The sequence below is a fragment of the Hemiscyllium ocellatum genome, chromosome 17, assembly GCF_020745735.1.
Source record: "Hemiscyllium ocellatum isolate sHemOce1 chromosome 17, sHemOce1.pat.X.cur, whole genome shotgun sequence".
In the NCBI taxonomy this organism is placed as follows: Eukaryota; Metazoa; Chordata; class Chondrichthyes; order Orectolobiformes; family Hemiscylliidae; genus Hemiscyllium; species Hemiscyllium ocellatum.
The window spans coordinates 62,102,895-62,372,084 of record NC_083417.1 but is presented as its reverse complement, the minus strand read 5'-3'; the positions used below and the strand labels follow the sequence as shown (position 1 = coordinate 62,372,084).

Here is a 269,190-nt window from a genome sequence, read left to right as displayed (position 1 = left end):
GATACAACGCCTTTCACGTCCTCAAATCGGTCTGCAATCAATTGTGCGCATTTCAACTTACTTACACGCTGCAAGACCTCGGGACAGTAATGACCAGTGATTTGCTGGTTAGAAGAATTAACAAAATTATAAGACCATAAAATAGTCATGATGTGGAGGTGCCGGTGTTGGACTAGGGTGGACAAAGTTAAAAATCTCATAACACCGGGTTATTATCAACTGGAGGAAGTGAGGACTGCAGATGCTGGAGATCAGAGCCAAAAAAGTGGTGCTGGAAAAGTACAGTCGGTCAGGCAGCATCCGAGGTGCAGGAGAGTTTCGGGAAAAGCTCTTCATCAGGATCCAACGGGGCTGAGAGATAAATGGGACAGGGATGGGGAGCTGCGAAGAAGGTAGCTGGGAATGCTACAGGTAGATGAAAGTTGGGGATGATGGTGAAACATCAGAACAGTGGTGCAGATAGGTGGGAAGGAAGATGGATAGCGGTGACAGCTCAAAAGGGCAGTGCTGAGTTGGAGGGTTGGATCTGGGATAAGGTCGGGGGAGTGGAGATGAGGAAACTGATGAAATCTACATTGATCCCGTGTGGTTGGAGGATCCCAAGACAAAAGATGAGGTGTTCTTCCTCCAGGTGTCAGGTGGCTAGAACTTGGCAGTGGATGTCCTTGGCAGAGTGGGAGAGGGAGTTGAAGTGGTGGGGTTGTTCTCTGAAACGTTCTGCAAGTTGGCATCCTGTCTCCCCATTGCAGAGGAGACCACAAGGAGAGTAACGGACACAGTAGATGACTTGGGTAGAGGTGCAGGAAAATCTCTGAGAGATGTGGAAGGATCCTTTAGAGCCTTGGATGGAGGTGAGGGGAGAGGCATGGATGCAAGTTTTACACCTATTGTGGTGGCAAGGGAAGGTGCTGGGGTGGGTTGGTGGGGCGACGTGGACCGAACAAGGGAGTCGCAGAGGGAACTATCTCTGCGGAACATGGATAGGGGTGGGGAGGAAAGTATACCTCTGGTGGTGGGAACTGTTTGTAGGTGGCAAAAATGGCAAAGGATGACACATTGTATCCGGAGGTTGGTGGGGTGAAAGGTGAGGAACCAGAGTGGGGGGAGGTTCTGTCCTTGTTATGATTGGTGGGGTGGGGTTCACGGCAGAGGTATGGGAAGTGGAGCACATCTCCTTCATTTCCTGCACCTCTGCCCTTAAACCCCACCCCTCCAATCACAACAAGGACAAAAAGCCCTGATCCTCACCTTCCACCCCACCAACCTCTGGATACATCGCATTATCCTCTGCCATATCTGCCACCTGCAAACAGACCACACCACCAGAGATATATTTCCCTCCCACCCCTATCAGTAGAGACCATTACCTCCATGACTCCCTTGTTAGATCCATGCCCCCCCACTAACTCACTCTCAACTCCCGGCACCTTCCCTTGCCACCGCAAGACGTGTAAAACCTGCACCCACATCTTCCCCCTCAACTCCAACCAAGGCATCAAAGGATCCTTCAACATTCGACAGATTTTCCTGCACCTCCATAAATGTAATTACTGCTCTCGATGTGGTCTCCTCTACATTGCGGAGACAGGGCGCCAAGTTGTAGAACATTTCAGAGTAAATCTCTGGGACATGCACTGAACAACCCCACCACCCTGTGGCCGAATAGTTCAACTCCACTTCACACTTCGCCAAGAACATGCAAGTCCTTAGCCTCCTCCACCGCCAAATTTGAGCTACGCGATACCTGGAACAAGAATGTCTTTGGACCCTCCAACCACACGGGATCAATGCCAATTTCACAAGTTTCCTCATCTCCCCTCCCCGGTCTTACCCCAGATCCAACCCTCCAACTCGACACCGTGGTCTTTAACTGTCCTACCTGTCCATCTTCCTTCCCACCTATCCACTCCACCCTCTGTTCTGACCTATCACCATCACCCTCACCTTCATCTACCTGTCACGTTCCCAGCAATCTTACCCCCACCCCACACCCCTCCCATTTATCTCTCAGCCCCCTTGGACTCCTCCACATTCCTGATGAAGAGCTTATGCTCGAAACGTCGACTCTCCTCTCCTCGGATTCTGCCTGACTGGCTGTGCTTTTCCAGCACGACACTTTATGACCCCAACACCAGGTTATAGTCCGACAGGTTTATTTGGAAGTACTAGCATTCAGAGTGCTGCTCATTCATTGGGTAACTAGTGGGGCTGGATCATAAGACACAGAATTTAGAGCAAAAGATCACAGTGTCGTGCAATTAAAACAATATATTGAACAAACCTAGATTGCTGTTCAGCCTTTCATCTTTTGTAATGGGCTTTGGTTCATTAATATGTAAATCCCAGAACTTCTTTTAAGTCACATTCTTGAGATAATTTAAGGTTTTATATAAAAAAAGGTGATAGCTCAATGCTTTAAAGGTGTGAAGTTAGAGTCTGTCTGTATCCCAATCTAGAGTCAGACTGGTTCTATTTCCAAAGTGGAAATTTATAAAATGATATATGAATTGACTGCCGCGGGTTATGTGCTTTTTGAGCAAAAATAGAATGTATCTGCAAATACAATTCTGAAAATCAAATTCACCATATATGTGTGTATGTGAGGGGGAATGAGAGAGAGTGAATGTGTGCATTTGAGTGTGTGTGTGTGAGTGCACATGAGAGAGTGTGTGTTTGTGTGTGTGCGTGCTTGGTAGGGTCTGTAGATGAATGTGACAGAGTATAAGTCCACGAGAGGGTGTGCATGTGTGTGTGAGCGTGTGTAGTGTGACATGAATCCAAGGTCCTGGTTGAGGCCATCCTCATGGATATTGAACTTGGCTATCAGCCTCTGCTTGGCCACTCTGCGTTGTTGCATTTCCCAAAGTCCGCCTCGGAGGATGGTCACCTGAAGATCCGAGGCCGAATAACCTTGATCGCTGAAGTGTTCCCTAACTGGGAGGGAACATTTCTGTCTGGCGATTGTTTCGCAGTGTCCATTCATTCATTGTCGTGGTGTCTGCTTGGTCTCAACACAAGAAGTTGCTTTGCGAGTTGAGTCTGTGTAAACTCTCTGTACAAGAGCAATTTGCTTAATCCTAATCCTCTTCTCCTAGCCCTGAATTGTTCTCTTCGTGTTTCTACATCTGCCTTCACCAGCCTTGTGAATGTTAACTATGTATATTTTCTCATGTTGCCTTCACTTCACTTTAAATCTGTATCATCTGGTTCTGGACTCTTTATCAAGTGAAACAGATTCTCTGCATTTCCCACGCTTAGAACCCCCATGATTTTAAATAGCTCCATCAAATTTCATCTCAACCTTTTATAAGAGCATCACCAACTGAAGTTCCTCATCCCTAAAACCATTCCTGTAAATGTTTTCTGCATCGAAAGTCTTTGCATCCTTCCATAGGTTTGGTCCGCAGAATTGAACATATTTCAGACTGAAGCACTGTTTTGATGGAATTGTTTTCATGTAAGTGAAGGTCATTTAGCCCATAGGGTCTGCACTGCTGCCTCAGCAGTTTAACTTGTGGCACTTTACTGCTTTTCAGTTATCCTGCACATTGTTTCTGTTTAAATAATTACCTCATGCCCTCTTAAGTGCCCCAGTTAAACGTGCCTCTGGCACACTACCAGACAGTACATTCTAGCCTTTGGCCATTCAGCGTAAAAAACATTTCTCAGTTTTTCAACTTGTATTTACTTCTTTGGTAAAAACAACTTAAAACTGTAACCTTTGGTCCTTTAAGGAGCAGGAACAGTTTCTCCCTACCTCCTCTATCCACACACCTCATGATTTTGAAAACGTCTAACGAATGTCCCCTTGGCCTTCTCTCTATGGAATCAGTCTCAATTTCTCCAATTTATCCCCATAACTTAAGTTTCTCATCCTTAGAACCACTCTTGTAGACTTCCTTTACACAATCTCCAATGCAATTAAATGGCATGCAGGACTGTACACAATTATTATAGCTGAGGTCTAACCCAGTGTCACATCTAAGTTCAGCATAATCTCCCTGCCCTTGTACTCTATGCCCCTGTTAATGAAACCTAGAATGCTGTCTGCTTTATTAACAGTACTCTCTACCTGTCCTACTAGCTTTAATGACAACTATACATGAGAATGGTGCCCTTTGTTTTATACCATTTCTCAATGTTCATTAGACCAATTGTCTCACTTCCCTGCATTGAACTTCATCTTACCTATGCACCCACTCCACCAATCTGTCAATGTCTTCTTGAGGTTTTACTATACTCACAGATTACAATTTCCTCAAGTTTTGTGTTGTCCATAAACTTTGAAATTGCACCGTGCATTCCATACTTTAGATGATTTATATATCAAGAAAAGCTAGGGTTACCAACATCCATACCTGGGACAGTGTGCTGCAAGGCCTCGTCCAGTCTGAAAAATAACCATTAACCATTCATCTGTGTTTCCCATCCCTCAGCCAGTTTTGTATACATGTTACAACTGTCTCTTTTATTCTATGACCTTAACTTTCACAGAATCCTTTCAGAGTAGAAACAGGCCATTCGGCCCAACAAGTCCACACCATCTCTTTGAGGAGCAATCCCAGACCCACCCTACCCACCCTATCCCTGCAATACCCATTGCTACACCCCGCTGGACACTAGATTAGATTCCTGACAGTGTGGAAACAGACTCTTCAGCCCAACCAGTCCACACCAACCCTCTGAAGAGTAACCCACCTATACCCATTTCCCTCTGACTAATACACCTAATATTATGGGGCAATTTAACATGGCCAATTCACTTGACCTGCACATCTTCAGACTTGTGGGAGGAAACCAGAGCACCTGGAGGAAACCCATGCAGACACGGGGAAAATGTGCAAACTCCACACAGACAGTCACCCAAGGCTGGAATTGAACTGGTGCTGTGAAGCAGCAGTGCTAACCACTGAGCCACCAAGCCACTATGGCTAATATAGCCCTCCAAGTCTGTTGTGTGGTACTGTATTAAATATCTTTTGAAAGTGCATGTATACCACAACAATACCCTCGTCTTCACAACCCTGTCTGTTACCTCTTCAAAAAGCTCCAGCAAGTTAGGTACAATTTTTCCTTAAACAAATCCATGCTGACTTTTCTAAATTAGCCTACAATTTTCCATGTGACTATTCATTCTGTCCCAAAGAATCATTTCTAGAATTGGTGCTGCTGTCCCATGAATATCAAACTTTCATGCTTGCACCATCTCTGAGCTGTGTATTCGTTTGTTCTATCCTCCCATTTTCACAGTCATTAAATACTACACTGGGATCAATCCATTTGAAGTCCTCTAATTCTGTTAATTCCTTTCCTATTTCCTTAACTCTTCTGCAGAATGCATTATTTTTTCTACCTGGTTTAATATGCCATTGGTTTAATATGAACTGATTGGAGAGTGAGATGCTTTTATAGAGTCATAGTCATAGAGATGTACAGCATGGAAATAGACCCTTCGACTCCTGAACTTCACACCCAATCCTATTTACTCTGCTGACACATTCCTATGACATGGGGTGACCACATGCCTGAACATGCCATCAACATGGTTGTGAGCCTCACAGATGTACCAAAGTGGTTCCTGTTGCTGCTCCAGCTCCAATTGCTCAGTCTCCTCCAACTGGTTGCACTTCCCACACACATAGTTGCCCAGGCCATAACTGTGTCTTGGAGTTCCCACAGGGCACAGGCTGTACAGCTATATTTTATCGGACTGAGATTTTGTAAATCTGCCAAATAAGCTCATCAGAAATAAGCCTATCAGATATTAAAAGTACTTGAGATTTAAAATGGGAGAGATGATTAATAATAATGTCACTAATAGCCTCAGTAATTGTGACCATGTAACTGTCACTGATTCTCATAAAATTTATCAAGTTCATGAACCTCCCTGAAGGAAAGGAACTTGCTATCCTCATTTGTTCTGGTCTGCATATGGCTCTAGGACCACAATAATGTGGTTGACTCTTAACTGTTATCAAAATGAATGAGGGATGGGCAGCAAATGCTCACCTTGCCTGCAATGCTTTCATTTCATTCCACGAGCAAATAAAAAATAATTAAAACCTCATACTTTTAACCAGATTTAATAATTCTGGTTGCTTACTTTGTACTTTTACCATAATACTTGCCATTGGTCACAATCTCAGTTGTCTCAAATTCGATTGCTCCCTCTTTTAAACTGTGAGCTAGAACATCAGACAGAAATCCTTGGAATTGATAGCAGCCCTATGACATTAAACAAAGGCCTTAGTTAACACAGCATCTAAAAACATGGCACTTACAGAGTCAGAGAATGATTTCTTACAAAGTAGCACTTCTATTGTACTGCACTGGAGACTGAGTGGGCTTGAAACCACAAACTCCTGACAAGAATGCCCAACCATTATGTCATAAATTGTGACAGAAACACTTTTTTACAGAAACACTTTTTTAAATAAAAGCACAAGATTCAGTATAGAAATCATAAGTTGCCAATTTGTTGCAAAATAGGACAATATACATTAAAATTAATTTATAATCTCGACCAGTTTTTTTTAACGAAAGTGACATTACTGCACCTGGAAGTGATTTACAAAAGACTTTTTACCACCTGTTAACCTGGTGGGATCATGGCTGCACATGGAGTCCCATATCAATTCTTTCTTCCAAGGGAAATGAGCAAGCAGCAAAAAGAGAGAGACAGAGAGGCAGAACACAGGCCTCACAGTTGCTGGATGCCAGGCAGAAAGATGAATGGGGTCTTCACCATATTAATACACGCACATAATGTCTATGTATTATCTCTCATGCTTAAATTAATTTTGTTGTACAGTTTATATTTTCGTGAACATTTCTTAGCAAATGGCAGTCATATTGATAACTCTGTAATCCATATGTATATCACTTTATTTAGTTTGTAACTAATTGATTTTACATGTTGTTCATTATTATGATATGTTTATCTGTAAATTATTGATCAGTATATTTTCTTAGTTAAAAATCACACAACACCAAAGGTTTATTTGAAAGCACTAGCTTTTGGAGTACTGCTCCTTCATCAGGTGGTTGTGGAGTTTAAGATTGTAAGACAGAATTTATAGCAAAAGTGATGTGTGATGTAACTGAAATTATATATTGAAAAAGACCTGGATTGTTTGTTAAGTCTCTCATCTTTTAGGATGAACATGATGGTTTCAGATCTTTCATATATAAATTGCAGAACTTTTTTAAAAGATACATTCTCAAGTGAATTTTAACAATTGGTGTCATTAGATTAGATTACTTACAGTGTGGAAACAGGCCCTTTGGCCCAACAAATCCACACCGACCTGCCAAAGCGCAACCCACCCGTACATTTACCCCTTACCTAACACTTGGGGCAATTTAACATAGCCAATTCACCTGACCCGCACATCTTTGGACTATAGGAGGAAACTGGAACACCCGGAGAAAACCCACGCAGACACGGGGAGAACGTGCAAACTCCACACAGTCATTCTCCTGAGGCGGGAATTGAACCCGGGTCTCTGGCACTGTGAGGCAGCAATGCTAACCACTGTGCCACCGTGCTGCTCACTAATTGAATTCAACTTTCACCATTTGACAAAATAGGATTTGAACCCAGATCTCTAGCTTAACAGTCCAGTGACAATACCACTAGGCCATCACCTCCCCATAGAAAGCTAAGCAAAGAAGCTTTGTTTGTGAACCTTGGGATTTGAACCCGGGTCCTTCCGCACCACAAGTCATGATGCTACCGCTGTACCACACACCGGACCAGATAATGCATTTAGCTGACCTGTGTGAGACTGTCTGTGCCACAATGTCCAGATTGATTCTAATCAACAAAAATGGATTTACAGAATATTACATGGATTCATGCAGTTTTTGAGCAAAATAAAATGTAATTCTACAGTACAAATTCACCCCATAATCTTATATGTGTGTGTATGCGCATGTAAGTGGCAACACATTATCAATGAGGATGAACACCTCACCAAGTCCTTCCCCATGTCTCCACTTCTTGCCTTTAAACAACCACCAAACCCCAAACAGATCATTGTTTGTAGCAAACTGCCTGGCTTTCAGGACAACGCCACACAACCTTGTCATGGTAGATGCTGCAAGACATGTTAGAATGTCGACATAGAAACCACCATTACGCATGGGGACACCTCCCACCATGTACGTGGCAGGTATTCATGCGACTCAGCCAATGCTGTCTATCTCACACCCTGCAGGCAAGGATGCCCTGAAGCATGGTACATTGGTGAGACCAAGCAGAGGCTACAGCAACGGATGAATGGATTCCGCACAACAATCAACAGACAGGAGTGTTCCCTCCCAGTCAGAGAACACATCAACGGTCCAGGACATTCGACCTCAGAGCTTCGGTGACCGTCCTCCAAGGCGGACTTCAGAACAGGCGACAAAGAAAAGTGGCTGAGCAGAGGCTGATGGCTAAGTTTGGTACTCATGGGGATGGCCTCAACCAGGACTTTGGATTCATATCACACTACAGTTGACCCCACTGCACTACACACACACACACACACACACACACACACACACACACACACACACACACACACACACACACACACATACACTCCTACACACACACACAGACGCACACACACCTACAGACCCATACACTCACGCAGACCCTCTCTCATACGCTCACACATACACATGGACCTTCTCACAGACCTTCACCCCTTTACACTCACACTCATACACATGCACACACCCTCTCACAAATACTCATAATCCGCCCCCCGCCACACACACACACACACACACACACATATATAAGTTTGTGGGGTAAATTTGTACTTGCAGAATTACATTTTATTTTGTACAAAAACTGCATGAATCCATGTAAGGTTCTGTAAATCCATTTTTTTAGATGAGAATCAATCCGAACATTATGGCATAGACAGCCTCACACAGGGCAACTCACACCTTAAATGCATTATCTGGGCTGACATGACACCAATTGTTAAAGTTCACTTGAGAATGTATCTTTTAAAAAAGTTCTGCAATTTACATATAAAAGAACTGAAACCGACATGTTTACTCTAAAAGATGAGAGACTTAACAACAATCCAGATCTTTTTCAACATATAATTTCAGTTACATCACATTGTAAACGTTTGCTCTAAATTCTGTGTCTTAAGATCTTATACTCCACAACCACCTGATGAAGGAGCATCGCTCCAAATGTTAGTGCTTCCAAATAAACCTCTTGGACTATTACCTGGTGTTGTGTGATTTTTAACACCCCAGTCCAACACTGGCACCTCCACATCAAGTTTATTTTCTGTCTCGTTATAAATGTGATCGGATGATCTTTTGTTCCTTTAGCATATGAGCAACATCCTCCAATGTTTATGTTTTGTTTTCTTTCCAATATGTTCTGGCTATTTTCCTTTGCAACCTGTTGAAATTGGCCTAAATGAAGCAAATATTTCATTGGTTAATCTCTGTTCTTTGCCATTTTAACATCAATCCTGATAAAGTTCCACTCATTTGGTCCCTGCTGCTAGAGCAAACTCTTGAATTCTGATTCCTTTTAGAGTTTTGGTTCTAATTCTGTGTGTACGTAGTGAATCAACTGGGCCCAGATCTTCTGGTTTTCAGAGTCTGGATGTCCTCCAGGAGATATGCACCAGAACTTCTTGGAACCTCAACACATCAATCATGAGAGTAGTGCCTGGGAAGTTTAAACTTCTGATAGAAGATGACCCTGTGTCCAGGACCCACTGAAAACGACTGCAGTAGTGAGTTAGACACTCTTGAGGGTTCTGACTGAATGACTGACATAGTTACGTCAGAACTAGAGTCAGCAGCATGGAAACAGGCCCGACATGTCTGAGCCAACGAGCAAACACCAAATCACGGTAATCCCATTTACCTGTACTCAGTTCATAGCCTACTATGCCCCTGGCATTTTAAGTGCTCATCCAGATGCTCCTTAAACATTGCAAAAGCACTAGCCTCCACCATCTTCAGACAATCTGTTCTATATAGCTAACACCTTCTGGGTGAAAAAGGTATCCCCCGATCTCCTCTAAATCACTTACTCCTTATCTGGTTGGCATGGACGAGTTGGGTCAAAGAGTCTGTTTCCATGTTGTATGTCTCTATGGGATAAAAGTGGGAGAAAAGGAACAGGAGAGCTTCCTCATGACCATTCCAAATTCATCTGCTTCTTTGACATTGTATCCCCTTGCCCAACAATCAGCCCTAAACCATGCACAGACCACCACCTTCCAGTTGGGAAATAGATCCCTCCTGAGATTAGAGAAGACCACAGACTTAAACCAAGTTTCTAGTAACAGCTGCGGGCTCCTTACCTATGGTTTCAGCCTAGTTCTCATCCAATTGGAAAACAAGTCTGCAGCAAGTCCGTCGATAAGGCTGACTTCAAAATGGGGATCACATCAGGAAAAAGTACTACTGTTCATCACCAGCTTAGAAAGTATCAAGGTTGTAGTCACTTTGATAATGTGGAATATCTCGCAACCAATCTGTGGACAAAATGCACTCGCAAACAGCAATGTGTTAATGACTAGATAATCTGTTTTTTGAGATATTGGTTAAGATATTAGTATTGACCAGGGCACCAGAAAAAAAAACAACCTCTACCTTTATGAAAAATTGCCAAGGAATACATTTAAATGGAAGACAGGGAAATTATGATTCATGATATACCATTACTTGGATTTTTAGACTACTTCCTGCAAGATCTCATATTATGCAATCAATACCTGAGTTTAGGAATCATTGTGGGTTATGTGCAAATATAACTATTGGATACCATTGGCATTTGTCTTAGAACCCTAGTGAACCCCTTATGGCATTGCTCACAGTGAGCCACAGGTATTGGTGGACGTTTGGGCAAAGTGAGTGGGTAAAGCAATTGTTCATTGACTCACATTTCCCTCAAGCCAAGCAGGATCAATAGATAATAGCAAAAGATCTTTTACTAACATGAATTTTCCAGTTAGTCATCAATCAATATTTTACACATGGACAAAATATGTGACTTGTAGCATGTACAGGATTTTTAATGTAATATTGGTCAATCTGCTAGACAACTGTTGGTGGGAAGCTGAAGAAATATGCTCAGTAATATGAGGGTTAGATGGTATAATGGGAATGTATAATGTTATAGCAAAATGGTAATGTTGCTCAAATAAATCTAAACAGTTGAAAATTGAAATATAAATTTATATTGTATTGTTTTATTTAATTGGAAATGTTTGGCTAAAAGAAATTAACTGTCAAAACAAAATACTGGAAAAGATAGAAAGTTAAATAGTAAATGTACTATAAATGTATATAATTGTGTATATATAATATATAATTTCTATATGTATATAAAATATTAAGCAAAGTTTGTACTAAATGTAGCATCTTGTAAACAGATCATACAATAAAAAGTAGTTTAAGAAGTTTATGTTTGTGTCAGTGTCAGTTTGTTTGGTTAAAATAAGTTTAGTAGTTGAAACAACAGTCAGAGCAAATATTGTGATGCTTCAATCTTGAAGAGATATGAAACGTCAGAGAAGGAAGGGGATGAATAAATTGGACTGTGCCAAACTTGACAACAGTGAATGCAAGAAAGCTCGTGTAGAAGCTGAAGGGTAAATTTGAATGGCAGGATGTGCTGCAAGGTTCAGGAATATGTGAATAAGTTGAGGTTCTGTACTAAAGAAAAACAGTAAAGTAAGAGTGAGATATAAAATAGAAGGAAACACGAGAAACACAGGAGGAAAGAAATACGAGCAGTAGTGAAGTGACTGAAAATAATGAGAACTAACAGAACCAGGAACTAAACACAAAAGAGGAACACAAACAAAGTGGGATTAAAAGGATAATGTGCTGTGACATAACCTAATTCTTATCTGTACAGAGCCCATAATGACATCACCCCAATGCACATAATTCAGCTCCAATACAACGATTGCAATGCACAAGCACCCAACTCAACTCCTCCAAAATATCTAATTAGTTGTATTTCTTTCTGTCTGGCATTCAGTTTTGGATGAATAGAAATTTCCTCCACTTGAATGTTAGGAAGACCAAATCGATTGTCTTTGACCCCAGTTCAACTTCTGTTCCCAAGCCACTGACTATACGCCTCTCCCTGGTCACTGACTTAGGCTCATTTAAACTGTGATCAAATCTCTCCATGGCCTTATTGCTCCCTATCTTTGTTACCTTCTCCAGATAAAAAATGAGGTCTGCAGATGCTGGAGATCACAGCTGAAAATGTGTTGCTGGTTAAAGCACAGCAGGTTAGGCAGCATCCAAGGAATAGGAAATTCGACGTTTCGGGCATAAGCCTGATGAAGGGCTTATGACCGAAACGTCGAATTTCCTATTCCTTGGATGCTGCCTAACCTGCTGTGCTTTAACCAGCAACACATTTTCAGCTACCTTCTCCAGATCCCAAATCTCAAGATCTATGCTCTTCCAGATTTGACTTATTACATGTCCCAACTTCCATCATCCCACCATCTAGGAATGTTTGTTTCCAAGAAAGTATATCAATAATCTTTCTTCTCAAGGAGAATCCCACAAAAAAAACAAGCTGACAAAGGAAATAATCACTTGAGGTCTTTAAGGTGAATCTTTAGATTATTTGTATTTGCATATTTTCACTACCAGGCAAGTCATGGCTAGTTTAATTAGTGTACTCATTCAAATGTTAGCTGAGTACAGATATTAAGCACAGGAAGCAGAAGCTCTCTACCTCTCTCCTCCTTAAAAGCTGCCTCCAATCCTGAAGAACTGCATCTTTGAGCAAGCGTTTAGTTACCTGTCCTTACATTTATGTTGTGATCTGTGTTTAATTTCAGTCAACTCCTGTGAAGAACTTGGAAGATTTTATTATTAAAAGCAAATTATTTGGGTGGTCTGATGCGATACTCAAAACTTGACTTAGTATGACATGATCAGAGAGGGCAAAAGGGCAGAACGTGACTTGGTTTGGGAGAGACATTGACTTTAAGAATGATTTCATGTCAAATGAATGAATATTTTTTATGCAAAGTAATGATAGACAAGTTTGAAAATGTTTCAGAATTCAAAAGTCAGTTGTGTTGGATCTTGACAAGGGAGTCAGAGGGGTTAGTAGGTCTATCAACAAAAATCAATGTTTTACCAACAGGGTTGATGCTTGCACTTCTTGGGCTGAAGCAGGACTGGGACATGAAGTACACAGAGCAGAAAGGAAAAACTGTGTACAGTGGGAAGAGGAGAAGGAAACTCAATAGGAGGCCATACACACCTGGGTATTCAAGGAGTACTTATTCAGCCTGTAGCTGAGTCTGAGGTGGCTGCAATTCACAAAGGTATTGGTCACTGAATTGCACCACGTCCTTCAACCAGACAATGCTGCAGATGATCATAACATCCATGTGATCCTTGATTTCTACAACAATGGATCCTTCCAATCAGGAGCCAGCAACATTGCTAAAAACTCAACTTGCCATGAAGCATTGCATCATGGAAATAGCAAAGACCCTGTTCCAAGGGATAGGGGAATTTATCACTTAAAAAAGAAACAACTGCGAATTCTGGAAATCTGACACAAAAACAGAAACTGCAGGAGAAACTCAGTGGATCTGGCAGCAGGCATCTCTGTGCTATCTGCATGTTCATCAATGTTTGCCTATATGCAAACCCATCAAAGTTCTCATCTGAACCTCAATAACAGAAAATGTCTGTGTCCTCTGTAGTGATTATAACAATGTCAGTCAAGTGGACTCATAGAATATGAGTTCCCTGACTGCGGCTGTTAACCTGGAGGGTCCTAGCTGGCAGATATAAACGTAAGTATCAGAGGTTCTGTTCACTTTGAGAGCTGGCTTTGAGGAATCTGGATCAGTGTCAAGGACTCTCAATATTTAAATAAAGATGACTTGTTGACAGGATATCAGCCTATGTGGAGTTATTTCAACCTCCCCCTCTAGAGAGCTGGCACAGATGCTAGATAGTAGAATTAGGAATTAATCAATTGCTCTCTAACCATAGGGAATCAGGGAGAACAGCAACATAGCTTTATTTGAAAAGTGATATTCCCAAAGGCATAGGAAGTCATCAACTCAATGCACAGAACACCACCATGTTGGTGAATACTCACATATACTGATAGCAACCATGATATTTCATACTGTGCCAGTCAGCTGACACAGCATATGTACAACAAGAGCCATGCAGTCATCAGGATTATCATGGAGCAATGGAGATAATCTGAAACATTAGATCCTTGCCTGAATCACTTTGGATTGGCCTTATGATGCTTAATTGTTTCCGACCTGTCGGCCTTCTGCATTTATTAAGCACCAACCATTTGCTAGGCCTATTCCTTTGAACTGCTATCTTACTGGCTGCTGAAATGCTTTCAGTTAGGTGGATTGTAGATGGCTTTGCAGCCCCCCCAGTCTCAAGCAGCTCTGTGATTTCAGACTGCGTCACCTCGGCATGAGCAGTGATGTCCTGGACTGGCTGCCTAACAGCCAGAAAGGGGACTCCTCGAGGATGAACACTATCATCCTGAAGGTGGGCAGCAGGCTTGTGCACTAAGAAGTCACTGAACCTTGCCAGAGAGACATCTCAGCTATTAAATAATTTGCTGGAATGCATACTGCTGGCTTGCTGTGAGACCTTGCAAGATCCTCTGGGCTTTGAAATGGACGGTAATGATGGCAGAATCTGTAGCTACAAACATAAAGTTACACTGATATGAAAACAAGCATCATATCCTAGCCACATATTGAGTCTGCACTGCAGCACATGAATGTTGTTGTTTCTGCTACAATGCAAGATGAGATATTGGCAAACAGACAATGTATCATGGCTGGGTTTGCACATGCTGTCATGGAGATGGCCACTATTGCCATGCTGGAAAGATTCATGTTAAAGCACTTGCACTAAATTGGATCCAGATTCTCCATATCCCTTGACAGTAACTACTTCCTGGTAGTCAGGTTGTCTGGACTGTCTATCAATGCAGCAGGCCTCTCTGTGTTTTGTGCATGCTCATCAATGTTACCCTATTTTCCAACCCATTGAAATTCTCATCTGAATCCTCTGCACTGGAAATCATCTGAGGCCTCACCTTCTTGGGAATTGGCACAGATACTAACCTTTACCAACCAGGCATGGCTGCAGTCCACTTTCCCACCAAGTCATCACATGCTGATCCCACCTCTATAATTACTGTCCTGAGGACATAAAGTGCCAGTATATGAACTGATGGTTTTAGGTTCTGGATCAATTCACCCTCCTTCCCCATTAACCTGATCTTGCCCAAGTCCTTCAAGGTGGAACTGCCTTGGCTAGCCAGGTGACAATTCTGATGGATCCAAAGCATGCAAAAAGAGTGGGAGAATTGGTATGAGGGAAGTGGGTTTGGGAGGAAAGCAAGAGGCGCTGTAGTAGCACCATCTGTACCTTTAGACCTTATGGTTTGAGACTGAAGTGAGATTTGAGAAATTACACAAAACAGGCAACACACCATCATCCTGGATGTTTTTGGTAACACAAATTGCAATAACCTCCAACACAGCTGTCTATTGCTGCTGGGGCAATGTAGGCATGTCTGATTCCTGCTGGTTCTCTGCTCCCTCCCGTTATGTGACAGCTTGTCCCACAAAAGAGAGGGAAGAGTGTCAGTGAGTGTTTTTCACAGTGTGTTAGCGTGACGTGCCTGTTGTAGTTGAATAGCTGGAAATATGTGGAGACTGCAAAATGTGGGAGTTAGGCTTGCAGTGGTGGTAAACATATGGGGTAAGGTCTTCAGAGGGCCAGTTCAAATGCCCTCTTTCTGTGCTGTAGATATTCTATGCTTCTGTGAACACCGTTCGCTCGCCTTTCCTCTATGATCCTTGATCCCTTACTAACCAAGAGCCTATTTATCTCTGTCTTAAACACGCTCAATGTCTTGGCCTCCACAGCCTTTTGCAACAATGAGTTCTACAGATTCACCAGTCTGTGGCTGAAGAAGTCCCTTTTCATTTTAGTTCTGAAGGATCGTCCCTTCCCTCTGAGGCTGTGCCCTCGGGTCCTAGTCTCTCCTACTGGTGGAAACATCCCCATGTGCACTCTATCCAGGCCTCTCAGTATTCAGTAAGTTTCAATAAGATTCCATACCCCCCCCCCCCAAGCCAACCACCAACTTCATCGACGACAGCCAACTCTTCAAACACTCCCATAAAACAAATGCTTTGAATCTCTTGAATCATTCTTGTGAACTTCCTCTGGACCCCTTCCTTAGATATGGGGCCTAAAACTGCTCGCAATATTAGAAATGTGGTCTGACCAGAGTGTTATATGCCTCAGCAATACATCTCTGCTCTTGTATTCTCACCTTCTTGTTGGTTTTGTTCTCAGCAGAGTGGACCCCTTTTCTCACCTAACATTGACATATATTTTAAATCTCAATCATCTTTTAACCATCATTGCACTCCCTGTTGAAATCTGCTTCACTCACTCTCCCTCCCCTTCTGCTAATAGCATCAAAACTTAGAGGAAAGTAGCGAATGGACTGCAGTCAAATTTGAAGATGACACAATTAGAAAATGGAAAGGCAAGTTGCGAGAGGAATAAAAATAGTTTACAGAGAGATACTGATAGGCTACTAAGGTGGTGGGCAACACAACGGCAGGTTGAGAATAATGTATGAAAATGTGAAGTTGTTCATTTTGGAAGCTGGAACAAAAGAACAGTATTATTTAAATGAGAGAAAACTGCAATACAAAGGGACTTTGGGGTTACTTGTGCATGAAACACATTGAGCTAGCAGAGAGGGGCAGCAGATAATCAGGAAGGCTAATGGAATGTTGACTTTGATTTCAATGAGGTTGGTATAAGAATAGGGAAGTCATACTGCAACTGAATAAGATGCTGGTGAGACCACATCTGGAGAGCACTCTGAGCACTTTTGGTCTACTTATTTAAAGAAAGGTATTGTTTCATTGGAAGCAGTTCAGAAAAGGTTCATTATGATGATCCCCGGTATGGAAGGATTGTCGTATGGACAATGGGTAAACAGGTTGGACTCTACTCATAGGAGTTTAGAAGACTGAGAGATATTTCAGTGATCTCATTAAAACATCTTGGATTCTTAATGGGCTCAACAGGGTAAATACTGAGAGGATGTTTTCCCTTCATGGGAGAGTCTAGGACCAGAGGACATAGGTTCAGAATAAACAGGCACCAATTTAAGACTGAGATAAGGAGGAATTTTGTGTTGGAGTTGTGAGCTTTTGGAACTCCTTGTCAGAGAGAGCTGTGGAGGAAAGTCATTGTGTATATTTAATGATATGGAGGTGCTGGTGTTGGACTGCAGTGGACAATAACCTGATGATGTGTGATTTTTAACTGTGTATATTTAAGACTGAGTAGGTAGATTCTTGATCAGTCAGGAAGTCAGGAGTTACAGGAAAGTGGATGTGAGGAATGTCAGATCAGCCATGATCCTGTTGAATGGTGGAGCAGGTTCAAGGAGTTGATTGGCCTACTCCTGTTCCTATTTTGTGGTCTTATGGAGTTATAGTCACCACTTTCCAGCCGCTTTTAATTCTGAAGAAATCATACCAGATTCAAAATATTAATCCAGTTTCTCACTCCACAGATGCTGTCAGACCTGCTAAATTTCTCCAGCATTATTTACTGTTTTTAATTTCAGATAGCCAGCATTCGCAGTATTTTGCTTTTATTTGAGCATTTAATTCACTGCCACTTCTCTTTCTGGATGCTCAACTTAACAGAGTTCTGCTCTTCCCTCCAAAGTGATTTTCATTTTAAATTTTTCAGCTTGTTCACCTTCATCACTTTCCATTTTCATCCTAGTAATATAAAGTGTTTACCAACACTCATTTTCACAGCAACATCTTTTCACAGTGAACTGTCTTCAGTTCTGCCTTACTCAACTTGGATTCCAATTGAAGCTTCATGTTTCATGTTTTAAATCAACTCAGAAATACAAGTATCTCTGCGAAATATAACACTTCACAGAGAATTGTTCCCTCCAAATCCTGAGATCCACTATCAGTACCATGTTCCCCTGCATGCACACTTGTGGATTCCCTCTTCAGCAGCACTGCCCTGTCACTATCTCAATGTAATGTTTGAGGATATTATTTAAGACATTGCTACCATTGTTTCTGTACATTTACCCATTGTTCTTTTTCATCTTTGGTGAGTATGATTTAAAGTACAAAGCTGAAAAAAGTGTATCAGTGATTTAGTGAACAGATGTATTAACTGATATAAATTTAATAGTTTAAACAGGTACTTTTAAAAATAATATTTATATCCTTAATAGATGGGCACAAAACTCAATAAAAAGATAATGGTGACCTTTATCTCAGGGATGGGGTAAATATAAAGGGGGGAAACTTATGCCTAACTTGTAAAGAGCCTTAGTGAGACTCCATCAGGAATGCTGAGTTCAGTTCTGAGTCATACATATATGAAGGGGATATTTTCGGACTTGGAGGGGATGCAGGTCAGTGCAGATCCACTACATAATACCAGGGCATGGGGGTTTAAATTATGAGGATATGCTGCACAAACCTGTTTTATAATCCCTTGTGTGCAGATGATTAATCGGATATTAAAAGGATTGAGATTCAAAGAGCTGTACAGCATGGAAACAAACCCTTCAGTCCAACTCATCCATGCCAACCGGATATCCTAAATTAATCTAGCCCAATTTGACAGCTTTTGGCCCATATCCTTCTAAACCCTTCCTATTCACAGACCCTTCCATGTGCATTTTAAATGTTCTAATTGTACGAGCCTCCACGACTTCCTCTGGCAGTTCATTCCATACATGCACCACCCTCTTTGTGAAAAAGTTGCCCCTTAGGTCCCTTGTATGTTTTTCACGTATCACTTTAAACCTATGCCCACTATTTTGGACTCCCCTTCTCTGGGAAAAAAGCTCTGAGTATTTACCCAAATTGATAGGATAGGATAAATACAATTACAACCAGAAGTGAAATCAAGAGACAATTTTTTTATACTAAGGATACAAGAAATCTGGCATTGTCTGCCCCAAAACAATGTGGATACTGAAAGAATAAAAGCTTTCAAGTCTGAGATTGGTGTGTATATACACTGTAAAGGCATCAGGTAAATGATGTTGAGGTGTAAATTCATCAAGATCTAGTTAAGTCACAGAGCAGGTTAAAAAGCTGAAACACTCATTCCTTTTCCTACATTAATATAGTTTGAATAAATAAGAATTATTTGTGACAAATGTCATATTTGAACACAAGATTAAGTCATGCTGGCAGCAATTAGTTTTCAGGTTGTATAGTAAGAAAGATACTATTTGAAAAGTCCATAAGTGTTTGATCCTCTCCACTGACATTTCTTGTGTTCTTTTTATAGAAGTATACTTCACCGGCCATGCAATCAGACATTTACAACCGAGATCTCAGAGGTTAGGGCCAAAGTTTAATTCCCTTTTCCTCTTCTGTTTGTTTTTTCTGCATATTGCACCACAAGCAAGATGTTCTTAAAGCTGATCAGGTCCTCGTTTGATTTCAGTTCTCCTGATAAACGCCTAGATTCGAAATCCTCATTGAAAAGACCAAATCAATTACAGACCAAGCCCCAGCAGCAAACACCAACCATCCCACCGCCAGCACCTTGCCCACAACCTTGGCCTCTTGTTAAGAAATCAGGTAATATCTTGTTAAATGGTGCATCAAAATTGTTGTCAATGTTTTCTTTGGTGTCTTATAAAATGCTTCCTTTAAGAGACTTCTTTAAAGTCAGGCAATCATCCTTAAAGCACATGCTTTTTAAATATTTGTTAGTTATGACAAAATGCAAATATATTCAAAACATATGTGGTATAATTTTTGTAGTGGTGACCAAGTACTCTTAAAACTGGCTGTATCAGTTTGCATTTTCTGCATTGAACTAAGCCAAACTGAAATGAATGACAGCATGACACAAGCTAACCAAAATGCACACAATGCAACTTTGCATACAATTTACATCCTCATTTATAAATTTGTAAATATGTAAAGGAAGGCATGCTATTTATGCATATATTAAGGTGCACTCTGAAGGATTTGTAGACAATGTAGCAACGTATAATCTTTCTAAGAGTGATCTCAATGATTAATTTACATTATGTTTTGAGAGAGTAATAAATATGAGGATGGATTTAATTCAACCTGCTGGAGTGGACAGGAGTTGCTAGGAGAATCACACAGGAGTATTCATCTTGGATTCCGCAAATTGGAAAGAAGTTCCCAATTAAGTTGGGGTAGGAAGGGCATGATATGGGAACCCAGCCAGTGGTGGGAAGATAATTGATTCATTAAGGAGTCACTTAAATCTAAATATCTCTGAACCTGCTGATAATTTAATGGTGACTCATATATTGTCCTGAACGCACATTAGCTTTCTAGCCTCCCAAACACCACTCAGCAAACTTCTGTCAGGTTTGCCTGTGACTTCATGGTGGGGTATCATCACTTGAGCCCAATTCAGGAACCTGTTATTGTGAAGGAGTGGTGCAGTGGGCGGGGGGGAGAGTTTGGGCAGCTGCTGAAAGCTATCACCATGTCCATTCCTCTCACATTCTCTCATGTTCTCTCACCTCATGAAGGACCACCCCCTCCCCAACACATTGGTGCCCTGAGATCCAGCATCAATCCTGGAACTAGGCCACTGTGTATTACAGAGAGTAGCCATCTTTCCTGGTTGTGGTTCTCTCAAAGAGTGTTGTTGGTCTCAAGAGGCTGGAATCTCTTGGGGGAGGAATTTCCAGCATGTGGGAAGCCTGACTCTGGCCACACTTTGGACCTTCCCATAGGAAAATGACAGGTTTGCTAAGTGGTGTGTGGGGCCCATGTTGTTGCAACAAAATGTATCCCATGGCCTCATTGGAAAGTGCATTGTGTTCAGTAATGAATTATCTGCCACAGGGCAGATTGCCTGTGGCCACATTTTATACATACTATGGTGCAAAGGGTGAAGCTGTGGTGACATTTTCTAGAACATTCCAGAAGTGCTCACTTGGTAGATCCAGATTTATGCCATAATGCATGGTCTTCAGAGTGTTTATTTTTATGTTGAAATGGCAGCTGGTTTGACTCAGAAGGGAATTTTAAAAAAATATTCAGAAACAGGTCTTCAAACAAAAACAGATAAATCAATCATAATTATTATATCGTAAATAAAAAAAAGTTTATAACTGTCACAAACCTTTATAGTTTGTGGTTTTAGAGATGGTGACGTAAATCCTGAAAGCTGAATGCTCACAGGCTCAGAATGGTAACTCCTCCCCCTTAATTCTGGAAGCAAATCATCCTCCCTCCCTATTGATGAGGGAAGTCATTCTATTTGATGAGTATAACAAGTGTTTATGAGACTGTGTAGATGAAGCAGTATAGAACTAGAAAGCATCTGTGATATTATCTGTACTCTAAGGTGTTAGGACCTGTGATTTTAACTGTTATTTAAAAGAGTGGATAAGGGGGAATTGAGGCTGATCCTGTGGCTGATCTGTACCTTCATGTTTTATAGGTGCCTCAACAGATGCCCTCAACCCTCTGTGAGGTGGCTATGTGAAGGACAAGGCCCGGATTAGGGTGATATCAGCCCTCCTTTCTTCTCACCCCATAGATGGTGGGTCTCCAATATTGTGAACCAAATCCCTTGCTCTTCACCTTAATTTATCAATATCCTCAGACTCTGTGATTAGGGTCATCATCCAAACGTGTATCCGTACCAATATGAACATTATAAGTATCTGTTTTCAGACCTTTTTAATGGACATTTTAAGTTTTTTCACATGTACTGGTTTTTTTTTAACTTGAAATAAAGATTTAAAAGTGTAAAAGTGTAAATGAATATTATATAAGATTGATCAGCACTCCATCCACCAACTTAAGCATTCACTGCCTCTCCATCACTGATACACAATAGCAATATTGTGAACTTAATACAAGATGTGCTGCAGTAACTCATTAATGCACCTTCAATAGCACCATTCAAAGCTGTTACTTGTACCATTCAGAAAGACAAGCACAGCAGATGAATGGGAACAGCATCACTTGCAAATTTCTCTCCAATCCATACATATTCCTGGCTTGGAACTATATGACTACTTCTTTACTCTTGCCTGGAACATACTAACAACACTGGACGTACCTGCACAAGGTGAATTGAACTGGTTCACTGCCACATCTTCAAAAACAATTAGAGGGACAATAAATGTTAACCTTATCAGCGACTCCAATAAAGAAAACGAATCACAATGTGTAATTCTCTCTTGTTGTCATCTCACCTCTCTTCCTATGAAAACGTTTTGCAACCAGCATAAATCTCACCTGACAACCTTATGAATTTTTCTGATCCTGCAGATTTTACAATCCCAGATTGCTCATGGCCACTGTACTTTAATTTACTCCAACCTACTCCTGAAGCTGACTTTATTAATATGGCATATTAAATTCAAAAATGTTAATTATAAATATTTATAGACATTAAACAAATAGATAACATACAAAACAGAAGGTGCTTATGTGAGCTAGATGTATGCAGACATGCTTTTAAAATCGTCATAAAGGGTGAAAGTAGAGATTGGGAGACATTTCAAAACAGAAAGATTTCTTAAAGTATGGAGGGTTTTGGCTTAGTATTTCAGACAGAGACCAACGAAAAATCAACCTGTAAGCTTGTAACGAAGCCAGAGGTTCTGGAGGAAGGATCATCAAATTTCATTTGTAATTTAGCTAGGTTAAACAGTCAAAACATTTTGTTGATGGTAAAATAATTCATTTGTATTTCTGATTGAATCATCCCAAAGCATTGTACATTGCCATGTATGCTTCAGTTTAATTTAAAAACTAATTATTGGAGAAATGTGGCAGCATCTGTGGAGAAAAGCAGAATTAACACTTCAAGTCCAAGTACTCTTTTGAGATCACCTGGACCCAAAATGTCAACTCTGCTTTCTCTCCACAAATGCTGTCAGACCTGTTGCGTTTCTCCAGCAATTTCTGTTTTTGTTTCAGATTTCCAACATTCGCAGTTCTTTGTCTTATTGTGTTGCTTAAATTTAATTTTTTTTTGCGAACATAAACAGGGCATTCACGTTGAGTTTATGAGGGAAAAGTAGCTAAAAAGGTTTTCCTTAGCTTGTAACTAGTGGTAGAAATCTGCAATGGGCTTTGCGAGGCCTTGCAGCAGACAGCAATCAATTTGAATAATTAATTTAGAAACAGCTGTGCACACTAAGACAAATACATATCCTAAGCCAGGAAATTGAACCAGTTAACAGCTACCAAAGGTACTCTGACATAATTAAACAACTCAACGTGTTTTCCCTGGTTGAAATATGGAAAACGTCATGTTGAGGCATTATGAGTAAATGCTTAAACTCCTATTGCCACCTATTCTTGCCACATCCATACAAATGTAAATGCGCGATGAAGGAGAAAAGACACCATTCTGCAAATAAGATATAAAATGAGGATATGGCACAGCCCAATCCCCTACTTTATTAACCTCATAAATAATATATAAATGATTGAGAATTTAATGAACTCAACCTGACAACATATGATTATTGGTCATTAATACAAATGCAGAATGCACTTAGATTCTAATTATTTGCATTCTATAATGTTCATAATTGCACAATTCTTTTATTATTTTCAAAGTTATGTTCATTTTAATGATCACCCATTATTGTTAATTATAATTAGTTGTTTTATTGAATAATTATTACAATTTGGCACTTGCAGGAGTGATGATTTTTCAATAAACCAATTACCTTCTATCTATCAGGTCCCAAACAGGAAGACATTAAAGTGTATCGTGGACGTTGGCGATGTCTTCAATACCTCTGGGACCAGATTTGCTGCCAGCCCCAGAAGAAAACAACTATTTTGTATGAATGAACAATTCCAATGGAGTATCGTATTGCTAAGTAAAGACTGTAAATGAAATTATTCTCATTGTGCTTTTCTTTGTTTTGTCACTCGTTCAATGTTTAAACAGACATCTCGCAGTCACTCAGGATGAGCTGGTAGCTACAGTACTAGGACCCTTGGAATCTGCCTTGGAACCCTCATTACATGTTAACCTAACAAGTCCCGAAACCACATTTCTTTGTCATGCACATTCCGATATGTTGACGAGAAAGGAGCTCAGAAGTGCCCACAGAAATTACCTTCAATTGAACTTTCCCCCCACAATAGAGAACAAAATCCTAGCAATTCTGTGCTGTTTGACTGAGTGAAACTTTACAATGAGTGATGCTACAGTTGGAGTCACAAAAGTGTATGTATATGGAATGAGGAAATGGAAGATACATTGACAGAAAGAAAATTGAGTATGTAGGTTTGGTGCAGATTTGTGAAGGTTTGAAGTACAGGTTGTTCTGCTATAATGCACGTTTCATTAGTGTGAATTCACTATAACACAATTGACGAATTGGGGACACTGTTTCTCGAGCGCGAATTTTTAAAGCATGCATTGGTTATAATACGAAAACGGCCCCATTAATTTAAATTGTGCTGCTATTACTCTGTTTTATTATAACACAGAGTTGCATGAGAATGGAACTACTGCATTATAGTTGACTGTAGTGTTAAGCAGTGGTCATTGTGAGTTTGTGCTCACTGTAAGTAGAGGATTTACACTTTGGTATGGGACATAATCTCAAAACTTACTGAAAATTTATACAAAACTAATTTGACACACAGCAACACAGTTGTGAAAATGTTGACTAATAGAGCGGGCAAACAGAAGGCAATTTCAATCTAGTTAAGTACTTTGTGGAAACGAAAGGAATGGGAATATGCACTCGAGTAAAAGTAAAGATAAGTAGAGAAGTCTAGGGGTTCAAATAGATAATTATTTGAAAATTAGCACAGACAAATAGAAACATGAGAAAGTCAAATAGAATACTGGATTTTATAAGTAGAAATGTAAGGTCCAACAGTAAAGAAGACGTGATAGATAATAGAAAGCATACGTCAGACTGTAACTGTAGACTCTCCCCCACTCATTCCCAATTATCTACTGAAATATTATGGGCTACAGAGAGGTTGAACTGTGCATTCACAAGATTGATGTCATGGGATGGTAACCACAATTATGGAAAAAGACATGAGATCATGGAACTGTGTTTATTCAAGAGGAGGCCTGAGATCCTAGCACTTTGTTTATTCAAGAAGACAAAGCTTAAATAAGGTTTAATATAGATTTTTAAAACAAAATTCAAATTGTTTTAAAGGAGTGAAAAAGGAAGCTAGTTTTAAGGGGTAACCACTTTAATATTACAGGTGAGAATTAGGACAGCAATGGCCATATCCAACAAGAGAGAAGCTAACTATTGCTCACTGATATTCAATGGCTTTACCATCACTGAATCCTCACCAACACCATTCTCAGGGTTAATCGTTTACCAGAAGCTGAATTGGACTAGCCATATAAGTGCTATGGCTACAAAAGCAATTCAGAGGCAATAAATCCTGCAGCAAGTAACTCACTTCCTGACTCTTCTAAGTACATGTCAGGAGGTGTGGCAGCATACTTCCTATTTGCCTGGATGAGTGCAGCTGCAACTACACTCAAGAAGCTCAGTACCATCCAGGATAAAGCACCCATTTAACTGGCACCCCATCCATAAACATTCATTCCCTCTGCCACCACTGATGCTCAATAGCAGCGGTATACACTATCTACAAGATGTAGTGCAGAAATTCACCAAGGCTCCTTAGACAGCACCTTCCAAGTGCACAACCACTACCACCGAGAAAGGCAAGAGCAGCCGAGACATGAGAGTTCTCCCACTTGCAAGTTCCCCTCCAATTATCCCGACTTGCAAATATACCATCATTTCCTTCAGTGTTGCAGCAGTTCAAGAAGGCAGCTCACCACCACCTTCTCAAAGACAATTGGGAATGGCAATAAATGCTGGCCCAGCCAGCAACACCCACTTCCCATGAGTGAATGAAAAAAAAACTTACCTCAAGTTCCTAAGATAAGGCTTCTCAAAGGCAGGGTGGTGAGCTGAAATTCTGCCATTGCAAATCCAAGATACCAATGGCTGGCAGGCAGATAGTACTGACTTAACAATTACCACGCAGCTACTTAAATTCATTTTTTTTTAAGCTAAGGGCATGACTTAAATAACTCAATATCCTGATTCCTGCAGCAGTGCATCTTATACTATTTTTAATAACAAAAACACAAAATCACCTTAGAGGTTTAGCGTCCTTACCTTATTTGCTCAGACCTTACAGTATGAGAGTTTGGACGTCATGTTGAGGTTGTATAGGACGTTGTTGAGGCCTCTTCTGGAATACTGGGTGCAGTTCTGGTCGGCCGGCTATAGGAAGAATATTATTAAATTGGAGAGGGTTCAGAAAAGACTTATCAGGATATTGCTGGCAATGAAGGGTTTGTGTTCTATAAATAGGCTGGGACATTTTTCACTGTTGTGTAGAGGAGGTTGAGGAATGACCTTATAGAGGTTTATAAAATCATAAGGGGCATTGATACGGTGAATAGTAAGGGTTTTTTCCCTGGGGTGGGAGAGTTCAAAACTAGGGCATATATTTTTTAAGGCAACTGGAAAAGGTTTTAAAAAGGACATGAAGGACAACTTTTTTACACAGAGGTTGATTTGTGTGTGGAATTAACTGCCAGAGGAAGGTACAGCTATAACATTCAAAAGACTTTGGATAAGTACATGAATAGGAAATGTTGAGACAGACATGGGCCAAATGCAGGCAAGTGGATCTAGTTTATTTTGGGAACATGGTCGGCATGGACTAATTGGATCAAAGGGTTTTGTTTCCATGTTGTATGACAATGATTCTACAACCCATTTTATTGCACAACCTACCCTCTTGCAGTTCTCCAACCTGCTCTTACCAATCCATTTCACAATCCGCCCCAAGTCCTTTACACTTCTTACTGAGGGATCACAAGAAATTTTCAGTCTTGAAATGGTGGCACAGTGGTTAGCACTATTGCCTCACAGCCCCAAGGACCCGGGTTTGATTCCCACTTTGGGTGACTGTGTGGATTTTGCACATTCTGCCAGTGTCTGTGTGGGTTTCCTCCCACAATCCAAAGATGTGCAGTTTAGGTGAATTGGCCTTGCTAAATTGCCCATAGTGTTAGGTGCATCAGTTAGGGGTAAATGTAGGGTAGGGAAATGGGTCTGGGTGGGTTACTCTTCGGAGGGTTGGCGGGGACTTGTTGGGCCAAATAGCCTATTTCCACACTGTAAGTTATCTATTCTAAAATGTTTGGGACACCCCATCCTAACTCCTGTGTTTCTCTCTTTTAAGGAGAAGGTGATAACTATGTGAAACTTCAAGATCCAAATCCATGGGAGCCAAAGAGTGGGCTAGAGCAGTCAATCAAGAATTGCTGCTGAAGCTAGAACCTGCAGAGTTAATAGGGAAATATTGACTCCAACAATGCCATAAACAGCAGCTACTCTGGTATTATTACCAAATATGAATGAGGTTTTTAAGCTGTATATCTGGAGACAAGACAATAAAGGATGATTCAAAAAGGTCCAGTGTGGGCTTTGTGAAAGGTGGATAACTTGGGCAGTTTGAGATATTCATTCTATCAGACAGTGATCCCGAAGTTAATACTTTGATCCTACATACATTGTGCTGACTAACCAGACCATGAGCTCCTCTGTCCCAGCAGGCATCATGCCCAAGTGACGTAAGCATGGTTTTTGTTGAGGTTTATCCTGACTCTATGCCCTGGGACACACACCGAGACAAACATGAACTGCGTGTGGAGGACCATCAACTCAGTGCATGACGCTGTTTGGTCTGTCCAGAACCTGTTGGTCTTTCAGAACAAGGAGTTCACCTTGACTGAGTGTTGCAGGCTGTCATATTCCAAGATCCAGAGCAACTTGCTGAGGGCTGCAGTAAGGTTTGGGGCAGCAGGGAATAACCAGTGTCTAAGGTCTTCCCGGTGAAGTTAAAGGGGGGGATATGTTGTTATCAGACACCCCTCCCCCCCCCCCCCCCCCCCCCCCCCCCCCCCCCCACCCCACTGATTCAAATGCATGTGACTATAGTCTTCTATGTATAAGAGATGTATTTGGTTTGTCTGGATAGCCAAACTCCAAAGGTGGTTTGTTTCCTTGATATGATACTGTACAGAACCGAACTGCATTTATGACTGTGTGTATACAAAGTTTTTATTATGAATAAAGTATACTTTTAAAATAAAAATATAGGCATGCAGTTTCATGTTTTCAACTATTGCCTTGTGGTCATATGAGAAAATAAGAAAAGGTTTTTGTTAAAGGCATTTTCATTAAGATGTTACATAATAAATTAATTTGCACGAAAGTAGGAATTCAAAGTATAATATGTCAGCACTGAAGAACTGAGATGTCCAAACTGGGTGGGGCAGCAGCAGCACCGAAGAGCTGAGGAAAATGAATGAATATTTTTTCAGGGTTATCCACAAATGGGAAGTGGACAGGTGTCCCTGATTAATAGGTGCCATGTCTGAAGGGTAGGCAGGACCATCACAGCAGAGACAATAGCAGCTGCTGTGGGAGCTGTGGTAACTTACCTCTTAAGGGTTTTCATTCCCCTATTCTGCATACACAAGGTGGTGGGGCCGTATCTTTCTGCTTCCCAGTGTGTTCTCCAAGTTTACCCCACCTGTTCCACTTCCTCTCTCCCTTTCCCCAGTGAAGCTCTCAAACTCACACAAAACAAAATCTGGAAAAATTTCACTGTTGAAGGTGGATTTAAAATACTGACATGGGAGGTGAGAGGAGAGGAAGGTGTGTTTAGTGGTAATGGTATCTCACAGGGGATAATGGAAATGGCAAAGACAACCAATTAATGTGGAGACTGGAGGGTGAAAGGTGGGAAAAAAGGAAATGCGATGAAGGTTCTGCAAGGGAGGAGAAGAGATGAGAGCAGAGGTGCTTGAAATAAAATATGTAACATTTGAGGGTTCTGTCAACAACGGTGAGGTTAAGTGGTGAATTAGTTGGCTGAAAATAGGGGGATGTCAGACACACTAGAATGGAAGGTTACACCACCGACTCAGGATAGAGGAGACACAGACAGAAAAACAGAAAATAGGATAGAGTCGTTAGAATTGGTGGGATATGAAAAAAAAAGAGTAGTCAAGGTGTCAGGAGTCAATATCCTGCATTTTTTGTGCTTGTTTCCAGGACGTGCAGTATTTTGCTTCTGAGTTTACTTGAGTCTCTATTTCTGTTTATGTCTTCTGTCAGTGTTCCTGTGCATGTCTCTGTATATTTCCATTTGTCTGTTCTGTGATGAGATATTTTTCAATAGTCATGCATGTGTGTGTTTCTTCAAAGTATTGCTTCATTTCCCTTTCAGAAGGAGATGGTGAGTCACCTTCTTGAACTTGTGCAGTCTATATGGTGTAAGTTTATCCACAGTACTGTTATGGAGAGTTTTCCAGGATTTTGAACCAGTGACAATGAAGAAGCTCCAAGTCAAAACGATCTGTGGCTTGGAGAGGATTGTGCAGGTTGTGATGTTCTTGTGTACCTGCCCTTTATCTTATAGAAGCTGAGCTGGCAGATTTGGAAGGTGCCATCCAAGAACATAAGTAATAGGAAGTGTAGGTCCTTCCAGCCCCAACAAGCCTGTCCCATCATACTCTCAAGTCCTCTTTTGTGCCACCTGCTCATACTCCTGAGCTCCTTCATATTCCAAAAATATAGCCACCTCCTTTTTAACTACTTTCAGTGATCCAGCCTCTACAATTCTCTGGGGTAAACAATTCTTTACATTCACTACTCTCTGAGAGCAGAAATTCCTTCACATCTCAACTTTAAATGAATGTCCCATTATTCTATGTAACCATGGTACTTAGTTCAAGACTCCCCTACCAGTGGAAACTTCCCAAATTTACCCTCCCCCATAATCTTGTACATTTCAATAAGATCACTACTCATTCTTCTAAATTCTAATAAATAAAGGCACAAGCCTTGATAAATGAACATCTTCATAGTAGGAATCAGCCTCATGAATCTCTGAACTGCCTCCAATGCCAGTATATCCATTTTTAATAAAGGCAGAGGTTAAATTGCTGTAGTCCCAGAGGACTATAGGGTTGTTCTCTCAGACAGACAATTGGTGGTGGCTTAACCTGAGAGTCACCACACATCAGGTGAGGAGCAAGGTTGAGAATGTGGGGCTTTCGTGGTGACCTCAGTTGGTGAGACTCTTTTCAAAATATGGAGACCAAAAATACACACAGTTCTCCAGGTGCAGCTTCACCATCACTCTTTAGAGTTGAAACAAGACTTCCCTGTTTTTAAACACCAATCCCCTTGCAATAAAAGCCAAAGTTTAAACAGGTCCAGGCTGAGGATATGGGTTCATATCTGCCAACTGTCTGCCCCTCTTCACAGTTATGTTCATGCCCGGGTGTCATTGGAAAGGGAGCATTCGGTGTCCTTCGATGCTCTTAATGCCTTTAGCGAGAGGGCACTGTGTGTGTGTGTGTGGGGGGGGGGGTGGAATACAGTGTTTATTTCCCCTATTTCCCCTTCCAACAACATTTTGATTTAGTACCTTCTCTCTCTCCCTACCCACCGCCCACCTTTCATTTTCAATGGCTTGCATTGGCCGTAATGGGCTTTCCACACAAATACTGAATTGGCTACATGGGCATTTTCTGGTTAGTGGACAGTGGTTTAAAAACAACACGCAAAAGAAAAGTAATTTTTGGTGATGGAAAGAAAGATCGTTCAGTTGTGCGTGATAATACTTCTGGATGCGAAAAAAAAAACAAAAATAATAAAAGATGAAGTTCCATTTGCCTTTTTAATCACTTGCAGTGTCTGAATGCTAACTTTTTGTGCTTCTCCACAAAAACCCAGATCCCTCTGCTTTTTGCACATTTTTGGAGCCTCTCCGATTTAGTTAAGTCTTCCTTTTGATCCCTCGGACCAAAGGGCATGACCTCACAAACTTACATTAAAAGCCCATTGGGGCTGCTTTTGCCCTGGAGCTGGTTACTGCCCGGTGAGATCCAGAATTAGATATGATAATAAATTTGGCAGTGAGACATTCAGATGATTCTGGTTGCCAGTCTGACGATAAGAAAACAGGGTCATTAATAGGTAACAGTGAGAGATACTCGGTTGCTAAGTGACTATGTGGCGCCTTGGATACAGGTCACTGTGGATGGTGAGGTGAGTTGGCGCTGGGCTCAAGCCCGGACGCGGCAGTGCATCCAGATGCAGAAGAAACATGGACCGGAGTACGAGGGGGTGGGAGCACCGAAGCCCCCGTGGCGGGTTAGCCTGGCCAGCCGGAAAACGGGCCTGTACCGGCCTGACCTGCCCACCTTACGCCGCATGAACATGGACGATGAAGCCAGCAAACTGCCCAACGAGCACTGCAGGAACACCACCACATGCACCGCAGGTAACATGGGCCGGGAGCCGACCGAGGAGCAGGATTCTGGGTGGGCGGAGGAGGAAGAAAGTGGGGAGGGCGAGGAGCAGAAAAAGAGGGGAGGAGGGTGGAAAGGTGGGCGGGAGAAAAGGTAAAAGAAAATGAAGAGGGATAGTGAAGGGAGGGAAGCAGAAACAGGTTAAGCAGAAGGTGGGGGAAACGGATGGGGATGTGGGCACTCGAGAATGGTCCTTAGGAAGAAAAGAGGGGTGCAAAAGGGCCTGTTGGAGCACAAGAAACCTCGGGGGAGAAAAAGGACCAGAGAGAGAGGCACAGGCATGTAAGGATGAGAAGCATATGACAGGAGAGGCAAGGACCTCGAAGTTGGGAGGAAGAAACCTTTGAGAGATGCACTTGGTGTGTATTGATGCAGGATGAGTGTACAATAGCAGACTGCCAAATACACTAAAGCTATAAGATGTGACACAATCTCACATTGGTTTAACTTGGCACAAAGTGAGCTCTAACTGCAGCTTAATTCATTGTTTCCTTCAATGCAAATAGCTCTGGGATGGCACAGAGCTAACTGAACTGACAGACCATTGTTCTTCTTACAATACATCATAGTTATGAAGGATGGGTTAGGACCAAGTATTCTGAGTGAGGTTTTCTGCACTGAATTTATTTTCATGCTCTTTTTTTAGATGATTTTGCAAATTCTTCCTTTACCCTGTTTGACCATCCAAAACAAACCCATGCAGCATTGGTGAGTGTTTGAGTCCAAGTTGACCGGTACTAATACAGTTGTAATTAGTCACAAAGAATAAACCACAAATTAGTCATGGACCAAAACTAAACTGTATAGTTTGGTGGCAGGAGCAAGGTCAGTCTTCAGATTGGAGGAGACTGAGATTGGAGGGGCTCCATAGCACATATAATATCAAAATGAAGAAAATAGCTGTAAAGATTTGATACAAACACATAATCGTTTTTATATCTTCTTACATTATTCAAAACTACATGTATGCATTGATTGAACAATTGAATAGGCAACAGATATTACACAATAGCAAGTTTCATTTCTTTAGTTAAATGTAAAGTGATTACCAACAAATTATCTACATTGCAGTCCTATAGTATTCCTAGGGATTCATTCATCACAATTCTCTTGTCTTCCAAGAGAATCTCCCATTTCTATCATTTATCTTCCCAGCGAATTGTCCATCATACATCTTTTCCTCTGTGATCCAAAATTAACTAGAATTGAGAAGGTGTTGTTGCAATGTTAATTTTATAAGGAGTTATTACTGCATTAAGACCATAAGACGCAGGAGCACAAATTAGGCCATTTAACCTATCGAGTCTGCTCTGCTGTTCAATCATAGCTGATATGTTTCTCAACCCCATTCTCCCACTTTCTCCCTGTAGCCCTTGATCCCCCGATACTCAAGAAACTATTTATCTCAGTCTTAAATATACTCAATGACCTCGCCTTTGTAGCCTCCTGTGGTAATGACTTCCACTGGTTCACCACTCCATTGGATGAAGAAGTTTCTTGTTATCTCTGTTCTAAAAGGTATTGCCTTTACTCTAAGGCTATGCCCTCGAGTCCTAGTCTTCCCTATCAATGGAAACATCTTCCCAACATCCACTCTGTCCAGGCCATGCAGTATTCTGTATGTTTCAATTAGACATCCCCTCATCCTTTTAAATTCCATTGAGTATAGATCCAAAGCCTTCCAACGTTCTGCACATGTTAAGCTTTTCATTTCTGGGACCATTCTTGTGAACCTCCTCTGAAGAAGCTCCATGACCAGTAATCATTCCTGAGGTATGGGAACTAAAACTGCACACAATACTCCAAATATGGTGTAAGTAGAGCATTATGGAGCCTTAGAAGTACATCCTTACTTTTATGTTCAAATCTTCTCAAAATAAATGCCATCATTGCATTTGCCTTCCTACCTAACTACTGCACACCCCCTCCCCCCCCCCCCCCCGCCCCCCTCCCCTCACCCATGCAAGTTTATCTTCAAAGAATCCTGGACTGGAACTCCTGAGTCTTCTTACACTTCAGACTTCTAAATTTTCTCTACATTTAGAAAATAGTCCATTCTTCCTACCAAAGTGCATGACTTCACACCTCCCCACTTTGTACTCCATCTGTCATTTCTTTGCCCACTCTCCTAACCTAACCAAATCTTCTGCAGCCTGCCCGCCCTCTTAATGCTGTATATCCCTCTATCTATCTTTGTATTGTCTGCAAACTTAGCCAGAATTTCCTCAGTTCCTTCATCTAGATCATTAATATATAAAGAGAAAAGTTGTCCCAACACTGAGCCTTGAGGAACACCACTTGTCACCGGCTGCCATCTTGACAGGGACTCTTTTATCCCCATTGTCTGCTTTCTGCCAGACAGCCAAGCTTCTATCCATGCTAGCACCTTGCCTCTGATACCATGGGGCCTTATCTTATTCAGTAGTCTCCTGTGCAGAACCTTGTCAAAGGTCTTCTTGAAGTCCAGGTAAATAATATCCATTGGCTCACTCCTTGGTCTAACCTGCACATTACTTGCTCAAGAATTCTAGCAAATTTGTCAGGCATGACCTCCCCTTGATGAAACCATGCTGACCCTACCCTATTTTACCATACACTTCCAAGTATTCAGAAACCTCATCCTTCACGATGGATTGCAGGATCTTATTCATGACTAAAGTTAGGCTAATCAGTCTGTAATTTTCTGTCTTTTGCCTTACTTCCTTTTCAAACTGGCGCGTCATATTAGTGATTTTCCAGTCCTCTGGGACCCTTCTTGATTCTAGTGATTCCTGAAAGATCACCACTAATGCCTCCACTATCTTTTCAGCGATCTCCCTTAGAACTCTGGCATGTAAGTCCATCTGGTCTGATTTATCCTCCTTCAGGCCATTCAGTTTTTCTAGCACCTTCTTCCTGGTGATGGCCACCATACTCAGCTCTGGCCCCTCACTCTCTTGAATTTTTAGGATATTACTCGTGTCTTCCACCGCGAAGTAATTATTCAGTTCCTCAGCCAGAGGTGATAGAACATAGAACAATACAGCGCAGTACAGGCCCTTCGGCCCTCAATGTTGCATCAACCTGTGAAACTAATCTGAAGCCCATCTAACCTACACTATTCCATTATCATCCATATATTTATCCAATGACCATTTAAATGCCCTTAAAATTGGAGAGTCTACTACCGTTGCAGGCAGAACATTCCATCTCCTTACCACTCTGAGTAAAGTACCTACCTCTGACATCTGTCCTATATTTATCACCCATCAATTTAAAGCTATGTCCCCTCGTGCTAGCCATCACCATCCGAGGAAAAAGGCTCTCATTGTCCACCCTTTCTAATCCTCTGATCATCTTGTATGTCTGTACTAAGTCACCTCTTAATATCTCCTCTCCAATGAAAACCACCTCCAGTCGCATGATATCTAAGAAGGCCCCACAAACAGAGGCCACGTGCATTAAAATTACAAATAAAAAGGTTGGGATGGCAATCACATTGTTGGGAGTATACTATAGACTCTCTCCAAACAGTTAGGGAGAGATAGAAGGGAAGATATGTTGGTATACTTTAGACATCTGTAAAAATAATCAGATTGCAATAGTACAAGATTTCAGCTTCCCCAGTATTAACTGGAATTAACATGTGAAAGGCTTAGAAAAGGTAGATTCCTTAAAATGTACCCAGACCAATTTTTTAAGCCAGTATGTAGAAAGTCCTACAAGAACCAGGGTAATGCTGGACATAATTTTGAAAAATGAAGCCAATGTTTGTGGGATAGCGTTTCAGTAATAGTGACCATAACTCAGTAATGTTTAAGTTAGTAATGTAAAAGGACAAAAATAAATCAGAAATAAAACTTTTGAGGAACGCCATTTTAATGTGAAAAGACAGGATCTGACCAAAGTGGATTGGGTGCAGCTATGTGTTGAAAGATTTACATTGGAACAGTGCAAGTCTTTCAGAAAGTGTAAGGCCAACATGTTCCTGTAAAGGTGAAGAGCAGGACCAGAAAATTCCAGAGAATCCTGAATGTTGGCCAATGTACATGATTGATATGGGGAAAAGAAGGAAGCAGTGGGAGGCAAGGAAGTAGATTTCAGAGGCCCTGATATTAATTTTCCAATCCTCTCTGGACACAGCAGATTCTAGAGTACTGGAAAACAATGAATGTTTTACCATTATTCAAGAACGGTGGTAGGGCTAAACCAGAAAGCTGCAGGACAGTGTGAGAAAATCCATTGGCAAAGAATCTGAGGGATGGAATTAATTTCTATAGAGAGGCAAGGATGAATCATGGATATTCATCTTGTCTGACAGGTTTGATTCAGTTTTTTAAGTAGGTGACAAGATGTATGGAGAAGGGTCATGTAGTGCACCTAATCTGCATGAACTTTGGTAAGGCTTTTGACTAGGTCTAGCATGGGAGACTGGGCAAGAAGGTTAAAGCCTACAGGATCCAGGGCAAATGGCAAATTGGATCCGAAATTGCTTTTGAGACAAGAGGCAGAGGCTGGTGGTCCAAGGTTGTTTTTGACTGGAAGACTGTGTCTAGGGTTGTGAAGGATTCATTGTTGTGTCCCTTGTTTGTTGTTAATGATCTAGACATAAATCTGGAGATTGATCAGTAAATTCACAGATGACATGAAAATTGGTTGTGTTACAGGGAGGAGGAAAGCCTTAGACAACAGGGCGATTAGAGAGGCTGGCCAGATGCGCTGAATAGTGAAAATCTGAGAAGTGTAAGGTGATGTATTTTGGGAGGACTAACATTGCAAGGGAATACATGATAAATGGTAACATCCTACAAAGTGGGATGACAATTAGTGGGATCTTAGTGAGCATATCCACAGGTCAAGAAGATATATGGATAAGGTGATTAAGGTGACATATTTGTATATATGATAAAATTATTATTTAATTGAATATAAGAGCAGTTATTATGAAGGGGGAAGTATAAGATGTTAGTTAGATCACAGTTGGAGAACTGTGTGCAGTTCTGGTTTCCCTAATCTTTGAAGGATGTGTTTTTATCAGAGAGGGTGGAAAAGAGATTCACCAGGATATTGCTGGTCTGGAGTATTTCAGCAATGTTGAGAGATTGGATAGGCTGGACCTGTTCTCCTTGGAGCAGAGAAAGCTGAGGTGGGACCTCACTTAGGCGTACAATATTATAGAGGGTATAGATAGAATAGATAGGAAGCAATTTTTCCCCTTAGTAGGGGGATCATTTACGAAGAGGATGGTGGTTATCTAGAAATCACTCCTTGAAAGGATGGTAGAGGCAAGAATCATCACCAAATTTAAGAAGTATTTAGGGAATCACTTGAAGTGCCAGAGCTTTAAAGGCTGTGGTTCAAGTGCTGGGAAATGGGATGAGTATAGATGGATGGACGGTGACCAGCGAGGTCAGCATAGGCTGAAGGGCCTCTTTTTGTCCTGTGAAACTGTATGATTCTATTACTTTGTTGATAATTATGATTCTTCGCCTTTTTCAGTTATTTAACTATGCTGGAGGATCACTGACTGTAAGCGACAAATTTTCTCCTGATCGAAAGCGATATACGATTCCCAGCATTCATATTGAGAAACCTTGGAGCCACTACAAGCCTTTGATCACTAAGGCCTCAAAGGATTGGTCTCAATTTGTCTCAGAGTGTGGGGAATTTGTGCTTCCCAAAAGGGACTTCAACGGTGAGAGAGTTAGAGAACAGTTGCTGCAAATGACACTCACTGTTCTTCAAATTTTGAGAACGGTCACTCTGTTTATATTTTACTGTCATCATCATAAGGGGAACCCTAAGAAGCTCAAATCCCCTTCTTGGTACTTTCATTGTGTCAGTTTATTCAAATAATATATTGTGATACAAAATTGTAACCAGTTTAAAACCATCATTGAATTTTAGTACTTTTTGACTGACTATTAAATGAGGTTTATGTTATTTTACTATAAGTCAGAAAAGTGAGGTTTCCAATACCAATCCTGTGTAACCCCATTTTTAACTTGTCTCTAGCCTGAGAAATGTCCATCAATACTTATCCCCTGTTTTCTACTTCTAACCAATGCTGTCAAGGACCCATTCATCTCAAACATTTCTAATTTGCTAATCAATCTGCCATGTGACACCGTACCAAAGATCTTTCTGCAAGTCCAAATATTCACCACCCACAGCACTAGTATCATCCACTACCTGTATTACCTTGTCAAAGTGTTCAATTAAATTTGTCAGGTTTGATCTGCCCTTGACAAAGCCATGCTGACTATTTGGTATTAACATATTTTTCTCTTCTATATATTTATTTTATCCTGTATTATGGCTTCCATCAGTTTTCCCAGCTGAAAGGTCTGTAGTTTCCAAGGTTATCTTTTGCTCATTTCTGAAATGACAACGTCACATTTGCAATCCTTCAGTCCTATACGATTAATCCTGTGTTCAGACAGGCCTGAAAGATTTCTGTCAACGGCTCCGCAATTTGCTCCTTTACCTCTCTCTGCAATCTAGGATGCATCCCATTTGGACCTGGCCACTACTCTACCTGGAGTACTGCCAGGTAAAAACAATGACTGCAGATGCTGGAAACCAGATTCCGGATTAGTGGTGCTGGAAGAGCACAGCAGTTCAGGCAGCATCCAAGGAGCAGTAAAATCGACATTTCGGGCAAAAGCCCTTCATCCAGCCTTTTTAGCAACTTTTTTTTATTTATCACTAGTTGTTCAGTTGCTCAACACCCACATTTTCAACTGGCCATTGTCATCATTTTCTAATTTGGTAAAGACAGAAGCAGAATAATTATTTAGTACCACTGCTATACCTTTTCTTCAGTGACCAGCTTACCTGCTCATTGATATGTTTGAAGAACATTTTACTATGTGTTTTACTGCAGCCTGCCATCCTTTGCTCATGCTTCCTTATTCCACCCTTATCCTTTCTTCTGCATTTGATAAACTCTTCCTGATTTCTTTTGCTATTATTCCTCTGGTGTGTATCATATGCCTCCTTTTCCTTTCTTACTTTCTCATCAATATCCTAGTCATCCATGCTACTCTAGCTTTGGATACTCTGCATTTATTCCTCGTGAGTATGTATCTAGATTGCACACTATTCATCTCTCTTTGAAAATGTTTCCATTCTTCATCAACTGTTTTATCCACTAAAATGCATTTCCAATCAGTGTACTCCAGTTCAATTTTTAGATCTCTAAAACCTGCTCTTTTCCATTCTGGCATCTTAATCATTTGTAATAGTTGGTGATTTCAATACCCCTAGAGTCAGACAGCATGGAAATAGACCCTTCAGCCCAACTCGTTCTTTCCAGCCAGGTCTCCTGAACGGAACTAGTCCTATTTGCCAGCATTTGGCTCAAATCCCTCTAAACCGTGCCTTTTAAGTGTTGTAATTGTACTGCCTCTACTGGCAGCTTGTTCCATATTCGTACCACGCTCTGTGCCAAAAAAGTTACCTCTTAGATCCTTCTTAAATCTGTCCCCTTCCACCTTAAATGTATGCCCTCTAGTTTTGGACTCCCTCAACCTAGGAAAAGGACCTATCTATACCCCTCATGATTTTATACACCTCTATAAGGTCATCCCTCAGCCTCCAATGCTCTATGAAGAAAAGCCCCAGCCTATTCAGCCTCTCCCTGTAACTCAAACCCTTCAGTTCCAGCAACATCCTTGTAAATATTTTCTGCACCCTCTCAAGTTTAATAACATCCTTCAGATCTGGTAAAGGTGGCAGATTTAAGAACTTAAATGAACCTGATGGGTTTCTAATGGCAATTAATAATAGTTTCATGACAGCATTACTGACTACCTTTCAATTATAGTTTTATTAATTGAATCCAAATTCTACCAGATACTGAGGTGGGATTGGAACCCATGTGCCCAGAGGGCTTCTGGATTACTTATTCCATTATTGTTGTGCCACCACTTTCCCTGAGTTATTTCATACCTAAGTTCAGTATAATGTAGTATATAGTACTTTTGGTGTGTCCACTGACCACTGACTATTTTTTCTGTTCCTTTCAGATGTACACTTCTCTGGTTATGCAGTCAGATATTTGAAACCCAACATTACCCAGTCCTGGAAGGTAGATTCAAAATTTTGTTTTCTCTCGTTGTGCTATTGCTATATCATTCCCCTGTTAGAGTTTTAAAATAACCACAATGTGTCACTTTTCAGCATCACCTTCATTCAGAGCCATCGGTTTCCAAATATGATCAGAAACCTGTCCCGTATGAAACTTGGTAAGACGACATCAAGATTGTTCAATCAAATTCCTGCCTAAGTCTATTTACTTACAATGTTCCCTTTCCCCCCCATTTTCAACAGGAACCGATACAGAAGGTTATCCAGTCCATTCAGGTACTTGTGTTTAACTTTGTAGTACTGCACTCTTAGATATTGGTATTTTCTCATTCCTGATGAACGGCTTTTGCCCGAAATATCGATTTTCCTGCTTCTCGGAAGCTGCCTGACCTGCTGTGCTTTTCCAGCACCACTCTAATCTTGACTCTGATCCAGCATCTGCAGTACTCACTACTGTAATATTCATCCTACCCTCACCCAATTTCCAGTCCCAAAACATATCTCACAGCTTTCACACAAAGCCATCTTTTCTTCTATGACAGCTACATCACTCAAATGGATTGTACCATATTCATTGACATACATCCCTGCTCCTTCCACATAGCTCCATCATTTGCTTAGTAGCATTTCCAGAGGACTCATCATTTTCTTAAATTCCTCCCTCCTTTCCATTTCCTGATTTACAGCTATTTTTCAATGTTACTTGTATCCTCAGCAGTGAAGACCTGTGCAAATTAGCTGTTGAATTCATATCATTTTCTCATTTTCTGTTACTATTTCCCCAAACTCACTTTCTGTGGGACTATTGCTCACTTAGATAATCTTTTCCTTTTTAAAATCTTTATAGAAACTCTTACTATCTCTATATTTCTAGCTTGCTTTCTTTTGCCATCTATTTTCTTCTCTCATTATTGTGCTTCTAATCATTCTTTCATGTTTTTACATTCTGTCCAGTCTTCTGACTTGACACCATCTTCACACAATTACTGTATACTCTTTGTCTTCAAGTTGATCATTTTCATTATTGTCGGAGTGTACCTTTCCACACATTCTAAAATATCCCCTCAAATGTCTGCCACTTCATCTCTGTTCCTCTGTTGATCTATCCCTAACCCAATTTGCCAGTTCACTTAAGTTAGCTTCACCTTAATAGAACCCATTTCTCTCTCATCTTTCTTTCAGCCATATATTCATTTCTTTAACTTTATTTGTTCTATGTCAGTTTGCTCATGGCTCATTTCTGGATTATTATCTTTGAGATTCTGCTTTTTAATTTATTGCCTCACTCCTCATACTGCTTATGCATAAGCCCTTTTCTTGGCTGGGCCATGTCGTTCCTACCTACATGGACCATGGCAACTGAATCCTTCGACTTCCACCACACTCTCCTCCAGCCTTGAGCAAAATGGCCATATCCTGACAAAACTGTCTTACTCACAGTCATATCCTCCTGTTCCTGACCAATGACCAAATTGGAAGACTCTTCTAAGGGTTGTGGTCACTCCTGGAATAAAGTTTTCAGATAGGTTTCCCCCTCCCTGTTGCATCAGTGACTGCAGCTCCAACCCCAACTCATAAACTCTAAGCTAAAGTTCATTGGGCCACTGATATATCCAGGAGCTCCCACATTCTATATGTGCAGCACATCACCTTCCCTGTCATCCTTATTGTGTCTCAATTAATTTATTTTTATTAATTACTTTATAATTAATAAACCCTGCTACTCCAAATAAGATTACCTTTTGGAAACTTTCCTAATGCTTTTGGTAATTGTCTTTGATGGGCTTTAAAAGGTAAGGGAAATGAACAAAATACTCACTAAACAATCGCTTACTTGTTTTCCTAGAATGTTTATTCATATCTGAATGCAATAGATTGACCAGGCTCATACCCTACCAAACTTATCTCCTCATATCCCAACACCATCCTGTCCCCCTTGGTCCGGGAACTCCCCACGTACATTCGGGACACCACCCACGGCCTCCACCTCCTCCATGAGTTTTGTTTCCCCAGCTGCCAGTGCCTCATCTTTACCATGGACATCCAGTCCTGTACACGTCCATCGACAATTGCAAAGCCCTCCATTTCTTCCTTTCCCACCAACCCAACCATTATGCCTCCAACACACTCATTCGATTGGCAGAATTGGTCCTCACCCTCAACAACTTATTTTTTGAATTCCTTCCACTTTCTTCAGACCAAAGGGATAGCCATGGGCATCCACATGGGCCCTAGCTATGCTTGCCTCTTCATAGGATACATGGAACAGTCCATCTTCCACAGTTACACTGGCGCCATCCCCCACTTATTCCTCCACAACATTGATGACTGTATTGGTGCCACCTCGTGTTCCGATGAGGAAATTGAATAGTTCATCAACTTCACAAACACTTTCCAACTTGACCTTCAGTTCACATGGATCACCTCTGACACCACCCTCCCCTCCCCTTCCTGGACCTCTCCCTCTCTGTTGCCAGTGACCGAATCAACATAGACATCTATTTTAAACTCATCAACTCCCACAGCTACCTTGACTACATTTCTTCCTACCTCCCCTCCTATAAAAATGCTATCTCTTACTCCCAATTCCTCCACCTCTGCCGTATCTGCTCCCAGGAGGAGACGTTCCACTCCTGGATAAGCCAGATGGCCTCTTATTTCAAGCACCACAATATCCCCTCGACACGGTCAACAATGCCCTCCAGCATATCTCCTCCACTTCCCACACCTCCACCCTTGAGCCCAGCCTTCCAACCACAACAAAGATAGAACCCACCACCACCACCGGTCCCACCTTCCACCCCAGTAATCTCTGGATACAACGTATTCTGCATGTAGGTTTGCTCGCTGTGCTGAAAGGTTCACTAAAGAGGAGGAAAACATCAACAAACTGCCATTCCTGGATGTCACAGTAGAGTGAACAGCCAATGGGAAACTTCAAACCAGCATTTACAGTAAAACAATACATACTGACCAAATACTGAACTACAGAAGCAATCATCCAACACCCACAAACGAAGCTGCATTAGAACATTATTTCCATTAGCCACCACAGATTGCAGCACAGAGGAACTACGCAAAGCAGAGGAAAATCACCTATACAGTGTATTCAAAAAGAACAGGTAGTCAAGGAAGACAGTCCGCTGATTTCTCAGCAACAAACCCCAACAAGCAGACAAAACATGTCCAGAAACCCGAGCCACTCTCCCCTACATCAAAGACATCTCAGAAATGACTGACAGACTGCATCATGGTGGCCCACAAACCCACCAACACACTAAAACAGCAGCTAATGAACTTGAAAGACCCTGTACAAACAACAAGCAAAACTAATGTCATTTTCAAAATACCTTGCAAGAACTGTACCAAACGCTACATTGGACAAACAAGCAGAAAACTAGCCACCAGGATGCATGAACATCAACTAGCCACAAAACGACATGACCCACTCTCACTCGTATCCTTACATACAGGTGAGGAAGGACACCACTTCGACTGGGACAACCTATCTATCCTAGGACAAGTCAAACAGAGGCACACATGAGAATTCCTAGAAGCATGACATTACAACTGGAAGTCTATCAACAAACACATCGACTTGGACCCCACTTACCACCCATGAGAAAAAGAACAAGAAATGATATCACCACAGGAAATGACACAATCAATCCAAGGAAACCTAAACACATAAATAGAAAGTGGGCCATGCCACCAGTGCTTCATCCAGAGACTCACTGATGATGTTACCTAGTATGATGACGAAACATCTGAAAATGAACCTTCCAGCTCAGCGAGCAAAGCTACATCCAGAACCTCAACCTGAGCTATAAACCTTCTCAAAACTCACTAATACAGCACATTATCCTCTGCCATTTCCATCACCAAAGATATATTTCCCTCCCCATCCCTATCTGCATTCCACAGGAACCATTCCTTCCATTATTCCCTCCTTAGGTTCATGGACTACCAACCCACTCTCCACACCTTGTAACTTCACTTGCTGCTGCAGAAGGTGTAACACCTGCGCCCATATCACCATCCAAGGCCCAAAAGGATCTTATCACGTCTGGCAGAGATTTTCCTGCACACCCATCCCCAGTGTCTGTTGCACTCAATGTGGTGTCCTCTATATCAGGATGACAGGTTGCCAACACGTGGAGCATTTCAGGGCATATTTCTGAGACACACACACACACCAAATAACCCCACTATCCTGTGGCCGACTGCTTCAACACCCCCCCCCCACCCAATCCCCTAAGGACATGCAAGTCCTGGGCCTTCACCACCAAATCCAAGCCACCCGACAACTGAAGAAAGAATGCCTCAACTTTTGCCTTGGGACCCTTCAACCACATGGCGTCAACATCGATTTTACCAGTTTTCAAATCTTTCCTACCCCCACCTCATCCCAGGTTCAACCTTCTAATTCAGCACCACTCCCTTGACCTGCCCTCCCTGTCCACCTTCCTTCCCACCTATCCGCTGCACCCTCACCACTGACCTATCACTGTTACCCCCCCATCTGCATCCACCTCTCACCTTCCCTGCTACCTTCTCGCCCAGCCTCACCCCTACCCCATTTATTTCTCAGCCCCCTGCCCTCTCACATTCCTGATGCCTGAAACGTCAACTTTCCTGCTCCTCAGATGTTGCCTGACCTTTTCCAGCACCATACTTTTTGACTCTTATAAAGGATTGCAGCATCCTTTTCCTCATGATTGTAATTTTAGTAAGTTCCTCTCTCCCTTCCACATCCTGATTTACAGCTATTACTCAAGTGATGTTTGTATCCTTTCTAGTGAAGATAGAAGCAAAATATGTTGGGTAAGATCTACACCAGTTACCATGAGTATATTTTAGTATTAAAGGTGGTGAGCTAATTTATTCTATGGTACCTTTGTTTCTGATTCACCCAAGACTCAGAATTTTCTTTAATAATATATTATGTTTTGTAGCCGTACTTCCTTCCAGCAACCTTGGTACTAGAGCACATCGTGGGTTCAGAAACAATGAGCAGAAATTATCATGGTGGAATCTGTTACTAGATTTGCTGCAGCAATAGGAGCTGATAAAATAATTTCATATAAGTAAACAATTCTCATTCAATATTAAAAGCATATTTATTTTTCAATTAGTAAACTATATGGAAGTGACCTGGTACTGGTGCTTTTCTTTATTGATCATGCTTTCCTGTAACTTGCTGATGTCTGATACACTTATAATGTCACCTGCCTCAAATTCTTACGTCAGCCATATTCTGCATTTTGGGCTCAAGGCAGAACACAATTCTTCTTCACTCATCACGCAGTACACCACGTTGAAGTATCATTACATTACATCACAAACTGTGATAGGTTGTATGTTTTATGATTGTATTAAAGATTCTGGAACCAAGGTGGGCAGATGGAGTTAAGATACAGTGCAGCCATGTCTAACTGAATGCCAGAACACATTTCAGAGGTTAAATTGTCGAGTGATTTCTGTTTTCTATTATGCCTGTGTTATAAATGTTTAACATCTGAAGAGACAGTTATATTCTATCCTAAAGGCCTGTTCCATATATTCACCTCTACTGCATACAGCCATACAATGCGCAACTTATATCAGGTACAAATCACTGGACTGATTTGCACAGCAGCAATTGGACTAGTGAACAACATCAACATCACATTCTTATTCTATCACAGCATGTGAGGGTCTTGAGCAAAGGCAGTAATATTGCCAATCATTGGTTGCCCTTGAACTGACTGGTTTGCAAGACAGTTAAGAGGCAACTGCGTTGCTGTGGATTTGGAGTCACATTTAGGTCTGACCAGGTAACTAGCAGATTTCCTTCCCCAAAGGATATTAGTGAACCAGATGCATTTTTATTATTGACACCATTACTGAGACTAGCTTTCAATTTCAGATTTTACAAATTGATTTTAAAATTCATCAGCTTGATGGGATTGAGTCTGTATCCCCTGAATGTTGATCTGGGTCTCTGGATTACTTGTCCAGTGACATTACTACTAAATCAGCATCTCCCCCATTTTAAATTACTGGAAACTGAACAGAGAGAAATAAAAACCTTTTGACAGTATTAGAACTCAGATCTAGGAATAATAGCTGATGTAGTTACACAGGAGGCTATTTAGCCCCGTGTGTCTGAACAAAGCCTCCGCAAGGACAACTCAGTAAATCCTACACTCCTTCCTTTATCCGATAGCATTGCAAATCATTCTCTACAGAAAATTATCCAATTTCCTGAGAAATTAAAGACTGAGTCTGCCTCCACCACACTCTTAGGCTTCATAAAGTGTTTTTGCTCATATTATCTATGGTTCTATTGCCAATTATCTTAAATCAGCCTCTTCTGGTTCTCAACTTTTCTTTTTCTCCCTATCCACTCTGTCCAACTATTTCATGATTTTGAATGCTTTTTAAAATCTCTGTTACTCAACGTTAGGTTAGATAGTGGGTTGAGACAGTCAGTGATGTAATTTTTGAGTTTTGTAAGATTTGGTTAAATTAATTTGCATGTGCAAAGAGTAGAAACTGACACTGATTGGACTAAACAAACTTTTCCATTTTGTAATTTTTATGGAAATGACTGATTCTCCTGGCAGATTATCTTAGGGCAGATGACTTATTGATTAAGCCTGAGCCCTGAATACAGCCACTTGGGCATGGGATTGGAAGCCTCCAAGTCTGTTGGTGGCATGGGGAATCAGAGGCTGGAAGAAGAGGTTGGTGCCTCACTGAGAAAGTCAGGAGAGGGAGGGAGCCTGACCACAGGTTGCCTATCTTAGTACATGGAATTTAATAGATAAATGAAATGATACTCACCTCTTGTGGACTTGGTGGTGCTCATCTACATTTAGCTATCAGATTCTCTTTGCCTTTAGAAATCTTAAGTAAATTCCAAATAGTAAATGAAAATAAGGTTCACTGGTTTATTATATTTGGGACAACACAGTGGCTCAGCAGTTAGCGCTGCCGGCTCACAGCACCAGGGACCTGGGTTCAATTCCCACTTCAGGCGACTGTCCGTGTGGATTTTGCACACTCTCCCTGTATCTGCGTGGGTTTCCTCCCACAATCCAAAGATGTGCTGGTCAGGTGAACTGGTCATGCTAAACTGCCCATAGTGTTAGGTGCATTAGTCAGGGGTAAAGATAGGGGTAAGGTAATGGATCTGGGTGACTCTTTGGAGGGTCAGTGTGGACTTATTGGACCGAAGGGCCTGTTTCCATACTGTTTGGAATGTAATCTATACATTTAAAACATATCCGCTTTATTATACCCTCCACTCAGAACTTCCATAAACAGGTTGGATACTCCTCCTTCTATTCTATCTGTGAAAACTGGAAGTGGGAGAAATGATGTTGGGATTCAGATTGTTCACACTTTAAACTCCTACCCTGTGTTTCTAATTATTGTTCTAATACTAAAGGTAGTAATGAGACAATGTATTTAAAGAGAGCATCATTGGTCTACTGAATGAGAAACGCAAAATCCATATGTCCTGTATTATTTTAGTGACTATATAAACAAATATATGTGTGTAGCTTTAAAGGTGTCTGATTTCAAATCTTTCAACTGACTGAGGCCTTGTCTCACATCTTGGGAATCATTATTCACCATAAACCCAACTGGAATCCAGCATCTTCAAATTCACTCCCTCCACCACTGGTGTACAGTGGCAGCATTGTATATCATCTATGAGATGCAATGCTGTAACTTGCTAAGAATTCCTTCACAGCACCTTCCAATGTGAAGAATAAGGACAGCTGTTACATGGAAATTCCACACTTCCAAGTTTCCCTCCAAATTGCATCATTCCATCTTGGAAATATATTGCTATTCTTTCAATATTATTGGCTCAACAGCTTCGACCATCCAAAGCTTGAGCTGACACAAAATGGTTGCTGCCATTAATGGAATACCTAGCGCAATAATCAGTAGAGGGAAATCATATGGAAAGCTGGTTTATAGTATATCAGACTGATGATGAATTTGTTCTTACTGACTTGTCTTAATCTGCAACAGCACAAGACTCAAATGATCAAGGCTACTATGTGTATGCTTTGTCCAGACTGTAGAAAACATATTCTTTAATAAAGAAAAATTACCTCACCATAGTTTTTCACTTTAATATTAGATCTAATTTATAATGTTTTTAATAAATTGAAATCAACAAGTTATGATTATTCATGTACAGTAACTGTTATTAATCTTCAAAAGCACTCATTTGAAAGTGAAGTTTCAATGCTGCGAAATGTTACATGTTAACGTACATAGACCAAAGTACCAGTAGTTACATCAATCTCATTTTGTTCTACTATCAGATTCACCTGAGTTACCTGTTCCATGTTGTGGTTACATTGCATACTACATTCAAAGGAACAATATTGAATCAATATTTGTATTGAATTATTTCAAACTACGCCTAGTCCAGTCCTAACTGAGATGTTTCAAACATTACATATCCATATAAATTGCTGCAATCTTAAAAATGACTAGGCAATTGTGAATTACTGCAAAGACCATTCAGATGTTAAAGGGCTGTCAAACCGAAATGTTAACTGTTTCTACTTCCATAGATGCTGCTTGACCTACTGAGCGTTTCCAGCATTTCATTTAATTTCAAGCAATACTGTTAAGTATTGTCTCTAAATATAGCTTTGTGCATATGACTTTCTATTATTAGCTGGACCTGAATAGGTTCCCTTGTGTTGCTTGATTCTTAGGATTTCTGGTCACACATTATTCAAATGTTAAACTGTAACTAATAACATATGCATCACTGTACACATACAACTTCTTATCCCGTGGGTTGTAGTTCATGTACTGAATGCCAGGCAAGATTTTTCGGAATTGGATTTTCAAATTATATTGTTCGACTCCAGTAGTTGTGTCAAACATATAAAAGATTTCTTCTATTTCAGGACTTACATATCTAGTTGCATACACAATCCCACACACCAAAAAGGCATTGGATGCTGATCGTTTGAATAAGGTGGTGTTCCAGCTTTCAAGCAGTGAAAGGTCAGTCGTATTGAGTCGACTGACAATTAAATTTCCCAAACTGAATGCAGTTGAGTAGAGGACCCAGAGCCCATTTTCATCTGTTGCCAGATCCATGTCTGTGTATAAATAACAGGAAGCAAGCGTACAGTATGGAAACTTGTCATTAAAACCAGCAAACGGCAGGGTGGCAGATATGACCTCTAGTGTGGTCATATTAAACTTGCACAGTTTGTCCAAGTTATAGCAATTGTAATAGTAGGCATCTCCATACATTACCCCACCAGGGCCTTGAGGATTATGGGTTTGAAAGTTTATGTCCTTATGAGTACCTTTGGTGAGGAATTTAGAATAAGAGCTGTAAACACGAATCTTAGTTCCAAATCTATTACTACTAGTTAGAGCTAGAAGCCAGTATTGATCCTCTTTCCCAGGAGCTGGTAGTGGATCTTTCCCCCAGGAGCCATAGGAGTACGATGTTCCAAAATGATTAAGCATTGAATTCCTGGGATTGGAGACTGCTTTTAATCTTCCAAAGGAACAGGACCCTGTGAGAAATCCCATAAACCCTATTATTATGTTGGAAAAACAATATATACAGCATAATAATACCTAGCACTTGCAAACATGTTAAAAGCAAAAATGCACTTGATATTTCCCTTTCTGATGTGATCAACCCTTCGTAGTTTGAGATCTCCATCAGCATCCATTATCTATTATTCTTCAAAAGAAAAGATCCCAGCCTATTCAGTCTTTTCAGATAGTTGTACCCTCACAGTGCTGGCATTATCTTTGTGGAACCCCTCTGGTCCTTGGATATCCTTTTCTTAATGTGGAGCTGAATGTGCACAGTTGTGTGTCTAGGGGGTTCATACAGGTTTGATATAACTTGTTGATTTTCAGTTATGTTCCTCTTTAATCTTACTTTTGAATGATACCCTGATTACATTAAGTCCAGGTTTAGGATCAGAGACAAAAACATAAATTGCTGATTACAGTATTTATGTGGCTAGTCCAATTCAATTTCTGTTCAATAGTGATCCCCAGGATGAATGTAGTGGGGGAATTCAGTGATGGTAAGACCATTAAATACCAAGGGACAAACAAAAGCAAAAATTGTTGGAGAAACTCAGCAGGTCTGGCATCACCTGTGAAGAGAAAACAGTTAACATTTTGAGTCCAATGATCTAAGCCTGAGTTTCTCCAGCAAATTCTGTTTTTGTTTCAGAATTCAGTGTGCACAGGTCTTTATTTTATTTTGGGACCAGGCACATAGGCAGGGCAGATGGGGGTCACAGTGGCACATTCTATTTTCTGAAGGATTTTTTTGGTGCTGCCAGGCTACAAATATATAGCTGCTGTTCTGATAAAAATCACATTCTGAATTCTCTTCCCCTCTACACAGATGCTGTGTATTTCCAGTGTTTCTGCTTCTTTTCTCCCTGAATTTACTTAATTAAATTTTCCAATTTGGCATTGTGGGATTAGATCTCAAAATCCTTTGTTAGTTAATTTAGTGAAATACTAAGCTACTGTACCTGTGGGACCTTATACCTTGCCTAGAAAACCACTGCTGTTGTTTACTTGCTGTCTGACTTAAATTGTATTCTCTGTGCTTTAAATGTAGGATTGAGAGAGAAGGAAGAAAATCAATGGAGTTACTCGAATAAATGATTAAGCAGTTTGGAGAGAAGTAGCCTTTATAGTTGATCTGTATTTGCAAGCAGCTGAGATGGCAATACCATGAGACAAATAATGTGGTATGGAGATCAGAGAAAACATTACAGGGCTACAACATAGAGCTGCAGGATGGGACTTATTGCATCAATCTTTCAAAGAAATTGTAGAGGCATCCTAGTCCTAATGGTCTCCTTTTATACTGTATGATTACATAAAATATCAAAAAATCTAGTAACAGCTTGGGCTGCCATTAGGTAATGTATTAACTGATGACTCATTCCTGAACATTACGTGAAGGCTAAATGTGGTCAGTTCTGAAACTAATCCACTACTTTTTCTTATAAAATTTCTCTGGATCTTGTATATCATTTTGTAATGTGGAGCTGAACATACACAGTTGATTGTGTCTAATCAAGGCCTCATACAGGTTTGACATGTTGCTTTTCAGTTATGTTCTTCTTTAATCTTACTTTCAAATGATATCCTGACTGCAATTTTGGAGAAGATTTGTAGTTCAGGTTGTGGATTAGGTTGTAAGTTTGCTTGCTGAGCTGGTAGATTTGTTCTCAGATGTTTCGTCACCATGCTCGGTAACATCATCGGTGAATGTCCGATGAAGCGCTGGTGTTCTGTTCCGCTTGCTAATTATCTGTCTTGGTCTGTTGTGGTGGGTAACAACATTTCTGGTTCTTTTACTGAGCGGTTGGTCAATGGGGTCCAAGTTGAAATGTTTGTTAATGGAGTTCTGGTTTGAATGCTGTAGGAATTCCAGTACATGTCTTTGTCTAACCTGTCCCAGGATGGATGTATTGTCCCAGTGGCACTGGTGTCCCTCTTCATCTTGTGTATCGATGCTAGTGATAGTTGGACATGTCTTTTGGTGGCTAGTTGGTGCTCATGTATCCTGGTGGCATATCTGGTCGCCATGAACAAGTTGGACCTAAGAATCTGTTTCCCTGCTGTACATCTCTATGACTCTATGTAATGTTTGTTGCAGAGTATTTTGTATATAATGTTCATTCTGCTGGTTGTTGGTACAGGGTCATTTAAATTCACAAGGAGCTGTTTCAATGTGGTGGTAGGGTTGTAGGCTACTATGATGCCTACGGGCAGGAGTAGTCTGGTCATCTCGGAGACATCTTTAATGTATGGTAGGGTGGTTAGAGGTTCTGGGCGTGATGTGTCTTCTTGTTTAGATCTTCTACCCTGCAAGAACTGCAACAAACATTACATTGGACAGACGTGCAGGAAACTAGCCACCAGGAGGCATGAGCACCAACTAGCCACCAAAAGACATGACCAACTATCACTGGTATCCATATACATAGATGAAGAGGGACACCAGTTTGACTGGGACAATACATCTATCCTGGGACATCTAAACAGAGACACACACACAAGAATTCCTCGAGGCCTTGAATTCAAACCGGAACTCCATTAACAAACATAGATTTGGACCCCATTTACCAACTTCAGAAAAAGAACTATATGTGATATCATCCACCACAACAGACCAAGACACATAAATAACAAGTGGGACAAAACATCAGCGCTTCACAGAGGCTCACTGATGATGTTACCCAGCATGTCGATGAAACATCTGAGAACAAATCAACCAGTTCAGCAAGCAAACTTACAACCTGATACCCTGACTACTCTTAAGTCCAAGTTTAGGACAAGAGACAAAAACAGAAATTGTTGCTGACAGCATTTATGTGGCCTGTCCAGATCAATTTCTGTTCAGTGGTAACTCCTAGGATGTATGTAATGGGGGGAATTCAGTGATGGTAAAGCCATTAAATATCAAGGGACAAACAAAAGCAAAAAGTGTTGGAGAAACTCAGCTGGTCTGGCAGCTTTTGTGAAGAGGTCCTTTTACCTTTAAACAATGGTGTTTCTTCAGTGCAAAAGCAAGAAGCAACCAAAAACTCAATGCATAAATCTTTCAGCATTGAAACATCTCATATCTCCTGAACAGAAAACTTCAGAATAGATTCATTCTCACATTTTATGGTGACAGTGATTAGATTTTGTACAACACTGTACAACAGTGATTAGTACAACTCTGCCTATTGTACTCACCTGGCTGTGGACTGACATAAGGGGTTGGTGTTACTAACAGTGCATTCTGGCACGAGGTCAGACTCCTTTTCAGGATAATATTTCTTTTGTGCTCTTGAGTTACTTTAAGTCGGTCATATTTCTCTAATTCATCTACTTTGTTGGTAATGTTTTGTGCCTGTTGGATAAAGAAAAGAAGAATTGTAATTGTATGGTGCCTTAGACCAACTCAATTACTCACTGTTGGTATGCAAGAAACATGGTCGCCATTTTGGCACATGGCTGGCTAAGTGAAATAATCAGATGTTACTAATGACACAATCAAATCTTACCGACATCTTGTCAAGTTTCTTCTTTAATTCAAATGACCCATACTGATGAGAAAGATCTCATGTAAAAACCTAAATAACAGCAGATGCTATAAATCAGAAATACAAACAGAAATTGCTGGAAAAGCTCAGCTGGTCTGGCAACATCTGCGGAGAGAAATCAGAGTTAATGTTTTGAGTCAAGTGACCCCTCCTCAGAAAGATACAAAGTTTGGTTGTCAATCTGAGATGAATTAAGTTTCATTCATTCATGGGAATTTCCAGTAGCTTCCCATCCTCCAAGCCCTGTCACCACACACATATTCATATGTGCATATACACATACCGACACAAAATCGCAACTGACACTGGGCCCTGGCTACCTGTGTATCCAGGTCAGTTCTCTCATCATTGTTCCGAGAACACTTTTCTTGAAGTTGGTTGAGCAATTCATTCAGTTCAGCAATTTCGATCTCTATTATCCGATATGAAATGATACTGTATAGTTCACCATCATATTCTTCTTCAAATTCATTAATGCGTTGCACAAGGTTCCTCAATTTCTGATCTACGTAGGCAATAATTTCAAGAGGTTCATTGAACTGGAGGATAAATAGAAAGCATGATTCTTTGTGAAAGAGATTAAAAAATAAATTGCTTAACTGGTGACTCATTCTTGACTCATTACATGAGGGCTAGATGTGGTCAGTTCTGAAACTGTTCCAACATTTTATCTTTCGATCCATTTATCTTTAAACAACTGTGTCTTGAAAGCAAAAATAAGCAGCAACAAAACTCAATGTAAATAGTATTTCACAGCTGAAAGGTTTCATATCTCCTGAACAGAAAACATCAGGACAGATTCTTCTTCCTGTCATGTGGCGACAATCTTATTAGTTAGAGAAATTTCTAAGGGTCTGTAAACCTGTGAAGTCAATAGTGAACACATATTTGAGCACAATGGAGGCTGGCAATAATTAGTCTTGAAGAATGCTATACTGAGTGCCTTCTTTCAGATGTGTCTTAAACTGGGGCTAATCTGCAATCTCGGGAGAATGAACTGGAAGATGAACAGGGATTTTCTTCCAACCTAGATTTGTCTCTCAAACTCAATTAAAACAGCTCATATTGTCTTTATTCATTGTCATACAGGTCTCTGCGTTCAGAAAGTATTTCAATTGGCTGAAAGGCCCTGTTGGATATCCCTGAGGTCACGAAAGGCGCTCGATAAATGGAGGAATTTATTTACTTTTAAAGCGGAAAGTTTCAAGAAGGGGTCAGATGTTTATTTAAACAGAAACAATGTTGGTGTTATGAGGAAAATGCAGGAGAGAATGGCCTCAGAGTCAGAATGCTTCTTCAGACAGCTGGTGCAGACAGGATGGACTGAACGGCCTCGCTCTACACCATTCCAAACTCGGGAGTGCCCAGGGGGTCAAACAGGGGATATGTGCAATTTGCACTCCCTAACCTGGCACTAACTGCGAGGGAGGGGCACTCCTGCGTCTCTGCACAGTCTCAATTAGTTTCGCAGCAGGAGCTGGGGCACGGGATGGATTTGAGTGCAAGAGTTTTTTGGGGGGAGTGGACGCTGCAGCCTTACGGCTGGAGTTTCTGGGAGGCTGCCGCACCCTCCTCACCTGTTGTTTGTTCAGTTCGAGGCTGCAATTCTGAGAGATTAAATATAATTCATCGAGTTGCTGGTGGGGGAATGGCCCATCAGACATTTGAAGGTCGCAGTAGCATCTCTTCGCTGCCCGAGCCTCCCCACGAGCATCGCGGTCCGCCTGAGAAATGGAGGGAATTCAATTCAATGCAGGATCTCAAGAACAGTGCATCAAACACAACCGTCAAACTGGGGTCCATTCCCGCCTCTTCATCTTCTGGATGTGGCTCAGCAACATTGACTGAATCGAGATCAACTCTACTGACAATATGCAATCGACCGCAACCTACTTACAGAGGCAAGGCTCAGGATCAGGATCAGGATCAGGATCAGAAAGAAGCCGAATCTCACACCCACATCAGTCAACAAAACCATCTCTGCCCCTTCACGTGAGCCGCGGGTCCTGGAGGCAGAGGCATTTATACAGAGATGGGTGGGGACAAGGGGAGGTGGGAGTGACTGGGGTCCCTCCCCTGACAGGAACTCTCCGGGTGAGCTCAATGGGGATCGAGGGTGGAGGGGAGTATCGCCTGTTCAGTGGTAGGTCTGTCAATAGCGCCACCCTTTCCAGAGCTCGCTAGAAACGCTCCAATAGAGAAGGATCTTCAATCTCCGGCCAAGAGGAAGGTTTTACCTCAGTTGGTACAGTTGACACTCAAAACAGAGTTCGGTAGTCAGAGGAATTCTCTTGTGCTTCACTCTCTGAAGCTTCCATATTGATTAATGAACGGGAAATGAAGCCTAATTTCAATGGGAGGTTGTATATCTAATCAGACTTAGATTTGCTCCTGTGACTGATTGGATCAATAGGGAGATCTGTAAAATCAGCTTTTGGTTTGCAAATTTGTATGTTATTCAATCCCTTTGTTGACTGATCGCAGCAAAAAGAAAGATAGCCTGTCATTTCCTCTAATTCCCCGCCCACTTAATGCACAAACACACTCGTTTTCATGTCAACGTTCAATGAGAGCAGTCTTGCCTCTGAATCAGGGGGTCCCGGGTTCCAGTCTCGTTCCACAGATTTCACTACAAAATTCAGATTAATCTTCAGTGCAGCACTGAGGGAGTTCTGAACTGTCAGAGGTGCTGTCTTTGGGATGAGATGTTAAGTCAATTTCCCTCTGGTCTCTTAACTGACCCTGTTACATAATTCAAAGGAGAACAGCTACATTCTCTTGGGTATTTTTGTCAATATTGGGTGGAATCACTGCCTTTGAAAATATTCTTCCATCTGGAAAAATGTCAGCCCCTTAATGGCGGGAAAGGTTTGCCCACTTCCATGGTCTTCCTGTGGGTAGCTTCTTAATTGCATATCGGGTGTGTCGTTCAATTAAGGATAGTGGCTGCTGATCCTACCAGAGATCTCACAGGTTTGGAAGACTGACAGTTCGACCAGAAAAGATGGACACTGCTAGGGTAGTAAGGAGGTCTTGAAATTGAGATGCTATTGGAAGATTCCATGTAATAAAGACCATAAGAAATAGGAACAAGAGTAAGCTGTCCAGCCCCTTGAGTCTGCTCCACCATTCAATAGGATTGTGGCAGATCACACATCCCTCAAATCCAATTTCCTGACTTTTCCCCACAATGCTTGATTCCTCTATTGATCAAGAATCTATCTCAGCCTTAAATGTACGCCAAGACTGTCTCTGTAGAGCTTTGTGAGAAAGGAGTTCTAAAGACTCTCAGTCCTCTGAGAGAAGAAATTCCTCTAATTTCAGTCTTGAGTCATTGTTCCTTTATTCTGAGACTATGCCGAGGAGAAAGTGAGGACTGCAGATGCTGGAGATCAGAGCTGAAAATGTGTTGCTGGAAAAGCGCAGCAGGTCAGGCAGCATCCAAGGAACAGGAAATTCAACGTTTCGGGCATAAGCCCTTCATCAGGATAAGCCCTTCCTGATGAAGGACTTATGCCCGAAACGTCGAATTTCCTGTTCCTTGGATGCTGCCTGACCTACTGCGCTTTTCCAGCAACACATTTTCAGCTCTGAGGCTATGCCCTCTGGTTATAGATCCTCTCATGAGGAGTAATATCATCGCAGCATTTACACTGTAAAGCCTCTTAAGAATCCTGTATGTTTCAATGAAATCACTACCCAAGTACTCCCAAATCCCCTTGTGTTACAGCATTCTTCAACTTTTCTTCATTCAAATAATACTCTAATCTTTTGTTGTTCCTTCCAAAATGAATAACCTCACAATTCCCACATTATTATTTTTACCAACTTTATGCCCAATCGTTTAACCTATCAATATCTCTCTGTAGATTGTTTGCCTTTCACAACTTGCCTTTGCACCTTTCTTCTGCTGTCTGCAAATTCAAATATGATGAGGGCTAAAGCTAGTAGGATCAGGGCAAAAGTGAAAGTTCTTACAGAGACCATGGGTGCAGCCTTTCATGCCCATGATTGTGTAACTGGGCCACTGGCTCGATGGCACCCCAACCTCAGAGATTATCTTCAGAATGCTATTGTGTTCAGTTTTCATGGAGAGATCGTTCTAACACTGGAAAGATCCCAACAGAGTGTTCCCAGTTCCCTGAGTTAGCCTCCTAAATATTAAATATTGGCTACCTGCTACTGCCAGACAACTAATTGTCATTGTTGACGACCTAAATTTGGTAAGATTTGTCTAGAGGCAAAAATAACTTTCTGACATCCCAACTTCCAAATTTGCTCCTGATCCTGCCTTCAAAATCCCTCTGCAGGATTAGGAAAATTCAGCCCATTGATCCTCTCCAATGCAGCAATGGCCAGACTGCAGAAGTATTAATTTGGCTGTAAAGAGTTTTGAGACCTGAGATCATGAAAAATTCTGTCAAACTTACCTTTATTTTTGAAGGCATGCTGGGTGTCCCTAATATGTCCCTCTTTATTGAAGCCATCATATCTTTATCCCTAATGTTGGCCTTTGGCACCTTCTCCCATACTGAATCCAAATTAATGGGTCTACAGTTACTTGAGACCACCATGTCTCCTTTTCAGAAATGGAGACTAAGTAGTCCCCTTCCTACAAGGACCATCAGAGAGTACAGTGAATTACTAAAAATACAGACAAGGGGCATGCATAGTGCATGTTTCATTGCCCAGAAGACTATATATACATATATATATGGAATCACATTTCTATTTCACAGTTGAAGGATTAAAATACTGGAACTGATTATGTTACCTAGCATGGTGATGATACATCTGAGAACAAATCTACCACCTCAGTGAGCAAACTTACAATCTGAACCACACACTGAGCTACAAATCTTCTCAAAAATTGTGAACTGAAACTTCTTTCCGACCAAAACTATGGGCTAAAGCTAAAGTTGCCATGGTCTCTCATCAGATCATAGGGCTGCTGTCTCATAGAGAAAGATGATAGGTAGTGGTTTAATCTGAGGGTCATTACACCTCAGGCAAGGCGCAGAGGTTGAGAAGGAGAATCCTTCATGGTAACCTTAGTCAGTTCAGGAATTGAATCCAGGCTATTGGCATCACCCTGCATTGCAAACCTGTTGTCAAGCCAACTGAGCTAAACTGATCTCCTCCCAACACCATCTTCTCACAGGCAATTAGGAAAAGGTAGCAAATGTTAAACTTGTCAGTAACACTCATGTTCCATAAAGGAGTAAATGGTGGATCTTTAGAGCTCAACTTCTCTATCTATTATCAAATTCTCAATTCTATCTTAAACAGTATTTTCTATTTAAGTTGTTAGTCTTATTATTAACATCCTTAGTGAGTAGTAGTAGTCTAGTAGTCATGCTTGAAGACTAACGGACAGTACTTCTGTGATAATACTGCCATTCCACATCATTATATTTATTCAGATATATAATGAACAACCTCTGAGGCAGATGGGACATGAACCTGATTTTCAAGACCAGAGAATAGGGACACCACCACAGTGTCACAAGACCTTTCTAGTGAAACCATTATAATGTGCCTATGAAGATCTTTAAATAGCCCAATACTCCATTTGACAGTTCTCAGATATTTTCTGATCATGCTGTTCAAAGATACCATAGAATCCCTACAGTATGGAAACAAGCCCATCAGTCCAGCAAGTCCACTCTGAAGAGTGACCCATTCCCCTATCCTATTACTCTACATTTACCCCTGACGAATGCACCTAACCTACATATCCCTGAACACTATGGGTAATTTAGTATGGCCAATTCAAACTAACCTGCACATCTTTGGATTGTGGGAGGAAACTCATGCAGACACAGGGTGAATGTGTAAACTCCGCACAGACAGTCACCTGAGACTGGAATCGAACCCAGGTCCCTGATGCTGTGAGGCAGCAGTGCTAACCACTGAGCCACTATGCCGCCCTTTGTTATGATACACCTCTGAAGCAGGTCGGACCTGAACCCAGACCTCTTGGCTTAGGGTTGAGGACACTACCACAGTAACACAAGAACCTCTTGACAATTCTCACACTTTAATTTATGAAGTTAAAAATCACACAACACCAGGTTATAGTCCAACAGGTTTAATTGAAAGCTCACTAGCTTTGGAGCATTGCTCCTTCATCAGGTGATAGTGGAGGACAGAGAACACAGGGGGGCAACACCTTCAACATATTGTCTAGCTATCACCCATTGTTTTACAGCTAACCTGAAAATGCAACTTTAAAAAAAAGGTTTTGTGCTTTACACATGAAGGAAGTGAAACTATCATGGTATTCAAACAGATGAAAGACTCAGCAGACAATCAAGGTATTTTTCAATGTATAATTTCAGTTACATCACACTGTAAATTTTTGCTATAAATTCTGTGTGTTAGGATTGAGTCCTCCACTATCACCTGATGAAGGAGCATCGCTCCAAAAGTTAGTGCTTCCAATTAAACCTGTTGGACTATAACCTGGTGTTGTGTGATTTTTAACTTTATACACCCCAGTCCAACACCGGCATCTCAAAATCATGTTTAATTTATGAGTTTCTAAAAAAGATCACAGTTGTTCTGCTTTTCTTAACTCCTTGAAGTTTTCTTATCTAGTCATGGTTATCCTAGTCAATCAGCTTCCCCCCTAGCAAGGTGTTCCAGTACAGTTACAGCATTGGCAGCTATGCACCAATATGAAAAGTTGCCAAGGTATGGCCTGTCCACAAAAAAAACAGGACTAATCAAACTTGGCCAATTGCCTGCCCAGCAGTCTACACTTAATCATTAACAACTGATGGAAGGTTCATCAGTGATATTTAGTTCGCAAAAACATGATGACTCATTTGGATTTGAACAAAGAACAATATAGTACAGGAACAGGCCCTTCGGCCTTCCAGAGTTTAGATCAGTGTGGTGCTGGAAAAGCACAGCAGGTCAGGCAGCATCCGAGGAGCAGGAATATCGACATTTCGGGCAAAAGACCTTCATCATTTCTGATGAAGGGCTTTTGACCGAAACATCAATTTTCCTGCTCCTCGGATGCTGCCTGACCTGCTGTGCTTCTCCAGCACCACACTGATCTAAACTCTGGTTTCCAACAACTGCAGTCCTCACTTTTGCCTTCAGCCTTCCAGCACTCTAAGACTGTGCCAATACAGTTTGCCCTTCCATATTAAATCTGTCTTCACTTACAGGATCTGTATCCCTCTATTCCTGTCCTATTCTTCCAAGTGTTTCTTGAATGTTGCCATTGTATCTGCTTCAATCACCTTCTCTGACAATGCATTCCAGGCACTCACCACCCTTTGTGTGAAGAATATGCCTCGCTCATCTCTTTTATATGTCTCCCCTTGCACCTTGAACCTGTGTCCCTGAGTAATTGACCTCCTCCACCCTGGGAAAAAGCCTCATACGTTCCACTTTTGGCCAGGGCTATTCAGTGCCTGACCTCATTACAGCCTTGATTCCATATGGGCAAATGTGTCAAACTCCAGAGGTGAAGCAAGAGTGACGGCTGCTGATATTAAGGAGGCAATTGACTATGTGTGACATTAAGAAACTTGGAACAGCTGAAGTCAGTGAGGCAGGTGGGTGCAGCTGAGGAAATTGAATGCAAACTTGAGAGTTTGCTTAATGGGGAGTTCAGTGAAGAAAGGAGGAGTTTTGGTTGCTTTTGCTTTTCAATGATTCCACCATCTAGAATTTAGGTGGCTGAATTGCCTATTGGTGCCAAGGCTAAGGACATCTGCTGAGGACAGGAGAGGAACTTGCCATGGGTAGGGAAGGATCCAATTGTCATGCTCATGTAGATATTAAAATTTAGATAAAACTGACAAAGAGGATTACTGGATATGTAAGGGTTCTGGATTGTCTTACGAGGATAGTCTGGACAGGTTTAGCTCATTTTCACTGGAATTTAGAAGAGTGAAGGATGAGTTTTTTTATTCTTTTAGAGTCATAGAGATGTACAGCATGGAAACAGACCCTTCAGTCCAACTTGTCCATGCCAACCAGATATCCCAACCTAATCTAGTCCCACCTACCAGCACCCGGCCCATATCCCTCCAAACCCTTCCTGTTCATATATCCATCCAGATGCCTTTTAAATGTTGCAACTATACCAGCCTCCACCATTTCCTATGGCAGCTCATTCCATACATGCATCACCCTCTGCATGAAAAAGTTGCCCCTCAAGTCTCTTTCATATCTTTCCCCTCTCATCATAAACATCTGCGCTCTTGTTCTGGACTCCCCCACCCCAGGGAAAGGACCTTGTCTATTTATCCTATCCATACCCTTCATGATTTTATAATCCTCTATAAGGTTACTCCTCAGCCTCTGATATTCCAGGGAAAACAGCCCTAGCCCATTCAACCTCTCCCTATAGCTCAAATCCTCCAACCCTGACAATATCCTTGTAAATCTTTTCTGAACCCTTTCAGGTTTCATAACATCTTTCCGATAGGAAGGAGACCAGAATTTCAAGTAATATTCCAAAAACCAATGTCCTGTACAGCCACAACATAGAAATGTTGGCAAATAGAATTAAGGAGAATCCAAAGGGTTTTTACAAATGCATTAAGGACAAAAGAGAGAGAATAGCGCCCCTCAAAGATCAGCAAGGCGGCCTTTGTGTGGATCCACAGAAAATGGGGGAGATGTTAAGTGAATATTTTGCATCAGTATTTACTGTGGAAAAGAATATGGCAGAGAAAGACTGTAGGGAAATAGATGGTGACATCTTGCAAAATGTCCAGATTACAGAGGAGGAAATGCTGGATGTCTTGAAATGGTTAAAGGTGGATAAATCCCCAGGACCTGATCAGCTGTACCTGAGAACTCTGTGGGAAGCTAGAGAAGTGATTGCTGGGCCTCTTGCTGAGATATTTGTATCATTGATAGTCACAGATGAGGTGCCGGAAGACCGGAGGTTGCAAATGTGATGCCACTGTTTAACAAGGGCGGTAAAGACAAGCCAGGGAACTATAGACCTCAGTGGTGGGCAAATTGTTAGAGGGAATCCTAAGGGACAGGATGTACATGTATTTGGAAAGGCAAAAACCGATTAGGGATAGTCAACATGGCATTGTGCGTGGGAAATCATGTCTCACAAACTTGATTGACTTTTTTGAAGAAGTAACAAAGAAGATTGATGGGTGTGATCTATATGGACTTCAGTAAGGCGTTTGACAAGGTTCCCCATGGGAGACTGATTAGCAAGGTTAGATCTCATGGAATACAGGGAGAATTAGCCATTTGGATACCGACCTGGCTCAAAGGTAGATACAGAGGGTGGTGGTGGAGGGTTGTTTTTCATACTGGAGACCTGTGACCAGTGGAGTGCCACAAGGATCGGTGCTGGGTCATCTACTTTTTGTCATTTACATAAATGATTTGGATGTGAGATAAGTGGTATAGTTAGTAAGTTTGCAGATGACAACAAAAATGGAGGTGTAGTGGACAACGAAGAGGGTTACCTCAGATTACAACAGGATCTGGATTAGATGGGCCAATGAGCTGAGAAGTGGCAGATGGAGTTTAATTCAGATAAATGCAAGGTGCTGCATTTTGGGAAAGCAAATCTTAGCAGGACTTATACACTTAATGGTAAGGTCCTAGGGAGTGTTGCTGAACAAAAAGACCTCGGAGTGCAGGTTCAAAGCTCCTTGAAAGTGGAGTCGCTCGTAGATAGGATAGTGAAGAAGGCATTTCGTATGCTTTCCTTTATTGGTCAGAGTATTGAGTACAGGAGTTGGGAAGTCATGTTGCGGCTGTACAGGACATTGGTTAGGCCACTGTTGGAATATTGTGTGCAATTCTGGTCTCCTTCCTATCGGAAAGATATTGTGAAACATGAAAAGCTTCAGAAAAGATTAACAAGGATGTTACCAGGGTTGGAGGATTTGAGCTATAGGGAGAGGCTGAACAGGCTGGCGCTGTTTTCCCTGAAGCGTCGGAGGCTGAGGGATGACCTTAAAGAGGTTTACAAAATTATGAGGGGCATGGATAGGATAAATAGACAAAGTCTTTTTCCTGGGGTCGGGGAGTCCAGAACTAGAGGGCATAGGTTTAGGGTGAGAGGGGAAAGATATAAAAGAGACCTAAGGGGCAACGTTTTCACGCAGAGGGTGGTACATGTATGGAATGAGCTGCCAGAAGATGTGGTGGAAGCTGGTACAATTGCAACATTTAAGAGGCATTTGGATGGTACATGAATAGGAAGGGTTTGGAGCAATATGGGCCGGGTACTCGTAATTGGGACTAGATTGGGTTAGGATATCTGGTCGGCATGGACAGGTTGGACTGAAGGGTCTGTTTCCATGCTGTACGTCTCTATGACTCTATGACTCTATAACATGACCTCCCAACTCCTGTACTCAATACTCTGACCAATAAAGGAAAGCATACCAAACACCTTCTTCACTATCTTATCTACCTGCGATTCTACTTTCAGGAGCTATGAACCTGCACTCCAAGGTCTCTTTGTTCAGCAACACTCCCTAGGACCTTACCATTAAGCATGTAAGTCCTGCTAAGATTTGCTTTCCCAAAATACAACACCTCACATTTATCTAAATTAAACTCAATCTGCCACTGCTCAGACCATTGGCCCATCTGATCAAGATCCCGTTGTAAACTTCTTCGCTGTCCATGACACCTCCACTTTTGGTGTCATCTGCAAACTTACTAACTATACCTCCTAGGTTCACATACAAATTATTTATATATATTACGAAAAATAGTGGATCTTGTCGGACATGGATGTCACTGGCTGGTCAACATTTATTGCCCATTCCCTAATTGCCCTTGAGAAGGTGGAGATGAGCTGCCTTCTTGCAACATTGCAATCCATGCTCTGTACGTAGACCCTCAAATCCATTAGGGAGTGAATTCAAGGATTTTAATCAATGACAGTGATGGAACCCACACCAATACATAAGCACCCAAACAGTGCTTGAGAAGCAGTACTACCTGTAGTTATGTATTGAGCTGTATTTGAACAAGTGTTTGCACCTGTGCGATGTGACGCGAGATTCTGAATTATTTTTCTTGGTTCCTTTTTACCTGCAAGTCTACATCCCCTAATTTATGTCAACATCTGTTACACCCTTAAACAGGTTCTCAGTCAGGTCTCACATAAATGATACAAGGGAAAAGTAACTAAGATAGCCATTTGCTTTCCTCACCTATTTTATCTTCTCATCATACTCTGAGGCTAAAACTGAGGCTTAATCCCACTTCTCCATACAATGCCATCTGTCCCTTTGTGGAACCCCACCAGTAACAAGGAGTCTCTAAGTGCAACATCTTCCTTTTCACTTGACTAACATTTATCCCAAACCCATTCCATTTTAATTAATCACACATCATTGTAATTGTATCTAGGCATTTTTGGAGCCTACATACAATAAAAACTTGTTCATTTCATTTTTGGTTAAGACAGAATTGATGGGATTGCCTTATATTCCATGTTCACGCTCCGATCTTTGCGTAATGTTCTGTATTTTTACCAGCCTAAACCCTTGGCTGTATCCCTCTCTCCCTTGTGGAATCCCATTCAGAGAAGCTATACGAAAAATAGGGATTGAAATCTTGTGGCCCTATCTCAGACTTGTCCATCTTACACATTTCAGCCTCCCCTTGGATATTTTCTCCATTAAGAAATTTAACACAATATTAGTAGTGAATTTCCATGTCCTATATTCTTTATGAGCAATTAATATTTCCTTTAACATTATTTGGTTTGACATTGCATTTTGTCCACCTATGTTGTAATTCACTTCATTAACATATGACCCAGCATGGTGGCTCAGTGGTTAGCATTGCTGCCTCATAGCATCAGAGTCCCAGGTTTGATTCCAGCCTCAGGCGACTGTGTGGAGTTTGCAAATTTTCCCCATGTCTGCGTGGGTTTTCTCTGTGTGCTCCGGTTTCCTCCCACAGCCCAAGGATGTGCCGGCCAGGTGAATTGGCCATGCTAAATTGCCCATAGGGTTAGGTGCATTAATCAGAGGAAAATGGGTCTGGTTGGGTTACTCTTCAGAGGGTCGGTGTGGATTGGTTGGGCAGAAGGGCCTGTTTCCACACTGTAGAGAATCTAAAGAAAATCAACTTTTTACATGCATTGAACTCCACATCTGAAACATAAAGGAGGAATTATTTTGCTTTGTTCTGATATAAATTTCCAGGTTAAGTAAACAATATTTTTGAGGCCATTATGATTAAGATACTGCGGCACAGTGACTCAGTGGTTAGCACTGCTGCCTCACAACACCAGGGACCCTGGTTCGATTCGAGCCTCGGACAACTGTCTATGTGGAGTTTGCACATTCTCCTTGTGTCTGCTCCAGTTTCTTCCCACAATCCAAAAGATGTGCAGGTTAGGTGAATTGGTCATGCTAAATTGTCCGTAGTGTTCAGGGATATGTAGGTGAGGTGCATTAGTCAGGGGTAAATGTAGGAGAATGGGTCTGAATGGGTCTTCGGAGGTTGGTGTGGACTTGTTGGGCCAAAGGGCCTGTTTCCACACTGTAGGGATTCTATATCTGGATTTTGTGATTCATTAAAATTGATTAATATGCAAAAACACATAGTACATTGAACTGTACAGCACAGACTTTGGACCATGATGTTGTGCTGAACTTGATGCGAAATTAAACTAATCCCTTATGCCTGCCCTTGGTCCATATTCCTCCATTTCCTACATATTCATGTTCTTATCTAAAAGTCTCTTAAACCCCCCCATCATATCTACCTCAATCATGGCAGTACACTATACACTCCTACCAGCCCCTGTGTAAAAAACTTGTCCCTCCCATCTCCTTTGAACTTCCCCCCTCACCTTAAATGCGAAAATGCCCCCTACTTTTTGACATTTCAACTCTGAGAAAAAGATTCTGACTCTCAGTCTTACCAACGCATCTCATAATTCTATAGACCTATCAAATGTCCTCTCGGCCTCTGTCACTCCAAATTATTGCAGAATAAGACATTATAACAGGTGTAAAAAAAATTGAAGGAATAAGTTTGGAAGTCAGCAGTTTTTGCAGCACTTGCTCATTTCTCAGAAAGTACTATTAACCTCAATGCAGAGTATACAAAATATTTTTAGTCAAACTTCCTCTTACTATGGCATGTGTAGCAATAGTTAAGTGATACATGTTGCAATTTTTTTCACTTGTGGTAGGATCTGCTAAACCTCTGTGGTGTTGACATGGACTAAAAATTAAGTAACACTGAGCTGATCAGTAGAAGTTGTCAAAACCATTTCCAGAACATTACCAAATTAGCAATAGAATGGATTAGTTAGAAATGAATGTTCTTCACCATCTATATTGTGACATCTCGCATTTGTAGGTCAGGTGCATTGCAGGCAATAGATACGGCTCTTATTTCAGATCTTAAAGGGATACTCCCTTAATGCAGCAAGACAATATTTCCAACATCCATACTAGTTGCATAGGTGTTGAGTTCAGAATGAATTATGGATAGTACACCTGTGGTACAATATAGCCACAGCCTACAGGAAAATTTGTATTGTTTGTATTTGTATTGAAGAAGATATAACTATGATAAAATGAAATGAGGGCTCTATGGAGAAGTTAACCTAACATTTGTAGTTGGGAAATTGTTGGCTCTATAATTAAGGTAAGGTGATTGATCACATGACAATTTTCAGAACATCAGAGATAGCTAGCATGGCTTTGTAAATATACTTCAAAGATGATACTTACAGCCCTCACTGATAATTAAGGTCTCAAATATATCACAGTTCTAGCTCACTATTTTAGGCATGTCAAATACTCATTCAAGTACAGATTGTAGTCTGTCACATTAATGAGTTTAATATAGTTGATGGAGTGCCAATTAAGTGAGCTACTTTGACCTCAATGACACTCCTTAAATGTTTGGGAATTGTACTTGTCCAAACCAATGGGAAGCAATCCATGATTTTCCTGACTTGTCCTTTGTAGATAGTGAATACAGTTTGAGGAGTCAAGAGGTGAGTTCTTCAGTGCAGAATTCCCTGCCTCTGAACTTTTCTTGTTGCTGCAGTACTTTTTCATATTTTATGGGCCATGGGTGTCATTGTTCAGCCAGCACCTATTGACTGTCCCTAGCTGCTGATGAACTGAATGGCCATTTCAGAGGACAGTTGAGAGTCAACCCCATTGCTGTAGATCTAAGATCCATGTAGGCCAGACCAGGTGAGGATAGCAGATTTCTTTCCCTGAAGACCATGAAGGAGTCAGATAGGTTTTCTGACATCAGAAACGGTTTTATGGTCATCAGTAGATTTGTAATTCCAGATTTTTTTTACTGAGTTCAAATTACATGATCTGCTATGGTGCAATTCATCAGCTGAGTTTCTGGATTAATAGTCAAGTGATAATACCACTAGGTCATTGCCTCCCCTGGTATATAACTGGTCCAGTTAAGCTTCAAATGAATGGTGATGCCAAGATGTAAATGCTAAGGAATTTAGCAATAGCAGTGCTATTGAATTCCAATGTGTCATGTTTATGAGTTGATCATTGGTACTTGTGTGGTGCAATTGTTACTTGCCATTTATCAGCCCAAGCATGAATGATTATAATTGTCTTTGGGATGAGGGAAACTATTGATGAAGCAGCTGAAGATGTTTGGCCTAGAACATTGCCCTTCTGGGCCAGAGGCCTGGGTTCAAATCCCACCTACTCCAGATCTGTGTAATAACATCTCTGAATGTTCTCAGGAGGGAGGGTGAGCAGCCTGAAGTCATTGTGCACAGTGGAACAAATGACATACATAGAAACAGGGATGAGGTCCTGCAGAGTGATTATAGAGAGCTCGGAAAAAAGTTAAAAACCAGGATGTCCTTAGTGATAATCTCCGGATTATTTCTAGTGCCATGTGAGAGGAAGAACAGGACGATATGGCAGATGAATGCGTGGCTAAAGAATTGGAGTGGGTGAAGGGATTCAGATTTTAGATTATTGGGATCTTTTGGGCAGAGTTGACCTGTTAAAGAGAGACAGGTTGCACCTGACCTGCTTGGAGGGTGGGGGGGTGCAATACCTTGGTGGCCAGGTTTGCTAGTGCTACAAGGGAGGGTTTAAACTAGATTGGCAGGAGGGTGGGATCCTCAACAGCAGGGAGGCAAGTGCAAGTGCTTGAAGGAGGTAGAATAATCAGAAATAGTTAAGTGAAAAGACAGATCAGGTTGGAATATGACAAGGAGCAAGGAAAACCTGTTGGACTCAACTGCATTTATTTCAATGCAAGAGGGCTGACAGGTAAGGCCGATGAATTCAGGGCATGGATAGGTACATGGGACTGTGATATTATCAGAGAAAGTGAGGACTGCAGATGCTGGAGATCAGAGTCAAGAGTGTGGTGTTTGACAAGCACAGCAGGTCAGGCAACATCCAAGGAGCAGGAGAATCAACATTTTGGGCATAAGCCATTCATCAGGAATGATGAAGGGCTTATGCCCGAAACGTCGATTCTCTTCCTCCTTAGATGCTGCCTGATCTGCTGTGCTTTTCCAGCAACACACTCTGGGATATTATAGCCATTATAAGGCTAAGGGAGGGACAACACTGGCAGCCTAATGTGCCATGGAACGGGTGCTTTAGGCGGGACAGAGGTGGTGGAAGGAGGTGAGGGGGAGTTGCATTATCGATTTAAGGCAAGTATCACAGCTGTAATCAGAGATGAAATAAATAAAGGATCATCGAGTGAGGCTTTTTGGGTGAAGCCAAGAAATAAGAAGGTGATGGTGACGTCATTGGGGTTGTACTATAGGTCCCCAAATAGTCAATGGGAATTAGAGGAACAAATATGCAGGGAGATTGGGGAGACTTGCAAGAGCAATGGGGTTGTCATAGTAGCGGGTTTTAATTTTCATAACATAGACTGGGACTGCCAGAGTGTTAAGGGCTTAGATGGGGTGGAGTTTGTTCAGTCGGTTCAGGAAGTTTCCTTAAGCAGTATATAAAGGTACAACTTGGGAAGGGACAAAACCCGACCTACTCTTGGGAAATAAGGCAGAACAAGTGACAGAGGTAACAGTGGGGAGCACTTTGAGACCAGTGACTATAATTCTATTAATTTTAAAATAGTAATGGACAAGAACAAAACTGGTCCACAGGTTCAAATTATAAATTGGGGAAAAACAAATTTTGATAGAATTAGACAAGAGCTTGTAGGGGTTGATGGGAGTAGTTTGTTTGCAGGCACAGAGACATCTGGCAAGTGAGAGCCCTTTGAAAGTGAGATAGTGAGAGTTTAAGGTCTAAGTGTTCCTGGGAGGGTGAATGGCAAGGTTGGCAGGAATAGGGAATGCTGGACAACAAGAAATATTGAGGCTTTGATCAGAAAAAAGGAGACATGGCTCAGGTACAGGCAGCTGGGATCAAGGGATTCCCTGACAGTATACAGGAAATATAGGATATAGGAGTTTATTGAAGAAGGAAATCAGGAGGGCTGAAAGGGGGCTTGAGATAGCCTTGGCTAAGGAGATTAGGGTGAATCCAAAGAGGTACTTTTAGTTATTCTTTTTCCTTTAATATATTCAGAGAGAGAGAATAGGGCCTCTCAAGGACCAAAGTGGACATTTATGTGTAGGACCGCAAGGGATAGGCGAGGTTTTCAATGAATATTTCTCCTCTGTACTTACCACAGAAAAAGACATGAAGACTTGGAAACATGGAGAAATTAGTGGTGATATCTTGGGGACAGTCCATATCACAGGAGAGGAGGTATTGGATGTATTTTAATATATGAAGGTGTATAAATCTCCTGGTCCTGACCAGATATATCCATGAACATTGCAAGGGTTGAGAGAAGAAATTACAAGGGCCCTGGCTGATATTTTTGCATCATTGTTAGCCACGGTTGAAGTCCTGGAAGACTGGAGGGAGCAAATATTCTCTCATTATTCAAGAAGGGCAGGAAAGTGAACCCTGGGAACTATAGACCATTAAGCTTAACATTAGTAGTGAGGAAGTGTCTTGAGAAGATTCTGAGGGATAAGATATACATGCATTTGAAATACAGTGTTTGACTGGGAGTAGTCATCATGGCTTTGTGAGTGGGAGATCAAATTTGTTAGTTATTTGATGAAATGATCAGAAAGGTTGATGAGGGCAGGGTAGTAAACATAGTCCATCTGGATTTCAGTAAGGGCTTTGATAAGGTTCCACATGAAACCATGCTCAGCAAGGTTAGATTGCATGGAATCCAGGACACACTGGAACCTTGGAATCAAAAATGGCTTGATAGTAGGAAGCAGAGGGCAATTGTGAAAAGATGCTTGTCGGACTGGGGGCCTATGACTAGTGGGTGTCTATGGGGTTGGTGTTGGGCCCATTACTGTTTATCTATATCAATGACTGAGGTGAGAATGTACAAGGTATGATTAATAAGTTTTCAGATGACACTAAAATAGGTCATATCGTGGACAGTGAGAAAGGTCGTCAGAAATTGTAGCTGAACCTTGCTCAGCTGGAGAAGTAGGCCATGAAATGGCAAATGGAGTTTCATATAGATAAGTGTGGAGTCTTGCATTTTGGTAAGTTAAATCAAGGCAGGAGTTTCATGGTGAATTGTAGGGCCTTAAGGATGTAGTGGAACAGACGGACCTTGGAGTTCAGGTGCATGGTTCTCTGAAATTGGAGTCACAAGTTGACAGGGCAATGAAGAAGGCTTTTGGCACACTGGCCTTCGTCAGTCAGGGCATTGAATATAGAAGTTGGGAAGTTATGTTGCAGTTATACAAAATGTTGGAGTATTGTTTTCGGTTTTGGTCACCTTGTTATAGGAAGGATGTTATTAAACTGAAAAGAGTGCAGAAGAAATTTACAGGGATGTTGTCTGGACTTGGTAGTCTGAGTTATGGGAAGCGGTTGAACAAGCTAGGACATCTTTGGTTAGAGCATGGGAAACTGAGGGGATCCTTATCAAGGTGCATAAGATCATGAGACACATGGTTATGTGTGAATGCATTCAGTCTTTTTCCCAGGATTGGGGAATCGAGAACTAGAGAACATCAATTTAAGGTTATGGGGAAAGAATAAAAGAGAAACTGAGGGGCAGCGTTTTTACACAGAAGGTGGCACACATATGGAATGAGCTACCAGCAGAAGTGGTTGAGGTGGGTACATTAACAACATCTAAAAGGCATTTGGACAAATACAAGGATAAGAAAGGATTAGAAGGATATGGGCCAAGTGCAGGGAAATGGGGTTCGCGTGGACAGACATTTTGGTCGGCATGGACCAGTTTGGGCCAAACTGGGAACCCTGCTGTAGGACTCTATGACTCTGACAAGTTGAGAAGAAAATATCTCCAGAAACGTCTGTTGTGGGCATGAAACAATTGCCTCCCACCACCTCATTATCTTCATCAGTACACAAAAAACAAGAAATATGGAATCTGAAATAAATACAAAGAGTACTGAAAATACTCTGCAGTGGTAGCAGCCACTGTGTGGAGAGAATCAGAGTTAACTTTGTTTGAACCAATACTGAAAAAGTCTCCAAGCTGAAGCATCAACTCTGTTTATTACTACAATAGTGCTGTTGAGTATTTCCAGCTGGTTTTGTTGATGATAACGTTCTTTGTGCATGGTATGACTCCAGCAAACAGAGTTTAGCCCCAGTTCCCAATTATGTCAGTCTTGCTTGGGCTCCTTGATCTTTTTGGTCAAACGCTGCCTTAATGTCAAGGACAGTCACTCTCACTACATCTTTGTAAGTTATTCTTTTTGTCCATGTTTAGACCAAGGCCTTGATGAGGTCTGAGGCTGGGTGGTTCTGACAGAACCCAAATGAAGCATTGTTATTGGCAAGTGCCACTGTAAACACTGTTCACAACACCACCTATCACATTGATAAAGATTGAGAATAGATTAGTTCTGCTAGAACATACTGGCAATTTTCTGCATTGTCAGGTAGGTGTCCATGTGGTCCCTGTACTGGGACAGTTTATTTCAGGGCATGGCTAGTTCAGAAGCACAAATGTTCAGCACTACAACCATGATGTTGTTAGAGCTTATAGCCTTTGCAATATCCATTGTACTCAGTCTTTTCTTGATGTCATATTGAATGAGTCAAACTGACTGAAGACTGTAATTCAGAGAAGAAGGTGGATCCCAATGTGTCTTTTATACTGACAGGTTCGGTTCTGTAATCATTGAATATTGGTCATTGTTATTAATTATGTTTTACTGCAACCAAATGGTAGCTGTTAATTTAGGATTCACTTGTGTCTCCATAAATACACACAGACTGAAACAGTGGTTGTTAGTTTAGCAAGTGCTTACATCTAAATTGTAATTCTGTAAGTGAGTGCTTTTCAAATACTGATTTCATGTTTTGTCCTTCACCAACAGACAATTTGGAATATACACTGAATATGTTCATGTAGCTCTATCTCCAATTAATTATTTTTATGGCTGAATGTGGTAGGCCAGCAGAGTTTTGATCTGATCCATTACTAATGGGCTTGTTTGAATTTATTCAGAATATTTGATCTGTCCAAATATCCATAAAGGTTCTGAGTCCATGTAAAGAAAGGGTTAATCAGATTGGTTCACAGTTTACAACTGTAATTCATGTTGTACTGGTGTTGGCTAATGTGTTTATCAAGGAAGGATGATTCAATTCTAAAAGTGTGATCATTCAACTTTTGAACTGTGACAGACTTTACATTAGTACATCCCAGCACACAGCAATAACGCATTTAATGAGGAATCTTAATTGAAGACCTTCTAAGATGGCTCTTGTGATGTGGGTGTAGTGTCCCTACCTCTGAGCCAAGAGGCCCAGGTTCAAGTTCCACCCACTCCAGAGATGTGTTATGACCTCTCTGAATATGTTGGCTAGAAAATATCTCATGACATTCCATTGCAAACTGGTTCCTTAGATTTGCAGAGCTGTAATCTATGATATCAGGCAGATTGATTCTTAGACTTGTACAGCACAGAAACAACCCCTTCAGTCCAACTCATCTATGCCTACCAGATATCCTAAAATAATCTAGTTCCATTTGCCAGCATTTGGCCCATATCCCTCTAAACCCTTCCTATTCATATACCCATCCAGATGCCTTTTAAATGTTGTAATTGTACAAGCCTCCACCACTTCTTTTGCAGATCATTGCCGTATATGCACCACCATCTCAAAAATGGACCTTAGATGCCTTTTAAATCTTTCCCCTCTCACCACAAAACTATGCGTTCTCGTTTTGGACTTCTCTGCCCTGCTGAAAGGACTGTGACTATTCACCTGATTCATGCCCCTCATGATTTTATAAACTTCACTCAGGTTACCCCTCAGCCTCCAACCTTCCAGGGAAAATAGCCCCAGCCTATTCAGCCTCTTCCTTGTAGCTCAAAGCCACCAATCCTGGCAACATCCTCGTTATTCTTTTCTGAATTCTTTCAAGTTCATAACTTTCCTACAGCAGGGAGACCAGAATTGATGTTAAATGTTTATCCTCCATTAGGAAACACCTAGGCAAATATTAGTCATGTTCATTAAGATATCACTACTGAACTCGCTAATTTAACAGCAATGTGTACCACCTATAAAATGCATGGTACCATTTTCCAAGGCTCCTTTGACAATATATCCTGAACCCAAGTTCTTTATGACGTATATGAATCAGACATTCTGGGAACACTGTGACCTGCAAGTTCTTCTCCAAGTGGAACATCATCCTGCCTTGGAAACATACCACCATTTGTTCCGAGGCACTAGATATCAGATTAACTCCATTGCACAAAATCTTGGAATTTTCTCCATAACAGCCTTGTACATCACAAGGTCTGTAGAAGCTTGAGAAAGCAGCTCAGCATTACCTTCTCAAAGGCATTTAGAGATGGGTAATAAATGCTGGCCATGCTAGCGATATTCACATCATAAACAAATAAAGACAATCCAGCCAATGATCCAAATGCACAGAGCAATGCCTGTTTAATCTATCTTCAGGCAATGTATAAGTACTGGACCACCATAATGTAGGGAATCCTGCTGGCCAAAAAGTAGGCATGATTTTGTGTGGCAGTTCATCATGATTTTAAGGTTCAAACACAATGAATGAATGAAGTTCCCAGGGCAAGCTGTAGGAATATATGCTGACTACATTGATAAAATATTGAGGAAGTACATATACAGGATGAAATAGAAGTAACTTGGACTTATGTAGTGCCTTCATAAGCTTAAGATTTCCCAAAGCATTTCTTAGTAATTAAATATTTTTAAGATGCAGTCACTCTTATGCACAGCAAGCTTCCACAAGCTGACTAAAGGACGATAGATGGAGTTCAGGTTTGCAGTTCTGAGATAGAGATGCTAACAGGGAGGATAATGTTATATGGCAAAAAAAAGGGTGGTGCAGTTCCAGATGAACTTCATAAAGTTCCTGACGATGGCAAGAACAATGTTAACCCCAAGCCACTGCAGCTTCCCTGACTTGGAAGGTCAGTTCAAATTGTAGTCATGGTAGGCTGGTGGAGAAAGTGCGGAGGCATGGAATTGAGGGTGATTTAGCAGTTTGGAATAGAAACTGGCTTTCTGAAAGAAGGCAGCGAGTGATGGTTGATGGAAAATATTCAGCCTGGAGTCCGGTTACTAGTGGTGTGCCACAAGGATTTGTTTTGGGACCACTGCTGTTTGTCATTTTTATAAACGAGTTCAACGCAGGCATAGGTGGATGGATTAGTAAATTTGCAGATGACACTAAAGTCGGTGGAGTAGTGGACAGTGTGGAAGAATGTTACAAGTTGCAGGGGGACTTTGATGAACTGCAGAATTGGGCTGAGTGGCAAATGGTGTTCAATGCAACTAAATGTGAGGTGATGCACTTTGGGAAGAATAACAAGAAGGCAGAGTACTGGGTCGATGGAAAGATTCTTGGTAGTGTGGATGTGCAGAGGGATCTTGGAGTCTATGTACATAGATCCCTGAAAGTTGCCACCTAGGTGGATAGTGCTGTTAAGAAGGCATACGGTGTGTTAGGTTTCATTCGTAGAGGGATTGAGTTCCGGAGCTGCAATATCATGCTGCAACTATACAAAATGCTGGTGCGGCCACATTTGGAATATTGTGTGCTGTTCTGGTCCCCATATTTTGGGAAGGATGTGGAAGCATTGGAAAAGGTGCAGAGGAGATTTACCAGGATGTTGCCTGGTCTGGAGGGAAGGTCTTATGAGGATAGGCTGAGAGATGTGAACCTGTTCTCATTGGCAAGAAGAAGGCTAAGAGGGGATTTGATAGAGACATACAAGATGATCAGAGGATTAGATAGGGTAGACAGTGGAAGCCTTTTTCCTAGGATGATGTCAGCACGTATGAAGGGGCCATAACTACAAATTAAGGGGTGACAGATTTAAGACAGATGTCAGAGGCAGGCTCTTTAAGCAGAGAGTGGTAAGGGCTTGGAATGCCCTACCTGCTAATGTAGTCAATTCAGCCAAATTAAAGTTGTATGTTACAATAAATAGTTATTTCCTATTAATGACAAAACCTAGTTCACTTCGCATTCACGTCCATTTTCCCATAAGTGCCGGAGCCTGCCATTATCATATCTCTGCATTCTGAATTGCTTTCTAAATCCCTGCATGTATCATGAAAGCCTTCACACAACCTAGCTGCGCCACTTCATTCACATAGGACTTAGGAGCGAGAGTAGACCATTTTGTTCTTTGAGCCTGCTCACGGCTGATCAGATTACGCGGTCCACTCAACTTTCCTGTCTCCCCTTCCCATAATCCTTTACTCCATTGTCTATCCAAATCTATCTAACTCCACCTTTTATTCAATAACAAAGCCTTTAGTGCCTTCTAGGAAAGGGAATTTCGCATACCAACAACTGTCTTCACTTTCTTCTCATAACTTGGATATATTTAATCCCACAAAATATGCCATATAAATGCTGTGGCATTAAATAATGAGAGATATCCAGAAGATGCATAATATAGATATGTATCTCATAGGCTGAATGGTGATGAGAAAATAATGAAGTCATCTAAAGCAAAGGATGTAAGGTAAGAAAAAAAAAGGATTAAGTTATTGAGAAGGGTATTACAAAAATTGAAGTTAAAAATGAGAGATAGAGAAAGGAAAATAAAGGGAGGCAATAGAGAAGGAACTATAGAGCAGCATTACAGCAACAGTTCCAGAAGAGGAATGGTCTAAGTTGAGGCAGAAGGAGTGCTGTATGCAAGACAAGCATATTAAGAAGATAGATGAAAAAGAAGATCTCTTCTTTTTCCACACATGACCAACAACAACATGCATAATTCTTAAAGCGACTTCAACCTGATTAATTGGTATTAAGTTATAAACCAAGAATTGGGACTGTAGTTCAGAAAATTAAGAGGTGGATTTGGAAATGATTATTGAAGGTATATAGAAGTGAAATAAGTCAAATAGGTTTGAGAATAAATTGCAAGCAACAGCCCATTGATTTTGAAGGCTCCATCACTGATGATGGAGCGGAGACAGGGAAGAATGTGAGACAAGCCAGAGGTAGAAGAGTAGACAAGGTGGTACACAGAGCCGAATGAGTTCCTAGTGAAGGTTGGAACAATCAAAGTCAGAGTAGGAAAGCTGTTGGAGTTTGGGGATGATTGTAGTTTTGAGTGAGGGATGCTAACAAGGAGGGAAAGTGATATATAGCAAAAAATGAGGTGGTGGAGTTCCAGATCAACTTCATAAAACTCCTAACGATGGCAAGAACAGTGTTAACTCCGAGCCATAGCAGCTTCCCCTACTTGGATGGTCAGTTAAAATTGTAGTCATGGATCCTAATTTTCATAATTAATGAAGGACCCTCCTGGCTGCAGGTCGATAGTCTTGATGCTTGCTCAGAAGAGCAGGTTAAAAACAAGATGCATGTTTTATGGGCCAATATTTGACTTTTAGTTGTGTCATTTCTGTTGGGTTTCTAGAGTTAAGGTTCACAGAAAGTGATTGCAATGTTTCTGGCAACACTGGGCCTCTGCTTCCTCATTTCTATCTCATATTCGTCATCTTTTTTGAAATACTGGTGTTCCTTTTTGTCCTGCTGCTTCCTCTTCTTTTCAAAAAAACAGAATTTTACAACATGTGAGGCTGTGGGGTCTTTTTTCAGTCATTGCCCTGCCCGCCAAATCCAAATTGAGGAATGTTTGATACTTTGCTCTTGCATGAGGCTAGAGTTTCACAAAGTTGTGGATATCAGTGTTGGCTCAGTGGAGAACTCTTGCCTATGTGTTTGAAGGATGTAGGTTAAGTTCCATTGCAGAGACTTGAAGTCCAAATCCAGCATAACTGAGGGAGTGCTCCACTGTTGGAAGTGCCTTCCTTTGCATTAGCTGTTAAACTGAGACTCCATTTGCTTGCATGGTGGATGTGAAATACTCCACTCCTTCAAAGGACAGCAGGGAATTTCTGGCCAATATTTAATTCTTAACAATATCATTTGGTAGGTTATCTATTTCATCTGCCCTTCCTATAAGCCTTTACTCCATTGTCTGTCAAAATCTGTCTATCTCATGATGAACATGAAATAGAAATGAGGAAGCAGGGGCGTACTGGTGCCAGAAAGACTGTGATCAGTGTCTGTAGACTTTATCCTGACAAATACAACAGAAAGGACACAATTAAAAACCAAATGTTGGCCCACAAACCACGCATCTTGTTTTTTGACCTGGTGTTCTGAGCAAGTATCAAGAATTACCTACCTGCAGCCAGCAGGGTCCTTAATTAATTATGAAAATTAGGGTTAGAACATAGAACAATACAACGCAGAACAGGCCCTTTGGCCCTCTGTTGCGCTGACCTGTGAACTATTCTCAGCTCGTCCCCCTACACTATTACAAAATCATCCATGTGCTTATCTAAGGATTGTTTAAATCTCCAAACTAATGGCATTTACAAAATACCGTGCAAGAACTGTAACAAATACGACATTGGAAAAACAGGCAGAAAACTAGCCACCAGAATACATAAACATCAACTAGCCACAAAACAACATGACCCTCTCTCACTAGTATCCTTACATCCAGATAAGGAAGGACACCACTTCGACTGGGACAGTACATCCATCCTAGGACAAGCCAAACAGAGACATGCACAAAAATTCCTAGAAGTCTATCAACAAACACATTGACTTGGACCCCATTTACCATCCCCTGAGAAAAAGAACAGGAGATGACATCATCACAGGAAATGACATCACAAGAAACCCAAACATATAAATAGAAAGCAGGAATCATCAGTAGTCCTTCGTCCGGAGGCTCGCTGAAGATGTTACCTTGTTTGGTGATGAAACATCTGAAAATGTACCTTCTAGCTCAGCAGGCAAACCTACATTCAGAGCTACAAGTCTTTTCAAAACTCGCTGACACTCAATCACTATTAAGACAGACAAAAGACTAAGAATTTGGTACACATACTATGGGTGTAAAAGAATATCGATGGTGTGTACAAAACTCTGAAGATCAAGCCTAGATTTTAAGGGTGGGTTAAAGTGTTTGGCATAATTCCTCTTGATTTTTAGCACTGATGACAAAATTGTTGATATAGTGATATTTCGTACTTTACTTTGATAGTTGATATGGCAGATCTTGGACTTTCCATTTTAGAATTGTTTTCCTTTTAGCTTTCTTGATTTTTATTTCTATCCCCCCATGTGAAGGAAGAGAGAGAGAGACAGACAGACAGACAGACAGATGCTTTCAGTTTGCAGGCTCTGGAATTTTTCTACTGCCCTTGCACTTAAAAGTTTTGTAACACTCAAGCTCAACCAATTCGAAGATGGTTGTCAGGCAAACTTTCCTTCACTGAAAAGACTCTCAATGCTGCTCAACCTCAAATTCTCCACCTCACTGCTTCAAAATACAATATTGTCTGATACATCCAAAAACATGCAGCACTTAAATTCCAGTTTTCAGAACTCTCCTTATATTTCAGCCATTTCAGTTCAACTTCCATTTCAGATTATAGTGCCAAAAATGAAAAATATGTGACTCTTAATTTATCTCCACCCTTAAAGAAATGAAACACCATTGTTAAATACATTTTGCCAGAAGATAATTGTAACACATATACAAAACAACACAAGAAAATAGTATTCATTCATTCCTTAAGCATGATTTAAACTATTTTTATTTACTCCATCTATATTTCCCATAGCCTCAGGAAAGCAACCAACATAATCAAAGTCTCCTCCCACTCAGTTATACCCTCTTCCATCAGGCACAAGATATAAAAACTTGAATACCTGTTTGAACAGATTCAAGAACAGCTTTTCCCCCTCTGTTATCAAATTTTGAATGGATCTCTCAAATATTAATGTTGATCTCTCTCTCTCTCTGCACCTGAACCCTGTATTCTGTGGTTGTAACACTGTAGTCTGTATTCTGTTCTGCTTCCCTGATGCACTTTGTATGGTACGGTCTGCCTGTAGATCACTCAAAACAACACTTTTCACTGTATCTCGGTACATGTGACAACAATAAATCAAACTCAAACTCCACCATTGGACTCAAAATATTGACTTTGTTCACCCTTCCCACAGATGCTGCTTGACCCATTGAGTTTCTCCAGTGCTCTATTTTTATTTCACATCTTCAAAATTCACAATACTTTGTTTTTATTTGAAACAATTTCTTGTCGTTTACTTCTAAAATTTTTTAACTATTTCAGCACAATTACATTCTTGATGATGCATCAGCAATTACGTTATCTTTTCCAATAATGTTTACACTAAATGGTCAAATCAATGAATCCATCAGAACATTTTCTGTTTTGAATACTCCATTTCTCATCAAAAGCTAGTAGATTTTGGCACTATTCATCTTTTTTTTTGCATGGATGTTGGCTTCAATATTTGAAAAGTCAATATTAATCCTAATGTCTCCTTTTCTACTGTTGATTACTTCTACTATTTGTTTAAAATCTTAGAAAAGTACCCCAGCAGTTTTTCTATTCCCAAATCATTATCTTGCAATAAGACTGCACCCTCCCCAAAGTCATCAGCATCAATTTTAATTTTAAAAGGTTCCCTAAGATCAGTGGTAGCCAACACCAGTTCAATTATTGGGATTACCTTCAGCTTCTTGAAGATTGTGTTTGGTATTGAAAGGTACAGCTATTATGCTGACATTATGCACAAGTTTCCAATAAAACCCACACATACTGTGGCTGACCAACAGAAGACAGCGAGTGGTATTGGAAGGAAAATATTCTGCCTGGAAGTCAGTGGTGAGTGGTGTTCCACAGGGCTCTGTCCTTGATCTCTACTGTTTATTAATGACTTGGATGAGGGGATTGAAGGATGGGTCAGCAAGTTTGCAGACGACACAAAGGTTGGAGGTGTCGTTGACAGTATAGAGGGCTGTTTTAGGCTGCAGTGGGACATTGACAGGATGCAGAGATGGACTGAGAGGTGGCAAGTGGAGTTCAACCTGGATAAATGTGAGGTGATGCATTTTGGAAGGTCGAATTTGAAAGCTGAGTACAGAATTAAGGATAGGATTTTTGGCAGTGTGGAGGAACAGAGGGATCTTGGTGTGCAGGTACATAGATCCCTTAAAATGGCCACCCAAGTGGACAGGGTTGTTAAGAAAGCATCTGGTGTTTTGGCTTTCATTAACAGGGGGATTGAGTTTAAGAGTCGTGAGATCTTGTTGCAGCTCTATAAAACTTTGGTTAGACTGCACTTGGAATGCTGTGTCCAGTTCTGGTCGCCCTATTATAGGAAAGATGTGGATGTTTTGTAGAGGGTTCAGAGGAGGTTTACCAGGATGCTGCCTGGACTGGAGGGACTATCTTATGAAGAGAGGTTGACTGAACTCGGACTGTTTTCATTGGAGAAAAGGAGGAGGAGAGGGGACCTAACTGAGGTATACAAGATAATGAGAAGCATAGATAGAGTCGATAGCCAGAGATTATTTCCCAGGGCAGAAATGGCTAACATGAGGGGTCATAGTTTTAAGCTGGTTGGAGGAAAGTATACAGGGGATGTCAGAGGCAAGTTCTTTACACAGAGAGTTGTGAGAGCATGGAATGCGTTGCCAGCAGCAATTGTGGAAGCAAGGTCATTGGGGACATTTAAGAGACTGCTGGACATGCATATGGTCACAGAAATACATGAGGGTTAATGGTCAGTACAACATCGTGGGCTGAAGGGCCTGTTCTGTGCTGTATACTGTTCTATGTTCTAAACCCAGAAATCTCATGGTTTCCAACTTTGTTTTAGGAAAGCGAAATTCTATCAGAGACTTCACCTCTGCCACTTTTGAGAATACTTGCTCTTGCCTCACAATGTGTGCTAGGTCAGTAACCCTTTATTTTGCAAATTAACTCTTGGCTAGATTTATTAACTAAGTAAGCTAACTATAATTACTATGTCTTCTAACTGCTTTACTTGTTCTTCCTTGATGTCACTTATATTATGACATCATCTAAATACATTGCCCAGTTAGGCGTTTTAGCTGTGATTTGATCCATAAGGCTTTGGAAAGTAGCTGGGGCATTTTAAAACCTCAACGGCTTGACTCAAGATTGGTATTGACCATGTGGAGTAAGCAAGGCTGATATCTGATTAGTTTTCGATATCAACTGTACTTGCCTGCATTCTTTCAATATACAATTCTTAGAAAGAAATGACGGGATTGCCATCTCAATCAATTCAGTTTTCTAACCAGGAACTGCGAAATAATCTTTTTTTATTACCGCACTTTTAACCTTCGCCCATCGAGTGAAGGAACCAACACCACTCATGAATTTCACCTACTGGAGCTAGGTTCACTCAGGTGATTTTCTTGCGTCTATTGAATCTCGATTTTACCCTGAGCTTGCTTTTTTTTCTAAAAAGAATCAACCAAAATGAATGTTGTTTATCAATACTCATTCCTGGCCAACAGGAAAATTCAAGGAGATCTATGTAATCTATTTTCCTCTTGTCCTTCCTCTGAGTATGAAGAGGCTTGGCTAACTGTCCCAGAATTTCAGTATTGGCTAATCAAATTGCAGGAGGTTTGTTTTGTGAGCTGTTTACCTTTCCTTCTACCTTACTCTTACTGTCTCTGCCATCCTCGACTCCTCTTATAACTTCACAGAATTGCTCTTTCTTCCCTTCCTCCTGACAATGATATCACTTCAACATCTTCACATGACATAAATGATTTTTCTTTCTGCAATCAGGAATATATACCAGGTCAGTCACTTTACCAACCTTCCAAAATATCTTGCGTGGATCACTGAATCTTCATTTCATATACTCAGCGTGTAAAGCTAGTAATACTAACATTTTGTATCCTTTTGAAACATTCCAGTTTTAGCATATTTGTCTGCACATTCTTTCATGTTTTTCTGTAAAATGTTCAAATGTTCTTGAGCTATTTTGCATGCTCCTGTAATTCTCTCAAAAAATTGATACATTATTCAACATTGAAGATTCATCTTTTTGCCTTAAAAAGATTCTCCTGAATTAATTTTAATAGACATACTATTTTATGCCCACAGATCAGTTCAAATGAACTAAATTCAGTGGATTTATTTAGTGAATCTCTTGAAGTAAATAGGAAGAAATCTAATCCTTTGTCTGAATCCTGTGGGTATTCATGATAATAGGTCTTGATCATTGATTTGACAGCCTGATGATATATCTTTAAAGCTCCGTCTGTTAGTGGATGATAGTGGTAGACTTCAACTGTTTCATACCCAAATTGCTAAATATGTTCAGAAAAGGTTAGGCGTAAAATGATGTGATCGTATTTCAATTGATAGTCCATAATGAGTAAAAAGCTGAGTTAATTGTTCTATTCTTACTAAGAATTGTGCAGCACTTGATTTCCAAGTTGCAAAACTCTCAAGTTATGTCAGCTCCATAGCTTAACTTTCATAATAAAAACAAAAATGTGGTCTCTTACAGTGGAGATCTGGAAAAATATAGTTTACATCCATGTGCAATTTGTACAGGCTGCAGCAGAGGAGGTTGCTGAATAGGCTATTGGAGAAATATAAGATGAACTTGTATTCTATAACATTAACAGCAGCGAGGGTGTCATACAGCATGGAAACAACTCATCCATACTGACCAGATATCCTAAACTGATCCAGTTCCATTTGCTAGCATTTGGCCCATATTCCTCAACCTTTCCTCTTTCCATGTACCCATCTGGATGCCTTTTAAATGCTGTAATTGTACCAAGTTAAAAATCACACAACACCAGGTTATAGTCCAACAGGTTTAATTGGAAGCACTAGCTTTTGGAGCACCACTCCTTCATCAGGTGGTTGTGGAGGGCACAATTGTAAGACACGCAATTTATAGCAAAAGTTGACAGTGTGATGTAACTGAAGTTATATATTGAAAAATACCTCGATTGTTTGTTGAGTCAATATGTTGTCTGGACATATTGTCTAGCTAACACCAATTGTTACAGTTAACCTGAGAATGCAACTATTAAAAACGGTTTTGTGAGTTACACTTGAAAGAAGTGAAACTATCAGGGAATTTGAAGAGATGAAAGACTCAACAAACAATCAAGATATTTTTCTATGTATAATTTCAGTTACATCACACTGTAAACTTTTGCTATAAATTGCGTGTCTTACAATTGTGTTCTCCACAACCACCTGAAGGAGCGGTGCTCTGAAAACTACTGCTTCCAATTAAACCTGTTGGACTATAACCTGGTGTCGTGTGTTTTTTTGTAACTTTGTACACCCCAGTCCAACACCGGCATCTCTGAATCGTAATTGTACCAGCCTCCACCATTTCCTCTGACACCTCATTCCATACAGGCATGACTCTGTGAAAAGGTTGGCCCTTAGTTCCTTTTTCAATCTTTCCCCTCCTCACCTTAAATCTATTTCGTCTAGTTTTGGACTCCCCTACTCTGGGGAAAAGATCTTCGCTATTTGCCTTATCCATGCCCCTCATAGTTGATTAGCTTCTCTGATTGATTAGATGGAGACTTGGAACTCAACTCAGCATCAAATGGGACAAACTGAACGAGAAGTAGAGAAAGGAGATGGAATCAGCAGCGAATGTGCAAGGCTTCTGGCAGAAGCGGGACAGGATGGTTTCACTCCTATCAATGTTGAACTTGAGGAACTTCAATTTCAGCCATGGCCTGTTAAAAATCAGAGTCACTGAGGCTAGCGGTGGTAAAATATCGCAGGATCCCCCATACACATGGAACTGGAACATTTGGGACTTGAGCTCATACCTATCGATACTGAAGATGAAAAACAGCATGGAAAACGAATAGCAAGGCATTAACGATGGCATATGGGGATAGACTACAGGCACCCGGACAGTCTCTGGTGTCTGGGAGATGATTATGGAAGAGGCACTGAAGTGGAAACGAAAATTACGTCCAAATATTTGGCAGCCCGTTTTAATAGTTTCTCTGCCGATCTCCCGACAGCGGTTGTTTCTTGCTCATCTGCTCTATCTTTGTATCTCCTCTCTCATCTCCGTCAGCTCTTTAGTTACATAACCCTTACCCTATTATCTCCGTTGCTCTTTTCTGCGTGAACAGTTTGCACTGCCTTTTCTGACTCCCCCCTGCTCTTTTTCTGCTCCACTCACTGCCTGGCCTTCCTTTGCTTTTCCTCTTTCTACTTCTCCTTTGTATTGATCCTCTTGTCAATGGTCCCACTCTGTCCCCACTCTTGTATTCCTTTCCCCTTTCTCCATACCATCATCCCTTTTCTACTTGTGTCTTTTGGTCCCTAATCTCCGTCCCTTCTCAAGTTGTTCCTCGTGCCCTCTCCCCAACTCTCTTGTCCTATCCCCGGTCCCAATTATTTATCTCTTCCTTTTAGTTCCGAACTCTAGATCACTTTTCAGACCTCCCTGCATCGCTCCCCTCCGACTCAATGCCTCCTCCCCTTTCCAATTCTCCTCCCTTTCATTTGCTGCCCTCCCCCATCTGCCCCCTTTTAAATCAATGCCTCCTTCAAGCGGGAGGGTCGATTCTCGGGATGGCTCCGAATTCTCTGACTTTTGCCGTGATCTTTGTGGCTGCCGTCGCCCTGCTTTTCGCTGTGAGTACCGCTGTGGCACAATGAGTCCTGGCTAGTTCGTTTGTCACAAGAAACAAGTTTCAGACCCCAGGGGGCATGTTATCCGGATTCCTCGACACTCTCTCTTCAGTCATTTCCCTCACTCCCTTTTTCCTTCTCTCCCCGGAACCCACTCCTTGTTTGTACAGTTACTGTTAAAACAATTTGGTTGACTTGCTGTTGAACTTGTCCCTCCACCGGCTGAGGAGGACTTGGTGACCGCATTTCCCATTTTATTGAGGTGCCCCTAAAGGAGAGAGGGATTCACCAAATAGAAACAGGCCAGCTTGGGGCCGCTTTCCTCGCAGGTTGCTAAGTTGGGTTGATCCCGTCCAGGCGAGATGGGATCAACCTTTGGTTTATTCACATTGTTATGCACTACCGCCCTGTGGAAGAATCAGTCACAGTTCTGTACAAAAGGAGGGAACAAACTTTTACTGGAGTGCAAACCCCGCGGTTTAATGGTTTCGAAGGGGACTGGAGAACATGGAAGTTAGGTGCTGTGATTCCCCCGCTTATTGGTTTGCAACTTTATAGTGTTCAGGGATGTGTAGGTTAGGTGCATTAGTCTGGGGTAAATGTACAGTACTGGGGAATGGGTCTGGGTGAGTTACTCTTCGGAGGGTCGGTGTGGACTTGTTGGGCCGAAGGACCTGTTTCCACATTGTCGGGATTCTGTGATTCTATGAAATCTTCCTGAATCATGAACCAAACCAAAACGGAGTCATTTCTACAGGCGGCCTTCCATTCGCAGTCATCAAAGGGAATCTCTTGCCTCATGCTTGTATAGCCACCCATACTCAAAAAATAAACAACATAATCGTTTTTTTTGTCTTTTGGGGACAAAGGGAATGTATTCTGACCAGCGGGGGGATGCGTCCTGTGATATCCTGAAAAGCTTTGGCAAATCTCAGCAATAGTCAAAACATTTCAGATGGTTGAGGGGTAAGATAGCACACAGAAAAATTACTAGAGTATACACAAGTGTTTAAGAATATAAACTTAAACTTGCTAAAATAGAACAAAGCCAGAGCCTTTCAACCTATACACATCAAGACTGATGCAAGAGACTAAATTTAGAGAGGAAATACAACTTTAGAAACAAACAAAAATTGCTGGAAAAACTCAGCGATTCTGGCAGCATCTGTGCAGAGAAAGCAGGGTTAACGTTTCAGGTCCACTGACTTATCTTTACAACACAAATGCTCTCGAGTCTGCTAAATTTCTCCAACAGTTTCTGCTTTTGTTTCTGATGTCCAGCAACCCACAGTTCTTCGGGGGGGGGGGGGAGTTTGACCAATTTTATAAGCCATGGGAACAGGGTGCTGTTTGATTGGATTGTGGTTAGCATGGAGATGCATCAGGAACTGCTAACGTTGAGACAGTAAGGGCTGCAGACGCTGGAAGTCCGTGGATGTGAAGATGGAAAAGCACAGGCACGTCAGACAGTATCCGAGGAGCAGGAAAGTTTCGGGCGAAAACTCTTAGTCAAGACTTTTGATAATTGATTAAACTCAGACCAGTCAGGTAGTCCGCGATTGGTCAGTGCGTTACCATGGGGAAGTCAGCAGATGGCAGTATTCTGTTGGTGGGGGTAACCACTCGTTTTACCTGCAAGGTAGCAGTGCCAGACAGCCAGCTCCACCTGCTGTTTGAATTTTTGAGACACCTTCTCCTTCCAGGGTAATGTGAGGGAAATCCGGCTCCTTTCAGGACCAATGGGTTTTCTAATACCATTCACTGAAAATTCATATTCACTGGTCACTATTCTTGTTAAGCTTTGAATGGTTCTACATCCTACAAGATCAACCTTATTGGCAACTTGGTGAATAGGGCCTCAGTTGTCTGCTTACAATGTAAGTTTGAAGTTGAGAGAGAGCATATTAAACCTTCTTGTATATTAGTAACTACCCTGATCAAACCATTGTATATATTGCTACCTATAGTGCAAAGTCATGAAGGTGCCTATGACTGCAGTATTTGACCCTGATTGGTGCCCAGTCTAACTCAGATTACCTTGAAAAGGCAAGTGTCTCTTTCTGGACCCTTGCTGCTCCCAACATCTCATCCACAATCGTGTTTCCAAAGTGCTACACTTTTGAATACGCGGACTCTTCTGCCAGTTCCTTGCGATATGCTCCCAACTCCAAAATCCAACAAAATGCAGGGTTGGATTATCCCTTTAATTGCTGGAGTTGAAATCACCTCTTGCATGTTATTATCATACCCACTCATGCTAATTGTTCCAGTAACCTGGAAATTATATTGTCCTGTGGCTGGATTGAAGAGCCCCTGACTGACCACAGCACTAGCTTCCAAGTTTTCAGAAATTACCAGAATCCCAACCACCACAACTCCCAGCATGTTGCAAAGTTAAAATCCAGGCCAATTTTACACTTTCGGCAGACTGTCACTATTTAATGGGATGCTTGGTTCAAGCAATGATAAAGCCATGATTTGAATTTGCCCTTATGATTGTTATTAATACCTCTCTGAAAATGGCAACTCTGTGGGACTAGATTTGAGTCTAACAGTGTCGGGTTAGGTGTTCACTGTGATGCTGTGGAGGAGATTCCAAGAGCCTTATCACAACTAATGGCTGTGTTTTGCAGGAAGCAGAATACCAATACCAGGAGGTTCATGGAGTCCTTCAGAATGGAAATCGATGTGTCTGCAAAATACAATTTTCTGCATGGGAATTTCCGGTGGAAAGGTTTGGACAGTTACAAGAACTAACGCAGAACTGCACCAAATCTCTAGAAGATAGAAAATTAGAGGTGAGCAAGTATAAACACAGACAGCAGCAACATACACAGACCAACATTGTGTCACTCAGAAGTTGCATCACAGGCTCTGAAACCTGTCCATAAGTATAATTGAAACATTGGCATTCACAAAGACTAGGTGATGCAGAATCTGAAATTCATTCACAACGAGAAGATAGACATTGACCCCCAATCATCCAGACAGGGAGATGCGTTGACACCAATTAACCCACGTATTGTCCAACAGCTCCAAATAATGCAAATCTTTCTTTTGCTTTTAATATAGCACTTTTCAAGACTGGAGGATATCCCAAAACACTTTACAATCAATGAAATACATTTTAAGCATGGTTGTTATAATAAAGGAAATATATATACAGCAAATTCTCACAAATAACTGTGACAAATGACTACATAACCTGTTGGTTGATATTGTTTAAGGAATAAATAAAACCGAGGATACCGAAATCAGGAGCACTTTATGCTTCTCCAAAAAATGGCAAAGAACTTTTTATTTCAATAAGGCGGACACAAGAATTGTTGTTTTTAATGTGAAGGACGGCATATTGATTGCCTGGGGTACACTTAATTATATGTTATCCATATTTATTGTTCATGTAGTTTTGTGATCTTTTATTGATAGTCTGAGATTGCACTCTCCTGTATTGATTTCAAAACTTAGAGATTCAGACATCAGGTTTTTTGGCTAACTTCAGGAAACCAGTCTTACCTTGGAATTTAGTGATTGGTTCCCACAGTTACTAGGAATGTTCCTGTTATGACATTCTCCACCATACAGAGATTCCTCTTACTTTCCAAAGCACTCTTGTTCCTTATAATTTGAGAGCATCTCTTCAGTCCTTCATAGGTCCATAGACCATTTCCAGCTCATTCCTCTCCAGCTCCTCTCATAAGGGCAGGATTTAGAGTCATTGGGTCATAGTGTCTTATACCACGAAGACCTGCCCTTTGGCCCAAACTGGTCCATGCTGACAAAATGTCCATCCACACTAACCCTATTTCCCTGCACTTGGCCCATATCCTTCTAATCCTTTCCTATCCGTGTATTTGTCAAAACACCTTTTAAATGGTGTTAATGTACCTGCCTCAACAACTTCTGTCGGCAGCTCATTCCTTGTGTATACCACCGTGTATACATAAAAAAAAGTTGCCCCTATGTTTCCCTTTTATTCTTTCCCCTCTAACCTTAAATGATGCCCTCTAGTCCTCAGTTCCCCGATCCTGGGAAAAAGATCGAGTGCATTCACCCCATCCATGCCTCTCATGATCTTATACCCTTCTATAAGATCTCCCCTTAGTCTCCTAAGCTCTAAAGATAGAAGTCCTAGCTTGTCCAATCTCTCCCCATAACTCAGACCATGTCCAGACAACATCCATGTAAGTTCTTTGACACTCTCTTTCCAGTTTAATAACATCCTTCCTATAACAAGGTGACCAAAACTGAACACAATACACCAAGTGTAGCCTCACCAACGTCCTGTATAACTGCAACATAACTTCCCAATTTTTACACTCAGTGCCCTGACTGATGAAAGCCAGTGTGCCAAAAGCCTTCTTTGCTGCCCTGTCTACCTGTGACTCCACTTTCAAAGAACTATGAACCTGAACTCCAAGATCCCTCTGTTCCACTACATCCTGAAGGCCCTACCATTCACCATGAAACTCCTACCTTGATTTGACCTTCCAAAATGCAAGATGCCACACTTATTTATATCTATATCATTTATTTGTCATTTTTTTTCCTTTCGTGATACTGTAAATTTCAAGGCAACTTTTGTTGAGTCCAAGATTCCAGAGTTCCAGGAAGAGTTACTGAACCTATCTGCTCAGCTGCAGCAGTATGAGGCAATGTACAAACAGCAACTGTATGAACCACTCAACTTTTGGAGCCTCCGTCGGGACCTGAAACAACTCAATTCAGATATTGCAAAAGTGCAGAATGTTCCTTCATCAACCACCAACTTACTTCACAAGATGTTTACCGAGGTGAGATAAATTAAATTTGTTTTAAGTATAAAAAAATTGTAACCTCTGGGTACTGTGATCACTGGATTTGAAATTTGGTTGAACATTTGGCTCTGATTTCAGCCCCCATTTCTCCTGCTCAGCAGGAATGTTGCATGGGAGTTGACCAAATTAGGTTGAATCCAATTATGGACCTGAAGTCACTCTATTCCCATTTAATGCCATTCAACCTTTGCCAATTTTAAGTTAACCAAATTTTCTGCTGCAGGTAAATATAGAGGTACACTTTAGGTTGAAATGTTGCAGCCTAATGGCACTATTGGTGTTGCATCCTGATTTTAACATTGTCAAGGGGTTGCCCACAGTTTGTGGAATTGATAAAAGATTGGACGAGGAAGTGTCGATAGACCAAGAAAGGATAAACTTAGATTTTTCAAAAGTGTTGATTGTGACCCTTATTTGAGTCCTTGACTCTCCCTATCTCTGATCTTATCTTTTCCTCTCTATTGGTTGCTGAATGGCCTTGCACAGCACCGTGGTTCTGAAAATTCCTCCTTTGAGTCCTGGTATCCTAACAATCGCACAAGGAGTTTGGCACCATCCAGCAGCCTGTTTGATTGACACTGCACCTATCACCTTCAACATTCAATCCTGCTGCCAGAAAGCACAATGGCAGCAGTATGTGCCATCTACAAAACGCATGGCAGTATCTCTCAAAGCATCCTTAGACATTGCCTTCTTAACCTGCAACCTCTACCATCGAGAAGGTCAGTGGCAGAAAATACATTAGAACACCCATTATCTGCAAGTTCCTTTCAATGCCATGCACCACCCTAACAAAGAAGTATATGGCTGATCTCCCAATGTTGCCAGTCAAAATTGCTGACCTTCTCCCTAACAGCATTATGGTCACAACTTTACCCCATGGATAGCAGTTGCTCAAGAAGGCAGCTCACTGCTAACTACTTAAGGCAATTAGGGATGGGTGCTTAATGTTGGCCTCGCTAGTAATGTCCATGTCTGTGAAATAATGAAACAAAGCCCAATGTTGTGTTGGCCAGGATATCAGTCTGCCAGTTTGAAGAAGTGGACAATGCTAGAATATTTCAATGTAACGTGATCATTAAAATGGTCTCAGCCGCCCACTGAGATCTCCAGAATGGTATTTCATTCAATTATCCTAACCTTCAGGAAATTCCACATGGTGATCAGGCCTTTCTTAGGGTTGTGATTCACAAACAGCCCAATTACAGTACAATCCACAGGTGACTGACCACACATTGATTATAGAAGTAAACTATAATTGCATGAGAACCTAGAGTTGAAGGCTAACTGAACATTGAAGCAAAATAATGTGTCAAACTCTCTGGGCAATGGAAATCCTACTCACCTCAACCTTGGACTTCGCTTCGAACTTAATTCAATTTCTGCATTTTGCGCTAGTGTTTAACAGGTTTTAATGAATTCTAAAATAATATGCTTCTTCTTAAAGCCTCTCACTTTAGGATATAATGCCAAATGGTTACATAATATATTCCCGTTTCTCTTCTGTTGCTCCCACTTGGAACTCTTGGTGTGGTTAAAGCCTGTGAGGTAACTAACCAATGAAACAGGAAAACTATTGCAAGCAAGTGACCACTTCACTTGTACGCATGTAATATTTTCTGATTAACACTACTAAAGACACCCTGAACTTCAATGTCAATTACTTCAAATTTATCTTTTGGTTACTTTAACCTGGCTCAATCATTCGAGGTACTTCATTCAACACACTAGGTTAAGAGCTTGCTCCTTTCTGTCAGATCCCACAATAGTGAATTACTGACTTCATGTTAATTATTCTTCAACATGTCCCATACTGAATTTTCCACTTATAGCTTTCATTAATGAAATAACAAATATGAAGTCAAAGGGATAGAAAATCAACCTTTTTTCAAGTACAGGCAGATTAAATGTATCAATTTTCCCAATGGAGCTAGCTGGTGAAACCAGACTAGAGTACCACCACTACATTTCATTTATCATAGTTGTGTGTTTTGCATTTCCCAATACCATCTAAAGTGTATTGGAGACTGTCTTTTATGAGAGAAAGACAGCTAGCAATCATCAGCCAACTGTTCGAAAATGCCCTGCTCCTTCTGTGTAAATGATGTGGAGGTGTCAGTATTGGACTAGGTTGGACAAAGTTAGAATCGAAAAGTGTGGTGCTGGAAAAGCACAGCAGATCAGGCAGCATCTAAAGAGCAGGTGAATTGATGTTTCAGGCATAAGCCCTTCATCAGGAATGTGGTGGCAGGAAGGGGGCTGAGAGATAAATTCAAGGGTGAGTGGGACTGGGGGAAGGTGGCTGAGAAGGCGATCGGTAGATGCAGGTGGGGTGTAATGGTGATAGGTCAGAGGGGAGGGTGAAATGGATATGTGAGAAGGAAAATGGGGAGTTAGGACAGTTCAAGAGGACAGTGCCAAGTTGGAGGGTTGGATCTGCGATAAGGTGCGGAAACTGGTAAAATTGACGGTGATTAAATAATTAAATCTTAAACGCCCAGGGAAACTGGGCTCCCATTTAAGAGGCATCTGGATGATCACATGAATAGGGAGGGAATGGAGGGATACAGACCAAACAGGGCCAGAAAGTTTGATTATTAGTTTAGTTAGGGCAGGATGATCATCACAGGTTTGGAGAGCTGAAAGGCCTGTTCCTGTGCAATATTTCTTCTTTGTTCTTGTCCTTATAAGATGCCACATTGACTGATTGTGACTATAAATTGTGTGTTTTTTGAACAAGTAGAATGTATCTGCAAATAACAAACATTTTGGATGAAATGAGTGTGTGTGTGTGTGTGTGTGAGAGAAAACGAGAGAGAGTTTGTGCGCTTGAGAAAGAATGTGTGTGAGCGTGAGAGAGGAGGTGTGTGGGCGAGGGAGTGTAATAAGTAATTCAAAACTGTACAAACTAATGAAGGTAGTGAGTTCATAACAATTTATCAAAGTGATGCTGTCAAAACAGGAAAGTAAGGAAGGTGTTTACAGATACTGAACAGCACGACATGAACCCAAGATCACAGTTGAGGCCATTTTCATGGCTAAGAAACTTGGCTATTAGTTGCTGCATCAATGTAGAGCTCAGGCCATTATACAAAACAATAAGATTTTTCTTCTCCTCGACTTGCATTTCAGAGCCATTCTCCTAATCAACTGTCTGTTGTCACATCCTCTTCTTATTTCTGAGATCCAATCTCCTTTTTGAGCTTGTCCACTTCTAGTACTCCTAATCTTTGTTTCAATCTCATAAACAGGCTGTCAAATACCCCAAAAATAAACAGATTGCTCATAATGTTTAATAATAAGCAGGCTGACCACCACACCAACAATAAACAGACTGCTAATGACCCTAAATAGATTATTTTCCTCTCATAAACAGGCTGTGTAATTAATTACTTTTGTGATCCAGATACTTGATGCCCGTCTCAACTTGAAAGATCTGCAGCAATATGACAAGCACAATCTACTGTCCATGAAAGACCATTTGAAGAAAATGAAGAACCGCTTGCAGAGTTTCTCCATCTATGGCAATATACACATTGGTAAGATTACATATTATTAGTTTCATATATTAGTTACAAAGACTATATCTTGATGCCAACCATATTATTTTAAATTAAATCCACTTGAATTTTTTAATAGACAGGTTCATGTACATGATGAGAAACTCACTTTACAAAATAATATTCAAGTAACTCCAAAATATAACTGGTAGTGACAAAACTCAATTCCTTGCCTTTATTGAATTAGCTGAGCCCTGCAAGGATTGTAATGAAGCCACTGTAATTGTGTTTATTTAAGGTGGGCAATGAAAAATCCTATGCCTGATTGTTGAGTTAATCCAGAAGTGCATGAAAATACGTGAAAATTGACATACTCTGGTGACGAGACTGGGTTCGCCCCTTCTTATCTCTGTAATGTTCTCCAGTTCTATAACCTATAGATTTAATGCTCCTCCAAGGTTGGGCTCAGATACATCTTTCACTTGCTTTACTCCAGTATTGTCAGCCATTATTCAGCTGCCTAGATAGAGTCATAGAGATGTACAGAATGGAAACAGATCCTTCGGTCCAACCTGTCCATGCTGACCAGATATCCCAACCCAAACTAGTCCCACCTGCCAGCACCCGCCCCATATCCCTCCAACCCTTCCTATTCATATACCCATCCAAATGCCTCTTAAATGTTGCAAATGTACCAACCTCTACCACTTCCTCTGGCAGCTCATTCCATACCCGTAACACCCTCTACATAGAAAAAGTTGCCCCTTAGGTCTCTTTCCTATCTTTCTCCTCTCACTCTAAACCTATGCCCTCTAGTTCTGTACTCCCCGACCCCAGGGAAAATTCTATTTATCCTATCCATGTCCCTCATAATTTTGTAAACCTCTATAAGGTCACCCCTAACCTCTGACGCTCCAGGGAAAACAGCCCCAACCTGTTCAGCCTCTCCCTATAGCTCAAATCCTCCAACCCTGGCAACATCCTTGTAAATATTTTCTGAACCCTTTTTAGTTTCACAACATCTTTCCAATATGAAGGAGACCAGAATTGCATGTAATATTCCAACAGTGGCCTAACCAATGTCCTGTACAGCTGCAACATGATCTCCCAACTCCTGCATTCAATACTCTGACCAATATAAGAAAGCATACCAAATGCCGCCCTTCACTATCCTATCTACCTGCAACTCCTCTTTCAAGGAGCTATGAACCTGCACTCCAAGGTCTCTTTGTTCAGCAACACTCCCTAGGACCTTACCATTAAGTGTATAAGTCCTGCTAAGATTTGCTTTCCCAAAATGCAGCACCTCACATTTATCTGTATTAAAATCCAGCTGCCTCTTCACAGCCCATTGGCCCATCTGGTCAAGATCTTGTTGTAATCTGAGGTAACCCTCTTCGCTGTCCACTACACCTCCAATTTTGGTGTCATCTGCAAACTCACTAACTGTACCTCTTATGCTCATGTCCAAATCATTTATGTAAATGACAGTAAGTAGAGGACTTATCTTAGACATGGAATTCCCTCCCTTAAACTTTCCACTCTATCCACCTTTGTCTCTTCTGTCAAGATGTTATTTTAAACAGTTGACCAAACTAATGATCTCCTGTTCTAAGATGTCCTTCTTTGCCTTAGCTCCACTCTTTGTCTGACTACACATCTGTGATGTGTCCAAAATGTTATACTGCAACTTCTTGTTGCCAGCTATACAACCTGTCATCACCCAATCTCTGTATTCACAAATGGAAAATTTCCAATTCAGGATGATAGTGGATGGTTGTGAACTGTCAGCTTCGGAAAAACTCCTCTATGTTGTTCATTTATGCTGAATTTTGAGTGACCAGAACAAATGAGCGACTAGCATTTATGCTGTTTAGTCAGACCAGCCCGTAAGGAGATGTGGTTTATGGCAACTCGGCTATGTTGTGAACCAGCATGAGGGAATCTTTTTAAATGTTTCTTTTCATGCAACCCTTTGACCCTTCATTGCATCTCCCTTACCCATGCTATATTATGTCACTCCATCCTCATTCACCCACTATCCAATATATAGAAGCAAGTAAAACAAGTTTTACTACATTGTGTTCACAAGATGTCTCAACAGAACAGTCAATCATTGTCAACCTTCCAACATGTTAAAAAAACTCAACTTCACTACAATAAAATGGTAGGCGGTCGGCACGGTGGCACAGTGGTTAGCACTGCTGCCTCACAGCGCCTGAAGACCCGGGTTCAATTCCCGACTCAGGCGACTGACTGTGTGGAGTTTGCACGTTCTCCCCGTGTCTGCGTGGGTTTCCTCCGGGTGCTCCGGTTTCCTCCCACAGTCCAAAGATGTGCGGGTCAGGTGAATTGGCCATGCTAAAATTGCCCGTAGTGTTAGGTAAGGGGTAATGTAGGGGTATGGGTGGGTTTCGCTTCGGCAGGTCGGTGTGGACTTGTTGGGCCGAAGGGCCTGTTTCCACACTGTAAGTCTAATCTAATCTAAAATAAAAATGTCAATCATCTAAAGTATCAACTGAAACTGTAAACACTTGAAACCTCTTTAGTTGGTGTAAATAAGACCAGTGATATTGACAGCAGAGGTCAGAGAGCAAATCTATCCTCAAGCAGAGGCACAGGTTTAATCAGAGATGTCTGGGCAAGCCTTTAACTTTCCCTGCATGGCTGGTTTGACTGTGGCTTACACTCCTCCACACAATGAAAATCGCATCCTTGTTTCCAAAGTTGAGTGGGCCAAGCTTGCAATTATCTGACCTCCTGCTGTAAATAGAGTCAGTGAGATGTAAATCACAGATCATTATAAAAAGTACTCATTCCAGACACAAGTATATTGCAAATTAAAAACTGAAAGAACTGTAGTTGCTGTAAATCATAAATAAAGATAGAAGTTGCTGGAAAAGCTCAGCAGGTCTGGCCCCACCTGTGCAGAGAAATCAAAGTTAACATTTTGGATTCAGTGACCCTTCCTCAGAACAAGTATAATTCAAATGTCCTTCATGTAATTATAAGCATAGCCTTCAACATTAATATATTTTTCAGCTCTTATTTGGGAAGAATTAACTCTGGTTAGTATGGGAGTCACCTGAAATAATGGAAGCAGTGGAGTTGAAGTTTAAATTTAATGGAATAAAGAAAAAACGAAAAAATCGCAGATGCTACAAATCGGAAACAAAAATAGAAATTGCTGGAAAAGCTCAGCAAGCCTGGCAGCATCTGTGTAAAGAAATCAGAGCTATCATTTTGGGTCAAGTGACTATTCCTCAAGCCTGGGAGTGAAGATTGTGTTTAATGGGAAGCGATGGCGTGGGATTGAAACTCGGGGAAAGATGGGTCAGGGTAGGGAATAATAAGAGTATTGGGAGTGTTATGAATCAGAATAAGATTCCATGATTTGAGCATGTTAGGAATAATGGAGCTGATTTGAGATTGATGGGTATAACAAGAAGATTTCTCTATTGTCTCTGATGAAAGAAACCTCCTTTAAAATAATTTTTCTAAAAAAAATGCAACTATAATTAACTGTGTTCCTTCTAGGAAACTGTACTAAAGGAATTTTACGTAACATAAGTGAACCGATAACAGCACAACTCAATCCATATGGCACATCATACCCTTATGGAGGCTGGGGTATGGATTCAATGCCAGGAAGCCAGCAACTCTACTGGGTCATGGCACTGCTGTCTTCCAACATTTATGGAAATTCAATCCGAACCTACACTACTTACAAAAACTTCCTGACAGCAAAGTCCAACATTGATATTTCAGTGAAATCATCATTCACCACCACCAATGCAATTCAGGGTCCAGGAGTGGTGGTTTACAACAACAGTCTATACTATAACTGCTATAAGACTGGACAAATGTGTAGATTTGACATGGCAACAAAACACATCACAAATGTTCTCCTTCCTGATGCTGGTTTTGACAACAAGTTCCCTTACTGTTATTATAACTGCTACACTCATAGTGATATGGATTTCTCAGTGGATGAAAATGGTCTTTGGGTAATTTATGCTACTGAAGAGAATTATGGCAATATCGTACTGAGTAAAATAGACAGTGTTAGTTTGGTTGTTACCCAGACTTGGAAAACTAAGCTCTTTAAGAAAGCAGCAACCAATGCCTTTATGGTTTGTGGGGTACTCTATGCCACCCGTTACGTCAGTGAGACTGAAGAGGAGATATTTTATATGTATGACACAATCAGTAATCAAGAGGCTCAAAATCTCAAAATCCGTTTTGTGAAATATTCACCAAATGTGGCAAATATCCACTACAATCCAGTAGATAGGAAAATCTATATTTTTAATGATGGCTACATGCTAGCACATGAGCTCTTGTTTTATTAAAGGTTGCAAGCTAGCTATTTATCAGTTACCACATTTACCAAAGTGAGGCTTTCATCAAATCAATTACATTTACTATAACTACATTCACTATGTTTCAATAACCTAGGGTGCTGAACTTAAAAGTGCAAGAAATAGTCTATTACTAAACATTAGAAGTCTAGAAAAAAAAACAAGCATTGATGTTAAATAAAAACACACTGTTGAGGTTAAAAATTAAGAAAGAAGTGTGGAAGTCATAAATTCACTACCCGTCTGATATTTTCACTGATTATTAATATAATGATGGAAAAGCTTTGATTAGAAACCTTTAGGAAATTCTAGGATAAGGAAGAAGCCAACTCCTAGAACAATTTGCTTACATTCTGAAATCTAATGTTTTCTCCTCAGATTCTCATTTAACCACCGTTTCTGTCACTTTTCAGCCGAACATATTAAGGGAATGTGATGTTGTAAAGCTTGATGTTTGGCTTCATTTATAAGATAATTGGCTGCTGAAGTCAGCAATGCAAAGTAGTGCATGATTTTGCAATTTATGAATCATGACACATGAAGACAAATTACTGACAGAACTCAAATTGCCTTGCTTAATTGTGTCTAAATAAGGTCTGTTAAAACTGACCTAATGATATATATTAACCAAATTATGTCCAACATGATGTACTGGAATGATCAGCAGATCATGGCGTGCATTGTTCATCTCTGTGTAACTTTTTTTTAACCTGAATAAATTGTTATATTTAACTGCATGTTCCACTCTACCCAAACGTGATAACAGAAGGCGTTCATTCCGAAGCTGGAAGTGGGAAAGAAGAGAAAGGTGGCTCTGCACAGTACTTGTCACCACCTGAGAATGTGACGACCTAAAGTTAAATACTTGGTACTTTGTACACAGCAAGGTCCTTAAACAGCAATTTGGTAGTGTCTGGATATTCTGCTACTTAGTAATGTTGGTTCAGGGATACAAATTGGCTAGAGCACCAGACAAACTCCTCTTCACTGTTTCAAGTTAGCACCACAGATTATTTTACATTCACCTTAACGGAGTCCTTAACGGAGTCTTGGTTGGCAATTTTGTAAAATGACAGCACTGACTCCATACTGCATCTTGTCAGCCTAGATTTAGGACTCATGTATCTGGAATGTGATTTGAACCCATGATTTTCTGACTTAAGGAGGCAAGAGTGCTGTCAACTAAGAGTATGCTAAGGCCTGAGGAGGGGTAGATGTAAACACCTTCTATAATATTATGCAACGCACAGAGCAATAGCTGAAATGGAAGTGGCCCAGGTCGATTCTTGAAATAAATCATGAACAGAAAATGAGTTTGAAATTCTTTGGAGCTACTGCTCAACCTTCTTTGTAATCTGGGAAACTGGCAGTGCTAACATTTCTAGAGGCTTCTTCACTGCTTCACAGAGGGCAGAATCTTTGCACAATCTTTACCAACAATGCTTGCTGAAATTGTACAATGGCAAGCAACTTTCTGAATTTCATCAGACTCCAGTGGAACTAGAGTTCCAATTGAGACAAAACTACTGCAAATGCTGGAATCCAATGTAGAGAAGCAGGAGGCTGGAAGAACACAGCAAGCCATGCAGCATCAGGAGGTGGAGGAATCAATGTTTCGAGTGTAACCCTTCTTCAGGACTGGGGGTGGGTGTAAGTGGAGCTGCAGATAAGGGGGGTGGGGGGGGGTGGGTAGCATGAGGGGTGGTGGGTGGCATGAGGGGTGGTAGATCGACCAATCAGACTGTACCCATCTATTCCAGTGAGGTAGGTGAACACAGGTAAAGGTTACGACCTGGTTGGTTGATCCACCACCCTTCCCTCCTCCCCGCCCCTTTTATCTGCAGCTCCCCTTACACTCATGCCCAGTCCTGAAGAAGGGTTACACCTGAAACGTTGACTTCTCCACGTCCTGATGCTGCCTGGCTTGCTGTGTTTTTCCAGCCTCCTGCTGTCCACGCAGTAAGTTCATAACTTCTAAAGGACCATCATTAGGATCCAGATCGCGGCAAGTGACCTGGCCTCTGGACTATAGCTGGCATGGTTGCTCAGTGGTTAGCACTGTTGTTTCACAGCGTCAGGAACCTGGGTTCAACTCCATCCTCAGGTGACTGTGTGGAGTTTGCACATTCTCTCCGTGTCTGCATGGGTTTCCTCCCACAGTCCAATGATGTGCAGGTTAGGTGTATTGTCATGCTAAACTGCCCATCGTGTCCAAGGATGTGCAGGCTATGTGGATTAGCCATGGGAATTGCAGGGTTACAGGGATAGGGTAGGTCTGGGTGGAATGCTCTTTGGAGGGTCAGCATGTACCCGATGGGCCAAATAGCCTACTTCCGCGCTGTAGAGATTCTTTGACTCCCAGGAACCATGACTTTTCTTTAAGAATACGTATTGTAGATTGACCTTCTTGCTCAGTCGTTCATTGGGATCAAGGCAGGAATGTATATCTCCCATCATTTAGCACTTTTAGAGGTTCTTCTGAAGTGATGATTCTGCCCACTTGGCCCATCTACAACCAAGTCATTCTTCCATTCTTAGCCATTCTTCCAATCATGCAAATCCCAGTGAAGTCACAATGGCAAGCACCAATAAACACAATTCTTGCATAATTGTTGTCTGATCCAGTTAAAAATAAAATTTCTGCATGGAATATGACCATTGTTGACAAAATAGAATTGATTGCCCACTCTAATTGCTCTAAGAATGTGGTGGTGAGCTGCCTTCTTGAACCATTGCAATGTCTGTGGGGAAAGCACTCTCACAATGTTTTAAACAAGGAGCTTCAAGACTTTGATGCAGTGACTTTGAAGGAACAGTGATATTTTTCCATGTCAGGTTGATAACTTACTTGGAGGAGACCTTATTGATTATATTGCCATGTATCTGCATCCCTTGTTTTTCAAAGTGGTTGATATCACACAATGTAGACATGTTGCACTTGTAGTGGAGGGAGTGAATGTTGTTAGAGCTACACTCATCTAGGCAACTGAGGAGTCATAAATAACAATCCTGACTTGCACTTTCTAGGTTATACAAAGTCTTCAGAGAGTCAGGTGGAGAGTTACTAACTGCAGAATACCCAAACTATGAACTCCTCCAGGAGTCACAGCATTTATTCAGTTGCTCAGACTTCACTGAAAGATTGGTAAGAGGTACAAAGGAAAGCCAAATAGAGGCATGTATTTACGACAGGGTCATAAAGCACACTTTGTACCTTGATATGATGTGCAGTGACAGTTGCTGTTTGTCACATAGTGGTTAAAGTCCAACTTTTGTACACATAAGATATTTAGTTATGAAATATTCCCAATTAATTTTAATGAACAGCAAAACAAAGCTTAGATCTCAAATTATACTTAAGATTGATGATCTTCAAGATTGTCACGGTTGCAAGGATGGGACATGAATCACATTGGCAGTGTTGCTAACTGGCAGTATATAACTGTTTTGTCACAGGCCTTCCTTGGGTGACATCACTGGCTGGGACAAGCCAAAAATATAGTCAGCAGTGATCAGCAGAGACATGAAGAGCCAAAGGGCCAGCTTTTATGCAGTATGACTCAATGGCTAAACCTGTGGCCTTGAGACTTCCCCCACTTATTGGTGGAGGACAGATTAAGGGATGAGGTGGAGACAGACAGAATAGAGATGGTGGGTTGGGGAATGAGAGGGCAGAGACTGAGGATTTTCATTGGAAGAACTAAAGGAGAGGAGTAACGTTTATTCACCATGAGCTATCAGACCATGAACCAAAAGTGACCACCAAGGCTGAGAGAAGAATATCATTAAAAGGTGATCAGCACTTTAAATGAGAAATTAGATTAGATTCCCTGCAGTGTGGAAACAGGCCCTTCGGCCTAACAAGTCCACACCGACCCTCCAAAGAGCAACCCACCCAGTCCCACCTCCCTCTGGCTAATGCACCTAACACTATGGGCAATTTAGCATGGCCAATTCACCTGACCTGCACATCTTTGGACTTGTGGGAGGAAACCGGAGCACCTGGAGGAAACCCACACAGACACAGGAAGAATGTGCAAACTCCACACAGACAGTTACCCAAGGCTGGATCGAACCTGGGACCTAGTGCTGTGAGGCAGCAGTGCTAACCATTGAGTCACCGTGCCGCCATGGTACTTTTAATATAAAAGTATGAAGGAACTGTGGTTACAGAAGAACAATTGTGAGCAACAGTGCATGCTGAATGGCTTCTTACTGTCCAGTATTTATTACTGCATTAAAATTTGGCTTTATTGTTGGTGCTGAGCTGAGTTTTTGACAATTACCTAATCAGAAATGCCACACTGTCCTTTTTATGAATTTAGTCCAGTTTAAATCAGACTCTACCAGCCAGTGTTAATATGAAGTTTGAGTACAAATCAGTTTTTCCATCTTCATATCCAAAAAAGGAAGACTCACATTTTTGTACCATCTTCCATGGTTACTAGATGTATCAAAGAATGTTACAAAGAACTTTTTAGTGTAGTCATGTGTTTAAAAAGAACATGTTAAAGATGATAGCAAGAGAGATATGGTCTACTGAAATTGATTAGAAAGCTTGATAAGACATCATTAATTAGACAGGGTAATTCTCACTGTAGTTCAATGAATATCAGCTGATAACACCAGGCAGGAGAGATACTATGATCCAAAAGGTGGTTATCCCAGGATGAGCCTGAGCTAAGAACCTTCATCATCATGAAAGTAGTTGCTGCACTTTTGAAAACAAATTAATGGAACTCATTTAGGTGAAAGTGAGGACTGCAGATGCTGGAGATCAGAGCTGAAAATGTGTTGCTGGAAAAGCAGGTCAGGCAGCATCCAAAGAGCAGGAGAATCGACGTTTCGGGCATAAACTGTTTTGGGTCCATTCCTGAAGAAGGGCTTATGCCCGAAACGTCGATTCTCCTGGATTCCTGAAGAAGGGCTTATGCCCAAAACATCGATTCTCCTGCTCCTTGGATGCTGCCTGACCTGCTGCGCTTTTCCAGCAACACATTTTTCAGTAATGGAACTCATTGTGAGTTATATTTACACTGTTGTTTTGTTCAAGCAATGGAGAAAGATGTTTGAGACCCAGTGGGATCACAAGTGTGTTCAGTGCAAGCTTCATCCGGAGATAGACTGCTGTTTGGATTTTCAATCAGGTCAGTTGCACAGGCCAGGAGTCAGCAATCAACATGTCAACAACTGTGCAACTATCCCTTAGGCAGGTGGACAGCTTGTGTGTGAACAAAAAAAAAGGAAAAAGATTTCCACACTATAAGAAGCAGCATCTTATTTTTCTCTCTCTGCAGTGAAGTATTCAAAAACTGAAAGATAACTAATGTCGCCCATCATATGCTATAGGCTGGTACCTCTAAGTAGACATTGAAAGACTAGGCAATTAAAGTGTCAGCTGTTCCTTGACTGCAGCAAAGAATTGAAAGGATCTGGAAGTAAGGACATCGGAGATCAGAAGCATATGGAAGATGTAAAAGGGACATGTCAACAAATTTTATGGTTTGGTGCTTTTGAAGAATGTTTATCCAGCATTTTTCCTTCTACTCATAACATCTATGTGTGTTTGTTTGCTTTGTCTATCTGCAAGTGTGATGTGGAAATTTAGGAAGGGGTTGAGAGCTGAAGTGAGCAGAGTCGTAGGTTAATAACTCATATTTTGTTTGTTTTCCTGTGATCAGGACTGATTTCTTTGAAATTAGTGGTTTCTTGTTAATTACAGAAACCTGGTCAGCGTTTTCCCCCAAATCCTCCGCTCTACACTTGTGGCCAAGCACCGCCACCTGCTCTCCCTGCAGTCAACCCTGCCCCAGCTCAGGGCAACACTCTCCCAGACCTGCAAAGGATGTTTGCTGTTCTTCGTCCTCAGAAGAATCCACACACTCAAAAAATGCTTTTTCTCCAGCAAATCGGACATCAAGGAATGTAAGTACACCAAATTTTCACGTACTTACTTCCAAACTTGGGATTCCTCAATCATCCCAGAACCTTCCCCAGGCCTCCGGAACTGCACGGATGCCAGTAGCCATGCGGCCGCTCCAGCCACTACCACCACGGCAAACGATGACGTCATTTTCACCTGCGCCACCCCAATGGCTGCAGCCACCACTGACAATACCGCCTCCATGAATGCTGCCAAGACAACTGCCTCTGCGATCACCAGCAAGATAACCACTTCCGCAACTGCCACCGAAACCACCACAAAGACTACCTAACAGGTCACTTCTGCCGCTATGGTTGCCATTGCCTCCACCTCACCGACAACACTCACCGGAACATCACTGATGACATCGCAAACGTCATGTATTATGTCACTTCCGACCCCGCAGATGCCACTGAAGGCACCACTTCTGGTTCCTGACCCCAAGGTGAGTTTGTCTTCCGTTGATGACATCACCCACGATCCCATAACCACATTACTCGACAGTCTCCGTCCCCACTCCCAACTCCAACCCCACATTGGGTCCTAGCTCCCAGCACTGCTGTGTTTTTACCATCCCCCAGATTTCTCTCTCACTGACGATGAATGATTAGTCCTCAGTAAAGGCCTAACCTTCATTCCGAAGTGTTCCTGGATCAATGAATTCAACACGCTTTACAACATCGAACATTTCTTCCACATCTGTGCTTACTTTTTCCATCAGGACTCTTGCCCACCAACCAAGGACCCCTTCTCCCACCTCCTACACACCCCATCCACCTGGATACCCCTGCCCTTGATCTCTTCATCTCCAACTGCTGCTGTGACATTGACTGCCTCAACCTGTGCAACCCCTTACCCACTCCAATCCCTCACCTTTGCAACGCTTAGCCCTCCACTCCAACCCCAACGTCACCATCAAACCAGCAGGCAAGGGGGTGGACAGTGGTAGTTTGGCACACCAACCTCTACACTGCTGAAGCCAGGTGCCAACTCGTGGACACCTTCTCCTACTGCCCCCTTGACTACGACCTCACCTCCTGTCACCAAACCCATTATCTCCCAGACCATCCACGATCTCAACACCTCAAGGGATCTCCTCTCAACAGCCTCCAACCTCACAGGCTGGGAACCCCGCACCACCCGGTTCTACCTTTGAACCAAAATTCATAAACTTGACTGCCCTGGTCGACACATTGTCTCAGCCTGCTCCTGTCCCACCGAACGCATCTCTACATACCTTGACACCATCCTGTCCCCCTTGGTCCAGGATCTTCCCACATATGTTCCAGACACCACCCATGCGTTCTACCTTCTCCATGACTTTTGTTTCCCTGGCCCCAAACACTTCATCTTCACCATGCTGAAAATGTGTTGCTGGTTAAAGCACAGCAGGTCAGGCAGCATCCAAGGAACAGGAAATTCGACGTTTCGGGCCAGAGCCCTTCATCTTCACCATGCTGCCATGACAAAGGTCTCCAAGCCCTCTATTTCTTCCTCTCCTGCCAACACAACCAGTACCGTTCCAATGATGCACTCATTTGTTTGGCTGAACTGGTCCTCACCTTCAACAATTTCTCATTCGAATCCTCCCACTTCCTCCAGACCAAAGGGGTAACCATGGGGACCCAAATGGGCCCCAGCTATACCTGCCTCTTCAGGTACTTGGAACTGTTAATCTTCCGCAGCGACACCGGCACCATTCCCCATCCTTTCCTCTGCTACATCTATGACTGTGTTGGTGCCACCACGTGCTCCCACAAGGAGGTTAAACAGTTCATCAACTTCATGGACACCTTCCACCCCAACCTCAAGTCCACCTGGACCATCTTGGACACCTCCCTCCCCTTCCTGAACCTCTCCATCTCCACTTCCAGTGACTGATTCAACATGGACATCTACTTCAAACCCACTGACTCCTACAGCTACCGGGACTACATCTCCTCCCACCTTGCCTCCTGTAAAAATGCTATCCCTTATTTCCAAAACCTCCACCTCCACCACACTTGCTCCCAAGAGGACCAATTCCACTACAGAACATCCCAGATTGCCACCTTCTTCAACGACTGCAATTTCCCAGCCTCCTTCAACAACTTGTACTGCACAGACATTGCAACCTTGGGCAGACATTGCTTCCCAAACCTTGAATTCCTCACCATCAAATGCTGCTCCTTCTATCTACCATCAACAACTTGTGGTGCATGGACATTGCAATCCTGGGCAACCATTGCTCCCCAAACCCTGAATTCCTCACAATCAAATGCCGCCCCTTCTAGCTCCCATGGGAATTTACCGCTGCTATACTAACTTCTGTGTACATATTGCCACAAGCAAAGGTTGAGAAGCTCTAGCTGTGCTGTACTCCACCACTAACACACTGGAGACGGAACACCCCAAGGCTCTGTTTATTGTAATTAGTGACTTCAATTAAGCCAATCTAATGAAGGTGTTGCCCAAGAACATCAGAACATTACCTGCCCCACCAGAGGACCAAATATTTTAGACCACTGCTACACCCTGTGAAAGATGCCTACTGCTCCATCCCCCGCATTCATTTCAGAAACTCCGACCACAAAGGATGGCACAGTGGCTCAGTGTTTAGCATTGCTGCCTCGCAGTGCCAGGGACCCGGGTTTGATTCCAGCCTTGGGCGACTGTCTGCGTGGAGTTTGTACATTCCTCCCGTGTCTGCGTGGGTTTCCTCCAGGTGCTCCGGTTTCCTCCCACAGTCCAAAGATGTGTGGGTCAGGTGAATTGGCCATGCTAAGTTGCTCATAGTGATAGGTGCATTAGTAGGGAGTAGGTAAATGGGTGGGTTACTCTTCGGACGGTCAGAGTGGACTTGTTGGGCCGAAGGGCCTGTTTCCGCATTGTAGGGGAATCTAATCAAAATCTAATCTAATGCCATGTTTCTTCTCCCGGTTTACAGGCAAAAGCTCAAGCAGGAGACCCCCCCCCCCCCCCTCATCGATACAGGTCCAGTGTTGGTTGGAGGAGGCAGAGGATCAACTCCGGTGCTGTCTGGAATCGGCTGATTGGGCCCTGTTCAAACAGTCCGCAGGTACCTTGGACGAGTTCGCCACCACCATCACAGACTTTGTCACCAAATGTGTGGAGGACTGCATATCGAGGAAGTCAATCTGGGTGTTTCCCAACAAGCCATACAGAACCTGCTAAAAACCAGGAGTCCTGCTTGAGCTTTTGCCTGTAAACCAGGAGGAGAAACATGGCATTGTGATCGGAGTTTCCGAAATGAATGCGGGGGTTGGAGTGGTAGGCATCTTTCACAGAGTGTAGCAGAGGTCTAAATGTGAGGCCTTCAGATCAGGAGACCCACTCAAATATAAGGAATCCAAGTATGACCTTCGCAGAGCCATTAAGACAGCCAAGGACCAATACCGATCCAAACTAGAGACCAGGATAGACGCCCAGAGACAATGGCAAGGACTGAATGACATCATGGGCTCTAAAAAGAGACAGTAGACGATGACACATCCCTCCTAGATCATCTCAACGCCGTCTATGTTTGCTTTGAGCAAAATGTCGGCAGAGAGGTAACACCTATTCCCAACAGTCACTGCATCAGAGGTCAGATCAGTTTTCCTTCAAGTGAATCCAAGGAAAGCGATGGGACCAGATGGAGTGCCAGGCCGTGCACTCAGCGTGCGCAGATCAATGGCAGAGGCCTTCTTGGTCATCTTCAACCTCTCCCTGCATCACGCCACTGTCCCTGCCTGTTTCAAGAGGGCCAACATCATTCCTGTGCCTAAGAAGGCTCATGCAGCATGTCTCAATGACTACCACCAGTGGCCCTAACTTCAGTGTTCATGAATTGCTTTGAAAGGCTGGTCATGGTATTAATCAACTCCAGCCTCCCCACTACTCTTGACCAACTCCAATTCGCCTATCAGACCAACAGATCTACGTCAGATGCCATATTACTTGCCCTTCACTCCTCCCTAGAACACCGTGACACCAAGAACAGCTAGGCAAATATCCTACTTATAGTTCAGCCTTCAGCACTATTATTCCCTCGAGACTGATTATTAAACTTAGCAATCTCAGACTAAGTTCCACTCTCTGAGGAAACTCTCCTCAGTTTCCTGACGCACAGGCCACAATCAGTGATTTTGGGGACACTCACTAACACTCAACACTGGAGCCCTCCCAGGTTGCTTACTTAGTCCCTTTCTGTATACTCACTGTATATCCATGCCTGCGTTGCCAAATACCAGACTAATGCCACTTACGAGTTCGCTGATGACACCACCATAGTCGGTCAAATATCAGATGGCGGCGAAACAGATGACAGACAGAAGGTTGAAGACCTCAAAAAATAGTGCATCGAGAACAATCTAGCTCTCAATGCCGGCAAAACCTATGAACTCATTATTGACTTTCAGTGGGATGTTACTCATGCCCCCCTACATATGAACAGCACAGAGGTGGAATGTGGGAGCTTGTCAAGCTCCTGGGAGTGGTCATCCACAACAGGCTTTCTTGGACTCATCATGTGAATGCACTGGTTACAAAGACCCAACATCTCTTCTTCCTCAGACAGCTGAGGAAATTTGGCATGACGGTGAATACCCTTGCCAACATTTATAGATGCTCCACCGAGAGCATTCTGTCTGGATGTATCACTACCTGGTATGGCAACTGTACCATTCAAGATCAGAGACGATTTCAGAGAGTGGTGAACTCGTCCCAGACAATCACAAAGGCCAATCTCCCATCTGTAGAATCCATCTACCAGGCCCGATGTCAAAGAATGGCGACCAGCATTCCCTGGCAATTTCTTTTCTACAACTTCTACCGTCAGGGAGAAGGTACAGAAGCATTAACACACGCACCAGCTGGTTTTGAAACAGTTTCTACCCTACTGTTGTTAGAATACTAAATGGACTCACAAACTCTTAACATTCGCCTGTACCTGTGTTTTTGTTTTTGCCGCTGTTTACCTATTATTTACTTATCTATGCTACTTAACTCTATGATCTGCCTGTATTGCTCACAAGACAAAGCTTTTCACTGTGCCTCGGTACACGTGACAATAAATTCAATTCGATGTGGTCAACAATGCCCTCCAGTGCACCTCCTCCACTTCATGCACGTCCATCCTTGAATCCTACCCCTCCAATCGCAACAATGAGAGAACACCCCTGCTCCTCACCTTCCACCCTATCAACCTCCAGATACATTGCATCATCCTCCGCCATCTCTGCCACCTCCCCAACCCTATCTACATTCCGTATAGACCATTCCTTCCACGACTTCTTTATTAGGTACACATCCCCCACCAACCCACCTTCCACTCCCAGCACCTTCCCCTGCGACCACGAGAGGTGCAAATTTGTACCCACACCTTCCCTTTCACCTCCATCTAAGGCCCCAAAGGATCCTTCCACATCTGATAGAGACTTACCTGTACTTCCATACACCTCATCTACTGTGTCTGGTGTCGTCTCCTCTACACTGGGAGACAGAACACCAACTTGCAGAATATTTCAGAGAACATTTGTAGGACACACACACCAAACAATCCCACCGCTCTGTGGCTAAACACTTTAACTAACCCTCCCACTCCGCCAAGGACATGCAAGTGCTGGGCCTCCTCCACTGCCCAATTCTAGCCACCTGACGCCTGGAGGAAGACTGCCTCATCTTCTGCCTGGGATCCTCCAACCACATGGGATCAATATGGATTTCACTAGTTTCCTCATTTCCCCTCTCCCAATCTTATTCCAGATCCAACCTTGCAACTCGGCACTGCCCTCTTGAACGGTCCTACCTGTCCATCTTCCTTCCCATCTATCTGCTCCACCCTCTTCCCTGACCTACCTTCATCTACCTATCGCATTCCCAGCTACCTTCCCCAACAGCCCCACACCCCTCCCGTTTATCTCTCAGCCCCTTGGGCCACGCTCTCATTCTTGATGAAGAGCTTCTGCTTGAAACGTCGACTCTACAGCTCCTCGGATGTTGCCTTTTCCAGCAACAATTATTCGACAGTGTATTGTCTTACCTGTAGCTATCATATAAGTAAACTGGGGACTTTGAGTCATTTGATTAAATAGTTAACTAACGTGACATCCCCAGGAGTAGTGAGAATTAAGAATCAGTGCACTTTCCTGACTTGGTCTTGACACTGTCAAAAAGAATCAGAACAATAGAATTGCCATCAAACTGCAAAACCAAGAACTTTGAACATTGACGCTCAACTGTCAATGTCAATGCAGCAGGTTTCATCCAATAGCAGCCGCAGTTGTCTTTGAAATACCTTTATCATGTTGGATTTGCCACTTAGTTCTACTCAGAACATGTGTATGGCATAACTTTTTTCATTTTGTGTTTAGCAATTAATAAACTCACTCTTTTTGTTAATTCAAGGAGGTTATATTGGCTCCTTTTAAAACAGAAGTTCATTTGCAGTGGGAAGGAAGACACCCACAGGGGAAGGGATCACTCTGTCCAATGCCAGTAAATCCTTTCTCAAGTAAGAACAAAATTGTACACACTACTCCAGGTGTGGCCTTAACAGCTGCGGTATAACCTCCCAATTCTTAAACTCCATTCCTCTAATATTGAAGGACAATATTCCATTTGCCTTCTTTTTTTTGTAAAAATATTTATTAGCAATTTTTTAAAACTTTACAAACATATAAAATTATTGAAAAAAATCACAAATCTCAGTATAATAAAAAGAAAACAAACACAAATTACAATATAACTACTATCTACTAACTGCTAACCTACTCTATAATACAAAGCAACACCAAAAAAAAAGCAAAAAAACCCAAAAATAACCCACAAAATACAGAACAGCTATGCTCTGTGCAAGGCTCTCAAACAAAGGAACAGGAGCATTGTACACATACCCGTATTAACTCGGGAGACACCCTCCAGGGTCCAGGGCTTGACAAATCTGATCATCCTGGTTAAACAAATACCCTAGTTAAGATAACTGATAAATCTATATCCAAATAACTCAAGTAGGGCTGCCATGTCTTATAAAAATTGTCTGTTGTGTGATGCACCATGTTTGTGAAAAAGTCCAAGGGAATGTGCTCCATAATTAATTTCTACTATCCCAGCAAGTCCGGCGGGTTCTCAGACACCCAATTCATCAGAATATTCTTCCATGCACAGTATGCAAGAATATTAAATAGTTTCTTCCCATGCCCGTCTAAAGATGGTAAATTTTGCAGACCTAAGAGGAGACATATTGGGTCTACTTTGACTTCAGTCCTCAGTACCCTCCCTCTCTCTCCCGCCACAGCGCTCCAATAAACACGGATCCTGTGGCATGTTCAGAAGCAATGGGTAAGAGTTCCTATACTTATTTTACATTTGGGGCACACTGAAGATGCCCCTTTTGTAAACTTTGCCAGACGGTCTGGTGCCAGATGAGCCCTGTGCAGAACTTTTAACTGCATAGCGCATGTTCTGTTACAGATTGAGATCTTTCGAGTATTCTCCCAGATGTTCTCCCATGTTTCAGAAGAGATCTCCACTCCCAGACCTCACATAACTGGTTAATATCCTGCCAGGCCCTGCCACCCAGCAGGCGATAGAGGGCACTAACCGAAAGGGTGTTAGTGGAGTGGAGCAACAACCTCTCTGTATTGGGCTTATAGGGCTTAGTGAGAAGCATAGTCTTCTTCTGGGTGAAATCCCTAACCTGAAAAAAACGGAAAAGGTCTCTGTTGGGCAACCCGTATTTGCGGCTCAGTTGCTCAAAAGACATCATAGCCACTCCCTCAAACAAGTCTCCCAAACTAGGAACTCCTCTCACTGCCCATAGTTTGAACCCCTGAGTCCATCATCCCTGGTCAGAACCCTGGCATGCCAACTATAGATGTAAGTGGCAAAGTCTTGGATAAACAATCTTCACTCTGATGCATCGCCCTCCATGCCTTGACTATATTAATGACAATGGGGTTCTGGCAGTGCTCCATAACTGTCCTCATCTTATCCATGAATAATAGGTTAATAAGAGGGTGCTTTGCTTGGGAGGCCTCAATATCACAGTCAAAGGACAGCAGAGAACTTAACTGATACCTTCTGATGTCTGGGAAATCAACTCCTCCCCCTCCTTGAGGAAACTGCAATTTTGTAAGTTTGATGAGGGGCCGCCCACGATGCCAGACAAAGGAACACAGCGTTGACCTGGGAAACATTATAGGGAGCATACGCATGGGATAAAGCAAATGAGGAAGAACATTCATCTTAATGAGAGATATTCGGTCCAGCCATGAAATTGGAAGAACCTCCCATCTCTGGAGATCTCGCCTAATATTGTCGAGCAAGTGAGCAAAGTTAGTTCGAAATAACAGATCAAACTTGGGGGTAATAAAAATGCCTAGGTACTGGAACCCTGTCCGTGACCATTTAAAAGGGAACTTAGAGCCACTTTCAACTTCTGGCACATCCTTAAGGTTCCCCAAAGACATGGCCCCCGATTTTGCAAAGTTAATTTTATATCCTAAAATAGCCCCAAATGAATCGATACATTTTATCAAATGGGGTACGGAGGTGATCGGGTTCGATAAAAACAGAAGGACATCATCCATGTACAGTGTAATCTTGTGTGCCCTCGATCTGACTTGCGGAGCAGTTATGTGGACATTCTGATGAATGGCCTCTGCCAGCGGCTCTAACACCAACGTAAACAACAACGGTGAGAGGGGGCAGCCTTGCTGACTACCCTTACCAATCCTAAAATTCCCAGACTTGAATCCATTGGTGATGACCGCGGCCAGAGGGTGGCGATATAAGACCTCGACCCACTTAGCAAAGACTCCACCCAACCCGAACTGTTCTAAGACATAAAAAAGATATGGCCATTCCACCCGGTCAAATGTTTTCTCTGCATATAAGGAAATCACCAAACCCTGAATCGATTGTTGCTGACAAACTTGGACCACATTCAGCAACCTTCTAATATTATTAGAAGACCTATGGCCCCTTACAAAGTCTGTCTGGTCCTCTTTAATAATATGGGGCAACACCCTTTCCAATCTCAGCGCCAGGATCTTGGACAGAATCTTGAAGTCTGAATTTAATAGAGAAATGGGCCTGTATGAGGCACAATCCTCAGGAACTTTTCTCTTCTTAAGAATTAAGGAAATATTAGCTTCTTTCAAAAATGGTGGTCGGCGTTCATGCATATAGGAGTGATTGTACATCTCCAACATCAGCCTGACAGAATCCCTATAAACTCCTTATAAAACTCACCTGGAAAACCATCAGGGCCAGGCGCTTTCCCACTCTGAAGTTGCCTAGCTGCCTCCTGTATTTCCTGAAATGTCAAGGGGGCATTAAGGAGAGAGGCCTGTTCCAAGCTTACCCCTGGGAGGTCCATGTTCTTAAAAAAGGTCTCCATTTTAGCACTCCTGTCTTCGCAACCTTCAGACTGATACAATTCAGATGAAAAGCTCCGAAAAGCATCATTAATCTTTTTAGCATCGGATGTAAGGACCCCGGCGCTGTCTCTGATTGCAGTAATGGATTGGGGAACATGCATTTTCCTAGTCAGGTACGCTAAATACTTCCCTGGCCTATCCCCATATTCGAACAGCTTCTGTCTAGCAAAAACAAGTTCTTTCTTTGTGTTTTGTGTCAGTATTGAGTTCAAGGCAGCCCGAAGGGCCGTGATCCGCTGTAGCTTAGTCACCAAAGGCTGCGCAAAATGTGCTGCATCCGAGGCTTTCAACCACGTCTCAAGTAGACACTCCTGTTCCTCCTTCTGTTGTTTCTGGCTAGCTGAATAAGAAATAGCTAATCCCCTAGCAAAGGCCTTAGCAGTCTCCCATAGCATGGACGGCCTACTAGCCATGCTTGAGTTGATAGTCAAGAATTCCTGAAACTCCTTCAAAAAGTATTCCACAAATTTGGAATCCTAAAGGAGAAAAGGATCCAAACACCAGTGCCACAAATCTAGCTCTTCACTCTTGGCCTGAACCTCCAAATATACTGCCGAGTGATCAGAGATAGCTATACTCCCAATTTTACAACCCATAATCGAATCCCGAAGGGCTGAGGGAGCCAGAAAGAGGTCAATCCTCATGTGACATTTATGTGGATTTGAAAAAAAAGGTGAAATCCCTGCTGGTAGGGTGAAGACATCTCCAAATATCCACCAGCCCCAACTCCTCGCATAAGTCAACTACCTGCTTGGCCTATGAAGAAATAGTTGAGAGCCCACAAGGCATCCTGTCCACTGTCGGATCCAAAAGACAATTAAAATCCCCCTCTATAATAATGTGCCGTGTTCTAAAAGCACTCAACTTAGAGAAAGCACTAATCAAAAATTTGAGGGGATGCGCCGGAGGACAGTAGACGTTTAAAATGCCATATTCCTCCCCATGTATCAGGGCTTTAAGTATCACAAACCATCCCTGCTCATCTTTCACCTGCTCTAATAATGTAAACGGAAGATTTTTCTGGATAAGTACCGCCACTCCCCTACTTTTAGTAGTAAAGGATGAAAAGAATACCCGGTCATAACCTCCCTGTTGTAATTTCAGCTGTTCTCCATCATCAAGATGGGTTTCCTGCAACAAAGCAATTTCAACTCTTTCCCTCTTAAGGCTAGAAAGCACTTTTTTCCTTTTAACAGGTGAATGACTCCCCTTAATGCTCCAGGTGCACCATTTAATAAGACACTTAGTCATATCCCCTTTCAGACACCCTTGAACCCCTCAGAGGTAGAACTCTGCTTACAAAGCGCCAAGCATAAGTAAATAAAGACTCATAGAATCGAAAACTATATATACAAAAACTACTTTATCATAACTATAAACAACTATTACTCCCAAAAAACTACAAAGAAAACCAACTATAGAACCTTGAATGGAAGATTCTTCCCCCTGCCCATAGGGGGCACTCACCCTACCCATCCCCTCCTTTACAGCTCTTTCAAACCTGGACTATGCCCCAGCCTTAGGCCAGAAAAAAAACAAGGTGATGATCCTTAAATCTACAGAAAAAAAAGACAGAGTCAGGATGAGCACTCCACCCATCCCTGGCTTCATGTCACCCTACTTGTGACTAAAAGAGAAGCAGAACAAACAATAAAAGGGAGAGAGACAACAAAGAACATTCACAAAATTTCCCATCAGAATATCCAGTTATTAAAAAAAAGGAACAACTTATTCCAAGGTCTTTTCCCCCCTTTCCAAAAAAGAAAATTATTAGGGAGAAAGAAATGAATAAAAACAAGAGTTAACATGGGGAAAATTAGAAAAGGGATCAAGCATTAACCATGTTCTTCAGGTCAATCCGTCTATTTTAAAGTGTCCACAAAGTTTTTAGCCTTATCTGCCAAGTCAAATGTATAAACTGAGTCCTCGTGGCTAAAACGAAGTACTGCGTGGACTACTGGATGCCCAGGTCCCTCAGCCTCTTTTTAACTTCATTGAAGGACTTCCTCTTTCAGATTACAGCTGCTGAAAAATCCTGGAAAAACATGACTTTTGACCCCTTGTACAGCAGCGCCTGCAGATCTTTTCCCAGGAATCTGGAAGCTTCAATAACTTTTTACTTGTCCTTATATGAGTGGAAGTGCACTAGGACTGGGCGGGGTTGCTGCAGTGGCCCTGACCTGTGCACTGTAAACCGATACGCCCTTTCAATCGGAAGCCCTGCTGGACTCGATGTGAAGGCCCAAAACCTTCGCGGCCAGTTTTCAAAGAAGCTAACTGGCTGCTAACCTTCCTCACCTTCAGAGAGCCCGACAATTCAGAGGTTTATCCTCTGACCTCGATTTTTGAGGTCATCGATATGGTTTCGCGAGGCCCGTACCTCTCACTCCAGCACCTGGATCCGACTGGATGAGGCCTCCATCGCAGCTTCCGAGGCCTTAATTTGACCCTCCACCACCTCCAGCCTCTCCCTGAGGCCCTGGATCTCCTGCTCATGCTTCTGCAGCATGGATGCATTAGGTTGGATCAGGGCACGAACCTCCCCACGGATTTCCTCAATTGCAGTCACAACTTTCAAGGTAAGTCTCTCCATCGCCGCAGCTAATCCATGTGAGTCTGTGAGGTCCCTGGGGGGTTCAGGAGATGCTGCTGTCTCTGGTGTAGGTGCTGCAGGGGAGTGTCCTCCCTGCTGCTGTTTGCTTGCTCCTTTTCCCTTTGGCATCCTTACTACTCCCAAATATTAACAAATATGTGCTCTGTAAGGTTTTAAACTAATATTTTCACCACATAAGTTGGCCAGGGATGGCAAAAAAACACCGGTATGCCTTGGCTGTTAGGCAGAACTGTCCACAGCAGTTCTACAGAATCGCCGCCATCTTGTCGAGTCCCCATTTGCCTTCTTAATTACTTGCTGCATCTGCAAACCAACTTTTTGTCATTCACGCACAGGTTGCTCTGCATAGCAGCATGCTGAAATTTTTCATCATTTAAGTAACAGTCCATTTTGCTGTTATTCCTATCAAAATGGATGACCTCACATTTTCCAACATTATACTCCATCTGCCTAACCCTAGCCCACTCAACTTATGTATATCCTCTGCAGACTTTCAGTGTCCTTTCAATGTCCTCTGCACACTTTGCTCTACCACTCATTTTAGTGTCATCTGTGAACTTTGACACACTACACCCAACTCAAAATTATCCATGTAACTTGTAAACAATTGCAGCCCCAACACTGATCCTTGAGGCAACCACTAGCCACTGATTGCCATCCAGAAAATATTCATTTATCCCCACCCTTTGCTTTCTGTTAGTTAACCGATCTTCTGTCCATGCTAATACATTACCCATAATGCCATGCACCTTTAACTTATGCAGCAGCTTTTTGTACGGCACCTTGTCGAATACCTTCTGGAAATCCAGATACACCACATCCACCTGATCCCCATTGTCCACCGCACACCCATGCTGCATCTGTCCAATGAGACAATTGCTATCCCGATGTCTCGCTATTTTGTCCTTGATGATAGATTCAAGCATTTTCCTCATTACAGAAGTTAACGGGCCTATAGTCACCCACCTTTTGTCTACCCACCTTTTTTAAACAGTGTGTGACTTTTACTGGTTTCCAACCTGTCTGAACCACCCCAGAGTTTAGTAAATTTTAGTAAATTATCATGAGTACAATTGCTATTTGCCCCCGCCATTACTTTTAGTACCCTGGTTTGGATCAGAGCCAACAACCTCTCTCTACCTGTAAGCCCCATTAGCTTGCCCAACACTACACCTTTAGTGATAATGATCGTAGAAATGTCTGCATTTGATTCTAGCCCATTTGTAGCACAATCAAAAGATTTAGAAGTTCTGATCAAATAGTTAAAAGATTTACAAATGGACTTGGGATTGGAAGCTAGAAAACCTGTAATTTTTAAAGGGATGGCTAATAATTTACAGGTGGAAATTGAGGACAATGAAACTGACAAGAATATCAGTAGATCAAAATTTTAGTAGTTGAAATTAAAATAAAATAAACAGCTACATATAGAGACAGGAAAAAGTTAGAAAGAGAGAAAGGGGTAAAGAAATTGGCAAGTGAGGAATGAGCAAGGAAGGAACAAAGAATTTTAGGACAAATGGCAGGAAAGTGACATTGAACGAAGTTGAATCTAAGCACCAGGAACTTTATGACTTTCATAAGACATCACTGGCTCAGATTTAACTGGAGACAACTCAGCTTTCTCATTTCATTCCTACTCCTAAATTTGAGGATGCAGAGTGAGAAGCTTTCTTTATCTCTTTTGAGTGGGTTGCACAGCAGTTAGAGTGGACAATCTAACATTGGTCCTTTTTACTGCAGAGCGAGTTTTCATTTTCCAAGCTGTACATCTCTATGATTCTGAATGGTTTATGCCCTCTTGTCTGAGGAAGTGCCACTGATTTTAAGAAATGAGGCTGTGCTTGTAGCTCCACACTTTAATCAAATATTTAATCTCGCCATCGATGTGGGCAACATTGGGTAGGGGTTGCCCCCTTGAGGAAGACAAACCTGGGATGGAGACACAATAGGGTACTTCTCTATTAATAAACATCAGAAACAATACTCCATTGTAGAGAAAAGCACACTCAGCCTATTACTGGCTCTCAAACACTAAGATATTCATCAAAAGGAGTTCAGAGTGAGCACTGTTAATTTCTAGGTTTAAGACATAAGGTTATTCTTTTAGAGTTTGTTCCATCAACTGTACCACTTAAATTCTGCACTGTCTGAGTGTGACGAAGCTGCTCCTTTGACAAAGTTATTCTGTCCTTGTTTTTTTCTTGAGAGAGGTTGTAACATAAGAACATCAGGAGTAAGCTGTCTGGCCCTTCGAGCCTGCTCCGCCATTCAATAAATCATGGCTGATTTTTTTTTGTGTACTCAGAGTCACTTACATGCACTCTCATTTTATCCCCAAATTTGTTTATTTGTTAAAAAAAATCTCTTTGCTTTAAAAATGTTTAATGAAGTTGCATCAACTACCTCACTGGGCAAGGAATTCCATAGTTTTACAATCCACTGGGTGAAGAAGTTCCTTCTCAATTCACTCCTAAATCTGCTCCCCCTAATCTAGAGGTTATGCACTTCTGTCCTAGTTTCACCTGCCAGTGGAAACATCCACTCTACATCCATCTTATTTATTCCCTTCATAATTTTATGTGTTTCTATAAGATACTCCCTCATTCTTCTGAATTCAAATAAATATAATCCCAGTCTACTCAGTATCTCCTCATAAACCAACGCCTTCAACTCTGGAATCAACTCAGCGAACCTCCTCGGAACCCTGTTCAGTGCCAGTATATCCTTTCTCAAGTAAGGAGACCAAAACTGCACGCAGTACTCCAGGTGGGGCCTCACCAGCACCCTGTACAGCTGCAACATAACCTCCTTACTTATTAATGCAATCCCTTTAGAAATGAAGAACAAAATTCCATTTGCCTTCCTAATTATCTGCAGACCAACTTTCTCCGATTCATGCACAAGAACACCAAGGTCCCTCTGCATTGCAGCACAATGCAACTTTTTACCATTCAAGTAAAATCCTTTTTACTGTTACTCCTACCAAAATAGATGAATTCACATTTACTAACATTGTATTCCAGCTGCCAGACCTTTGCACACTCACTCAAAGTATCTATATTCCTCTGCAAAGTTTCATACTTTGCCATTGATCATAGTGTCACCTGCAAACTTTGACACACTACACGTGGTTTCCAACTCCAAATCATCTATATAAATTGTAAATAATTGTGGTCCCAACACCGATCCATAAGATACACCACTCGTCATTGATTGCCAGAATAGCACTCATTTATCCCTAGTCTTTGGGTCCTGTTAGTCAACCAATCCTCCATCCATGCAAATACTTTACCTGTAATGCCATGCATCCTTATCTTATGCAGCAGCCTCTTGTGTGGCACTTTGTCAAAGGCCTTTTGGAAATCTAGATAAACCACATCCACTGGGTCCCCGTTGTCCATCTTACTTGTAATTCCTAGAATTCCAAAAGATTTGTGAAGCATGACCTGCTCTTCATGAACCCATGCTACGTCTGCCCAACAGGACAATTTCTATCTCGATGCCTCGCTATTTCTTCCTTGATAATAGACTCACATCTTCCCCACTGCAGAGTTTAAGCTAACAGTCTATAATTCCCCATCTTTTGTCTACCTCCCTTATTAAACAGTGGTGTCACATTTGCCATTTTCCAATCTGCTGGGACTGCTACAGAGTCCAATGAGTTTTGCAAGATTACCATCAGTAAACTTTCTATCTCTCCCGCCATCTCTTTTAGTTCCCTGCAATGCATTCCATCAGGGCCAGCACAGTGGCACAGTGGTTAGCACTGCTGCCTCACAGCACCAGAGACCCGGGTTCAATTCCCGCCTCAGGCAACTGACTGTGTGGAGTTTGCACGTTCTCCTTGTGTTTGTGTGGGTTTCCTCCGGGTGCTCCGGTGTCCTCCCACAGTCCAAAGATGTGCGGGTCAGGTGAATTGGCTATGCTAAATTGCCCGTAGTGTCAGGTAAGGAGTAAATGTAGCTGTATGGGTGGGTTGAGCTTCGGCGGGTTGGTGTGGACTTGTCGGGCCAAAGGGCCTGTTTCTACACTGTAAGTAATCTAATCTAATCTTTGGGCGGCACAGTGGCACAGTGGTTAGCACTGCTGCCTCACAGCGCCAGAAACCTGGGTTCAATTCCTGACTCAGGCGACTGTGTGGAGTTTGCACGTTCTCCCCGTGTCTGCGTGGGTTTCCTCCGGGTGCTCCGGTTTCCTCCCACAGTCCAAAGATGTGCGGGTCAGGTGAATTGGTCATGCTAAATTGCCCGTAGTGTTAGGTAAGGGGTAAATGTAGGGGTATGGGTGGGTTGCGGACTTGTTGGGCCGAAGGGCCTGTTTCCACACTGTTAGTAATCTAATCTAATCTATTTGTTTCTCCTTAGCTCCATTATCTTGCCCAATACTACCTATTCTATAATAATGATTGTTTCCAGGTTCTCACCTACCTTCGTCCCTTCGTCAATTACTGGCATGTTATTAGTGTTCTGTGAAAACTGATACAAAATACCTGTTCAATGCCTCAGCCATTTCATCATATCCAGTAACTAAATGCCCTTCTCATCATATAAAGAACTAACATTTACTTTAGCCATTCTTTTTTATTTTATGTATTTATAGAACCTTTTCCTAACTGTCTTTATATTCTGTGCTAGTTTTTTCTCATGTTCTCTCTTCCTTTTCTTTATGGCTCTTCTTGTGGCCATCTGTAGACTTAAATTTTTCCCAATCTTTTAGTTTCATGCTGTTTTTGGCCACTTTGTATGCTTTCTCTTTCAATTTGATAGTGTCACATATTTCCTTAGACACCTATGGCAGATTACCCCTTTTCTTACAGTTCTTCCTTTTCACTGGAATATACTTTTGCTGAGCACTTTGAAAAATTGCTTTGAAAGTCCTCTATTGCTCGTCAACTGTCCCACCATAAAATCTTTGTTTCCGGTATTCTTTAGCGAAGTCCTCCCTCATTCTATTGTAGTCTCTCTTGTTTAAGCACAGGACCCTGGTATTGGATTTTATCTTCACGCTCTCCATCTGTATTCTAAATTCAACCATACTGTGATCGCTCCTTCCAAGAGGATCCCTAACTGTGAGGTCATTAATTATTCCTGACCAGACGTAGGAATAGCTTGCTCCCTTGTCGGCTCCATTACATACTGTTTAAGAAAACTATCAAGGATAGACTCAATGAACTCCTCCTGAAGGGTACCCTGACCAAACTGTTTCAACCAATTGACATATAGATTAAAATCCCCCTAGATAATTGCCATCCCATTTTTACGGGCATTAGTTATTTCTTTGTTTAGTGCCCACCCCATCTCGTGTTATTATTTGATGGCCTATAGACTATGCTATCAGTGACTTTTTCTTCTTAGAATTTCTAATTTCCACCCAAATGGATTCAACCTTATCCTCCATAGAACCTCTCAGCACTGCCCGGATGTCATCCTTGAATATCAGAGCTACACCACCTCCCTTATCTTACCCCTGGATACAGGGGTCGTGACCATCCTGTAACCATGTTCCTGTAATGGCCACTGAATCATATTCATTCATGATGATTTGTGCCATTGTCATCAAACTGGTTATGAATGCTACAAGCATTCAGGTAAAGTGTTCTTCTGCTAGCTTTCTTATCCTCATGATTTCCAATATCTCTGATAATATCTCCTGAGTTATCCATTCTTTTTATTTCTTTCATAGTCTGCCTTGAACTTAAACACTTCTAGGAGAAAGTGAGGACTGCAGATGCTGGAGATCAGAGCTGAAAATGTGTTGCTGGAAAAGCGCAGCAGGTCAGGCAGCATCCAAGGAGGAGAATCGACGTTTCGGGCATGAGCCCTTCTTCAGGAATGAGGACAGTGTGCCAAGCAGGCTAAGATAGAAGGTCGGGAGGAGGGACTTGGGGGAGGGGCATTGGAAATGCGATAGGTGGAAGGAGGTTAAAAAAGACCACTCCCTCCGTGACTCCCTTGTCAGGTCCACACCCTCCACCAAACCAACCTCCACTCCCGGCACCTTCCCCTGCAACTGCAAGAAATGCAAAACAATGAGGTGATCACCACTGCACTTCACACACACAGATATTCCTACAAACACACACTCTCACATACATCTGGACACAGGTACACACAGACACCCACACACACCCTTATAGACACACACACACTCCCACACTCACACATGCACCCCCTCACAGACTTAAGGCACTCTGCACCCACTACAGACACACACACACACACACTTTCTCACACTCACAACCCCCACCCCAGACAGACACACACACACACTCAGACAAAGACCCACATGCACACATATATTTTGTGTGGCGAATTTGTATTGCAGAGTTACATTGCACTTTGCTCAAAAACAGCATACATTCATGTAGAACTCTGAGCTCAAAAACTGCATGAATTTATGTAAAACTCTGTTATCTCACTTTTTAGATTCGAATCAATCTAAACATCAGGTCATAGACAGAGAACACAGGGGGCTAACACCTTCAACATGTTGTCTAGCTATCACCATTGTTAACAGCTAACCCGAGAATGCAACTTTTAAAAAAAGGGTTTTGTGATTTACACATGAAAGAAGTGAAACTATCACAGTATTCTAACAGATGAAAGGCTTAACAAACAATTTTTCAATGTATAATTTCAGTTACATCACACTGCAAATTTTTGCTATAAATTCTGTGTTACGATCGAGCACTCCACAATCACCTGATGGAGCGTCACTCCGAAAGCTACTGTGCTTCCAATTAAACCTGTTGGACTATAACCTGGTGTTGTGTGATTTTTAACTTCATTTTGCTGATTATTGACAGTAAACTGGTGAAACAATAATTAGCTGCTGTGAATTTCTACTGCTTTCTCTGTACAGGATGGGTAATTTTGCTGAGAGATGCATGTGTTTTGAGGTTACCACAGGAACAAATTACTGCAGATGCTGGAATCTCTACTGAAAACAACAAATGGTGGGGATCACAGCAGATCACAGTATCCATAGAGAGAGAGCAAGCTAACGTTTTGAGTCTTGGTGATTCTTCATCAGAGTAGCTGTACTGACTACAGATATGGCAAGTTCTGTTACATAAGTCTTCAGCACTATTGTTGGAATGTCGTCACAGACCATTTGTATTTCACCCATTTCATGACATCACTTGGAGTAGTGATCATGTGTTCAAGACAAATTGCCTTAATACTCTCATCTGTGATTGGTTCCTCATTAGGAGGCCAAGATAAATCCTCCATTCAACATTTTACCCTGAAGATGGTTGCAATTGCTTCAGCCTTTAGGAGACTAGTTAGGAAGATACGTAGATATTGAGGAAGATGTAGAAAAGATGAAAGAGAATGGTTCAGGGAATGAGGACCTGAAGTTACATATATACACATAGATTGGATAAGGAATGTTCTCCTTGTAGGAGGTTGAGAGGACATTTGATACAGATATTCAAAAAGATCAGTGGTATAACAGAATAGATCAGGCATAAGTCTTCCAGTTGATGAAAGGAAGAAAAACCAAATCACACAGATTTTAAATAATTGTTACAAGAAGGAATAACAACATAAGGACAACCATCTTTACACTGTGAATGGTTAGGACCTAGAATGCATTGCCTCAGTGTTGTGGAAGGAAATAGAATTGAGTTTCAACAGGGAACTGAATCATTACCTAAGGCAAAAGAAATTCCACAGTATGTTAGAATAACAGGGAAAAAGCATTATGAGTATTAGTCGTGGAGCAGTCCAGCACCGACACAATCAGTCGAATGGTCTTCTGTGCTGTACCCATTCTGATTCTGAGTATTGGTGCTATGAGTAAATCTCGAGTGTGATTACTTTGTCTTGACATCTGAAAATCTCCTTAGCCTCCATACTTCTCCGAAGTATTCATACAACAGCTGCTGACACAAAAACAGGAACAAAAAAAACCCCTAATCTTATTCAGGTGAATGAAAATAAAATGGGTAAAGTGCCCACGCGACTTGTTGTTACCTAGTGAACACGGCAGAAATTTCCCCAGGACTGTTAGCATTAAAGGTCTGAGGATGTAAACTAATATTAACGACACTATATTCAATGTAGCATTGATAGTCTCACACATATAAAAATTAATTTGCAACAAAGCTACCGAAAGTCTAAGGCAAATGAGCGGATCCGTTTCCGTACGTTGAGACGACGCACTGTCTCAACCAATCAGCTGAAGGATGACGGAGGAGGCTACCGGCCGTCTCGGGCTAATGCGCATGCACTTCACCGGTTTGACGCCTGCGCTAGTTGAACATGTGTACGCGTTGCGCACATGGCACTAGAACCAGCGAGATGCGCTTGCGCACAGCCGGCACGGTGGCCGATCTCCTGTTGAGCGCGTCTGCGCGTTAGTGGCCTGAAGTGGAAAGGCGGTTTGAGCGGGGCAGAGCTCGGGCCTAGCGCCGTCACCCGGGCAACCGGCCTCACCGCCAGCCGGCGACATCTGAAACATAGCAGTCCCTCAGCGGCCGTCAGGATGGCGGCTTTGGGGGCAACGAAAATCACCTGGAAACTGCGTGAGTCCTACGGCAACACATCTTTAAAAAAAATATAAACAAATTAGTGAAGAATGGAAGGAAAGACACTAAAAAGGGGAGAGGGTAAACAACAACAAACTGGGGGAGAGAAACACTGACCATGTGAGAGAAGGATGGAGTGGTGGGGTTGGAGGAGAAAAAGGCCACATGGTGATTGGGGAGGAACGAGTCACCTTGGAAGATAACTATTAAATAGGGCAGAAAAACCCAAATGGAAAGGGGGAGGGAAACTCAAACTGACAGAGCAGAAAGGAGGAAGACAAACTGGAGGGGGGTGGAGAAGGAGAGAAACAAAGGTGGTGGGGAAAAAAACAGACTAGGGCAGAGAAGGAAGAGATGCACAAACTGGAGGGAAGACAGTGAGAGAGAGAGAGACAGAAGTATTAGCTAGCAGGAAAAGAGAGAGTGATAAACATAGATGGAGGGGAGAGAGAGTGTAAAAGCAGAAACACAATTTGCTGGAAAACCTCAGCAGATCTAGCAGCATCTATGGAGAGAAATCAGAGTTAATGTTTTGGACTGAGTGACCCTTCCTCTGAACTCGTCCTGAAACGTTGACTGATTTATCTCCACAGATGCTGCCAGACCTGCTGAGCTTCTCCAGCAATTTCTGATTCAGAGCTTCTGTTGTTTTTTTTGGATTTTACTGAGTAAAACAAATCCCTTGAGTGAAAGAGAGAAAAACAAGCTGGGAATTGGGGAGGGAAGAGAGAGACAGCAGCATAAACTGGGAGAAACAGGGGAAAACATGTGAGTGGAAGAGAGGACAGGAATGAAGAAGGTAAATAAAACAACGGTGTCAGGGTGAAACAAAAGTTGGAAGATGAGGGAGGAGTCTTGGAACTGGGTTGGAAACGAGGGCGGGTGGAAAGAATGTGAAATAAAGTGATGGATAGCACAGACGAGGCCCTGTGGGCATTAGGGAGTAAAATAAAATTATGGAAATGTATGGTGTATAAGGAATCCATGCAGATGAAAAACAGTTATCCAGTCAGATGGCCATTTGCAGTGCAATATCATACAAGGCTATGTGGCAAGTGCTGGAAAATGGGACTCGAGAGATGCTTTATGATCAGCATGGACGTGATACACTGCAGGGTCTCTAAGTGCTGAAAAACTCTTTTTCTGTCAAATCTGTTTTCATAACTTTGACCAATAGACTTGTAGGTTACAGCACTTCCAGTACATGTGAGTGTAGTTATTTATTCTTTAACATCCTTAAAGATAATGAGCACCAGACCTTTGCCATTCTCTGAGTGAAAACAAGATTTTTTTTTCTGAAATCTCCTCCCTGTTGCCACAAATTAATGCAGTTTTTACCCTGTGGCTATTCACGTCTTTGTTAATTGAAATGAGTACATGCTATCTGCTCAGTCTATGTCTTTCATAATTTTATACCCCTTAATTGTAACTCTCCACAACCTCCTCTGTCACCAAGAAAATATCCCAGGTGATCCAGTCTTTTATCATAATGAAAGTTTTGCTGGTCCTGGTAGCATCCTTAAAAATCTGCTTGGTACCCACTCCAGTGATAGATTAGATTAGACTTACAGTGTGGAAACAGGCCCTTCGGCCCAACAAGTCCTCACTGACCCGCCGAAGCGAAACCCACCCATACCCCTACATTTACCCCTTACACGGGCAATTTAGCATGGCCAATTCACCTGACCCGCACATCTTTGGACTGTGGGAGGAAACCGGAGCACCCGGAGGAAACCCACGCTGACAACGTGCAAACTCCACACAGTCAGTCGCCTGAGTCGGGAATTGAACCCGGGTCTCAGGCTCTGTGAGGCAGCAGTGCTAACCACTGTGCCACCGTGCTGCCCAAATATTGAATTCTTCTTGTAATGTGGTGACCAAACTGTACACAGCATTGTAGTTATCATCTAATTAGTACAAGCTTAACCTCCTTGCTACTATATATACTTCAGCTAATTAAAAAAAATCTGAATACCCTTTTAATTACTTCATCTATCTTGTTACCTTCAAAGATCTGTGAGTATGTGCCCCCACATCACTCTGCTGTATGTTCTATCCTAACATATATGGTGTATTCCCTTGCCTCATTTACTTTCCCCACATTACATTTCACTTCTCAAATCTTGGATTCTGACTGGTGTTCTTATGCTCCCCTGATTAGTTCACTGATGTGTTCCTGATGTCTTCAGCTTCCTAAAATTGTGCTATCTGCAAACTCTTTAATCATACCCTCCTCATTTAAGCCTACATTATTACCATGAGCTAAAGGTAAGGGATCAAGAGCTCAGCCCTGCAGAACCCCCCATTAGAAACAGCCTACAAGTCACAAAATCCCAATTGTTGCATTTCACTTCTTACTACTGAGGAAATTTTAGAGCTCGCTGGCCAATTTCTCTTGGATCTCATGGGCTTTTTATGTACTAGCAAGTGGTACCTTGTCAAAACCCTTGCTCGAATCCATAGAGGGAGATAAAAATGGGAGGCAGTGGGTGGTAGAGTTGAATTGCCAATATTCTGGCATTCATGATGATGGAGTCCTCAGGTGGAGTTGAATAATGTTAAGAGTATAACAGCCTTGTCTTTTGAACAGCTGTTGGGCTTTGCCGTTATTAAATATGAAGTTGTTCATGGAGCCTTTCCCCTCATCCTGTTGTTTAATGTGCCACAACCATTTGTGACTGGATGTAATGGGACTGCTGATTTTGATTTTGATCCTTCTGACCCCATGAACTCTGGCATCATATCATTTTTCACCTTAGAATCATTCAGCGTGGAAACAGACTGACCAGACATTCCACTCTGATTAGTACCCTGTACCAGCATTTGCCCAATATCCCTCTAAACCCTTCTAATTTATGTACTCACCTGGATGCTTTTTAAATGTTGTAATTGTGTTTTCCACAACTATTTCCTCTGGCAACTTGTTCTATTCTCGCACCACCCTCTGTGTGAAAAAATTACCCCAGGTCATTTTTAGATCTTTCCCCTCTCACCTTAAACCTATTCCTTCTTGTTTTGGAAGGTTTGAAAAAAAAAGCCCAAGCTTTTCTAATCTAATTTTCCAGCATGTGGCCCATAGCTTTATATACCTTGGTATTTCAAACATTCATTTAAATAATTAAATGTTATAAGTGTTTCTGCATTCCTCAGTATAAACTTCCTAACTCTCATTCACCTTGGCTTTGTCATCTTGTGTTGTCTTCCCACTCCCATTGTATCAATTGCAGATAAGACCATCTCTGATCATATTTGTAACACCAACATTCCCCTTCTATGTCCCTCTTCTGAATTATTCTGATGTGCTGATTACTCAACTGCCTGTTTATATATTGTCCATCTTTCCTTTAAACATGTTATCATTGCCCCCTTCCTCATAAAAACAATCCTTGGCCCCACCAGTCTTGCAAATTTCATCTCCAAACTCCCTTTCCATTCTAAAGACTTCAAATGTGCTGTAAATCTGTTTCCACCTTTCTAGAATTATGTATTTGAATCCCGTCAAGCTTTGTCATTGGATCAGCTTTTGTAAATCACAAATGATACCATTATAGGATTGTGATATAGGTACATTTTCCATTGTCCTCCTCAATCTGTTTGCAGCCTTTGGTAGAGTTGACCATGCCAAATGAAATAGGTATGGGGAAAGTAGAGAAAGGAAATAGGGGGGTGAGATGGTAGGAGGGGAGGGGAGGGGAGAAAGAACACAAAAGGGACTGAGAGGTAAGCTTGCGAGAACGAAAACAGCATGGAAAGGGTGAAAGAAAAAAATGAGTGAAGTGAGGAAGATCAGAACAAAAGATATGAATGCTTGAGAGTTTGGAAAATAAAATGGTAAGGCAAGAAAACAAGAGTGAAAGGAGGAAACACCAGGAAAACAAGCCACCAGCAGGATTGGGGAGGAGAGTGTGAAGACCAGAGGGATAAGAGTAATGAATGAAAGAAAGACACTTAGAAAACATGCAGAGCAGAAGGAAGTTTCAGGATGAGGATCAGAAGTATGGAAATTGAAGGGAAGAAAAGAAGATTGGGAGAAGAACAAAGTATATGAAGGAAGATAAAAAGAAAAAAAAGAGCAAAACAAACAAAATAGATGAGAGGAAAAAGAAAGAAGGAGTCATACCTAAAAACAGAATGGATAGGTGCTGGCAGAGCATTAGTGGCTCTGTTAGAGGAAGATTTACATCATATACCCGTAATATAAGATCTAATCTAGTTTCTTTTGTGTTGATTAAAGTGTACTAGTGCTGCGTTTTTAAACCTTTAAAGTTTACTTTAATTAACTTTGGTATGTTTAGCATAGATAAGGTTGGGCAGTTTGATATTTTCAACGACAAAACAATAACTATGATAACTATCAATAATAATCTTGGGAAAGGTGTATCAAATCTTGGATCCTGACTGATGTTCTTATGCTCACCTGATTAGTTCACTGATGTGTTCCTGATGTCTTCAGCTTCCTAAAATTGTGCTATCTGCAAACTCTTTAATCATACCCTCCTCATTTAAGCCTACATTATTACCATGAGCTAAAGGTAAGGGATCATAAGCATTTTTGTAAGTTTGCTGTTGAATCTATATCCTACTTAGCTCCACTTTTTTTTCCTGCATCTCCCTTACAGAGGAGTTTGTTGCTCATGCTGGTAATGTAACCTGTTTGGTACTGGGCAAGAATTCAGGCAGGCTATTGGCTACTGGTGGAGAGGACTGTCGAGTCAATTTGTGGTCGGTTAGCAAACCTAACTGTATTATGGTAAGTCAATATATACTGAAGAAGTGTTACCAGAGGCAGTGGCTGTATGTGAAATGAGTACATTTGCTTCCTAGTTGATATGAGTCTGAGCACAAACTTGCCCTCAAAATCAAATGAAAGTTGCAACACAGTCCACAAGTTAAAGTTGTTGGCTAGGACCTGAAAAAATTAACACCATAGGGGATGTTCCTATGATCATTGTTGACATACATCACTTTACTAAAAACAGACTAGATTTGTTCAACCTTTTGAGTTCTTGATATCCTCAATTACCCAAGTTGGTCAAGTTGCAGAATTCTCTTACATAGCTGATTTTTGTCATAATTTTTGAGTCATTCAACACCGGAGGACTGTTTAACAAAGCATTGAGTTCTCAGATAAATTGTCATAATTTTTTATAGTGTGTGCTTAGACACAAGATTTTACAGTGAAATTGGATGACCACAAAATGTTCTAAATCTTAATGGGATGTATGTGCTCTGGCAATTCACTAAACGGGATCATTCTTTATGGAGCTTGGCCATAGGGTCCTAAATATTTACATGCACAATTATTGAGGTGAATCAGCTTTTATTTCAAATAAATCTTTAACTCTTAGGGTGCATTTTTGGGGATTTTAGATGGTACCCACGCTATCAAATTGGTGCCAGGAGCTCGATGACCATATTGGAACTGGTGAAATCCAAGCTGAATTTAAGTGCCTGATGGATTGGGTTTGTAAACTGTACAAAAGATGTGGTATCCATCTTTTTAGACAGACAACTAAATTTCTATATTTGTCTTTATTCCAGTTTGTGTATTTTCTGTATGTGATTTTAGCCTTGAATTTTTTTATAGCGTAACAAAGCCAATAAAGTATTAATTTCAACCATCTTTTTATAGAGTCTTACAGGCCACAACACACCAGTCGAGTGTATTCAATTTAAAGATTCTGAGGAGTTGGTTGTTGCAGGCTCACAATCCGGATCACTAAGAATATGGGATTTGGAAGCAGCAAAGAGTAAGTACCTATTATCATTATATAACCATGTCTTCATTTTACTCTCTTGTCTTTCAATCACTTGAATTCTGCTAACTTTATAGGGTAAGCAATCTATTTGTCCTGACTGGTCCATGCTGGTATTTATACTCCATTCCAGCCTCCCCCCACTCTCAATTAAACCTGCCATTAGTTCCTTCTGTCTCAAACAATTGTCTTGAATCCCTGTAAACCCACCTGTATAGCTTATTTTTCAGTTATAATTATGGTACCAAGTTCCATGTTCTTACCATCCTTTGGGTGATGAATTTTTTACTGAATTATTTACTGGATTTTTTGGTGACTATCTTATAATAATGGCCTCTACTCAAACACTTCCCCACAAGAGGAAACATTCTTTCTGTATTCAAAATAATTTCAAAATTTGAAGAACAGGACGACTCCCGTATCCGTGGAATCGTTTTCTGCAGTTTTACTTACCCCTGGTTTATCATGGTTAGAACATATAAAAGGGAACGTTCCAGCACCAGGAGGCTGCCGAGAAGGTACATCTCCCATTTAAATGAATAAGTTCACTCCTAAGCAAGTTTTTGGGCTTCCGCAGTAGTTAAACCCTTAGCCACATTTTTACAAACAAAAATACCCCAGCTTATGGATCCATTCCTGATACTTAGGTCTTTTACGTTGGCAATTCTTAGATTAGTAATGTAAGGGAGGAATGTAGTAATGTTAATTCTGTTTTCTTGAAGTTCTTCGGACACTGTCGGGACACAAAGCGAACATCTGCAGTTTAGACTTTCATCCTTTTGGGGAGTTTGTGGCCTCTGGTTCTATGGACACCAATGTAAAGGTACTGTACAGGCCAGCAGAACATTGCCAAGATATTGCAGATAAACATGTAGCATGTACTTTATAGGAATTGGAAAGACCATTTGTCCCAGTGAGTTTGTCTCTTGTTTTCTGATGGCTTGACAACAGCCTTCTCACCATATTCGTCATACCTTTCCAGGAATCTAGACATCTTCTGATTTTAGTTTTGTTATTTTTGACAGTCAACCCAATATTTTACTAGTCTCGTGACCATTTGCTAAGAGGCAAATGAGATTCATTAATTCTCTCTAATCTTAAAGGCTTCAGGTGGACGATACATCAAATTCCAGGTTACTTCTATTCTTTTAATTGCTGCCTTTAAAAGCCAGTCTCTGGTGCAAAACACAATCTGTGGAATTAAGCAATCACCAACAGGCACATTAAAATTCCCTGAATTGTTACAGCACAGAAAGAGACCAGTCAGCCTGTCCTATCAGCACTGTCTTTTTTGACGGAACAATTCCTAATTTATCTGGTGCCTGCCCTGCCCTGTATGGACATTCTTCCCTTTCACATAATAGACTAATGAGCTGTTTGAATGCCTTGATTTAATCTGCGTCCTCCACACTGCTGGGCGGTGTATTCCAAACCCTAAGCACCCACTTCGTGGAAACACTTTTTCTGGTAATTATTTTGTTTCCTTTGTCAGTTACGTAAAACTTGTTCTCTCTTATTCTTGATCCTTTCACAAGGGAACAATTTATCGCCATTGAAGGGAGACTATTGAAGACAATGTTGAAGTTTGTCACCTACACACCCACTCCAACTTCAGAACCAGGAAATAAGAGCAGAAGTAGGCCATTTGGTCCCTCAAACTTGTCCTGTCATTCAACAAGATATTGGCTGATCTCCCGCAGGCTTCAGCTCCGTTTTGTGCCAGCTCAGCATAGTCATCAACTCCTGATGTTTCAAAGATCCATCTATTGCTTTAAATACTTCCGATGATCTAGACTCCACAGCTTTCCGGGATAGTGAACCATACATTTAATGGCCTCTCATCTCGGTTTTAAATGAGACCATGTCCCTTTGTTCAAGATTTCACTACTAGTGGAAGCGCCCTGAGAACTTTCTTTATTTTAATAAAAACACTTCATTCTCTTATACTCTGAATAGAGGCTTAATCAATCTCCAATGCTAGTATATCCTTTTCAAATGTGGGAATCAAACTGCATACAGTACTCTAGTGAGCATAAAGTAATCCAGTGTGGCCTCAACTCTGTAAAGTTGTTTCAAGACTTACCTGTTTTTAGCTCCAACCACCAAGCAATAAAGACTGAAATTCCATTTGCCATCGTAATTGCTTGCTATGTCTGCATTCTAACTTGGTGATTCATGCACAAGAATACCTAGACCTCTCCGCACTGCACTTCTTTTGGAGTCTCTCTCCACTTTAAAGTAGTATGCTTTTAAATTTGATTTTGCCTGCTAAACTGCATGATCTCAAACTTTCCTACATTTGGGGTGGCATGGTGGCTCAGTGGTTAGCACTGTTGCCCCACAGCACCAGGGACCTGGGTTTGATCCCTGCCTGTCTGTGTGGAGTTTGCACATTCTCCCCGTGTCTGCGCGGGTTTCCTCCGGGTGCTCCGGTTTCCTCCCACAATTCAAAGATGTGCAGGTCAGGTAAATTGGCCATGCTAAATTGCCAATAATGTTAGGTGCATTAGTCAGGGGTAAATATGGGGTAGGGGAATGGGTTTGGGTGGGATATTTTTCGGAGGGTGGTGTGGACTTGTTGGGCTGAAGGGCCTGTTTCCACACTGTAGAGAATCTAATCTAATCTAAACTCATCTGCCAAGTTTGTGCACACTCAACTAATCCATGTCCCCTTGTGGATTCCGTTTGACCTCATCACAACATGTTCTACTGATGTGTTGTCAGCAAATGCGGATACTTTACGCTCTCTCCTCTTCTCGATATCACTAAAATAGATAGTAAATAATTGAGGACCCAAGACTGATTCCTGTGACACTCCATTAGTTACATCAGTCCAACCTGACAAAGACCCATTAATCCTGACTTTCTCGCTCCTGTGGTGTTAAATAACCCTGAATCCATTATAACACATTACTCCCAAAACGTTGAGATCCTATCCTGTGAAATGATCTTTTACATGGTACCTTTATTGAATGCCTTCTGAAAATCCAAACACATTACGTTCATAGGTTTCCCTTTATAGCTCTGTTATATCCTTAATGAACTTTAGTAACTTCGTCAAAAATAATTTCCCTTTCAAAAAACCACATGGTCCTCTGTTTCATTGCATTCAGCTTTTCTAAGTATCCTGCTATTCCTTCGTTAATAATATTTTCACAACAACAGATGTTAGACTAACTGACTTATAGTTTCCTGCTTTCTGTCTCTTCCTCGAACGTGGTTTTCACATTTGGAGTTTCCCTACCTGCTGCAATCCTCCTGGAATCCAGTGGGTTCTGAAATATTTTGACATCCAATGCATCAACTATCTCTGCAGTCACGTTCTATAAAACCCTTGAATTTGGGCCGGGTGACTTATATGCCTTCTGTCCCTTTAGTTTGTCAAATTCTTTGCCTCTCATGGTAGAGGCTATCACATTATCTTTCCTTCCATCTGTTATCATTAGGATGCTTATAGTGTCCTCCAGTGTGAACAATGATGCAAAATATTGATTGAAATAATCTGCCATTTCCCAGTTCACTGTCATGTGTTCTCCATTTGCAAGCCTCAAGTGTTTCTCACTTACTTTAGCTGCTGTTACTTTTTATACCCATGGAAACCCTTGCTGTTTGTTTTTATATTGCTTGCAAATTTGCTTTTATCATTAACTTTTCTCCATTTTTATCATCTTTTTAGTCATTGGTTGTTGGTTTCTAAAAAAAACTATTCCCAAAATCTGCCTGCCACATGTTTTCGCTACTTTTGCATGCATTAAGTTTTAATTTCATATATTGACCTTGGATGATTCATACTTAAGTCCTTTCTGACCAGAATAAACTTCTCCTGAGCATGATGAAGTATCTGCTTAAATGTCAGACACATCTTCCACTGACTTTCCCTTTAGTTTGTTTTCTCTGTCCACTTTAAACAACACTCTACATATCTCTGTAATTGTCCTTATTAAGTTGGGACATAAGATGCTCTCCCTCAAACTGAGTTTGAACTTCCTCTATGTTGTGATTGCTATCCTCTAGAGGATCCTGAAACACAAGACCTCATTACACATTTCTAGATTTTAAAATTCCCTTTCTCCAAGTAGGTTCTGCAGGATATTGCTCTAAGAAGCAATCTCTGTACTCAAGAAATTCATCTTCCATGTCATCATTGCCCAAGTCAACTGTCTAATATGCAGATTTTAATCACCCATGACAGTTAAATGCCCTCTCATGTGCATGCATTATTTTCTGATTATATTTAACTCCTTGGGGACCTTTACATGACTCCCACCCAAGTCTTGTTTCTCTTGTCATTCCTTGTTTTCATTCCAACTGATTACATATCATCTTTTAAAACCTATGTCATACTCCCAGCCAAACTACGCATTTATTAAGAGAATTACCTGCCTCTGTTCCCTCTTTGTCTGTCCTTCTTGAATGTAAAATATTCTTGGATTTGGAGTTCCCTATCTTAGTCACCCTATGACTATGCCTTTGTAAGAGCTGTCAAGTTATATCAGTTTATCTTTGTTTAACTCACCTCGTTACAAATGCTGCATGCATTCAGACAGTCTTAAGTTTTGAAATTTTAACATTATTAACTCTGTGATTCTAATTTCTGCTAGACTCTTATGCATTTAATTTCATCTCTTTTCTGTCTCACTTTGATTATCATTAGACTCTTCACTACCCTTCACCTCTGCTTTGTTTCTTTTGGATTTTTTAAAAATCCCTGCTATTGAACCTTCTCAACAACTAATTAGTTTAAAGCCAAATGTACAGCCCTTGTTACATGATTTGCCAAGAAACTGCTCCAGCCTGATTCAAATGAAATCTATCCCAATGGAACTATGCTGACTTTGTGCAGTATTGGGGCCAGTATACCATGAATTGGAACCCATTTCTCCCATGCCAATTTTTGAGCCATGCATTTACCTCTCCCCTTATTTATCCAGTGACAATTTGCAAATGGTTCAGGTAGTAAATCTTTGATTCTGCATTTTAATTTAAGCCTGAGCTGCTCGAGATGTTGCAGCAGAGCCTCTTTGCTCATCTTAGCTATGGAGCATTACAACTGGATTCTTCCCTACCCATTTGAATTTCCTCTCCAGCCCAGAAACAATATCCTGATCTTGGAACCAGATAAGCAACATAGCCTTTAGCACTCTATTAGTTCTGCAGGGAACAGTATCTATTTCCCTAACTATGCTGCCCCTACTGTTGCTTTATTTCTGTAGTCTCCCCCTCCACAACTTGAATGGCACTCTGGACTGTGCTCAGTGGTTAGTTCACCTTTAATGCAGTCTGTGCCCTCTTCCACACTTTGAGATGTGATTGGAACAAAGTCAGCCAGGTGGATCTCATAGAATATAAGTTCCCTGATTGGTTGTGTTAACCTGGTCCAATCAGGGAGTCCTGTCTGCCATCCATAAACCAGAGTGTTGGGGTTCTGCTCACTGTAAGAGCTGGTGCTGAACTAGCTTGGCCAGTGTCATGTAATTTGCACATGTAAATAAGGGGTGACTTGGTAATGGGATATTGGCCTTAGTGGAGTTATTTTAGTGGTGACACAAGTGCGATCAAAGATGTCCCGCGCTCCCCACGTCTGTACCAGAGCTTAGGTCTTTTCATGAATTGGTGAATTATTGAGGTGACCATCATATGTAAGCTGGCTTCCATCCTGGCACCCTTACATCTGCTTTTGAGAAAGGATCAGCCTTGGAAACAACCTTGTAGCTTTTAGGCAAGTGAAGAAGTGGCTATCATTGTCTAAAGTATTGGCACACTGTGATCCCAAGCAAGATGTTATGCCTGACATGCGATGCCTCCACACGTGACTTTGCAATATTGTTGACTCATCGGTGGTACAGCAGAGAGTAAAGTCCGACAAGGTATTCTTCCAGGACTTTGGCAGATGCTGAATGAAGATACACCCAAATAGAGAAGGAAGGTTTGACAATCATCTTTGGTGTGAGAAAGAATCCCTGCTCTGGCTACTTGGAGGACAGAGCTGTGCCACCCATAGATCAGGTTGAATGCAGCAATGGGCTCTCGCTCTAAGTGCGTATAATTACAAATTAGAACACAGTCCAGGAGACCAAGTGATAAATGCAGGTGCCGTAAGCTGTCTACCACTGGTGGTTACATCATTGGTGGTGCCACCACTCGAAGAGTTCATTCTGGTTTTACACTTTCTGGATACCCAGTCATCATTAAGAATATCAGACAGTGGACTCACAATTAAAACAGCTGGTGATTATGGGGGAAACAAAAGGGCTTTAACAATCAGAACTGAAACCTTTCCAGACCTTGCGGGACCAGAGCACCATAGAGAAAGCATTTTATTCTGGAAAGCCAGACCGATTTGTCCAAGCAAAGATGGCTGTCAGATACTGACTAAACTGCACCATGGTCATCCAGGGGTTTCCAAACTGAATATGTTGGGTACACATTATGTCCGGCCAGGATTGGTTGCTGACGTAACTGCATTGTCGCCAACAGCTCATCCATTTTGTAGGAATGGCCGGGTAAACTCTGGACTCTGGTTACACGTCAACTGTGCTGGTCCTTTCAAAAGCTCAATGTTTTTAGTAATTGTGTATGTCCATCCAAAGTGATTGGATATGCTGGACTTCATTTGTCAAAAAGGATGACGATTGAAAAGTTGTGAACTTTTTTGATACATTGACACCCGGAAGTGTTAGGACATAGGACATAGAACAGTACAGCACTGAACAGGCCCTTCAGCCCGCGATGTTGTGCCGACCACTGATCCTCATGTATGCACCCTCAAATTTCTGTGACCATATGCATGTCCAGCAGTCTCTTAAATGTCCCCAATGACCTTGCTTCCACAACTGCTGCTGGCAATGCATTCCATGCTCTCATAACTCTGTGTAAAAAAAACCACCTGTGACATCCCCTCTATACTTCCTTCCAACCAACTTAAAACTATGATCCCTCGTGTTAGTCATTTCTGCCCTGGGAAATAGTCTCTGGCTATCGACTCTATCTATGCTTCTCATTATCTTATATACCTCAATTAGGTCCTCTCTCCTCCTCCTTTTCTCCAATGAAAAAAGTCCGAGCTCAGTCAACCTCTCTTCATAAGATAAGCCCTCCAGTCCAGGCAGCATCCTAGTAAACCTCCTCTGAACCCTCTCCAAAGCATCCACATCTTTTCTATAATAGGGCGACCAGAACTGGACGCAGTATTCCAAGTGCGGTCGAACCAAAGTTTTATAGAGCTGCAACAAGATCTCACAACTCTTAAACTCAAATCCCCCTGTTAATGAAAGCCAAAACACCATATGCTTTCTTAACAACCCTGTCCACTTGGGTGGCCATTTTAAGGGATCTATGTACCTGCACACCAAGATCCCTCTGTTCCTCCACACTGCCAAGAATCCTATCCTTAATCCTGTTCTCAACTTTCAAATTCAACCTTCCAAAATGCATCACCTCGCATTTATCCAGGTTGAACTCCATCTGCCACCTCTTAGTCCATCTCTGCAACCTGTCAATGTCCTGCTGCAGCCTACAACAGCCCTCTATACTGTCAACGACACCTCCAACCTTTGTGTCGTCTGCAAACTTGCTGACCCATCCTTCAATCCTCTCATCCAAGTCATAAATAAAAATTACAAACAGTAGAGGCCCAAGGACAGAGCCCTGTGGAACATCACTCACCACAGACTTCCAGGCAGAATATTTTCCTTCTACTACGACTCTTTGGCTTCTGTTGCCCAGCTAATTCTGTACCCAGACAGCTAAGTTCCCCTGTATCTCATTCCTCCTGACCTTCTGAATGAGCCTGCCATGGGGAACCTTATCAAATGCCTTGCTGAAGTCCATATACACCATATCCACATCTCAACCCTCATCAACTTGTCTAGTAACATCCTCAAAGAACTCATTATGTTTGTGAGGCCTGACCTGCCCCTCACAAAGCTGGGTTGACTGCATTTAATCAAACCATGCTCTTCCAGATGGTCACAAATCCTATCCCTCAGAATTCTTTCTAACACATTGCAGACAACAGACGTGAGACTTAACTGGTCTGTAATTGCGGGGATTTCCCTATTTTCTTTTTTGAAGAGAGGAATTACATTTGCCTCTCTCCAGTCCTCAGGTACGACTCCAGTGGAGAGCAAGGATGCAAAGGTCTTCGCAAGTGGTGAAGCAATTGTATTTCTCGTTTTCCAAAGCAGCCGAGGACAAACCTGGTCCGGGCCTGGCGACTTGTAAATCTTAATGTTTGACAAAATTTTCAGCACATCAGCTTCCTCTATCTCTATCCATTTCAGCATGCACACCTGCTCTTCAAAGGTTTCATTCACTCCAAAGTCCGGTTCTTTTGTAAAGACAGAAGCAAAAAACTCATTTAGGGTTTCCCCTACCTCCTTAGACTCCACACACAAATTCCCTATGCTATCCCTGATCGGCCCTACTCTTTCTTTGACCATTCTCTTATTCCTCACATAAATGTAAAATGCTTTGTGTTCTCCCTAATCCGTTCTGCCAAGCCTTTCTCGTGCCCCCTCCTGGCTCTCCTCACACCATTTTTGAGTTCCTTCCTCGCCTGCCTGTAAATCTCTAGAGCTGAGCTTGACCCTAGCTCCCTCCACCTTATATAAGCTACCTTTTTCCTTTTGACAAGAAGCTCTACTGCTCTCGTCATCCAAGGTTCCTTTATCTTACCACTTCTTGCCTGTCTCAGAAGGACATATTTATTCATCACTTGCAACAGCTGTTCCTTAAACAATCTCCACATGTCTATAGTGCCTTTACCATGGAACAATTGTTCCCAATCCATGCTTCCTAACTCATGTCTAATCACATCATAGTTTCCCCTTCCTCAATTAAATATCCTCCCATTTTGCTTAATCCTCTCCTTGTGAGGCAGTTGTGGTCACTATCGCCCAAATGCTCTCCCACCACAAGATCTGATACCTGCCCCGGCTCGTTTCCGAGCACCAAGTCTAGAATGGCCTCTCCCCTCATTGGCTTGTCAACGTACTGAGTTAGGAAACACTCCTGAACACACCTTACAAAAACAGCTCCATTCAAATCTTCCGCTCAAAGGAGGTTCCAATCAATATTGGGAAAGTTAAAGTCACCCATTACAACAACCCTACTACGTCCACTTTTCTAAAATCTGCTGACCTATGCTTTCTTCCATCTCCCTGCTGCTGTTGGGAGGCCTGTAGTAAACCCCTAACAAGATGACTGCTCCCTTGCTGTTCCAAATTTCCACCCAAATGACTCGGTAGGCAGATCTTCGTCGACAATGGAAGCTTCTGTACTGTGATACCCTCAGACAACAGGCCATCATTTATCAGTAGGAAATTCAAGTATTTTCTAAAGTTGAATGGCATTCAGCATCTAAGGACAGCTCTATACTATCCATCATTTGATGGTCTTGTGGAAAGAGCAGTCAGAACTTTGAAGGGAGGCTTAAAGGAACATCCTACAGCCTCACCTGATACTAAATTGTCCCAGTTCCTGTTTAATTATAGGACCCACATCTCATGCAACTATAGAGATAGACATTAGAGTTGCTAATGAGGAGAAGACTCTGTAACAGGTTAAACCTGATCTTCCCAACTGGAGGGGTAGAGTGGAGCGACATCTGGAAAGCCAAAGCTCTTTTCAGTGAGATGAAGTTTATTTGAGGAGACGATGAATGTTGCCAAAACCATGGAAATGGCATGGGTGAAAGGCATGGTCAGCGTGAGATGAGAGCAGATCACGTGATGTACAAAGTTCGGGGAGAAGAGGCAGTGCTGAACAAACATGTGGACCACATGAAAGCTGCAAACGGGGCAAGCGCAAAACATATCCGGCCCCTCAGAATATCCAGCAAGGCTGTCAGAACCTGTGGATTCTCTCCCTCTGCCTAGCGTTGAAGACACCTCTGAGGATGTGGTAAAATGTTGCAGCCTTAATGCTGTTACCACTTGAAGACGATGATTTTTGCCCATGGTGCGCCAGGCAAAAGACATGATGTATACTGCCAGTATCCGAGGCAGAAGTGGAAGAGCTGGACCTGGAGAAGCTGTGGGAAAAATAATGGGCCTATGTCCCTATACTTAGAGGAGGGATGTAGTGATCGGAATAAGGTTATCCAGGTAAACCTCAGAATACGAGTTCCCTCCTTGGGGTTGTGAACCTATTCTAATCAGGGAGCCCTGGCTGACAGATATAAGCAGGTGTATTAAGGGTTCTGCTCAATCCAGGAGCCAGCTCTGAATTAGCTGGGTCAGTGTCATGTACTATGCGTGTGCAAACAAAAAGGCTGACTTAGTGATGGTATACTAGCCTTTGTGGACTTATTTTAGGAGCAAAGCCTCATCTCTATTTGATAAGAGCATTGGCTGATGCTCTTCCAAAGTTAAAGTCTGGATTTCCTTACCTGCTTCAATACAGTCACATCTACTGTTCCAGACCATCTACCAAATTTAATGTAATCAATCTAAGGGGGTGTGACTGCCTCCTGAAACATAGTATTTTGGCACAACTCAATCCTCATCATTGCAATGTTTACAGCTCAGATTCCAGCTCATCAAATCTGAACTGAAGCCATTTGAGCAGACAACACCTATAGATGTGGTCACTATGGATTGCATCGGCATCTGCAAGATTCCACATCATTCCGCTGTAACATATTGCCTGCTCAACTACCTCTCTTCTATTCAATTAATTTGAGTGCTATATATTTTAGTGATGAATTTCTAAAATGTACCCTCAGCTGTAATAATGTCTTCTGATTTAAACCAGTTGGCCAATTGAAAAATAGGAAATATTTCGACCAATCACCTATTCATTTTGCTGCAATGTCACACTTTGGCTCTTACAGGAAGAAACAAATTGAAGGGGCTCCCTGCTGATGGTTTTTACATTCCTCTGTCACTGTCCTTTTCATGCAGCTTCACTGTTACGCTTCAGTCTACTGGCCTGCTTTCATTGTTATGACTCCACTGTCTCTTCTGCTTTTAGTGAAGCTGTTGTTACTGTTCTTGTATACTTTTTATGATGCTGCTGCCTTACTCTCTCATGCTATTTCAGAAGCACAAGCTTCTCACTCCATTCAGTTTGCTTCACAGTAATACTGACTGACAAACTGAGAAGGCTATAAAGTTAATGTGCTTTTGAAGTTTTGCACCATCTTCCTCACAGTTTACAATGCTTTTGTTTTGCATCCTTTGCAAGGTCTAGGTAATTAACATGTGTTGGGTAGGTTACCAACACTGACACAGGCAAATTCCCCTACAAACCTTGTTCAAGCCTGAAATGCATCCACTGATCACTACACTGTTTCTTGTCACTCAGTCAATTTTGTATAAAATTTGCGACTTTCCTTCTATTCCATGAGTGAAAGCTTTGCCACAAGTCTGTTGTGCCGCACTTTATCACATCCCTTTTGAAAGTCAATACCTATCACATTAACATTGTCCTCATCGACACACTCCAGTGTCTTGTAATCATAGAGATGTGTAGCATGGAAACAGACCCTTCGGTCCAACTCATCCATGCCAACTAGATTTCCTAACCTAATCTTGTCCCATTTGCCAGCACTTGGCCCATATCTCTCTCAACCCTTCCTATTCATATATCCATCCAGATGCCTTTAAATGCTGTAATTGTATCAGCCTCCACCACTTCCTCTGGCAGCTTATTCCATGTATGCACCATCCTCTGTGTGAAAAAGTTGCCTCTTAGATCCTTTTCATATCTTTCCCCTGTCACTCTGAACCTATGCCCTCTAGTTCTGGACTCCCCACTCCAGGGAAACGACCTTGTTTATTTACCCTATCTATGATTCTCATGATTTTATAAACCTCTATAAGGTCACCTGTCAGCCTCCGATACTTGAGGGAACACTGAGGCCTATTCAGCCTCTCCCTATAGCTCAAATCCTCCAACCCTGGTAACATCCTTTTAGATCTTTTCTGAACCCTTTCAAGTTTCACAACATCCGTCTGATAGGAAGGAGACCAGAATTGCTCGTAATATTCCAAAAGTGGCCTAACCAATGTCCTGTACAGCTGCAATATGACCTCCCAATTCCTATGCTCGATGCTCTGACCAATAAAGAAAAGCATACTAAACGCCGCCTTCACTATCCAATCTACCTGCAATTCTACTTTCAAGGAACTATGAACCTGCACTAAAGTCTCTTTGTTCAGCAACGCTCCCTAATCATAATCTTCCTTAGTGAAGACTAATGCAAAGTATTACTTTAATACCTGTACTATGCCCCCAGCTTTTATGCACAAATTCCATTTTCCTGAGTTGACCTCTTTTTAGCACCCTTTTACTGTAGGTTCTTTTTGTATTGGCTGCCTGTACCTTTCCATCCATCTTTTTTATTATCTTATTTGCTTTTTGCTTGCCCCTCCCACTCCTTAAATGCTTCCCATATTCAGTCTAACTGTATTTTCTGCTTGACATCTATATCTGTTGCATTTTTCTTCCCAATCATAATTTCTATCTTTTTTGCCATCCAGTGTCTTCTAGTTTTTATGTTCTACACTTCCCATTCGAGGAAATATGCCTTTGCTATGCCGAACTATCTCTCATTTGAAGGTAACCCATTATTCTGATATTTTTTACTCCTGTCAACCTTTGACTCCCAACTTATTTGGCCTAGATGCATTTTTATCCCATTGAAGTTGGCTTTCAATGGTTAATTATTTTTACTTTGGATTGTTCTTTGTCCTTTTTCAAGCCCAATCATTGTGACACGATGATCACTGTTTGTTAATTATTCTCTTACTGACATTTGAATCTTCTGCCACTTTTCATTTTCAAAAACCAGGTCTAGCAGTGCCTTCCTTCCTTATTGAATTGAAAATAGATTGTTGTCAAACTTATCTGAATGCAGTGGGAACTCTCATTGCTCTATGACTACTAATTCAGTCTATATTTGGATGATTAAAGTCACTATTATAACTACTACTGTGGTGCTATGTACCTGACTCTGACAGAGGAATCATCATAGATCAGTATTCAGAACTGAATGCTGGTTGAAAAGTGGTATGCATTCACTCCTGCACTGCTTGTCTGTTTCTTTTAGGCTGTCTTGGTTATTATTCCCTCTCCTTCTGCATACTGTTAAGCTGCTGCTGCTCACAATACTACAACTGATTACACTACTTGCACAAATGGTTGTCTAGAACAGAGGAGGGAGGCTGAGGGATATTTAGCCCAAATGGGGCTAGATCAATTTAGGATATGTAATCGGCATGGACAAGTTGGACCAAAGGGCCTGTTTCCCTGTTGTACATTTAGGGTCCTGGAGTTCTCTCAAAGTGTTGGATGTGCACCCGGGAAGTTGGAGCATCCCTGTGATTTTTCTAAAGATTAATAACTTTGTTACTGCTAATAAAGTTTGTTGCTTCTACTAAACGTTACTAGTACTAAGAAGCCTCACCACTGCTGATAAGCTGTTATAATGTTTAAAGCATGTACTGGTTATAATAAAACCTTAAAACAAGAACTCACTAGTTTATTCCCTAAATTAGACAAGATAAATAAAGAATACCAATAAATAAGGAATCATTCAGTAGCTTCTGTGATGTCTCGTTTGATTTTTCTTTCAAAATTTAGACTATGAATTAACACACTGATTTCTGGTGTATACCTTTCTCATTACGTTCTTGCGACATTTTTTATTTATAGAATCTCTACAGTGCTTAAAAAGGTCCTTCGGCCCAACCAGTCCACTCTTTAACCCTCCGAAGAGTAACCCTTTCCCCCTACCCTATTACTCTACATTTACCCCTGACCAATGCACCTAATGTTACACATCCCTGAATACTATGGACAATTTAGCTTAGCCAATTCACCTAACCTGCACATCTTTGGATAGTGGGAAGAAACCATAGCGGAGGAAATCCATATAAGAATGTGCAAACTCCATACAGTTACCAGAGGCTGGAATCAAACCCGGGTCCCTGATGCTGTGAAGAAGCAGTGCTAACCCACTGAGCCACCATGGTGCCACTGTCACAGTGACAGTGAGGCTTTCCCTATCCTAATCTATCCTGCTCTTGCTCGTTTCAGCTCATCTCATAGTGAATGCTTGCACTCTCTGCTGATTTGTGTCCTTCTGTATTATTGCTGTTCCCTACTGACTTTGCAATGAACTGTCATGTTCTTCTGTGCTGCTTTATACTTTGGTGTTGTCACTCCATCCCACTTTTCCCACAGCCTGTTTTAGATACAGAAAATTTCATAAAGTAAAATAGACATGACTGGCCTGAAGTAACTGCATATCATTAATTCTGATCTGTTTCCATTTCTAGTTGTGGGACATTCGAAGAAAAGGTTGTGTAATGACCTACAAGGTGAGAGAAATAAATGATTTTAATCAAATCAATAATATAGCAGTATTTCTTCAGATGGTTTTTAAAAAAAGGACCTACAAGTTGAGCTATGATAAACTTCAACTAAAGAGAAAATCTGAATGAAGTACTACACTGAGAGTTAATCAGTGAAGTCATGCCAATAAGGGACAAAGCCTTAAATAGCTAATGTTCTATGATGTCCTGTAAATGTATAATATTCTATTTTTATATGTACATTACTTGCGTCCAAACAATAACAATGCCTATGTATTTAAAAGGCATTTGGATGGGTATATGAATAGGAAGCGTTTAGAGGGATATGAGCCAAATGCTGGCAAATAGGACGAAGGTCTATTTAGGATATCTAGTCTGCATTGACAAGATGGACCGAAGGGTGTGTTTTTGTGCTGTATATCTCTGTGTAGGTGGTCCTTTTCAGCAGCTGGGCATGGCAGTGGGTTAAAAGATTTAATGTGCTTATCTTCATCTCTAGTATTCTAGTCTCTATAGTTAGTTGCGCGAGCATGAGTTGGTTGAGCACAGACAGCACACTGACTGCTACAGAAATGGGCGGCAGGGTGGCTCAGTGGTTAGCACTGTTGCCTCACAGCACCAGGGTCCCGGGTTCAATTCCAACCTCGGCTGACTGTGTGGAGTTTGCACATTCTCCCCGTGTCTGTGTGGGTTTCCTCCGGGTGCTCCGGTTTCCTCCCACGGTCACAAAGATGTGTAGGTTAGGTGAATTAGCCATGCTTAAATTGTCATTAAGGTGCATTAGTCAGAGGGAAAAGGGGTTTGGGTGGTTTACTCTTTAGAGGGTCGGTGTGGGCCTGTTTCAACACTGTAGGGGATCTAATCTAATCAGACAGTCAATTGTTTGATATGGTCTGCCAATATTTGGTATGTAAAGCCTACATTTGTACACAACACTATGCATTTGGCTTGATGATAGCATTCTATCAGTAGAGAATACCATTCATTTGTTTCCTTTAAAATAGTAATATGAGACAGATTACTTTACCTATAGTTTAAATTTCTGAAGCATTGTCTCTTCCAGGCAATCTGAATTAGACTGGGCATATTTTAGGGCCAAGCATAGGAGCCTTAGGCCCTTCAGTCAGGTTAGACTGCAAAGTGATATAGAATGTACTCCATTTAAAATTTTCTGCATTCTTTTTAGGGTCACACAAATGCTGTGCGTTGTTTAAGATTCAGCCCTGATGGGCGTTGGATTGCGTCTGCGGGGGATGATAACACGGTCAAGGTATTTTTATAGAGAACATTACAGGAGGGTTTAGTAATATCATTTTGTTGTAACTGCAGCATCCGTAAATTATTGGTTCATTGCATTTAGCTGAATAATTTATGTATGGACTTCAAGAAAGTGTGTATAATTTCCTTTTTAATTTTCCTGCTGTTCAATAAAGCCAAGCTTTTAGAAGTTCAAATTGATATAACTTGAAATTCTCAGTACAAGCTGCTTTCCATGGCAAATTGTAAATAAAAATGATTTTTGTTGAGTGAGTGTTGTATTGAGGTGACAGTTCAAAATAAGAATGTGGCAGCTCTTGATAATGACCTTTTATTTTTATTTTAAAAAAACAAGTTTTGTTTTTCATGCCCAGTTTCTGAAATTGAGGGGAAAATGAAAGATGGCAATTATAAATTTGCATTCCTCTAAAATGCCTAGTAAATAATAGGATTTTTCAAAAATAAGAACACTCCCCTGAACTTTCCCCTCCTCTGTATGTGGTACTATCAGTGGCAGTGCAGTTGGCGTTTTTAATCTGTATTCCCCAATGTTTGTGTTTGTTACTTGTGCTTAATATCTAGGTGGAAAAAGTTGTCAGTGGTGAAAACATTTGTCTAGTGCAATTTTTAAAATATTCATTAATGTCATACTTCTACATTCAAGGCATGAAGGTGCATCAATGTGTTTAGTTTTACAGTCAGTTAAAACTAGCCATGGACTTAAAAGCTTGCATCGCCAAATAGGTTTGCTTCCTACCAATGAAAAACAATAGTAATGAAATTTATCTGAGTTGTATGTAAATACCCAAAGATGGAAGGAATTACTATCAATGTATTTTTTTTTTAAAATACACTTAGCTGTGGGATTTGTCAGCGGCAAAAATTCTAACAGAGTTCACAGATCACACCGGACCTGTAAACATTGTGGAGTTCCACCCCAATGAATATCTGCTGGCTTCAGGAAGCTCAGACAGGTCAGATCAATTGCTGCTTTGAGATTACATTATTGTGCCTATAATTTGGATCAATTGCAATGGGATTTAATTTTAAATTCTTCAGCTTCGTGGACATTTTCAAAATGTGCTTACTCATGATGACAGTGATAAATTGTGTTCAATTTTTATCTATTTAAATTGAACTGTTGCCAAAAATAAAGTTCTGGTATAACTTTATGTATGTTGAGTTTCTGTATCTTATCAAAGCTTGATATGTTTTGAAAGTAGAAGGGCAAAAGGTACAGAGTTGTAATTAGCAAATGACTGAATTCAAGCCTCTAGAAAACTTCTGTTTATCTCCCATTGACTGATTTACTTCTGATACTTTATTCCGTCTAGATGTTCTCTACATATAATGTTAACTGCATCTCTGTCGTTAGGATTCTCGCCTCCTCCTGAGTAAGAAGGTCATTGGTTCAATTCCAAATCATAAAATAGTGTAGTGTTGTTGCAATGTTACAAGGTGTCATGTTCAAAACAAGACAGTAAGCCAAATCTACATATAACATGTCAAGTGGACAAAAAGTCCAGTTGATGCCACTTTCAAGAAAGGTAGATCTCCTGGTGTCTTTGCTGAAGTGTAATTTTCAACTAATATCACCAAAACATTTTGTCTTTTCATGAACACACTGTCTTTTGTGGGACTCAGTTGTGCAAAGTGGCTGCTGTGTTTTCTGCATTGCAACAGTCTTAGCACTCAACATATTTTCATGACCACGACTTGGGTGGTATATGAATGAAAGCTGCTGTGAGTTGATTTGGAACTCCGAGGCTGAGAAGGACATCATATTATTTTGTTGGTTTAAAATTGTCCCCAAGAAATCCATTTGATATTCCCTTGATATCAGATTGTTTTATGAGGTATTTTACCCTTTTTGTTTGTTTTGCAAGTATTTTGTTGAAAATAGACTGGCCCAGGTTAATCTGTGAGACTCATTCATTTTAAGATTAATATGGGTCCAATTCAGACATTACAACACCGGTAAAAATGGACGTGGCTAGAAAGTAACCAGTGCTGTTGACTCCATTTTTAAGTGGAATCTGTGAAGTTCTAAGTTTATCTGTTAGGTAGTAAGCTTTAACTATTTCCTCACTCACTAAATAATGGAACTGATGAATAATTTGTTATAACCATAATCAATAAGTTTAATTAAAGCAATGAACTAGGAAAACAAGAAAAGTCATTGCAGAAATAACCTATTAGTCTCTTTTTTTTAACATTGCAGACGTTTCGTCCCCTGTCTAGGTGACATCCTCAGTGCTTGGGAGCCTCCTGTGAAGCGCTTCTGTGATCTTTCCTCCGGCATTTGTAGTGGTTTGAATCTGTCGCTTCCGGTTGTCAGTTCCAGCTGTTCGCTGCAGTGGTCGGTATATTGGTTCCTGGTCGATGTGCTTATTGATTGAATCTGTGGATGAGTGCCATGCCTCGAGGAATTCCCTGGCTGTTCTCGGTTTGGCTTGTCCTATAATAGTAGTGTTGTCCCAGTCGAATTCATGTTGCTTGTCATCTGCGTGTGTGGCTACTAAGGATAGCTGGTCTTGTCGTTTCGTGGCTAGTTGGTGTTCATGGATGCGGATCGTTAGCTGCCTTCCTGTTTGTCCTATGTAGTGTTTTGTGCAGTCCTTGCATGGGACTTTGTACGCTACATTGGTTTTGCTCATGCTGGGTATCGGGTCCTTCGTTCTGGTGAGTTGTTGTCTGAGAGTGGCTGTTGGTTTGTGTGCTGTTGTGGTCACAGTAGTCTGGCTGTCAGTTCGAAAATGCTCCTGATGTATGGTAGTGTGGCTAGTCCTTTGGGTTGCGGCATGTCCTCATTCCATTGTCTTTCCCTTAGGCATCTGTTGATGAAATTGCGCGGGTATCTGTTTTTGGCGAATACATTGTATAAGTGTTCTTCCTCTTTTTGCAGTTCTGGTGTGCTGCAGTGTGTTGTGGCCCTTTTTGAATAGTGTGTTGATGCAACTTTTTTTGTGTGTGTTGGGGTGGTTGCTTTCGTAGTTCAGGACTTGGTCTGTGTGTGTGGCTTTCCTGTGTACCTTTGTGGTGAATTCTCCGTTCGCTGTTCTCTGTACCATCACGTCTAGGAATGGGAGTTGGTTGTCCTTTTCTTCCTCTCTCGTGAATCGGATTCCTGTGAGTGTGGCGTTGATGATCTGGTGTGTGTTCTCTATTTCTGTGTTTTTAATGATTACAAAGATGTCATCCACATATCTGACACAGAGTTTGGGTTGAATTTGCGGTAAGACTGTTTGTTCTAACCTTTGCATTACCGCTTCTGCTATGAGTCCAGAGATCAGTGAGCCCGTGGGTGTGCCGTTGATTTGTTCGTATATTTGGTTGTTGAATGTGAACTGTGTTGTGAGGCACAAGTCCAGTAGTTTGAGTATGCCGTCTTTGTTGATAGGTTCAATGTCCTGTTGTCAGTTCTGTATGTCCAGCAGGTTGGCTGTTGTTTCTCTGGCTAGGGTTTTGTCGATTAGAGTTGAACAGTGCTGTTACATCAAATGAGACCATAGTTTCTTCCTTGTCTATGTGTATATTACTCATGATGTCCAAGAATTCCTGTGTTGATTGTATAGCGAGCCTGGATCCGCTGATCAGGTGTTTCAGTTTCTGCTGTAGTTCTTTAGCCAGTTTGTGTGATGGTGTCCCTGGTAGTGATACAATGGGTCTGAGTGGGATGTCTGGTTTGTGCACTTTAGGTAGTCCATAGAATCTGGGGGTATTGTTGCTTTTTTTTTGCTTTCATCAGGAGCATTTCTGAACTGACAGTCAGACTACTGCGACCACTAGGACTCATAACAGCACACAAACCAACAGCCACTCTCGGACAACTCACCAGAACGAAGGATCCGATACCCAGCGTGAGCAAAACCAATGTAGCGTACAAAATCCCATGCAAGGACTGCACAAAACACTACATAGGACAAACAGGCAGACAGCTAACAATCCGCATCCATGAACACCAACTAGCCACGAAACGACAAGACCAGCTATCCTTAGTAGCCACACACGCAGATGACAAGCAACATGAATTCGACTGGGACAACACTACTATTATAGGACAAGCCAAACCGAGAACAGCCAGGGAATTCCTTGAGGCATGGCACTCATCCACAGATTCAATTAATAAGCACATCGACCTGGACCCAATATACCGACCACTGCAACGGACAGCTGGAACTGACAACCGGAAGTGGCAGATTCAAACCACTACAAATGCCGGAGGAAAGATCACAGAAGCGCTTCACAGGAGGCTCCCAAGCACTGAGGATGTCACCTAGACAGGGGACTAAACGTCTGCAACACAAATTTCCAGCTTGGCGAACAGAACCACAACAACTAGCACCCGAGCTACAAATCTTCTCCCAATCTTTTTTTAACAGCTGTGTTTTAAAATTGAAACTTGAAAATTCATCAAAAATAGTTCTCTCGACTCATCAAATCGAAAGTTAGTTTGCACGTGGATGCAATAATGGTTAGAAAGGCAGATTGTACTTTGAATTGAAGTCCTACAAAGACTTATTCCTTGTTTTCCTTCATATTTTCAGAACGATAAAGTTTTGGGATCTAGAAAAGTTTAAAATGGTGAGCTGCACGGAAGTGGAGAGCACTCCTGTCAGGTATGAGGGGCTTTAATGACAAGGTTGGTGTGTTAACAAATGGCATTGCAGCTTGATGTTTTCTCGGGAATGCGTATATGTCGCAGGAGATGGGTAGTGGCTGCAAACACTACTTGACAGTCATGCTTAATTTTGAAGGGGTGGTGGTTTTGCATTTGGAAGATATTTTGTGGACTGGTGATAACGTGTCCATATCACAAATATACCATGAAAGTATACAGTAAAACAAGATGCTAGAAACAGTTAGGTTAGGCAACACCTGTGGAGAAAGAAATAGTGAAACAATTCAGGATGCTGACCTTCATATCGGAAGATAATTGATCTAAAATAATGGCTGTTTCTGTCTCATAGACATTGCCAGACCTACTCAGATAAAACATTTTCTGGTTCTATTTCAGATTTCCACATCTTTCATAAACAGCTGAACTTTTACACCAACTTTTCAAACCAAATGTTATGGTGTTGATTTTTAAGTGGTAACATTTCCAAAGGGTTGAAATATGTGCTAGATTTGGGTCCAAGTAAAATCTAAAAAATTGATTATAGCATGGAATTGAAGTAAAAACCACTTGAAGTAAATAATACATGTTAATTATCTAACGCTTTCAGCAGTTCAAGATATGTGTTTTTTCCTTCGTTGTTGTCCAGCATAAGGTTTTGAGACTTTGTGAATGCTTAGTTTCATTAGTATTTATCTATTTCAAGTGAAATTGAATCATTAACCTCAGGCTCAAGGTTTGATTTTGAGAATTTAAGGAACTGTAACTGTTATCAACCATTACAAGGGTCATAAGAAAAATTGCATTTTCTTAACCCAATAATCTGAGGGTCGTGAGATTGAATGAATGCATAAAGGAAAAAATAGGTCAATTTGGAAATTGCTGGCAAAATAATCATTTACTGCCTATCCCTATTTTCCCTTTAGTGATTGCTAGGCCATTGCCGAGAATCAACCTCACAGCTAGAGTCTGGAGTGACAATGTTAGCCAGTTCGCAGATTTCCTTCCTTAAAGGACGTTAGTGGATGAGATGGATTTTTAACGTTGTCTAGCTTTTACATACCAAATTTATTGGTCTGGATTTAAATTTCACCAGCTGCATCGGTGGGATTCCCTAGAGTATCTGCATGGGCTCTGTGTTAACTACTAGCATTACCACTATGCCATTGTTCCCCCAGTGGTGAGAGAGTAGAGTCTATGGTAGAGACTAGAGATAATGGCTTCAGTCTTCTCTCTGTTATGTAACCAGCCTGATAATTTCGCAATAGTATATGCTGCGTGTTGTTGCAGTTTTAGCCTGCCATTTTGCAGTAAAGAATAACCGGTTCTGATGGCTTAAATATATTTGCTTGCTGTTTATCACCTCCCTTCTTCTGAAGGTAGTGATTTGTGCTTCATGGATTCCAGCATCCTGCCAGAGTCTTGTTCAAGTGATTGCACTCTACCTACATGGCTCTGTTTGGTAATCTATTTTGAGGGGTGATGGCTCAGGCAAGATTGTTCCTATCCTTATGATTGTACACATGATTTTCCAGTGGAGCTTTGTGTTTGGGACCTTGTTAATTTTTTTTTCCCCTCCCTCCACATTCCTAGCCCAGGCCCAATTAAGTCATTGTAATGTCTTCCCTTTGCACCAGCTGAGAAAGCGTAACTTAGTTCAGGTTCAACCTCCAACTTTCCAGATCTATGTGACTGAGTGTGATAGATGAAAGTATGCTTTAGTATAGGGTTCCCTCTTCTGTTGGTTGAGCGTCTATTTTAAACACTATGTCCTTTCTGGCTAATTGGAGAGAATACAATAAATCGTACCATTTGTCATCACTTTCAGTGAAATGTCATGAAATTGATCCCATCTTTGAAATAATTAGATGGATTGAAATGAGTTTCAGTTGAGGAAACTGTTCTTCAGCTAATATCTTTCTTTTCTCATTCTCCCTTTTTTTTTAAGGTGCATCTTATTCAACCCAGATGGGTGTTGTCTCTATAGTGGTTCTCATGATTCTATGCATGTTTATGGCTGGGAACCTCCCCGCTGTTTTGATGTACTGCAAGTTAACTGGGGTAGAGCAGCAGACCTTGCCATCTGTTCCAATCAATTGGTATGTATAGTACATGCATGTGAATTGAGCTGTGGGAACTGCCCAGAGAAACCTTAATCCTTAAGTGATGAAATTTCTTATGAGGAATACTGTCAGTGTATGTTGATACTAATAAGAATTATGATGCCAAGAGGAAATTGCACAACTGTGTATTACAACACTGGTAACCAACCCCCAGCCCCACCCGATGATTTCAACCAGCAACGTCGAAAAGATTTATTCCGTGCAGTAATCTGTGAAACTTAGAGGCAAGGAACTATTCCCAAAAGTCACTATTTAAAGTAAAAAGTAACAATTTTTTTATTTTTTAAAGTCTAACAGAGAATAATTAATGGACAACTATTTAAAACTCCTTTCTCTAACCTATCTTTTACCTTCCCATTCTACAATGCTCGTCCGATTAAACTCCCGATTAAGATTTACCGAAACAATTCAAATTTCAAAACCACTCCGATGTCGAATCTTCTCTTTGTATCTTCCTCTGTAGATTTGCTCTCCAGTTGAGTGTTGATATTATTTCCTCTGCGCAAACTTCTCCAGACAAGTATCTGTCAGACAGTTCTGACGAGCAGCCTATATCTGTTGGTCTTTTGGCAGTTCTCCTCCAACTTCAAATCTTTTCAGTTTTATATCCCAAAACGTCGGATCGTTTCATTGGTGTTAATATTGTCAAAATACCAAATTCAAACTTGATTGGTGTTTGGTATTTTGGGGCATAATTTAAACTGGCCAAATTCGAATTTGTTTCTTTTGTCTCCAGGCAACCCAGCTAATCTAGCTGTTCGACCAAATTTATAATTTAAATTTTCTAGTACTCTGTGTGCTTCTCTAAGTCCTGGCTAGATTTTAACTCTTAAAGGTACAGTACCCCTTATGCCTTCATAACATGTGAAAGTAGAAAAAAATGTAAAAGATGAAAAGGAGAGGCATTAACATATAATTGTAGAACCAATTCTCTGGATTACAAATTAGCTGAATCTTAGTGTTTAGTTTGTATTTGTTTCCATGGGAAATTCTTCACATACTCTGGCCAAAGTGCCTCCCTTAATAACAACTTGTCAATAGTGTCATAGTGTCATAGAGATGTACAGCACCGCAACAGACCTTTTGGTCCAACTCATTCATGCCAATCAAATATCCCAACCCAATCCAGTCCCACCTGCCAGCACCCAGTCTGTATCCCTCCAAACCCTTCCTATTCACATACCTATCCAGGTGCAATTGTACTAGCCTCCACTTCCTCTGGCAGCTTATTCCATACATGTACCACCCTCTGCAAGAAACGTTGGCCCTTGGGTCCCTTTGAAATCTTTCCCCTCTCACCCTAAATCCATACCCCTAGTTTTGGACTCCCTGACCCCACAGAAAAGACCTTGTCAATTTACTCTATCTAAACCTTTATAAGGTCACCCCTTAGCCTCTGATGCTCCAAAGAAAATAGCCCCAGCCTATTCAACCTTTTCCTATAACTTAAGCCCTTCAATGCTGGCAACATCCTTGTATATCTCTACTGAACGCTTTCGAGTTTCACAATACCCTTTCTGTAGCAGGGAGACCAGAATTGGTGTACTACCTTTCTGTAATAAAGTGTTCGAATGCAAGTCTTAGTAATGCTGCACGACATAGCTATAGTTTTGAACAGGTGATCAAAAACTTGTCCAGCTGGATAGGTAAAGAGTCTCTTCAAGGAGAAATCTGAGATGCAGAAGTTCAGGGAGGGTATTCCAGAGCTTGGGTCTAGACTGCTGAAAGTAGAGTAACTAGTAGTGGTGCAGCTAAAATCAAGGGTGCTTAAAAGTTGAAATTAAAGTGCGCCCATTGTATTATCCTCTTGTCCCATTACCTTCCAAACAAAGATAAGGAGAGGTAAAGTTGTGGAATGATTTGGAAACTAGAATGCGAATTTTAAACTCGAGCCATTGTTAGCCAGAAGCCAACATAGGTCAGTAACCATGACTGATGATTGGCATGGACGAGTTGGATTGAAGGGTCATTTCTGTGCTGTACAGTTTTATGACGATGATAGGTGACTATTGTTTGAGCATTAAGACAATGCTGACGCATTTTGAATTATTTCCGTTTGAAGAGGATATGTTTTGGGAGGCCAGCTAGGATTGCATCAAATACCTGGATGTGGTAGTGACAAAGGCATGGATGAGGGTTTGACCATTACATGAGCTGAGGCAAAGGCAGAGCTAGATATTATTAAAGGTGGCAATAGTTGGTCTTGGTGACTATGGCAGTGTAATTGAAAGCTGATCTTGGGGTTGAATATCACAGAGATTGATAAACAGTCTGATTCAGTTTTAGTTGCCACAGAGAGTGTTGCAATCCGTAGTGAAGGAGTGGAGTTGTGGTTGGGACCTGGATGATGATTTCCGTCTCTCCAATGTCGGATAAATTTTCTATCTGATAATATGGTGATGGTGGAGGGATCAAGATACATGGTGGCAAGATGGAGCTAGTGTCTACAAAAATAAATTTCCATCCCAGGAGTGCAAAGCCAACTACTGGTTTCAACATTACACATGAAACTGACATGTTTTGGATGTTACTAAAGAGCAGCATGTTAGTAAGAAGTAGGTAGTTCCAAGAAAGATGATGTAATCCATAGTTTCAGAAACTAAAGGTTTGTTGAGAGGGATGAGGGAGGATAGTTCAACTTTTACAGTCACTTAGGATTTTATTTATACTTCAATAAAAGTTTTGGTACAGTTCCAAAAAGATTTGGAACTGTAATGGGCTTTGAAACCTTATTTGAGTGATTCAAACATGGACGTTAATTTGGGAGGCAAAAAAGTTCATGGTTGTTGAAGTGAAAAAGGAAGGGTCAAGATGAGGTGATACTTTACAAGAATAGAGGATTCACAAGTTCTTTTTAAATTAAGGCATTAGTGGCAAATTTGAAGGCGTCAGTAAAGGAAATTGAGGGTTTTATACTTTAATGGAAATAAATCCAAGAAAAAAAAAGGTTGGTCTTGTGGGCAAGTTAATATAGGAGTGAAAGTGTGAAAACCAAATTGAGTTGGCCATAGGTGATTCAAAAATAAAGTTTCGCCAGGTGAACTTGGACAGGTGATAAATGCAGACGGTCTCAATCCTAATGACAGAAATCCCTGAACATCTGTCACCTGTCATTGGAGAAGACCAGAGAAAGTTGTTTGAGGGGGGTGGCTTGCAGGAAAGAAATGAAACCAGCGGTTGGCTTTGCACTCCTGGGATGGAAATTTATTTTTGTAGACAAAAGCAATACTTTGTGGTCCAGCCATATTTTGCATGGCTAAGCTATTTGTACCTGATATCCATTCATGCCTATATCCTTTCACCTTAAGGGAGCAGAGGTGAAGGTCAAAGCAGGGAAATGGCCATTGTGAGAAAGAAGAAAATGGGCTACAGAAAGAAAGATTGAGGTGAAGACATGGTCTGACACAGTTGATCACTGTATCCTCCTTGCAGCCACCTATTTCTCACCGGCATGCTGCCTTTCAGCAACATCATCCAAAACCTGTCAGTTTCCAGATAATTAATGACAACTTCACCACAATCTGCCTTGATATACTCCACTGTCTTATGTTATATTATCAGACTTTTTTTTGGTATAGGGAAGATTGAAACCATTTTCTTTCATCTTGACTACAAACCCCGTTACCTCACTATTAATTGCAACCCTTTCCCTGGCAACTGTCTGAGACTGAGTCAAATAGTTCGTCAACCTTTGTGTGATATTCAATCCCCAAGATGAGCTTTTATTCACATTGCAGTCAGCAAAACCACCTCTGTACTGATATAATGTCTTAATCCATCATCCAACAATCTCTTGGATACAGTCAGGGTGAGAATGAACAGGCCAATCTTGATTTGATCCCAGAGGACAATTCAATGAGAGCTATACATGCAGAGGACATGAGTCTGTTGCAGTGCTTTAAAATAAGTCTGTTATAAAACACATGTTTGGCAACTTCAGCCTCATCTGAGTTATTGTAGTTGGTTTTGGGCACGACACTTTACAAATAAAGTCAAGACATTTAAGAAGGGGCAGAAAAAAAGTCATGATAGTTATTCCAGAGATTAGGTACTTCAATTACCTAGATTGATTGCAGAAACAGGGTTGATCTTGCAGAAAGAAACATTGAAAAGAGTAAAATCACGTTACAATAGATGCTAGAAAACAGAGATAAAAACAGAAAGTGCTGAGAAACTAAGGTTGACAGCATCTGAGAGAAATAGTGAACATTTTGAGTTTGGTATGATTCTTCCTATGAGATTTTATAGCGATATTTAAAGTGGACAATCATAGGGGAAAGAGAAATGAAGGACAACAATTTGAGGTAACTTGTAAGAGGAACAGTGGTAACGCAGGGAATTTCTTTTTGCAGTCTGGGTTTGACATCTGGAAAGCACTGCCTGAGAATATAATAGAGACTGATTGAGTAGTTCCATTCAAGAGAATAAATTTGGAGGCCCATAGGGAAAAAGGCAAGTGATCGATAAAAAGGGAGTGGAAGGTCCAGCCTTCCCTTTGATAAATATATGGGCAAGATTTTGTAACAGAGGCCCATGAGGAACCATGGACTCCCTGATAGGTTTGTTATATGACTGTCTGGGATGTATTAGGCATTAACCTCAATGGAGCTTCCATGGTTAGATTAGATTAGATTACTTACAGTGTGGAAACAGGCCCTTCGGCCCAACAAGTCCACACCAACCCGCTGAAGCGCAACCCACCCATATCCCCACATTTACCCCTTACCTAACACTATGGGCAATTTAGCATGGCCAATTCACCTGACCCGCACATCTTTGGACTGTGGGAGGAAACTGGAGCACCCGGAGGAAACCCACGCAGCCACGGGGAGAACGTGCAAACTCCACACAGTCGCCTGAGTCAGGAATTGAACCCGGGTCTCAGGCTCTGTGAGACAGCAGTGCTAACCACTGTGCCGCCCGAATCCTTCATGTTCTATTACAATGCCTCAGATAGTTTAGATATTGAGAAGGTCTCATGCAAAAAAGTCACGCGCCGTCCTCTACAGTTTACTGCATGAGTTCTATTTCAATTAATTTGATGTTTTGTTTACATAATAGATTGGAGCTTCATTCAGTCAGGTGACAGTCTCAACATTTGTAGTGGATCTGAATCGTGTGAAGAAGACTGGTTCTATTGTCCAAGGTGTAGTTGAGGATGAAAAACTGTACAATCTACCAGTGACCAAAGGAGCAGTGCTCAGACGCAACTATGAGAGACCACTAACTACCTGCAGTAGGCCACAAAGGTACGACTACTTTTTGTTCAGTTGAGAGGCAAAAGTATGAGTTCTACAAGCTGCAAGAGTTTTTCATTATTCAAATGAGCACATTATACAAGTTTTGTGTAATAAGACAAAAAAAACTGCGAATGGAGATCTGAAACAAACAAAAACAAATTTTGCTGGATCATTGCAACTTCAGATTGTTCATTTCTAGGCTTTCTTCTTTTTTGTTGTTTTGTCTGTTGTTCCTATACCAGTCAATGGTTTAGCTTTGCGCGAGTTCCTTGAAAACCCAAAGGGACTCTTCTGTGAGTCTTAAAGAAAAGTGCATCTGCACTTATGCTTTCCTTATGTGTCCCTTTATACTGAGCATTTCAGCAAGAGTTTTGTGTCTGACAACATTTTCATTGTGACAATTTTGTCTTTTATTCTGTCACGAGAGTTGCATCTGAATCGCACTGCAAGCAGGTTAATTTTGACTTCAGTTCAACACTTAGCCAGCACCCATGGCATTTCAGTATCTTGTGAGTTAATCCTGTTAATTGTGGTTACCACTCCTCTGTCGGCTTGTTTATATTTACTCAGCAATTTGTACATCTAAAATCACTTGCTATGCTATGTGTTTGTTTATATTTGGAAGTTGCAACACATCACCGGTCATTGGACCTAACTAGTCAGTGTTGGAGATAAACAGCATCACTAACAAGTTTTGATCCCTTGTACCTATTCTGTTAGAGAACCCCATTATTCTTCATTCCTTCAACCACTTATCCAAGCTGCTGAAAATTGACAAGCTTTACTTCAATTAACAACTGTTAGTCAATCTGCAGCCTTGTACCACTTTATATTTAAATAAAGTTTACTTTTTGTCCTAACTCCCTCATTCAGGCTCATCTATGTCTTATAGCACATTTTGTTGAACTGCAATATTGATTTTATTTTTGCTGTGATAGATTATTATATATATATGTAAGATAGTGTGTCCAGAACTAACTTTTGCATTCACTGATCCTAAACTAAATCTATCTGAGACTCTGTCTATATTGAAGAGAAATCTATTAGTAGAACATAGAATGTGAAATCATTTCTATAATTTGCACTAACATAGAGGAAGTTTTTCAATATGCCCAGAGCCTACACCCCATTAAGCACTTCAGTTTGCTTTCAACTACAACTTCACAAATGGACCTGAAATTGTTTATGGTATGAAGTACCTTAAAATGAGTTCTACAAGCTGCAAGAGGTTTTCATTATTCAAATGAGCACATTATTCAAGCTTTGTGTAATAAAACAAAAAAAAAACTGCAAATGGAAATCTGAAACAAATTTTGCTGGAGAACTCAGTAGGTCTGGCAGCATCTAGTGGAGAGAAAAAAAGAGTTAACATTTTGTGCGCAGTGACCCCTCTTCAGAACTTTATGCAGTTGATATTGCATTTTACTACAAATGGGACAAGAAATATCTATGAACATTCGAATTAGGAGCAAGAACAGGTCACTCTAGACTGCTCTACCATTATAGCTAATCTAGCTATAGTTCATTACTTCATATTCCTGCACACCATTGACAACCTTTTGCTTCCTTGCTATCAAGAAGCTGTACGTATCCGCCTTAAAATTATTCAAAAACTCTGTTCCTCAATAGACGGTGGAAGCAGAATTCCAAAAATTCATGACTCTCGGAAGAAAAAAAATCTTAAATACCTTGCTTTTAAACAATGATCTTTAGTTCTAGATTCTCCCACAAGAGTATTTTCCACATTTAGCTTATCATGACAGCTTAGAATCTTCTATATTTCAGTCATACTTTTACACTTTAAAATGCAGTCGATATAAAAGTAGTTCATCCAACCTTTCCTCAGAAAGCAACCAACCTCTTATAGGTATTAGTTCAGCAAATCTTCTGTGAACTGCTTTCAATACATATACATCTCCCTTAAAAAAAACAATCTGAAACAATAATGAGACAGACTAGAGGAAAGAGATGGAAAGCTTAATAGTATGGTATAAAGACAACAATCTCTTCCTTGAATGAAGGAGCTGATCATCAATTTCAGGGAGTAGAGGACATGCCCTAGTCTGCATCAATGATGCTAAGGTCAAGGTGGTTGAGAGTTTCAAGTTCCTTAGAGTGAATATCACCAACGATCTGTCCTGGTCCATCCACATTGACTCTACAGTCAAAAAAGCATGGCAATGCTTCTACTTACTCAGAAGGCTAAGGAAATTTGGAATGTCCTTTGCAATTTTTATATATGCACTATGGATAAATTACATCTTGGTATGACAACTGATTTAGCCAAGACTGCAAGAAATTACAAAGTTGTGAACGCAGCCCAGTCTGTCATGAAATTTAGCCTTCCTTCTGTTGACTGTCTGCACTTCCCAGTGCTTTGGGAAAAGCAGTCAATGTAATCTAAGACTCCTCCCACTCTGGTAATACTCTCTTCCACCCTCTTTCAATGGGCGGAAGGTTCAAAAGTTTAAAAACACGTACCAACAGATTCAAAAACATCTTTTTCTCTGCTGTATTCAGACTTACGAGTGGACCTTCGTATATTAGAATTGATCTTTCTCTACACCACCTTTGCGGCTTTAATACTATATTCTGTTCTATTACTCTGATATACTCACATAAGGTATGATTTGTTTCCATAGCATGCAAAACAATACTTTTCACTATCTCTGTGGATGTGACAATAATAAATCAGATCAATATTATTCACAGGATGCCAAATGTGATCTGACTTGGTGCTCTGTCTGACTGAAGGAGAGGTTTACTGGAGTAATACCTCGTGTGGGTGGGTTGTCCTCTGAGAAAAGGTTGGACAGTCTAGATTTATATCTACTTTTGCTTTAGATCGAAGAATTTTAGTCTGTTCTGGAAAGAAGACTGAGAGTTGGGGGTTTTCAAAATCATGTTCAGCTTGGATAGAGTAGATGGGGAGAAGTTCCCACTCCAAAAAGGAACAATAACAACTTGGCATAGATTGAAAGTGCCATGGAAAAGAGGCAAGGGTGATGAGATTCTCGCAGAGAGTAAATGGCGGATGGAATGTACTGCCTAAAAATTTGGTTGAGGCATGTTCAATTGAGGCATTCAAGAGAATGTTGGATGATTATTTAGATAGAAATAGTGTGTAAGGGTATGGAACAAAAGCAAAAGCTTGGATCTTGCTAATGATGAGCTGAAAATGTGTTGCTGGTTAAAGCACAGCAGGTTAGGCAGCATCCAAGGAACAGGAAATTCGACGTTTCGGGCCAGAGCCCTTCATCAGGAATGTGGAGAATGTGCCAGGCAGGCTAAGATAAAAGGTAGGGAGGAGGGACTTGGGGGAGGGGCGATGGAGATGTGATAGGTGGAAGGAGGTCAAGGTGAGGGTGATAGGTTGGAGTGGGGTGGGGGCGGAGAGGTCAGGAAGAAGATTGCAGGTTAGGAGGGCGGTGCTGAGTTGAGGGAACCGACTGAGACAAGGTGGGGGGGAGGGGAAATGAGGAAACTGGAGAAATCTGAGTTCATTCCTTGTGGTTGGAGGGTTCCCAGGCAACGGCTGGAGGAGGAGCGCCTCATCTTCCGCCTGGGAACCCTCCAACCACAAGGAATGAACTCAGATTTCTCCAGTTTCCTCATTTCCCCTCCCCCCCACCTTGTCTCAGTCGGTTCCCTCAACTCAGCACCGCCCTCCTAACCTGCAATCTTCTTCCTGACCTCTCCGCCCCCACCCCACTCCAACCTATCACCCTCACCTTGACCTCCTTCCACCTATCACATCTCCATTGCCCCTCCCCCAAGTCCCTCCTCCCTACCTTTTATCTTAGCCTGCCTGGCACATTCTCCTCATTCCTGATGAAGGGCTCTGGCCCGAAACGTCGAATTTCCTGTTCCTTGGATGCTGCCTAACCTGCTGTGCTTTAACCAGCAACACATTTTCAGCTCTGATCTCCAGCATCTGCAGACCTCACTTTTTACTCGAAGATCTTGCTAATGATGCTTACTTGAAGACCACAATGGGACGAATGGCTTCCTTCTGCACCATAGCAATTCTGCGATTCTACATTCAATCTCCCTCAAACAATAACATTCTATTAACTCCTAATTACTTGCAGTACTTACATACCAACCTTTTGTAATTTGTACAGTAGGAAATCCACATCCCTCTGCAAATTCTCACCTTTTATATAAGATTTTTAAATTCTTCCAGCCAATTTACAATTATGTACTTTCCCATGTTATATTCCATTTGCTAGACCTTCCACTCATTTAACCTATCCATAAGTCCTCTTCACAACTTTCTTACCTGTCTTTGGTTCAGTAGCAAATTTCATAACCCTGCCTTTAGTCCCTCCATCAAATAATTTACATAATTTAAAAAAAACGTTCCAGCACTGATCCCTATAACACACAACTCATTATCTCTTGCAAAGCAGAAGCTAACCCATCTCTGTCTTTAAAATCTTTAACAATAGCTTACAGCATTTTCCCTATGAGACATGTTAAGCTATTTGACCTATGGTTTTCCATTTTCTGTTAACCATCCCTTTTTCAAATGTAGGAACTATATTTGTTCATTTTCAATCTACTGGAACCTACCCTGAATTTAGGGAATGCTGGAAAATTAAAACAAATGCATGAACTATCTCCATAGCAATTTTTTTTAAGAGTCTGGTGTTGGGAATACAAGCATTTCTGGACAATGTGAAGAACTGAAGCATATTGAGTTGGTGGGACATTTTCTGGAATAAAAAGGGTAGATTGCCTGTAATTGCTGACGCACCTGTCTATGTGCTAATCCTTGCTGGTTTGGCTTCGGTTTGAAACATCGAGAGAGCTTGAGAAGGAGAACCAAAGGTAAAGTTTGGAAGGTTGCAGGATCTCCTTTTTTTTTTCTCTCCTCAGTATTTTTACTCCCTTGCAAATTCTGAGAAGTTGAGATATGATCGCTTTCCAAAAACCTGGAACCAGCTTGATTATCAGTCAAACTAAATTTCTGTTCATTAGTAAATGATTGTTGGTGATTCGAGTTTGTTAACGAGAAGCTTGGGAACTGCAAGGAGTCATCAACTTCTACCTTTCCTTTCATAGATCATTGGTTGATAACCAGTTGCATTCCATTTTTTTGTAAAATATCATCTCTGCAGAATCATTGATGTCCTATGAGTGCATACGTTTGTTTGGGTTTAAAAGGGGGACAATAGTTCTAATTCTGCATTATATTTTAGATACTAAGTGTTTTTCAATTGTTTTAAAATAGGTTTTGTTATACTAGAGAAATTATTTTGAGTTTATTGAATAAGTCTGGTGGAACTTAGTGGGCGGCATGGTGGCACAGTGGTTAGCACTGCTGCCTCACAGCGCCAGAGACCCGGGTTCAATTCTCACCTCAGGCGACTGTCTGTGTAGAGTTTGTACGTTCTCCCCGTGTCTGCGTGGGTTTCCTCCGGGTGCTCCGGTTTCCTCCCACATCACAAAGATGTGCGGGTTAGGTGAATTGGCCATGCTAAATTGCCCATAGTGTTAAGTAATAGGTAAAGTGTATGGGTGGGTTGCGCTTCGGCGGGTCGGTGTGGACTTGTTGGGCCAAAGGGCCTGTTTCCACACTGTAAGTAATCTAATCTAATGTAAACTTCTTTTTATTCTGGATAGTAGTACCAAATGGCCATTTTGATGCATTTAAATATTCATACTAATGATGTGACTTGTGAAGTAGTGGGGCTTGATTATTAGCATCTCTGTTTCTTTCTTAAACCCAACCCCCCCAACCAGTACAGTTGTAATACTAGGGATGAAGATTATGAAGGCTGAGATCTTGTCAACCTGCAGCTCCAACAATTTGCTCAGTATCACTTTTTGGTGGTTTGTAATTTTCTTGAGTTCCCCCCTCTCTCTGACATTTCCTGATTTCTTCAATTCATCTGTCATCGCCTTATTTTCTTTTGTTAATCTCCAGACTCATTCTGTGCAGGACTAAAGCTCAATTTGTTCTTTTTTTAAGATTTCAACAGAAGCTATTACATTTATGGTTAGATTTTCTTAACTTTTTTTCTCTCCTTTATTCATCTTTGTTATTATTTGCTTTTCGTGTTTTGTTCACCCTTGTGACCTACCACCCATCCTCGCTCAAAACTGTGCTTTTTCTTCGAGTTTGATCTTTTAATGTTTTTAGTTCACCAAGGATGGTGGGTCCTTACCTCAGCATTTCTATTTCTCTTTGGACTGTATCTATCTTGTGTACTCTGAAATATTTCCTCAAAAGTGTGTCACTGTATCTCTATTACCTATCCCTTAACCTAATTTGTAAATTCACTTCAGCTAGCTCTACTTTTGTGTCCTCAACTTTGTTTTTTCTTAAGTTTAGAATACTTGTTTTGGACCTATTCTTCTCTCCCTCAAACTGAATGTAAAATTTAACTCTTATGTTCACTGCTACCTAAGTACATTATCACTGAAATCATTAACCATGTTGCACAATGCTATGTCTACTGTAGCTTGCTTTCTAGTTAGCTCCTTAAGTATACTGTTCTAAAAACTATCCCACAAACACTGTATAAACATCTCCTACCATTGACCTTTGTCCACTCCTCATAATTATTACCATACTTTTTTAACAGCTCCCATTATTGCTTTCTTTATCCTCTATCCTCTTACATGGTTACTGTTATGGGAGGCAAATTATTTCAAATTTATTATTTCTCATTTCTGTCCAAGTGCCTTCTACAATGTGGTATCTTGAACTTGGGTCATCCCTCTCTATTGGGCTGGTACTGTTACTAATTAACAGACTACCCAATTCCCCCACAAAAAACATGTCAAATTGTTCTTATTTATTTCTGCTTACATTGTCAGTTCAGCAGTTTTTTTGAATGCTGCATGCACTCAAGTAGTGAACATTTATTTTTGTCCTGTTAATTTTTAACCTCTACCCTCATCTGTTGATTTACTCTTAGATTTGTACTGTCTTTTCTGTTCAGTCTGTTTATTGCTTTCCATATTAATACTGTTCTCTGTTGCCTTGTGTCTACTCTTTGATTTTTTTCTTTGTCTATGGTCTAATTGTACGAGGAAGGTAATATGCCAACATTGTGTACTCAACTGAAGTCCTACTTTAAACACTGGGAGATTTTGATCATATTAAATCAATGGATCAAAAGACCCATTTGACTTCCTAGGCTACTTAGTGTCAGTTCTCATGGATAATGGGCCAAATACTTTTGGGATAGAATCCTCTGGTTATTTTAAGAGCTTTCTTCAGCTGATATAGTTTTAGATACACACGCGCACACACCCGAACCTCATATCAACAAGTGGAAACTATTTTGTCTCTACAGTAAAGTGAAGGAGGAGCCAGAGAGTGAAGGGCGCATTCCAAGTGGGGAAGAGGAGAAGGATGACAAAGAATCAACAGCAGAAATTCGAAATCCAGAGGAATACAAGGAGATCTTTCAACCACAAAATGCCATTGGTCAGTATGAGACCATTTTATCTGTTTCTGAATATTATGCATTTATTTAAACTGTTCCAGTGAATAACCATATTGAGGAATAATGGAATCTGCCTAGTTTCTGAGAAGCTGACATATCTGGAGACCATTTGTTGTGGAAACATTTTCTGTCAAGATCACCTGTCATGTTACTCACCTTACCAGATAAAAATGGTGATATTTTCATAGAAATCATGGAAGGTCTCTGACAAAGAAAACCATTGGCACATTGCATGCATGCTGGTTGATAAAGAGCTACCTAGTCTCACCCGATTTTCCTGCATAGGTATGTCATTTTGTACGTCATTCCTCGTTAGTTGGACATGAAATATTTTTAAAAATGTGGTGAGAGTTTATTCTTTTATTGCCTATTCAGGCAGTGAAATTGAGGTTCTTACCATCCTGTTAGTATTTTAAAAAAAAGTTTCCTCCTTTTCCCTTTAATTCTTTACCACTTAGGTTGAAGCCTATTCTTTTCCTATTCCAAGGAAAACAACCTTAGCCATCCAGTTTTTCTTCCATATATAAGACACGCTTTGGAAATCTTCTGTGTACTTTATGGAAAAGAGGTGACCTTACTATAATGTGGTTACAAGAACTGAATTTAATATGTGCAAATTGAGGTCTAACTGGTGTTGTAAACAAGCTCAAGCTTCCCTCGCATTCAGTGCCTTGGTTATTTAAAAAAAACAAGACATACACATGCTTAATCACACGATCTGTCATGCTACCTTTCAGAATCTTGGCAATGCACTTCAAGATTCATTCTTGTTTTTTCATACTGCTCAGAATCTTTCTATTTATTGTGTGTTCCTTATCTAGTTACACTTCCAAAATGCTTACCTCTCACTTCTCTGAATTGAATTCCACATGTTTTTAAACCTTCATCTCCAACTATCAGAGCATTCTATACCTTCTTTCAGTCGACAGCATTCCTCCTCACCATGAACCAAACAATCAATTTTTGCATCATCTGTAAACTACTACAGCTGAGTCTGAATCATGAATGTAAACTACGAACTGCAAGGAACTGAGTAATGAACCCTGAGGTATCCCACTGGGTACCAGTTTCTTGTCTTAAAGTACGTGTCAGCCAAAATAGGGAGTAGCAGCAAGGGATTTCAATTACCTTAATATTAACTGAGATAGCCATTTTAGGGAGGCACGGTGGCTCAGTGGTTAGCACTGCTGCCTCACAGCTCCCGTTTCCTCTCGCATTCCAAAAAGATGAGCAGGTTAAGTGAATTGGCCAAGCTAAATTGCCCATAGTGATAGGTGCATTAGTTAGGGATAAATGTAGGGAAGTGAGTCGGGTGTGTTAATCTTCAGAGCGTCGGTGTGGACTTATTGGGCCGAAGGGCACTGTAGGGAATCTAATCTAATCTAAAATAGAAAGGGATACAGAATTCATGCAAAGCATTCATAAGGACTTTCAGCAAATCAAAGTCGTCAGGTGGGTGAGAAGAGATCTGGATTTAGCTTTAAAGATTGAAGCTAGGAACATGAAAACAGTATGAAGTGGGAAAACACTGTGGTAGTACAGAGTTAAATTTACCATATTTTTGAAAGAAGACAAAGGTAAAATTGGAATAAAGATTTTCAATTGAGCAAGGTCCAATTCAAACAGACTTAGAAGTGATTTAGCAAACCTGGACTGGAAACAACTTAGTGAAGAAAAATCTGCATTAAATCAATGAGAGGCATAAGAAAAGGAGATTTAAAATGTTTCAGGATAACATGTTCTCACAAAGAAAACAAATGGAATAACCAAACCTAGAGCTGGTTATGGAGAAGAGATTCTCACGATCCACCCGGTCTATGTCACTCAATTTTGTACATCTCCAATCAGAGCACCTCCTGCCACCCAACCACCTCTAAAGCTTTCTGCTCCAAGGAAAACAAATGAAACCTATCCGACTCTCCGTGCAACACACTTTCATCTAAGGCAACATTCTGTATCTTCTCTGCACTTCCTCCAGTGCAATCACATCCTTCTGGTTCCTATAGCAACCAGAATTGCACAGCATTCCACCTGTTCCTAACCAATGTTTAATAGACTTGTAACCAGGCTTCCTTGCTCTGTGATCTATTACCCAGCTAATGAAGGAAAGCATCCCTTATGCCTTCTTCAGCAACCTATCCATCTATGCTGACACCATAGGATCTAAGGATTTGTACACCAAAGTCCCTTTGATCCTCAGTACTTCCTAGGGACCGAACATTCATTGTGTAGATCTCCCAAAATACATCACTTTGCACCTATCAGGATTAAATGCCATCTGCCACTGCTCTGCCTAATTTACCAACTGATCAATATTGGACCATAGCCTGAGACCATCACCCTTACTAACACCATCACCACCAATTTTTATGTCATCTGCAAACTTACTAATTGTAATTTCTACATTCACATCCAAGTTGTTAATGTACATAACAAACAGCAAGGGTCCCAGCACTGATCCCTGTGGTACACTGTTGATCATGGGCTTCCAATTACCTTCATCATCTCCTTTTGACTCCTATCCACAAGCCAATTTTGAATTCAGTTTGCTAATCTGTCTTGGATCCCATGGACTCTTACCTTTTGGACTAGCTTTCCACATGGGACTCTAAAAAGAAACCAGCAGCACCTGTGGACAGAAAGCGGATTTAAACTTTCAGGTCCAGTGACCCTTCTGGGAAATTTCTTCAGTTGTTCATTGATGCTGCCAGACTTGCTGAATTTCTCCAGCAATTTCTGTTTTGTTCCAAATTAAGTAGATCTCAGATATTTAAAAGGAAAGAAAGAAATTGTAGTGGATCAAGTCATCATAGTTCGATCCCCATAACTACAGGTGTGATGCCAATAAATTGGAGGTTGCACTGTGGTTTAAAATGGAAAGAGATAATTCCAGCACAAGGCCAGTTAGTTTAACTCTGGCACTGTTGAGTTGGATCAAAAGGTCTGTTTTTGTGCTGTATAACATTATAATTTCCTTAGAAACTGTCGCAATGCCCAAGAAACACCTCCCACTCCGACCTCTTTACTAACACCTTCCACCCCGACCTCAAATTTACCTGGACCATCTCAGACTCCTCCCTCCCCTTCCTAGACCCCTACATTTCTATCTCGGAAGACCGACTCAACACGGACGTTTATTATAAACCGACTGACTCCCACAGCTATCTATATTACACCTCCTCCCACCCTGCCCCCTGTAAAAATGCCATCCCATATTCCCAATTCCTTCGTCTCCGCCGCATCTGCTCCCAGGAGGACCAATTCCGATACCGAACAACCCAGATGGCCTCCTTCTTCAAAGACCGCAATTTCCCCTCAGACGTGGTTGACGATGCTATCCACCGCATCTCCTCCACTTCCCGCTCCTCCGCCATTGAACCCCGCCCCTCCAATCGCCACGAGGACAGAACCCCACTAGTCCTCACCTACCACCCCACCAACCTCCAGATACATCGCATCATCCTTCGTTATTTCCGCCACCTCCAAACAGACCCCACCACCAAGGATATATTTCCCTCCCCTCTCCTATCAGCGTTCCGGAAAGGCCACTCCCTCCGCGACTCCCTTGTCAGGTCCACACCTTCCACCAACTCAACCTCCACTCCTGGCATCTTCCCCTGCAACCGCAAGAAATGCAAAACTTGCGCCTACACCTCCCCCCCTCACTTCCCTCCGAGGCCCCAAGGGATCCTTCCATATCCATCACAAATTCCCTGCACCTCCACACACCATTTACTGCATCCCCTGCACCCGATGTGGCCTCCTATACATTGGGGAGACAGGCCATCTAATTGTGGAACGTTTCAGAGAACACCTCTGGGACACCCGCACCAACCAATGCAACCGTCCCGTGTCTGAACACTTTAACTCCTCCTCCCACTCCGTCAAGGACATGCAGGTTCTTGGCATCCTCCATCGCCAGACCATGGCAACACGACGTCTGGGGGAAGAGCACCTCCTCTTCCGCTTAGGAACCCTCCAACCGCAAGGGATGAATGCAGATTTCTCCACCTTCCTCATTTCCCCTCCCCCCACCTTTTCTCAGTCCCAACCCTTGGACTCAGCACCGCCTTGACCTCTCCACCCCCAACCCCTCTCCAGCTATCACCTTCACCTTAACCTCCTTCCACCTATCGCATTCCCAATGCCCCTCCCCCAAGTCCCTCCTCCCTATCTTTTATGTTAGCCTGCTAGGCACACCCTCCTTATCCCTGAAGAAGGGCTTATGCCCGAAACGTCGATTCTCCTGCTGCTTTGATGCTGCCTAACCTGCTGCGCTTTTCCAGCAACACATTTTTCAACTCTGATCTCCAGCATCTGCAGTCCTCACTTTCTCCAAGAAATCTAAAGCCTACTGTCCTGCATTATCTCTTCAATTGTTTTCATTCATCTATTCTGTTGTCTTATTTATATGTCATAAGCACCGATATCTGAAAGTCCAATATTTTAAATCTTTTTCTTAAAATCTGCTTGCGGAATCTTAATCTATTTTCCACTATTTTTCGTGGTACCAATTTGTATTACTTTGCAACTTCTGTTTGACTTTTAAAGATCACTGATTTTTCTTCGATCCTTAGGGGCATTGAAATAAGGCTTAATGTTTAGTACAACAAAAATATCAAGCAGTCTTATTTATGAAGTATCTCATGGAGTGTAAGGTGTTGAGGGGTGACCTTCTGGAGATCATGAGGGGCAAAGATGAGGTGAATATCAAAGGTCTTTTCTCCTGATGCTGCCTGGCTTGCTGTGTTCTTCCAGTCTCCTGCTTGTCTACCTTGGATTCAACATTTGCAGTTTTTTGCCTCTTTTCCCCAAGGGTAGAGGAATTCAAAACTAGTGGGCATATTTTTAAGGTGAGAGAAGAAAGATGTAAGAGGGAGCTTAGGGGCACCTTTTTTACACAGCAAGTGGTTTGTATGTGGAATGAACTTCCAGAGGAAGTGGTTTATGCAGGTACAATTACTACTTTTAAAAGGCATTTGGACAGGTACATAAATAGGAAAGGTTTGGAAGAATGCAGACCAAATGTAGGCAAGCTGGACTCGTTTAGATTTGGGAAATGTGATCAACATGGATGAGTTGGACCGCAGGGTCTGTTTCTGTACTGTATGACTCCATGGTAGTCTCTGTCCTTTCTGACGCATTGTGTTCTGAGGAAGGGTCACTCGACCTGAAAAGAAAACTGATTTCTCACCACAGATGCTGCCAGACCTGCTGAGCTTTACTAGCAATTTTTGCTCCTGATTTACAGCATCCGCAATTCTTTTGGTTTTTATTTGTATTATTGATCTGTTTGTGTATTCTAACTAGATACGTGCCAGCATACTGCTGTTTATCCAGAGTGATGGGCTACTCATTGATCTAATGTTGTGTAGGAATACTTGTTTTAGGAGCATGTAAGTGCATTAAGATGTGTGTAGAAGATCAGCAATGTTAATTTTTTTTCTTACTTTTAAACTTTTAATATGTGGGTCAATTTTGAAAACCTAACCAGAAATTTTGCTGATTCATTGATTTCGTTTTACGACAGCCCGGACTCCACCTCGGAGGACTGATCCCTTTCCTGCACCTCCAGAAGATGGTAAGCCTGTTTTGGAACACTTTCTTCTGTATGCATGTATATATGTCTGTGTTCAACTTCCTCCTCATCAGGGAATGTGGCTTTGTCTGATTTATCTTGACCTAGATTTCACTTCCAGCTCAGTAATAAGATATTGGATGTTCACATGAGAACTTTATTTCAGGTCAGTTTATCAAGCCATTTTCATTCTGGATGACAGTTGACTGTACAAGTTTGCTGAGTGAATTTGCTATTCGTGTTCTATTTCAATTCAAAGATTCCTTTGTTTACAACACGTTTTCTTGTCATTCCATACAAACTTAATTGATTCCAAAATTCTGCTACTTTAGGTGAACATGGTTGATCTACTATTTCCGTTCTATATTTCCACTTTCACTCTGTATCCCTTAAAATAAATAACTACTGTCAGGTCAATATCTGACATTACGTTTAAAAAAAATTCAAAAATGTAAACCATAAGGAAGAAATGTGACATTCTGGTGAAAGGAATGACCTTCCTTTCTATTTAAAGTTTGTTGCATTTTTCATTTAACTCCCTTTTTCAGGTGATACTTTGAATTCCATCTTTTCACTCTGGGTCGGTGCTGAGTAACGAACTGCAAATATGAAACTGTTTCGGCGGAAATTCTGTACATTGGTGCATGAAGTATTTTTATTGGCACTCACTGAACAGTGGTTAATGCTCTTTACTTTGGTGCTGGACTTTACATATTAATGTTTTGTGTAGATACTGTTACAGTGAAAGAAGCTGAGAAAGTGATTGCTCCAACAGAAGTGCATTCTCCTGTGCTGCAAAGAATGCAGGTTAGTAATGCAATCTGTGGAAAATCTTTATCATAAATCATACAGTGAAAGCTAATTGTTTCCACAAAAGCTGCCAGACCTGTTAAGTATTTCCAGCAGGTTTTGCTTTCACTGCAGCTTTCCTGCATTCAGGTATTTTTCTTTTGTCTTAGTTGTTAATTGTTTAAAGCTGGTACATATGCAGAATATCTTATCAAGTAATCATTTTGCTTTTTGTTTCCTTCTGTTTTCCAAAGGCTTCGATTGTTTACTTAGTTTAGATCCTTGGGCAGCCAGGAGCTACCAATAAATTCAATCCTTCTCAATGCAGGAACTTGGAGACCAAGTGGGGCTAACTTGTTTTACTATATATAATTAGTCCAGAGGTAATTGAGTGGCAGAATCTTTTAACTTCTCAATCTTCAAGCACATGACCATTGAAAACGATCTGTAGTTTCCCCAAATGATATGGCCTAACACCGTCCTGGTCAAGAATCAAACCTGTGCCTTCTGGTCAGTTGGGTTAGTACCACATCACATGATGAATGTATCCACTGAGCTAGTGGGAGAAGTGGCATTCCTATTTGCTGCTAAATGTATAACCTTTCCATATAATGTCAGATATTGACCTGATTGTAGTTATTTTAAGGGGTATGGAGCAAAAGTGGAAATGTAGCACTGGGTTAGAGGAAGAGCCATAATCAGCTTGAATAGTGGAGCAGGCTCGAAGGACTGGATGACCTAGCCCTGCTCCTAGTTTCTATGTTATGATGCGCCCCTGGGCAGGTAGAACGTGAACCCAGACCTTCTGGTTTATAAGTAGGGATACTACTTCACTGCATAACAAGCCAATTTTGATCACATTGTATGCATATTTTATTTAAAATAATCCAGCAAATGTCTTGCTATCTGATTGTACCATGACATGCTTGGAACAGTAGCATGCTAAACTACGACATTACTTTATGAAGTTGGACCAGAGCAATTAATTTAAGAATGAAAACAGAAAGTGCGGGAAACACTCATCAAGTTTGGCTGTGACTGCGGACAGAGGAACAGTTAATATTTTGACTTGAATATAGCTCCTATTCAGAAGTTATCAATTTAGATACTTGCAGTGTCAGGATTAGAATTGGTCACATCACTTAACCCAAGTCTGAGGGTTTCAGAAATTTCTCCTATCCTAGTTCCAGGATGTTGCATTTTCAGTAGTGATTGCATTTTTGGAAAACATTTGTGGATTTCCTTAGGTGCTGGCAACTTGCTTTTTTTGGTTGCATGCTTAATGCAGAGTGTTGACAGCCGTGTCTTTATCTCCTCTGGTTGAAGTTTTAGAACATCTGTGCCAAAACCTAACAACAGTAAAGGATATATTCCCCCATTTGCCAAGGTGAGCTACAATGATTTTGTTTTGTTGTCAAGTAATAATCTTGGTATAGCTCTATAAAAGTAGAATTGACTGAAGCTGAATGTTTTTAAGAATTTCATCATACCCTAATGTAATATTGGATCTAAATATTGAGATTGGATTGCATCCCAGCTGTCTAGAAGTTGTGTGAGATTTTTATACAGGGTAAATTTTATAATGTTCACAACAAGCTTTTATGAACAGTGTTTATTCATACTATATGTAATTACGGGCGAAGACGTGGCTTTTAACAGGTTATTTTGTCCTGGTTTCTTTTTGATGGGAGGTTGTAAGGCAGAAGTGTTGAACTGTCTAAGAAAGTAAGCAGCTTATGAGGCCTTTGGTTTTAAGTTGGAAACAATGGAAACAGTCTGGGGATGACCAGCTCTCTCAAACCCGGCTTTCTAGATCGTTTTTTGTTTTTAGTTTTAGCTTTAAACAGAAGCTATTGAGGTCTCAAGAGTTGGAAGCTTCAGTGAATACTTCTTGACTGCTATTCTCTCTGACTTTTACTTGATTTTTTTTTCTCCTGAATTGGAGAACTGCATGTGAATCTGAGTGTCAATTTTCCTTTTAGAAGGGGAGTATTTATGGGATGTTACTGTATTGGAACAGTTAATTAGTAATAGTTACTGTGTGTGTTATTCAGTGTTAAGGTTTCCAATAGAATTATGTTATTTTAAACTCTTCGTTCTTTAGTCATATTTTAACTACTGTGTTTAACATCAAATAGTTTGACCAGTTGCATTTCACCTGGGACACTTTCCATTTGCCTTGAAAATAAGAAAATGTTTGTCTGCCAGTTGAAATGCTGAGACACTGTCACAGAAACCATTGCTACAGGTAAAGTGACAAGAAATGTTAGGATCGGGTAATAGTCTAGGTTTTTGTAACACAAATTCTGGGCATCTCACTGCATCAGTCATCAGGAGTAGCACCTCTATTTGAAGTTGCTAGTGAAGATTGTTGTAGTAACTGAATTAACACTGAAGCTCATGGAGCTATCAATGATACAAATATCTCAGCAAGTGACCCATCAGCTTTTTCTCGAGCTTCCCATAAAGTTCTAGGAAACACCTGATCTGATCCCAGGGATTTATCTAGCTTTATGAATTTTAAGACCTACAGTACCACCTCTGCTGGAAAATGAACACTTCGAGACATTGCCTTCTCCGTTGTAATTATATATTTAGTATCTCTTCCATCTTCTGTGGTTTCACACATAAACGGCCAAATTGATCTTTAAGGGGTCCTCTTCTGTCCCTAGTTACTTTTTTGTCCTTAATGTATTTATATAATTTCTTTGGCAAATAGAGTTAAGGAGAATCCAAAGCTATCTGATGTCTCTTTTTTTTTCCCTCCCAATCTCCCCCTTGAGTATACTCCGACTGCCCTTTTTCTCTTCTCGGGATTCATGTGATCCCAGTTGTCTATACCTGATATATCCCTCCTTTTTCTTCACCAGAGCCTCAATTTCTCAAGACACCCAGCGTTCCCTACACCTGCCAGCCTTCCCTTTCACACGAATAAAAGCGTAGTGTCTCTGATCTCTTGTTATCTCGTTGTTCAAGGTCTCCCATATCCCAACTGTCCCTTGAACTGCAAATAGCCTCCTCAATCAACTTATGAAGTTCCCGCTTAATACTGTCAAAATTGGCCTTACTCCAGTTTAACTTTTCGATTAGTTCTATCCTTTTCATAACTATTTTAAAACTAGTAGAATTATGATCACTTACAGATAAGCATGCCGGAACGGACAGAGATTGAGGAAGCTGATGGGCTGAAAATTCTGTCCACCCCTCTTACCCACTCCAACCTCTCATCCTCAGAACGTGCAGCCCTCCACTCCCTCCGCTCCAACCCCAACCTCACCATCAATCCGGCAGACAAGGGAGGCGCGGTAGTAGTTTGGCACACCGACCTTTATACCACTGAGGCCAAACGCCAGCTCGCGGACACCTCCTCCTATTGCCCCCTTGACCATGACACCACCTCCCACCACCAAACCATCATCTCCGAGACCATCCATAACCTCATCACCTCAGGGGATCTCCCATCCACCGCCTCCAACCTCATAGTCCCACAACCCCGCACCGCCCGTTTCTACCTCCTGCCCAAAATCCACAAACCTGACTGCCCCGGCAGACCCATTGTCTCAGCCTGCTCCTGCCCCACTGAACTCATCTCTGCGTACCTCGACACGGTTCTGTCCCCCTTAGTCCAAGAACTCCCCACCTACGTTCGGGACACCACCCACGCCCTCCACCACCTCCATGATTTTCGCTTCCCCGGTCCCCAACGCCTTATCTTCACGATGGACATCCAGTCCCTGTACACCTCCATCCCCCATCACGAAGGACTCAAAGCCCTCCGCTTCTTCCTTTCCCGCCGCACCAACCAGTACCCTTCCACTGACACCCTCCTTCGACTGACTGAACTGGTCCTCACCCTGAACAACTTCTCTTTCCAATCCTCCCACTTCCTCCAAACTAAAGGAGTTGCCATGGGCACCCGCATGGGCCCCAGCTATGCCTGTCTCTTCATAGGATATGTGGAACAGTCCATCTTCCGCAACTACACTGGCACCACCCCCCACCTTTTCCTCCGCTACATCGATGACTGTATCGGCACTGCCTTGTGCTCCCATGAGGAGGTTGAACAGTTCATCAACTTTATCAACACCTTCCATCCCGACCTCAAATTCACCTGGACTGTCTCAGACTCTTCCCTCCCTTTCGTAGACCTTTCCATTTCTATCTCGGGCGATCGAATCAACACGGACATCTACTATAAACCGACTGACTCCCACAGCTACCTGGACTACACCTCCTCCCACCCTGCCCCCTGTAAAAATGCCATCCCATATTCCCAATTCCTTCGTCTCCGCCGCATCTGCTCCCAGGAGGACCAGTTCCAATACCGTACAGCCCAGATGGCCACCTTCTTCAAAGACCGCAGATTCTCCCCAGACGTGATCAACGATGCCCTCCACCGTATCTCCTCCACTTCCTGCTCCTCCGCCCTTGAGCCCCGCTTCCCCCAACCGCCACCAGGACAGATCCCCACTGGTTCTCACCTACCACCCCACCAACCTCCGTATACAGCATATCATCCGCCGTCATTTCCGCCACCTCCAAACGGACCCCACCACCAGGGATATATTTCCCTCCCCTCCCCTCCCCTCCCCTATCAGCGTTCCGCAAAGACCACTCCCTTCGTGACTCCCTCGTCAGGTCCACCCCCCCCCACCAACCCAACCTCCACTCCCGGCACCTTCCCCTGCAACTGCAGGAAATGCAAAACTTGCGCCCACACCTCCTCCCTTACTTCTCTCCAAGGCCCCAAGGGATCCTTCCATATCCGCCACAAATTCACCTGCACCTCCACCTCCACACACATCATCTATTGCATCCGCTGCATCCGATGTGGCCTCCTCTGTATTGGGGAGACGGGCTGCCTACTTGCGGAATGCTTCGGGGAACACCCAACCCAACAACCCCGTGGCTCAACACTTTAACTCTCCCTCCCACTCCACTGAGGACATGCAGGTCCTTGGACTCCTCCATCGCCAGAACATAACACGATGGTTGGAGGAAGAGCGCCTCATTTTCCGCCTGGGAACCCTCCAACCACAAGGGATGAACTCAGATTTCTCCAGTTTCCTCATTTCCCCTCCTCCCACCTTGCCTCAGACGATTCCCTCGAACTCAGCACCGCCCTCCTAACCTGCAATCTTCTTCCTAACCTCTCCGCCCCCACCCCCACTCCAGCTTATCACCCTCACCTTGACCTCTTTCCACCTATCACATCTCCATCGCCCCTCCCCCAAGTCCCTCCTCCCTACCTTTTATCTTTAGCCTGCTGGACACACTTTCCTCATTCCTGATGAAGGGCTTTTGCCTGAAACGTCAAATTTCCTGTTCCTTGGATGCTGCCTGACCTGCTGCGCTTTAACCAGCAACACATTTTCAGCTCTGATCTCCAGCATCTGCAGACCTCACTTTTTACTTGAAAATTTTGACAAACATTAAGATTGACAAGTCGCCAGGGCCAGACCAGATTTGTTCTCGGTTGCTTTGGGAAGCAAGAAATGTGATTGCTTCGCTGCTTGCGAAGACCTTTGCATCCTCACTCTCCACTGGAGTCGTACCTGAGGATTGGAGCGAAGCAATTGTAATTCCTCTCTTCAAGAAAGGAAATAGGGAAATCCCTGGCAATTACAGACCAGTCAGTCTCACGTCTGTCGTCTGCAAGATGTTAGAAAGGATTCTAAGGGATAAGATTTGTGACCATCTGGAAGAGTATTGCTTGATGAGATGCAGTCAGCACGGCTTTGTGAGGGGCAGGTCATGCCTCACAAACATAATGAGTTCTTTGAGGATGTTACTAGACAAGTTGATGAGGGTTGAGTGGTGGATGTGGTGTATGTGGACTTCAGCAAGGCATTTGATAAGGTTCCCCATGGTAGGCTCATTCAGCAGGTCAGGAGGAATGGGATACAGAGAAATTTAGCTGTCTGGATGCAGAATTGGCTGGTCAACAGAAGACAGCGAGTGATAGTGGAAGGAAAGTATTCTGCCTGGACGTCAGTGGTGAGTGGTTTTCCACAGGGCTCTGTTCTTCGGCCTCTAGTCTTTGTAATTTATATTAATGACTTGGATGAGGAGATTGAAGGATGGGTCAGCAAGTTTGCAGACAACACAAAGGTTGGAGGTGTCATTGACAGTACAGAGGACTGTTGTAGGCTGCAGCATGACATTGACAGGATGCAGAGATGGGCTGAGAAGTGGGAGATGGAGTTCAATCTGGATATATGCGAAGTGATGAATTTTGGAAGGTCGAACTTGAAAGTTAAGTACAGGATTAAAGACAGGATTCTTGGCAGTATGGGGGAACAGCGGGATCTTGGTGTGCAAGTACATAGATCCCTTAAAATTGCCACCCAAGTGGACAGGTTTGTTAAGAAAGTATATGGTGTTTTGGCTTTCATTAACAGGGGGATTGAGTTTAAGAGTCGTGAGATCTTGTTGCAGCTCTATAAAACTTTGGGTAGACCGCACTTAGAATGCTGTGTCCAGTTCTGGTCGCCCTATTATAGGAAAGATGTGGATATTTTGGTGAGGGTTCAGAGGAGGTTTACCAGGATGCTGCCTGGACTGGAGGGCTTATCTTACGAAGAGAGGTTGGCTGAGCTCAGACTTTTTTTTTGGAAAAAAGAAGGAAGAGAGGGGACCTAATTGAGGTGTACCAGATAATGAGAGGCATAGATAGAGTTGATAGCCAGATACTTTTTCCAGGGCAGAAATTGTTAACACGAGGGGTCATACCTTCCGCCAAACAGCTTAAAACTATAGAGGGGATGTCAGAGGCGGGTTCTTTACGCAGAGAGTTGTGAGAGCATGGAATGCGTTGCCAGCAGCAGTTGTGGAAGCAAGATCATTGGGGGTATTTAAGAGACTGCTGGACAGGCATATGGTCACAGAAATTTGAGGGTTCGTACGTTAGGTTTACCTTACATGAGGATCAATGGTCGGCACAACATCCTGGGGTGAAGGGCCTGTTCTGTGCTATACTGTTCTATGTTCTATACCCCAAAGTGCTCCCCCACTGACAATTCAGTCAGTTTGCCCCTCTTTATTTCCCACCAAGGTCAAATGTTGCTCCTTCTCTGGTAGGTGAATCCACATATTGAATAAGGAAGTTTCCTTGTACTGTACACACTTATCCTCTCCATCGACACCCTTAGCAGTATGACCAGTCCCAGTCTGTTTGGAAAGTTGAAATCTCCTACCATTACAACCCTATTTTTCTTACAAATCACTGAGATCTCCTTACATATTTGCTTCTCAATTTCTCACTGACCACAATGTAACAAGGTGATCATCCCTTTATTATTTTTAAGTTCCACCCATATAACTACATTGGACAGTCTCCTGGAAATATTCTCCCTGAATACAGCTGTAATGTCATCCCTGAGCAAAAGCGCCACATCCCTTCCTATCTTGCCTTTCTTTCTATCCTTTATATAGCATCTATATCCTAGAACTTTAAGCTACCAGACCTGTCCATCCCTGAGAAGCGTTTGTGATAGCAATAATATCCCAGTCCCATGTTTCCAACCGTGCCTTAAATTCATCTGCCTTGCCTGACAGGCCTCTTGCATTGAAGTTAATGCAATTTTTATCAGTCTTATCTCGTTCTCTGCCAAGCTCTTATCTGCTTTTTAGTCGCTCTTCTATAGGAAGGATGTTGTTAAACTTGAGAGGGTGCAGAAACTATTTACAAGGTTTGGGTAAGTGCGAGGTGCAATAGTTTTGGAAAAGCAAGTCAGAGCAGGGCTTATACAATTACTGGTAAGAGACCTTGGAGTGCAGGTTCATAGTTCCTTGGAAGTAGAGTTACAGGTAGATAGGATAGTGAAGAAGGCTTTTGGTATGCTTTCCTTTATTGGTCAGAGCATTGAGCATAGGAGTTGGGAGGTCATGTTGCAGCTGTACAGAACATTGGTTAGGCCAATTTTGGAATATTATGAGCAATTCTGATCTTCCTATCGGAAGAATGCTGTGAAATTTGAAAGGGTTCAGAAAAGATTTACAAGGACATTGCCAGAGTTGGAGAGTTTGAGCTATCGGGAAATGTTGAATAGGCTGGGGCTGTTTTCCTTGGAGCTTTGGAGGCTGAGGGGTGGCCTTTATAGAGGTTTATAAAATCATGAGGAACATGGATTGCATAAATAGATAGGTCTTTTCCCTGGGTTGGGGGAGTCCAGAGCTAGAGGACATAGGTTCGGGGTGAGAGGGGAAAGATATAAAAGTGAGCTAAAGGGCAACTTTTTAATGCAGAGGGTTGTGTGTGTATGGGATGAACTGCCAGAAGAACTGGTGGAGGCTGGTACAATTACAGCATTTAAAAGTCATCTCGTTGGGTATATGATTAGAAAGTGTTTAAGTGGATATGGGCCAGTGGGACTAGATTAGGTTAGGATATCTGGTTGGCATGGACGAATTGACCAAAGAGGGTCTCTTCATGCTGTGCAGCTCTGACTTTATGGAGAGTTTAAGCTATATGGAGAGACTAAACAGGGGCATTTTTCCCTGCAGCGTCAGAGAATGAGGGGTGACCTTAGAGAGTTATATAATCACGAGGGGCATGGATAAGGTGAATAGTTAAGGTCTTTTTCCCAAGGTAGGGGAGTCCAAAACTAGAGGACATGGGTTTAAGGTGAGAGGCGAAGGATTTAAAAATGACCTGAGGGGTAACCTTTTCATGCAGAAGATGGTGCATTTATGGAGTGAGCTGCCAGAGGAAATTGTGGAGGTGGGGACAATTATAATATTTAAAAGGCATCTAGATGGTTGTATGAATACAAGGGGTTTCGAGGCATATGGGCCAAATGCTGGCAAATAGGAGTAAGTCAGATTGGCATGAGTAGGACTGAAGGGTCTGTTTCCATGTTGTGTGACTCTGACTCTAATCAACTCTTAAAAATGATGAAAAGCCACTCTTGAGACCGGGTCCACCTTTGGCTTCTGAAGGAAATGTGATTGTTACTTTTGAATTGTACAACCTGCTGAAAATCTGTGAAGAGGGAAGGCTACTGTTTGAATTTAGATTTTAGATTTAGCCTCTTTAGAGTCATAGAGATGTACAGCATGGAAACAGACCCCTTCGATCCAATCTCTCCATGCCAACCAGATATCCCAACCCAATCTAGTCCCACCTGCCAGCACATGGCCCATATCCCTCCAAACCCTTCCTATTCATATACCCATCCAAATGACTCTTAAATATTGCAATTGTACCAGCCTTCGCCACCTCCTCTGGCAGCTCATTCCACACACGTACCACCCTCTGCATGAAAAAATTGCCCCTTAAGTCCCTTTTATATCTTTCCCCTCTCACCCTAAACCTATGCCCTCTAGTTCTGGACTCCTCCCCCCCCCAACCCAGGGAAAAGACTTTGTCTGTTTATCCTATCCATGCCCCTCATAATTTTGTAAACCTCTATAAGGTCACCCCTCAACCTTCGACGCTCCAGGGAAAACAGCCTCTCCCCATAGCTCAAATCCTCCAACCCTGGCAACATCCTTGTAAATCTTTTCTCAACCCTTTCAAGTTTCACAACATCTTTTTGATAGAAAAGAGACCAGAATTGCACACATTATTCCAACAGTGGCCTAACCAATGTCTGGTGCAGCCGCAACATGACATCCCAATTCCTGTACTCAATACTCTGACAAATAAAAGAAACCATACCAAACGCAGCCTTCACTATCCTATCTACCTGCGACTCCACTTTCAAAAAGCTATGAACCCGCACTCCAAGGTCTCTTTTTTTTTGCAATACTCCCTAGGACCTTACCATTAAGTGTATAAGTCCTGCTAAGATTTGCTTTCCCAAAATGCAGTACCTTGCATTTACCTGAATTAAACTCTATCTGCCACTTCTCAGCCCATTGGCCCATCTGGTCAAGATCCTGTTGTAATCTGAAGTAACCTTCTTCACTGTCCACTTACACCTCCAATTTTGGTCTCATCTGCAAACTTACTAACTGTAACTCTTATGCTCACATCCAAATCATTTATGTAAATGACAAAAAGTAGTGGACCCAGCACCGATCCTTGTGGCACTCCACTGGTCACAGGCCTCCAGTCTGAAAAACAACCCTCCACCACCACCCTCTGTCTTCTATCTTTGATCTAGTTCTTTATCCAAATGGCTAGTTCTCCCTGTATTCCGTGAGATCTAACCTTGCTAACCAGTCTCTCATTGGAAACCTTGTCGAACGCCTTATTGAAGTAAAAGGAAAGCTGCTCAAAGAGACATGGAGCAATAGCAGAGGATGGTTTCGACCCATCGACCTCTGGGTATGGGCCCAGCAAGCTCCCGCTGCGCCACTCTGCTCTCACTTAGAGATGTTCCCTGACCGGGAATTCAACCCGGGCTGCAGCGGTAATCGCGACGAATCCCAACCACTAGACCAGCAGGGAGAAACAGCAAAAACTAACCCCAGTGAAAGCATTGTTATATCAAGAAAAAAATAATTGCAAGGAAAGATAAAAAGGGTGTGTGAACTTGACAGCATTAGTTTGTTACTGAGTAAATTAAGCGATTTTAAGGCTTCATGCCAGAGAGGTGAACTGATAAGCTTCCTGTCTATTATTGAGGGCTGTGGAAATAGTTATACTTAGAGCTACAAAAAAGTTGCCCAAATTTTCTATGCATTTTTGAGTTGAGTAGTTTGAAAGTTTTTGAGCCAAAGATGTACTGATATTAGATTTCTGGACACCCATTTTTCTTACTGTTCAACATAGTGCCAAAACATGTGATCAGTTAACAGATCTACTTTTGCTGATCAAATTTATATTTGCGTGAGTTGATAGTACAAGGATTTGGGAGTAGCATTTTGTTTTGAGCAAGAGATGTTGAAGGAATTTTAAAGAAAATGTTTTATATAGTGAATAGTGCTGAACTGGATCTCATTGCCTATGAGTGTGATGGAAGAAGAGGGTGACTACTGATATCACATGGAAATCAGATGGCCATTGAGAGAAATAAACTTGCAAGGCTACAGTGATGAAAAAAGTTAGGGGATTTGGACTGACTGGTTTGCAGTACAGGACATGAGAATGAGCTTGATGAGCTGAGTAGTCTTTTGTGCCGATAATGATTCTAAAAACTCTTGAACGATGTCCAGGCGTATCTGATGGAAAAACAGATTAAGGAAGTAGTGGAAAAAAGAATATAAATGCTTACATTGTACATTGAAAGGATACTTTGCTATATTTACAATGAGAATCAAAGGTAAGGTAATCAACCATTGAGCAAACATTAAGTCACCCTTCCTAGTATCACCTTCCTTACCTGTCTCCATTTTGAAAAAAAAAGATGTCTCTGAAATGCTTTGGGATATTATGTATAGTCTTAAGTGGAATGAAAGTTCTTGCTATTTTCATAATGGTTTTGGTTCAATATTTGTCAGAAATAATTGAATTTTGCTTTTAGCTTTGGGAACTTTAGCATTTCTTAGAATTAAAGAATAATGGCCATATGTGGTTCTTCCAAGTAAATTTATACAGCTTATTATTTCAAGAGATCTTCTCAATTTCTTGTGACATTTGGTTGGCATACTTGAGATATGGAATAGGTGTTGTTTGAAATTGTGGCATCAATAAATGCCATATGTCGTAATGAGGAAAAGTATGGAGCAGTCACAATCCATCTTTGAAAATGTTTTCTTTCAGGCAGAGCAGCTGAACTTTTCCCCAACAGTGGCCTCCACTCCCATCAATCAGCCTGAAGCACCGATAATCCCAATTGCTAAAAATGAGCCCATTGGATTGAAGGTGGCAGACTTTCTCCCAGTAAGTGGTGTTTAGCAATTTCCCTTCAGTTAATTTAAATTCTCATTGCAGTTGCATGTTTTCTGTTTAGTGCAAACTCTTGGTAATATTACAATTGATTCTAACTTGCTGGATGCGATGCTTGAAATAAACTCTTCCTTCTGATCAATATTCCGTAATTGGTTTGCAGGGCTTTGGCCCAGTGAGACTTTTTTATAAAACCCTTACTGCTTGGATCTGTTCACTGATAGTAGCTTGCAGGTTGTGTGTATTAATCTGCATACTTAAAGACTATCTGGATAAAATCCTCAAATAAATGAAGAATAAAAATGGTGACTGAGACCCTGAGTAGATCTTTACAATTGTATCCTGTCCATGAAAGAAGCTCCCAATTCCTGAAAACTTTTGTGTTGCTAGATAATGTATTCTTAGAGTTTACAAGCTTTGAATAATATGAAACTGCACACAAGCATTGTTTCTTATCACATTTGAAAATCTTAGTGCCTTGCCTGGAATTGCTTTTGAAATGCAGTGATTGTTATTTCCTCCCTTAGATAACAATCTGAGTTGTAACTTGCAGAGCAAGAGTCACAGGACTACACAATGTTTTTATAAGGGCTACTTTCCCAGTTTTTCTCTTGTGCACTCTGCAGCTGGTAGTTTTGGTTTTTGGTAATTGTTGTAAATTATGATCGGAGAAACCTGCACCAGTCGTTTCTGTTGATCTGGCAAATCAAGTGTTTGATTTCAAAAACAGAAATTGCAGGAGAAACTCAGCAAGTCTGACAGCATCATTGGAGCAGGTGAAGATGTTCTGAAGAAGGGTCATTGGACCCAAAATGTTAATTCTGCTTTTGTTCCACTGATGCTGCCAGATCTGCTGAATTTCTCCAGTAATTTATGTTTTTGTTTGCGATTTCCAGCATCCACAGTTCTTTGTTTTATTTAAATGTTTATTTTATTCCTTAACTTATTCTGATTTATAGTTATTCAAATCAACCTGTTCAGACCTGATATAACATAACTCTAAACCCAGGAGTTGTGGGCACTACCATGCACCACAACAGCCCTCAAGAAGATAATGAAATCTTTGAGTGTCAGAATTTGTCTTTTAATTGTATCATATTTCTTCAGCCTCAGAATAATAAACTGGCTGATTTGAGTGATGAAGATGCTGTGAGCCAAATCCGGAAAGGGCATGACACTATGTGCGTGGTATTAACAAGTCGATTTAAGAACCTAGACACTGTGAGAGCTGTATGGACCACTGGTGATGTCAAGGTCAGATTCTTAACTTCTCATGTTACATATATGCCTGAAGAACGGAGTAATAATGAATGTATAACCTGGAGTATCACAAATTCATTTTTCTCTTCTCCCCCACCCTATTTTCTTCCACCGTTTGCTGGGATTGTTCGTTGGTGCAGTGGTCCAATTAACATTTGGTTTTCTAATTTGTTAGTTGATTCCTACCAGGGACTTCCATGGTGCAGCGGCAGCCCAGATGCCATCGATATATGCATGTGCCAATAATCTTTGTTACTTTGCAGTTCACCAGATTTAACCTAGATTTTGTTTATGCATCCCTTTATGGTTGGATTGACTTATGACCTCACAGAATCCCTACTATGTAGAAGTAGGTCATTCAGCCCATAGAGGCCGCACCGATCCTCTGAAGAGGATCCTAACGCTGTAACCCTGCATTTTCCATGGCTAACCCACCTAGTCTATACATCCCTGAACATTATAGGCAATTTACCATGGCAGTCCACCTCACTTGCACATCTTTGGACTGTGGGAGGAAATGGAGTCACGGGTTTTATGGACCAGGCCAGACCCCTCAAAACATTTCAAGAAGGAAGCCCAGACCCCAACGTTTCTAGCTGTTTTAAACAGGTATAAGGGGATATTCCAGGAGTGATGCAGCTGGTCAAAACCAAAACCTCTCAGTAAACAGTGCAATTTATTTACACAGTACCAAATGAAACACAAACAAAAGAGAACAGAATACAGAATAACTTACTATCTGAAAATCCAACAGATCATCCCAACTTAATGATGCAGTTCCAAATGCCTGCAACAGTCCACATAAACTGCTCCATGGCAAAAAAAAGGTAAAATCAGACACAGGTTCTTACAGGAGAGGGAGATGCCAGAGAGATTTAGCATGGAACTTCCTTCCACTGTAGCTGTTTCTTTGGATTCCCCAGCTTAAACTGACCAGTAGCTCTGAATGTCAAACTGCTAAAAACTAAACCAAAATGTGGGAAAGCTGCGCTGGGAGAACTGGCCATTCCCCTTTCATTGTAAGTGTGTTTTTTTTTTACAACTTACAAGCTTCTTCAAGTAGATAAACCCAGCCATTTCGGCATCTGTGCCTCAAATAACCCTTTTAAAAAGAACCAAGGGCAACACAACCTTGTTAAAGGAAGAGCATCGTCACTCCTCCCCCTAACCCCCTTTAAAAAACAAACTATCAATATTCAAAGGAATGGTTTCATTTTAAAACCCCTTAATCTTACATATTAGATATTAGTACTCTACAACACACACACGCACGCACGTACGCACGCGCACACACACTGACTATAAATATGAAAACGCACTACTACATTCTATTTCAGTCTGTCACCGAATGCCTCCATTTCTCAGCCAAATCTTGACAATGCATTGGCAATCATGTTTCCTCTTCCTGCCATGTGCATAGTTTTCAAATTGAATGGCTGTAACAATAAGCCCCACCTAAACAGTCTGGAATTTTGTCCTTGAAGTTCTCCACAAACTTCATTGGGTTATGATCAGTGTGTATGATTTGTCTCCGATACATTACTGGGAACATAAATATTGAATTGTTGTAATGCTACCACCAAGCTCAAAGTCTCCTTCTCAACTGTTGAATATTTCTGCTGTTGAATGTTCAATTTCGTGGAGAAATGCTGAATAGCTCTTTCTAACCTGGGAAGGTGACTTGGGCTTTGGCAAATTTACCCTTAGCCAGGTTCATCACCAAGCCTCCCTCCCAAAGTCGATGGAACAAGTCTGACAAATGTTGCACGTGTTCATTCCATGTGTGACTAAAAATCGCCAGGTCATCAATACAAACTACAGAATTAGTTAATCTGAAAATGACCTTATTGATTAGTCTCTGAAATGCGGCTGGCACTTTTTTCATACCTAATGGCATGACTTTAAATTGATATAGTCCATTTGGCGTTACGAAAGCCAAAATTGTCTTCACTCTTTTGGACAAAGATACCTGCCAGTATCCTCTCACCAAACAAAAAAGTTCTGTGTCACTTGGTAAGGTGACAAGCGTTTTCTTTCATGTTTCATTTGTTTTTTTTTCCTGGCAGTCTATTTGGGAATTTAGAACAGCAGGAATGGAGGTTAGGGCAGTGGAATGCTCCTATTAAGTTTGTGGGAAGTAAGGGTCACCTCTAGTGTCCCTGCTGACTTCTTTTGTGGGAAGTGCACCCAACTCCAGCTCCTCATGATTAGGGAACTGGAGCTGGATGAACTTCGGATTGTTCAGGAGGCGGAGGGGGTTATTGAGAGGAATTACAGGGAGGTAGTTACTCCACAGCCACTTGAACAAGGTAGATGGGTTACTGTTGGGTTGGAAAGGGAACCGGCAGGCAGTGCAGGGATCTCCTGTGGTGGTTCCCCTCAATAACAAGTATACTGTTTTGGATATGGTTGGTGAAGTTGGGGAAAATAAGCAATGGGCACAGGTCTCTGGCTCAGAGTCTGTCTCTGCTCAGTGGGAAAGCGGGAAGAGGAGCAGAGCCTTAGTCATTGGGAATTCCATAGTTAGGGGGACAGTTAGGAGGTTTTGTGGGAACGAGAGAAACTCATGATTGGTGTTGCCTTCCAGGTGCCAGGGTTAGTGATGTCTCTGATCATGTTTTTGGGATCCTTGAGGGGGAGGGAGAGTAGCCCCAGGTCGTGGTCCACATAGGCACCAATGACATAGGTAGGAAGAAAGGTGGAGATTTAAAATAGAAATTCAGGGAGCTAGGGTGGATGCTTAGAGTGAGAACAAATAGAGTTATCATTTCTGGTTTGTTCCCCATGCCACGTGCTAGTGAAGCGAGGAACAGGGAGAGCGTGGAGCTGAACATGTGGCTGTAGGGGGCAAGGTTTTGGATTCTTGGAAAGTTGGAGCTTTTTCTGGGGAAGGTGGGACCTCTACAAACCAGATGGTCTTCACCTGAACCAGAGAGGTACCAGTATCCTGAGAGGGAAATTTCCTAATGCTCTTTGGGGTGTGGTGGTGTGGCGTTTCAACTAATGTAGCAGGGGGATATTGGACCTGAATTGTCATTCCATTGTACAGGAGGTTGAGGTTAGTGAGGTCAAGGCTAGGTTTACAAGATCACTAGAGGGCACTGGCAATCAGGAAGTTGGTTTGAAATGTGTGTACTTCAATGCCAGGAGCATCTGGAATCAGGTGGGTGAACTTGCAGCATGGGTTGATACCTGGGATTACGATGTAGTGGCCATTTCAGAAACATGGCTAGAGGAGGGACAGGAATGGTTGTTTCAGATTCTGGGATTTTGATGTTTCAGCAAGAACAGAGAAGACTTTAAAAGAGATAGGTGTATGGCATTGTTAATTAAGGGTAGTATTCCAACAGCTAAGATAACATTTAAGGACTCATCCACTGAGGTAGTATAGGCTGAGGTTAGAAACAGGAAAGGAGAGGTCACCCTGTTGGGAGTTCTCTATAGATGGATTGTACACCAACACCAAGACTGCAGCTGCTGCTGCTGCTTTTATGGGGTAAGTCTCCAAATAGCACACACAAACACATATACACACGGTCACAGCCACCCACGCAACTTTTGACTGTAACTTTTTGACAGGTTCCACGTTTGTCCTGTACCAGACAATGTTGGAGAGATTATCTGGGGAGGCAGGGTTAGGGTACACCCCTGTGTAGAACTCCAGGGAATCTGTGGGGAGAGAGAGGGGGCTGGCAGTCTGTCATTTGGAGATGGTGCCTGTTTACTCACTGTAAACAAAAGACACGATCACTGTTGGAAACACGTCTTTGATGTAATGTTTCCAGCGGGACCTGGAGATCTCCTTTGGATAATCCGATTTTCGGATAATTGGTATTCGGATAATCGAGGCCCCTCTGTATCAGGAATTAAAGAATGACTAATGTAAGATGAGGGTCAATCAAAGATAATAGTGGAAAGTTGTGTGTGGAATCTGAGGACATGGGGAAGTGCTAAATGAATACTTTTTGTCAGTATTCACATTGGAAAAGGGCAGTGTTAGTGATAATATAGAGATATAGGCAACAAGATTAGATGGGGTTGAGGTTGACCAAAAGAAAGTTTTAGCAATTTTGAAAGATCTGAAAATAAAAAAGATCCTGGGGCTGGAAGGGATTTATCCTCTGATTCTCTGGGAAGCCAGGGAAGAGATTGCAGAGCCTTTGGCTTCATTCTTTATGTCATCATTGTCTACAGGCATAGTGACAGAAGACTGGAGAATAGTAAATGCTGTCTCCTTGTTTAAGAAGGGGAGTCGGGACAACCCTGGTAATTATAGGCCAGTGAGCCTAACTTTGGTTGTGGGTAAGTTGTTGGAAAAAGTTATAAGAAAGGATTTATAATCTTCTGGAAAGGAATAATTTGAATGATTAGGGAAAGTCGACACTGTTTTGTGAAGGATAGGTCGTGCCTCACTAACCTTATGGTGTTCTTCAAGAAGGTGACAAACAGGTGGATGAAGATAAGGTGGTTGATGTAGTGGATATGGACCTCAGTAAGGCGTTTGATAAGGTTCAACGCGATAGGCTATTGCACAAAATAAGGAGTTTTGGGATTGAAAGTGACTTAGTAGTTTGGATCAGAAATTGACTAGCTGAAAGAAGATAGGTGGTGGTTGATGGCAAATGTTCATCCTGGAGCTCAAATACCAGTAGTATGTGGCAAGGATCTGTTTTGGGGCCACTGCTGCTTGTCATTTTTATAAATGATCTGGAGGTGGGTGTAGAAGAATGGGTTAGTAAATTTGCAGATGACAGTAAGGTAGGCAGAGTCGTGGATAGTGCTGAAGGATGTTGTGGGCTACAGAGGGGCATAGATAAGATGTAGAGCTGAGCTGAGAAGTGGCAAATGGAGTCTAATGTGGATAATTGTGAGGTAGTTCACTTCGGAAGAAGTAACAGGAATGCAGAGTACTAGGCTAATGATAAAATTCTTGGTAGTGTAGATGAGCAGAGAGATCTGTGTCCAGGTGCATACGTCCATGAAAGTTGCCACCCAGATTGATAGGATTGTTAAGATGACACATGGTGTATTAGTGTTTATTGGTAGGAGGAATTGAGTTTGAGCCATGAGGTCATGCTTCAGCTGTACAAGACACTAGTAAGGCTGCACCTGGAGTATTGCATGCATTATAAGAAGAATGTGGAAGCTTTCGAAAGAGTTCAGAGAAGATTTACTAGGATGTTGCCTGGTATGGAAGAAAGGTTTTACAAGGAAAGGCTGAGGGAACTGAGACTGTTTTCATTGGACAGAAGAAGGTTGAGAGGTGACTTAATTGAGATGTATAAGATAATCAGTGGGTTAGATAGGGTAGACAGTGAGAGCTGAAAATGTGTTGCTGGAAAAGCGTGGCAGGTCAGGCAGCATCCAAGGGGCAGGAGAACTGACGTTTCGAGCATGAGCCCTTCTTCAGGAATCCTGAAAGAAACGTCCTGAAAGAAATGCCTGAAACGTCGATTCTCCTGCTCCTTGGATGCTGCCTGACCTGCTGCACTTTTCCAGCAACACATTTTCAGCTCTGATTTTCAGCATCTGCAGTCCTCACTTTCTCCTGGACAGTGAGAGCCTTTTTCCTCATGATGAAGTTTACCATGAGGGTACATAATTTTAAATTGAGGGGTGATAGATTTAGGACAGAGATCTACTTGAAGAAGCTTGTAAGTTTTAAGAAACACTTGTACAATGAAAGGGGAATGGCCACTTCTCTCAGCTCAGCTTACTCTGGTTTTGGTTTAGTTTTTAGCAAACAGGCTGTTCAGAGCTGCTGGTCAGTTTAAGCTGGGGAATCCAAAGAAACAGCTACAATGGAAGGAAGTTCCATGCTAACTCTCTCTGCCATCTCTTTCTCCTGTAAGAACCGGTGTCTGATTTTACCTTTTCTTTGCGAAGGGGCTATTTATATGGACTGTTGCTGGGATGTATAGGCTAGGTGGGTAGTGATTATAACGTTGTAGATTAGTTTTAGAGAAATATGTGAAATATTATTGCATTTGCACAAATATAAGTTTTGGTCATCAGAAATCTCAAAGGATTTTTAGAATTATTTTGATGAAGTGCAAGAGATGTTCTGGTCAGGTGAATTGGCTATCCTAAGTTGTCCATAGTATTAGATGCATTAATCAGGGGTGAATATAGGGTAGGGGAATGGGTCTGGGTGGGTTATTCTTCAGAGGGTCGGTGTGGACTTGTTGGGCCGAAAGGCCTGTTTCCATATTGTAGGGAATTTAATCCAAGAGGCAGGGGTGGCATAACTAATACCAGGTGGAGTGAAATTTTATCTATTAGATTTTAGAACGGATTTGGATTCACACCCAGCAAACATGTATGTTTGATAAAGTGCTAGTTTACAAGGTTGTCAACAATGTTAAAACCACTGGAATAAAAGGAACAGTGGGAGCATAGGTACAAAGTGGCTGAATCACAGAAAACAACTGGAGAAGGGTATTTATTGGGATTTCCCAGTGGTAGAACTGCTTTCCTTGATCTGTATTAAAGACATTAACTGGGGTCGACAGGACATGATTTCAAAATGTTCAGATGGTGCAAAGCCTGGAGGAATTTTACTGAGGGAGAACAATAATAAAATTCAAAGGGACAAGGACAGAGAAATTGTCTGTGTGGACAGTCTGGCAGCTGAAGTTTAATGCAGGGAAATGTACAGTCTCATAATGGTAAGAGGAATGAAGCTGAATTCTAAAACTGATGTGTGATTTGTGTGTGTAAATCATTGAAAGCAGCAGGACCAGTTGAGACAGCAGTTAATATGGCTTATGAGATACTATGCTTTATAAATAGATACATGGAGTACCAAAGCAAGGAGATTACCATCAACCCTTCTGAAACATCGCTTAAGCCTCAATTGGAGTATTGTATCGACTTCTAGACACCACAGGCAGCTTTAAAAATAGTGTACAAAAAAAATGACTGATTACATGGATGGGGGACTTGAGTTAGGTGGATATATTGGAGAAGCTGATGGTGTTATAGAGTCATAGCATGGAAACAGACCCCTTGGTCCAACGTGTCCATGCCAGCCAGGTATCCCAAATTAATCTAGTCTCCTTTGCTAGTACTTGCCCCATATCCCTCTAAACCTTTCCTATTCATATACCCATCCAGATGCCTTTTAAATGTTGTAATTGTACCAGCCTCCACCACTTTCTCTGGCAGCTCATTTCATACACGCATCACCCTCTGCGTGAAAAAGTTGCCCCTTAGCTCACTTTTAAATCTTTTCTCTCTCACCCTAATATGATCTAGTTCTGACTCCCCAACCCCTACCCCAGGGAAAATAACCCCATTCATTCAATTGTGGCTTTCCGATGGGAATTAGAAACCACCTTTTAGAGCAATGAGGAAATAAGCAGGAGCGTGGGACTAGCTAATTGACAGAGAATTAGCATAGACAGAGCGAACCAAGTGCCCTCCTTGTGCTGTAGCTATTCTGTGATATGGCAACTGAGAATGATGGCACTGTGGGAGATTCATTGCTTGCAGTTCCCACTGGAAGTCATGGGTGAGAGAATTCCTCACTTTCTCCCAATTATTGTTATTGGTTTCACTTCAGCTTTTAAACATCCTAGTTTATTTGTTTTGTGGTTTATAAACAAGGAATTCTGAAAGGTACTGTTGCTGTGCAATTATATTCCTGTTGCTCTTTGCCCTCCACTGGAGATAGGGGTGGTAATTTTACAGTGGTACAGCTTCGCTTGCTATTGTTTTAAAAGATTATCTTATAATTGAGCCTTTCCAGTTTGAAGATTGAAATTTTGGCTGATTAAATCTGACTTTTGCTCTACAGAATTGTTCATAATACCCATTACACAGACAGGCAGTGTTTCTACTTCAGCTGAGACAAGGCCACTTTTGTCAAAAACACCTTCTGAAAGCAATATGATCTTGCTATCATTTTCTGACCTGCAAACTCTTGACACCTGTCTCTTCATTGCAGACCTCCATAGACTCAGCAGTGACCATGAATGACTTGGCAGTTATTGTGGACATCCTGAACATTATAAATCTCAAACCGTATGTACTTGCTTAAAAAGCTATCTAATCTTTGTTTTGTCAAGGAGTGTTGTCTGCAGTAGTTCCACTGTGTTTACATATTTAAGGGTTACTTGATACAAGCTAACCAAGCTCAAAATTAATGCTTAGCCATTCAAAAGTAAAATCAGGAAGAGAAGGATATTAATATCTGGAATTATATACCCATCCAGGACTCTGGATATTGGGACATCTAGAGCCTTCAAGACAGATTTTTGTATTGTTATGTGAGTGTCACTGAGTCAAAATCCTGGAACTCCCACCCTTAATGGCATTGTGGGTCTGTCTACATTATATGGGCTGCAGTGGCCTCGGAACGTGGCTCACCACTGCCTTCTCAAGAGTAACCAGAGATGGGCAATAAATGCTGACTCAGCCAGCAACAACCCTTTCCCATGAATAAATCTTTTAAAAAATCTGGAGGTGTGCAAAATAGAATTGAAATATAGGTTAGCCAAAATCTAATTAATAGTGGTGGAGCTGACTCATGGCTGAATGGAATGTTGCTCGTTGCTTTATTTTACACATAGATGGTTCATTGACTATTGTTATGGACAAAACGCCTTATCACACCATGATTCATCCCATATAGTCTAACTCTGCTAATTATTGTCTCTTGTCTGACCAATGCTCCTAATGTCATTTACATGCAACAAGTAAGATGAAAGCATTCATGCTAGAGTAACATGATCCATGCATTTTGTGCAAGAGCTTGTCTGGTGTTTCTTTAATTTTATGTCTTTCTCTTATCCATATCAATAGCCATAAAGTTGAATTTAGGTCTGATGCTACATCACCTGTTTTCAGCATTTAGAGCTGAAAATTTATTCTGTTCTCCTCTTTTATAGAGTCATATAGGATGGAAACAGACCCTTCTGTCCTACTTGTCCATACTGACAAAGCTTCCCAATCTAAACTAGCCCAATTTGCCTGCATTTGGCCTATATCCCTTAAAGCGTTTCCTATTCATGTACTTGTCCAAATGTCTTTTAGATGTTGTAATTTACTTCATCAACCACTTCCTTTATCAGTTGATTCCGCACACTAACCACTTTCTGTCAAAAAGTTGCTCTTCAGGTCCCTCTTAAAATCTCACCTTAAAATTATGCTTTCTCATTTTGAACTCCAATACTCGAGGGAAAACACTGGCTATTCACCTTATCATTTTATAAACCTTGAAAAGGTCACCTCTCAACCTCTACGCTCCAGTGAAAAAGTCACTGCCTATCCAGCTTCTCCTAATAACTCAAACCCTTCAGTTGAAGTTCAGAAGATATAAGAGCAGAATGAGGTCATTCGGCCCATTGAGTCTGCTCCACTAATCAATCATGGCTGATATGCTCCTCACCCTCGTTTTCCTGCCTTCTCTCCATATCCTTTCAACCCCTTATCAATTAATAATCTGTTTAACTCCTCCTTCGATTTATTCACTGTCCCAGCATCCACCACATTTTGGGACAGCAAGTCCCACAGATTCACAACCCTTCAGGAGAAGTAGTTTCTCCTCAACCATTTTAAATTTGCTACCCCTTATTCTAAGACTATGATCTCTCATCCTAGAATGCCCCACAGGAGGTAGCATTGCTCCATATCTATTTTATCCACACAAGTAACATCCTTGTAAATCCTTTCTGCACAGTCTCCAATGTAACCCTTAGCATGGGCACCAGAACTGTATACAGTACTCCAAATGTGGCCTTGCCAGTGACCTGTACAACCGTAACAACTCAACTCCTATACTCGATGGTCTGAACGATGAAAGTGTCCATGCCAAATGCCGTTTTTACCACCCTATATATCTGCAGCGCAACATTCAAAGGACTATGTACCTGAACCCTTAGGACTCTCTGTTCGGCAGCACTCCCCAGGGCCCTACCATTAACTGTTGTAAGTCCTGCCCTTGTTCATCTGACCAAAATGCCACATCTCCCATTTATCCAATTGAAACTCAATCTACCACTCCTTGGCCTTAGGCTCCAATTGATCATGATCACTTTGTAATCTTAGATAACCTCCTTTAGAGTCCACTATACCACCAATTTTGGTGTCATCTCTCAGAATCCCTTCCAACAACTTATCCATCACTGATGTCAGATTCACTGGTCTATAGTTTCCTGGCTCGTCCTTGCAGCCTTTCTTGCGTAAAAGCATAATGTTAGTTACCCTCCGGTGTTCTGGCACCTCACCTGTGACCTGTAGATGACACAAATATCTCTGCAACAGGTCTGCAATTTCTTCCCTAGCTTCCCACAATGTCCAGGGATATACTTGATTGGATCCTGGAGATTATCTGTTTTTTAAGACCATTTATAATGTGAACTGTTTTCAAGACATCGATATTTATTTCCCTAGTTTTAATATCTTTCTCCACAGTAAATACTGATGTGAAATACTTTAGTATCTCTCCCAACTTCTGCAATTTCAAAACCTACTGACCTCAAACTCTACTGTGTGAAAAGATAAGCCATTCATTATCCATGTGTTGCAGAGCCTACGTAAAGCAAGATGCTTCATGTAGCCATTTCTTTGTCTTGTACTGGTTCTTCCAGAATTTTCAGAATGGTTTAAGTAAGGAAATAAAATGCATCAAGACCTTTAGTGAAAAAGAAGTATGTGAGATCAACCTACATTACTGCTCTCAAGACCCTGCATCATGTTCAAAGATGAACCATGCCTCAACCCTTTGCTTTCCTGTACTTTAGCCTGCATTTTTCACTGGCCCTTCTTTCAGGACTGAAGATAACATTTTTGAGATACTCCTCAAGAAGGGATTGGAGCCACAACAATTGGGTTATTCTGTAACATTTTCATCAGTGTTGGAATTTGGGAGGAGATGATGTTTCTTCTGAGGTTCAAGATTGCTAGCTGTATTTAACAAATGAATTGACACTTTGGTATCAATTAATCTTTTATACAATGCTCTAAAATGATCCTCCAGCAGCAACTGATATCATATCTTTTGTTTCAGAGCGTTGTGGAAACTGGACCTGTGCCCTTCAATCATTCCTCAGATTGACAAACTGTTGCAGAGCAAATATGAGAGGTCAGCAGTCATTTCATGAATTGTTCCTCTATAGTGGGACATGGACTGTTGTGATGTGGGCATAGAGCAGATGAATGCGTGGCTGAAGAGCTGGTGGGTGGGAGAAGGATTCACATTTTTGGATCAATGGAATCTCTTCTGGGGTAGAAACGACCTGTACAAGAAGGATGGATTGCACTTGATTTGGAAGGGGACTAATATACTGGCAGGGAGATTTGCTAGAGCTGCTCAGGAGGATTTAAACTAGAAAGGTGGGTGTGTGGGACCTAGGGCAACAGTGAGGAAAGAGATCAATCTGAGACTGGTACAGTTGAGAAAAGAAGTGAGACAAACAGTCAGGGCAGGCAGAGGCAAAGCAGGACTGATTAACTTAAACTGTGTTTATTTCAATGCAAGAGGCCTAGCAGGGAAGGCAGATGAACTCAGGGCATGGTTAGGTACATGGGATTGGGATATCATAACAATTACAGAAATGTGCCTCTTGGATGGTCAGGACTGGCAGTTTAATGTTTCAGGATACAAATGCAACAAGAAGGACAGAAAGGGAAGCAAGAGAGGAAACTGAGTGGGGTTTTTGATTAGGGATAGCATTATAGCTGCACTGAGGGAGGATATTCCCTGAAATACATACAAGGAAGTTATTTGGGTTGAACTGAGAAATAAGAAAGGGATGATAACCTTATTGGGATTGTATTGTAGACCCCCTAGAAATTGAGAAACAAATTTGTAAGGAGATCTGTTATCTTAAGAATAATAGGGCTATTATGGTAGGGGATTTTAACTTTCCAAACGTAGACTGGGACTGCAATAGTGTTAAGGGTTTTGATGAAGAGGAATTTGTTAATTGTGTATAAGAAAATTTTCTGATTCAGTATGTGGATGAACCTACTAGAGAAGGTGCAAAACTACTTTTGGGAAATAAGGCAGGGCAGGTGACTGAGATATCAATGGGGGAGCACTTTAGGGCCAGCGACCATAATTCTATTAGTTTTAAAATAGTGATGGAAAAGGACAGAGCAGATCTAAAAGTTGAAGTTCTAACTTGGAGGAAGGCTAATCTTGACGATATTAGGTAAGAACTTTCGAAAGCTGACTGGGTGCAGATGTTCGCAAATAAAGGGACGGCTGGAAAATAGGAAGCCTTCAAAAATGAGGTAACAAGAGTCCAGAGACAGTCGTCTCTATTAGAGTGAAAGGAAAGGCTGGGAGCTGTGGGGAATGCTGGATGACTAAAGAAATTGAGGGCTTGATTAAGAAAAAGAAGAAAGTATATGTCAGGTATCGACAAGATCGATCAAGTGAATCCTTAGAAGAGTATAAAGACGGTGGGAGTATACTAAATAGGGAAATCAGGAGGCCAAAAAGGGGACATGAGACAGCTTTGGCAAATAGAGTTAAGGAGAATCCAAAGGGTGTTTACAAATATACTAAGGACAAAAGGGTAACTAGGGAGAGAATGAGGCCCCTCAAAGATCAGCAAGGCAGACTTTGTGTGGGGCCGCAGGAGATGGGGGAAGTAATAAACAAGTATTTTGCATCAGTGTTTTCTTGGAAAAGGGCATGGAAGATAAAGAATGTAGAGAAACGGATGGTGACATCTTGAAAAATGTCCATATTACAGAGGAGAAAGTGCTGGATGTCTTGAAACACGCAAAAACAGATAAATCCCTGGGACCTGATCAGGTGTACCCTAGAACTCTGTGGGAAGCAAGGGAAGTGTTTGCTGGGCTCCTTGCTGAGATATTCGTATTATCGATAGCCACAGATGAGGTGCTGGAAGACTGGAGTTTGGCAAACATGGTGCCATTAATTTTGAAAAGGTGGTAAGGACAAGCCAGGGAACTATAGACCAGTGAGCCTGACATTGGTGATGGGCAAGTTGTTGAAGGGAATCCTGAGGGAAAGGATGCAATGTATTTGGGAAGACGAGGACTGATTAGGGATAGTCAGCATGGCTTTGTGCATGGGAAATAATGTCTCACAAACTTGACAGAATTCTTTGAAGAAGTAACAAAGAGGATTGATGAGGGCAGAGCGGTGGACGTGATCTATATGGACCTCAGTAAGGCATTCGACAAGGTTCTCCATTGGCAAACTGACTCGCAAGGTTAGATCTCCGGAAATACAGGGAGAGCTAGCCATTTGGCTCAAAGGTAGAAGACAGAGGGTGATGGTGGAGGGTTGTTTTTCAGACTGGAGGCCTGTGATTAGTGGAGTGCCACAAGGATCAATGGTGGGTCCACTACTTTTCACCATTTATATAAATGGTTTGGATGTGAGTGTAAGAGGTCTAGTTAATAAGTTTGCAGATGACACCAAAATTGGAGGTGTAAGTGGGCAGCAAAGAAGGTTACCTCAGATTACAACAGGATCTTGACCAGATTCGCCAATGGGCAGAGAAGTGGCAGATGGAGTTTGTTTTAGATAAATGCGAGGTGCTGCATTTTGGGAAAGCAAATCTTAGCAAGACTTCTCCACTTAATGGTAAGGTCTTAGGGAGTGTTGCTGAACAAAGAGACCTTGGAGTGCATGTTCATAGCTCCTTGAAAGTGGAGTTGCAGGTAGATAGGATAGTGAAGGCCGTGTTTGGTATGCTTTGCTTTATTGGTCAGAGTATTGCGTACAGAAGTTGGGAGGTCATGTGCAACTGTACAGGACATTGATTAGGCCACGTTTGGAATATTGCGTGCAATTCTGGCAGCCTTCCTATCAGAAGAATGTTGTGAAACTTGAAAGGTTTCAGAAAAGATTTACAAGGATGTTGCCAGGGTTGGAGGATTTGAGCTCCAGAAAGAGTTGAATAGGCTGGGGCTGTTTTCCCTGGAGCGTCAGAGGTTGAGGGGGTGACCTTTGTAGAGTCTGTAAAATCATGAGGGGCTTCTATAGGATAAATAGACAAAGTCTTCTCCCTGGGGTGGAGAAGACCTGATCTTGAGGGCATAGGTTTAGGGTGAGAGCGGTAAGATATAAAAAGAGACCCATGGGGCAACTTTTTCATTCAGCGGGTGATGTGTAATGATAGAGCTGCTAGAGGAAGTGGTGGAGGCTAGTACAATTGCAGTATTTAAAAAGCATTTGAATGGGTATATGAATAGGAAGGGTTTAGAGTTGTATGAGCCTAGTGCTGGCAGGTGGGACTAGATTGGGTTGGGATATCTGGTTGGCATGAATGGGTTGGACTGAAGGGTCTGTTTCCATGTTGTACATCTCTCTGGCTCTATGTACTCCTCAAAAATTTGAGAAAAATAACAACAGACAATCTTAAATACTCTAGCAAAAACCAAAGTACTGTATTCCATTCTGCTTATGCATTGTATATGATGTCAAAGCTGATTGAAGGAATTGTTAGTGTGCACAGATATTCAAGGCGGGAGGGAGAATAAAAGTAAAAAACTACAGGCCAATTAACTTGACATTTGCGATGGGAAGATACTGGAAGCTGTTATTAAAGAAGTTATGACAAGACACTGGATAAATTCAAGGCAATCAGGCAGTGTCAATCTGGTTTCGTGAAAGGATAATAATGTTTAACTAATCTGTTGAACTTGAAGTAACATGATAAGGATAAAGGAGAATAGTGGATGTATGTACCAACATTCCAAGAAAACATTGGATAAGGTGCCACATCAAAGGCTGTTGCTCAAAATAAAGGCTGATGGTGTAGAAAGTGGCATATAAGCACAGGTAGAAGATTTGATTAGACCACAAAGCAGAGAGAAGATCTAAATGGGTCTTTTACAACTAGGAAAGAAGTAATGAGTGGTGTGCCACAGGTATTGGTGCTGGGACCTCAACTGTTTGTAATTTCAATAAATGTTTTAGGGTGGATTGTATCGTCCCCAAATTTGTTGATGTCACAAAGGTTAGTCTGCATGTATAGCAAGTGTCAGGGCTGTTCATCCAAACTTCAGTCTGAAACTGGTTAATATAGAGTGTATACCCCACAATCTGGTCCAGGCTTTCTTTTGGAGTGCTTGATGCTGACACTAGATATGTTATTTCTGAATACAAGTATCCATTTCCTTAAAGTGTAAACACAGAACTTTTTATTGTTTAATGGCAAATTAAATGAGCATTCCTTCTATTGCTTAATTTATATTATTAGCTTAGATCACTTTTTTTCCTCTTGTAGCTATGTGCAGACTGGTTATACTTCCCTTAAATTGATCCTGCAGCGATTTGGACCCTTAATGGCAGACAATCTAGTGACACCACCCTCTATTGGGGTTGACATAACACGTGAAGAAAGGTCAGTGACTGCTGCCCGCAATATATTAATGGCATGAGTCTTGACAAATTGAGATTTTTGCTGAAAATGTGTTGCTGGAAAAGCGCAGTAGATCAGGCAGCATCCAAGGAACAGGAAATTCGACGTTTCGGGCATAAGCCCTTCATCAGGAATGGAGGGCTGATGAAGGGCTTATGCCCGAAACGTCGAATTTCCTGTTCCTTGGATGCTGCCTGACCTGCTGCGCTATTCCAGCAGCACATTTTCAGCTCTGATCTCCAGCATCTGCAGACCTCACTTTCTCCTCGAAAATTGAGATTTTTGGCGTGTTAAGAGTTTCTTAGTTTGTACTATTTGTGTTGTAATTCTTCTGCGGAAAATGGGTCAGTCCACTCAGCTAAAACTAACTTAAAATAGGGACTGGGATGCTGGAGATTTGTAACATGAAACAAATTTATGGAGAAACTCAGTTTTGAAGAAGGGTCATTGGACTCAATGTTAACTCGATTTTTTTGTCTCTACAAATGATGCCAGACCTACTGAGTTTTTCCATATTTTGATGTGAACCAGTCCAACTTGTTGGTTCACATTGCTTAGGGAGGGGATCAATAAATGTAGCTTGTTACACCACTCTGACATCCAGGCATAGTCCCACTTCACTGTCTTTTCTCTAAGTGCCTTAATACTTCATGAGTACCATTGATTTTACATAAATTAACCTCTCCGGTGGACTTGGTCTGTTAGATTTCCCCTTCTGTATTTCACTTTCTGCTGACCTTTTTATGTGCAAATATTCCAAAATATGGTATTTACATAATCATCTAGTGTAGAGCCACACAGACTTGGCCACTTTCCATGAATTAGTTACTCAGGATCCACAACATTGGAGTGAAAGAAAGTTACTGTCACTCCCTAGGGACTTTACCACTGCACAAGAGCAGGCTTATAATGTTCCTATCTCTGAGCCATGAGGCCTCGGTTCAAGTCCCACCTGCTGTAGAGATGTGTAATAACATGCCTGAACAGGTTGATTAGAAAATATCTAACCTGATCCTATTGTCCCTTTATTTATTTCTTAAAATATGATCACTTGATGCAGCAATAGTTTGCAGTAGAGAAATCACATTGTCATTAGGAGCAATTCATTTGCATAGGAATGTTTTATATTATTTGCAGTTATTATATTAAAGATAATTGCACAGTTAATTTCCTGTGCCAATTTAATAGGCAACTGGAGAGCAAATGCTGCAATTTGACAAAATTCATTGGGAGATATTTCTACAGTTAATGGCAGGGCAGCACAAATTGCCATCCAGTTTGTGGTGGTTCACAGTCACCTGTTCCTCATCCCTACACCTGGGACCTAATTTAATTTTCAGTAGTTTGCCAGGTTCAAATCTAACTTAAGATAAAGAGTGATTATATAATACTATTTTTTAAATGCTGAAATGTTTCTCATTGAGACTGGGTAAGTATTCAATTGGAATTTCTTCACTAAAGTGGGAGCAGAAGCTAATCTATCAAACAAAGCTGAAAGAACAATAAAATGCTGGAAATACTCAGCAGGTCTGGCAGCATATATGGAAGCAGAAACATTTGATGCTTTGAAATGTGAAATGTTTGTAAGCAAAGGACTTTAGGCAGGTATATGGAGTTAGGCCACAGAACAGACATGGGCGTTATTACTAATATCAACAGGAGGGAGTAAGAAGTTAACTTTGACTCGAAAGCTGGCAAACCTATTTAGCATATCCAGACTTTAAGAGAAGGGGAAAGTTGAATGAAACTGAAAAATTGTTTAATTTTTGTGCTCCTTTGACTTTTTGTCTTCCTTTCTCAGGCACCAGAAATGTAAGCTGTGTTATAAGCAGTTAAAAAACTTGCTCCCAATTCTTCAAAGTAAAGCAGGACTGCCTGGCCGTCAAGGCAGTGCTTTTCGTGAACTGCAGCTTCTGATGGCAGCTTTTGAATGACCAGGTTCTTCATTGACTTATTATTGAGCTGTTGCTCTTGGGATTGTTTTTCTGATGAATTGACATCCTATTGCAGATGCTGCCAACAAAAGAGCCGAAGTCCAAGTTGTCTGCAAATGGATTTTATTTAAGTTTACTGAAGTTTAGAATTTTGAACATGAGTCAGCCAAGGTGCAGCTTGAGCGTTTTTGTTGTAATGCTGCAGGGATTAGTTCCTCTCTCAGTATTTATGACAGAAGAGCAAAGGAAACGGATGATTCCTTCGATTACCTGCCAGTTAATCAACAGTGTAATGTCAGGAATAGAGATTTGAATGACACATTTTGCCTGGTTAACTTGTTATAGGTATCTTTGTTTTCCATTTATACATAGATTGGATTTCACTTCAACCTCATTGACCCTACTTTCAGTATTTCATAGGCAGTACTGACTACTGTGAAGCCAGTAGCTCTGATGCAATCCATAGCAAAATATCAGCAGTAACCTGGTTCCTGGGTGACTACGTGTGCCTTTTGGTTTAAATATAAATCAGAATATATTGGATCTTCACCTTGAGCTTGTAGCAAGTGTGAAGCAGGATCTACCATTAAGACTTTTTTGTTCTTTTTGATGCAGTAGACTTCTATGTAACATCTCATCTTGCATTTAAGTTACTTCATAAATGCTGTGAACTATTTATTGTACTAGTTCAGCAGGTTGAAATTACCAGTCACCTGGTCTTATCTGGAAATTGTAAAACAGTTACTTATTCTTGCTGTTTGCAGATTGCTCATTTTACCTCTTTCTTCTGCACTGGTGATCAATACTAGTAGTAGATCCCTTTTTAATTTTTCTCTTTGGTGGAAATATTTTCCTTTAATTTTAAAAAACAATCCCCCCCCCCCTCTAACCAACCATGCCTGATTTGTTTTAACCAAAATTTGGCCCCCAGAACTGGTTTAGAGAAAAGCCTGCCTTCTGTGGTCACCTCAAAGTATGCGGTGAAATCTTTGGAGGTGGGGAGTGCAGATTGAACAGACATATGGCAACAGGTTACTTTAGTAATCTGCTTGTATGTGTGCAACTCTATTTGAGAATATGCCTTCCGGATAGCCAATTACGCACCTGTTGTTATTGGTACTTTTTTGGAAGTGCAATGTGAGAACAATATTGCACATTCCATGTCAATTGAGCATCATTATTTGACAAAGTTCTGTTTAAAGTTCAAGGTGTGCTTCAGTGTCCATACTATGTATAGAATAAAACAGCATCTATGTATGTTTTTTAAAAAACTTCAATAATAAAGTGATTTGAAAGGCTCAAATAGCATATTTGCTTCCTTGTTTCTCTTGATCCAGAAAGTATACTTAAATTTCTCCCAATTCACATACCAAACTATTTACCTAAAGCACAAACCACAGTAGTGGAAAGGGCAGCATCTACTTTAGAAAGTTTGATCTTGGTTAAAATTATTTAATCTATTGTAGTATTTTTTAAAATGTTTATTTGAAATTCAAGAGGCAGGTAACATGTTGGAAAGGTTTGACATTACATTTGAGCAATGCTCAGATTCTCAATACTGTAAGGACCAAAAAGGCCCAAAAACATCAACCTGAGCATAATGAACATTCATTTCTGAAAGACCGATTCGCCTGAATAATGCCAGTGCTGGAACATTTCTCTACAAGCTTCCCTAGGGTACTAGGGGAAATACCCTGCTCATTCCCATCCAAATACAAATATCTCATAGCAACATTGAAGACACTAAACTGTAAAACAAGACAGTACATGCTAAGCATAACCAAAACAAGCTGCCTTAGACAGCAAAACTTTTCCATCTGGAAATTGCATGTTGAAACAACTATATACATTAAATTTAAAAACACTCTGAACTTCAGAGACAAGTTCATTATTAACAGATTGACTTTACATCAAGACAAGTACTCTTATAGCAGTTCTTGGGTAAGATTTAGGATCTTACACCAATTTTTAACATCCAAAAATGGGATGTAAAGAATATGGCTTTGGCAGAAGCGAAATCAGGTCTGGTATCCTCAGATTGCAACACTGATTTATGAAGTTTGTGGCTTAGGATCCAAATGAGAGCATCCTTTGTGAAACAGTAAAGCAGCTTTTGAAAACAAGTTATGAAAAAGTACTTCAGGTTTCAGCCTTTTGTTCATTAATTAAATAAAACCTACTGAGGGAGAGACTAGATTTACAAAAGGTTATACTAACTCTGCTTAAACAAGCTGGAGTAAGACCAATGGGAAAGATTAAATTTCCAAAGATTTGAATTGTTACTTTAAGATTCATTCTCTTACAACTATCCATTCATCTCCCCAGCCCTCTTGAGAATGGGGAACCTTGAATTAATCTCCGGTTCTTCGGCCTAGTCATCCTCTACAGGTTAATCTCGGTGTAGCACAGTGAGTTGGAACACTTAAGGAAATCCTGAACTATTACTTTCCAGAGCCAGTGATGCAAACCACCTGCATGTGGCACTGAATGGAGGAAAGGCACCAATGTTTTTAAACAGTGGCAAGAGTTAGTGCTTGGGGGGGATGGCATTCCTAACAGTCTCCCCAATTCTTCTACACAATCAATGTGCTCAACACTCAGCGTGGCCTCAAAATTGTATGTATAATGCACAGGCTAGACCCACAAATGACAGCAAGCTGCCAAGATTTGAAATACAAAGATTAATGGCAGTGAACAGACTTAAATGAAAAGGGCAATGTATCGGAACTGAAACTCATTGAACATCAACCTTTGTATAACAAATGATAGGTTTAAAAAAAGTAGACAATATAAAAATCTGTTTATACATATATAAAAAATAAGTAATGAGCTCTTCTGTGTCAACTTTTTAAAACAGGCTGTATATAAATGTACAGACATTGGCCTTAAATCTATGACTAGATGGTGTTGAAGTGCTCAGCTTTGGGACAGGCAACCACTTCCTGGCTTTCCACTACTCCAGCAACCTCAGAGTGCAGGCAATGCAGCCGGTCGATGGTTTACTTCACCTAAAGGGAAATGTGCTTAGATTAGCTGAATTACATCCAATAGATTGAATGTCAAGCTTTAAATTGATCAAAGGAATTTAAAAATTAAACAAAGCTTAGCAATAAGGTTTTAGTAGACATTTAATACAAATACTCAATACCCTAAATGAAGGAGTACTATCTAGGCTTTGCACAAGAGACAAAAACACTCAGGAACTCTTGGGTTCTTTTTTCCTTCTGGTGCAGATCCCAGAAACAAAATATGTTGTCAGCAAGGAGAAATTGATTTACCAACACAATATTGGAACTGATTGCTGTCTGCAGGAAACTAAAATGAACCTTGGATAATATAGGATGGGGGTGCAATAAAGGTGCTGTGCTACACAGAGAGGATCCCAACCAAATGTAGAAGGAACACTTAGCCATCCATAGCTTCCTTGAGAAAAGTTCTAGTGAACTTTCTTGAACCACTGCAGTTCATGTAGTTTAATGGCACTGTTCACTAGAGAATCCTAGAGTTTTGGCTCCAATATCAGTGAGTCTTGTGGTAGGGGGAGGTAGTGACAGTCACATATGGGAAGGGTTTGTACAGACAAAGTCTTCCCGCTTCCACCTCCTTAGAACAATAATGGAGAATCAACAGCTAGGTAAAGACAGAGCAAGTACATTTCTACTACTTGCTCTTTGCCATTGGATATTTATCAAATCTGTTTCACAGCAAGTATGTATTAAAGTGAAAGGAAAATAAGAATAGGTCAAGCCCATTTGTTGGGAGAGGAGATGATACAACAAAACATTTATCTCATAGAACAGAGGTTTAGTACCAAAATGCAGCTTGCTCCAAGGCTGTTTCTTCCCCTTCCTCAAATTGATCTCATAATATCAATGAATCAGCCAATACTTATGCATAGGACTCCTACCTTCCCTCCCCCAAGTCAAGATTACAGATCATTATCTGTATAGGAGCACATGGATCTACTTCACAATGTGATCCATACTAAGATCAAGTGGGCCTCTCTGATAAGCAAAGGCTAGGTTGCATGATTTATAAGATAGATAACTTGGGAGGGAAGTAGACAATTCAGCTCCTAGTTTTAAATATGATTGTGGCTGATCTCATTGGCACCTCAATTCCATTTTCCATAGCCTATTCTCCATAACCTATCACTGATGAAAAATCTGTCCATTTCCTATAATTTATTCAATCTCCTGTCCACTGCACTCTGCATAGTGAATAGTGGGGTAGTGAATTTCCATATAAGTGGAGGCATACTCATTCAAATTTTAAATAATTTCAAGATCATTAAAAAGCTATTGTAATGTAAATTTACATTCATACTTGTCAGACAATTGAACAGATGGAACAGATAGACTGCTAACATTACTAATTCCACTCACGTGTGATGGTTTTTCTTGTCCCAAGATGGTGGTGAAGAGAAAAAAAATTCCCTATTCAAAACAGAATAAGTCAAAAAATCTATTCCAATCCTATGTTTTGTGAAAATGACATAAGAATAGATATAGTGTGTCAGAAGACCTGGTAGGTTTCTGCAAATCCACAATTGGCTGACTGAGATTATCCCAAGTGTGTGGGAGGTATATTTGAGAATTAGATCCTGGAAATGGTTACGTTGGTAGCTGGTCTGGTCAGCAGCATAGCGTTTTGTACTGACATATCACTGAGGCAATGCTCCATGTAGATTGAAACCTGATCACCATTTTATCCAATACATGTATTCCATGTTGTCTATTATAATGGTTTAGACAAGTTGCACCCGTTTCCATACCTGATGCCATTAGTCGTCTTTTCCCTGCTGTAGTTTTTCCCACTACGCTCCCTCCCGAATGGCTGAGATTGAGCCGTCCTTGTTGGGCAGCTGTAGACGGGGACTCTGACTGTGATGAAAAATACACACAGTCAGATTGAGGTATTCTATTTCCCACATGAAACATACTTTCAAGGCAATCACTAGCAACCAGCTTCCTGTGCTGCTCCAGTATACTAAGCATCACTGGCGGTATTAGTATACTGCATGTCACACTGTTAATATTTCGTTTGAAACTGAATAGATTCAACTGATAAATAAATAAATAGTTGATTCCTGATCTAATGCCTTAAGAAATCTCAGTGTTGCAGACCTTACCTTGACCTCCCATTTTCATGCAGGAAGCAGACTATATCTTGGAAGACCAACAACGGAATTATCACATTTAGTACAAATCTGAGATTCAGATACTACAGGCATATTACAGGGTGGAAAAGGAAACTTTAAAAAAATAAATTAATTGAAGTTTGCCGTATCTATAGGAATAAGAACATGTAAAAATATACCAAAACGCTGTTGAGGGAAAATGCAACAGAAGCAAATTAATTAAAAATCTGTACTACAATTACAAGTGAAGAATAGTTTTTTTATTTATGCCAATTCAGATTCAGCATATTAATGCAAATCAAAAATTCTGTTGGGGGTTGAAATTTCACTTCCAGGACAGTTAGGAATGGGTGATAATTGTTGGCCTAGCTAGTGACACCCTATGTCTCATGAACAAGTAAAAAAACTCATTTAGTGGACTGTACTGAGGAAGATAAAGTGAGTGACATGTGCTGGAGTGAGTTCAAGAGAAATCCAGGAATTTTAGCAGGCTTGATTTTGAAGGTGTCTAACCAAAGAAGTGTGATCTCAGAATGATGAGCCACACAGATCAGTAAAAGGTCTTGATCCAACTGCAGATGATACCTGTCTAGTGTGTTTATTGAGACACAAAGCAAACATCAAGCCATCGGAATTAGTGAAAATAACAACTTGCTCACTGGCATCCAGGGTTGAATTAGAAGAACAGGCTGGAGAATTGAGAGTTTAACTTTCTAGAAAGGAAGCATAACGTTCCTTCTCTTTCAATCTTGTGACCACTTTCTGCAGCCTCTCAGGGTGTAAACACACCATGCCCAGAGAACGAAAGTTGGTGAAATGTTCATTACCTCATAGTCTTGGCGACTGGAATAGTCCTGCTTTTCGGCCCTTCGTACCATGGTCCCCAGTTCCACTGAGCGCACTCGCTGTGCAAACTTGAGAGAGCAAACAGTCTCATTAACATTCTTCTCCATTGGAGATACCTGCAGAAATAAGGAAAGGATAGAAAAAAACATTTTCGTATATAAAGTCCACGTAAACAATCATCAACTCCCAATGACTCCATTACTTTTTTTGACTCTTAGTTCTGTTGGCATGTCTCTCATCTAAGACTGAAAATCATCCATGCAAACTCCAAAGTAATACAATGCAGGCCGACACTCTAGAGTAGCACTGAGTGAATTCTGTTATTGGAACAGTCATCCTTTGGATGAGACCCTAAATAAGTTTTAGACAAACATTTTTAAAAATCCACTGCTCCGAAGAAAAAGAAATTCTCCTGGTTTCTGGGACAATTCGTCCTCAAATCAAAACTGGCATGATGATATAAACCGGTCATTCATTTAAATGCTGATTACAAGATATTGCAGTGACCACAACTGCTCAGAAACAGTCCTTGTCCAAATGCAGTAAGACCTGGACAGTATCCAGATTTGGGCTGACAAGTGAAATCATGCTCCACATCATTTCCATTAACAAAGAATCTAATCATCACTCCTTGAAATTCAATGGCGTTACCATCACTGAATCCCACAATTATCAATATTCTGGGGTTACCATTGATCAGAGTCGAGAGTGTGTTGCTGGAAAAGCACAGGTCAGGGGACATCCAAGGAGCAGAAGAATCGATGTTTGGGGCATAAGCCCTTCATCAGGCTTCATTCCTGATGAAGGGCTTATGCCTGAAATGTCGATTCTCCTTCTCCTGTGATGCTGCCTGACCTGCTGCGCTTTTCCAGCAACACACTCTCGACTTTGATCTCCAGCATTTGCAGTCCTCATTTTTTTCCTACCATTGACCGGATACTGGACGGGTCTAGCCCTTATGCATATTATATAAGACAGCAAGTCAGAGACTAGGAATCCTACAGTGAATGACTTACCTCCTGACTCCATAAAACCCTGTCTGGCAATCTACAAGGCACAAGTCAGGAGTGGGAATGGAATATCCCCTAGTTGCATGGATGAGTGCAGCACCAACACATGAAGTTTGACATGATCCATGACAAAGCAACACACATTATTGATATCACATCCACAAACATTCACTCCCTCCACCACCTGATGCTCAGTAGCAGCTAGGACAAGAACAGCAGATACATGGAAGAAAAAAAACCCACCATCAACAAGTTCCCCATCAAGCCATGCACCATCTTAACGTATTGCAATGGTTCCAGGGAGCTCGGTAGGAAGTCCGCATACAATGAATGAATTTAAAAAATCCAACATAACAGTAATGCACAACATGATCCCTTGCAAGGTACCCAGAAATATTTCTAGCAGTCACGTTAAGGAAAGCTCTTGCTCTTTTTGTGAAAATGCTGCCATATTTCTGAATATACAACCCGTATTTCTGACTCTGAATTGTATCAGGATACTTCGGTCTGGTACTGCTTCGTTAATATGGGTTGTGGGTACAGGACTAACCAGTATCAACTGATTGGAGTATGGTTATGGTTCTGTTCACATCACGTTAATGTTGTTCAGCCCACAGCCTGTTTATTATGTAACATCATGGATCATTCCACTACATCACATCAGTTTTCCCCAAGGGAAGTGTGTAAAGGTACAAAAACAAACAAAAAAGTCAACAATAGCTAAATCATCCGCCAACAGAACAATGCTAGCTTTTCAACTGTAGGTTTACCTTTGAGTTTAGCTCATATTCCTTCCAAGTATAATCAATGCAGACAATGAGTCTCTTGCTCTCTCAATTCACATAGCATCATTCTTCTCATCAATCCCCAAAATGCAAGAAACCTACCCTGTACCCCCCCCACCCCAACCATCTGATGCACAGGGATATATCTCCCCAGTTGGAATGTCAGTAAGTCCACACCAGAGAAAACCTTTGATTGAGTGAAGCAGAAAGGAATCTCACCTGGACCATCATGAGAGTTTTGCTGTCCCCACTGAGGGAGTCTTGCAGCAGGTAAGTCAATTTGGAATTACGGAAAGGAATATATGGTTGTTTGGAGCGCAGTGCACAGATGACATCACCAAGGGCCAACAAAGACTTGTTAATATTCTGGGCTTCTCTCAGCCGGGGCCCCTCTGCACCAGATTTACCAACACGCTCAGACCCAGCCAAGTCCACAAGGTTTAATTTACCTGAAAGAAGGCAAAGTAGTGTGCTTTGAGATAATGAAGACAACTTAAATCACAACACCAAATAAGAGGACGGATCAGTTAGTGGCCCAAATTTAAATTATGTCAGACTATAATTTTATTAACAGATGCTCACCCCTCTTGTGATTGGCACTCCATGCGTCATTTTAAATATTTGCTCCCTCCATCACTGGTGCATAGTGCACCACTTTGTAAGACACACTGCAGCAAGATGCCAAAGGTTCGGTCAACAGCACTTCTAAACTTGTGATTTCTACCACTCAAAAATAAAACCAGCAGATGCCTGGAAATGCCACCTTTCCAAGTTCCCCTCCAAGCCACAGATTATCCTGGCTTGGAACTATACTGCCATTCCTTCACTGCTAGGACAAAATCCTGGAATCCCCATTAACGCGAGTGTGGATGGATCATGGAGTGCAGCAGTTCAGGAAGGGAACTCACTAGCACCAAGGCAAATTTGGGGTGGGCAATAACAAATGAGCTTGAGTAATACATATATCCTGCAAAATAAAAAAAAATGTTCTGTTGACTATACCTTATCAAGCTCCCACAGTTTTGCTGTTAGATTACTATAAGGTTATTATTTAAAATGATGTGCAAAAGAAACATGTGTGGAGTGAGGAATAAGTTTTTATACAGCAGTACGTTAAAGTATAGAATGAACTGCCAGGATATGCGGTGGCAGCAAGTTCAATTAAGACTTCAAGAGAGCATTAGATGATTATTTGGATGGGATAACATGTAAGAGTTTGGCGAAATAGCAGGAAATTGGCACTAGGTACTCGTAGTATCATAGAAGCAGCATAAAATCCCTAGGGTGGAAACAGATCACTAGGTCCAACACGTCCATACCGACCCTCCGAAGAGTAACCCACCCAGACCCATTCCCTTACATTTACCCCTGGCGAATGCACCTAACCTACACATCCCTGAACACTAGGGGCAATTTTAGCAAGGCCAGTACACCTAATCTGCACATCTTTTTTGGATTATGGAAGGAAATCCACGCAGACATAGGGAGAATGTGCAAACTCCACACATACAGTCGTCCGAGGCTGGAATTGAACTTGGGTCCCTGGTGCTTTGAGGCAGCAGTGTTAACCACTGAGCAGTGATGCTCATTTAACCAGCCACTGTCGACATGAACGGCCTCCTGCTCCATTACGCTTCTGGTGATTAAAGCATTACACTATTACATTACATCCCCAACCAAGCTATAAAGCATGGTCTTTCCATTTCACGTGGACCATTGATAGAATTAGTGAGCAGCTCTCATTAACAAGTAATTACCAAGATGGTAGAAAGCAGATTGAGCTAGTTCTTATTTATCCTCATCTTTCAACTCCTCAGTTGGTCATATCGATAATTCATTTTTCTTTCCATTTAAAAGTATGTCTAAAATGTGAGCAATACATTTTGGAGTTCTAACCGCTCAAGACATACTGACAAAGAAAATTAAGCAGATCAAAGGTATAAACACTAACATCAGCAATCTCAATGGGGTCACTACTCTGTGCTATGTCCAGATCCTACCTGTTGTTCTGACTCCAGAGGTGAGGTTTACCCCAGTAACGGAAACTATAAGCAGAGCATGAGAGCGGGAGCTGCGCTCATTCACGTTTGTGAAATCTGTTGCACGATTCACACGCCCAAGTTCAAATACCTGATAAAACAGAAGAGACCTCACAATGAGTCTGTCACAAAAAGATCCAGATTTCTCAGAGTCAGACTTCAGGAACTATTACTTTGGAGGAGGTTTGTTGCTTAACTATCTAATTTTTTTTAAAGAAATTAATCTTTAATTTCAAATCTTAAAGATCCCTCGGACAACACAAATATACACAACATACCTAAAGCGAACAGACATAGACGTTCAGTGGCTTCATCATCTAATCTAGGATAATGCTTCAGCACAGCACCAAGGATATTGCACAAACATGGGTGAAACCTTTCAGATTAAATGTTAAACTGATGTCTTGACTATCCTGTCAGTTTGACTTAAAAAAGATTCCATGACATTATTGGCTACTCATCTTGGTGTTCTGCTCAAATTTTATGCACCAATGCAACATCGCCAAAACAGATTACCTGGTCATTATCCCAAAGCAAAATTTGGAGGCTGCAATACCTACACTACAACAGTGACTACACTTCAACATACTGCACTTTGGAACATATCAAGTTTGTGAAAGAATCACATTTTTTCTTTGGTTCCTTTCAGAGCCTTGCGTGAAATATTTTTCTGGGGAAACTGCATTTAACCCCCAGTAACCAGAAAATCAACAGTCCTGTGCAATGCTAGGAATATGGCTCAGAGAGCTCATATTAGATTAAGATAAATGCTCAAGTTATTTTACTGGAAGCCTAACCTCTTACGGCAAACCTACTCAGTTCTTCTTCCCATACAAGAACAGATTGAAGGGGAAAAACCCTCACCTTATTGATGTCATCCACACTCTCTACCCTGATCTGAATCAGTCCTGGGACATAGAGCTGGCCACTACCATCAGGGCTCAGCTTTATCTCCAACTTTTCACTGGGGTCCTTGGCCAACAGGTTCCTGCAAAGAAAGCAACAAGTTGGATCTTGTGGCCTCAACAACAGATCGAGCGTCATTATTGCCCATCGAGTTGCCTCAGCACAGGACACACAACCACAAGGAGGGGCAGACAACATCAAAAGCCACAGAGCAGCAGCAAACACCAGACAGCAGGGAGACTGTGGGTGCAGCAGTTACGTGGAATTCTGAACTCAGAAAAATAGAACTTTATAATGGAATTCAAAAGATTGTTTGACATAATCTAAGTTTGCACTTAGAAATAAAAGCGTAGAAGGGGCCATTTTACAGAGGAAAGTTTAGAAAAATCAGAAGAAATAGGCACATAAGTAGACCACTGGGCCCATCATGCCAGCTGCATCGTTCAATAAGATCATAACTATTCTGACTGTGGTGTTAACTTCACTCCACCAACCATCAATGACAACTTTACATGGGGCTATTCACCCTCTGCCTCAATGGTAGTACATTCAAATCAGTCTTTAGGTTACAACTGCAGGGGTTTGATCTGAAGGGTTCACCAGGCGGGTTCCTGGGATGAAGGAGTTTATGATAAGAAAAGGTCAAGCAGATTGGGCCATATATTTAACGGATTGTAGAAGAATGGTAATTTCCCTGTCGATCAAAAAGCTGTCCAACCCAGCCTCAAGTATGTTCAATAATCCAGCTTCTACTTTCTGTGGAATGGAATTCCAAAGACCAATTACCCTTGGAACGAGGAAATTTCTCCTCTTCTCCTTATTCAATTGGAGACTGTTTCCATTAGATCTAGATTCCCCTTCAAAAGGAAGCATCCTCTCAATCCCCTCAGAACCTTACATGTTTCAGTAAGATCTCATTCTTTTACACTTCATGAAGTATAGGTCCAATCTGCTCAACCTTTCTTCAGAAGGCAAACCGCTTCATTACAGAATCAGCCGGGTGAACTTCTGAACCATTAGATCAAATCCCCGCACCCATAACGTAAAAGATTCTGATTCAAATTTGTGACCAACAGGGCAGAGGATCAACAGCCCTATGTGGAAAGAAACAGTTTATCATCAAGTAGCCAATTGACTCGGTTCAGCTCAGGAATGTATAAAATTACATAAATTCAGGAGACATCACAACAACGTTTTCAGAAGGTGGACAAGACTGCTCATGAATCAATTTTGTCCCAGTTATATTTTGGAAGGCATCCATTAATGTTCATGTCTTTTCAAAAAAGCTCCCCTCTTTTGTACAAAAGTTCAACTGCAATTTTTGTTCATAAGAAAACCACACCTACATTTCCACAAATAAATTGTAAAAAATATAATTTCCTTCAAATTACTGAATCTGCAGAAGTTGTTAGCTTTACTGCCATTGGTGATTCTAGTTGATGTCCTTATCCCAATGCACATTTCTTCAAAAAGGTGAACATACAGAATGTTGAGCTATTTGCCCAATAACACCACCTCTATATCCATACAAACATCAGAAAACTTACTTTGTGTTGTAATGTGCAGAAAGTATTTGATGAGATAATGCAGAGTGAACTTTATTCCACATCTAACCTACATGGTGCTTGGCTTGGATTCTCTTTATAATGGAGAAGTAGCTTTGACGGCTCCCAACCACTGCTTTCAAAAATACTTGTTTTGAAAATTCAGAAAGTAGTGACCACATCTCCACTGATACTGAACTGAATGGCCATCCAACCAGGTCAGTATCAAAACAGATTGCAGTACTAGGGGAAACAATTGGTTATGAAACAAAGATATCTGCAAACAAGCAACACAGTTACAGAAGCAGCAAGGTACCAACAATAACCCGTCCATTTTAGTCTCATGATTAGTCCACGCAAGCCCTGGAATGATCCACTCCAATTTTGAGCACCTGCAGACATCCATGACAAAAAGAACTGCTGAAATTTGAAGGTCACGTTTAACACAGCCACAGGAGAGGATGCAGGTTGAATGAAGAGAGAACACATGTTTAAGAAACGTCTCACCTTTCAGCTGGACAGAGTTGAGGAGAACAGCTAAATAGTTGCAGCAGTTCCAAGGATCATGAAACTGTTCAGATCAGGATTCCCTCAGATCAGTGAAAGAGGAAGCATCGTTCAGTAATGGGATGAAACCAGAGACCAAGAAGGTCCCAGCAGATTTGGCAGGTTTTTCTGCACTTTCAGTTGATCTCAGAATAGGAGAAATACATTTTGCTTGAGTTTATTTGGGGCTTGATAGAAGGGAAGCTAGGATCCCTGCCCCTTACAGATATCCACTGACATTTACTGGAAAGTAGATGTTTGCAAACAGAGCATCAGACTTCTCAAGATGAGTGAGTGAATGTCTCTCAACAACTAACTAGGATCCCACATGGAGAAGATGATCAATCTTCTGTAGAGAAAAGAAAAGGAGGAAGAAGAATCTCTCTTCAGGGTCATTAAAGGGCTCAGTTGATGCTAATCCTGCTTTGGTTCCCTAAAACATCCCATCAGTACTGTGCTTATCTTACACCTTGAGTGAAGTACAAGACCTGCACATTGCACTTCCCAATCATTTGGAAGTGGGCTACTGGGACAATGAATCATCAAGAGATTCCATGACCAGTGGTTGCAATCACTGTGGAGGCAGGTACAGACAACAGCTCCAAATAAGGAAGGAAGGAACGGGGGACAAGAGCTACTTTTCAGAACAGCAAGGATCAAACACAGAAGATGCAGCTGTATGGTTTGTAAAGTTTGAATTAATACAGATCCAGAGATTTTCTTTGTATTAAAGAACAGTCAGCTTTACAGCCATGCTAAAGCATTCTACCAACCACCACCCATGCACCTCCCACCAGAGTGCAAGTATTAGTAACCTCATAGTTAGATCCTCAATCTTCTGGGGGTCAGACCCCAGCAGGTCTCTATAAAAAGAGAAAATACTACTATTAGCAGCCACATCCATAGATCATCCCTACACGTTAACGTGCGAACACGTGGTTAGCAGTTTACTGTTGCTACATAGTAGCCGAAACTACCACCAATAAAGACACAAAGCTGCACATACCTGAGTGTTTCATTGTAGATCTCAGCCATGCTGACAGTAATAGTCAGATCCCAGTCTGCTGACCTCTCTGCCACTTCACCAAATAGGAGCCTCAGAGCCCGCTGGTTAATCCCAGGGTCTTCAGGAGAACCCTGGAGAAATTAAAGTTCCTCATCAATGTTTAATGCCTTTGCAAACTCAGCTGGGAAGAAAAACCATCTTCCTATGCCCCATAGATTGGGTAGAATTTACCAGCAAAATGGCAGAAAGAAAAAAATCCCAAGGTCAACAGGTAACCTACATTTTATGCAATGACTAACACTCAAAAGATGGACATTGTTGAGCTAGACAATGAGACATACTGCAGTAAAGATTGCTGTTCAGGACTCTGCCAGAGCCCAAACACCTTTTTAAAAAGGCATGAAATAAAAAAAATCTCAGAATTCTACCAAAAGTATAAAAGAGGTCATTGGCAATTTCTGACAAATTTTAGTTCCAGTGTGGATGATAGTAGGAAGCAAATCAAAGCTGGTTAAAGAAGCTACATGATATTATCATCACAACGCTGTAGCACAGCAGATTTTGGAAAGAATTAGTATGAATTGAATTAATGTGGAACACTTGGCTAGTTTTAATATATGCTATTAGATATTTATATTCTCAAACTGCTTTCCCCACAAAATCTATTGACTCCATTAATGGGTTCCTCCCTTTAAGAATAAAACACAAGACAGCTGTTAAAAAGCCTACCTCCATTGTGTATGTCTTGCCAGAACCAGTTTGCCCATATGCAAATATACAGACATTGTACCCATCAATGCAAGATGTTATGAGGGCCTGGACTTCCTGAAATACCTGAGGGTTAAAAGTAAAAATTTAAAAGGAACATTTGGAATTCTAACAGTTTCAGATGTCAACAAAAGCATTGCAGCCTGGATGTTAACAGTGCAGGGGCGTCAGTCTGCTTTTCCCATTCCTCGGCCTGAGACACTCGAGTCTACATTTAGAAGAATCTCAGTCAACTCGGGCAAGTTGGACACCAACTCTCAAAGATCCAGGATAAACCAGAGCCAATGCATGTTTGTTGGAAGGTCGAGACAACTGGAGTAGAAGTGAATGAACCCAAGGGCAAAGAAATAACAGACCCAAGAACCACAAACTCAACCAGCTAACTTAGCAAGTGCCTGAGTGGTTTTGACTGGTGCAGGCAGGTTTAGTTTAGTCAGTGTTGCCTGCACACAGACATTTCCAGTGTTTCTACTGAAAAGTACAAAATTACTGTCTATGTAACAGTTTGCAATTACATACCGTTTCACTGCCGTTAGGAATATTTAAACAGCCTCCCATCTACTCCAGGGAAAACAGCCCCAGCCAGTTCAACCTCTCCCTATAGCTCAAATCCTCCAAACCTGGCAACATCCTTGTCAATCTTTTCTGAACCATTTCAAGTTTCACAGCATCTGTCCGATAGGAAGGAGACCAGAATTGCACACAATATTCCAACTGTGGCCGAGCCAATATCCTGTACAGCCATATGACCTCCCAAGTACAGGAGTTGGGTCTGCTTCTGAGCTGCACATCTCTATGACTCTATGAACAACTTTAAAATGTTAAAACTGTTGGCGGAGCAAACTGGGTTGTCATTTTACGCAGGGAGGAACTAGAGTTGATGCCACCTGGATACTTCAGAGTGATTGAAGGCAATTTTGTTACTACAAATTACAGAGTGCTTAGATTGGACGCATAATATTTTTAAAAAAAGTTAAATCAAAAGATTAGAATTCAAATACTTGAGAAACTTGAATTAATTCCTCATAGAACTGACAGGAAACAGTGGTACAAAGGAAACATAAATGGAAACAAAATCATTCAGTGTATAGAATATTGCAATCAATGCCCTTGGTTCTCAGGGTAGGCAGAGAGAGGTAAGTTGATATTAGAAGTGGTGATCCACTGGCCACTGTTTCAAAAATATGGCGAAATTTTCTGGAAAAGGATCACGAGTTATTGGGATTTCTTCCTCAAAATAAAAAGGTGGTGGAAACAGTTACTGAATAATTTTAAAGGTGGTGGCTGATCGATCTTTGAAGAAAGAAACGTCATTGGGGGTAGAGGAGACAGTGAAGTAATCAGGTTATTGAATGGCAGAGCAAGTTCAAAGGGCTTATTCCTGCTTCATGTTCAACAAACTGAAGTGTTTATGAATTGAATTTTTTTTCAAATTTATTCAGCAGTAAAACCAGAAATATTGATTAAAAATCATTGCATTAGTCCATAACTTCATTGCTGCATCATATAATTATTATATTAATAGAAGGACAACTCAATGGACCTTGATTTTTTTTTCTCTTATCTTGCAATTCCTAAAAACAGGACTTCTATTTCCTAAGCTACTTAGATCTTCAATCAATCATCATCCTTACAGCGCTGCACAAGAACCCAGTGACTAACTGAATCGCTCAGTAACCCTCCTGTTGGAATCACTTACCTCTGCCTGCAGTGCATGCGGTTGGAAAACTTTGTCCAACTCAAACATGGTGGTTTTGCCACGGTGTGTCACATACAGGACTCCATCATCGTCGTCAAAGGAAATGATATTTCTCGTGTCGAGCCCAGTACCATCCTCTTGAGTTATTGGCCGAACTCTGCACAATACACGGATATTCCCTGAAGAAACAGCAGGAAAGAGGTGGCAAATACATAGAATAAGGCTGTTAGAGTAGTAAGGTTAGCTGTTAATGATCATCTCTTCCCTGTAGCATGCACAACAGCCATTCCCTACTTGTTTCCTACCAACACCTGCGGGAGATCTACTGAACAATGGTCTCTCAAAGTACGTCAAGAACAAACTCACCTCGGAGTCGTACCAGCTCATTGTGGCACTTCTTCCGCAGCTGCATCTCTCGCTTGTACTTGCGCAGCAGATCCTGATTTGTTTTCTGTGCTTCCTCTACTGCCTGGTAAATCTAGAAAGGAAAGAAAGGAAAGCGTTATTCACAACCTCAAGATACGCCAAAGCGATTTTCGGCCAAAGTACTTTTGAACGGTCGTAAAGTTAAAAATATGATAGCCCATCAGTCACAAAGGTAGGTTAACATGCACTCGTTCACCAAACAGCAGAGCCAAATAGAAATACGGCTGATCCACAGACATTAGCACCACAACAGGCAGAATGTAAACGGTCTGTCCCCACATCATGCTCAGGCTGTGCAAACTATGATTCTGCACACACAATGCTGATTTATATAGACTTCCCAGCCCACTCACTCTAACCCTTTACAATGTTTCTAATGGCGAAGCACTTTGATCTCACCTCCCTCTTCGTCTGGTTGACTGCATCCTGCAGCAGACACGGAAAATCCCGGACATGATTCTTCAGGCAGTTGTAATCACTGGTTAATGTCTTTAGGGCTGGCTGGATGGAGAGAAGGTTCATTCGAACTCCTGCAGGGAAAGATCAAAAGTTCAACACAGCAGGAAGTACTTCAGCACTGAAAGACATTGGACTGAACTCACATTGAACCTTCATTCACTACCATCCTGACATGCTCCAATCTGTCCTTGCTCATTAAAAACAGAAGTTCTATCCAGTTCATCCAAGTCCTTCAAGAGCCTCCCACTGGATACAAACAGTCACAAATAGGCTAATGCACATCACACTATTTACAACCCGCTTTGTGCCAACTCCACGCACTGCCTCTTGTGCATCACCTACCATTCAGATTCTCATGCACGGTCTTCATTTCAGACCGGGCTTGTAGGAAGACCTCTTCAATGGCCTGGTTCTTCTCATCCTCCATTGCCTGAAATGTCTCAAGCATTTCACCACGTGTCTGCTCAAGCTCTGCTTCATACATCATGATCTATAGGTCAGAAGGGTCATTGTCATGTTCAGAACCTCCAAGAGAATGCAATACTACACAGAAGGAGCATCAAACCTATAAGTGAGTTCCAAGTAAATAATACTGGGTATTTGGGGGGCGGGGGTGGGGGGGTGGGGGCCCAAGGGGGGGAATCTAAGATGGCGGCGATCTGAGAAGATCACACTGCAGAGCTTCGCATCACAGCAGGAGCAGGACTGCCCTTTAACCCGCCCAACCCAGATCATCAGGATTTCTTGGGGCGTTGGAAATATTGTGGAGCCCCAAAAAACATTTAAAAATTGACTTATCTGTATTTTCAGCTGTCCAGAAGTGCCTAAAAAGGGAGGAGGAGTATCTGAGGCCGGGTCTGCAGCTCAGCCTGCAGCAGCCTCGGAGCCGATTACTCTCCAGGACCTAGTGAGCCAGCTCTCGAAATCTTGTGAGATGCTGGGAAACAGATTGAAGAGAAGCTGGCTCCAGTCTCTCTCATGCTGCAGAAGCTTGAGCAGCAGCTGGGAGACCTGGGGAAGAGGACGGATGAGGTGGAGCACAGGGTCACAGTGGTGGAAGCTGATGCCAGTTCATTCAAGGAAGAGATCCAAGCCCTGAAGACGCAGGTTCATAATTTGCGTGACCAAGTGGATGATCTTGAAAACAGGGGCAGGAGAAAAATCATTCAGATCGTTGGTCTGCCTGAGGGTAAGGAAGGTGAGCGGCTAGCGGAATTTGTTGAAGATTGGCTTCCGAAATTACTTGACTTGGAGACTGGCATGAGAGGATTGAAGGTAGAGAGGGCTCACTGAGTTGCAGTGCGGAGGTCGGGCCTGGGTCAACGCCCTCGTCCTTTCCTGGTGCGGTTCCATCATTACCAGGATAAGGAGAGAGTCATGGAGGCTTCCAGACTCCAGGGGAAGGATCCAAAGGCCCTAATTTACGAGGGGTCTAAGATCATGTTTTTTCAGGACTTTTCAGCGGCGGTGATCCAGAAACGAAAATCGTATGATGGCGTCAAGAGAAGATTGAAGGAGCTTGGGATTCAGTACTCCGAGATATCCGGCAGTGCTTCGGATCACCTTAGATGGATCCATGCATCTCTTTGACACATCGGAGAAGGCAAGGGACTTTGTGGACAAACTAACCTAAGTTAAACAATTGTAGTATGTATAAATATTGTTGCTTGGGTATGCGTTTATCATTCTTTAAAAGAAATGGAGGAAATCCGGTTGGAACTTTGTTTTCCCCCTTTTTTTTCTCTATTGATAATAATTTGGTTCAAACTCTATCTGGCGATGGTTAAGATGTACATTTTAAATTTCTAAAAGTTAGGACATACCAAAGGATGGGTGGGGTATTTATTCCCCTTTTTTTTAAATAGAAGAAATTTTTTAAAATTCATATTGATATTCTATGGGGTGTTTATTCTTTTCAGCTTGTGCTTGCGATGTGGCTCTAGCTAGGAGAAGTGAAGGTGGTTGAGATGGTTAGATGCCTATTTATGGGCATTTCAGGATGGGTAGTTGCCCCCTCCGGGCAGGGAGTGAGTTCCCCTACTCAACGCAATTGGTGCTTTATATGTTGGTTTGTTTTCTGGTTTTTGTTGTTTTTTATTTTAATAATTTTGTATGTTTGTTAAATGTAGTGGTTTTAGTTTATGTAGTTTTTATATTTGGTGGACCATGTAATACTAAGGCTCAGCAATTTGTGGTTCAGGTTCCTCTTCTCTGGAATTTAAATGTAATTGCAGAAGGTTATGGCTCATGATTTGATTAAATGGTGTACCTGGAATGTCAAGGGAAGTCACTCACCAATTAAGAGGAAGAAGGTACTCTTGAGTCTTAGAAAGGAGAAGGTGGATATTGCTTTGTTACAGGAGACACACTTGGATGACAAAGAGCATCTGAAATTACAGCAGAACGGCTTTGACCGAGTTTATTTTTCATCATTTAATACCAGAAGTAGGGGAGTGGCTATATTGGTAAGGAAAAAATCTCAAATTGTTGGAATGTGTTAAAGACACATATGGGAGGTTTGTAATTCTTAAAGCCTTGATAAATGGGGAATTAAATGGCATTTTAGATGTTTATTGTCCCCCAGCTCATCCTCTTAAATTCTTGGTAGACGCTGTTTCTAAACTGATAAGTCTCAAGTCTCGGCACATCATTATAGGGGGAGATTTTAACTGCCTCATGGACCCCACAGTAGACAGGTTGCCTAAAGGTCCCTGGATATCCTCTGCACAAACTAAACAGTTATTGGGTTTGTGTGGGGAATTAGGGTTGGTTGTACGTCTGGAGGTGTCTCCACCCTACAGTTAGGGATTTCACGTTTTTCTCCATTCCGCATAGATGGCACATGAGGATTGATTTTTTTTTCTGACCCCTGCAGGTAACCCTGGATCTGGTGGCATCCTGCACGATTGGTAATATTACCATCTCCGATCATGCTCCAGTGTACCTCATGGTTAAGATTAAGGATGTTACAGGGGATTCAAGGTACTGGCGAGTGGACCCCTTTATTCTCATGGACAGTAAGTTTGTGGAGTATTTCTCTAGGGAATTTCGGGCATTCCTAGACATCAATATATGCTCGGTTGATCGCTCATCTGTTCTTTGGGAATCTGCCAAAGCTTATGCCAGGGGGTTAGTTATTTCATATTCCACCAGTAGGAAGCGACAGAAGGGTGAGCAGCAACGTCTTTTTGAAGCATGGTTGAAGGCAGCCGAGAAGGCCTATTTTGACAGACCCTCATTGTTCAAACTACAGAGGATTACGGTACCTGCGGGCTGCACTAAATTCCATGCTCACGCAGACGGCAAAGGAGCTGGCTTTTGCAAAGCAAAGGTTATGTGAGCATGGTGACAAGCCAGGCAAATACTTAGCATACCTTGCCAGAAAGAGAAGTGCCCCACAAACCATTACAGTGATTAGGGAAGGATCTGGGAACCTAACATGTGATTCTAAAAAGATTAATGTGGCATTCCAGAGATTGTACTCTATGTTATATCAGTCTGAGAATTGTGAGGAGGGGCAGGCCAAAATGGAATCCTTTTTTAGAGATCTGGAGCTCTCGGGTGTGACTCCTGAATAACAGTCCTTTCTCAATTATCCATTATCAGAGCAAGAAGTGCAGGAAGCTGTGAGGCAGCTTCAGCATGGAAAGGCGCCCGGTCCTGATGGACATCTCAGTGAATTCTATAAGGGATTTATAAGCATACTGTCAGGCCCGATGCTGAATATGTTTAATGATTCATACAGTCATGATTGTCTCCCACCATCTCTGAGAGAGGTCAATATTTCACTTATCCTTAAAAAAAAAAGGAAGGATCCGGAATACTGTGCTTCGTACAGGCCCATCTCACTCTTAAATGTGGACTTTAAGATCCTCTCTAAGGCTCTTGCGTTAAGGCTGGAGGCTGTGTTACCTTCTATTATTGAAGAGGATCAGACGGGCTTCATAAAGGGTCGCAGATCCTCCAATAACGTTAGGAGGCTGCTTAACATAATTCAAGCATGGCAACAGCAGTCAATACAGGGATTGGTGATTTCTTTAGATGCAGAGAAGGCATTTGACTGAGTTGAGTGGCCTTACCTTTTCTATACTCTAGACCAGTTTGGACTGGGCAAAGTTTTCATAAGATGGGTAAAGGTTCTCTGCAGTGTACCTCTCACGGTGGTCATTACCAACGGGGTACGATCAAGCAATTTTAATATTTCTAGGGACAGCTGGCAGGGCTGTCCCCTTTCACCATTACTTTTTACGTTGGTGATTGAACCGTTGGCAGAGGCCATTCATGGGGATCTCAATATATCAGCTCCAGAAGTGGGGTCAAAATTACACAAGATCTCATTGTATGCAGATTATGTTCTAATTTTCTTGACAAATCCAGCAGTCTCAGTGCCTTGCCTGATACAATGCATTCACGCGTTTGGCGCTTTTTCAGGGTATAAGATTAATTTTGCTAAATCAGAGGCAATGCCTATGGGTGGCCTTACAAAAGAGTTGGCTCTTGAGTGACTATAGATTCCCATTTAGGTGGTCACAGCGGGGTTTTGTGTATTTGGGCATATTCATTACTCCAGTTCTGGATTGGCTGTTCAAAGCCAATTTTACTCAATTATTTGAAAAAATTAAACAAGATCTCCAAAGATGGGAGGCACTTCCAGTCTCATGGTTGGGTCGGATAACACTTAAGATAAATATTCTCCCTCATTTGCTATACCCTACACGGATGCTGCCCTTGATTTTCAATAAACAAACACTCAGGAGACTGAATGGTTGGTTCAGCTCCTTTATCTGGCACCGTAAACGGCCCCTCATTAAATTAGCCAAACTGCAGTTGTCTCACAGTTTGGGGGGAGTAGACCTTCCGGACATTAAAAATTACCAATTAAGCTTGCTTTTGATCTACATGAGTGATTGGGTTTGTAGGGACCCCCTTTCAATATGGCTAGATATCGAAGCCTCCCAGGTAAGGTGCCCCCTTATCAGTTTGCTGTTTTTGGACAAGGTGAGGACAGTTAGAGACCTCTTTTGTTTTTTTTCAAGTTAGGGATTTTATTCAAAAAAAGACCACACTTTTGACTGATCCCTACAAATCTGACATAGAAAGAGGGGTAACTAAGGGTTAAGAGTACACTCTCTGTCAGTACTTTATATCACCAATTGGGGGGTGCCATCTCAGATGAGTCTGGTCAACTCTGCAAGATGTGGGAAAGAGAGATGGGTGTTGAAGTTTCTTCAGAGGCATGGGAGGATATTTGGGAGAATGCAAGGAAGATATCAATTTGCAATAGGACCCATGCTTTACAGTTGAAGATTCTCCACAGGGTCCACTTAGTACCAGACTGTTTGTCAAAATTTAAACCAGGGGTATCATCAGCAGATCCCAAGTGCAAGGTCTGTACGGGTACTCTTACCCATTGTCTTTGGTCTTGTGACAGGCTTCAAACATATTGGACCACTGTGGCGGATGCAATGGAGAGGATTTTAGGTATGGGGTGGAGAAGGACCCTATTTCTCTCCTTTTGGGCCTACCCATTTTATTTCCTGCAGGCGCGCATAAGAAAAAACTTTTCAATATTCTTATGTTCTGTGCAAGGAAGAATATCTTGCTAGGTTGGATATTCGAAAAAACCCCAGGCCTGTCGGATTGGCGGAAGATTGTTATGGAACATATTCCCCTGGATTTTTTCACAAAAATGGTACACCACAAAACTGAGAATTTTTACAAGACATGGCAACCCTTTTTGAAATACCTGCACACAGATTTATCTGCCACACTAACAAGGGCTTTTATATAGCTGTAACAATTGTTGAGTTTCATGAGTTCAATATCCAGGGAGGAGGAACTGTGAATGTATGAGTGTTTTGTTTGGCTGGGCTGAGTTATTACTATTTATTTGTTTGTTGTTAGGTATTTATTTATTTAGTTAAATAGCTAGTTTAGGTTTTTTTTTTAATTTTATACTTCTCTATATATGCTTATACATTAGTATAGGAGTGTGGGTTGGGGAATTTTTTTTATTATTTGGGTTTAGTTTTGTACTATTTTCATACTGTTTTGAATTGTATTATTTTGTATTTGTTGTAATATTTTAAAATCTATTTTTTCTTAATAAAAATATATTATTAAAAAGCTGAGTATTACATAGCATTGGCCTTATTGGAGAGATCAATAAGATAACCATGTTTTATAATGTAGTTCAAGTTTATAAGAAGATATCGTTATCTGTAAGGATGATAGGATGGTTATGGTAGAGGATTTTAACTTTCCAAACAGACTGGGACTACCATATAGTCTTCAGGATGTAGATGGAGAGGAATTTGTTAAGTGTGTACAAGAAAATTTTCTGATTCAGTATGTGGATGTACCTACTAGAAAAGGTGCAAAACTTGACCTACTCTTGGGAAATAAGGCAGGGTAGGTGCCTGTGATATCAGTGGGAGAGCACTTTGGGGCCAGCGACCACAATTTATTAGATTTAAAATAGTGATGGAAACGGATAGATCGGATCTAAAAGTTGAAGTTCTAAATTGGAGAAAGGCCAATTTTGACGGTATTAGGCAAGAACTTTCAAAAGCTGATTGGGGGCCGATATTTTCAGGTAAAGGGACGGCTGGAAAATGAGAAGCCTTCAGAAATGAGATAACAAGAATCCAGAGACAGTATATTCCTGTAGGGTGAAAGGAAAGGCTGGTAGTTAGAGGGAATACTGGATGACTAAAGAAATTGAGATTTTGGTTAAGAAAAAGAAGGAAGCATATGTCAGGTATAGACAGGATAGATCGAGTGAATCATTAGAAGACTACAGAAGGCAGGAGGAGTAAACTTAACAAGGAAATCAGGAGGGCAAAAGGGAGACATGAGATAGCTTTGGCAAAGAGTTAAGGAGAATACAAATGGTTTTCATAAGTACATTAAGGACAAAAGGGTAGCGAGGGAGAGAATAGGGTCTCTCAAAGATCAGCAAGGCAGCCTTTGTGTGGAGTCGCAGAAAATGGGGTAGATACTAAATGAGCATTTTGCATCAGTCTTTACTATGGAAAAGGACATGGAAGATATAGAATACAGGGAAATAGATAGTGACATCTTGAAAAATGTCCAGATTACAGAGGAGGAGGTGCTGCATGTCTTGAAACGCATAAAAGTGGATAAATCCCCAGGACCTGATCAGGTGTACCCTAGAACTCTGTGGGAAGCTAGGGAAGGGATTGCTGGGCCTCTTGCTGAAATATTTGAATTATCGTTAGTCACAGGTGAGATGCCGGAAGACTGGGGGTTGGCTAACGTGGTGCTACTGTTTAACAAAGGTGGTAAGGACAAGCCAACTGGACTATAGGCCAGTGAGCCTGATGTCATTGGTGGGCAAAATTGTTGAAGGGAATCCTGAGGGACAGGATGCACATGTATTTGGAAAGGCAGGAACTGATTAGGAATAGTCAGCAAGGCTTTGTGCATGGGAGATCATGTCTCACAAACTTGATTTGAGTTTTTTGTAGTAGTAACAAAGAGGATTGATGAGGGCATGATCTATGTGGTCTTCAGTAAGGCGTTTGACAAGGTTCCCCAGGGGACACAGGTTAGCAAGGTTAAATCTCATGGAATATCGGGAGAACTAGCCAATTAGATACAGAACTGGTTCGAAGGAAGGAGACAGAGAGTGGAGGTGGAGGACTACTTTTGAGACTGGAGGCCTGTGACCAGTGGAATGCCACAAGGAGTGCCAGAGTGCTGGGTCCTCTACTTTTCATCATTTATACAAATGATTTGGATGTGAGCATAAGAGATACAGTTAGTAAGTTTGCAGATGACACCAAAATTGGAGGTGTAGTGGACAGTGAAGAAGGTTACAATGGGATTACAATGGGATCTTGATCAGATGGGCCAATGGGCTGAGAAATGGCTGATGGAGTTTAAATTTAGATACAAGTGAGGTGCTGCATTTTGGGAAAGCAAATCTTAGCAGGACTTATACACTTAATGGTAAGGTCCTAGGGAGTGTTGCTGAAAAAAAAAGACCTTGGAGTGCAGAGTCATAGGTCTTTGAAAGTGGAGTCGCAGGTAGACAGGATAGTGGAGGTGGTGTCTGGTGTGCTTTCCTTTACTGGTCTGAGTATTGAGTACAGGAGTTGGGAGGTCATGTTGCGGCTGTACAGGACATGGGGTAGGCCACTGTTGGAATATCGTATGCAGTTCTGGTCTCCCCTCTTATCGAAAAGATGTTGTGAAACTTGAAAGGGTTCAGAAAAGATTTACAAGGATGTTGCCAGGGTTGGAGGATTTGAGCTCTAGGGAGAGGTCGAATAGGCTGTTTTCCCTGGAGCATTGGAGGCTGAGGGGTGACCTTATAGAACTTTATAAAATCATGAGGGGCATGGATAGGGTAAATAGACAAAGTCTTTTCCTTGGGTGGGAGAGTCGAGAGCTAGAGGCCATAGGTTTATAGTGTGAGGGGAAAGATGAGAGACCTAACGGGCAACGTTTTCACTCAGAGGGTGTATCTGTATGGAATGAGATGCCAGAGGAAGAGGTGGAGGCTAGTACAATTGCAACATTTAAAAAGCATCTGGATGGGTATATGAATAGAAAGGGTTTGGAGGGATATTATCCAGGTGCTGGCAGGTGGGACTAGATTAGGTTGGGATATCTGGTTGGTATGAACGAGTTGGACCGAAGGGTCTGTTTCTGTGCTGTACATCTCTATGACTGTATTAGCTACATCAGTACTAGAACTAACTGTGGATAACCAGCTGCTAAAGCTTCATGAATGTCACTGGAAAAGAACAGATGATAGTCTGGACTTGCCTGAGCTTGGAGCTGGGCTGACGTTCGCCAGGAGTCCTGAAGCTGCTGTTCCTGGTCAGCCAGCAGCCGCCTCTGGACAGCGATTTGCTCCTGAAGATAATGATTCCTGGCCTGAGCTTCTTCTAAATCCTGCTTTGTTCTGGATGACTCCACTTCCACCTTTTTGGTAATATACTATTCAAAAATAAAAAGTTTGTTAAATATGTTCATCAAATGCAGAATCCACATCAAAGCACTTGTATCACCCCACCCTGACAAGAGGGCAGAACAGTTCAAACCCCAAAAAGGGTGGAGGACTTACAGCTGCAAACAGATCTTGCATACTATTGAAATTGTGAAAGGCCTAAAACTAGCACAAAAGTCTCTTGCTCAACAGAATGAAAATGGAGGGATTAGTGGGAGAAGGTAAACAAGAGGAAGACGACAAAAGAAAGTATTTTCAGATGGAAACATATGACTAATGATGTCACTAGTTCACATCCATAAGCTGCAGGTGAGAGTGTGGCACAATTACACGGATCTCATTAGCATTTAGCAACAAGAGATTGTTGCAACCCAGGGATTTCTCAAAAAGAGTTCAACTTGAATTGATGGGAGCACGATGGTGGGGATAGAAGCAAAAGAATGATAATGGATTGAACAATACCGCCAGGAGCAACTGCAATTAAAAGAAAAGAGAATGAATGAATATCCCATAGCCATAGGGGTTTGTGGTGAGGTAAGGCAATGAGAATCAGACACCTCCCAAAAGTCAAGTCGAGACAAAGTCGCTCATTATTCAATACCTCCTCCCATTTTCTTGTTTTTTTGGAAAACCTTTTGACCGAGTTAATGATCTACTGAGAGTAGCCCAAAACCTCACGAAGAGGGGCCTCAATGTGCACAAGGACAGTGGAAAGCTCAGGGTCTTTGGAGATCATGGAAGCAGTTAGCTATGGTTTAGTGGCAGAAATCTATCCCGATTTAGAAGGCATGGGCTCCAGTCCGATTCCAGAGATTTGAACTCAAAATCCGGGCTGACACCTAAGAGCAATACTCAGGGAGATAAGGGGTTAAATTGGTGCCCAGCAGGTTAACACAAGTGACATTTTATAGAAGAATAATGTAGTTTCACCTGGCATCCTGTACAGTACGTACCCCCCCATAAACATTATGAAAACAAATCATGTCAGCTTGCCATAGTTTTCAGACTGAAAATTGGCAATTTCATTTCTCCTGTTACACCAGTGCCTGTGGTACACTAAAATAAATGCTATGAAAGTACTTTAGGGCATCCTCAGATCACGAAAGGTCTTGCACAAACAGAATTTCTTTGCGAAGTGATCTCTCCTTATAAACCAGAGGCAGAATCTCTTTCAAAACCATAAATGCCTGACCAATTAAAAGTCTTTGTGGCGCAATGGAGTCTTCAGTGTCATCAGAGTCAAACCTTGCAGGAAGCTCAAACACAGCAGAGTGTTTATGGGCAATGGATAGTCATATGCCATAATTACACCATCACTCAATACTCTGGTTTCCATTTGTTCCTCATAAACCGAGTGGGAGCAAATTGGGAGAAGTGGGGCTACTCAATTATTGCACTCTTCAGTTATCAGTACTGCCTGTATTTCAGCTTCCTATCCTCAGGCAGAGGGAGAAACTTAGAGGGGAGATGGCCAAGTGGTATTATCACTAGACTGCTAATCCAGAGACTCAGGGAATGTTCTGGGACCCAAGTTCAAATCCTGCCATGGCAGATAGTAAAATCTGAATTCAATAAAAATCTGGAATTAATAATCTAATGGTGGCTATGAATCCATTGGTGATTGTCAACAGTGAATCCATCAAATTCACTCATGTCTTTTAGGGAAGGCAACCACCAGCCTCGTCTCGCCTACAGAAATGTGGTTGATTCTTAACTACTGCCTGAGCAGTTAGGAATGGGCAATAAATGCAAGCGTTGCACTCATCTGTGAATCAATAAAAACTTTCCCAAACCTACATTAACACCGCATTAAAAGGATTGAAAAATGTGGTGCTGGAAAAACACAGCAGGCCAGGCAGCATCCGAGGAGCAGGAGAATCGACATTTCAGGCAGAAGCCTTTCTTCAGGAAGGGCTTATGCCCGAAATGTCGATTCTCCTGCTCCTCGGATGCTGCCTGGCCTGCTGTGTTTTTCCACCACCACATTTTTCAACACTGGTCTCCTGCATCTGCAGTCCTCACTTTCTCCTGGTTGATCTTAACCTACTGCATTAAAGGGTCCAGTTTGCACATTGGTTTAGTCATTGTGGTTGCTCCTGTGAACCTAGTGTGGACAGTGCTGCACCTAGAGCTGTGGGACCAACAAGTTGAGAAAATGAGAAAGAGAGCCAAGTGTGAAGCTGGTCAGAGACTGAGACTGGAATGCATACATCTAGAAGGGGAACAGGTTCCTCCCTCTCAGCCTTCCTCCCACTCTGACCTCTCCAGACACTCACCCTCCCTCCCTCCCTCACACCCATCCACCTCCCCACTCCCTACAAATACCCCGATCCCTCGCCTCCACCCCCTCTGTCTTTCCCCCTCTACTCCCTCCCTTAGTGAATCTCGTTTTTTTTTCTCAGGCACCAGAGTTACTGGTTGCCTCTGTTTGCACAAAGGGACTCAAATGATGTTAATGGTGACAGATGTCCATAAACTAGAATGGGTCTGCACACAATGTACAGTTGAACTGCAGAGCAAAGCTGGTATCTTGCTTCAGTTATTTTCCCATTATGAGAGGAAAGAAGAGAAGCTTCTCTTAGCCAAGCTCCCCAGAGGCCCATAATGGTTTGATTATGCACATTGGACAGAGAGTGATTATATGGACAATGCCATCTTGGTGACAGGGACCAGATCCTGGTCCATTGCTGTGCAATGGCATCACACACCAACACTTCTTTCTGCATGTGTGCTTCATGTTGCTCCACCAGGAAGGTGGCGGTGTTCAATAACCAGAGTCAACCAATGTCCAACTCAGCCCTTTCCTGGCTCATTCTGTAAACTCTGACATTCTAACCCAATATCGCCACTCTCTTGCTGAGCTCTGCAGAGTTTCTTTTACCTTAACTGATGTGGGCTGCTTGGCCAGGGCTAAATGGCAATCTCTGAGCCGTTTATTCAGCCTCTCCTCCCTATCTGTCTTCTCCTGAAGGACATCTTTGAGATGTTGCTCCAATTCAGTCAGAAGCTGCACCTTCTCTCCCAACTCCAGCTGCAGGTCAGTCATTTGCTTGTGCAATAGTGTGTTTTCCTGTGACAAGGATTGGAACACAAGATATACCTAAATCCTTAAAGTCAAAAGATGAACCTGCCCACATCATGTTACACTTATTTTCTCGCTCTTCAATTGCTATTGTAATCGCAGCCCATTCGTATATGTTCTTCTCAAGATATATACAACAAATACATTGCTACCAAAACAGCCAGCAGGCACCAATAAAGACACGCAGGTCACATGTCAGCAACAATCCACTGAAACACAGTGGTTTATTGTTAGTGCCGATTGTGGGAAAAACACTCTTCATACTTTATCTGGGTGTGACTGCCAAAAATAGTCAATGATTTACTCATCACAGCCTCCACTGCTCCAGATTCTGTTTTCTTTGAAACCCTATTACAAAATTCCATGGATGTTAAGTTAGTCCACTCAAAATTGAAATCAGTAGATTTTTTTTTAAGACAGGAAGATGGACTTGAAATAGAAGCTCAGCCTTGATCTTATTAAACAGGGAAGCAAACTCCAAGGGATAAACCCAGCTCCTGTTTCATATTCTCTTACCTGCCCGTATTGAGGTTCCTTGGTAACGCACCATTTCTTTAATACAGAAAAGAGCTGGTCTTTCAATTCTTTCCTGAAATGTGTACCCATGCATTTCTCATGTCAGTCTTGCAAATCTTTTCTGTGCCCCCTCAAACACCCCTACATCCATTTTATAAGTGGCCAGAACTGTCTACAGAAAAGGGAGTGTGGTATACGGTTTACAGATTTAGCATAACGGCAATCCTTCATAATTTTATAATGCAATTGTACCTCCTTCCCTGACTCAACTCTGAGTGTTATAGTAATATTAAGGTGGGAATTCCAGAAAAGTTAGCCTATCAATCAGTGATGATCGAACACAATGATTGTCCAATCTTAGCAGGAAATTTAAGAATACTTTTCCTGTGGGATTTGCATAATGTCAAAGTTGATTTTGAAGCAATTTATTTTTCTGATCTTAATTAAATTACTATTCCATTACTATTCCATCAAACTATGTTTGGGAACAAGAACAGATAGAAAGGACTGAACAGCTAGAGGGTCACTGCTTTTTTCAGGCCAATACATATATGTTTGCAAATCAGACTAAATACATGGATGAAGCATGTTGAAAGTGCATAGCTGGAGCTCGAGAAACTAAAAGTGAGTAGTGCCGATTTGCAAAGCGAACCATGTTTATGGATCATACGGCTGCCTTGCACTGCAGCTTTCACATCCACAACTCTGACCAGCCTGGAAAGCAACAGAAGAGTATTTCCTCATCATTTTCATCAGCATTATGGGAGCAGATTCATTTGAAGGTTGGAAAAGTCAAAGGCAGCTCCCCACCACAAGGGCAACGAGGGAGGGGTGAGGTCAGCTCTGCCAACAACATGGAATTAAGAATTTCATGGTAACCATGACACTGGTGCCAATAGTTGGTTAAAAAAAAACCATCTGGTTTAGTCAGGTTTTTTAGGAAAGGAAATTTGCTGGCATTATCTGGTCTGGCCCACCCGTGACTTCAGACCCACAGCAATGCAGCTGACTCTTAATTAGGGATGGGCAGCAAGTGCTGGGCCAGCCAGCGATGCCCACATCCCACGAATGAAAATAAAAATCCACAAGCTGAGAATGAATTTAAAATATGTCTCCCTAATGTTCTCAACATAACTCAAGTGATCCAGTTAGTGGGCTCTGGGCCCTTCAATCAACAGGATCATTAAGGATATGACTGGCCCACCAGCGGGCACACTCTGCCACCAATCAGCTATGGCTCTCAGATAATAAACCGGCATTTGAGTATGCAACTGAGGCTGACTAAGTGCTGCAAGAGCGCTGCCCTGCCAGTAGTTTCACACTGGACATGAAACCAGGACCCTGCTTGCTTGGTGGAATGTAAAATATCCTCCAGCAGTCCACCTCCCTGACATCTCAGCTAATGTTTGCACTTTAACTGACATGATAATAAAAGTTACCTGCTCATTACCACATTGCAGTTTGTAGGGGGTTTGCTGTAAACAAATTGGCTGCCTCACTTTCCACAAAAGTGACACCCACATTTCAAAATGACTAACTGTGAAGCACTTTTGGGAAACCGGGGGGTCACAGAGGGTGCATTATAAATGCAAGAGCGCTCTCACCTTGCTGTGCTCACAGCTGATGCACCCAGACAGGGAATTCTGGAGCTGCTGGAGCTGGAGTTGGCAGCCATTTAATTCCTGCTTCAGTCGATCATTCTCCAAGACTAGGATTTCCAAATGTTTCTCCAGGTCAGTTGTGCCCTGTCAAAGAGACAGACAATGAATTCTAAATTACCCTCAGGAACTCATGACTTTAACAAGTGTCTGCTCATGGTAACAATACAGGAGTCTCACCAGCTCAGAGCACAGTTTGTTCAGTTCCTGCGTCTGGTCAGACAGCTTCACTTCCAGCCCCTCGAGCTGTGGGCACAACACCAGGGGTTAGAAGCGCATATCCTTCAAAAAGCTTTGTGTATTGCCTGTTACTTACAAGAGGCAAAGAGATGGATAACACAGGTTTAGTGAGAACTACTGAAAGTTCATTTTCAGATTCTGAATGGAAGCACACTATATCTAGCAAGCACTGCACAACACTGACATGTTCCAAACATGGGTGAGATGCAAACAGAGTACTTCAAAGCCATCCCTTGGGAGCTGTGAGCACTGACTGAAGTTTTGCATGACATTACCTCAGTAGCTGGCAAGGCAATGACAACAGCAGATTAAATATTCTCAGTAGGCCCAGCATTATATCTGCAGCCCCACGCTCTAGCCCGTCTATCACCATCTGCACACTGCCATAATACCTGAGACTGCGGACTGCTGCTCAGTGCCTGCCTTTGGGACTCAGTTGCATTCAACTCCTCCTGTAGCCTCACTTTGTCTTCCTGCAAACAGCTGATCATCTTGTGCTTTTGAACGACTGAGTGATTTCCCTGCTTAACAGGGGAACCAAGGAACTTTCTTGCCTGGAGATAAGGAGAGAGAAGACTGTCAGATTCCACTCAAAGGTTTACACAAATGCTGGAAATATAGAACAGGACAAGCAGCAGTGGCAAACAGAACCGGTGTTAACCTTTTGGGTATACAGTCTTCCACAGCACTACAAGCAGCCACAGTTAAATGGCTCATGGTCTTGTATCTTTAGAAACCAAACAATCTGCCACATGAAGAAATTGGAATTACTACACCACCATCCCCATATTCTCTTAACGGAAACACCCCACAAGGTCAAAGCTGTGTACACTGTCCAACAGAATCGTAAAGAAAAGCGAACTTGTTCGCAAATAGAAAAGTTAACTAATTATCAGATCACAGAAGCACTCCAATCATTAACCTGGTTTGCTCCTGGTTTTAACCCTGGCAATAGATTTGCTAATACCCCTTTACAGCTCTAGGTGCTACACCTGAGATTCCTGTGCGACTATCCTTCCTAGCTCTGCAATGAAATCACAGCTTTTGTACAAATGTTGATGATGCCAACCTAAAGCAGGCTCTGTTACTTGCTGACATAATAGAAACTCAAAAGCAAACTCAGTGCTGGTGATCAGGCTGCCTTCAAACTGATTCAACACCAGAAACCAGACTCAGTATTTAGGAGATATTTGCAAACCTGTGGAAAAACTTGCAATGCACTGCGCACTCAAGTCCCAACACCAGCCCTCCCTCCCACCCTCAACAATACCATCTAAGGTTCCCTAATCGCTCGCACCTTTTGCCTTGAAATGTATACTCCTATTCCATGACTTGCTGCCAAAAGAGCTTGCCTCATATTTAATCTACATTAGGTTGCACCCTCCACCCACCTTTTTGACATCATTTATAAGCTCTCTCACAGTTTGCTAAACCACCTACTTTCGCACTATCAGCAAATTGAGAAAGTCTTACCAAATCCTGAGGCAAATAATAGCGTGCCCAGCCCTGACCCGTGGAGTTTCAGCATTCTCCAGTATTCCAAATAAACACAATATACCAAAAATACTCAAGCAGAACCTTCATAGAAAAACTGTTTCAGGTCAATGATCCTCTTCCTGAACAGCTCAAATTTCGAGCTGTGACAGCATATTTCGTTTCAAGATACTTATTGCGCACACACTATTTCTGGGCAGTTCGCTAACTTTCTACCTATGCCGCTGGATTACCTGATATAAAAGTTTAGTGGAACACCTTAATGAACATCTTCCAAACAAACATTCAAATACTTGACATCTATTACATTTGCATCAACTGTCTAAATCATTTACCTCTTCAAGTATACTCAAAATCTGCCAGAAACAACTTTTTTTTTTAAACAAATCCTTGCTGTTAGTCTCTGATAAAAACTTAAACATTGAGAAATTTTATGGTCAATCTCAAACTATGGGTTTCAACAGCTGGCAAAATTGACCAGAAAAATAAAACAAAGAACTGTGGATGCTGGATTCCGAAAAAAAAATTGCAGGAGAAACTCATTGGATTTGAAACGTTAACTCTGCTTTCGCTCCATAGATGCTGCCATACCCGCTGAGTTCCTCCAGCATTTTCTGTTTTTGCCCAAAGTGGGTGTTTATTTAACTTGTGTGGTTATCAGATTTATTCCACTCTTCCTGACTTGAACAAGTATGTTCAAATGGCTTGGTCTCAAGTGCCAACATATTTTCCATAATGAAAAATAGGTGTAAAGCAAAATTGTGAAAGCAAAATGCATCTATCATCTCCTGTTTGGCTTCTGTCCACAGCCTTATGTGCAGTCATCAGGGCCCAGTAACCTTTATGTTGAGTTTCACATTCTCCCCCCCACCTCCCAATAAAAGAAAAATGCATCCAGTCCATTTTTACAGTTCATTTTCACAGGTCCCCACTTACACCACAGTTTGTCAAAAACCACAAAAATATCCTTGCCATTACTTCATCCTCTACAATTATACTCCAGCATTCATTCCTAACTGAACCCATATGCTCGATAACATGCTGATTTAAATTCTTTATTATTTCATTTTACATTAGCTAATATAAGCTTTCGTTTTCCCTTTTAATATTCCTTTCCACGTTACTCCTATAATTTCAACATTCCTCTTTATGTTGTTAAGCCTATTTTTAAAATGATATATTTCCCTTCTAAAACTCAGTTTTGCTTTCATCTGTTTATCCATGGAACAAAATATTTTGCCTCAGATTAATATATTAATCTAGTGTTCTATCCCTAACTTTCTACATTTAGCACCACTTATTCCTCAACTTTGTTTCTTATCAGTTAAACAGTGCATGGTTTCTTCTTATACTTGATTTGATTTATTATTGTCACATACCAAGATGCAGTGAATAGTGGTGTTTTGCGTGCTATCCAGATAAATCATACCTTACATAAGTACTTCTGGGCATCAGAACACAATATAGAATATAGTCTTACAGCTACAAAGAGGATTCTGAGAAAGACCAACTCTAATGTGAGAGATTGGATAACAGCGGGGAAGAAGCTATACTTGAATCCGTTGCTGGGTTTTCAAACTTCTGTATCTTCTGCTCAATGGAAGAGGGTGGGAGACAGTACAACCGAGGTAAGGTGATGTTGGTTGCTTTCCTGAGGCAGTAGGAAGCACAGATGGAGTTAATTCAAGAAAGGCTGGTTTGAGAGATAACTGGGATGCATTCCCACCTCTCTAATTTCTTGCATTTTTTGGCAAAGCAGTTGCCACGTTAAGCCGCGATGCATTTAGACAAGATGCTTTCTACGGCGCATCTATTAAAAACTAGTAAGAGTCATTATGGGCGTGGCAAATGTCTTTAGCCTTCTGAGAAAGTAGAGATAGGACTGTGCTTTCTTGACTGTGGCATCAACTTGGATGGACGGAGACAGATTATTGGCAATATTCACTCCCAGAAACTTTAAGCTCTCAACCACCTCTACTTCAGCACCATTGATACATCAATCTCACAGAGTTGCCTATTTTCCTGTCCACTATTCCTATCTTGGACACTTAGCTTAAGTCAGTGCCAGAGTAGGAGAAGATAACCACTTTGTAACTGCTATTTCATAATTTTCTGACTCAGTTATTTGCCTGACATTATTCCCCATAATTAAAAACCAATGCCCTCTTTTAGTGTGTCCAGAAAGAATGATCAAGGAAGCAGTTCTAGATGTAACCCAGAAAAGGGGTCTTTCAAACTCAGTTGCATCAAGTTAAATTCATCTAGAAATCTTTCCCCACTTATTCAAGCATCTCTCGATGACCTGACATTTTCTTGTTAAATCCTTAAATTTCTGATTTTCACCTGCACATCATGGTCAAATTATTAGATGCAGGGATCCTGTTGGGGTCATGTGATAACTAAGACAGTACTTCCCAGAATTTTCTATCTTGAGTAGTCAGTGAACCCAAATGGTCAATGTGCAGGAGAACTCAAAGCTGTCTCTGCAATCAGTCACAGAACATGTATCTTCAACTGCTAAATGGCTTCTACACTTTATCTGGTTCTCCTACAGACTGACCTGCCTCGAACATCCAAAGATCCAAAGCAGCAGAGTGAATCCAAGTTCTCTCAGACCCAATGAAACCTGGCTACATACTCTGGTCCACTAAGGAATCCATCTGTACCTTTCAAATTAACACTAAATCTCTTGGAAATATCCTTCGCATTCCTGGCAGATACATACTTTGGCTTTCAGCATCCCTATCAGAAGCTCTACATCCCCAGTTTCCCAGGGAACTTTAATGAAATCTGCAGGAAAGCTAATCCTGTTAATAATCTGAGCATGACCAACACTACCTTCAGGATCAGATTCAGGAACAGGAAATAGGGATTTAGCCCTTGTACTTACTGAGTAACTCAATACGATTGTAATCAATGTCAACCCCCATCCACTTGCCTTGGCTCACCTTGATTTGATTTATTTATTGTCACATGTACTGGTCACATGTACTGTGAAAAGCATTGTACAATGTAGCCACTCTCCACTGCCATCTTAAAACAAAGAAAATAAACCAAGACGTTGAATATAAAGATGGAAAATAAAAAAGGAAAAAATGTCAAGAGTTCAACTTTACCATCCTTCTTGTTAAGTGCTTAGCCGTGGGCTTGGATCGGGGCTCTTCCACCCTGATGCTGAGACCAACACCACCATTTGGCTCCTGACTAACACAGACACATGCATGATCACAGGATAGTGATCACCTCACTCTTGACTAATAACCATCCCCAAAGCCAGGACATTAGAAATCTATTACAACACCCATTGCTTTGAGGACACTTCCTTTTATATCTTTACCCAGCAGAAATCTGGGTAAAAAGTCACAGGTGAAAGTTATTTTCTAAGCATTTGTCAACTGCTTTTTATGGTAGCTAGTTAAATATTGCTATCGTCCTTTGCTTAAACCATTTCATATCTTTTCTCTTGATCTGCGTCGCTCTGATTTTAAGATCATATCCCTTTATCCTGGACATTCAAGCTAGTGGAAAAGGTTTGTCTCTATCCTGTCAATTCTTTTCAAAAATCATTAAGCTTCAAACCAACCTTCTTTTTAAAAAAAAATTCCTGCAATTACAAATGTAGTTGACACAATCTCTCCTCAAAATCTAACCCTTGGAGCACTGCTAATATTTGGCTCCATCTGTGTTGAACTTCTTCCAAGACCAACATATCCTTTCAAAGGCATGGACCCCAGAAGCACACACAGAACTCTGTGCGTGTTCTAAATAGAGATTTGCACATCTGTAGTAAAACTGATTCTCCTCTATACTCCACCCCATTTATTTATCAAGGCTAATATTGATTATTCCGTGTACCAATCATTAATAGCAAATACAGACAATTTCTGGATAAGAGTGGAGCCAAGCAGAAACATAGTCCCAATCCTGAAACAAAATATCTGGCTGAAACAAGCATACAGGTGAAGCAGTTGGGTTCAGAACTGCCATTCTCAGGCCTCCTTCTCTCAGTCACACCACTAGGGGCAGTATTTCCTGACAAAGGGAAAGGAAAAGTTAGGAATACCATTACCAAGTCATCCCTTCCACATGCTTTCACTGTCATCCTGGCAAATACCTGGAAACCAGCTCAAGCAGAGTCCTTGTGGACTCGTGAAATGGAAATAGTGTCTAATTTATTTAAGGAAGTCTCAGCCAGCATGAATTAAAGGAAACCTGCAGACAAGTTGTATTTGGACTTCCAGACAACATACCTTATCAAAGATAACTCATAAAAGAATAGCCCATGGTGCTGGAGGTAATATATTGGTGTGGGTAGAGAATTCACTAATGGGCAGAAAATAGTGAGTAGGGAGAAGAGGTTCCTTTCAGCTTGCTAATCCATGACCAGTGGGGTTCCACAGGGATCAGCGCTGGGACCGTAACCGTTAACATGACTTGGAGGAAGGAAATGAATATACTGCTCTGCGAAGTTTATCTCTTCCACCAAGCTATTGGCCACCTGTCTGAACATTTCCTTATATTGTTCAACGTCAAACCTGTCCGATAATACTTCTGCCATGCATTTTGGCAAGTTTTACTAGATTAAATGCATTGTATAATTATTTAAGATGTACACAAATACAAGTTACAGTTTGAAGATAGGAGACAACCAACAGAGAAAGCATCTGAAAACTGACACAAACGGGTTTGATCAGTTCGGTGACCCTGCAGTAAGGACAGTTCTAACTCCCTCAGCATTTCCATTTTGATTTGATGTGAATTACATTGATACATTTAAAGACAGTGTTTTCTGCCAAAGTCTTCCTCTTGCTCTACATAAAACCAGAGATGGGCGAGTTCCAGAGTGGGATAAAAGAAGCATTACATCACAGAAAGACACCTTCAGATCTGTGCTAGAATCCTCAAGTATCTCTGCCAAGTGAAATGGGAACATTTTGGAAAATTAAACAGTGGAAACACAGTGCATTGCATTGTCAAGCCTTGTTCCATCAGCCTAAATGACCATAGCTTCTTACTTCCAACTACAGATTACTATTACGACAGGGTGGGACAAGATGCACCAACTGCATAAGGTAAAGGCAGGTTTGAAATTTCTGATCGAGGCAAATGATTAATTGCAAAATCATCTATTGTATTTTATTTAAAAAATTAAAAGAGTAACTTTTCTGGAGTTGAATCCTCCTAATTCTAAACATTTCAAAGTTATTGAAAAAAAAAGATGACAATATTAGTTAACTTCCCAAGAAAACAAAAATCAAGGAGGCTACCACCTCCACTGGAGAATGCCTATCACACTCAGTTTCACATTCACTACCCTACCCTAGAGTACGGAGGTGTCTGAAACAACAGAGAATGTTTCAGAACAATTACTGAACTATGAAACCACACTGCAAGCACAAACACACACCCAAAACAGCAGACAGGACATTTCATAGGAACATGAAACATGGAATAAGCTTGGCTAATTTAATCAAAACAAACCTATTTCCGAGAGGCTGCACATCAATTCGCAGTCATACAATTTGCTGGAATCTTTTTCTTGGCTCAAATCAGTACTGATGAACTCTTGAACTCGATCCAATACTTTTTAAAAAAAAAACAAGCTGCAATAAACACTGCGCCAAGATTTTGAGAGCTCTAGAAAGACAGCAGCCTACCACTGCCCTACAAAGGCCCAGCTGAGATCACCTTACTCAGTGAACCAAAGCTTCCTCCAAAACTATGGCCCAGAGGTCCAAAACACCGCAATTCTGGGCGTGTCAAGTTGACAAATTTCCTTTCAATATTAGAATTTACACAGAATCGGAGCCCCAAGTGCTGAACTCATACAATCCTTTTAAGAAGGGAAATTAAAGTTTTATTCACCAGCTCAGGCACTGCATGTTTAAGAACTTGCAATTTGGAAAAGCTTTTCAATTGTCATATCTTATAAAAGTGCATAAAAGAAACAGGCACAGAAGAGGTTGAGAAGAAATTTCAATAACAATAAACTGTTAAAAAAAACAACTAGTCAGCTGGAAACTTCAGATGTAATTGGAAGAGACCTTCTATGCAAGCACAGAAACCATGTCTATGAAGGCCAGCAACCTGAGGGCAGTGCCAACTTAAAGGCAGCAATGTGTTTCAACTGAGAGATCAATTAACAATTGTACAAGATAGATGACCGCCAACAGGTTCGGCTGGAGCACCTGGGCAGGACCAATGAAAAGAAACTATATTGTACACTAATAATAGTATTAACAGGAAGAGAAATGTCCCACTGGCCTCAATATTTTGCCATTTCCTCTCCTTTCAGCACTTTTTCTACCCTTTTCTTTTCATCCAGTTTAACCCATCCTCCTCATCTCTCTACATATTTCCCTCTCTTACGTTGCTTTCATTTTTTTTTCCTTTTCCCTTCACTTTGAACTCTTCTATAGGTTTCTCTTTCACATCTACAGCAACTCTTTCTCTTGCCTGTAAGACAAGGTCATAAGAGATAGGAACAGGACTAGGATGCTTTGCCCCTTTAGCCTGTCCCACCCTTCAATGTTGGAACATTGGCTGATCTAACACTGATATCCACTCTCCTGCCCTTTCCCCACAACCCTTGGTTCTACTTCTGTACGAATTTCTCTCAGCCTTTAAACACACACAAAGACTCTGCCCTCACAGCTCACGGTGGCAAGGAGTTCCAAAGACACTCAAACCTCAAGAAATACTGTTGTTTCCATCCAAGTCTCTCACTCTCGAACTGAATATTAAATTCTATCATGTTATGATCATTACTTCCTAGGAGATCTTTCACTTTAAGGTAATTTATCAAGTCTACCTCAATACCCATTACCAAATCCAAGATGGCCTGATCCCTCATGGGCTCCATGAGGCACTGCTCTAGGAACTATCCCTAATGCATCATGAATTTGCTGTCACAGCTACCCTTTCCATTTGATTGTTTTAATGATTAAAGTCACTAATAATTATTGCTCTGTTTTTCTTACATGCTCCTATTATTGTTGATTCAGAGTGGTTACTGTTTGGGGGTCTGTACACTCCTCCTACTGTCTTGTTTCCCTTGCTGTTTTTTCCCCCACTTCTGCCCAAATGGACTCTGCATCATCCTAGCCTAGATCGTCTCACAACTGCTCTCATTTCATGTCTTATTAACAAGGCAATCCCTTCTCTCTCTGAACAGTTCAATATCCCTGAATGTTAAGTTCCTAGTTTTGATCTCTACATTTAAGACAGTAATAAGGAGGAATTTCTTCTGAGGGTAGTCAGTCAGTGGAATTCTTTATTGCAGAGGGCTGTAGTGACAAGGTCAAAGTGTATTCAAAGCAAAGATAGATTTTTCATTTGTAGGGAAATTGAAGTTATGGGAGATGTTGGAGGTATCGTTGATAGCATAGAGGACTGTTGCAGGCTGCAGCGGGACATTGACAGGATGCAGAGATGGGCTGAGAAGAGGCAGATGGAGTTCAACCTGGATAAATGCGAGGTGATGCATTTCGGAAGGTCGAATTTGAAAGTTGAGTACAGGATTAAGGATAGGATTCTTGGCAGTGTGGAGGAACAGAGGGATCTTGGTGTGCAGGTACATAGATCCCTTAAAATGGCCACCCAAGTGGACAGCATTGTTAAGAAAGCATATGGTGTTTTGGCTTTCATTAACAGGGGGATTTGAGTTTAAGAGTTGTGAGATCTTGTTGCAGCTCTATAAAACTTTGGTTAGACCGCACTTGGAATACTGCGTCCAGTTCTGGTCGCCCTATTATAGGAAAGATGTAGATGCTTTGGAGTGGGTTCAGAGGAGGTTTACCAGGATGCTGCCTGGAATGGAGGGCTTATCTTATGAGGAGAGGTTGACTGAGCTCGGACTTTTTTCATTGGAGAAAAGGAGGAGAAGAGGGGACCTAATTGAGGTATACAAGATAATGAGAGGCATAGATAGAGTCGATAGCCAGAGACTATTTCCCAGGGCAGAAATGACTAACACGAGGGGTCATAGTTTTAAACTGGTTGGAGGAAAGGAGAGAGAGGATGTCAGAGGCTGATTCCTTATACTGAGTTGAGAGAGCATGGAATGCATTGCCAGCAGCAGTTGTGGAGGCAGGGTCATTGGGGTCATTTAAGAGACTGCTGGACATGCATATAGTCACAGAAATTTGAGGTTCATATATGAAGATCAGTGGTCGGCAGGGCCTGTTCTATGCTGTACTGTTCTATGTTCTATATAACCGTAATGGCGAAGAGATCATGTTCATTTTCCTCTATTTGCACCACTGTTCATCTATTTTATTAGAAGTGTTTCATGCATTAAGATATAAAGCCTTTCAGTTTGTTCTATTTATTGAATTTCCCTACATTTCTAATGGTTCCATGGTAGAGCTACACTCCTTTTTATTTTCTGGTCACAATCAACCTACCACTAACCTGTAATTTTTCCTTTATCTTTGATTTTATAGCTTTCCATGCAAACAACACAGACAACAACTTGATTTTCCCCTCCCACTCCAAATTCCTTTATGAGATGAGATATCCTGAACTTGGGCACCAGGCAGGCAACACAGTCTTCAGGACTCTCAACCCTGGCCACAGAGAACAAGCTTCCACAGAGCTTGTTTTAGCCTTCTCTAGCCTTTAATTTAGTCATATGTCACCATCCCCTCAGCGTTTTTTTCTCCTTTTTCATTCATGGGATGAGGAAAGGCCAGAACTTGTCTCCCAGTCCTAACAGCCCTGAAACTGAGTGGCTTGCTGGACCATTTTCAACTACCTTGGTGTGGAGTCTGGAGTCACACGTCAACCAGACGAAATAAGGATGACAGGATCTCTGTGAACACAGTTTTTTGTTTCAAAATAACAAAATGGTAGATATCATGGTCACCATTACTGCAACTAATTTAAAGTCCATAATTAATTAGAATTCAAAATCCACCAGCTATTTAGCGTCAAAGAGATGTACAGCATGGAAATTGATCCAATTTATCCATACCAACCAGATAATCTAAATTAATCTAGTCCCATATCCCTCTAAACCCTTCCGGTTCATATAATCATCCAGGTGACTTTTAAATGTTGCAATTATTCCAGCTTCCACCACTTCCTCTGGCAACTCAATCCATACTCGCACCACCCTCTGTCTGAAAAGGTCGCCCCTTAGGCTCCTTTTAAATCTCTCACCCTAAACCTATGCTCTTTAGTTCGGGACTCTCCTACCCCAGGGAAAAGACCATCTGCCTTCACTTTATTTCTGCTTTGCTCCTTCCTTCAAACAAATCACGTCTGTTTTTCTTTTCCCACCCTTGTCTGATTCTCTCACTCCTCTCTTCACTTATTTGACTCCTTTACCTTCTGTATCACTGTTTCCTTCCCTTCATTTTTACTGCTTCTCCCCATCACTTTTGCTCAACTCCCTCTGTAGCCTCTCCTTCAGCTCCATTTCTTTTTCTCCCTTTCCGCTCCATTTTTATCATCCTCTTTCTCTATTTTGGTCTCAGCGATTAGGCTGCCTGTTACCTGGTGTTATGTTTCTGTGAACAATACACTCCAAGAGCAGTTTCTTTAACCAGTGCTGCTCTAAAGAACAGATCTGGACCTGAACAGTGATAGGCTGATGCAAGGAAACAGGGAGACATCTCACAGGTTTTCCCAAAGGGAATATGGGCAAGAGAGATTGAGTGGAGTTGCTCTAAGTTGTTTTCTCATTAAAATCAAGTCTTTCTACCAGAGAATCAAGTTGATCACCCAAGTTCACCAAAAACACACTAGTCAGAGGTACAGGATTTGTTTTTTTGAACAGATTTCTCTCCAAATGGACTAGAAGCAGTATTAGAGTTATCCCCCACTAGTGTCACTGATGGGGTGTGGAGGGGAGAGACAGGGAGAAACATTTGACTGCCAGAAGCTGGCAAAACACAAATGAGCTTTGCTTTTGTCACAAATACCTCCAGCAGGAACTCAGAACGATCAATCTTAGGGTTAATACAGGTGTCTGGCTTACTGTGAATTCATATTGAGCTTCGGTCCTTAGCTGGTACCAGGTGCCATGGAGATATCTAGAACCTTCTGTGGATCAATGGCTATCATAGAATATTAACTTGGTTACAGACAAAAAAAACTGCAGATGCTGGAATCTAAGGTAGACAAGCAGGAGGCTGGAAGAACACAGCAAGCCAGGCAGCATCAGGTGGTGGAGAAGTTGATGCTTCGAGCATAACCCTTATGCAATCCCGAAGAAGGGTTACACCTAAAACTTTGACTTCTCACCCCCTGATGCTGCCTGGCTTGCTGTGTTCTTCCAGCCTCCTGCTTGTCTACCACAGAGTATTAACTATCAGCTTTAGATCGACTGCAGAGCCATCCCTGTTATCAAGTCTGAACTTGTTCATGATCAAACTGCCTAGTTTGAGTCAAGGAGTTGCAGACATGTTACACAGATGCATTGCAGGATTATATGGTATTTTTACACACCAACGGTCAAAAGATTAACACCAGGGGTCTTTTGGATAAGATATGGTGCATGCAGCCGCCAAACAGAAGTCACAAATTAGTGACAGGATATGTAACCTTTACCAGATATCGTTGCTCATCTAAATTGGGGCTAATTTCAAATACCAAAAGCCAATTTGACAGTTGTACCAGGCCTGTTCCAGACCATCCAGCCAATGATATTGGCTTGTAAGTAACAGATTGCAAAGACAATAAACAGAATCTGTTTATCTCTATCCATTCCCAGAGCCTGAGCTCAGTCAACTCACAACCAACTACTACTGTACCTGAAGCAGTTTCACATTTTACCAACCAGTGCCCTGCTGACTTGCCAGTGAAGTTATTCTAAGTAGAGCACAAAGTCCTTTCACATTTTCACCAAAATAAAATTAAAACAAGCAAAACAGGCCAGGTATACACTGGGAATTTAAAGCTGATTGGGAGGAAAAGGTTTGTAGTGGTGGTGGTACATAAGGTTCGTTTACACCAAGACAATTCACTATAATCAAAATTGCTATGTTCCATTCCAACTTTTTTCAACTTGCTCATGTGTTGCCTAACCCTGAGTGAATTTGAATCAAATGACTTGCTCAACTATTTCAGAAGGGATATAAGCATCAACCACATTGCTACGAGTCTAGAGTCACCGGTCAAGGATGACAGATTTCCTACATTAGTGAACTAGATTTTGCAATGACTAACAGTTGCTTCATGGTCATCATAACTTAGTTTTCTTTTTAACTTCAGATTTTATTAAATTCAAACTCTACCACCTGACATGGAAGGATTCAACCCATGTCCTCAAAATATTAGCCCAGAGTTTTGGATTCCTAATCCAATGACATTACCACTATGTCACCAATGACTCTCTCTAACCACCTTGGGTCTGCCACTCTGCTGCCACCCCAGTCAGTATCCTGCAAATGGCACCTATACCTCCTGCTCCTGATGGGCATCACATTATCTCTACTACTCCAATTTCTTCCCATTATGTAGGAGAAACATTTACAATACTTTGCTCATCAGCACAATATGGAAAAGATTCCCATCCAATTTTCTTGCCCTGATTCAGAAGGTGAGGAGATGACCTCTCTCATTTGCAGTTCCTCTTAGTTCTAGGACTCAGTTCAACTGAAGCCCTGTTGTTTGCACAATGGCCCACTATAATGGTTCCAACATCCTTTCTGTACTGAGCAACCAGGAAAGTCAGACAACAGGATGCTAATTGGAAGAGTTACTTGCAATTCTGCCTAGTGGTGAGGTTTCCTGACTTGTAAGTGTTTTAACTGTGATATGTTCATTGGTAAGCCATCACATCAACCCCCATCAAATCCTGTTCATGTCCAGGACCAGGATTCATCAATCCAGCTTAAAGAGCTTTGACATCAGACATTAGTTGAGCTACGGTTAAAAATATGGGGATCCTCCTTCCAAAAACTTAAAAATAGCCATTGCTGGCTCTATTTACCTGTTCACTATCTCTATCTCAAGGGAAAATCTCACAAAGGAAGGACTGATCTCTAAAACATCATCAGTTCATTCCAGGCCTGTTGTATTTCTCCAAGCACGTTCTCTAACCCCTCACTCCACCCGCAAGCTCCTTAGAGAGAAGGTACTACATGCCCAAGTGGGTTTGAAGACTATAAAATAAGCATTCACATTTTTATCACAGGAATTGGAGAAAAAACACAATGTCAGACAAAAGAATAAATAAAAGCTACCTGCAGAAGGTCAAAACTCAGGCATGTACCTGGACTCTTCCTGAGCCATTAAGGGCAAGACGAGCTCAATATTCACTACCTCGCCTCAATGCCACGCCCTCTACCAGTGTGGTGTAACAGATAGGCCGTGATCTTGCTCACCATCACAAATGAGGCAGAAATTTTCCTCTAAACTCAGACATCAGAAAATGGTCAATGATCCCCACCTGCACAGGCCTGATACTCCAATATTGTGGGCACTCTTGACATTTAACCAAATTTCCCAGGAAATCTCATGGGCCCGATTGTCTCCCACATTAAAACTGCACAACACAAAATGACACCATTAGTTGCATGTGGGTACCAGCTTTTTGTTAAAGCTGTTCAATAATCCTAATCCTTTTGCTCTTTTCTCACTAAACCACAACTCCTTCCCTTCAAGAACTTATTCAAATCTTTAGAAAGTATGAAAATCTGTTTCTTGTACTGCCTGAAAGAATACATGCCAAATTACAACAAATTGCTGCATAGAAAAAAAGTCAATAGTTTTCTAGTGGCTCCTCTGACGTCTTTGCCAACCACTTTTCCAATCCATATCATCTGCTTTGTTTTAAATTTATTTAACCTATTTTACTAAATCAACCTATTCACAGACTATTACACACCTGTGGAGCAAGTGGGACTTGAACCCAGGTGTTCCAGTCCATGGATAAGAATACTACCACTGTGCCACACACTGCCATCCCCAACAAAAGTGGGGACAACACACTTTGCCCGGGTAATAAAGGTGGCAGTGCTGTTTCTGCAACTGACTTCACTCAAATTAAAAGCACAATCTCGACCACCATCTTGAGAGGATGGACAAACAGTATTGACAGGCCAACCACCACCACCACACCCCCTGTCCAAGTCGCTAACGTTTTAATGAATCCAATACCAATACAACCAAACCATCCTATAAAGTGCTACCTTAAGGTTAACAGCTCTGCGGCCATTAGGTATTTCATCTAAATTGGATGGGAAATTTGAAACATTCCGCAACCCACTGCATAACATGCATCAAATAGAGTCAGTCAAACAAGTCACCCAGGTGAGGTGCCACTTTCGCACTGCTCTACCAATTTAAGAGTGAAAGAGATGGCAATTTTCCAAAAAATACAAGTTCAGAGCAACCCACCAAAATGTAACTCTTCCATCCAATAACTGAAAGGAATGGTCACCCATATCAAGTTGCAGGAGTGGCAACCAACTGAGAGCAGGGGGTGAAAATTGGAACCAAATTATTTTTAAAAAGTTGGTAAATTCACAGTAAGCGTTCAGCACTAGTTTCTTTGCAAATTACAGAACTAGAACCACAAAATATGAAATCTGTGACAGCACAAATGAACATCTCCCGCCAGGCTGACAGCTTAACCACAAAGCACATTTCCAATTGTGAGGTACCTCAGATTCACTCTAATCAGTGCTCGAATTCCTTACGGACTCTTGAACCCCAAGGCTACCCAGGAGGGAACTTAGTCACTCAACCCAGTGGTTACAATGCTCCGGCGCCCAAAACACTGCACAGTCCTTACGCTATCACAGTCTCTCAGTTTCTATCGGTCGTTGATAAAGAAATCAATGAATAGCAGATAACTTCTAAGACGCAAGATTTCTGTGCCAGGCTCCGACTGACTGAAAGAACGTGAACTCTCTTTCACACACAGCTTACTTACCACGCCCACTAATACTGCCTGTCAGCTATCTCAACAATGCAACTCCACCAGTTTCCCCTCCCACCTGACACAACTGAGTGTTCCCGCTTGCACAGTGCCTGAGGGAACTAGGTGAAACTTTGATCCAAACTCTGACAAGAGCCGACTGTCAGCCCTGAACTCAGAAAGGGAGGCGGTATCAATGGTCAGATGTGCAGTTATTGCCTCCACCTCAGTCAATGCTCTAAACAAACTGTGCGTATCACAAACACAAACTGCAGTCAAACCCTCAGTCCAAACAGTTTTAAGGAGAAGGAAAACCACGAGCATTTAACGTGACAAAACATCTCAAAACTAAGGGATTGTTGAAGGCACAGTCAACAATAGAGAAGCAGCTAACGTCAGGCAGTGGAGACCAATTTCTGCCAATGGGTGGGAATCAATGTTTTCTGATCAATTTTCGGAATTAGGTAAGGCTGCTCCCTCTCTGCATTGTTGAAGGACTTGGCAACAGGTTTATCAAGCATCAGGCAAGAAACAATGAAAATCCAAAGGAAAGTAAATCACAGTAAAAGTAAGGCCACATTCTTGGGCACTGGGCAGACTGATCTTTGGTCACCTTTACATGAGACCACAGGGCACATGTCAAAAAATCGGGGCGGGCGGGCGGGCTTGTGTGCATACGCGCTTCATGGAGGCGGGGGGGGGGGGGGGGGGTGGTGGTATGTCAAAAGGTTATACTAAAGAAACTGGAACTGCAGGAATTACATTTATATTCTCTGATGTTTGGACTTCGGGCGGTGGTCATTTGGCCCATGTCTACACTAGTCAAGATAGGTCTATCTAGACTAAGCCCACTTCCTAGCTCTTGACCCATACTCCTGGAGGCTACAGCAATCAATCAGCCATCTAAATATTGCTCAACTGTTAGCATAGCCCTTTCAGGCTCCACACACCCAGTAACTTCAGGGTAAAAATATTTCTCCTCAACTCTCCTCTTATTGTTCTACTTCAACTTAATTCCGCCTTCCCCCAGTTACTGAACTCACCACCAATGGAAAAAAAACACTTTTCTATCCACTCTGTCCATGCCCTTGAGTTTTATGAACCACAATCAGGTTCCCTGTTCAACCTTCATAACTTCAAAGGAGAACAAACCAGCCTACCCAATCTCATTTCTCAAACCTTCCAGCCCAGGCAACATGTTGGTAAATCTCCTCTGCACTGTCTCTAATGAAAGCGAACTGTTCCTACAACATGGTGACCAGAACGGACAGTGCTCCAGTTGTGGCCTAACCAGCATTTTATACAGTTCTAGCAGGACCTCTCTGCTCTTGCATTGGCTAATAAAAGAGTAAGTATGCCATATGTCTTAACTACTTTGCCTAAATACCTATCTGTGCCCAGGCATACCAAGGTCTATTTGATCTTCAGTACTTTCCAGTGTCCTACCAGTCATACTGAAGTCCCTTGCCCTGTTAGCCTTCCTCAAATGCATCACCTCTCACTTTCCAGGTTGAATTCCATTTACAATTGCCCTGTCCAGCTGACTATTTCACCAATGTCCTCCTGCATCTCCAGCAATCCTTTCCACTTTTATCACACGATCATTTTTGTATCTTCTGCACACTTCTTGATCATACACCCTACATTTAAGTCCAAATCATTAATGAAAACAACAAACAGGCAGGGCTCCAGTACCAAGCCCTGTGGAGTACCACTGGAAATAGACTTCTACCACCATTGCTTCTCAGCCAATTTTTGATCCAAAAGCAATGTACCCTTTTGTTTTGGATCCCAGAGGTTCTTGCATTGTTACAGTCTGCCAAAGATAGCTCAAAGGACTTCATCCATGTAGATTGCATCAAAAAAATTTGACAAACATGACCTTCCCTTAAATCTTTGCTGACTATACCCAGTTATTCCACATCTCTCCAAGCGCAGACATATTCTGTGCCTTGGAATTATTTCCAAAAAAGAAAAATTCCCATTCACCAAGGTTAGACTGACTGACCTGAAATGTCCTCATTTATCCTTTCCTTTATTCTTTAAAAAAAAGTTGTCAAGTTCTCTGGCACCTCACCTGGACTCACAAAGGTTTGAAAATTACTACCAGGGCCTCCGCTATCTTCTCCCATATTTCCCCGAAAAGTTTTGGCGATCGCTCATCCAAGCCTACAGATGTATCCAGTTTTAAGGCTGCTCAACTTGAAAATGTTAGTTTCTTCTAATATTTTACCAGTCCTCCACTGTGGTGGTCATACTTACGCACATTGTGAAGACCAATGCAAAATTTCATTGACAGCTATACCCACAACTTCCAGCACCACACAAAGATTGCTACTATTGCCCCAATGGGTCCATTCTTTCTCTAGTTATTCTTTTGTTCTTTGTATTATTCACTCCATCACAGCTAAGAATCTAGTCATCAGTTGTAAGAAGCCATAGCCCTGCTCTGCATGGCACAATTCTGGCCTATACCCTACTCCTGTACTTGGCAGTCTCTTGAATCACCATCTTTATTAGAGATTAGAAATAGACCATGTCCACAAGGACATCATATGCATAAAAACATCAGATAAAGAAATAAACGTAGCCAACGTTGCACTAATCTTAATTGTGTCGTTATGTAAAGAGTACCAAGCTATCTATCTCCAGTATCTCAGTATACAAAACACCAAGCATGTGCTGTGTTCCTGTTGTTGCAAAGGATGGGTATGGACATATCAAAAATGTTCTGATCTGTCAGACTGTGCCATCTTTTCCTTGTCTCGAAAGGTTTGCACAGGAAAACATATTTGACCACAGGTAAATCAAATCTGCATGTAGTGCATTTCAGCCCTGTGGGGAAGGAAGGGTTAATGGATCCTGTCAGATGGTTCCCTGAATGGACTGTCTAAGTAATTTGACAGAAATTTCAAACAAGCCCCAAAGCAGAATCACAGAATCAGGGATGTACATCACGGAAACAGATCCTTCGGTCCAACTCGTCCATGCCAACTAGATATGCTAACCTAATCCAGCCCCATTTGCCAGCACTTGGCCCATATCACTCTCAACCCTTCTTATTCATATATCCATCCAGATACTTTTTAAATGCTGTAATTGTGCCAGTCTCCACCACTTCCTCTGGCAGTTCATTCCATACACATACCACCCTGTGTATGAAAAAGTTGCACCTTGGGTCCCTTATATATCTTTCCCCTCTCACCCTAAACCTATGCCCTCTGGCTCTGGACTCCCCCACCCCAGGGAAAAGACAATGTCTACTTATCCAATCCATGCCCCTCATTATTTTATAAACCTTTATAAAGGTCACCCCTCAGCCTCCAACGCTCCAGGGAAAACAGCCCCAGCCTCTTTAGCCTCTCCTTGTAGCTCAAATCCTCCAACCCTGGCAACATACTTGTAAATCTTTTCTGAACCCTTTCAAGTTTCACAACATCTTTCCAATAGGAAGGAGACCAGAATTACACGCAGTATTTCAAAAGTGGCCTAACAATGTAATGTACAGCTGCAACATGACCTCCCAACTCCTATACTCAATACTCTGACCAATAAAGGAAAGCATACAAAATGCCTTCTTCACTATCCTAGCTACCTGTGACTCTACTTTCAAGGAACTACGAACTTGCACTCCAAGGCCTCTTTGCTCAACAACACTCCCTTGGACCTTACCATTAAGTGTATAAGTCCTGCTAAGATTTGTTTTTTTCCAAAATGTATTTATCTCAATTAAACTCCATCTGCCACTTCTCAGCCCAATGGCCCATCTGATCAAGATCCTGTTGTACTTGGAGGTAACCTTCTTCACTGTCCACTATATCGCCAATTTTGGTGTCATCTGCACTAACTTTACCTTCTACATTCACATCCAAAGAAGTTATACAAATGACACAAAGCAGTGGACTCAGCACTGATCTTTATGACAGACCACTGGTCACAAGCCGCCAGTCTGAAGAGCAATCCTCCACCACCACCACCCTCTGTCTTCTACCTTCAAGCCTGTCCTGTATCCAAATGGCTAGCTCTCCCTGTATTTCATGAGATCTAATCTTGCTAACCAATCTCCCATGTGGAACCTTGTCAAATGCCTTACTGAAGTCCATATTAGATGGTCGACTAGTGGTGAGAACTGTCCTGATTGCCAGAGTAATCATACACATGTGCACTCAGGGTAACCATATGCTGCCCTCAGGATCCTTATGAGAGTCTGGAAAGTGGCTGAGATTTTTTCAAGCTGCATTACAAGTAGCACCGTGACAGAGGACTTGGTGCGTGAGGGATGTTCCCAGTGATACACACCAAGATAAACACCAACTTGACAAGAGATGCTTCTTAATCTGCCTCAAACTTGTCAGTTTTCCCCATGTAAAAAAAAAAGTCAACAACCAAATGTTGCAGTAAGGCATATTCCAAGATTCAAGATAACCTCCTGGGCCTTGTACTAAAGCTTGGGTGGCCTCTGCCTTTGACCATACGTTTATAACCACTTCTGCCATATTAAACCACTCTGTAAAACCCCTTGGTCTGCATGTACAGTCACTTCCAACAAAACACCCAGCCAATGCTCTCCACCCCATTCCCCCACCCAGATCACAATATCCAGCCAAACCATTATCCAGATATTTTCAGCACATTGGATAACCTCAGCCCAACTAACCTTCCATCTTCCTAACGTAAAAAAACTAGAATATTAAACTGCTCACAAACCTACTCCTACCTCATAAGTTACGTACAGCCCAGGCCCAAATGTAGACACATGACACCAAATACAAGAACTCAGATGCTGCTGCTTAAAATTCTGACCTAACTGAATGTTTCAAATACTACCTCATCAGGTCCTCCCATCTCCCTGCAGACAACACATTCAGCTTCCTTTGCAAAAATAGGATCCCTTCCCTAAAGGCTTTATGATTGCAGAAAAACCATATCAATGACAAAATTGAGCAGAGAGTGGGAAGGAACCACAGAGAGATAAAAACCTCAACAGGGTTTAACCCAGTGATACTCTCCCTATACAATACAATATTAAAACTTATACATCGGGACAGGGGAGAAACTGCAATATACTGGACCATCCCTCAAGCTGGTTAGGTTGATCCAGAATATTGATCTCTGTCCAGTGGCAAAAGGAGGAATTGGAATTTTTTGGACTTGTTAATGAGCAAGGAAGTGAAGGCACTCATGGCCTGACATCATCGCCATCTGACCAATGCTCCAGTCCATTACAGCCAGGAGCACCTCTAATCCTATCACACCAATAAAACGTGGCCCAACCGCACCTCCAGGAAAAATCCGCTAAACCTTCAACACTCCATAGAAACAAAAATTCCTATCTTGTACAAACCACTCTCACCTCATTTCTGTTTGAAGCATCACTCACAAAAAAATCACAATCAACTTCATTTCAAACCAAAGAAGGTCAGAGGTTGTCCGGGAATCAGAAACCAGGGAAGCACAGAGATTTCCACTTGTACAATATCACCATTTTAAATCTCAAGATCAACAGGTTTTGCTGCAGAGTAAACAATAGTAGGGGCAGCTGAAACAGAACGTACCTATTACTCCAGGAAGAGCGGCTGCAATTTGTTAATTAGCTTTTTAAAAGCAGTATTTAAAAAGGTTTTAAATTAAGTAATTTAATTTGAGTTGGCAGGAGGTACAGAAAGATTCAGAAGTGAAACATTTTGGCAGATTTCAATTGCAATTTAAAAAGGGAGAGGTTCTTCTGTGTGCAAAAAGCGAGGGCCTAACAATTTACAAAGAAGTTTCAGTCTTACTCCCAGAATTTACAGCCAGATGGAGAACACTGCTTTCAACTTGGGTGAGTGACTCATTTCCTTTGCAGAAAAGGGATGAAGGAAAGAAACAGTCATGAGGCACTCACATTGAAGCAGTGCAGTGGCAGTCCTGCTCTGGCTGCTGCCTGGCATGTTTACCCGGTTACCATGGGTCTCAAGGCTGCAGCCAGCCATCTGATTACAATTTCTACTGCACAATAGCAGCCAATTAAAAATAACTTACAACACCTTAAAGTTATCAGGCCCGTCAAATGGCAACAGCACAAAAAGCATTTGTTTCTTACAAAGGAATTTCAAACTCTAGCTGTAGATTTCCTTCATTTCTGCAATGAGCGCTTAGTCTACATATAGATTAGATTCCCTACAGTGTGGAAACAGGCCCTTCAGCCCAACCAGTCCACATCAACCCTACGAAGAGTAACCCAGCCAGACCCATTTCCCTCTGACTAATGCACCCAACACTATGGACAATTTAGCCTAGCCAATTCACCTGACTGTGGGAGGAAACCGGAGCACCCAGAGAAAACGAGGAGAATGCGCAAACTCCACACAGAGTCACTCGAGGCTGGAATCAAACCTGGGACCCTGTCACTGTGAGGCAGCAGTGCTAACCACTGAGCCGTGCTGTCCTAAACATGAACAAGGAACAAGAGGAGGCCACTCTGCTATTCAACAAAATCATAGCTGATCAGAGTGAGCCTCAATTCTACATTCCTGCACGTCCCAGTCTTTCATTCCACTGCCTTACCCACCTCTGCCTTAAAAATATTTAAAGGTTCTGTATTTGAGGAAGGGAATACCAAAGACCCAAACACCTTCCATCTCCCCAAAGCTAGTCCACAATCTACAAGATATAAGTCAAGAGTGTGATGGAATACACCTCACTTGCCTAACAAATGCAACTCAACACCACTAAGCACAACACCATCACAAAACAACTTGATAAGCACATCATGCACCACCTCCACTGTGGCAGCAATGTGTACCATCTACAAGATGCACTACAGTAATATACCAGGACTCCTGCAACACATGCCAAACCTGTGACTGTTACAGCTTAGAAGGACAACAGTAGCACATATAAAGAGATCAGTACCACTTGCAAATTCCCCTTCAAATCACACAATTCGGAATTTTAATCATTCTATTGCTATTCCTTCAGTATCATTGGATGAAAAAATCCTGAAACCCAGCAGCAACTGTCAGTGTATCTACATTAAATACTTAAGGTGGCAACTCACCACCACCTTCCTCAGGGCAATGATGGATGGGTATTAAGTGCTGACTTTACCATGATACTCTCACATCAGAACTTAATAAAAAAAAGCCAAAGTGCAATGACTTGCTTCAACCAGCCATGTATTCTCTCCATATTACACAAGGAAACAGACATTTCCTTCACAGTTTGCTCTGGGGCACAAATGGTTACTAAACCTGCATGATCCAGTTTGACAGTTAGTTACGGTTTCATAAAGTATTAAATTACTGTTGTGCTGTGATGGGAGCTCTTACAAGCCTGTGAACACTGAATACACTCATCAACATTAGCCCCAGTATAACACTCCAGAGCACAGCAGTGCCACTCGTTCTCAGTCTGAAATTACTTCAGTGAACTAATGATATTTAACTTTTTGAAAACAAGGAGTCATAGACAAAGCAATCCAGAGATACTTCCTACATGAGCCATTATCTTGTGTTCTTGTAACAATCATGGCCTCCCAATGTCATCCTCAAAAGTTCTCTACAAACATAACTCAGCTTTGGAAACACTCCTGCACTTAAGTGAGATAGGTTGCAGAAAATCCTACCTCCTCTCATTAGCTACTTCCTTTCCCTCCAACCTTCCATGGACAAAGTTCCATTTCTGCCCTACCCACAGATAAACTAGCCCCCAATCCCAGTTTTCGTTTGGAGTATCTAATCCTTAATCTTTATCCTGGCTACAGATGATCGACCTCTAGTCCCCATCTTTGTTACAACAACTAACACCTTCTCTTCATCCCAGCCATGAACAAACTGGAACCCAATCCCAACCTATCCTTGAAAGTCCAGCCCATGTAATCATAGCCACATATTATCCACGTCTAGCTCCAATCATCTGCAAGGCCAATCAACAACAAAGAACTATTTCTCCCACTGCACTGATTAGAGTATGTCTTGCCAAGTGCAGCAATGAAGACTGAAAATTTTAATTCTCCAGTTTCAATGACAAAATGCCAGCGTACTGTAGAAATTCCAGCAAGCAATCCTGAGAAACCAGAATTCAAGGCCATAGGGACCTAATCGCAAAACGTTTTATCATTTGTAAATTTGGTGCAAATAAAAAAGTGGCACATTTACAATGGTGCTCATTCCATGAATGGAACTGACTGCTACAAATCAATTTGATCAAATCAAACTGCCAGATCTGTGGGACTGTGTTCCTAGCCTGCACAGTTCACCACTTTCCTAAAACCTGTCGGAGACAGAGGTCAGGCAACCAAGAACAACAGAGTCAAAAAGCGTGACGATGCAAAAGCATAGCAGGTCAGGCAGCATCCAAGGAGTAGGAGAATTGACATTTTGGGCATAAGCCCTTCATCAGGAACGATGAAGAGCTTATGCCCGAAATGTCAATTCTCCTGCTCCTCGGATGCTGCTTGACCTGCTGTGCTTTTCCAGCACCACACTCTTCAACTCTGGCCTCCAATATCTGCAGTCCTCACTGTAACCAAGAACAACAGAATTCATCCCTGTTTGTGCACACCTCCCCCAGTGATTTCGCACCAAATTTACTCACCTTAATCATTAGTCTATTGGCCAAGATAATCTGGCACAGGATTAGAATTAAGCAACTTGTATGGCACATTTATTCTGCTGTATTTCAGTAGCTGTAATGAGCCTTTCGTCAACCATTTTGTGTTTACATTTACCAGTGGGAAAGCCAGGCAGACAGGTACAAGATGCATGCAGAAGCTAGATTCATTAGTCATTTCCTCTGTGCTTGAATTCCAGACTGCACAGTTCATCATGATTGGTACTGGGAACCAGACTTTATCTTACACTCAGCACATGGTGTAAGTGGCCAGTACAGGATTCTGAACATACAACAGCAACATCTGTTTAGTCAATTTAAATACAGAATCAATACATTCTCAACCAGATGGATCACTGATTGACAGGTCTGAACATAATTCTGGAAGTAACATCGGCAGAATAACTGCAGTATTGCTTTGTCATCTTGGAGAAAGTGAGGACTGCAGATGCTGGAGATCTGATGAAGAGCTTATGCTTGAAACATTGATTCCCTGCTTCTGCCTCGTCAACTTACCCAGTGTAGCATTTTCAAGCCATCATATACCAATTGAAAACAGCAAATGCTGGAGATCACAATAGGTTAAACAGCAAGTTAATGGTTCAAGTCTTGATTCACTTATGCTCTGATGGAGTAAATGTGAGGGGGACAGCATTTACACTAGAGGGGAAAGGAGATATAGGGGCAGTGGGTCCAGAGTGCTGGTGGAGAAAGGATAATGTTGACAGTTCAGATAAAGCTATTGCAATGTAAGAATGGCAGAACAATGGCATGTCAACTCCCAGATTTGAAAGGACAGACAGTCCCACTGGGCAAACTGGAAGAACAACATCTCAACTTCAGATGAGACACTTTACAGCTTTCTGAACTCAATATTGAGGTCAACACCTCCAAATTGTGAACCAACTCCCATTTCTTCCCTTTCTTGTAGCTTGTTTCATTCTGTTACCATGTCCTCTCACATCACCACCCCACCACCACCACTCCCCCGGCCAATTCCATAAGGATGGCCTGTCCTTTCCAGTCTGAGTTAGACACACCATTGTTCTAGGCGAAAGTGAGTACTGCAAATGCTGGAGATTAGAGCCAAGAGTGTGGTGCTGGAAAAACACAGCTGGTCAGGCAGCATCCGAGGAGTAGGAAAATCAATACTTTGGGCAAAAGCCCTTCATCGGGAATGGCAGACACCATTGTTCTGCCATTCTCACATTCTGATCACATTATGTGAAGTATCAACACCTTTTCTCCACCTGCACCCTACCCCTCACCCTCTCAAACTATAGCATAAATGTTGCCTCCCCCATCCCCAACATGTCACTTCAGCTCCGATGAAAAGCCATCTAGATTCAAAACATGAGCTTGCTGTCTCTAGATGGATGATGTCTGACCAGTAGTAATCTTTGACATTTACTGCTTTCAGTAGGTCCCAGCATCTGCAATAACTTGCTCATACATAGACCAATTGTCTGCCTCTCTATGTGCAATGAATGCTTTATGGTAATTATACCATGGACTTAAGCTCCTTACTCCACACCAACAGCAAAGGCCTAGTACCCTTTATAAAGCCAATTTGCAGTGTCCCTAGCACCAACTGACTGCACCTGAGGGACACTTCTATATAATTTATCAGCCTGCAGCACTCCTTTAGTGAAAAGATACCAACAAGGACAGACTGAACTAGTTGGCTTTTCCAGTCTCAGCTGGAGATGGTTGGGCTGAATAGGGGAAGGCAGAGGACAAAGAGCAAAGCTTTATATGACAATATTAAGTGTCAACCAGGTCAGGAGGCTGCTTGGGGATCAACTGTAGCACGTTTACTGTTAGGGTGTCAGATTTCCACACGTGCTAAAACATCTTCCAGCAACTCAGGGTTGTAAAACGAGTACTATAATCTAGGTATGTTCTTTTACTGCATGGAACCCTTCCCTTCAACAAACCACAGAACATTACTACATTACATCATGACAGCAGCATTTTAACTGTTTAGGAAGGAGATAAGCTCAACCCATGAGACAAGAAGAAATCAGAAAATCATCTGAACCTGAACATTGGCCAGGACACAACCTTCATGTCAGACAGCAGATGAGATGCCTCCACCCAGTTACATACTTAAAGGCCATCTGAGCATAATATACACAAGGTGAAGTAAGGGAAACCGCTGGAAAAAGGAGGCACCAGCTACACATGCTGATTTTTGGCTTCAATACAGTGAAGATGGAGAGAGGAGGAACCATGTGGAACATGGTACATTTGAAGCTGAGGAGAAATAAAATTCAGCTGAGCATTGAACACAACTACATCTATTTAAGTGCAGCTAGGTTAGGGAGCATGATGAATTTAATGAGTTGAAAAATGTGGTGCTGGAAAAACACAGCAGGCCAGGCAGCATCCGAGGAGCAGGAGAATCGATGTTTCAGGCATAAGGCTGGTGTGCCAAGTGGGCTGAGATGATAATTTTGGATGAACCTACTTATCTCCAGCTGACTATGAATTACACATGGCAGTTTCAGCAAAGGAGATGATGGACAGAAATTGACCATTGTTCCAATCGTCCCAACCGCATATTTTCCTTAGTAAAGGTAATGATCAACCCTAGAAGGGAAGAGGTGCAGGGCAGCTAGTGTGTAACCGTGTCATTGCTGAATACCCAGTCACCCCAGGAACACTGCTGGATATGTGCTATACCTCGATGACTCCTTTAGCAAACAAACATTCTCATCACACAGTCTCAGGATACTGACACTGACATCCCAGAGGTGAAGCAGCGCCTCCCACACTAACCACCATAACCTGATAAGGCCATGAGAGGGCAGAGCACAATTTTTTTTCCACTCAATCCACCCAAACCAAAAATCAAAGAATAAATAGCTTAAAATTTTTCAACTCACTGCTCTGTGTAACAAGTTTGATTGTGGCAAGAAATCTTTTCGTGCAGCGGTATATAATGTGAACGTCAGCACAGTTAATTCCAATAAACATCAAACCTGTTCAGCCTATTCTTCATTTAGATGAATAACTGATCTGAGTCATGATATCATTTACCATTTGATCTATCAGAAAAGCAGGAGAGGGATCTGCTATAATTTTCCATCATAGGCAAAAAAAAAGTAGAATACCCAAGGAGCAGTTATTAGCATATGCCCATGACCCTGCATTCCAGGCTCAAATTCATCAGAGCCCACTGTTATGCTGAAAGGGTCACATTGTGCACTGCAGTGGAATTATACAGGTGCACATAATGAGACTAGGAGATGCTGTTGCCAAGGGAACAGCTGTCTGTAAGTGAAAACATCATCCATCCATCCAACCTTCCTGACAATCTACAGAACAATCCGAGAGCTAGGAAATGCCTTCACTCAGCAATAAACAACAAAAATAAAAATCACATCACAAACAGAAGGATAAACCAAATTACAGAAATAATTCATTTAAACTCATGCCTACCAGCTGGTGTCAGTCCACAGAACTGCAATGCAGGTTCGGCTCGCAGTTGGGTTGGTCATGGGTTAAATCCGCACCTCGGACAGAGCGGAAACACCCAGTCGCCAGGCCGATGGCTAAGACTCTCGCCCTGGTAGGATGCAAAGGGAAAATTGGTAACTTGCGCGTTGAAAGAAAAATTCCTTCTGGTGAGAACGACCTGGCTCCCTCTTTCTCTAGTCAGGTGCTCCTCATTCATCCTCTGTGTGGACAATTGATTTTCTTTCCCCCCCCTCCCCTCCCCTCCCTCTGTCTGTCTAACGCAGCTGCTATCTCCACTGCTGTGTTTTCAGGTTTGGCACCTGGAGGCCACTGCAGGGCTTTAAGCACCAGCAGCAATCTCCCTCTGGTCTCCTATCAGAGAGGAGAGACATCCCGCTGTGAGCCAAATGCCCAGCCTATCTCGGCCGCAGATGAAGCTCATAACCCCCCTGCAACCAAGGAGCTGGGGCTGCAGACAGATAGGTATTGCCCACCGACTACATTCCTTCAAACAGGAATCTCGCAGCCTGCACCCGTTCGGGAATGAGAGGATAATACTCACCAAAGTCCCACCACCCCCGCAAACCGGACTCAGGCTGAGAGCAAACCTCCGCTACTCCCCGGGTCCCAGCGTCGGCTCCACGGCTCCTGCCCCATGACTGTCAGCTACACCCAACCAATCAGGCTCAGGCTCCCGCCCGGCACCGGCCAATCAATGGCGAGGAATTCAGCGAGCATGCGGGTCCATGATAAAACGGGAAAAGTTCCAGGAATTCGAAATTTAAAGGTGGAAACACAGACAGTCGCAACACATAGGTAACAGGACAAAAGGAAGGGTAATAACATGGGCCTAAGAGAAATACAGGGGGAGAAAACATTCTAATACAAACACTGGATACGTACAATCAAACATATTAGGAGCAGGACCAGGCTATTCGGCCCTTCGAACTCGCTGCACCATTCAGTGCAAGCCTGGCGGATATGATCAATCCACATTCTGTCCTATCCCCAATAATTTGTTACTCCCTTCTCCATCAAGAATCCATCTACTTCTGCAACTAGCAGGGCTACGATCTAGGCACACAACAAATACAAAAGCAATGGACAGGCACTTTCTTCTTTTGTGAAAGTGAACGACAAATATAAACATTATATTTGTTGATTATATATGATTATATATCATTATAAACACTGTCTCCTTGCTTGCAGTGTTCTCAGTGAAATCAAGATGCATAGCACATATCTATCTTTAGTTTATCAACCTTTCCCCTTTTAATTTTATCTACATTTCCCACCTACTATCTCAATCCTTGTAAAATCCATAGTCTTTAAACCTGAAGTTATAATCGTGTGCCATTAGCAATGTACCTCTATTCCCCATCTACGGTTCCACACTGATATGGTCATGATTGGTTTTGTTGAGTTGGGACTAGCTTTTCTGATCAGTTCTACAATTATTGACTTTAAAAGGAGCATTACTGACAATAAGACAATGTCAACGAGAAAATCTCAGCTTTGGTGACTTAACCTTATTTCCACAACCAAGCCAACACCCACAACTAGTTTTTAATATTATCCCTCTCAGTTAAAAGGTCGTTGTATAAATTATTAGATCACCCTTGGCTAGATGATTCAAACCATGACTTTGACATGAATTAGATCTGGTTTGGAGAATTCTTTCTGTTTCTGAAATTTGGAAACTGGGAATAAATTTGGGTTAGTTCTTTTAAAGACTGTAGGTGATATTTAAGCTGTATGTTTGAGAGTTAAGCAGCACATTTTAGCCCTCAATATCTCACTAATAGATGGAAGTCCTTTAAAAACTAAGATTTGAGTCATTTAAGCTCTTTTCTTTTGTAATCCTGCAAATTTTATGCTTATGCTCTGGTCTGAAAACTGACCAGGAGGTCATAGTGTCATATATTGATGCCAAGGGAACAAATTAACATACAATTAATGCAAATAAAGTATCTTAATGTTTTAAAGATATAAAACAAGCATTCCCTTGAAGGCATAAAACCTGTAGGCCATAATTAGCCATTATCAGCATTGGTCCATGCAGTATCTCTATTAGATTCCATTTCTTTCTCATCTCAGGAGGCAGGTGTACAGTCCTTTGCCCTCACTTCTACATTCTCACAATATAAATGAACTAAGTGGTTCAGCATGCAGCAAACAATTACTTCTGTCTGGTGAGTGCTGGAATGCCCCTTCTGACTGGTCTAGGTAAAGTAAAAACATTGTGGTGAAAGATATGAGATTAATATAGTTGTACTAATGTCATTTTTACAGTTTGAATTTTTAAATCATGGCATATACGGTTGGTTACTTTATTGAAGGGTTTAAAAAATAATTTGGTCAAACCTAATCCAATATGTGTAAGAAAACAAGGATGCCCTGGAGCATAATGGGAGATTGTTTTTTTATATGATAGGTGGGTCAACATTGAAGGCCAAAAGCTTGCTTTGGGTTATAGATAATCAAGGTTTGGCTTTAGCTTAGAAAACCCAGAGACTGAAAGAGAGTAATTTGTAGGAGACCTTAACAGGGTCAGAAGTAAATGTAGTTTCTCTCTAAGAAAGGAGTATAAGACTGATCAGGGAAAGCACAGTTACCACAGTATAAAAGTTTGTTTGTGAAACATGTAAACCAACAGTTTTCATGATAAATGTGCAAAGCTGAGAAATCTAAGCTCTGAATTCCATGGATATTCATGTCAGAATATTTCACAGTTCACAGGAAAGGATGGAGGAGAATAAGTTAAACTGAAAGATTTGATAGAGTGGTAATTTATCTGAATTTCCGTCTCAGTAATAGATATATTGAGAAACAGGGTGAGGATTGATTTTTGCTCTGTCTTTTAAGATCTTTCAAGTTGTGTTCTAGGTTTAGCTTGGTGTCTTTTGTGTTCTTCTGTTGAAGAAAGGCTGCAGTTTTATGTGACCACATTTCAATGACTGTTTGCCTCATCAACTAAAGAAAATATGACTTATCAAGCAGGATTTCATTCTGGGATCCAACTTGTCCACTTGGGATGATAGCACCTTCTGAGATTAATTGTCTATTCAAAGAAGGCCCTTGTGAATGCATGGATAGCATTGTAGCTCTGTTCATAATCAGTGAGGATTTCATATTGGGGTCATTAGAAATTCCTCTGGGCCAACCCCTTGTCATCCCATAAGCCAGTTCTGGAGATGATGTTGAGAAGTGAACAGCTGAGTTGTGTAGAATGTAAATGTTTTGACAGCTCCCTGGAGAGCAGGTGCACTGTGGTCAGAAATGAGCTGGACTTTGAGGGAGTGTAATCCTGGCTGGACGATGTGATAGATGAAGGTGATGGTGTCCCTAATCATGCAACATCTCCTGCACTGCCCTTCATTCATCTACAGGTAGCTACAATATCTTCAAATGATGCTCCCTTGCTCAATGGCACTGAAGGTCCTGGTTCCCATCTTCAGGTGCTGCTTGGGTTAAGTTGGTCAAACATCTAGCATGAATGAGCTATTTTGCAAATAAATATCAGAAATGGGATCTTTGCTTTTCATTTGAGATATTGACATTGAAAATCTACTACTTGGACCTTTATTAGGCTGTTCATGTGTTGTGTGAAAGCCTACCCAACAGACATCTCTATATAGTGAGCACTGCCTCCTTGACTCATGACTGTTTTTCCTTTTCCTTATTCTGCCACGTGCAAGAACTTTGTACCCTTGATTTCCATTCCTTTTGCTATGCTTTCTAAGTATATGGTAATTTGCAGGATCTGACTCTTGATGGCCTTCATTATCCTTCATTACACAGCCCTATAATCTTGGAAACCACAGACTTTAACGGTTTCATCTTCCTGTCTTTAACTTACAGATCCACAAGTCTGAAACACTCCCTGCATATGGGATAACCCTGCTCCTCACTCCCACCCAATCACCATCATCATTGTTGGTGAGTCAAACTCCTCTCAGAGTTAAGGAGTTAAATGAATTACGTGACAGGTTGGGATGCTGGTATTGGAGTTACTAAAGATTTTTCACCTTTGAAGCAAGTGTTTTCCTTTGATGTTTAGCCTTTGACTGAGTGATCACACAAGAGAATTTTTCCGTATCTATTTTGATTCGCTTAGTTGGGTGTGTTTGCATTACACAGGAACATATGCAAACAGATCTCTGCCCCTTCCAATTTGTACTGTGCATCCCCTATGAGGACTTCTGTCATGAGCTCATTTAGGTGAGAAATGGTGATTGTAAATTTTTAAAATTTCATTCATCCATCCTCTACCCTCCACCTTACATTGCACTACTTGGGGAGGCAATGTCCTAGTGGTATTATTGCTAGACTGTGACCAGGGTAATGTTCTGGGGACCTAGGTTGGAATCCTGCCACCATAGATGGTAGAATTTTATTTAGACAAATGCCTACAATTAAGAGTCTAATGATAACATGAATCTATTGTTGATTGTCAGGAAAAACACATCTGATAGATTAATGTCCTTTAGGAAAGGAAGCTGCCATCTTTACCTGGTCTGGCCTACATGTAAGTCCTGACCGACAGAAATGTGGTTGACTCTTACTGGCACTCTGAACAATTAGAGATGAGCAGTCCATGTTGGCCTTGCCAGTGATGCTTCATCCCTGTAAATGAATAAAAAAAACACTTCTTCCACCGTCACTGTAGATGGTCTTCTCTTTTCCCGTGGCATTCCTTCTGTCCTTTTCTTTCATCCTCCATGACTATCAACTGTTTCCCCATCTGCTTCAATATCCTCCCCGATCCCACTCTCATCCATAGCCCAGTACCCAGCCTTATCCTTCAGCACCTTTTACTCAATTTGCCTGATGTTTCTCACCTCCAGCACCTACTCACTCGACCCAAAAATGCAGCTCCCACCCTTCCTTGTCCTCTTGCTCCTATCACTGTCAATCTCTATTACGCATCCCAGTTTCCTCCCTCCATTCCCCAGGAACTTCCAGTGCCCCTGAAAACAATGCCCTTTCGGTTCCATTTGTTACCATTCCTTTCTACATAACCTTTATCTGAACCTATTGAGTTCAGCCCCACTTGCCAGTCCTGCTCAGGTTTGGTGATGTCAGCTGATGTACTGCCACACCTGAGCAGGCCTATTGACCGAGGTCACACTTCATCCCTCGCATTATAGACATTTAACACCACAGGTAGGATGCATATGACTGAGACTTCTCATGAGTTGGTTTCCCAGGTCAGGCTTTGGCCCTTACACTGCAAGTGTGTGTGCAAAAAAATGCTCATAATTAAGGAGAGAAGTTACTGAAAATGTTTGTATTCACCAAAGTTTTGGAGGAAGTAATCGATAATGCCAGGTACATGCCTCATATTAGCAGTCAGGTTTGTGAACACACTTGTTCTACATTTTACTGTAACAAGATTGTGCCTGTGAATGTAATTCCAGTGGATAGGAGTGTTAATGTGTTCTCATGATATGCTAATGAATGCAACCTGGCCATCAAGGTCAGGAAAGCTGATCTATCTGAAAGGCTGATGGCACTTAGAACATAACATTAAAACTTTAACCTGCCAATAGAAAACTGAATATTTGTCTCTCACCCAATTGAGTTCATCCTCCAGCCCTTTTTAGAGGCTTCAGTCAACCCAGAAGATCCTGCCTTACGATTCTGCCCAGGGTTTGATGTAAAATAAAAATGCAGCATGGAATTTTCAGTCATTTTAGGAAGGTAAGGGAATATACTTAGTTGCTTGCTAAAGAATGACTTGAATTTTTTTATTCATTTATGGGATGTGGCCAACATTTATTGTCTATCCCTAATTGCCAAGAGGGCAGATAAGAGTCAACCATATTGCTGTGAGTCTGGAATCACATCTAGGCTAGACCAAGTAAGGATGGCAATTTTTCTTCCCTTAAGGGCATTCAAGAACCAGATGGGTTTTCACAATAATCAAACGTTGTTAAATGGTCACTATTAAGCTAGCTATTTATCCAGTTTTTAAAAAAATTGAATTCAAATTTGCCACATTAGGATACCATCTCATCAGACCTTTAGCTCGGGTTTTCTAGATTGTTGGTTCAGTGATTTATCATTATGCCACCAACTTCCCTTAATGTTGATTTTGGTTTGTTACAGTAAAAGTCTTAAAATGTGAAATCTTTTGTGGTCCTTTGAATAATTCACTGGGAATTCTAATCTCTTTTTAAATGTTATTAGTCTCCATGGGGATTGTAACAATCATATCAAACTAGTTTGTAGAAATATAAATATCAAGTTCTTTGTATAATCTGATTAATTGTAAGCATGTTATAAGACAGACGTATAATTAGTAATATACATCAACAGCTCCATAAAAGAGAAACTTTCATAAATTCAACTTCAATGAGTCATTGCAGTAAGAACTAAATGATGTCCAGTAATCCGACATGAATAATGCAGCATTCCACTTACACTGGGTGTGATTATCTATGTTTGAGGCTACATTAGGTACAGGTGTGTAAACTAACTTGCTGCCCCCACCGCCCATCAAGAAAGCATGCTATATCAGATGCCAACCACTTGTTTACTGTGGACTACTGAGCTTTGGTGGGCTTCTTAGCCTATCACAGTTCTTGAAGATAGCATCCACTTACCAAAAACTGCCAGTCAATCAAAGGCCAGCACACCCATGTATCTAAAGACCATCAGTCAATTACTACTCCTTCAGAGATTCAACAGTGAGAAGGTAGGTTTTTTTAATTTTACTTTACATGGATGGGTTTGAGGGAGGTCAGAGACGAGCAGAAGGGTGCCTTTCAGAGGTTATCACCATAGTCCCATCTATACTGCTGATTGCCCCCAGATTGGAGCATATAGAATCCTCCATTCCCCAAATGTGGCTGACCGGGCATCCTGGTAACAAAGTCAGAAAACCAGATACTTTCCTCATCCATTAGGGAGGGAGGTAATTGGCAAAGTGGCAATTTGAGAAAGTTCCCAGCTAGACTTGAGACGACATAAGTTTCTCCTTGCTATAGCCCGTTAGGATGATGACATCAACTTGTATGAGGGGGCATAACTACAAGTTGAGGGGTGATAGATTTAAGACAGATGTCAGAGGAGGTTCTTTACTCAGAGAGTGGTAAGGGTGTGGAATGCCCTACCTGCCAATGTAGTTAACTCAGCCACATTAGGGGCATTTAAACAATCCTTGGATTAGCAAATGGATGATGATGGGATAGTGTAGGGGGATAGCTGAGAATAGTTCACAGGTCGGTGCAACATCAAGGGCCGAAGGGCCTGTTCTGCGCTACATTGTTCTATGTTCTAACCTTCTTACCCATTTGGTGAAATAGCAAAAAGGGAGCGCGCATCTCTCCAAAGCCAACTTGTCAACTTCGGAGTGGATAGAATTTTGCCACCTGGACTTCTTTCATAGAATTTTGACAAGGTAATTGGAATAGTTGGCTGCATACGCTTTGAATGGTAACTCGCAATTGTACATATGAAAATAAACAGGAAACTTGCCTATGCTAGACTTGAGACTACACAAGTTCCTCCTTACTATACACCCGATAGGCTGTTCCCTAAAATTATCTTAGATTAGATTAGATTACTTACAGTGTGGAAACAGGCCCTTCGGCCCAACAAGTCCACACCAACCCGCAGAAGCACACCCACCCAGACCTATTCCCCTACATTTACCCCTTCACCTAACACTAAGGGCAATTTAGCATGGCCAATTCACCTGAACTGCACATCTTTGGACTGTGGGAAGAAACCAGAGCACCCGGAGGAAACCCACGCAGACACAGGGAGAACGTGCAAACTCCACACAGTCAGTCGCCTGAGGTGGGAATGTAATCTTGAAGGTAAATCATTGGTTAAAGAACCATATTCACATGCCATTATCCACATTGGATGTTGGAACTCCATCAAAGTCTCTATCCATGTTGTGCCATTTTGGTTGAATGCAGGAGAGATAGTGATGGTTGCACAATGCAATTTAAGTTGAGTTTTAAAATTTGCCCTTCAGAAGTCCTGATGTTGAAGAGTTATCTTGTTGAAAGCGATCAAGGCAGAAACTAGAATGTTATTCTCTAGGGTAGGGGCAAGGAAGGCAGGATAAGGCAGGATTCCCTTCCTCTTTTACTGGCTTTGCCCAGTAAATTATTGGGAACATATAATTGATATATCATGAAGCTTCATTTTGTAGAGAAGATGCCCATTTCATAGGGGTCATCATGATGACAACTTGTTTCTGAAGAGTCTGGCTAATTTTAGAATGTCCAGAAAAGCAAAGCATTTTCAAGTTTGCAAAATCACCTTTATATAACTGCACGCAGTGCATAATTAACACACATACACACTTAGTTGCATATATATATATATATATTATATATATATATATATTCAACACTAATGACTTAACAATAATTAGTGACATACATATGTTAGTGTTCTCAGTTAACATTCAATGTAGTAAAATATGCAGGTGGTACGTGACTAAGTATTAGACACTTTTGCATTGCTACTGCTGTGGATAGGATTACTTCCCATATGTTTCGTAAGTGTGTGCCTGACGTGTCTATGATGTGTAATGTATAACATCTATATATGGTTTGGGAGTCCATAGACTATGTTTGAAAATGTTGTGATCACACACATGAGCTGTATGCATGAATGGTTGCATATGTCTGCAGAATCTTTATTTATGAGTGTTGGAGAAATATAAATTTGCTGATCAGTTGATACTTGCACTGTCTGGAACACAGTGTTCAGTAATTTCTGTCAGCGTATTCTTGGAATTGGTCCCCGACAGACGCAGTT

The 269,190-nt window shown here is 41.5% G+C and overlaps 4 protein-coding genes across 10 annotated transcripts; 2 read left to right on the top strand and 2 right to left on the bottom strand.

Annotated features, from left to right (window-relative positions):
• Positions 1-47,707: 47,707 nt before the first annotated feature.
• On the bottom strand, positions 47,708-54,693 carry LOC132823791 (olfactomedin-4-like). 2 transcript variants are annotated; one of them, XM_060837817.1, is made up of 5 exons: positions 54,574-54,693; positions 54,254-54,400; positions 52,997-53,215; positions 52,327-52,483; positions 47,708-49,112 (listed from the first exon to the last, which is right to left on the bottom strand). In XM_060837817.1, exons 1-5 carry the CDS (start codon positions 54,652-54,654, stop codon positions 48,304-48,306), a joined length of 1,413 nt encoding a protein of 470 aa, XP_060693800.1. In that variant the 5' UTR covers positions 54,655-54,693; the 3' UTR covers positions 47,708-48,303. The 2 variants fall into 2 exon arrangements, with proteins under 2 accessions (XP_060693800.1, XP_060693801.1); XM_060837818.1 differs by lacking the exon at positions 52,997-53,215.
• Positions 54,694-84,311: 29,618 nt separating this feature from the next.
• On the top strand, positions 84,312-98,107 carry si:ch211-194m7.8 (olfactomedin). The gene is made up of 5 exons (XM_060837816.1): positions 84,312-84,700; positions 87,331-87,495; positions 89,272-89,490; positions 92,921-93,053; positions 96,552-98,107. The coding sequence occupies exons 1-5, from the start codon at positions 84,533-84,535 to the stop codon at positions 97,364-97,366; spliced, it is 1,500 nt and encodes a 499-aa protein (XP_060693799.1). The 5' UTR covers positions 84,312-84,532; the 3' UTR covers positions 97,367-98,107.
• Positions 98,108-123,647: 25,540 nt separating this feature from the next.
• On the top strand, positions 123,648-202,580 carry katnb1 (katanin p80 (WD repeat containing) subunit B 1). Of its 2 annotated transcripts, XM_060838232.1 has the most exons (19): positions 123,648-123,867; positions 128,490-128,620; positions 129,503-129,620; positions 130,349-130,449; positions 143,912-143,953; positions 145,134-145,217; positions 146,063-146,178; positions 149,752-149,823; positions 151,771-151,921; positions 157,007-157,194; positions 164,496-164,629; positions 170,179-170,229; positions 170,957-171,033; positions 182,666-182,785; positions 183,899-184,045; positions 192,000-192,076; positions 195,063-195,137; positions 199,270-199,386; positions 201,206-202,580. In XM_060838232.1, the coding sequence occupies exons 1-19, from the start codon at positions 123,828-123,830 to the stop codon at positions 201,336-201,338; spliced, it is 1,974 nt and encodes a 657-aa protein (XP_060694215.1). In that variant the 5' UTR covers positions 123,648-123,827; the 3' UTR covers positions 201,339-202,580. The 2 variants fall into 2 exon arrangements, with proteins under 2 accessions (XP_060694215.1, XP_060694216.1); XM_060838233.1 differs by lacking the exon at positions 199,270-199,386.
• Positions 202,581-202,725: 145 nt separating this feature from the next.
• On the bottom strand, positions 202,726-261,046 carry kifc3 (kinesin family member C3). Of its 5 annotated transcripts, none has more exons than XM_060838226.1 (20): positions 260,969-261,046; positions 260,389-260,515; positions 233,381-233,542; positions 232,929-232,994; positions 232,695-232,835; positions 230,374-230,562; positions 227,309-227,482; positions 218,855-219,002; positions 218,453-218,583; positions 217,994-218,105; positions 217,628-217,806; positions 215,890-215,994; positions 215,161-215,291; positions 214,970-215,017; positions 212,023-212,146; positions 211,120-211,249; positions 209,339-209,568; positions 207,306-207,440; positions 206,113-206,221; positions 202,727-204,346 (listed from the first exon to the last, which is right to left on the bottom strand). In XM_060838226.1, the coding sequence occupies exons 3-20, from the start codon at positions 233,477-233,479 to the stop codon at positions 204,306-204,308; spliced, it is 2,292 nt and encodes a 763-aa protein (XP_060694209.1). In that variant the 5' UTR covers positions 233,480-233,542; positions 260,389-260,515; positions 260,969-261,046; the 3' UTR covers positions 202,727-204,305. The 5 variants fall into 5 exon arrangements, with proteins under 5 accessions (XP_060694214.1, XP_060694209.1, XP_060694210.1 ...); XM_060838227.1 differs by lacking the exon at positions 260,969-261,046 and adding an exon at positions 260,901-260,920; XM_060838231.1 differs by lacking the exon at positions 232,929-232,994 and having other exon boundaries at positions 202,726-204,346.
• Between the last annotated feature and the right edge of the window lie 8,144 nt (positions 261,047-269,190).

Coding starts and splice junctions, on each gene's coding strand:
- LOC132823791 (XM_060837817.1), bottom strand. CDS start 54,654: ATGGTTTTGTTGACTGATGTGGGTGTGAGATTCGGCTTCTTTCTGATC. Junction 53,216..54,253: donor TCGAACTGAACAAACAACAG/GTGAGGAGGGTG, acceptor TTTATCCTCCAG/TTCAATGAACCTCTTGAAAT. Junction 52,484..52,996: donor GAACTGACCTGGATACACAG/GTAGCCAGGGCC, acceptor TTTATCCAACAG/GCACAAAACATTACCAACAA.
- si:ch211-194m7.8 (XM_060837816.1), top strand. CDS start 84,533: ATGCCTCCTCCCCTTTCCAATTCTCCTCCCTTTCATTTGCTGCCCTCC. Junction 87,496..89,271: donor TAGAAGATAGAAAATTAGAG/GTGAGCAAGTAT, acceptor GTAAATTTCAAG/GCAACTTTTGTTGAGTCCAA. Junction 93,054..96,551: donor CTATGGCAATATACACATTG/GTAAGATTACAT, acceptor TGTTCCTTCTAG/GAAACTGTACTAAAGGAATT.
- katnb1 (XM_060838232.1), top strand. CDS start 123,828: ATGGCGGCTTTGGGGGCAACGAAAATCACCTGGAAACTGC. Junction 164,630..170,178: donor TCAACCACAAAATGCCATTG/GTCAGTATGAGA, acceptor GTTTTACGACAG/CCCGGACTCCACCTCGGAGG. Junction 195,138..199,269: donor TTGCAGAGCAAATATGAGAG/GTCAGCAGTCAT, acceptor TTCCTCTTGTAG/CTATGTGCAGACTGGTTATA.
- kifc3 (XM_060838226.1), bottom strand. CDS start 233,479: ATGATCAGCTGTTTGCAGGAAGACAAAGTGAGGCTACAGGAGGAGTTG. Junction 219,003..227,308: donor CAGCCCAGCTCCAAGCTCAG/GCAAGTCCAGAC, acceptor TCTGACCTATAG/ATCATGATGTATGAAGCAGA. Junction 204,347..206,112: donor AAGACGACTAATGGCATCAG/GTATGGAAACGG, acceptor ATTTCCCTTTAG/GTGAAGTAAACCATCGACCG.